The sequence below is a fragment of the Tetrao urogallus genome, assembly GCF_951394365.1.
Source record: "Tetrao urogallus genome assembly, chromosome: 1".
NCBI classification, from domain to species: Eukaryota; Metazoa; Chordata; class Aves; order Galliformes; family Phasianidae; genus Tetrao; species Tetrao urogallus.
The window spans coordinates 178,345,500-178,633,857 of record NC_136813.1 but is presented as its reverse complement, the minus strand read 5'-3'; the positions used below and the strand labels follow the sequence as shown (position 1 = coordinate 178,633,857).

Sequence of the window (288,358 nt, the reverse complement as noted above, 5' to 3'; positions counted from 1 at the left end):
GCCTTACCTTGAGTGTCTCCAAGAATTGGGATATCCACCACCTCTCTGGGCAACCTGTTCAGACAAGACACAGTGCTGTAGCAGCAATGTAATCAGGATATGGCTTTACAGGAAGCTCAGGAGCCAATGTTACGTCAAGGTGAATGCACAGCACCCAACAAATACAGTATGAGTCATAAATGAAAAATATTGCATCCTTTGGGTTTAGACTCCTGGATATCTACCACAAGCTTGAGTCTATCTCCTTGTTTTGTCTTAAAGTAGTATATATAAAAAGTGCTACCTGGTGTAAAGGTGGTGTAAGCAGTGCAAGTATGTGTGAACAGGCTCCTAAGACACCTAAGACACATCCAGGAGGACAGTGGATGCTTGAAGTGAATAGAACTGCAAGATCACATGATTCCTGGTGAGGAACAGGGCTCATGCTCATCTTGGGAAGGGCTTTCCCAAGATCAGCACAGGCTCTTGGGTGAAGGATGATGGGTGAAAGTCATCTGATCTCAATGACAGCACCTCAGCTGTTGCAACAGCAGAAGCTTGATGACCAAAAGGGATACTAAGAAACATGGGCTGCAATCCACATCTCCCCACTTCATAAACAGAAAGGGAGCAAACAGTAGCTTTTATCTTTTTTGAATCTAAAATCCTGAAAATACTTTATTGTTCAAGTTGTGACCTACTTGCACAGACAAGGGTAATCAAGCCATGTAAAAGGCATATGTTTTCTTGGCACACACAGTCAACTGAAGAAGAAATAAATGGATCCCCTTCAGTGGGGAAGAGGGAAAGCATATGTTACTCTTCAAATTAAGAAAATGTTGGGTTATTTATTAAGGTCAAGCTCAAGATTCCTGAGACAGCTGCAGAATAGCTGCTTGTAATCTGTCAGTACAAAAATGAAAAATGTCCTCAAGTTGCAGGAGAACTGTTAGAATTTTCATTTTTGTAATTACATTATAAAATGACTGAAAGAGAAAGAAAATGTTTTTCAACAGCTCTGTGCCCAGAACAAGAGAGGAACACATTTCTGAAGAAGCTGAAATTCCCAGTCCGGAAAAACACACTGCAATATTCACTCTCAGTTTACTAAAAGCTGACAGCAAGCTGTGTGTTCCTGTTTAAATTCATCTTGATTGAGTATTTAGTACAGAGTTACGGGTCAGATACTGTAGGCTGCTTTCTTTTCTGTTCAATATCAGACTTCCATTTCAAATGCATCTTGACAAGTTTCCTTCAGCTAGTGGGATGTATTTAGCACAAGGATTTATTTTGGGGAATGATCACTTATACTCCTACCAAAATAGGCACCAGACTTTTGATAATGAATTGTGACCTTAGGGGTTTGTGATGGAAAAGACGTGAAATACACAAATATTTGTATAACTCTTAGGTTTTAGAAAGCTTTTTGATAGCATTTGCATAAGATGAAATCTGATTTTCACAGTACAATGTAAAAGAGGCCCTCGAGGCACACAGCTCTGGTAACACGCACTACTGAGCAATGTGTAGCGTTTTCAGTGAGCATGGGTATTGTTGGTGGCCTTTTGAATGGCATATTTCCACTGAAGAGAAGAAACAAAGGCATGGATTTTAACCAAATGCTTGGAATGACCTTTCAAAAAATGGTTTGTATGGGATGAATCTTAATCTTAATAGAAATAACAAAGAACAACTAAAGGAATGGATATGGGCACAGCCACCCTGAGTCTACCTCCAAGCACTCAGCTCCACGTCCCCACATCGCAGCCATGCCATGCAGCTGGGGGAAAAGAAAAGTGACATTGCTGGTGCTGCAAAGAGAGAGGTGGTCTCACCCAGACAAGCTTCCTGTGCTGAGCGCCCTGCAGACAGCACCAGCCATCCAGTCCCCATTGGTCTGCAGCGCACAGCTCCACCATACCTTTCAGAGAGCAAGGCGAGGTGACCAGCATGCTGTAAGCTGCTTGCTCGGTTATCTTCTCTCCAGAAGAGAAGCATGAGCTGTAAAATAATTTTTCAGTTTAAGTTGTTAGTTTGGTTAGCTGGGCTGTTTATTATTCATTTGCTTGTTAATGGTATTCATTGTTGTTACTTGCATCTGCTCTACACTTATCCTAAGAGTAGTAGGTCAGGGAAGTGTGCCCTGAATATGTAACGGCAAGCAATGTGATCAGCATGGTATTTTCCACTTTCCAGCAGACTCTGAAAAACTGTGTTTAGTTCTGTGATAAGTTTTATCCTCCTTGTGCAAAGCACAATTGACTAAATGACTGATTTTTTTGGGTCAATAGTGGAAACTAAATACTACCAAAAAAAAAAAAAAAATCACTTCAAGACGACTCCACATTGAAATCTTTCAAAGTTTGCACAACTTTTAGAAAGTTTTAGAAAGGGTGACTTGGAAATTATGGGTTGATTTAGATTTTCTAAGATATTCTTGAGGAAAAAAAGCAGCTTGTTGGGAAGAGCAGTGCCCAATGTGACATCCTCCAATGGACAAAGGAACTGGGCACAGGCACAGTGCCTTGCCCCAAATGGGGGACTGCTGTGTGGCAAAGCCATGCTCTGCAGCACACACCAGCACAGGGAGGCCTTGGCCACAGACCGCATTGCAGGAGAAGATGGTGAAAATCTCCATCTCCTTGATTAGGCTGGAGAGGGGGCCTCTTGTCCTTTCTGGAGAGGACTCTCCTCCTGCATGCCCAGGTTTCCTCACCAAGGGAATGGACAGATCACTCCAGGTGGAGATTCAGTAGCAAGGTAGCAAGTGTGTTGAGAGTGTGATCAAGGAGCTGATATACAACCAGGAATCAGGCAGAGCTGCTAAATGTGTGCTAGCTGTCATCTATCCTTTGTTATCATTGGATGTTCTTTTCCCCAGACTGAGAAGTTCACTGTGTTCCCTATTGTCAAGATAAGCTGGTTCCTAACCTAGCCCATCCTCCCAGTCTTCAGTAGTGAGCCTCTAGTTGCTCTCAGATTTTCTCATCTGGGCTCCAGAATTTCCTGTAGAATTTCATTAACTATGGAGGATTTGGAAGAAAAAAATTATCATCCTGATTTTTGCTCTGTTGGTTTTGTCTCGTTTGACCTGATTCATACTCTTTCTCACCAACCCTTCCAGGGAATGCTCGTGCAAAAAGAAAAGGAAAAAAAAAAAGGAAAACCACTTCAGTCTGCTCAATATTTTTTATAAATAGCTTTTCCTCCTGCTGAGTAGAAGACCATCTCTTCCTTTTATAACCCTCTCACTACTCTAAATTTACACTATTTTCTTGTTACCTTTCATGTCCCTTGCTAGTTATGACATTTTAAGCATGGACTTTCTAAATTCTTCCTTATGTTCTTGGGCTATTCTTGTATTCAGCTCCCCAGACATGTGACCTAACATCCATCTCTCTGTGCTTTTAATATGCCATCTATATGAAACCACAGAAAATCTTCCTATTTCATCCTGTTGTGTTTATGATGTTTTAAATTTCTCATTCTTTTTTTTTAGTGTGTAGATTTCTCCAGTACACTGATTAGTACACACATGCTAACAACAAGTCTTTGTTAAAATATTGGCCAATATAGTCACTTGAGCAGAATGCCAACTGTTTGCACAAAGTTAAGTATGCTAACAAGGTCAATAGAGTGGGGAATGTAACGTCTGCTGAAAAAGTAATGGAGAGAAGCTTTCAAAGGTTTGCACAGTGCTTGCATGATAAGGATGGGATGCGAACGTGTAGATATGAAGTACGAGCTACAGGATAATCTGAGAAAATAAAAGTACTGTTACTTGTTTTTGTCAAAGTGTTAAAAGAAAGTGAAGAATTTCCTGAATTTGTACTGACCATAAAGAAAATGTTTTGTGTAGACAACGAGATCCAAATGTTGTTTGCATGTCATTCTTGTTCTTGGTCATACTGAAGATTTTGTGGCATTACAGTAAGTTCTGGAGACACAAGGATAGCATCACATCCAGTCATGTGAATTATGCCCACCAAATGTGCACCAGCTGTAAACTAAGCCCTCAGTGCTTCCCAGCCATTCCCCACAACTCCTGCTGTTTTGCAGCCCTGCTCATAACCCCATATATGGCACAATGAAACAAGGTGCCCATTCTGGGGCAGGACTCCATGTCAGGGTCTCAGTATATAGAAATTTGCATTGGCCAAACTTGGTAATAAGCCACAATCCCTTAGCTAATGGAGAAGAAAAAGCATTGGTTTGATCCATCTTCATTCATGGGATCAACCTATTGGAGAAAAAAATGGTTGCCCGTACTTCAGATGTGAGCCGTTAACTCCATAACCTAAAATTAGCAAGGTAATTATTTTATTGTCCTTTTTCCAGGTAACTGAAATGGATTATTCTGTTACTTTGCTGTAAGCAAAATAAAGCTTTCAAAATCCCACCTCTTATCCGTTATTATGCTTTGTCACCATTAAATTGTACTCGATAAAAGGGTCTAAAAAGGATAATCTTGATGCTTTCTACTATGCTCCAGTTATTTGACCTTCAGTTCAGCTCAGCAGAAAGAAATCTTGGAAGGAAATCTCCTCAAGACTGTATTAACTGTATTCATTATTCAGCTCGCTTCCATTACTCCCTAAGTGAAGCCCTAAAGTAACAGAAAGAAATGCAGAATAAGAGCACTGAGAAGTTTCTGTCTGGCTTTTTAATGGTATCCTGTCATTATGAATCTGCTCATTTAATTAGATGGTGGCTTACACTGGCTCAGTGGGTTTTATGTCTATGTTTCATTACGTTTCTAAGGATTTCCCATGCCATCTAGCAGTAGATATGGATAAGATCTTTTTTTTTTTTTTTTTTTTTTTTTTCTGAGAATATTTAAATTATCTTGAAATCTTCCTAGAACCTCTCAGGAACAAGAATATGATATAGGCTAATATTCAAATTTATTTTCAGGTCCTCTTTTTAAATAGATACAGCTTTTGTTTATTTCAAGAAAAAAGAAGTCACCGTAGAACTAATACAATTCAGAGATCATAGAGAAAGTGAAAAGAATTGTAAAGAGGTTTTTCTCAAAACATATGGAATATAAATGAAAAACAAGACATCATCTTTGTAACTATTTTTGAAACTGTATAAAAATCAAAAATATTGATAAGAAGTATATAATCTATGGCATCATACAGAGTTTTTCTGTCAGGTCAATAAACTGTGATGCCTCTAATCTTATTGCTGATCACATGTAAGTGATTTAATGGCCATGCTTCACTGCATTCCACTGTTAAACTGTGTTTCATCTCGGCACCAGATTTGAGGATTTTGTCTCCTGCTAGGGATGTCTTTTGTCTCGTACACTCAAATGACTGGAAACATGGTCTCACGTTGTCCCTCATAGCTGAAGCACAAGAGTATGTCATCTCCTTAGTCTCATCATCTAGGAGTTCAGCTTCTTCAGTTTGGGATGCTAACATCTTACACAGAACTATAAATAATTCCTGAAAACTGTAGTGTCCAAATTACCTCGGAATAAGGAATAGAAAGGAAGGAGGTTTGCTCTCAGTGTTAGTCCAAGAATTATTGCAAAATCTATAAGACTCTCAAAAAGACAAGCAGGCAGACTCTAAGGGAAAAAATAATGCAAGGTGATTAATTCAAAAGTCAATTAAATTCAATGGAAACAGCAAAAATCTGGGATGTCTTTCAGAAAATCACTTTCACTCCAGCAACTCACAATCTGATCTATCTACTTCCATCCAGTCCTGTGCCTCTACTGATCTGTTTTGCAGGAGTCAAGCAGGTCATGTCATGTAGTTACAGAGACAGAAACTGTTGTGTGGTGCAGGATCTTTGGTTTACAAGTGAAAAATACTCACATTCATAGACTCAAGCTGAGAATTGGGTAATCCAAATAAAACTCACAGTGCCAGCTGGCCACAGGACCAATTCTCCAGCCTTTCTGAGGTTGAATCAACCACAGACATTTGAGCATTTCTGGATTCCTGAAAAAATCTGTCATTTTTATTAAATATCCCTCTCCTCCTGCCAAAACATCTCCTCCCTGGAGTCACAAGCACATATTGCCTTTGTTATTCATCTGGGAGCACAAGGAATAGGAGTACAGTTTTACACTTATTAACAAAGATATGCATTCTCCCACACATTAAATGAAATACATTCCAGTTTATGAAGCATAAAGATTACATTTGATATTAACCTTAACTCTCTAACTGATTTTCCCCATTTTTTCCATATCAGCGTTAGGGCTGCCTACTAAGGCTTCAATATTTGAACCCACATCAACTAATTAGTACCTCAAATATCAAAGGGTTTGTAGTGTCCACAATTATTGTGAGAAAAATAGCATTCATAAGCTGGGAAAACAATAATCTCTGAAAACTAAAGGAGGAACAAATTTAAATTTCAAAGCAATAAATGGAGCATATATTGGGTGCTAGGAGATTCACCAGAAAGTTTTGAATTAATGGAAGATGTGTCTTGTTCTGCATTCTCTTCTCTCTATCTACTCCTGCTGCCCTGCAGAAGTACTCTGGATCATATCAAGCTGTCAAGAACTCAAGCAAATTTGCACCTGTTGCAACTATGTACACCCTTATAGATTATTTCCCTTATCTTAGGTGGGAATAGCCACAAATATGGGATGCAGAACAAGGACAAATATGGGATGCAGAACAAGTGCTGGGAAGCAGCTCTGCAGACCCACTTCCAAGAGTGGCAATCAGCCTGTGGGGACAGGTTGACTGGGGCAGACAACATGGTCTACCAGACCAAAGCAAGGAGTGATCTCTGCCTGGTCCCCAGTGCTGCTGGCCATGCAACTGTGGTGGAGTGGGCTGTCTTGGGTACAGCTGCCTTCCTCATACATGAAAAGCAGAGCTGGAAGCTGTTTTGCAAAGCCAGCAAACCCCTGTTTAATGATACTTGCTATCAAACAATTGACAACATAATGACACGGTGCTTGTTTCCCCTATAATAATCTGATTTTCAGCCAGAATGCGACCTGGCCACTGAATTGGCAGACCTGGCACTCATCCACTGTAGGGAAGGAGTGCAGTCACAAACGGAGCAAAGGCTGTTGGGTATCTGTAGGCTGCCAGCTGTACCGTAATTTGGAGCAGATACAAAACTAAACTTGCTGCTATTTTGTCAAGAAACAGAAGGAAGGAGGTTAGGCAATCTGCTGAAAGAGTACGCTGTGAAAATAACTTCCAAAAAATAATATGTGTAAGGTGGATCTGGGTGATATGTATAAAAGTTAACAATATAACATGATGATTAAATATATTCTTATATAATATGTATATCATTTTAACACACTTCTTTTTTGGTATTAAATGTTATAAAACATGGTTGAAACTTAACATGAAAACTACCGTATATTGATGCTTTTTTCTTTTTTAATTGAATAAGAGATGTTATCAGTCAATGAGATGGTGTTTCCTGAACCACTTTGGGAAGCTGATTTGCAAAGATGAAGAACGATAGTCAGAAATAGATAGGTGCTATATATATACTACACAGGCTTTATGTCCCTTTGATAAATCAGAATTCACAAATCAGAATTCACAGTGAAATTCAGAAGAAAACATTAAAGCAAGACTTGGATGCTCGGTTCACCTCTGCCCATTATTTCCACAGGCAGTGTGCAAGCTGGGGCTATCGCCTTTCTGTACAGTCCCAGAGTGACACAGTCATTACCAGAGCTGACATTTGCTCTCCCTCCATCCATTTCCTTAAGATTATGAACGTCAAACAAAAAGTCGGCAGCACAAGGCTGATCCTTGACCTTCGCTCAGGTTCCCATGGAGCAGGCTCCTCTTTCTGCAGCTCCAGCCCCTGCTTCCTTCTATGAGTCATCCGGCAAAGAAACACTTTCGTTACTAAAGTTATCTTTCAGATCACACTGAGATGATCGTTTCTGTGGCACATTGTTTGTTCTGCTCTGCTTCTAATTATCTCCTGGAATAGCTGTGTCTGAGGTATGGCATTTGATTGCTCGACACTCAAATAATTAAAACGCTTTTGGTCAGGAGAAAACTGGAAAGAAATGACTGAGATCAATTTATTCTTGTGGATCTGTAGAATTCACACATTGACTTCACGTTGCTAGGGATCAAACCTGCTCCTGCTTGAGCGAACAGGGATTTCAATGTTCATTGCATGCATATTGCTTTGCTTGGACATTGTCGATACTTGCTAGGATATTTGCCGATATTGCTTTGCAAGGACCGTGCATCAGAAATGCTGTTGGGAATGACTTATGGGTGTGTGTTTTGTTTCACTGAGACACCTGAGTAAACAAACATGTCTCAGCAGGGAGTCCTGTCTTAGTTGTTGGTTTGGGCAGTCCTTGGGAGTTCACAGGCAGCTCAGTGAGACAAAGGGTCCCATCGAGCCATTAGAGCATTGGTATTCTCTGCACCTGCCCTGAACTCATTTTAATTTTTTATTTAGGCTTTTTCCTCTGCTTTGTCACCCAGTTTGAACAGCACTGAAGGGGAGCAGCGTCAGTCCAAAGCCCTCTAAATTTTTCATTAAACTGGGATTTGTTTACTTATGTGCAAAGTTGTCATGGAAAACAACACAGTTTTTGAAATAATTTGCAGAGTACACAGTGCATTCTGCTGTATGCCCCAGTAAAGAAGCAGCTTGTAAAGCTGCCAGGGGGATCCATGGGCAACAGAACCAACTGTGTGTGATCCCTGAACTTTCCCCCTGCCTGGTGGCTGCATGCAAGCAGAACCAATGCAAAACATGATGGAGAGGCATATGCCCAGTTCCCATGTGATGAGACCTCCTTGGCTCTTACTTGCTATTTTCTCAAAACAATACCAAAAATAAAACATTTAAACAAGATGCATGTGGGTATGGTTTAAGAAGACAGAAGACAGAACTCAATCAAATTGAAGCACAGGTACCGCAGCATTGTAAAATCTCACCCTCTCAGAGAAGACTTAGCCCAGTGCCAAACACAGCTACCCATTTGAAATATCAAAGAATAAACTGTAGGGAACCTGTGATCCATGAAATTGCCCCTAGGGAGATTTTATGTGATGTCTATGTATGTCACACCAGTAAAAGGTCAGCAGGGCTTATAGATGAGCCAGAAGGAGTATGGCATCAGGTTGGATATTAGGAATGATTTCTGCTCAGCAAAAGTGGTGAGGCACTGGCACAGGTTGCTCAGGGAGGTGGTGGGGTCACTGCCCTGGAGGTGTTCAAGAATCATATGGATGTGGCAATGAGCAACAAGGTTTTGTGGGCAATATCGATGAAGGGCTGATGGTTGGACTAGATGATCTGAGTCGTTTTTTCCAGCCTTACTGATTCTATGATTCTTCGATTCTATGATCAGAAGGTGTGTTTCCCTTAGGAAGTATCTTTTTTGGAAGAATGGGGCAGATGACTCACAACATACTGTCCATACACCAGAAAGGAGTTTTTCCTTTTATTCTGCTTATGGAGGTCTGGAACAGGCTGATATATTAGTGATTTCTCTCCCAGTAATCAGCAGTGATGGGCAAAAGATATTTTTACATTTTCTTTCAGCTCAGGGTAAGGTCCTGGGAGGTGTTTTCACTTTTACGTTTTATGTAGGTACTAAAATGTTTTTTGCAATAACACCTTCCAAGGACCAACTGTTGCCTGGAGGACTGAAAGAAGGAAAAGAAAGTAAATTTTAGAAATCTCCAGAAGTAGACTTTTTAGCAGCTGAACCAGTGGAAAGTATTTTCCTGCAAATTCAGAACTCCTGTTCTCTGAATTCCAATTTCCATCTGCTCTTCCATCTATCCCTATGACACTCTCAGGCTGTGGTTAATATGAAATGAAGTGGGTGCTATAGTATGACAGTATTCGCTTGCATCCTTGCTGGCTAGGAGCTGCCAACCTATTGGCAATACTATTGTATTCTGTGCTCTTTCCTAGGCTTAGACTCACAGTGGGACCAAAGGAATGCCTGCAAGTGAAATACACTGTCTTGGAGAGCTTGGGTGCCATGGATCAGAGAACCTTGACACTGTCAGTGGATGGAGACCGCACTGAGGATTGATGGTAATAAAATCATGGGTCTCTGTGTTACCAGCAGACGTTTTTAAGGTATGGTTTTCTGGATTTCCATGAAATGTATAATCTTATAGCATCAAAATCTATTATAAAATTAAAAAAAAAAAGTTGAATGAAACGACAGCTAAGTGAAAAGACAGTTAACTGCAGTAGTATACAGGGTCCTTCTCCCTTCCAACTGTCCATCAGTGCAGAGCCCTTTTGAACTATTTACGTAGTATATTAGTCTTCTCGCAAAGAAAAAAAATCCCATCTTTATTTTATTTAAAGACCACTTGCAGTATGAAGTGAAGGGCAAAGTGATTCAAACTGCACCATTGCGGGAGAGAAAATGAACTTGAGAGTTGCAGCCTTTCATCAAAAGCAGGGACCTTCCAGGTAAACAAGGTAGCATCATTTCAGATGCAGCAGCTCCTCTTCATTTGCTGCTTGTTGAGAGAAAACATTCCATTTTCCTGGCCATTTACTAGACAACTCCGCTGCAGGCAATACCTGTGAAAGTTTTTCCATACTGGGGTGGTGGGGCATGGTAGGTAATGGCTTACAGGTGGTTCTATTTACCTCTGCAACTCGAGCACTGAGATCAGAAATAAATCTGTCTCCAGTGAACACAAGCAGCTGTTTCAGAGTTCTGCTCTGCTGTATGCCTCCCAGCATAGCGGGCAGGCCATTTTTCAATTTGCTTAGATTCAGTTGGCAGCACTAAATGAAATGTGGTTGATGATCTCAGCCTCCCTTTTGGGTGCTGTTCCAAAACATTGCAATGAGGTGCGATGTGTCCAAGTGCAATGAAACCGTAGTGATTATGGCAGCACATTGACTACATTTCTTAATACAGTCAAGGCAGGTAAAACTGAACGTGCACATGGCATAGGCTATAGAAAAGCTCAGGCTTCGGCACTTACACTACGTTTTTCTGGCTGTCTGCTGTAACAGCCTCTTAGCTTTTGGGGAAATAAATATTTTCTCAATTTGTCATTTTCTCCCATGAGCTGTGAACACATGCAAAATTAAGATAAACATCAGAGGGCTAAACAAATTCTCTTCACAGATTGCAGCACAGCATAGACTGAAAACCACAGCTCCTGAATCCAGAGGGGCTTCATCTTGTGCAGTTTGGCTGCTGCAGCACTGACCATCACTTGATTCACTTCACCACACACCAAAAAACTGCAAGCTCAGTCTAACACCCCAACTACCACATGGCATTATAGCTGTCATCTGCTGCAAGATCAATTTCTGTATCAATGTTTCCTGTGGGGTCTGCATTACTCCTCCCTTCTCTGAATGGAAATGGGCAAGAAATCAATCTATCGAAGGTTCCCTTAGCCAGCAGCAAAACATTTTACTGACAATTTTGCTTCAGGATACTATAACATACACCATCATGCTGATGGGAGTTCAATCAGCTCCTTGGTTGAACGAGATGGCGGTTTGGTCTCCCATGTCCCTACTTCCCCCCATAACACTGGGATGTCCCCCCTCAGGATACACTGCCTGGGTTACAGTTGTCTTGACTATCTTCCTAAGCCTCTTTCAACCTCTTTCTTTGTTTACCTCTTTTATTATTATTATCATCATTATCATTATTATCATCATTATCATCATTATCATTATTATCATTATTATCATTATTATTATTCCTGGACCCCTCACTTGGGCTGGCTCCTTGGAGCAACTCGCTCTGATCCATCACTAATGGCCCAGTACCTAGGTTTCACCCACTTTTCCTACTAAAGCTCCCCTTACTCAGGAGGGAGACCCACTGCTGATTTTACAACCTCTTCTGGTTTTCTACACTGAGAAAATGAGAAAGTGTTCACCTTTTTCTCAATCCTGACACTCTCCCTTCGCTGCTCCCTTCCCCCATCTCTCAAGAAGACAGGAAAACTATGTAGTCCCATAGTACCTTCATACTGGTTCCTACTTTGTTCTTCTCACTGCAGAAGTTAATCACCTTCCAGAAATACATGCAGCAAAGTGACTGGCACCTGTCAGATCTCTGTACTTTCCTCCTCTCCACTAGGGAAGAAGTGTGAGCAAAGGAGTATGTTGGCTTTGGGCCTATTTATTTTAAGCTTGTTTTTCTTAAAACGGGGCATATGCATGTCATTTCCCCACCCCAGACGCTATCAGACCATCTGCTCACTTTCTAACTTGACAGGGGGACAGTGGTCTTGAAGACAAGGTGTGATGATGAGGGTGAGGCAGAAGAGAGAGAGAGAGACAAGCCTCTACAAAGAGAGAGCCTGCAGAAGGATTTCAGCCCTGTTCACATGTCTGAGATGATGTGTCCTTGGCTCCAGAACATCAGTTTTTTGGGAAGTTTGTTTCACAGATTGCCTCACTGAGGTCTGTGACGGCCCTTATTCCTGATCAAACTCTCTCTACAGCTCCCCACGCTGATGAGCTCTTTTTTCATGGCCACCTCATACCATCCCAGATGACCATGATCACTCTCTGTGGTTTTCATTCTGGCCCTCTGAATGATCTGGTGAGTATCTGGATCTCATGGAGCAGCCCGAGGCACAGAGACTGGGGAGCTGGTGAACAAATCCCACAGAAAAGCATTTTGATGGCGTTGGTGGCCAGGCATACCATAGCCTTCTGTGCCAGAGGCTGTACAGTGATTGCTTGAGACTCCACACCAGGCATACTGCATTCAGACAAGCCAAGAGGTCTGAGCTATTGAGGCCAGGTCACTGAGGCATTTGCTAATGGAAGAGGGGAGTATTATTCCTTAGTATTGTTGTAGAGCTGGACAATGACACCAAACACAGAGAAATGCTCCAGCTGAGGCTCATGTACCTTCAGATGAAGGCACCTCATGCACACAAATTTATTTCAAAACCCTGCCCCTATGCCAGTAACCTCCGTCAGACTTGGATCTCAAAGGAGATGGATCAGACTGTTGGTGAGCCATGTCTTGAGTCTTAAGCAACTCACTTAAGCAATTCAAAACCTCATTTCTAGCTTTTCTTCACAGCCATCAGAAACCATAAAAAATTGTTCAAAGTAAAGCCGAAGTAAGCAAAGGTATGCAGCTACTCAGAGTTCCAAGTACTCTTTCAGAAATGCATCCAGTCCTTGATGCCTCGCTTGAAATCATGGGAGTTGCCACCACCATGTGCATTGTCTCTGAACAGCCCTCAGAGCAGAAGTGCAGCAGTGGTAGCTGGCTGTCTCCCTGTCAGTCCAGGACACAGCCTTGGGACATCTTTCTCAAGCCACATTTTTGGCTTCTGAACCGCATGCAGTGCATGGTACACACAAACCAGGAGCATCTCTAAGAGGGCCATCAACCAAAATCATCCAAACAAATGACAGATCACCCTCTGCCCTCTTCTCATCCAAAGATGGTCTGGCAGCAGGCAGAGGCTGCACGAACAGGAACAGGGAGCGATGCCCCATATGCACAGCCATGGTGGGAAGTGGCTGCTGCTCCTTCCCAGGCTGGGCTGGACACAGAAGAGCAGCAGGAATTGGCTTAGCCGAATGTTTTCTCTTGGATCTGTTCTCCATTACAGGAATTACTTCTGTCAGGAAGGATTAATGAAGTGTTTCATTTATTAAATGGGAGCATTTGGTAGCAGTGAACTCATCTGGTTGTTTACTATTTTATTTTATGCACATTTGTCTTTAACAAATGTTTCTGTTTTAATAAGTACCTTTGCTATAATCTGTTCCTTTACCTAGACATTTTTCAAAGTTAACAGCATTAATAAGCATTTGTATACCACATGCTGATCTAAAACACCTGTCCACAATTTCTTTAATTTGCTTAAGCCTATGAGGTATTTATCCAGCATTCAGCTAAAGGAGATAGCAGACAACTTTCTTCCTTTACACGGTGCTGGTTGGAAGTATTGGCTTTAAAATTGTACATAACACAAACAGTAGTATTGAAAAGCAGCTCTCTGAAGTAATTCTAAGCTCCTCAGTGTACTTTTAACTTTATCTCACATCTTTTATCATCTATTTTCCTTTTTTTTTTTTGTTTTTGTTTTTGGTTTGTTTGTTTGTTTGAGAAAGAGACAGGAAAGGAAGAATTTTTAAAACTTTAGCAGATTTTAAAGAGCACTTAAAATGTGGGCTTTTTTCCCTTGTGATATTCTTAAGAGCTATTGAGACAATATGAATGTACTGGATATGCTGGACAATGAATACTTATCCACGTCTGATCTAAGCAGGTACAGCTTGTACTGCTTGTGTGAGATAACTAAGAGGGGGCTTGAGACAACAACAAAGCAGCTACCTTTGCACATATCTTTTGTTGCTTGTTTTGATTCAGGCTTTATGTTTTCTTTCAAAACAGTGAGATTCAGAAAGCCACAGGTACTTGGGACACTCACCTAGTATTGCGTAAATATATATTTTGTAAGGAAGCAAAGTGTTTTAAGCATATGGATATCTGATTCTGTATGGTTATCTTAATATTTAAGGAAAAAAAAAAAGTAGAAGGTATATCCAAATATAAAAACAAAGATGGGTGCCAATAATTGCACAGCTGTGGTGAGTTTTGGGGGCAGATATGAGTTGCAGTAGAAAGCTGCCTGTACTATTCACTGTGTCAACATCTTACTCAGCTGCAAAACATCATTCAGCTCAGTAGTTCTGATTGTTTCTGGCCCTGACTTCAAGACCGTTTATGCATTTTATATTTTACATAAAAACAGGCCAAGAACTGAGGATCCAAGAGTTCAAGACGGCTCCCTCTCATTGAGTTCTCTATCAATGAGGTTGAAGTTTTATTGTTAGTTTTTTCCCATTATATGTTCTATTGCTGGCTCTATAGAGCGGTCAAGTTGAACCTTGTGAATTTTTCTGGTCACTGCAGATTTCCCCTTGGAACTGTGTCCTAATGAAGGCATAAAGAGGGAATCTGACTTCATAGAGTCATTAAGGATGAAAAGACCACCAAGACCACTCAGTACAACCATCAGCCCACACCTGTGGCCATGCCCCTCAGTGCCACATCTCCATGTTTCTTGAACATCTCCAGAGACAGTGATTCCACCACCACCCTGGTCAGCCTGTGCCTCTGCCTCACCACTCTTTCAGAGAAGAAATGTTCCTAATATCCAACCTGAACCTCCCATGGTGCAACTTGAGGTCATTAACTCTCATCCTATCACTGTTACCTGGAGAAGAGGCTGATCCCCACCTCACCACAACCTCCTTTCTGGCAGCTGTAGAGAGATAAGGTCTCCCCTGAGTCTCCTCCACATTTCATCTCTCTGCATTACTCTGCTGTGCACAGTTTCAGACAGAGGCTTTGGAGAGCACAAAAATATTGAAATTCATATGCAGGGATAAAAGTCTCTGCATTAAAATGTGTTTTGACTATGTGTCGCACAGAGTTTGCCTCCCAACAACAATACAGAAAGCACTTAGCCTTCTTTCTTTTCTGTAATATGAAGGTGCCTAAATGTTTCAAGGGCAGATCGGAGCAGCTCTGTACTGACCATGGCAGAAATAGCCAAAAGATGGCTCTTGCCCAAAGAACCTGGGCAGCACAAGGACAGAGCAAGGAAGACAAGACAGGGCAAAGACCAAACCCCTTAAAAATTACAACTTCCTTTTCAATTTTTTCAAGTTTCATTGGAGAATGGCATTTCCACTCAAAGTGTTCAGCCCTCCAAAACAAAATGTTTGGTGTCTGACAGCATTAACCTGCTGTGTGCTCAGCTCTGTACCGAGCTGCGCTGATGGCTGTGGGACGCAGCGGCTGGCACCTGCCAGATGAAAGCTTTCCATAACGCTCTGATTCACTCGCACCAAGTTTTACGCTTGAAGTTCCAGTGTTAAAGATGATTTTAATTAGCTTATGTTTTCCCACCATCTATTGCCTTAAACCAGAACTGCCCTTGTCTAATAGAAACTTCTGAAATATTTTTCTCTGAACCCTTTTTATGCAAATGTGCTTTCATTTTAAATTAAAATTTGTTTCAAGTGGAGATTAGGGCACTGTTTTAGAAATGCGTTGGTTTGTTTTAACAAACTGTGCCATCTGGTGAGAAAATATGTCCCGTCACTGTGCTTTTAGCTTTACTATGTCAGAAACTCTCCCAGTGTCTAAGACACAGTTTGGGTTATATACTAATCCATGCATATTAATTAATTGTCAAGCTTTAAACATACATCTTAATATTATGGTAATTATTTCTGAAGACCCTAAACAAGCATTTAAATGAATAGATTGATGAGTTACTTCATGCTGGCATCAAGCAGTGTCTCTTCAGGCAGCATACCCTGCTGTCAGCTCACCCCAGCACAGAGCGAGACTCCACCTGCAGCTCCACGTCCAGCCCCAACATAATAAGAACATGATGGAGAGGGTTCACAAGGATGATCAGAGTGTTGAAGTGCCTTTCCTACAGAGAAAGGCAGAGAGAGTTGGGGTTGTTAATCTTGAAGTAGAGAAGCTCCAGGAAGACATCACTGCAGCCTTCCAGTACCTAAAGAGAGCCTACAGGAAAGGTGGAGATAGACTCAATGTCAAGGAATATATTGGTAGAACAAGTATTAATGGCTTTAAACTAATAGAAGGGAGATTTAGATAGTATGTGAGAAAGAAATTCTTCACTCTGAGAACAGTGAAGCCCTGGCACAGCTGCCCATAGAGCTGTGGGTGCCCCATCCCTGCAGGCACTCAGGGCTGGGTTGGATGGGGCCCTGGGCAGCCTGAATTGATAGGGGGCAGCAGATGGGGCTGGTGGGCTTTAAGGTCCCCTCCAACCCAAACCATTCTGTGGTTCTATGTTCTGTGTTCACAGTAAAGCTGAGAAAAGGTCAATGAATGGAAAAGGACCACCAGTTACCTGTCTAGTGTATCTGTGGCCCTGATATTTCCCATTCCCATTCCAAAACCACAGTGATGTTTTAGGTTTACCTGCTCACATTTCCCAGTGAGCACTTCTACTTCTAAAGCTCCACTTGGCAAAGAGGACCTGGGAAAGGGAAGGGAAGGTAGGGGAAAAGGAAAAGGACTGGCTCATATATCCTGCATACACTGCCAGGGACACATAATCCAATTCAGCCTCACTGCTCTGGGTGAGGTGGATGCTCCCACAAAGGACTCACACACACTGAGGTCCAATCCCTCACTCCACACAACCACATTGTTTGCTGGAACAAGAAACATGACACACTTGAATTCTCCATGAGGCTTCATTCAATTAGAAGGAGAAATTGGGTCTGTCGCTCCATGGGTTTTAAATGGTTCACTTAAACCACACTGTTCTTCAGTTGGAAAATACAGATTTTCTACTTTCCTGAGCTGTGGGACAGGCTGGGAGGACTCAGGAGCAATTCGGGACATTACATTAGCTGTCCTGCTCCCACACCTCCAACTAATCCTGCAAATTCCCACCACTGCAGCTCCCAACTTGAATGAGATCACTGAGGCAATGTGCCACTACAAAGAGACAACCTGTATGTGTTGAAACCATACTCATGCTTCATTGTCTTCCCTCAATGTGTTTTGTCTGCGACTGGAGAGATTCTGGCTCTGAGATCATTTCCCAGCTGGCAGGTGCACCAGGGCAATATGAAGGTGCCTAATGAGGGTTTAACCAAAGGACGCTCTGCATTTGAAGCCCTCTTGCAGCTGACAGCTTTCCTCCTGCTTGGCTTCATCTGCGAGGTGGGCAGGGGGCTCAGAGCCCTGTTAGTGGTGACAGAAGTGTCTCAGCAGGAGGGATGCAGCCTGGAGAGCCGTGACTCAGCCGCCTTCGGCACGCAGCTCTGAATTCTCCATGCAGGCACCCGCTCTGCCTTCCGCCACGCGTTTATCCAGCCTCATTAAAGCCCGATGTAAAACCAAAATCATTCATCATCTGTGATTAAATTAGTGCCCCCATAAAACTTTAATATGCCTGCCGAAAATTAGCCACATTCAAAATGTGCTCTCCTAAATATTTTACCCAACACTTCCCACTGAAGATGATACACAATGTTTTTTTTTATTTACAAGACAGCGTTTAAGTTTAATTGCAGGGTGTTAAAGGCAATGCAAGTTCCCCTCTGAACTGCCCATTGCACATTGCTCAGAGCCTGCAGCCCACCCCTGTCATCCAGCGACCGAGCACAACTTCAGAGCGTGCCTCATTGTGTTCCAAAACACACATCATTTTCTGTGCCGAGATTCATAATTTGGGGAAGTTATTTTAAGCAGTCTGAACAAGAAACTGTGGGAGCAGCGCGGGGATGGATGATTAAATGCATTTGTGCGTTGCACAATGCCTTTGCTGAGGCACATCAGGCAGTCACTCGGTTTGCAGCACAGACGAAGTAGGAGGACATAATTCCTCTCTGTGTGTTATAATGATTGGGATTCTTGGTTTTAAACCAGCATAGGGTCTATGTTGCAACTCAATGCAGGGAAAAGCATAAAGTCATTAGTGCAGGAGTGCAATTGTTATCATTAGTGCTATTTGTTAAGTGTTAATTATATGCTAGGCTTAACACAAGTCAGAAAATAACATCCGTTCTGCACTGTTTGCAGACCTGGTAGTCTTTGCAGCACTGGGTGGTGGGTTTCTGGCTGTGAGAAGCCCCTCATAGTGCTGCTGTGGGGTCTGCTCCGCCTGGTGCTGGTGGCTCAGCTCCACACACCCCGTCCCATCACCAGGGAGAAGCCACTTCTCCAGCAAGAGCTGGGGAAGAAGGAACAGAGACTGAAACTGGGCCCCCACTTTCTGTGTGAATAACATAAGAATCAAATTAATGGGCGACTGTAGAACAAGGGTGTCAGGGTCTTTATCAAATTGTAGAGAACCTTAAATCTGTCCCCAAGTGGAAGGGAATTTGCAGTATTATTAATTTGCAGTGATTAACAAGGACTCTGATTGGCAAAGCAAAACTTGATGTGCTTTTATTGTAACAGTGGATAAACTACGAAATAAAGCAGAGTGTACGTAGGAGAGGGCGTAGGAACAATGTTGTAGGGCTCTTTGTTAAGCTGCTAACAGCATCCAAAACTGTTTTTTCTCAACCAGGATATTCCCCAGGGTGTTGCGTTGTGTTCCAGCCCTCTTAAGAGCTAGTTATTCCTTCAGGAATGACTGAAATCTTAAACACTTTCACGGTTTTTCTAGCCTGAAGTTATTTTAAAAGAGGCTTCTTCCCTGAAAAATGGACTGCCTCCTGAAAGCCTCACTATTTATTATGCTCAGGAAAACACAAGTACTTTCTGATTCATTTTTTCCTCTGGGAAACTCAATTACAGATCACGGTAATGAGAGGAATCTTTTTATCTTTTAATATAAATAGATAGGTTTTATTTCCTAATATAAATAGACAGTGTTTTTTAGTGCATATAAAAAGTTATGCTCAGCATATCAACGCATCGTCCAGCAGGCATCACTGCTGTCAGCTTTACAAGGAAGGGCAACCTCTCTGTTAAATGGAAAAGTATACTAGCACATATACAGCATATGCTAACACATGCAGAACTTGCATTTTTAGGTGAGGAGAATGTCCACGTTTCAGGCTGTTCCTTAGGCTTGTCAGGAGGATGAAAAAGGCATTTCACAAGATTGGTTCAGTAATTCTACCAGTGCTCTCAGGTTACCAGTTCCTCCTTTCACCATCAGAAGGGATTTTAGACACGATGTACCATATACAAGAGGAGAGACAAAACAAATACTGCTTTATGTGTGATAAATCTTGGTTGCTCCATCAGATATGGTTTGATGCAGAGGACATGAGCTCACCAGGGACAAACCACGTCATCAGCCTTGGCCATGGGCTTGTGTTAGGAGTCCCATCAAGCAATGTGTTGGCCATGCTGCAGGAACCCAGAGGCCCCTTGCTGCACAGGGGCTGTTGCACAAACAAAAAACAAAGAGCTGACATAAAAGCAAGGCTGGGAAAGGAACCCCAAACCTCCTTCCAGAGTCATTCCAGACCCAGTGGTCACCCTGCCCAAGGAACAGGAAAACTCATGCACGCAAGCAGAAAACATTTTGGAGAAATCTACAGATTCACAGTGGTGCTGCACTGCTAGGTGTTGGCAGGTGATAGAACACGGCTGTAAGAGTATAGGAATATCACTATGTGCTCCTGCAAAAAAAAAAAAAAAAAAAAAATTCTTTTGAGATCATGTATTATGTGAAAGGAACCTGGCAGCAATAACTCTGAGAAGGGAGAAGGCATGAAGGAGATAACCAGTCTCATAACTCGGGGAGCAGAACCTTCCATCAGAAGGAAGAAGACGACTGGGGAAGTGTTGATAGTCCTACTTAGAGATGAGATGCTGCAGAGAAGCTGCAGCTCTAGAATCTCTTCATCACTTCAGCTGTTACTGTTAGTGCATCAGAAATGAAAAGGCCAAAATTAATGGTGCAAAATGCTATAAAATAGGTCATCCAGATTCTGAATGTTCTGAAGCAGAAAATGCTGAATGAGGAGTGGTTCCTAACCATCAGAAAATTGGCTAACCCGCAGATATTAGGAATTACGAACCTTATAGCAAGAACAATCACATCTCTGAAGATGCACTTCAAAGTGAAGGAATGGATAGGAGATTCAACCACAAAGCATCATTGTGCATGACAGCAAGCCAAAAAGTTACTTTTTCTATGGATAACGGCCCAGCCTGCTGCAGATCACCAGGTGCTGAAGGTAGCCAGCAGCCGGGGCACCAGGCCAAGCATGCTGCAGTTGAGCAAACCACCATGCAAGAAGTCAGAGGCAGATCCTCAGTGCTCACAACTGACGCAAAATTTGATCAGTTTTCTCTCTATGGGCAGGAACCTCCTTTGTAAAAATTCAACAGTACAGAAAGAAAATTAAGGTCATTAGTTTGCTTGAAACAGCTGATAAACTCCTCTGCCAGGACTTAATCTCCTCAATTATACACTGAAAAAAGTCATCCATCAAATCATTCTTAGATGCTGTGTGTTTTGAAGGCATCAGCCATTAGCACAAATCTTATTCACATTCTATTTAAACTCTGAGACTTCATGTTCATATACCAGCAGTTAAAATGAGCCACACAACAGAGTCTTTTCCCACCAGTAGGGATTCACCTCTACAAACACTAGTCTTATCTGCGCAAACAGTTGTGGAAAAGTGAGAACTGTTGTTTTGCATGATGTGCATGGGGCTATCCATCAGTCTGTTTTCACTGGATCACAGGAAGATGACCATTCATCCATCACGTGTGACTTGAAGGAGAAGTCTAGTATGGACTTGCCATATTTGAACATCAAACCAAACTCCCACAGGACTTGTGTTCAATTTTCTAACCATAGCAATGTCTCAGAGACTCCGGAGACCAGCCTACAGTCAGTTCCTCTTGCAAAAAATTCCTGTACCCAAGGAGATGTTGCAAATCATCACTGTGGTTGGTGCAAGTACAAGAGTTCTCAAAGCACCTTTGGGATTGATCTGGCTCTTCAGCAGGAATAGCACAAAAAGATACTATGTTTTCAAAATCTTACTGTCAGGCCATTGGTCAGTCTAAATCAACCTAGCGTTTGATTGCTGTCGTCCATAATCCCACTTGTGTCCCCAGCCACGTTCTCCTCTGCACAGACATTTGCATGACTAGAAATGAACTCTACCAAAAACCAGCTACATCTGAGAGGCAGCTGAGTCCCATGCACCAGCTCAACACTGTGTGTGAGAAGGTCCACATCTCCAAGGCTAAGTTGTGCGATAACCATACTGAAGATACTGTAGCCTTGCTCAAAGCTATCCGGCAGATTGATGAAGGAGCAGTAATCATGCAGTAGAGCTCCACAAGGTTTCTTATGAGGCCCTTCGTGCATTAGCATGAAATGTGTGACTTCTGTGCCTGTGGGGTAATTATGCCTCCAAATGTCCTATCGCTGCTCACTGGAAGTGTTTGAGTATTTCAGCAATGCTTGTGACAACATCTGCCAGGCACAATTCAACTCAATTCCTTTTAATGATTCATTTTCATGAATTGTACATCTATTTTAAGTGCACTGCAGTTACTTCAGAGAGAGTAGTAATGAAAATTTAATATTTTTGTCTTCTTACACTATCATGGTAAGCACAAGATGCAGTCACCATTGCAGTCACCCAGGCAAAGTGCCTTACCAGAGCCCTAGTATGCTTTCTTGGAAAATGATCCAAATTATTTATGTTACAGTTAAAGGAAGAATGCATATGTAACTCTTTACTTACATGCAGAATCTCTTTTTGATTAGTAAATATGTAAATCTTAAATGCCATTATGTAAAAGTATATGCATCATCAGGCAGAGAAGGTGTCGTCATTATGTAATCATAAATCCATAATAACAGGAAAACCTATGTAGGCAAAGTCTAGACATACAGCCACCTTCCAAAAAAATCTTGTTATGATTTGGGGCATGAACAGCTGAAATGTGTTGTCAGAGCTGGGGATGGCAAGTGGCACAGCGATGCAACTCACCTCCCCAAGACACCTGTCCTCTCCTCTGCTGTTCTGGGTGAAAACTGGCATGAAATGGGATTAAAACAGATGGGCAGAGAGAGAACATATCTGCTTGGAGAGTTTTCCTTGCACATTGTGTAGCAATTTGCATTCTACACTTAGGAAACAAAATTGGTGAAAACTGCATCTTCTCCAGGCAGGTCACATTTCAGAGCAGCCCTGCACTCCTAGAGATCCATAAATCACTGCAAGGCATGCAAAGCAGGAGAAAAGTAAGCTTTGGCTGCTTTACTAAAATTCTCAGGGTCGCATTTTTTCTTCTCTAAGGTCAGTGTTAAGTGTGAGCTACAGAGCTCTGGACAGAGGTGGGGTAGCAATGTCAGGTGCCAGACAGCCCCGCACTACATGGCACTGAGATGTCTCTCCATTCCCTTTTGCTGCATAGTTTGGCATGTGCTACTAGAATATCTGCATAGTAACACACTTAAGCTATTTAGACCTGAAAACTGAACTTCAGCTATATTTAAAGAAGCACTGAAACAGAGACATAAGAGGATTCGTGAAGAAAAAATGCTAGCTACTCGCCCAAGTCTTCCAGAGATTTCTGATACTTCTTTTTAGCATTTTGTCCATCCAGCATTGCTGTTTCAAAGGAAGCAAAGATGAAAAACCATAAATAAAGCTCACAGTGTGTAATCTGCATTCTCAGCTGTGAGCTATTGCTCTGACACAAAGAATCATTCTGACTTCTCCTGGTAATATTGCAGAGCACCATGCATATGACTAACGGTAACAAATTTGCTCACTGCCCTGTCTTTGTTGTGTGCCCAGTTTATGGGAGTGTTAGTGCAGTATTGTGAATGATCAAATTCCATGCAAATTTTGTCAGCTCATAATGGGGCTTCCCTAATTAGTCCTGAAGGTGGGAGTGAATGTTTGTTCTTGTGTCACAAGCACTCAGTCCTGATATATACCTCTCAAACATCTGCTGGGGAGAAATTCTCATTTATCCTCTGCTTTTCAAGGCTAATCTAGTGAAGCTCCTCTGATTCCAGCAGGTTTTGAAGAGCAAAGCCCGATAAACTAAAGAAAGACACTGCAGAAATGTCACTATGAAGGAAAGCTCTGAAGGATGGCAGAAAATGCATGGTGCCAGCAATGAAGAAATTTTTTTTGTTTGGTAGGACAAAAAGCAAAACCTTGGCCATTGTTTTTATATCTATAAAAAGCTTCCTAAGCAGGGGGCGTGATGTCAAATGTCCAATATATATTTAAATCGGTGTCAACCAGCCCCACCAAAAAGAGGGCTGGGGAAGAAGTTGCTGAGGCAACAGAAGGAGTGGCTCCTCCCCAGAAGAGCTGCAGGAGCAGAGGACAGCTAAGGGGAGCCAAGATCTCGGTCAGCACCAGACAGACCTCCCCCAGCAGAGGCAGTAAAGGAGCTGCAATAATTTTCTGTCACCTTCCTGTGTCTTTCCCCAAGGAGAAAACTGTAGCATTGCAGCTTTCTCAGAATCACAGAACCACAGAATGTTTGAGGCTGGCAGGACCCTCTGGGTCCCTCTGGCCCAACCCCTACTCCTAAAGGGACACACAAGGCAGAGTGCCTGGGGCCATGTCTTCTGGACGGCTTATGGAGGTCCCCAAGGAGGAGATCCACAGTGTCTGAGCAGCTGTGCCACTGCTCAGCCATCCACGCAGCACAGAAGTGCTGCCTGGTGTTCAGGTGGCACCTCTGTGTTCCAGTGTGTGCCCATGGACTCTTGTCTTGGAACTGGGCACCACTGAAAAGAATCTGGCTTTGTCTTCATTGTCCTCCTTCCAAGTATTTATACATACTGATGAGATATCTCCTTAGCCTTTTCTTCTCTGTCTTAAAATGCCCCAGCTCTTTCAGCCTTTTCTCATCACTGAGGTGCGCAAGTCCCTTCATCATCTTGATGGTCCTGTAATTTCATGTCTTGCTTACTGAGTTGTGTCTGCTACTGAAGTGTCTCTCAGTGGTTATATTTATGCACATCCATGCTAGCAAGGCTTTCACCCATGTCACCACCACTTGTTTCTCCACCATGGGCATCGGCCACCATGCTTGAATGTATGACTCAAGCACGGCCTTCCAGTACTTGAAAGGAGGGGGATCTAGTTTTTACATTGTCGAATAGTGATAAGACAAGGGACAAAGGCTTTAATATAAAAGAAGGGAGATTTAATTTAGATGTTAGGAATAAATACTTCACTCAGAGAGCAGAGAGGCCCTGGCACAGCTGCCCAGAGAAGCTGTGGGTGCCCCATCCCTGGAGGTGCCCAAGGCTGGGTTGGTTAGGGCCCTGAGCAGCCTGAGTTGGGGTTGGAACTAGATGATCGTTAAAGTTCCCTCCACCCTAAGTCATTTTATTGTTCTATGATTCTAAGATGCAGTGATCTTAACAGATGCCAGCACTCAGCACGGTTACACTACCCACTGCAACTCCCCAGTGTCTTGCACGGGCTGAGGAAGAATGTTACTTCATCATCTGAAATGCCAAGCAAATACACTTTAATTTGATTCAGTATAGATTATATTATTGATGAAATCTGGGAGATAGTCTGTACTTCTCTGTGCATACAGGCAAGACATTTGGATGAAGAAGAGCCATTCGCAGCTACTGAAGGGAGAATAATTCAAATTATAAATGATGTTTTCAAAAATATTTTACATAGCATTACAGGCAGAGACTATAAATTAATATTATGATTAACTTTTTAAAATCTGATGTTAACTGTGGCTGGCACAGAGAATTCCTTTATGTTCAGTCTATGAAAATAATTTCAAAGATATATAGCCCTTGCCCAAGTCCTTATAGCTAAGCAATGTCCCTGAGGTGTAGTTCTAGAGTATGTCTTAACAGATTTTTTTCATTATTTTTCTTTCTTGGGCTATATTTAGGTTTATGTACGAAGCAGAACTGAATTTTCTTGATCTAATTTTAAGTGAAAACAAATTTGGTGAAGCTGCTAGCGATGTACGTTAATACAAGGCTCTGGAAATGATGGGTGGATGTGAAGAGATGGATTTCTCCCACATAATAAGCAAAACAAACACATTCTCAGTACTGAAATCACACAAACAACAAATTTCCTCTGACATTGCAGCCATAAATTCTGAAGGTGTTTTTTTTTTGTTTGACAGAAGTTGAAGGAAACAGAGAAATTCAAGCAGTATGATGCCCTACCAGATGGTTAAAAACTTGGAGTGCAGGAATTAGAGGTTATCCTTTCTTCCAAGAGAGAATTAAGGTCAGAGATGAAGTTGTCTGTCAACATCTACCTGTTTTATCAACAGCCAGATTCTGACCTCATCAGTAGTAGGACTAATTCTGACAAACTCAACTTGATTTTGGGAAAGCTGATACTACAGGAGTTTTCTTGGAATTTTTTTTTGGTTTTTTTTCCTGGGGACAAGTCCTTCTGGTGCAACATCGGCTCAATGGGTCCTTGAGTCTTGACCCTCTGATGGACATAGTGACATAGACTCACAGAATCATTAAGGTGGGAAAAGACCACTGAGATCACTCAGTCCAACCATCAGCCCACTCCCACCAATACTGCCCCCTAACCATGTCCCTCAGTGTCATGTCCCCACAATTTTTGAACAGCTCCAGAGATGGTGACTACCACTTTTTTGGGCAACCTGTTCCAATGCATTACCACTCTTTCTGAGAACAAATTTTTCCTAATATCATGTACCTGTGGACCTAAAATTTTTTTTGTGTGCACTGTTTTTCAGTTTGGAGACTGAAATAACATGAGGGATGTGCTGCAGATGACCACGCTTGTATTCCCCACAGTATCATTATGTGTTGCATGTTCTGATGATGCTGTGGGACATGTAGGGTATCTGAGGTTACAAATTCCACACAGATAGTATTAGAAAAGGGAAGAAGGTGGAGAAAGTCAGAGTGGTGCAGTCTTGGTCACTCTGCCACCAGGAAATTTTTCCTGGAGGGAATTATCCAAGTTGTCCAGGAAAGTTCTGGTAAGGATGGCACAAGGCAGCATCAGGGAGTGAGCTAAAGGTTGAAGAACATGGATGATGGAGATCCAGCATGTTTTGTCTCCTGGCCGTCTTTCATCTAGCAGATATGAGCCTTCAAATATGCCTTCAAACAACATTGTAATTGCTAAGCTAGATTATGCCAGGTGTGGAAGCATGGTGTTTCATGGGGTCATGTGCTTACACCATGCCCAGCATAGCCTCGGCACACAGCAGCAGGCATGTTGCATGTGGCTACCACCATTTCAGAAGGTGGGGAATTCTCAAGTGAATCAGTCATGATCAAGTAAGAGCTTTAGGATTTACAGGTATAAGTAAAATGTACTTGAAACAGTAGTAAGTTTTAAGTCTGAAATATTTATTATTGTTTGAAGTCTAAAATGTTACATTTTTAATAGTGTTTAAGTTGGCAATTCCTTTTAGAGTTGAGAACAATTAAATATATCTTTGTAAGGAAACATGTATGTACATATATACGCATATGAACACATATGTGCTGTTGTTACCTAGTTAAGTAGGTATCTGAGTAAGCACTGATAAAGAAAACTGTAGGTTGTTCAACTGGGAAGTATGTTATCTACCAAAATATCTGGATGTCTTCCAAATTATGTGTGTTTATACAAAAATAAAAAGAAAAAACAGTTCCATACATTGAAAGAAACAACAGCTTTTCATTCTTATAATGAGTTGAGCTCTGATTGTGTGATTGTCTGAGAACCTTATCTCTGAGCATCCTGCCAAGGAAGGACTGTGATCAGCTCCCGTTACACTATATGAGAAATGAGTCACAGGGCCAAGTAACAGTTAGATATCACTCTTACAATGTGATTTTTTTTAATATGAAGACTGCTAAGGATCATTATTTCTTGCTTACTTTGTTTATTTTTTAGCTTATTGTTCTTCACCGCTTGTTTCTTTGATAAAAATTTTTGGAACAGTACATAAGACTTCAAAATATGTGCATGCTTTTGAAACAAAGTAAGCGAATGATGTGTTAATACTAATTTCATTTTCCCTTTTTATAAGCAGAATCTTTCAGTGAGGTCTTTTCCCAACCTGGCATACACCTGTTTATTTTGGTTTATTAACTGCTCTCCTATGATCTTCTGGAAATCAAGGTACGCAGGTGTCTGATTTTTGCTGTCGGACAAAGCCTAAAAAAAAACCCTCAGATATTTCCTTACTTCATTTCTCTTCACTGAGATTACATGCAATTTAAATAGCATCTGAAATAAAGGTATGCAATTGGCCCGTGTAGCTCATGATTCATACGCCTTTCATAAACAGCAGGGAAATAATTGTTATTCTGACTGCTATTGCATATATTTTTTGGCAAAAATATATTGCATATATTTTTGGCTTCAAAAACCTATCTACCATGTCAGTTAATAGTAACCATATCGACCAGAAATAATTGTCACTTTTTCATTTTTAATTACTGCATCTGTTATCCCATTTAATCTTGGCATAATAACACAACAGGACATCGCCGAAAATAACACCATATTATTTCCACTCATGAATGGTGCAAATGGTGCACTATGCATTTTGCATAGTGGGAATGCAGACCCATAAAAGAGGCACAAAAGTTACTAGTGAATAACCAGATGCTTCTCCAACAGAATGCACTGCAGTGGCATCTCCCATCTGTAGGGATGGGAGTTACCATGGCTCCTCCATGCGAGGAGGTGCTGGCAGCTGATGATGTGCCTGGACAGCATGTGGGGGTAGAGCCATGGCATTGGCAACCCACTAAGCAGAGCTGCGAAAGACACAGAAGGGAACACCCAGCCCTTTCCCAGCTCTCCATCAGGAAATGGTTTCATTTTTGTGTGAAAAGTCCATTCAGCTGGTGCTGCACTGTGTGGGTATGGAAATGTAGAAGGCAGGCACTGCTGAGAGTCCAGCCTGGCCTGAGGTCCTGCCCATGGATGAGCTGGTGGGGAAAGCCAGTCTTAGCATGGGGCTGGGATGGAGAGAGAATTCGTAAAGAATAAAGGCAGATAAGTGGGTTCCTACATTTTTTCTACAATGTTACTATTGATGCTCTTCCTATTCAAGGAAAATTTAAGAAACCTGATTGTGTTTTGCAGCAAATGATGATAACAGCATTGTACATCTGAAGCAGGGTGACTCACTTTCCCGGCAAATTGAAATGTGTTTTAACAGAGCAACCAGCAAGAGTATTGCAAACTTTTCTAAGTATTTTTAGTTATCAGTAGTTGATGGGTCCTCCCTGAAAATATTCTTCAAATCGTTTATGACACTTTTTGTTTTCATCTGCCTTGGGGTTTGGAGAAGTTAATAAAACCAACCTGCATATCTCAGTAATTTTCTTTGCAGAAAGCTAGTCTGTAAATTCAGATTTCTAGCTTAATATTATAGAATTATTTTTTTCAGTTGCTCAATTATCTTTTCTAAGCATTTTATTTTTCCTGGAAACTTCAAATAAGTTCATAGATTTATCTGTATGTATCAAATATATAAATGTTTGTTTTCTCTCCTTTTAGGGTAATAAAGCCCGTGGGGACTACTGGAAGCTGAGTTTGTTTGAGATGCAGGAGAGTAGAGGGAAAAAGGAAATATTAAGAATGTGGGCAGAGACAGATTGAGCTTCCTTCAAATAATTGACTCCCAGTGGTAAAAAAAAAAAAAAAAAAGAGGTAAAAGCTTTGAGAGAGTCATGCCTTCATTTAGTCTCCATGTTAGTCCCCACATGCTGAAGGCAGCTGAATTACATGCACAAATTCTTTACACGAGCAGCACAGCTCTACCTTCTGCTAAGTACTGAACTGTAACTAGTTGATGTTGTACTTGAATGGGCTGTACCAAAGTGGAAACATCACAAGAAAATAGGGCATTCACTAGCAACCCAGACTGGTAGGTATGACACAATCATGCTTTTATAAATATTCTAAAAAAATTATTGGCTTGATTTACAGTGATTTGAAAGCTGTGTTTTTTATTCATCAGATGAAGTTATCAGAAAGAAAATGCTTCATATGAACCCATCACTTGAAAAGCTGATTAGTGTATTTCTGGCATTTAGGGAACATTTCAATTAGCAGTAAAAAACATACTCCTTTGTGGGACATTACAGGAAAGATTACAGAATTTCTTTATCATGCCACACCAAGAAAATAACTAACATGAATAAGATCATCTTTGAGTGTATTGGCAAAAATGTTATGGACTGGAGATTAAACAAAAAAACCTATCTAATAACCATGAGAGGCTATAGGGAGGGAGGGAGGGAGGAAGGAAGGAAGGAAGGAAGGAAGGAAGGAAGGAAGGAAGGAAGGAAGGAAGGAAGGAAGGAAGGAAGGAAGGAAGGAAGGAAGGAAGGAAGGAAGGAAGGAAGGAAGGAAGGAAGGAAGGAAGGAAGGAAGGAAGGAAGGAAGGAAGGAAGGAAGGAAGGAAGGAAGGAAGGAAGGAAGGAAGGAAGGAAGGAAGGAAGGAAGGAAGGAAGGAAGGAAGGAAGGAAGGAAGGAGGGAAGGAAGGAGGGAAGGAAGGAGGGAAGGAAGGAGGGAGGGAAGGAAGGAGGGAAGGAGGGAAGGAAGGAAGGAAGGAGGGAAGGAAGGAAGGAAGGAAGGAAGGAAGGAAGGAAGGAAGGAAGGAAGGAAGGAAGGAAGGAAGGAAGGAAGGAAGGAAGGAAGGAAGGAAGGAAGGAAGGAAGGAAGGAAGGAAGGAAGGAAGGAAGGAAGGAAGGAAGGAAGGAAGGAAGGAAGGAAGGAAGGAAGGAAGGAAGGAAGGAAGGAAGGAAGGAAGGAAGGAAGGAAGGAAGGAAAGAAGGAAGGAAGGAAGGAAGGAAGGAAGGAAGGAAGGAGGGAAGGAGGGAAGGAGGGAGGGAGGGAGGGAAGGAGGGAGGGAGGGAGGGAAGGAAGGAAGGAAGGAGGGAAGGAAGGAAGGAAGGAAGGAAGGAAGGAAGGAAGGAAGGAAGGAAGGAAGGAAGGAAGGAAGGAAGGAAGGAAGGAAGGAAGGAAGGAAGGAAGGAAGGAAGGAAGGAAGGAAGGAAGGAAGGAAGGAAGGAAGGAAGGAAGGAAGGAAGGAAGGAAGGAAGGAAGGAAGGAAGGAAGGAAGGAAGGAAGGAAGGAAGGAAGGAAGGAAGGAAGGAAGGAAGGAAGGAAGGAAGGAAGGGAAAAAAAGAAAGAAAGGAAAAAGAAAAAAAAAAGAAAAAAGAAAAAAAGAAAAAAAAAGAAAAAAAGAAAAAAAGAAAAAAAGAAAAAAAGAAATTCATAATTTTTGAGCTAACTTGATCACCTGCTACACCGTACAGAACATGACTGGAAATCATTTCAATAAATTCAGCCATTTTGGTCAGACAGTGGGTCAGGCTTTGGAGAGCTGCACGTGTTTGATTTTAGCAGCACTCAGTGGGATCTCTGTGAGTGTGTCTGAGTTCCCATCAGAAGAAGAGCTGTATATTTTGTCACTCTTTCTCCCCTTGTTCTCCACCTCACCTTACATCTGCGTCCCATCCTCAGCCAACAATGTAAATGACACTGTAGTATAGATCTGTGCATACAAGAACTTCTTTCTACTTCCATTTCCAAGATTTTTTCACTCATCTCAGACTTTTGGAAAACCTTACATACCATTTTTCAAGTGCAGCATCTTGTTCGTCTTGTTCTTATAAGTACAGAAAAGCCTTGGCTAACCTGAGCAGCATGATGGTTAGTTCTGAGAGAAGCTATGGAGTAGTTTTGTGGTCAAGAAAGTCCTGCCTCACCCTCAGAAGAGATGGTTAGTCTGTGTCTCCCAGAAGAGGACTAGTCCTTGCAGTTCAGCTAAAGCCCTCCCAAGGCACAGCACTCCTTGTCCTGCTGGCCATGGAGTCAGATGATTCTATAGAACTGCTCCACGGGCTGAGTCCTTTTTGAAGCCTAGGGGGTTTGTGCCATTCATTCAGCAAAACAGGAGATGCCCTCATTTCTGTCTTCAGGGAAGGCTGGATGCCAGCATCTTATAGCACCACTGGGTCTCAGGATGGGCTGAAATGAAGACTGAGGTTCTGATTTGTGGATGGAGGAATTTAGGAGGTGTGTGGGCAGGGACATGAGTGCTCTCAGGGTCCTGCCATATCCAGAGTCCTTGCTTGTTACTAAAAACACAAAAACAGGGCTACAGAAAACATGATCATCTGCCTTGACCATATAGTACCATATAGTAAGCAACACCCACCAGCACAAGAGAAACACAGAGGATTATGGACCACTTCACAGTGGTGCTCCTCGAATACCTCTATGTTCCTTCTCTAGATGATCTCTGTTTAAGCTACTACATTTCACTGATACATGTTCACAATTCTGTTCTTACCTAAATCTGCTTTTTGTGATGTCCTGTTGTTTCCTTTCCTCCTCCTTGGTTGGACTGTCTGATCCATTATCCTGACAGCCCAGATCAGAAGTCCTTTGTAGCATCTGAGTTGAAATCATGCCTGCTCTCACAAAAAGTCTTTGCCAGGATTCATCCATCCCGGGAAGCTCTTAATCTTTTTTCTTTCCTTGTTATTCTATTTAAGAAGGATTTCACATCTGTTGCTTTTCTAGAGCTATACCACAGCTACTTATTCTAACCCATTCCCTAGATGGAGAATTGGAAGAAAGTAACATGACTCTGTGGCCTCTGGGGGCGATCAGAGAGCCCAGGCAAGGGGTCCTTCTGCCACAGGGCATTTATTCAAGACTTGGACAGTGATAGTAGAAGAAGAAAATAATTAGAAAGTAAAATAATTAATTTTTAAATAATGGAGAAAGCAGGAGATTCTTGACGCAATTAAGAAAAAAAATCTTGCTAATTTTCCCATATTTTGTCCAACATGAAATGAATTAATCTAGATGAGATGATTAATTAAAAAAAAAAAAACAACACAAGCAAACATCATCTGACTGAGTGTATGAGGAATAAGAAAGCAGTGATTTCCATTTCATAAAATGTTTAAAGAAATTCTTCTGCACTTAAAAGCCCAAATGACCCTTGAAATGTTGAATTTCTGCTGCATACTTGTAAGGACTTACAGTATAAATATACAGATTACTTATAGGTAGGCATTTATTTCCTGGGAGCAGGACTATGGAGGACATATATGAGGGCTGCTCTGAAGGTAATGCCTGCTTTTATTATGTTGGTCTACAGCGTCAGAGGCGGTTGTTGGTAGTATGGAGTAGAGGTTGAACCTTTCTGCCAATATTCCATTACATTTTGTTTCCGGGCAACAGATGGCAGAGAGGGGCTGTCTGACAAAATGGCATCTCAGATGGACATGCATATGAATCAAAGATGTAGAACTGGATTCCTCCATGAAGAAAAAATGGCACCCATTGACATTCATCAAAGCTTGCTTGCAAGCTTTCTGCGATCTCTGAACTCTGTATTCAGTACTTTATTTCAGGACAAAATGGCCAGCTCCTGGGCCTCAGAATCACCAAATCGGCCTGGTCAAACACTAAGGGATATGTTTTAAAATAACTGTGGTAGGAAAAGCTCTTAAGAGGATAGGCTGAGCAAGCACGAAGAGAATATGAAGAAACTGGAAGGAGCACACATTGCTGTTTGATACCAAAAAAGAAAAAAGAAAAAAAAAATTGTCTCTGTCATGATAGTCTTGTTTATAAAGATTATAACTGTGTTAAAGCTGTGATTTCTAAATTGATTGCACTACATGCCTTCTGCTACATCTACATTAACAACACCGGGTTCCAACATTAGCAGGAAAAAGTTTATTTCTCTAGTATTCTTAATGGAATAAGATTTTCGCAGAAATAATAACAAATGTCCTGTTAGCATCTTCAGCCTTCCTTCCCTTGAGAGGCTGTGGATGTCCCATCCCTGGAGGTGTTCAAGGCCAGATTGGATGGGGCCCTGGGCAGCCTGGTCTAGTATTAAATGGAGAGGTTGGTGGCCCTGCCTGTGGCAAGGGGTTGGAGATTCATGATCCTTGAGGTCCCTTCCAATCCGGGCCATTCTGTGATTCTGTGATTCCTCCATGTTACCTTGAAATCTGAACACACCCTTCAATTTGGTTATGTTTTACAGGATGACATGTAGCCTTTGACTCTAACCAGAAGAGATGCACTTCACTACAAATCAAAGAAAAGTTGGTTTCAGAGGGCTTATTTTAGATCTGCAGCCACAGGCTTAACTAAAGCAAGGCGGGAGCAGGAGGTGATAGCTTGCCTTGTCATAAGTAACTCATTTGGAGTTGACATCAGGCCATTGCTGGCACGGAGGTAGCCAGGAAGTAAGTAAACCTACACAAGGCATTGATTCCTTTTCCCAAAATGAAAGATAAATACATTAGTAGATGTTCTTTCTGACTTATTTCTCCTGTCAGATTAATGTCTATCGTATCTTCAAACCAGCGCCTGCGGTCATGGTTATGTTGCCCCACTGTGAGCTGATGGAGAAGACAAAGTAGCTTTTGGAAATGAAGCAACTCAAGTGCCAACATCAGCACAGAGTTTTAGGCTGTGTAAGCTGTCTGATGCTATTTAAGCTCACTTTGTCAAGACCTGTGGACAACAGGAATGCTGGTGAAGGGAGGTTATTTAAAAATACACCTTTTGTCTTCAGTCCAGCAACATTCTGTGCTTCACCAGCTGAGAAAAGGCCTTGCATTGCTCTCCAATAAGGACCACAATGCCTGTTTCTATGGGGCAAAGCCACCACAGTGCTCAGTGCTTGAGTGAAAGCTGAGAGGGGCTCCTAGTCCTGACATGACACTGTAGCATGACCGTGCTGTGTCCTGGAGGGGACAGGGCCTCTCCCTGCCCATCTCTGAAGGGCCGGGTGCTCAGCAGTTGAATTCTCCTTATCAGTACTCTAAAATCAAAAGCAAACTCCTCTCTCCATCCTTACGACCAAGATTAGGGAACTGAAATATACATTCAGTCTCTGGTACAGCTTCCTGCCTTACTCATGCAGTCTCCTCAAACCCAAGTCTATTTTTGTCTTCTTGCTTTTAAAAATAGCTCTGGTAATGTGGTTTTTAAGTGTTAGAGATGATGACATGATACAATACAGGGCATTTTTTCACTGTTTTGTAGATGATTAAAATAGAAAATCCAAAGTGCTCCTTACAGTAATTTTAATCTCCTACACAAAGACTATTTACCTCTCCTTCCCCAAAGCAAACTGCAGGCTTTGTTACTAAAATAGTGAATCAATCTGTAGAGGTACCACAGTCATTGATAAATTTGCAATCTTCTAAGCCAGTTCAGCTTGTTTTGGACTTATTTTGACTCCGGTTACTAGGCAGCAGTTATATGTGAGCTGATATTTCTTGTAAGTCTTTGTTATTTTATGGCAGGAATATAATTTTTTCAGTTCTTCAAGAGTTACTTTGGGATCCCGATGTTAATGGCAGATTCTTATTTTTGGGAAGGTGTGCTCAGTAGAAAAAGAATATTTCATCAAAGCTTAAGCATACACTAGAGTAAATAGAATTTATACTTATAAAAGAGAAATAAAAAGGAAAATCCAATTATTTCTTAATTATGGAATACAGACTACGACTGTTACTGGATTTATGGGTCAAGTAGGAATCGGCAATAAATAAGACAAATAGGATTAGATAAGGTTTAGGCCACATACAGCAATATCCTGTGAGCTGTTACAGGCTAGCAATCAGCAAATTGATTGTGATGGATGCTCAAAATGTTAACAGAGAAACTTTATGACTGTTGATCACTGAGTGTGTTATCATCAACTTCAATTATAATAACTTGTCTCCAGTCAGGTGGATCAAAATCAAAGTGACTTTACCTATAAAAAATGTGAGTGCCCAAACTGTTAAAGAGATTGTAATTAAATCTGTGTGTTTCGAATCAGACCATACTATTTTGTTTCAAGTCCCAAGGGATCAGGAGTCTCTTGAGACGCAACATCACAGTTATCCATGCGACTGATACACTCAGAACTGCATCTGCTCCATTACTGTACCTGAAGGAAAAACTAAACTCATGGAGAATGTGTGAAGTTAAATTTTCCTCTAAGATGAATTTCAAGGAATCTGATATCTATTAAACAGTTTATTACTTAAAAAAAAAAAAAAAAAAGGGTTTCGGAAACCAGTTAAGTCATCAGCTATTACTTCTCCCTGGATTCTGACCACAAGAACATGACAGACTTATTTTCTTTGCATTTCATTTAATTAACATGCCTTTGGAAGAGCAGTGGCAGTGGCAGCACAGACCACCTCTGACACTCGCTGAATTCCAATCTGCATCTTCTGTCCTCCCGCAGACAGGCTTTATTTGACAAGCTCTTTCTGGCTGACTAATGTGCCTTAGGTCATGCTTATGGTTAGCATAGATACTTGTAGAGCAGATATGACTTATTACAACATGTGCCACTTGTAATGAAAATCTCGTTCTCTCTAGGAGAGGAAAAAAAAGAAACAAGCAACAGCTTTATAAAGTAATGTCTTTTGAGCTATTCTGTTCAGACAACACGTAATTCTATATATACCAGCATTTTATTTTCATTCAGACCAAAAATAATTACTTTCTGAAGCAGGATTGCTTTTGTTAGAGAAATGCTATCATAAAATGCAATAAATTTCTAGAAATGCCAGGGATTAAAGAGAAATACAGCAACATTTGCAATGAACTGGAAAACTGAAATGAAAGTCGGTGCTAAGGTCTCAGCTTTTTCCTTATTATCAGTCTTGTACAGTAATAGGTGAGGTGAAGAGTGAAAAATGTCAGTGTTTGAATCAGGAGAGCTAGGAGCTGTGGCTTTCATCAGTAGGTCACCTACTTGCTCTCAGGTTTTAGATCATCAGCAATTATTTTAAGTTTCTATGAAGGAAAATTGTCCCAGATAATCACAGAATAGGAAAACTTTCACTTTGACATCACATTTACATCATCTCTGTACAGCTATTAAAGTGTCAGCAGCAAGAGCGTCCTCTTTTTCACTTGTTTAACAGTGGGCTAAATGGAACCTGGAGCTATGTACGAAGCTGTGCCCCAGTGAGCACAAGTGGTGCACAGCCATCTCTCTCTCCATGCAGCCGCAGCAATGGCCACGGCCCTGTGCTGCCTTTCCAAGCAGAACCACATATGTGTGCTTTGCTGTGTGAAGGCACGAACTCAGCATGCCTGGCATACTCTGATACATGCATAAGCAGGTGCAGGGTAGAGCCAGAACCCCAATGGAGCAGCTATGTGCTTCTAGCACTGTGCAGTCAACATGCTCTGAACAGCATTTCGGGAGCTGCTTCAGTGTTTTCAGGCAAGCAGTGCCAGAAGTCTGCCAGAGCTTATAACCAGGATGAGCCTTTAACAGGGAAATATGCTGAGGAAAGAAGCGTGCGAGGAATAGGACATGCTTATCATCTCAGGCTGCCACTAGCAGCTCCAACAACATCTGGCTCAAACTGCACTGTGCCAGACTCCCAACTTCCTCCCATTCCTTCCCTTCCGTATCTTCCATCTCTATATATAAGCACAGATACATTTCAGTCTTGAAATTCCTTGACTAGAGTATTTTCTAACATGCTATTTCTGAAAGGCAGAGATAACCATCCAGTGTAGTACTTCTGTTAAAAAAATTCCATGTCTGCATTGTGTTTGATATAGCTGGAATTCCCACCAGGGACTATTCCTTTTTAGTAGCTTCATTTACCCACAGATGCTTGCGTGAACCCTTCCAGTGATTTCCCATAGAACCTTACCACTCCCAGCTGCTGCAGCACCCTGTTATAAGCCCCAGAGTCATGTATGACCCTTGGACAATGGCTTACTTGCTGGTCTTGTCCCAGTTCCAGTAGCAGATTTTGCTATTCACCACTGCTTAGCTACAATGGCAGAGGGAGTCAGATTAGATCAGAAGAAAGAGCTACTATAAAAATGTCAGATGGGTTATTTCTCCTGAACTCAGATGAGGGGAGAGCAAATTGGGCACAGAGACAGAAAATCCAAAGTCTGGGCTCAGCTGATGGGAGGTCGGCTCTGCAGGACATACAGAAAATATTGCAATGGATACACAGACTTCTTTACACCCGTGCTCACTGCTGAGAGGGGACTCTTCAGAGGGAAGGAAGTAACCATACCACAGAAAGTATGGAAACTCAAAGACTGCTGGCAGTAGCCAGCAATACTCAATATCCTGGCTTCTCTTCCTTTATGTGATTTTTTTCATTGTCTAGAATTATTATTATTATTTTTTTTTTGTCTATGTGTTATTTACAGAGGATTTCTTTAAAGGGTATGATAAAGGGAAGGTTTAATATGAGAACAGGAATTAAAAGATAACAGAATCATGGAATGGTTTGGGTTGGAAGGGACCTCAAAGCCCACCCAGCCCCAACCCCTGCCATGGGCTGGCTGCCCCCCACCAGCTCAGGCTGCCCAGGGCCTCATCCAACCCGGCTCTGAGTGCCTGCAGGGATGGGGCACCCACAGCTCTATGGGCAGCTGTGCCAGGGCCTCCACACCCTCTGAGTAAATCGTTTTTTCTGTTCAATCTAATTCTGACTTCTTTTAGGTGAAAACCTTTCGCCCTTTTCCTATGACTCTCTGCCCATCTTGCCATCCAAGAGGATAATAATACCAGTCTGCGCTTTGTGAGTGGAGCCAAAATGTGAGTTTTTAAAACTCCTGTGTTTCAAAACAATATCTCTTCTACCATTAGTGGCAGAAGATTCATCTTCATTCTAATGTTTTTCTGAGGATTCCTATTCTTTTTTATTTTAAATGATAAAGGTAAGAAACCATCCAACATATTTCCTTTAAAAAGTTCTGATTATAAGTCTTTGTTGGAGATACGTTTATTCCAAACTGTTTTTAAATATCAATAATTGCAAATAAAAAAATATATGTAAAAGAATGAAAGAACAACATGATTTGATTTGACTAACTTTTATAATCATTTTAGACAGAAGTATATTTTGCCTTAAGGTTCAGGGGAAAAACAAAAATGGCATAAAATCAGAAAAATAGCCTTCTCCAGCAAGAAGAAAGATGAAACCAGCTTGCCACATATCACAGATGAAATACAAAAAGAAGACAGTAACTAGAAATGAAAAAAAGAGTCATTTCCAAATGCCACTTATCCACTAACACCAGCTGCACTCATGCATTTTGAAGAACTTCAAAATACAATAGGCCACCAAGAGAATCTGTCTCAGCAGGAAAAAAAAAAAAGAAAAAAAAAAAAAAAGTAAGGCCTTTTAATATTTTACAGGGACATGGAAAGTAATAGAAAGTGGATTTCATTCTGTAGGCACATGTCTAGTAATGAAATATCCTTTTGTGCATCGTCTCATTCTGTCTCAACTACCTTCAGTGCGGTACCGCATAGGACAAAAAGACAGCAGAAGTGTTACAAGGTCAGCTGGGATACTTCACTTTTCCACAAGCGTTTCACTTCTAACAAAATTACACTTAGTGTATCTGTGAGTCTGGGAGATTAAGAACAGGACAGAAAATGTCCATTCCTTCGATTTTAAACCTCAGGACTTCTGGAGTCTGAATCATAGTATGTATCATAGAGTGATAATCATGGAGTCTGTATCATAGTATGATAGTATGTGGCAGGTACATATCTGTGTCTTTGAAAACCTCTTCCATAGGTGATTTAGTGACATCATTTACCCTAGATCAAGTAAGAATTAAATCATTAGTAAGCTCTGAAAACACTGAAATGCATTGGGTTGCTAATGAGATGATCCTGAGACAGCAGCATCTCAAATGAGAAAGCCAGGCTGGGTTAGACTGACATGTAACTTTGAGGCTGTCTGTACCACTTCTTCAGGATGAAGTAATGAGATCTGCTGAGGTTGGCTGCTTCGTAGCTGTTATCGCAGGACAAGGCAAAAGGGCTGTTAGCTCATCCCAGCTAAAATAGAACAATCGCCTGAAGAGGTCCTAATAATCCTTCTTCCTATCAAGGTGCCATCTCACCAAGCTGATGATAAGTACAGCCTACATTTAGATTTCTTGAAATCCTTGCTAGAAGGAACACTGAATTCCATTTTTCAAGAATTGGAAGTAACAGCTTCATCTTGCCATGCAGTCAATATGAAGGTAATTATGGCTGCAAGTGGCCTGCAGCATATGCTCATGTGGAGAAGAGATGGTGGCACCAAAAGAAAAACATTTCAAAATCAATCAGATTTATCTACAGCCTCTATAGCGCAGAGAGAAGAGGGAAAAGAGATTGAGATCTCCAGAAGAGGGGGATTTAGGAATAAGAAAGAGAAACGAGGGCTGGAGAAGTTTGCAGAATGAAAAGGAGGCATGGGAAGCTCTGCTTGGCCTGATGGAAGAGCAGGAATTTGCTTGGCTGCTGAATCTGGTTGGCAGGACTGAGGGCTACTAAGGTCAGGCAAAGGTAGGTCATGGGTGGGAAGAAAATGGATGGCCTGCTTTGAGAGGAATGGGTTCATCCATCCTACAGAGGGATGAAACTGGATGCTAAAGAGGCAGGATGAAGTGGGTTTGCCATTACCACAGAACATATTCCCAACCTAAGCTCTCTGCGAACACACACACTGTCATGTTCATCTTCTCTCCCTGGGAACACCAGGTACATCCATCAACTGGTTGCCACTATCAAAATACCTTAGTCTCAATGAATGCTTGAAGAAAAGGTTTTATTTTATTTTTTCATATTATTATGCATTTTACTGAATATACCAAACCCAAAAATCTTCAAGGTCTCTATGCCCGCTCCTTCAGGCTTCTTCGGCATGCAGCTGAAGTGTTTGAAGAAGGCAGTATTATTTCTTTAGTGTGTAATTTCCTGTTGATTTAGATCCTCTAGATAGAGTCCTTGGAGAAAGCAGCATTGAAATGAAAACAGATCCATCTCATGAAGTTGTACTTACTACAATTTTGATTATGTTATTGTGTGGGTAATGGAAAAGAGAGTTAGATTGTAATTATCATCTTCAACTTTCCTCAGAAATTTATGTTCAAAGCACCAAAAAACTGTTAATATTCATACTCTTTCAGTATAATATCAAAGGTTAAATCTGATCCCCAGTTATCCTGCTTATTTTACATTAGATTTAACAAGAAAACAAAGTACTGAATGTATGTTGTCAACAAGTGCCATAATCTGCATTTTTAACACTGGCTCTTACATTGCAATAGAGTTGCAAAAGCAGGAGCATGGATCTTTCTCAGCATCCCTTGCAATTGTGAATTATTGCCTTGGTGTCACTGCAATTGAGCACTTTGCCACAGATGCTAATGCTACACCCTGCGAGTTCCTAACTGTTAAAAATGTATGCAGAAATACTCACAAACTCATATAAATTTGATTTAATAAAGAAGAGCCCCAAATCAATTCTTCATTTAAGAGCTAACAAAGCCATGTCCAAGAAAGAGGATCCTACAAAAAGAAAACACAAAAAGGGGTTAAAAACACATATCCTGAGATCCTCCGCAGCAAAAATTACCAGAAATCTTTTAATGCTGCTTAGTAAAAGAAAGGTGTTGACTACAGGCTGTTGTTGAAATGTTATTTTTCCCCAAGCAACTGCAGACTATCAAGATATCATGGCTGACTTCAAATTCTTTTCTTGTTTGTTTACTTACTCTCTGGCAAAATGATGGGCAAGAAAATTCAAGAGCATCAAGTAGTTTATTATGTACAACCCAAATAGCAAGTTAGAATCCTTGCAAGTGTTTAACATATTTGACTCTGATTCAGTCACAACCTACATTAACTGATCTTTGCTGTAATTCTGTGCTAAGGTTTACACAAGCCTTAACTGCTAGCAAGATAGCAAGATTAAAATTTATTTTCCAGAAAGGCTCCTTGTTCACAGAGAAGTTTTAATTGTAAAGCAAGGATTTTAAAATGTAAGCATGCCCACCAGTTTCAATGGCATTAGAGTTTGTTTTTATAAATCAAAAATTTCATATAGCTTGATTACTAAAACAAAGACTTGCTTTCAAGTGGACTGACTCCATGAGTTAGAGAGTAGTTAGAGTCTCATCAGGGCAACTGAAATTTGGTTAAGTCAATCTTAGGAAAAGGAGAAGTAAGTCTCCTTTTAGAGCCATCCCATCTTCACTGTATGAATACCTCTACTTCAAATCAGAGAGAAAACAAAAATCTTTGTGCTACAACTCCCCCAAACCAAAAATCTTTGTGCTCCAACTCCTCAAAACAAATCATGTCTCAAGGCAAACGTAACTAAACTCTCAGCACAACAGCAAGCTCAAGTTAGCCCTGGCTCTACAGACCAAGACAGCAGTCAATCAACTCCATTTTCCTCCATAAGCACTTAACTTCACTGAGATCTTCTAGGGGAGGGAAAACAACCAAATCTTGGGTATTTGGGCAAACTGCACTCCCAACTTCCCAAACTTTCTCCAGCCACAACAAAGCAGCTATTACAGGACTTATTAACATACTTATTTTGCATTGATTTTTTCATGACCATGACTTTAGAAGTCAAAAATCAATGCTTCATGTACAAGACAGCCAACAGCTGTTCAAATTAAGGGTGCCACAGAGCCTGCCTTAGCTAAAGGTGTATGTGTCTAGGTCAGTGATACTGCTTGCAAACAAATAAACAAAAACAAAACAAACACACCACCACCAACAAACAACAACAAACTAGAAGGGCCCAAGTGTGTTGTGCTATCTTCAGTTCTTGCAATCATACTTCCACATATGCTGAAAAAAAACCAAAGCCAGAGAAAAAACTGTCTGGAACACAAGAGCCCTCATGTTTCTCTAGGTCAGTAGGTTAAGAGGCTGTTGGGCTGTGATTTGCACATACCAGTATAAATGGAAGTTATGTGATGCATATCTACACAGGTACAAGAGGAAAATGGGGAGACCTGTCTGTGCAGAGATATAGCAAAAAAAAAAAAATAGTCACAAGAAAAAATATTTTTTTGAGTAAAAGTAATTGATAGTTGAAAAAGCTGGTCAAAGGACACAGCAAATTCATTGCTTTGTTGGCTTTAAATAGAATGTGTTTTCAGAAGACACGCTCTGTGTCAGCCACACAATATTAAACTCTACAGGATTCACTTACATAACTTGGAAGCTAATTCCCACTCCATGGAAGTTCCTGGATGAAGTTCTGCAGCCAACTGTCATGCAAACAGTTGGATTAGGTCATTACAGTACCATCTCCTCTGCCACCCCCTCCAAAATTTAGGCAGTGTAAATTACACAAACAGGGAAGGAGAGCAGAGAGAAATTAAGAGTATTTATCTTGAAGGCAAACTTAAAGCTCCCCTCACACATCAAATAGCTCCAAAATCCCAAACCACTTTTTCTTCATAATGCTTTAGAAAAGCGCAAACTTTTATTTTCTTTTGGCTCTTAACCAATAAACTATTGCTCTTCCTCATTTTGGAATAGAATATAGAAAATGGCAAGAATTAATTGTACAAAACTCCCAATTATTAAAGGAAATCTGCACCAGTACATTTTTAGCATGGATATATGCAGCTTTTTACCACAATCAGCAAATAGTCTCTTCCTTTGGCACGCTCCTGGTTCTTTTTCTGGTAGAATGTAGTTGGACAAGGAAAGTTATTCCACAAAGCTTCTTCAGACTTCAAAGCAAGCTAACAGTCTGTATTGAACTGAAGGTTTTCAAATTAGGCAGCAGTGTGGTTGCCAGGAAAATCAACTCCAACTCAAATCATTCTGGCCTAAAAGCTGGGTGTGAGGGCCCGCAGCTCACAAGTGCTCTGCCCAAAGATGCTGTGCTCCAAAGCAGCTCAACAGCAGATAGATTTCACAAGATGTCTGGCAGAGGAGTTCCCACCTTCACGACAGGTGAAGGCCACAACGCAGCAGGCTACTAACATAAAACAGTCCCCTTGGTAATGAGAAGCACACAGTGCTGTAGCTGTGCACAAGTGCACACAGCAGTAAGGAATCCCATTTGCAACAAAGAAAATGTTAGCTAAAATCAGCCAGGTTGCTCTTCACCAGGACTGCAGTTCTGTTGTGCTTACTCCCACCCACCACCACCATGCCATTTGCTCAGCACCGACCCAGGGGGCAAAATGCTATCTCTGAAATCGGTAATATTCCTGCCTGTGCTCCTTTGTTCTTTTGAACATTTACATTTAAATTCAACCAGGCAACGTTTTGTTTGAGATGTAATGGGAACCCAAGAAAATGCAGCATGATTTACATGCATGAAACGTGCAGGCTTGAAGCAGTGCCTTAAAATTAGAGAGTCCTGGAAGCAATAATCACCACAACCATTTCTTTTGCATTATTTCTATGACAATGCTATTAGGAGAGTTGATATGAAAACATGGAAATGTAATCTCATTAGAGGAGATCAGAAGGTAGCTAAGGACACAAATTTCTGCAATTACATCCTTGAAAAGATGCACAGTGCTACCATTCAAGCCAGTTCATGCCAATTCCAATTAAATGCACGGTGTATCAATTAACATCTACATAGAACCAGGAAATAAAACACACAAGAAGAGTGTTTTAGGAGTATTTATTTTTTAAGATATGACAATTTTTGCTTTACAAAAACAGCAGTGTCTGGGCAATGAACTCCTTTCCCATTGCTGACATACAGCTGCAGTTCAAGTAAGCTCACAACATTTCTTGAGAACATTAAGATAGTTATTTATAAATCCACATCCAAGTACTAGAAACACTATTTGATAAACCAACTCGTCCTCCAGTTTCAGAAATGTTGTTCTACCAGCAACCAGCAGCCTCTCCTTCCAGCTGGTGTTTCACAACTCTGAGAGCAACAGCAGTTACCTGTACCAATCCTTTCCCTTCTGATTCCTGCTCTTATAACCCAACTTTTCCTGGAGCTGAAGGAACAGCCTGAGGTTCTGAACATGCTCTGAGATTAAGCAGAAAGCCCAATGCCAAGAACTCACAAATTAATGGCATTTGAGCTACATGTTGCTAACTGCTTTAGCATTTCAGTCTCATGCAGGGATTCTTTTTGTTTGCAAAATGATGTTTGCTAGTAAAAGTCAATTCTCTGGATCCATCTAAAACATACTTTTAAGAGGGATCTTTTTTTTAATAAAAGAAGTCTCAGCTGACAAACAAATGTCACTGAAACAAAGAGAAAAACCTATCCTAGCTAACAAGAGATGAGCAAGGATGGCAAAGCTCTTCAGGAGGAGGGAAAAAAAAAACAACAACAAACCAACAAAATGGTAAATACAGACACAAAAAAAAAACAAACATTACTTCCATGGACTCTGGGTTCAGATTTTTCACAACACAGAAAGTAGATGATGCATTTAAAATACAGTATGTCAACCACTATGGGACTAACAGCCATTTGAACATTTGCACTGCATGTGCTCATCATCCAACAAAAAAGAGCAAATGTGTCAGTCTCAAAAGTAGAATTTCTTTGCTTTCCTCAATTTGGCCTATTTTTATATATATATATATGTATATGGCAATGGATAGACTATGTGAAGAAAAAAAGAATACTGGAAAAGTCAGTAATAAAACAGCAGAAGAAAATCCAAGTAAGTTTCTAAGCAATTATTACATTGTAAAACAGATGTTTCAACAGCAAGCTTTCAAGTTTCATTTTGTTCTCTAAGACCAGATATGAAAACTCTATAAATAGAAAAAATATCAAAAGGAGACATTTTAAAGATGAAAAAAATAGCTCTTCTCCTGAAATATATCATACTAAATAGATTGATAATTAAACACAACGATATTTTAGCTAAGCTAGTTACTAAAACAAGCAATCAGCCATGACAGACTTGAAGTTTTCCAGTTCTCAGCAAGCAGTGATGCTTAAACCCCAACGCTGTGATTTCCAGCAGCATTCCGTTGAGCATGGGTCACCAGAACACGATGGCACAAGTCTGCCACCTGCTGAAAAAAGTCAAACCTGCACTAACAGAACAAAAATCAGAGTAGAGGATTTTTTCCTGCAGGATTTTCAGCAGAAAGAATCCATCTACACACTATCAGAGTAAGAAGTAAAAACTATTTCAGCATGTACATGTTGTTCATGGTGTCAAATTCGTGCTAATTTTGAATACAAACATGTTTCTAAAGAACGGAAGAGGCAAAAAACTACACAAAACGCACACAAATAACAGAGAATACAATTTATAAACTCAGTTTGAAAACAAACTTTCTACTTTCTCAAATAAGCACCTCTATATAACTCTAAGAACTGCCACATTAAGTCACATAAGAATTATGTGTCATCAAAACAATTCAGTTACACTGTGACTGTTCAGTTCTGCATTTTGATTTATTGAGAACTTCCCTTCTTTCTGTCTCTGAAAAAAATGAATCTAAGCCTTTTTTTAGACTAATGATGGTGTAGTTACAATCACCTTGATTTCTGAAACTGAATCATATTAACACTGAATATTACCTGTAACGTCTCTCTGGATCACCAGCAAAAGTTAAAATAGCTTTAACAACAAATTGCTCCTTTCCTGTTTTCATTCCTGTCATCCTGCTCCTTTCCTGTCATTCGTGCATTTTCCCAGTTGCAAAAATTTGTTTAAACTTAACCTTAACGGAAAGCACTGAGAATAAGTGTAGAGTTAAATGAAAACTCTGATAAAATATTATTCCATCTTACAATATTCTTGAAAACAAACCAGTAAAGCAGTTCACAGAGACCTCTCTACAGAGTATATTGTGATGTAGAGCTCACCAGAAAGGCACTGTGCTCTAACTTTTGGGGGCTTTCTGCATTTGCTTGCCTTTAAAAGAAATGCATACTTGCATTAATACAATATGTATTAAAACTCATTTCTTTCCATTTGAAACATGGCTGCTACCTCAGTTGAATAGACAAGCATAAGCACTGTCCTAACAGAGCTGATTATATGGGGCATTCAAATACCAGCATCAATAGTCATCCTGGACAAAATACAACAACTGTAGACTGCTGTACAGGAATTTTTTCATCTTGTTAAAGCAGTGCACACCTGCTCCTGTATATAAAGCCAGGAAAACAAAACAAAACCAGGTCTAGGAGGTAGGTCAAAATTCTAGCCAGAATTCTAGGTCAGAATTCTAGCCAAAACCCTACCCTTTCCACATTACCATTCTAACCTGCTCAGTACTACCATTTGAGGATGGAAATGCAGTTGAAACACGCCTCTGCTCTTTACTTTGTTTGCGTTTTTACGATAACGTTTTACAAAAGCAGAATTGGGTCAAGAGGCATGCAAAACTTTCCCCCCAAATCCATCACAGTACAATCACAGCACAGGACAGCATCCTGGACTCCACAAGAACCATGTCAGATTCTTGAAAAGCAACCCAGTGCACTTCTCTTGGCCTTTCAATTTGGTAAAGCCAAATGGAGAGTGATCAAAAAACGGCTTTTCCTATTGTGCACACAATACCAACAAATTACCGTCCTGGCAACAAGGCAAAAAAGAAAGCAGTAACTTTCTACAAAGTGTTTCAAATGCAATTTAAATGAACCCACTTACTGAGTGGGCTTTAAGGTTTCCTTGGAAGAAACAGGGTTGCATTGGACAGGAGAATGAGATAACCACATTCTTTATGGGAAGGTCTCAGAGCCAGACTATTGATTTGCATACAGTAAAGAAAAAAAGTAACAGAACCACTACAAGTAAGTAACTCCACAGCACTGACTTTTAAAGTGACTGGAGGGGTGACAACAGTAAATTTGCTCAGATGGGACTACAATACTTTAGAGGCCTTAGAGATGCTACACAGTATGCGAAACTTTCAATCCCCCACCACAACATGTTATGTTTATAAAAACTGCTTAACTGTTAACTTGAATTTTTTCTAGCCTCATTAAAGCCATTTGCTGACAGGAATCATTACAGCCTTCTTTTATTCTGAAAATAATGCGCTGAATGCTTTAAAAACAAAACAAAACAAAACAAAAAAAACCCCACAACCAACAACAACAAATGACAACCATTCTTTTTTGCCCATGTAAAAAATACATGTTCCCCTTAATTCCATTAGATTTGCATATTTATGCAAAGCACTTAAAAGAACAATTCAGTAGTGCCATTAGTAATTGTGTAAGATTACAAGTCAAAGATCTTAGAAACACCGAGTTCAATTTGGAACTGGAAGCGCACTCATATCCTACTTGGATACAAACTGAACACAGAACTTTGGGACATAAAAGCCCTGTTATTTAAAGGGGCGTTCATTGTACTGCATTCCATTGTGCAACAACACGTTTCAGTCTGACACACGTAAATTAATCCCCTTCTAATAGGCTACAGTATCAACTGCAACTTATCTTTTGTTGTACAGTAACATTTATTCCCCTAAAGAATGTACATGCAAGCAGCCTCCACTGTGTTTTTTAACTATCAGTTTGAAATAGAATTTCCAAAACGTCCTAATGATGAAAGAGCCAACATTCTGTTTGCAAAACTCATGTAAGCATTTATTGACCAAAGAAAAAAATCCAGAAAATTCAGTAGGTTGTAGGATGTAGGTGTTTTTGAAAACGTTATCATTGAGCAGTGCTTCATACCTTGACTTCTAGCAGGCATAGATGGAAGCAGCCTGTTTCAAAGAAGAAGTATGCATCCCAGCGTAACTTAAGCATGCTGTTCTAAAGATAAACCTCTGAAACATAAACTATCATATCTTGAAGTACATTAGATAATATATTATAATGAAGAATGACTGTAAACATCTCCCATGTTTCACATTAATTACTGTTAAGTGTTCCCAAATTTCATCTCCTACCAAATTTGTTAATTCTAGGAGTTCAGAAATTCAGTATCTGCACATTACAACACATCCCATTCAATTCCAAGAACATAAGCAACTTCATTCCTTCTCCAGTCCTCTGGGGGGGGAAAAAAAAAAAAAAAGTCCACATATAATACAAAACATGGTACTTTGTTCCAGAGCCCGCAGTTCTGAAACAGAATTGGATTTCCATAAGGGTACGAAGGTTAAAAAAAATCACCACATAAACCTCTGGATTTCTACACTATTTGGCCACTGGAATGTTTTGTTTAGGAAAAGATAAAATGTTACTGCATTCACAACAGTGTAAAAAGCCAACTCAACAAGTTGTCTATAGACGGGTGGGAATGGAATATTGAGCCTGTATATTAAGAATGGCAAAATAAAGTAACGGAACTCTAACAGCTTTTGGGGAACTGTGACTGATAATAAACATACAAAATACATTAAGATCCAGAATATCGATTTTGATTTTATTGTATCAACAAAACTCCAGCCAGCAAATATATAGGCTGGAACTAACACATATTTTACAAGCTCATGTCTTTGGAAGATTTTTCTCCAGACATAGAATGTGTAATGTCTATTATCTGCTAGCAAATACTTATGAACATAGGTAAACTTCCAAATCAAGAACAAAGAGATGGCAGCGATTAGGATGTACTGCACACGGTGCCTTCGCAATGACTGCAGGAATTTCCTGATTTTAGTAGGAGTCAGTAAATGAGGGAAGGAAAAAAAGAGAGTAAAGGACAAAAAATAGAACAGCTGGGGAAAGTGCAAGCAGGCTTCATGGCTACTTCTGTCACCAACAACTATTCCACCATTGACAAAGACAAAAACAAAGAACGCAGTTACTAACACAATGTATGGCCATGTTAAAGCAATAAGTGTAATTAAGTTTTTAGGAGATATGAGATATTCAATAAGAAATCGCGTGATTAAGGTCAGATCAGAAAATGATGTTCTCATGGAAGAGATCCTTTCATCCTTCTTTTTCAGTAACTCTGTCTTCCAGGCTTCATTTAGCTTTTCTGCAACAACATTTCCAGCACAAAAAACTGTCCACACGATATTTGTCTGACGAAACATGAAAGCACAAAATCCAAGCAGAGCTGAAGCCTTATGGTTACCATAAAGGCACATTAAATACGCAAACAGAGTAAAAAATACTGATCCTGTGTCCGTATAATAAAGGAATGTAAAAAAATAAAGGGTGGGAAATGTTGCAAGAGTTAACGAAGACAAGATTCTCTGGAAACCTGACACAGCCTAGAAAAGAAGCAGAGAAATATGATTAGTAATTCCAACTAAACAAACACATATATTTGTGAGAATTCCATTATGACAACATAGCATCTCCTACACCCTTTGATTCCGTTGTTGTATGACCACATATGCTACATTTCTGTTAAGCTCCTGCTATGCTAATATAGAATGCTGGACAATAAAATGTTAAAAGACAAACAAAAACATCAAACTTTATTGCTGGTGAGATAAATACATAGCAAAGAAAATACACCAACTCCTTTTCTACATCGGGGGTTCACGTACTTGTGACATCAAAATCATGGTGGGATTGTAACTGCTCCCACATCTAGGAGAAAAAAATACATTAATGGGAAAAAGAAAAAAAATTCCGTCCTTTATGCCACTGCAATCTCATTATCACATTCTGTTTGTAAGACAGCAAAACACACCGTGCTGTTTTGTCTTTTGAAGCCAGCTCACTAAATGGCCAGCTCAAGTTTCTAATCTTGGGTGCAGCTTTTATTGTTTATTTTCATCATAATTCACAAGTTAAAAAAAAACAAAAAAAACTTTAAAGAAGATAGGAGATCATACTGTTTAAAACTTCTGCCAATTATCTCACTCATTCCACAATAAGATGCAATTCACATTAAAAAATGCTGCATGATGTTTCTGAAGGATGCAATGTTGGATGAAACAGTCGCCACCATAAAGAAAAGAGAATAGAGAAAACACTGAGCTCAAAGAAGCAGCAACAACAGAAACACAATTTTTCATGCTAGTACTATTATCAAGAAATCTTTTGTTTTCTTATAATTATATTTCGATCTCCAAACATAAAATTAATTATTCCAAAAAAGAAAACAATTTATTGAATTTGACCTAATTTGGTGTCTTACCATGTGCTTAAAAGCACGTGAGTCTCCTGTAAGAAAATACGTCCTTTACAGTAAAGGAATTGGGCAACAGCAACCATGTTCTTATGGATAAAAAGTGAAACTAAAGAACTTTCACTAAGTTGAAAGACTTTGACTAGGCCATTAACCACTGAAAAAAATTTACCTACTGCAATGGTAGATGATTCAACACTTCAAAAATACAACTGTATTTATCTTGTATCCTAATTGAACTGCTATGGTCTGTATGGGTGGACAGCTAAATAGGTAAAAATGGGCTGTATCAAATTCTATCCAAAGGTAAGAATACTGGAGGCATCTCTACTGGGACCTGTCCTGTTTAACATCTTTCTCAGTGACCTGAAACAACAGAGTACACAGTGCAGTAACACTGACCTGTGATGACTCAGACAATATACTCAAGGACAGGGCTGCCATTCAGATTGATCTACACAGGCTAGAGAATAAAGTTACAGAAATCTTATGAAATTCAACAAAAGCAAATGTAAATGCCTGTATCTGGGAAGCAATCTGTGCAATGACACAGCCTTGGCATGGAGAAGTTGAGGATCCACTCTGGAAAAGGAGACGGGGTTTTCAGGAGGCAGCAAAGTGAAAATGAACCACAGTTGTGCCCTGGCACAAAAGAACAGCAACAGTCTCTTGAGCTGCATTGGCAAAAGGTAGCAGCAGTCAAGGAAAGCAATTATCCTTCTCTATTCCATGTATGTCATGCTGTGTTTAGTATACCACATCCAGTTTTGTATTCCATAATGGGACAAAGGCATTACTGAACTGGAGCAAAGGCAAAGGGCCACCAAGACAGCAAAATGCAGAAGCACCTGCCCTTAGAAGAGAGGCTGAGGGAGATGGCCTTGCTCAGCCCAGAAAATAGATGGTTTGGGGGGAATTGAACAGCAGTCTACCCATGAGGAAGTTATCAGATAAAGGGAGTTAGGCTCTTCAAACAGCGCTTGGTTGGAGGACAAGAGACAATGGGTATAAACTGAAACAAAAGGTTCAGACTGGATGTGGGGAAAAAAAAAAAAAAAAATCACCAGCCTTCTATCATGAGGCCAGTCAAGCAGTGGAACAGGCTGCCCACTGAGGTTGTGTTGTCACTGAGCAACCTGGTCTGATCTCAGGGTTTGTCTGCTTTGAGCTGGAGGTTGGACTATAGACCTCCCAAGACCTTTCCCAACTTGAACTGTTCATAGAAGAATAGAGTGTTCCAAGCTGGAAGGGACCCACAAGGATCACCAACTCATAGCTCCACACAAGATCACACAAAAATCAAACCATAGCTCTGGGAGTGTTGTCCAAATGCTTCTTAAACTCCAATAGCTTGGAGCCATGCTCACTGCTTTAAGCAGCCCGTTCTGTGCCCACCGCAGGGTGTGATGCAGAGCCTTTCCCGAGCCCCTTTTCCCGCCCCTCCCCTGACGCAGCTCCATGCCGTTCCCTCGGGCCCTGTCGCTGTCACACAGCAGAGCTCAGCGCTGCCCCTCCGCTCCCTGTGAGGAGCTGCAGCCATCAGGCCTCCCCTCGGCTCCTCTGCTCCGGGCTGAGCAAACACAGGGACCTCAGCCGCTCCTCATACGTCTTTCCCTCCAGACCCTTCACCAACTTCATATCCCTCCTTTGGACACTCCAATAGATTTACGTCTCTGATACTGCAGCACCCAAACAGCAGCCAGTGCTGGAGGTGAGGCAGAACAGTGCAGGACAAGCCCTCCTCTTGCCCACTGGCAGTGCTGAGCATATTGCACCCCAGAGTACAGTTGGCCATTTTGGTTGCCAGGGCACACTGCTGGCTCACACTGAATGTGCCATCAGCCAGAACCCCCAGGCCCTTTTCCATGGGGCTAGAGTTCTTTTCAACTTGCATTATTTTCCAACTAAATACTGGCACTGAATGTAGTATCTTTTCTAAAGAACTTATTTTGATTCAAACGAAACAATGGTTTACAGGGCTTCACTCAGGTAGAGCTTTGTGGAGAATCCTAACCAATTAAATTAGTTATTATCCTTTGGACAAGTTTACATGCAAATTGTTTCAAGTTTTATTTCACAGAATTTCATAGAATTGTTTGACTTGGAACAGAACCTTAAAGGTCATCTAGTCTAATTCCCCTTCAAAAAACAGGGACATGCACAGCTAGATCAGGGTAGTCCAGCCTGACCTTCAATGTCTCCAAGGAAGGAGCATCCACCACATAACTGGGCAACCTGTTCCAGTGCTTTACTACCCTTTTTATTAAAAAAATGCTTTCCTTATACCCAACATAAATCTCCCCTTTTTCAGTCTGAAACTATTTCCCCTTGTCCCATCGCAACAGACCCTGCTGAAGAATCTGTCCCCTTCCTTCTTACAGCCCCCCTTCAGATACGGGAAGGCCGCTATCAGCCTTGTCTTCTCCAGTCTGAACAGCCCCAGCTCTCCGCCTGTTCTCATAGTGGAGGCATTCCATCCTTTGGATCATTTTTATCATTTTTGTGGCCCTCCACCAGATGTGCACCAATGGGTGCACATCTCTCCTGTACTGAGGACTTTACATCTGGACATAGTACTCCTGGTGAGTTCCCATCAGCGTAGAGGGGCAGGACCAACTCCCCTAACCTGAGGCCATGTTTCATTGGGACCACTTATCGATATACATAAGAGTACATTTTTGGAGGATCAAACTCAGACAGAGAATATCTTTTTCCTTTTTTTACATAAGGCACGTGCCTCCTTGGTGAAACTGACCTGCAATTATATGAAACAGAGAGTAGCTCAAATAAGTAAACACACACAGTCAAGGAATTGTTTGTACTGGTACATAAAACAATCCTACTTTGTACCTTATTTTTCTGATGGATCTTCAGCAGAAGCAGGTACAGCAGGTAGAAGTTGCCAGCGCTGATGAGGAGGTTGATGAACCTGAGCATGCCGGTGGAACACACCACGCTGCCCGTCCAGCCAAAGAGCCAGGCTGCTGGCTTCACCACACCAACCGACAGCAGGTACAGACCCGGAGGGGTGGTGATCATGGGATCCCACTGCAGAATGGGAGACAGGTGTCAGAGGGTTGCTGTCACACAAAAACCGCCCCACAGATGTGCAGCAGGGTTTGGGTATGTAATTCCAACCTCTGCTCTGATTTGTTAATCACAGAATTGTAGGGGCTGGAAGGGATCTCTAGAGATCATCGAGTCCAATCTCCAACTGAAGCAGGTTCCCTATGGCAGGTCACACATATAGACGTCCAGACAGATCTTGCCTATCTCCTGAGAAGGAGACTCCACAACCTCTCTGGGAAGCCTGTTCCAGTGCTCTTTCACTCTGACAGTAAAGAATTTCTTCCTTGTGTCAGTACAGAACTTTCTCTGTTCCAGTTTGTGCCCATTTCTCTTTGTTGTACTGTTGCTTGCCACCAAAGAGCCTGTTCCTGACCTGACTCCCGTCCTGTATGTACTTATTAACACTGATGAGATCCCCTCTCAGCCCTCTCTTCTCCCGGCTGGAAAGCCCCAGGTCTTTCATCCTTTCCTCATAAGGGAGGTGCTCCAGGCCCCCAGTCATCTTTGTGACCCTCCGCTGGATTCCCTCCAGCATTTCCCTATCTTTCTTGCACTGGGGAGCCCAGAGCCCAGACACAATATTCCAACAGTGGCCTCACCGGAACAGTGCAGAGGGGGAGGATCACCACTCTCGTTAATGTGGATGTCTAACGAATTTCAGGCACCAGCAACGAGGCACGGCACGCGGGGACCGCCCTTCCGCGTGACTTTAGCTCCCAGCTCCCTCCTACAGCAATCACCCATCCCGAGCGCTGCGAGCCGACACAGCGACAGCTGCCACCCGCAGGCGCCCCTACGAAAGCGGCCCCGAGGGCCGGGCCCACCTGCAGGAAGCGGCCCTGGCAGTAGGCCTGCGCCTGCGGGACGTGGAAAACCTCGTCCATGTAGGGCTCCCGCAGGCGGCGGTTGACGGCGGCGAAGAGCAGCGACGAGAGCAGGAAGGCGCCGCTCATGGCGGCCGAGAAGCCGTACGCCTCTACCCCCTCCATGCCGCCGCCGGGAAGCGGCCGCACGTCCGGGAGGGCCGCGAGCGGGCGGCTCCGGGACCAGTAGGCGGGGCGACGGGAGGGGAGGAGGAGCCGGCTGCGAGGCTGCTCAGCCCAGCCGCCGCTGGAGACCTTCTCGAGCGGACGGGCGCGTTGTTACGGCGCTGTTTTATGTGAGGCCGCAGTAGCGCTGCTCCGTGTGCCCGGCCGTCCCGCCGGCGCTGCGGGATGCACCTCACGCACCCGCTGGAGCTGTTCCCCGAGCGCTGCGTCACGCTGCTCCTCTTCAACCGCGTGCGGAACGCCGCTGCCCTGCGGAGGAAGGCCGTGGAGGGATCCATCGAAGGAGCGCTAATAAACCCTGCCATGGTGAGCGGGCGCTTTGCTGTCCTGCTGCGCTGCGGTACGGCCCTGAAGGCCGCGGGGCTGCGCGGGGAGCCGCGCCGTTGGCTGGCTTGGGAACGGGCACCTCCGAAGTGATCGGTGCGTGATCTGCTAGAAGTTTCTTTTCTGCTTTTGTAAACTCATGACTGCTTTCTGAACGAAAGCCTTTTTGTTGGCAGAGAGGCGGTTGTGGGGGAGGGGAAAGAAAAAGATTTGAATCTGGTAATTTGCTGATGTTTAATAGTGTGAGTAACCTGACTTCAGAGTGTAATCTCTGTTGTAAATGTGATTCTCTCACCTTGGTGCTGTGTTCAGTTGTGGGATTCTCACTACAAGACAGACATGGAGGCCCTGCAGCTTGTCCAGAGAAGGGCAGCGGAGCTGTGAGGGGTGTGGAGCACAGGAGTGATGGGGAGCGGCTGAGGGAACTGGGATGGGTCAGTCTGGAGAAGAGGAGGCTCAGGGGAGGCATTATTGCTCTCTGCTGTAACTGCCTGAAAGGAGGTTGTGAGGAGGTGGGGGTCAGCCTCTGCTCCCATGTAACTGTGATAGGGCAAGAGGGAATGACTTCAAGTTGCATCAGGGCAGGTTCAGGTTGGATATTAGGAAGAGTGGTAAGGAGGGAGGTGGTGGAGTCACTGCCCTGGAGGTGTTTGGTAGCCATGGAGATGTGGCACTGAGGGATGTGTGTTAGTGGGCATGGTAAGGATGCAAGAACAGCTGGATTAGATGATTTTAGCAATCTTTTCCAACCTTTATGATTCTAATGATTGTCCCACCCAGCAAATAATCCACTGACTTTGGAAGAACAAGAACTGCTGAGTTGTACTGCTCGCTTTTATGATTATGGACTTAGGCTATCAAAATTAGTTGGTCATAATTTTGACCAGAGTCCAAAATACTATGCTGAATTTCTGTTTAACTTTGGTTGTATTTTACAGATCGTAGATCCTTTTCAAGTTCTTGTGGCAGCCAACAAAGCGGTTCATCTACACAAGATAGGTAAAATGAAGACCAGAACTCTCAATGCAGAAATTATCTTCAACCTTTCACCAAACAACAATGTAAGATACGCTCTTCAAATGTCATCTTTGCCAGAGAAACTTGCTAACAGCCTTGCAGCCAGACAAGTGTAGTTATCTGCTTAACCTAGCAAACTAATAGAAGTTACTGTTATTTTTAATAACACAAATATGCTGATATCTCTTGTTGATTTTCAGAGTTCCATTAAGATAAAATGCATTAATTTATTATTTTGGTTTATTTGATCCAGTAACTGAAAAGACATAGGAAAGAACATGATTATTTTGATGTAGTAAGTGTAACATTTTGATGTTTTTGATCTTTTCCTAGATTTCAGATGCATTTAAAAAGTTTGGCATTTCAGACAGTGACACAGCAGTACTCATTGTTCTGGTTGTAGACAGAGAAAAAACGGTAAATCTGGAAGATATAGCATCTCAAGTAGAAGGCCAACAGGTTTCTCTAGATGAGCTTCCCCAGCTAACAGACATTGCCAGAGTTAAAAAGGTATGCAACCAAAAGAGATTGCTGGGTTTAATAAAAGGAATAATGTATGTAATTGTCTGATAGCATATCTCAATTTTCACATAGGGTTTTTATTTCTTTAGCATGATTGTAAACTTCGGGGCTTTTTTAAATGAAACTTGATTTTTAAAAATTTTTTAAAAAGTTTCAGGCATCACACACTGACATCACAAATTTTAATTCATCAAACTCTTTGAGATAATCAGGAAGTTGGACCATAAAAATGAATTGCAGATTGGTGCCTACCATACAGTCACTTTCGCTTCCTGTTTTCTCAGACAAATATGCATATAATTGAAAACAAATTCTCAGTCCTAAGGAATTTCATAATCTTAAATACCCGAATAGTTTCAACATGGGTGGCTAAATAAAAATGTGTTGACTAGCTGCTAGGAGTTCTGTTAGGGCTTGTGTGCTCTTAACAGATTGCCATATGCTATAAAGGTATCTTGAAGAATACGTGTTTGAGGAATATGCTTGAAGAATATCCAGGCCACATATATAATTCAAGTAGTTTACATCTTCTTGATCACCTCAATGAAAGTAATGGTGGGAGAGAGCAGCAAAATTGGACCGATCATAGCATATCTAAGAGTACTGTTCTCATTCAGTTTCTTTGCTTTCTCTTGTTTCTTGCAGTTTCAGAATTTGCTTAGTTTCTCATTCCCAAATTTATCTAGCCTGCAAGACAAGATTCTGATGTAAAAAGTGGGAAATCTTTTGTGTGCATGTTTTTTGAATGTGTGCAATCCATTTTATTCCTTACACAGCCTTTGTGTTTATTGTTCTTTTTTTTTCCCCACAGATATACAAGATCACTCCTCAGGAAGAAAAAATTGGCACTTTGTTAGATGGCATTGTTTGCAGGATCTCAACAAAAGATGTTTAATGAAAAATAAATATTAAATATAAAATAAAATATATATTTATAATAAATATTTTTTTGAAGTAAAAAGAGGTCTTTTTAAGGTATAAAAACACTGCAATTTATCCTGCATCTCAAAGAAGTCATGTGGTAATGAGTTGTTTGGTGACATTTGAACTTCAACCAGAAATGGGGGAGCTTTGGTCTAGCTGTATTCTAAGCTGTATTCTAAGCACAGAGAGCAGTTTGGCTGCACTAAGCAGAATTTGCTATAGCCATTTCAGTCCATTGTCCAAACAAGAAGAATGAAGTTTTGCCAGCTCATTAAGCTGATCATAAACAGAAGGCTTAGAAATCTGTATTTCCTCTTTCAGCAAATATTTTATTATCACCAGGTAACAAAATTACAAAAATTGTAAATAATTCTGTTATTAACCCTACCTTTGATTTGGGACTCCAGTAGACCATATCAGTTGAACAATTCTGCTGCTAGATTTTTCTCTCTCTGTGGTATGAAGTATTGTGGATGGGTGAGAAAAAAGGAAAGTTTTCATGAACTGTCTGTAGCAGTCTGTCTCCATCTAGAGAAAGGAATGGGATGGTACACCATGGCACCTGCTGATGGGTGCAGTGTAGAAATGCAGCTTCAGAGATGTGCAGAACAGTGAATAAGATCAGCAAGAGTGATGTTGTCACCTGACAACACCTGAAGTCATCAGATGCAATATAGTGCTGAGGTACCAATGTACTGCCACGTTATTTTAGAATTGGAGTTAAAGTATAATGAGAGGTTATTTTATTGCATAACACTGAATTATGTACAGTGATGCAGATTTTTTTAGGGCTTGGTTCCAGGTACAGAATTCACAGAAAAAACTGGAGAGTAGGTTTACTCACTTTAAGTTTTAGATGTAATTCACATAGCATTCTGAAAGCAGCATTGAACGAATTGCTTTGCTGAACCAGAGGGAGCACCAGGGTAATGAGAAGGTTTGTCATAAGATTCAAGAGAGGTGTCTGTGCTGATTCTTGATCTAAAGATGGTTTTACAAAATGTGTTATTCTCTTGAAAGGAAAATGTGAGGAAGTAGTAAGAGATGGAGCTTGGAGGGCCTTGAGTCTTTTGAAATAAAATGTGTAACACCTGCCTGAGAGGATGGCTATAAAATAAAAGTGTTTTCATTTTCTAATAGTGCAATCGCTATATGGAATATATCATCAGATTTGCTGTCTCAACTGCTGATATTGTTTGTGGTAGTTTAAAATAACAACAGACAAGTATGCTTAAACCACAGCCTATTTTGAACATTTGTAAATCATTGGTCCACTTGTTGTATATAAAGAAATATGTACGAAGAGATCACTGTGTAACAATTGATACACATGTTCCAAGCTGGAGTTCTCAGCTCCTAATTCTTGTGAGTCTATTCAATTGTTGTAGAAGAGTAACTAATTTGTTACTATTGTCATGTGTTCCAAGTTAAATTAGGAAAGTGATTTAGTATGAGAACTGTTTTCCTGGGTCAACTTGCTGGGAATTTTATAGCTGAAGATGTTATTTGATGGTACATCTAAGCCAGTCTGAGAACTGCCTCTTGTTAGACTGTGATTTCCCCTCTGGTATTCATTCCAGCAGTTTTCCTTTTGTTTGTTCCAGCATGCATTCGACTAGCTAAGTCAATTCAGTCTGCAAAGTAGTAGTCCAAAAAAGAAGTGTGAAGCTTTTTGCCACGTTAGCATGATAAATCAGGACAGCCAGATCAGGAGCAGTGAAGAGGTATGTCTAGAGATACGGAGAACACCCCCAGTGCCCCAGTGTTTCCTTAACTGCATCCAACTTTGCTCTTCTTGTAGGAAAAAGTGAGGGACTTTTTTTCTGATGGTAGCTCAAACTCCCAGGAATCCATGTGTATTCTTCAAGAAAATTGAGAAAAATCTCTATCAAGATTAAAGATTGAAGGTTTTCAAAACACTGAATGTTTTGCTGCTGTGTTGTCAAAACAGTTACGCTTTATCTCCTCTATCCAGATGAGAGAGGAAACTAAAGCATCTTCAATACCCTATTTGGATCTCCAGTGCTTCAGAGCAGAATAATACCTGCAGTATTTACAAAGTCAGCAACAAAATTGTAAACAGTGATGTGCAGCCAGCTGCTCTAGAGTTGTGTGTGTGCTTTTTTGTTCTGTTTGTTTGTTGCCTGTGCAGCTTTTTCAACATTATGCATGTGTATGATGAGTTGTTCTGAAAGTCAGTGGCTAAAACCTAATATTCCACATAACTGTCTTTCCTACTTGAATGCTTTGCAACATATTAATTTCTTTGGGGAAAATAAAACAAGCTAAGCAAACACACGCACACGAAAGAAAAAAAAAAGAGGAGGTAGGGCAACCATGAGCAGAATGTGCAAAGCTGCATTTTGCAGTGAGATTGTAGTACATCGTAAAGTTAACAGGTTGTTCATTACTGAGTTAAAATGGCCCTCAAGCTTTCAGCCCAGACTGATCTCAACTATGACTTACCTGAACTGCTTGCCTGTCTGTAGTATAAGAAGTAGATACACACTTCAGACTTCATGTTCTCATGGTTGAGGCTGTTGTCCTCCAATTGGGTGTCAGCAAGCAGCTTTCCCCTGCAATGTGGTGCATGTGTGCAGGATCTGATGTATAGCCATGTGGCTGGGAGATATATCTTCTGTCATAGGGCAAATCCAGCAGTGACATGAAAGGGGCACATACATTCTTCAAGGAAAGAGGGAAGCAGAGCATAGACTGCCTCTGCATCTGTACGAGTCTCCTGATTGTTCTGTGGCCATAACTGAAGGCAACTGTTAAGAAAACAGCAGCACCAGCAACCAAGACTAATTTTTGTCCAGTCTGTACTACTGAAATGTGTGGTTCTAAAAGCCAAGTATGCAGCTTACAATTGTATACAGTACATGCAACTGGGCCCCGTACAGCCTAGGGCTGTATTTACTACACTGAGCATCTAGTTTCTTGGTATCATTTCTGTGTGAGCTGTGTTTCGGGAAACATGACAAAAGCTTTTGTCTCATTATAAACCATGAAGAGGTGGTTTACCCAAAGAGGTTTTACCTAAGTCCTGCAACTCAGTCAGAGGTGCATTGGTACAGGAATACTGATTCCACAGTGGCCTGTTTAGAGCTGACATGGATATGTCTGTTTGGTGCTGCAAAAATAAAAAACTGGGCCAGATGGCCCTATGACAAAAGATGCTTACAAGTATGATTTATTTGGTGGGTTTATTCCTGAGTTTACAAATTTATTACAAGAAGTTAAACAAATGCAAGACCCATTGTCAACATAAACTTTCAGTTGACATCTTCAGAGGTCCTTCTTAGCTTGCAGGGTAGCTGTTTTTATTTATTTTTTCCTATGTTGTGATGTGACAGATTAGTTGCTTTTTTATATATATACAGTATCTGTTACCATGGCAATATTAGCAGAGGTAGAGAATGGACAATGTAAGACAAAAAATGGAAAGCTGCTGAAATATACATACGATTGACTGTTGCTGATTGGTTGAACCATTCTTCCTGCAAGCATATTGTGCTTAAAATTATACATGCAAACGGTAATACAAACATATTTACAGTGCAAACAGTTTTATGTTACCTTACTCACAGTCACATTCTTTACTTTGCCTATTAAATGTCTTCAAAGGTTCAGTTCCCAAGTAACCATTGTTGAAGCAGTTTCAAGTAAGCTATAATATGCAAGTACCATTTTTGTATCTCCTGGGTACAAATAATCAGTACAGATACATATTTTTAATATTTAACAGAGAAAACACGCTGCTGCTATACATATGAATCCTTTCTTGCCCAGGCTCCCCAGATTGCCATTAGAAGGACCATGACAATTATTGTGTACAGCGTAAGAACTGTAGCGAGCTCATCTCCACGCTGTTGCTTGAATGCAGAGGTACTGTGCCAGTTCTCATGTGTGCTGGTATTGGTTTTCTGTCTGTGAGCTCGGAGGGAATGTATCCTGTCATAACAAAAAACAAGGCTAAGATAAAAATGATTCTGCTTACTAATAGTTCTATGGTGTTTATAATGAAGCTCATAGATCATAGGCTAGATTTGGGAAAGAGGTCTTCAAACTCAATGAGGCTAATAAAGGAATTTCCATAATTGGAAACACAGAACATTTACCAGCCATTTGGTATTTCTCTCACACTGACAGGACAGAGACTGTATACAAGCTTCTGAGAGGATGTACAGTGCTCTTATTCTCTGCTGTTGATGCAGATCAGTTTTATGAGTAAAAACATGCCTTTACATTTTGCAGTATTATCATAGAATCACAGAATGGCCCAGGTTGGAAGGGACTTCAAAGATCACGAATCTCCAACCCCTCTGCCACATGCAGGGCCACCAACCTCCCCATTCAACGCTAAACCAGGCTGCCCAGGGCCGCATCCAACCTGGCCTCGAACACCTCCGGGGACGGGGCATCCACAACCTCTCTGGGCAGCCTGTTCCAGCACCTCACCACTTTCATTGTGAAGAATTTCCCCCTGACATCCAACCTAAATCTTCCCTTCTTCAACTTAAAACCATTTCCCCTTGTCCTGCTGTTTATCTGCCTTTCAAAGAGTTGGCTCCCCTGCTGTTTATAGGCTCCCTTTAGGTACTGGATGGCTGCAATGAGGTCACCCTGCAGCCACCTTTTCTCCAGTCTGAACATGCCCAGCTCCCTCAACCTGTCTATGTATGTACATATTGAGAGTAACAGGGTTAAATATATTTTAAATAATAATAATAATGGGTTCTAAATCTTTAATCTGTGGACATAAGAACAACGTGTGCTATGACACTTTCCCATTCTGACAATGTGTTTCTAAAGGTATTCTTTAACTGAAGATACCAGTCAGGAGTAAGCACTATCTCCAGATTTCTCTGAGTGAACATCTTACATAGCTTTGTCACCTTTTCCAAATGGTTTTAAAGAGCTACCATATAGTAAGTGACCTCTGATTACTGTTATGTCAACTGAAAAATTGCCTGCTCAGCCCTAGAGAGGCTGCTTCCTTTTTTAAAGAGATAAAAACGTTGAATGCCCACAAATCCATCTGAACTGAAATACTGAAGGGAGACCTGTCAGCTTATGAATTTCATATTTCTTAGGAAGGGGTCTGAAAACTATCAAATGTACTAAAGCTCTGGTTCATACATGTTTCTGCTGTTATTATCACAAAAGTGTAGGGGTTACCAAGAAAAAAATTACGGAATATATAGCTTAAATGGAAAGAGGTTTTAAGCACAAATTACTTTTGCACACTTGGAAGAAAACTGTCAGAACAGACTTTTAAAAATGAAAGTCTAGGAATGCGATCTGCGAAGGTAATTCATCAGTAAAGACAAGTTCAGCAGCTGAGATTTTACAGAAAGTATTTTTAGAATAAGAAATACACATTTATCATTGGTATTGGGACAAGGGCTGCCTTCTGTCTTATGTAAGCCCACATCAAGTGACATAGCTCATGATTATCTGGCAACATCATGTTAAGACTGAAAGCGGAATATTGTGCCTGTCAAAATTTTGCTTTCCTATTTCTATTTGCCTGAGGGAAATGCGGTGTGTGCAGCTTACCTCCTGGAAACATTCATGTTATCTTGGTGATTGAGTTCGCAGTGAATCAGATTTCTTCTTGCAGAGATGAAGAAGTTGTCCTTTTTTTATCCCTGCGTCCTTTTGCAAGAGAGGAAAATCTTCACTCTGTACCAACTCAAAGAATCTTTCTTCCGAGCTCACCAATTTGACCAACGCCAGTCTGAAGGTGCTGAATTGGTGTCCGCCAGCGTTCCTCAATTACTGGTCTTCTAGAGACAATTTTGTCACAGTTCTTCACAAAATTACCTGAAGCAGCTCACAAGGCAAGTGATGAGTAATCCCAAAGGCTGACTTCTTATAGCTGCTGGGATCCTTTCTTATAAACAGTGCCTAGCTGCTTAAATGCTGCCAAATTCACAGCAACAGAAGTGAGGCACAGATGGAGGGTGCTGGTGGTGAAACATGCAGGATGAGCTGTAACTTACAGCGTTCCATTAGATCACAGGCTATTTTTTGCATAAAACTTCGTTCCTTTCTACAGTTGTAATTAGGTTTAACTTGCCTGGTACGAAATTTCAAGCCACCATCACTTAAATGTACACTAATATTCAAATATTTTTTATAAAAAATAGGTGTCTTCTTTAAAAACCTGATTATTTTTATAACACAATCATATTCAGTAGGCAGTCAGTAAACAGTGTATCAACACAAAAACATTTGGATACTTACGGTTAATAACTAAGCCATGTACATTCCGTATCTCCCTAATCACTTGGAGCCCTAATTAATGAGATACTGTGCCAATGCAGAAGTTCTCCACAAAGCTATACATTACATGATTAGTTGGGTTTGTGATGGCTTGATGTGATAAATCCAATAGTGCAGCAAGCATTTCTAAGACACAAGAATACATAGGATTAAAATTTTTAATTTAGTCTTTCTTTCCCAAAATAAAATGTGAACATCTTCATGCAACATCTTTGAATTGCTATACAAATAAAATAAAGTTATCACTTATTTAAGTGTTGCTTTAAGCTTATTGTCACATGTAATTGTTAAGACAAATCTGAACTCGTACTTCTGATATGAGTAAAGGCTTTTGTCTTTCTTTCTTATGGCATTCATATTTTTATATAATTCATATTTGGTTCTTTTAGTTTTATTAGAACTATTAATAATGCCCAAATATGTATTGCAATCTCATCTACACTCTAGAAAGTTTGTTACAGGAAACTTAAAATGCAAAGTAAATGTTTACACGATTAAATACTTTGAAACATAAGACTGAGCTTGTTTACAGACAGTCTTATCGATCTTAAAACTTTTCCATAAATAATGCTTGTAAGTAGAGCTATTTTGAGCTCATTGAGTCTGTAACATTTTTATGTAAACTGAATTGAGTCTCCATTTCCTTTTAAATGAATGTGCTTCAACCACAAGGAGAGCACGTCATGTACACTTCCATAGAGGTGTGTCTGGCCTTTATGGCTATGTGAGAAGTGTTGCTGTAGCAGGTGAAATTACTGAGGACATCATATTTTTTGTTATTAACAATGCACCAAATATAGACTAATAGAAATACTATAATGACTTCAAGGAAGAAATTCAAACATCAGTACAAATAATAAGCATCTACTGACTTAGAGCTTTTTCAGATGTGATTCTGGGGACATAGTGAGTTACAACATTTGTTTTCTGCCAATGGAGCTGGATGCCTGTATGTTTTCAGTTTTCATCTTTTTTTTTTTCCCACTTCAGTCTTGAGATCTACACCACTTGCTGTCTGTTTGCCTCTTTCCCCAGTAGTTTCATCTCAGTTTTCTGTTTCTTTTTGATTTTTGGACATATAATAAAGTATTGATATCTCCCAATTTTTCTTTTTTTTTTTTTTTTTCATGCAGTATCATAATTTTCTTTGTGGAAAGCTATCCTTCAAAGTGCACATGGCCCAGTTATGTTAATGCAGCCATGGGTACTCGCTCAAGCTTACTGAAAGAGGGGTGGCCAGCAGGGACAGGGAAGTGATTGCCCCCTTCTATTCTGCTCTTGTAAGGCCCCATCTGGATTACTGCGTCCAGGTCTGGAGCTCCCAGTACGAAAAAGACAGGGAGCTGTTGGAGAGGGTCCAGAGGAGGGCCATGAAGATGATCAGGGGACTGGAGCAGCTCCCCTATGAAGACAGGTTGAGGAAACTGGGCTTGTTCAGACTGGAGAAAAGACTGCGGGGTGAGTTATTGCAGCATTTCAATACCTAAAGGGAGCATACAAACAGGAGGGGAATCAACTCTTTGAAAGGGTTGATAACTGCAGGACAAGAGGAAATGGTTTTGAATTGAGGGAGGGGAGATTTATGTTGGATGTCGGGGGGAATTCTTTAGTGAGAGAGTGGTGAGGTACTGGAACAGGCTGCCCAGAGAGGTTGTGGATGTTCTGTCCCTGGAGGTGTTCGAGACCAGATCAGATGGGGCCCTGGGCAGCCTGGTCTAGTATTAAATGTTGGTGGTCCTGCATGTGGCAGGGGGTTGGAGATTCATGATCCTTGAGGTCCCTTCCAACCCTGGCCATTCTATCATAGAATCACAGAATCACAGAATTGTAGGGGTTGGAAGGGACCTCCAGAGATCATCGAGTCCAAACCCCCTGCCAAAGCAGGTTCCCTACACCAGGTCGCACATGTAGGCATCCAGGCAGGTCTTGAACATCTCCAGAGAAGGAGACTCCACCACCTCCCTGGGCAGCCTGTTCCAGTGCTCCGTCACCTCACTGTAAAGAAGTTCCTTCGCACATTTGTGCGGAACTTCCTATGCTGCAGTTTCCAGCCGTTTCCCCTTGTCCTGTCTCCACTCACCACTGAAAAGAGTCTGGCCTCGCCATTCTGCCCCCCACACCTTAGATATTTATAGACCTGAATCAGGTCCCCTCTCAGTCTTCTTTTCTCGAGGCTGAACAGATCCAGTTCACTCAGCCTTTCTTCTTAAGAGAGATGCTCCAGGCCCTTCACCATCTTTGTGGCCCTCCGCTGGACTCTTTCCAAGAGATCTCTGTCTTTTTTGTACTGGGGAGCCCAGAACTGCACGCAGTACATGATTCCGTGAAAGAAATAATTGTTGTTGAGCTCTTAGTGAGACATTCTCTAAGTTAACACAGCGCGAGAGAAGAAAGACAGAAGCACAGAATAGGAATTGTGACATCAACAACGGTAATTCAGGGACCCATGAAGAAAATACCAAAGGGAATAGTTATAATATCCTGAGAGAAAAAGCCAGAAGCTGAAAGATAGTAACGCTTGAATATTGGCCCATTTTACAAGCAACAAAGCCTGAGAGTTCCTCACCTCACTGACCACCGCCTGCCAGGAGAGTCTCCTTAGGAACCTGTGCTGGGGGCTGAGGAGGGAAGGGATGGAGGAGAGCACATCAGTCCTTGTCATGCACTGTGCCTGTAAGCCAGTCAGTAGGACTCTTGCTATGCACTCAGGTTGCATATACATACTGCTTAACGGTGGGAGAGATACCACACTGCAGACAAATAGAAAGAACATTACAACTTTCTTTTTCTTTTTGTCTGCTTTACAATCTGCAGGCCATGATTACCTGTTGTTATTCAGCTGCTAAGTTCCAATCCAGTGATTCAATCAGTCATACTCAAACACTTCCAGAAGAATACACCACTTGACTTTATTTCTGAGACAGTGTAAGCCCAAATATATCTTAGGAGACGCCAGGAGGCCACGGGCACGCAACGGAACGCAGAGGCACCAGCTGCACAGCAGGCAGCTCTCTGTGCCGTGCGGATGGCTGAGCGCCGGCATCGCCGTGCAGCGGCTGTGGATCGCCTCACCAGAGACCTTCAGCAGCCGCCTGACTGGGGCCCCGGGCACCCTGCTTCGGGGGTCCGTGCCGGGGCAGGGGTTGGGCCGCACGGATACAGAAATCGGTGCCAGCCTCAGCCCACTTAACCCGCCCAATTTCCTCTAGCGAAGGTCCCGCGCCGGCACACCCGGCGTGACGTTTCGCTCCCACAGGGCCGCGCGCGGCCGTTGGGAGGCTCCGGCCGACTACAAACCCCACAGTGCTCGGGGAAAAGGAGTATCGTTCGAACCTGCCAATGAGAGCGCGCGTCACGCGTCACGTGAGCGGGGCGCGATTTCAAACGCGCAGCTGGCAACGGGGGGCTGCCTCGCGCTCGGCGGCTCCGCAGAGGTGAGTGGTGCGGGGCTCCTCAGCGCCTTCGTTACCTGGGTGCATCTCTCCTAATTGCTGTATTTTAAACATGCTGCATCACTGTGCTTCCAGAGGCTATGGAGGAGGGAAGAGAAATGGCATTGCCTCGCTCCGGGCGTGTGGTGGAGAAACCGAGTGCTTACATGGATGGTAGGTGGAGAAGGTGCCGGGGAGCCCTCCGTGTGGGGAGCCCCGCATTAGAAGTGGGCGCCGTTCGGACTGCTGGACCTCTTTAGTCTGCTGTGTATCCTGTTTTGTGTACTTCTCCTTGCATGGGGCGCTGTCATCAGACTCGTGCTTGGGTGTCCTCGAGACGTTGTGGAGCTCTGGTGTTAATGCACGTGGTGACGTGATACGTATCTCTTCTGAGCTCCTCTCTTATCTGTCTGCTGCTGATTCAGTTAATGCTTACTGCGTGAATTGGTTAAAAGGGAAGCATTTTTCTTGTAACCTTGTGTTATGTCCTGTACTGGCCTCAACTAGAAAGGAGCTGACTGATAGGACAACTGTGTTGTCATCCAGTTCTTGCTTATATATTCTCACTTCTATCTTGAAGCTGCTGATAATCTTTTTCCACCTCAGATTCCTGTTGTTTCTGTTAAGGATGTTTAGAATTTACTGTTTAGGTCTTTCATGGTATTTGGGCATCTGTCACGATTCTGATCATACTGCTGTGCCTTTAAAATAATCAAAGCATGTTTAAGGTCAAAGAAATCAGTTATTCAAACCTGACAACTAAATGTGTTGTCAGATTCACCAAATTATGAGAACATAATATAGTCATTTTTATTGTCAATCTCTACTGTGACAAAGTTCTAATGAAGTTGTTATAGTTTCAGACTTTCCTCTTCTGGCTGATGAAAAGTTTGATTTTGACCTTTCACTTTCTCCAGCAAGGTATGCTAATGTAAACAGGTAAATAAATATACCTTTTGAAATGCAGATGAAGTAAGCTCCTGACTGACTTATTTTTCTTCATAGTGGAAGTGAAGATGAAGTCTTTATTGGATCTCTGGGACACAAAGAAAAATGTATTGCTGTCAATATTGAAGCAAAAAGTGCTGAAAAAAAGATGCCTGCTTCTGATGATCAACTCACGTGGAGCACACTTATAGGAGATAAATTTGTGGAGATCTTCAAAGAAGCTCATTTGCTAGCACTGCAGTTAGAAAGTGGAAAGAGTGAAGAGAATAAAGTAAGCCAGTCAGAAGAAAATGGAAATGAGACTTCTGAACAATTTGTGGAGGATTTGAAGTCAAAAATGAAAATACTGAAAAGCCATCATATAGAGCAAAGTCCCCGGGCTGTTAAGAGGGAGACATACTGTGTGGGAGATAGCCCTGCCTGTATGCTGCTGCCTTCTTTTCAGAAGGAATCAGATAAACTTCTGTCAGGTGACAAGACTCACATTCTTCATATTCCTTCAGACAAAAGCCCTGTTAAAATTCAGGCAGCTCCTACAGAAATCATCAGTTCGCCTCTGACACAGGAACAGAAAACTAAGGAAAGAACCAAGAAAGCAACTGGCAAACTGCTAATGCCAAAGCTTTCATCTACTCTTGGGAAAAGCAGTATGCTGACTGTAGAAAAGGTATGTCCTCTATGTAACAGTGCTTTCCTTAAACCTGATCTTTGTTACAGAAATGTTTAATCTGTGTACTGATTTTATAAGTGAGCTTTAATCTTCTGAAGTTTCTCTGCTTCTTAAAATGCTCAGGCAGGAAAAGTCCCACACTAGAAAAAGAAAAGTGGGGCAGATATAATATAGCAGCCAACTGGTTTACTTATTGTGACAATGCAGAGTAACTGCTGGCAGACTTGTAATTCTGTTCTGGTTTTGGGAATGCCATCATTCCTGGCTGCTGTTTAAACACTGGTTTTGATGTGGATTTTTTTCTGTGCAACTTGTGCAAAAAAAAGATTTTGTGTACTTTTAACTTTTGTTGAAGGAGCTACAGAGAAAAAGCACAAGTATTGTGGTATGACAGAAAGACCTTCCTAGTTGAGTTCTCATTCAGTCTACCCTTCTCCAGTCATGGGAAGCACTGATCAGCAGTGTAAGGTTTAAGATTTGGCAACGAGATAAACTGAAAAGAGGAACCTAGGAAAATAGTGAAAGAGAATTGCAAGGAAACAGCTGTTTGTTAGTGGCCTTTGTGCTTACAAATCCAGTCTCTAGACTTTGAAATTTTATTATTCTATACCATATAATTTTAGACTCCATTATGTAATCCAGATCTTACTGAAAGTGGGATATTGCTCTGTGTGACCCCTCACATAGATAGATTATAGAATAGATGATAGATGATAGAAAATGGACAATTTCATGGTTTTTCTCAGGTGCTATAAGAAAAATTACAGACTTAATGCTTTCACAGCTAAATTGTACTCTACTACCAGTCTAAATAGGCACTTCAGGTGATGTACTCCGCTATTGTAGTGGCTCATCATTTGCAAGTTTAGAGTAAAGCAGAAAAGTATGCATTAAATGGAGACCTTATAGTTGTGAAGAACAACTATTACTGCACATGGTTATACGAAATGTGCTGATTACAGCTGTAGAACTGTCCTTCAGTTGATTTCTCTTATGTGTTCAAGCCTTTTCTAATGCTTAGCAGATGTACTCAGAAGGCAACTTAAACTATACTGGCCTAGAGACTAAGGGCGTGACTGGATTCAAAGACTTTTTCATTGACTACTGGCTCAGTTTCTTAACAAAATGAACAAAAGCTTTAAAGTGGCATATAGAAAAATAGCTTTTAAAACGTTGCATTGAAATTTGCAGGCCAAACCAGGAAAACAGATTAATATTTCTACAAAAAGAGATTTGACCAGCGTGGGATCATCTGAAGATCTAATTTCAGATAAATCAAGTGCTGCTTCAGATGTTTTTGAGTCTTCATTAAGTGGCAGTTCCACAGTGCAGGACAAAAAAGTCCTTCCTGCTCCAAATAAGGTAATGATGAACATTCTTAACATGACAACAATACTACTTCTCTTTCTGTAAGAAGAAAAAACTGAGTATAGTTTATTTTCTAACTTAAAGCTCTATTTTTGTGTTTAATAGGTTTGAGGAAAAGGAGTCCCTGTGCTGTGATTGCTATCTTTAATGTTTTCTATGTCAATACCACAATGAATATACTTCAGAAAAGCTAAAAGTATGTTGGAATAACAAGCATAGGCATTTTAAAGTATTAACTGCAGATAGTGAGTGGTAATTCTAGGTAAGAAACAAATACTATAGGACAAAGCTGCCATAACACGCATGAACATGCATTAAGTTGTTTTGGAGCTGTAGGCACCTGCACTGCTGCAGTACTGCTTTATGCTTGCTCACAGTGTACTGCTGAAGTTTCCCTGAAAATGGTGCAGGTGGTGTAGGAAGAAGACATGAGGTATGCAGCAGGACACTGAGAGGCCAAGTGGAACCTGATGTTTGGTTTGGCTTGTTTGCACTCATGGGGATTGGTTGCCATCTAGCTTGCTCTTCGGAAGGTGGCAGTAGCATATAACAACTAAGCAGGTGATAACAGGTTTACCTGAAGCTACCTGTCCACCCTCATATGACTGCATAACCCACAGTCCTGGAAAGTGACACAGTGCTGTGGTATCTATTTAATTTTGTAGAATCACAGAATGGCCTGTGTTGAAAAGGACCGCAATGCTCATGCAGTTTCAACTCCCTGCTATGTGCAGGGTCGCCAACCACCAGACCAGGCTGCCCAGAGCCACATCCAGCCTGGCCTTGAATGCCTCCAGGGATGGGGCATCCACAACCTCCCTGGGCAACCTGTTCCAGTGCTTCACCACCCTCTGTGTGGAAAAACTTCCTACTAATATCTAACCTAAACCTTCCCTGTCTCAGTTTGACTGTTCCCCCTTGTCCTATCACTATCCACCCTCAAAGTTTCTGATGTAGGATATAACTTCTTCAGGAGTCCTATATAATCCTAATGTGAAGATAAGATAAAGGAGATTGTTTTAAGTCTATACTCAGGTCTGTGACAGGAATAAAAGTAACAGCCTACTTCAGAAAATTCTTACTTCACTTCTGTATGATATCCAGATGTAGTGAACTATTTCCAGGAGATCTTGTTTTTTAACCTGTTGTAACCCAAGGAAGGAATTTCTCCAACAATCACACGACTGTAACACCACGCAGCAGCCTAGCAGAGTAACATACTAAATACTACTTTTGTCTATGTTCTGTGATTCAGCCTGGTTTAAAAAAAACAAATCTGAAGCTTCCTGGTGTTGCCAGTGGTCTCGCAAGGAGAAGTACTTCATCAGTTTCCAGTGTGAGCTCAAATCTGAACTCAAGTTTACCCATTTCTCCTATAGGAAAAAATGGTAAGTACTCTTACTAAAGGTTTGTCTAACAAATCAGTTTTAAAGTAGATAAGCAACTCTTGTCCCATGGGTCTGAACGTTTTAGTGGTGTCTAGTACATACAAGCAGTATAGAATAATTTGAATGCAGAATAAAATCTTGTAGGCTAGCCAAACAAATCCCTATGGATTGAAGATAAATATTAAACTACTTGTACTGCTTGTACTGACTAGATTCCTGTAAGCCTGATACCTACATGTCTGATGCATTTGACAGCTAGAAAATAAGCAAAACCTCACCAAGTCTGTTTTTGTTATATGCTGTTTTCTGTTATAGCCAAGCATGTAAGGTCCTGAATGCTGTGTGTTTATCAGATTTGAACTATTGATAAAGTCCCACAAAACAACAAAATGACCTGGAGTAGTAAGGTGTGAAGGCTACTTCCAAATTCTGAATTTGTTTAATTCTTAGCTAATAAAAGGATGAGTTTTCTTCAGGGAGATGGAAAAAAAACCCAACTCTGGAGAGTTAATTTTTCTATTCTGTTATACTGTAGTAAGGATATCAATTTGACCCTTACTTTTTTCTCCATTCTTTTGAAGTTACTGTATCCTAAAAACAGCGGTAGCTACAAACACCACAGGTCTTGTAGATCTAGCAAGATTCCAAGCTACAGCAAATTCTTATTGTATACTTTGTTGCTGGGCTAAGGTTTCTATCAGAAGTTAAGGCTTATTAATAATTTTTTATATGATAGGAAGTATAAAAAGTCAAGATTCGTGCTATTCATGTACAGACTACAAGTAAAAACTGGCAACTGAGAGAAGCCCTTATGGTGTAGTTCAGCCTGTGGTGTTAATCAATGTAACTTAAGCAAACACTGGAGTGGAAAATACTTCAGGAAACAATCCCAAGTCTGGTGAGCAAACATGCTGAAGATGTAACTTATATTGCAAGCTGTTCTGGCATTCCTTGAAGAATATTCTTTTACTTAATTGTATTAATTTATAATTCAGATAGTTGGCGAGGAGAATTTCTAAAGCAGGTATCATTGCTTGAGTGTTCAGGGAGTAAGTTTTCATCTCGAACTTAAGTTGTTTGCTATTAAATTTAAGTGCTGTAGATCACTGTTTTATGCAAGGTTAATTATTTTTATTAATCCAGCTTAGCAATAAACAATGATTCAGAAATGAAACTAAGCTTTCTATTTCAGGGAAATCGAATGCAACTTCAAAAGCTGGTGTGAGTGGCTCTAAACCTTCATCTAGTACAAACAGACAATCTCTGGCCAGACCAACCAGAGTTTCATCTCTGCAGGCTGTCAATACTGAAAGATCCAGCAAGCAAGCAAGATCAGCTAGTACTCCCAAAATATCTAGTGCTGCAAGCTTGGCTAAATCTTCAGCTTCTGCACTAACAGTGCCATCTCAGCCTGAAGGCAGTGGAATTCAGAGGCTGAAGTCTTTCCCCAGTCTGCAGAAGCTATGTCAACAAAATAAAGATGGAAGTACAACTAAAGGAAGCCTGTGCCCAAAGCCCAGGGCTAGACATCTGTCAGTTCCTGCAGGTCAAACTCAGGTTCCAGTGAAAGCTGGAGGTAAGCATATGCTTTACGTAGCTGATCTTCTGATTTGGCTCATAAAATCAAAAGTTTCTTTGAGTGCTTACTCTTTCATCACACTTCTATCCACCGCTTGGTAGGAACAAGTGCTCTAATTGAAAGGTATCTGTAGTTCTGAAAATTAAATATGGATGTGAATAACAAATAACAAAGCATTTCTCTTTAGATTTAACACCAAATGAGTCAGCAACAAAAGCAACACCATCTCTTGGATTAACATTTTGTGGCAAAGTTGGAAGGTAGGACTGAATGGAATGTACTTCTTTGAATATAACATGGGTAGTCATAGCAACAGTCTTCAAAAGCTCTAAGTTCTTTAAAGGCAAGCTTCTCTAGTCCCTTAAGACCATCAAGGTCAGGCTGTGTTAATAATTTCTGAAGTGATTTGGGGGAGGGGAAATCTACATCCAAAACACTTCAGAAGGAGGATCACCTTTGTATGGCTTAACTACAGTTATTCATAACAATTCTTTTTGAAGTAAAACCCCTACTTTGCCATAGGTATTGATTTCTTGATGATCACCTTTCAGTCACTGATCAAAGGTTAACTGATTTCTATTGTCTGGTAGAATTCTTTGAATGGAACTTTCTAAGAACCTTTGGCTTGTTTGTGTGCCTCTTCTTAGCGCCATGGCAATCAGCACACCCCTGAAAGCTTCTGAAGATGGGATATTTCAGATTCCTTGTGAGAGGCCTGTCTCCATGACTCCTGGCAGCTTGAGACGGTCTGCCTTACCTACACCTGTCCGTCGTATCTCAGGATTTCCAGCAGCAACTCCTAAAACCACACCAAGAACAGTATTTTCTCCACGTGTTGAGTCTGTTCGCCAAAGTTCCAGCTTCTCTACCAGAAAGACACTCACAGCTGGGTAAGGAGGAACAGCCCCTGCTCTCCAGTGAAATGGAGAAGTGAAATCAATGTTGTAGCTAAATTGCTTCCAAATGAAATTCAATGACTTCCAATTTTCAAGGATCTTTTCTCTACCTTTAGAGTGGAACACTAGAACATTTAGATACATATAGACCTGATGTAGATGTCTTGCAATTAGTAAAATACAGTCAGCCTTAAGATCAGTCAATATTAAGATCAGTCAACATTAACATATAAGAACTCTAACCTCCTAGGAAGTTATTTGAATTAGTTGAGCTAGTGAGCAACTTAAAACTTGTATCTGGTACTCCAGTTGAAGATAGTTGTAGCTGGTGTTCATTTGCTGTTGCCTTTTAATGAGCAGTAGCTGGTTAAATAAAATTCAGTTTTGCTCCTTGTGGTTGACAATGCTTTTGTAAAATTCCTCTGAAGCCTCAGTCAAAAAACCAAGGATTTCTCTATTGAATTTTGAGGTGATTTATCTTTCATTTGAAACAATGTCTTGTACAAGGCAGAGAATCCCATGCTACTGCTAACTATCCATCTAATTTCTGCAAGGATAATGTTGCTGCCTTCATGCCACAGTCCAGCATCTTCTCACAGGTGCATATACAGGCTTCCTCCAGGGCTGGAGGGTCAAGTATAAACTATGCATAGCTAGTGAATATCTTCTGATTTATTAATTAGCCTAAATTCCCTAAATAGTCTTTTCTTTGACCAATTATAATTTCAGAGCAATTCACTGCCTCTAAAACAACTTTATCATGTAGATTAGACTACAGTTCCTTAACAAAAAAAAAACCATGTGTGAAGCTTAAGCAGAATGTGTGTGTCAACATAGGCATTTCATAGGATGAAATCTTTAGAGCCATTACCTCATTTCATTGCATATGTAGGTGAAAAATTACAGCGTAAGTATTTCGCATTGTTCAGGAAGTCAGTGTGCTTTTGGATCTGAAACATATGAAGTCCAAAACTTAGGATAAAGAAAATAAGGAGAAAATGAAGTTAGGGCATTGGGTTTTGTGGAACGCTTTGGCTGTCTTTGTCTTACCTGTCTTTAATTGTTGCTGCTGATTAAAGTACTCATTGCTCTTCTAGTTCTAAACAGGTTAAAGAGACACGGTCATCATCTTCAGAAGATGATCCATCTCCTCCCCCTGTGTTGCCTCTTATGCTTGACTTCTCACCAGAAAAAGCTGTGACAGAAATAGTAGAAGACAAATTAAAAGAGGCTGAAGTACAAAATCAGCTGGCTGAAGAGAGACAAACTAAAGAGGTGAGATAAGAGAATCCATATTTCTACAGAACTAACTACATGAAAATAAATGAATTCAAGCTGAGATATGAGTAGAAAAAGCAATTCAGTGCATGTAGTTAAAATAGGTTAGCTCTATGCAGGCACCCTCTAGTGCCTGTTTATAGCAATGACCATCTGCTGTGTTCCCACTGTAATTCCACTATTGAAGCTGAATGGTAAACTTGCAGATTTCATATTGAAGTTTCACTTCTAGGTGAGTTCTGCAAAATTCTTGTAGATTCAGTTAGGAAAGCACTATCAAGGACAATTCCTATCACAACCATGAGGCCTCTTGGGGGGGAAAAACATGCACTGTTCTAGAGAAATTGAGTTGCATAGCAGCAAAGCAAGTCTGTGTACAGTGCTTAAGGATTAAACCCCAAATCTCATGTGGCAGAAAAGTTAGTTAACTGTCACACAGTTAATCCACTGAATGCTGTTTCCCCTCTTTCCTGTAGATCTATTGGCTTCCTTTTGAAAGCTGGCACACAACAGGCATTAAGGAGAAAGCTTTCAGAACTAGCAGTTCAGACCTTTAACCTGCCCAAGTGCTATAGATTTACAGAATTCCAGGTGTAGAATAAACCTTGCAGGTGAATTACTCAATGTTATGGCATCAGTTCTGTCCCAGGTTAGCTGATCTACTGGCAGATGTGAAATGCTGTTCTGGAATTACTTAGTACGTGTATAAAGTAGTTAAACTGGACAAAATGTAACTGAAATCTGGAGCTCTACAGACTTGCTTATGTATTTAAACTGGGTAAATAACATTGCACAATTCTTGTAGTTTAACAACTGTCAATATTTAAGACTTTTCTAAATCTGACTTACAAGTGAAAATATTTTATGTTCCAAAGAGATCTTTTTCTTTGTCGTATTTTCTCTATTTGTGGTAAGAGCCATTGGCAGAACAAAAGCTTTTAATGCTGTAAGCAGAAAATCCTGTAAGAGAAAGACCCGAACTGTAAATAAAACATGACCTGTATGTAAGATAAAATTAATTGCTTTAATTATTTTGAAGAAAACATGGAGAGCAGAGGGGAAAACCTTGTCTTTTTTTTTTTTTTTTTTTTTTTTTTTTTTTTTTTTTTTTTTTTTAGGTATTACTGATAGACATTGAAGCAGATAACTCTCTCCCACAAACTTTGGAATGTGGAAGCAGACCTCTGATTGACCTTTCCAATACTCCTGAAGTGAATAAGGTTATTCCTCTGAAGCCTATGTTCTCAGAGCAGATAAAAGTAGGTAATATTTAAGTATTGGGGTGGGATGGGAAGGGAGTGATGCATATATACTAGCAGGAAAATGTGAGGTGGCCAATATAGCTGTTTGCAGACAGCTCCATGGTAGCATAAGAGCTGTAATAGCAGCTCAGTCAGTTCACAGTACTACGTAGCAATGTGCTTTTAAGGAGAGCACAATGTTTTAACATCCATGTGCGCTGAACTGGAGCTGAGTGAGCAGGAGGAGGTTGGAGAATGAGAACTTCCTTTAAAAATTGCTTCAGGCCTTAAACTGTTCCTGAAGCAGGAAGTGAATGCGGTCTTCTGCAGAGCAGGCATGCTGAGACTCTTGTTTAACTCTTCTCCTAAAGCCCTCCTTAGCTGAAAAATGTATGTTGGAACCCAGTCTAAATCTGACAAGCATTTCTGAGCAAGTGTTTTTCTTTTTGTACACTAGCAGCTTGAAGGTGGACTCCTCCAGATGCTTTCAGATGAGTGGTGGTAACTATGAGAATGTAGCTTTAGACATCAGTTGTACTTGGGATCAATTTAATATCACACCCTTCAAAGTAACACAGAAGAGGATCACAGGAATCTTCAGGGGGCATGTTCAGAGCAGTTCAGAAATGCTTTGCCGTGCCTGGGTTGTACTGTCACTTGAATGTGCATGGCAGTGAAACCTATAAGAAGCCCTTAAGGCTTCAAAGATGAACTTGGGGAACATCCACCTTGTGGGAAGCTTGTGCTTGTCTAAGAGTAAGCTAGATCTTTAAAACTCTGAACCTTAACACTTGTGTGGTGCTTATATCTGTCCTTTGGTTAGTAACAGGAATCTGAGATTTAAAAAGTAATTGAGATTATCACTACTAATTATGTACAACACCTAAACATAATCATTTTTTTCTTTCAGTTGATTGATTTGAGCTCTCCTCTTATCACTCTGAGTCCTGATATAAACAAAGAAAATTTGGATTCCCCTCTGCTGAAGTTCTGAACTTGACTCAGAAGATCACAGATGCGAAGAACCCTGCAAGTGTTCACATCCTGCTCTTCCCTTGCACAGCTGTATGAAGATGGATTTAGAATACATGATAAATTCTATTGCTGCTGTGTTTCTCATAGTCAAAATTATGGGGTTCTTTTCACAGATAAAATACAACAATGTATTTAAACCTTGTTGGTATGAGCCAGAAAGGAATAATCTCTCTATTGGAAGCCGTTTTGTTTTTTAGTTTCTAACTTGTTCTTTTCCTCCCTCTCCCTTATGTGCAATGAAGGTATAATTTAAAGTAAATGAGTTGTTTAATAAATGGTTATACAAAATATGAACAGGTGAGTTTGTTTCACTAGCAAATGTGAACATGCACATAAGGCTGGTAAGTGCAGGTCAAGCTTTATTAACACAAATTATTTGAAGTCAGGAAACTGTTAACTGACTCTTAACTGTGAATGCAGGTGGAGTACACTGCACACAGCAGTGGGATGACTGCATCTTTCAGAGAAGGCAGTGTGTTATTGCTGCGTGGTTTGGCCTTGACACATGGAGCTCTAATTTGAACTTCCTCCCTTTCACAGCAGAAAGATGCTTTCCTATCTGAGTTTCCTGGGACATGAACGCTTTAAATAAAGGGGTGTAAAATGAAAGTAAAATGCACACAATATTATAACAAGAAGCACGTCGTAGGGACCTGATGCATGCCCGCTTAACGTACTGACTTTATTAATAAAGTTTATGAAGAGAAACACGTTGCAGCGGCTGGTATTCCTTTAAAAAGCGGCGCAGGCCAGGCCCAGCCCCTTCCGGTGGGCCGTAACGGGCTCCGCAGGCGGAAGGCTCGGGCTGAGCGGCGATGCTGGCGGCGGGGCGGCGCGTGGCCTGCGCCGTGTCGGGCGGTGTGGACAGTGCCGTGGCCGCGCTGCTGCTGCGGCGCCGAGGTGCGGGCCGGGCGGGGGCTGGGTGGGCGCGGGTAACGTGCGCCGAGAGAGGGCCGGAGCGCCGCTCTGCCGGAGCGCGTTGCTCACGCCGAGCCTCGCCTTCCTTCGGCAGGGTACCAGGTGACGGGCGTCTTCATGAAGAACTGGGACCCGCTGGACGAGCAGGGCGCCTGCTCCGTGGACAGGGACTGCGAGGACGCGTACCGCGTGTGCCAGAAGCTGGGCATCCCGTTCCACCAGGTGTCCTACGTGAAGGAGTACTGGAACGAGGTGTTCAGGTGGGCGGCTGCCGGCCGCCGTGTTCGTGCTGCGGGACGTGGGCGAGAACTGCGGGAGGGGCCGGGCATCTGTTGCTGCTCATTTCTTATGTTTCCCACACGCTGCCCTCGCCTTTCTGCAGCCTGAGAAGAAAAAGTTAATGGGACATGGCTCCTCTTTGCTTCTTTGTGCAGTTTGTGCAGAGCGCTGTATGATATGTGCCTGTGTATCGTACTAATCATACTGTAACACCAGATTATGCTGTAACGTTCCTTCCCCTGCTGTCTGTGCTGGTGAGGCTGCACCTCTCGGGCTGGATTCTCACTACAAGAAAGACATGGAGGCCCTGCACCTTGTTCAGAGAAGGGCAGTGGAGCTGTGAGGGGTGTGGAGCACAGGAGTGATGGGGAGCGGCTGAGGGAACTGGGATGGGTCAGTCTGGAGAAGAGGAGGCTCAGGGGAGGCCTTATTGCTCTCTGCAACCGCCTGAAAGGAGGTTGTGAGGAGGTGGGGGTCGGCCTCTGCTCCCACATAACTAGCAGTTGATGAGAGGGAGAGGCCTCAAGTTGTGCCAGGGGATGTTCAGGTTGGATATCTGATTTACCATAAAGTGATCGTGAGATAACCTTGCTTCCAACCAATTTGGAACTAATCTCTAAAGAAGACGTTCAGATTTTCTCTTCCCATGAGTATGTCGCACCGTAAGGGAAGTTATGCATGGAAATAGCTGAGAGCTTTTCTTGGGAGGCAGAAGGAAAGGGGTAGTATCAGTGTAACGATGAAATATCTCTCATATTCAACTTAAGAATGTAAAGGTTGTTCCCTGGATCTTCATTCCCCTTTAAGTAGAGCTGTTGTTACTTTGTCTTGGAAGACACTGAGGAATAGCCCTCTGCATCTCACTGCAGTGACATCACGTTGAGCACAAAATTGTGCAGTCAGCGAAGAATGTGGTCATGGTGTGAGAGAAGGAATAATGGTGTCACAACTCTTGTGGGTTGGGAGGTGACTGTAAGTGATGGTGAATCGATGAACCAGAGACCATAGGAGACTGACTTCTGCTTCTCATCGTTTGTCAGTACAGCATTTCCAAGCAATTTGCTGTGAGTGACTTGATTCGTTGCAGAAGCCTTTTTCCTTACTGTCGTTGACGAGCTTGAGTTTATTACCTGAAGTCTCTTTTTAAAGGATTATTTATCAAAAACAACCTTTTGTAGGAAGAACTACTAGAGGCCTTGTTTTTTCCTGTGGTCTCCTGGTGTCTCCTCTGAAGGAATGGCAGTTTGATAAGTCAGGGTTGTGAGTACAACATTATGAATGATTGCTTGACTGTGCCTTCAAGTCTGCTTCCAAGTGTTGTTACATCTTTAAATTTAACAGATGTTTTGAGTCTTACATGAAATGCTTAGCATGAGTGGATCTCAAGTTTTCACAGCTTATCTTCCAGACTTGAAGAGTGTTATTCTGTGTTATTGGTGTTAATGTACGTGTGAATCTTTATTTTACAGTGACCTCTTAAAGGAGTATGAACTGGGAAGGACTCCTAACCCTGACATAGTGTGTAACAAGCATATCAAATTCAACCACTTTCTCCATTATGCTATGGATAACCTTGGTAAGGCGCTTCCAAGTGTGTCAGTTTCAGTGTGTGGTGGGGAGACGCTTAAGTGCTACAGAGTCTTGGAACGGAGGGGAAAAATGGGAATTCACGTGTGGACAGAAATCACCCATCTCTGTGGCAGCATTTCAATATTTGTGAAGTATTCAGTTTTGAATACTGATAAATAGGTAAGGAGCAGATTTAATTTAGGAACACGTATTGACCTCAGCATTATGTCTAATTCTTAGGATGGTCCCTGAAGTACAGAAACATGGCTTTCAGCATGCTACCAGATAGCCTGTTATTTAAACAGCAGGAGTGTGATTACTGGCAGTATGAGACTTCTCCATAGGTTTTCTTTCTTCATGATTTTGTTTTCTTTTCATAGATGTTTATAAGCCTGTTTTAAATGATGAGTTTCAAGTATGTGTCTTTGTGGTGTTTTGTTTTATACCTCACTAGGAGCAGATGCAATTGCTACTGGGCATTATGCTAGAACTTCACTGGAGGACGAGGAGGTCTTCCAACAGAAACATACGAAAAGACCCCGAGAGCTTTTCAGAAACCGATTTGAAGTTAGAAACAGTAAGTAGCATTGTATTTCATCCTAGGGTTGAAAGAAATTTGAACTATATTTATTTTATGTTGCAGTGATTACTCTTTAAACCCCAGTCTCTGTAGAATGTGGATTGGGCAAACAGGAGATTTGCATTACTGAAAATTACACTGTCTGTCAAGTAGTACATTTGCTGATACAGGTGCAGAGGGGTGAAAATAATTAATTCAGGAGTAATCAACATTCTGGAAGGGCTGTACTTAAGGAGATAGGGCTGTCTTCTGTGTCCTGGGGAAGCATTTCAAGAAATTATTGTTGAGTACTTCAGTGGGTCCTGTAAAAATTATTTGATGTGTTTGTTCTGCTTTAGATTTAAGACCTTTGAAACATGAAAATTAACAACATAGTTTTATATAGCTTTATATAGCTTTATATGGGTCATATATTATTTTACAGGGGAAAAAACACAACAGTTTTTCACTCCATAATTCTGCTGTAAGCAGAATTTCTAAGTAAGCAGGCATTTCTAAGACTGTGATGCTGAGATCAGCCAAGGGAATATAGCAGCAGCAGGCTTTGCTCTTCACTCTTATAGCCTGCCTATGGCCATATGTGATCAGAAGTTTCTACCTGCAGCATGGCAGTTCTGTTGTGTCAGTACGTGAGCTGGCTTAGTTACTGCTGCTTGGGGATGGCTCTGCATGGCACTATTGCAGGTTGGATGATACCTGGCCAATAACTGCTGTGGGCCATAGTGTAATAAGGTGACTCAGATGAAACTCTGGTGTAAATGGGAAATGCAGTATACCCAAAGGGAAAGAAACGTGCTGCTACCACTCTTGCAAAGTTGTCCCAGTAATGTTGGCATATTAATGCTTCCTTGGCTTTCACATCTCTCCTGAGATCGTCCAGTGGGAATAACTGTGCTGATTGTTCAAGTCACTGATGTATGGCAATATAAGTTCAGTGGAAAATATGTTTTTAATTAACAGCGTGCTCTAGAATGTTTGAATACTGGTTCTGTCTTTCAAATGAAATGTGAACGTTGTCTTCATCTTTTGTAGCATTAATGGTCTTGGCAGTGAAACTTCCAGTAGAATATAGATGGGGCAATGTATGAATTTCTACAAAATCAGAATATTTCTGTACCTTTTCAGTGGTGAGAAAATAAACGTTCTCAATTAGATTTTGTACACCTTGCCCAAATGCTGTCTTTTGCTTGTGTTTGGAAGTAATAAAACTGAAATGTTGGTTATTGAACAAAATGCTGAAGGAAGTTCGACCATTAAAGGCAGCAGTTATGTTGATTGTTTTGTGTTTTATACTTTGCAGCTGTAAAACTCCTTCAAGGAGCTGACCTCTTCAAAGACCAGACCTTCTTTCTGAGTCAGATCTCGCAGGATGCTTTGAGGAAAACCATTTTCCCTTTAGGGGATTTAACAAAAAGCTTTGTAAGGAAGATAGCATCAGAACATGGCCTTCATCATGTGCTAAAGAAAAAAGAGGCATGGTAACACTTAAACTCTTTTGATTTCTATTTCTCTCTAAAATGGACTTTCTGATCTTTTTGATCCTTAATCTCTGACAAATCAGCTGTTTCCATGAACAACGATAGAATAGGTTGGGAACTGTTTTCATCATTGTCTGCCTGCTTTCAGGCATTTTATGTGTTCCTGGTTAGTTCTGTATTGTAGTTTGCAGATAATTTATGGGCCACTACATCTCAGAAGAGCCAAGATGAACACGAATGTGATAGGAAGCTGTAAGGAAAACATTCTTTGTTACAGCAGATGAGAAGCCTTGGTCTTTACTCTCCATAGCTTTCAAAGATTTCATCACTGTCAGTAGGTTTGAATGTGTTTTCACACAGGCTGGGTCGTGCTGTTTTTCTACAGTTTGTTTTTTCAAGGGAAGTTCTGCATCCCTGACTAAGAACACTTCATGATTTAATCCTAGAAAGCACAATGCAGCCAGCAGTTGTATGCTGATACAGCCTTGATTGCCTTAAATGTATTCATCCGCTGTGAATGTTTTATCTGAAGAATGTAGAAAGTAACTGTAAGGAAAAGGAAGGCCTGGTTGTTTGTGGAAGCTTTTCTTCATGACAAGTCTGTGACTATATAATGTGTGTTTTGTATGTTAATCTGAAAAGAGACTTCTGACTGTAATCTACACACAGTGTGATCACCAGAGTAAATGCATGTCTTTACAGAACATATGTTCAGTATTTGTTTGTCTTTTGTGCTCATGGCTCTCACTGATGCTGTGTACTGGTAGTTTCCATATGCTGGAGAAGATGTTGTGGATTTGTTCGTTTCATGGGATCCCCTGATAGTTTTCAGTGCCTAAGGGAAAAAATCCATCTGGCACAGATAAGTAATGGATATTTTCTTCAACGTATTTCTCTGCTTTTATATGGATTCAGTTCCACATTTCTTTTTCAGAGCATGGGAGTCTGCTTTATTGGTGAAAGAAACTTTGAAAAATTTCTGCTTGAGGTGAGTAATGTTAGCTCTATGATCATCTCCATGTTATGTTCTTCTTCTGTCTGTGGCAGCATCTCAAACAGCTCCTGTCTGCTGCTCAGGAGTGATGGCCCACCTCCCTCTGAATTCCTGAGAAGCTGAAGCCAACAGCCTGTTCCAGGCAGCTTGCTCCTCCACCTGTGTGCAGTCTGTAGCATCAAGTCACAGGCAGGCTCCAATGGGTGGCTGGGATATGAGAGGGGCAGATGGCTGAACCCTGCTATTGCATGACATAAATGAGCACGGGGGGAGTGAAGCACAAGTGATCACTGCTGCTAGGGACTCCCCTCCTGCTTTTCTCCCTCAAGCAGCATCAGCAAAGAGGCAGTGAACTGTGCTGGTAGAGGTTACGTGTTGGAAAGCCATTTTTCTGAGTCTAGGAGAATGTAGTGGCAGAGCTTTTGAGGGTTTTTTGGAGCCTTCTTGTGACTTAAATCTCTTCCTCTTTGGCAGTATTTAGAACCTCAGCCAGGTAACTTTGTTTCTGTTGAAGATAAGAAGGTGATGGGAACACACAAAGGTAATGGGCTGACACCCTAATAACTGCTTTTAGATAAATGGAGCAATATTGCTCATGGTTAGAGGGACAAATCCTGGGGAATTCCAAACCAGTCTGCAGACTTTTTCCAATTGGAATACTCTAACTACTTGTGGAAAACTGGCATTGCACAGCATGTAGAGCCTTGTACTGCAACTGAGTATTTAATGTAGTTCTATGTTGCAATATAGTAGATGATAATTCTATTAGAATTACTCTGTTGGTACTCAGTGACTGTTAATTTAATACCAAGAGGCAATTTTGCGCATAATTCTTTTGAAATGAGAGCGCTTCAGTTCCAAATTCTTTAGTATCTAAATTTTGCAGAAAAAACCTGCACCTCAGTGATGTATTGTCCACATTTGGTAATATCATAGAATCATAGAATCCTTGGAGCTGAAGGGGACCTGTGAAGGCAGTGTAGTTCAACTCCCTGCAGTGAGCAAGGACAGCACAGTCCTGCTGTGCAGCTGCTTTGGTGTACTTTGCTCACTTTGTGGTTCTGGCTGCCAGAACTGAGCTCCTGTCCCAGGCTGCATATGGAAGTAGGATGTTCTCCTGGGACAGAAAATAGCAGGGGGAGCTGGTAAGGCTGAGTGATGGCAAAACCACCAAGTGTAACAGAAATAGAAAACTGTCATTAACAACCCTTCAGAATACCACAACAGAAACAGCAAAGTGTGAAATCATGTGCTTCGTGATGCGAGCGTTCAAGTAGATGCTGACTTAATTTGTAATTGGCACACCTGTCTAAGGTGATTTGGGTTGTTATTATTCCTTGTTCAGTGATCAATCTTTTGGGGAAACACTTCTAATATATGTTGGGTTTTGTTGTTGTTTTTAAAGTAAATATTAAAGGATGCTAACAGCGTTACGTTATATTCCTTTAGGTTGGTTCCTGTACACCATAGGCCAGAGGGCAAGACTGGCAGGCCAGCAGGATGCGTGGTTCGTTGTAGATAAAGATGTCAGCACTGGAGATATCTTTGTGGTGAGTTAATTAACACTGCTGTTAATGACTGACACAAGCATTCCGTGACTTCTGCTGTGTGGAATGCGATCCTCACTTGGGCAGAGTTCTTGGCTTTCCTTCTGGGGTAGACAAGCAGCAGCTAGCGCAGCGTGCACAGCTTTGGGGCATCTTGTCCAAACTGGCTTTTGGTGAGCAGAGAATTGTTTCAGGTTTTGGCAGTGAGATTTTTCCGAACAAATGGCAAATGCTGAAATGAATCAGCCAGTCTGCGGAGTTCTCCTTTTTTTCCCCCTGACACATAAGAGTTTGTTGTATTGTCATGGCACAGTACACAAAATGTGTATTCTTTTGGTTTACTGTGTTTTGCTATTTTCTTTTTCCAGTAAAGGAAGTAGCAGCCGTGAATACAGCTTCATCATCTTGAAAGCTGAGGCAGAATATAATGCTGTGAATCGTTGATGTCCTAATGACTATCTTAAGAGATGGATGGAGTTCTGCAGCTCGCCTGCTTTGTTAGTGTTCTTGCTGCTGTTGTGAAAGCTATTATTCTAACTCTGATACCGATGAGATTAGAATGGTGTGTTGCTATTTGTTTATGTGCCTGGGGAAAAACGAATGTAATCTCTCAGTTCTGAGGGTAGTCCGTCTCCAGAAATGAGATACTGAATATTTGAGTGATAGCATAGCCTACATTGTAAATATAAATTGTCTGGAGGATTATTATTTTTGACAAATGAATGATTTTCTTGCTTACATTATAGCACTAGAAATACTCTTGTTGCTTCTAGAATTAACAGAAGAGTGACACAAATCTGCGTAGCTGGAAATCTACATGTCTACACCACAGTGTAGTAACAGGAGATAGTGCCATAAAAAAGCTAGCTCAGGTAGGAAGGTGATGTATTAAATCAATCATTTAATGTGATTATATTCAAAAATAGTTTGTAACTTTTGTTCTTCTGGTTTTGTTTGCCATAATGGGCCCAAATAGGGATTGTTTTTTAATGAGAATTTGAAGGGCAGGGAGGTAGCAACTTCCTGAAGTGGTGTAGGGAGCGCAGTAGACATCCAAACTGAGCCCAAAGAAGGCAGAAATGTGATTGGTTGGAGGCAACAGACAAGAAGTGAGACAGCCCAGGGGTGTATAAGGTTTACTTTAGCATATTAAGGCTTCCACCTGGAAGCTGATTAAGTGCTATTAGTGCTTGTTTTCTTGCTTATTTTGCCTTTATTTTGTTATGGCTTGATGCTGCTTCTGTATTTCATGCTTTATATCTCAGTGGTTGTAGGTTCTCTGGTAAAAATAACCTCACCATGAAATGAATGTTGTATTTCAAGGCACCATCAACAGATCACCCTGCTTTGTACAGAGACTTACTGAGGACAAATCGAGTGCATTGGATAGCAGAGGAGCCACCTGCAGAGCTCGTTAGAGATAAAATGATGGAGTGTCATTTCAGGTTTCGGCACCAGATGGCACTGGGTAATCAAACTTTGGTTTGTTTTCTCTTATTTTGTTTTGCTGGTGAAATGGTGGTAGTGTGATCAGTGTTGTTTTGCAGATATAGCTGAAATATTTTGGATCCTTATGAAACAGTTCTTTGCAGGAGCATAGTGTTGACTTAGATCTGTTTAACTCGGTGATGGAAGTTGCTTTTGTTTTTGTGTGAACCTAAGAACTGAGTGGCAGATGTTTGGATTTTCTCCCTCAGTCCCCTGTGTGCTGACTCTAAACCAAGATGGGAGCGTGTGGGTGACACTGGTGAAGCCAGCAAGAGCTCTCACTCCTGGACAGGTAAGTTGTTGGAAGTGATTTTTTTTCACTTTGGGGGTTTTAAGGTAAAATAGAGTAATTGGTAAAACAGCAGTGCTGTTAATAGCTGGAACAAAATAATTTTCATATGAAAATACCATGTGAGAGCAGTTAATCCCATTTTGGCTATTCATCCTCTATTCTATGAAGAGTTTTTTTGCAGTTTTAAAGTCTGTTGTTATCCACGTATCACGAAAGGCTGACTTATAAATTTCAGAAACATACTGAACAGTCTCTGGTTATCACTTATATATGTGGAAAAGGTATCTATTCCTGTCCTCAAGAAACAGATTTTAAAAGTCATTAGTTTGGTAATTGGCTGCATAATGTAGTTTTAATGTTCAAATTCATTTAGTGAGGATCTGCATTCAGCACGTTGCATTCTCCCAGAACAGCAATGAGAAGGGGTAATGGGCAGTGGTGCCTCTCAAAACCACTAATATAGAATCCTAGAATGGCCTGGGTTGAAAAGGACCACGATGATCATCTAGTTTCAACCCCCTGCTGTGTGCAGGTCACAAACCACCAGGCCAGGCTGCCCAGAGCCACATCCAGCCTGGCCTTGAATGCCTCCAGGGATGGGGCATCCGCAGCCTCCTTGGGCAACCTGTTCCAGTGTGTCACCACCCTCTGTGTGAAAAACTTCCTCCTAATATCTAACACCTAAACCTCCCTGTCTCAATTTAAAACCATTCTGCCTTGTTCTACCACTGTCCACCCTCATAAATAACCATTGCCCCTCCTGTTTATATGCTCCTTTCAACTGGAAGGCCACAATAAGGTCTGCATGGAGCCTCCTCTAAGCTAAACAAGCCCAGTTCCCTCACCCTTTCTTCATAGGAGAGGTACTCCAGCCCTCTGATATCTTATGGCCCTCCTCTGGACCTGCTCCAAGAGTGATGTAGATGAAAAGTCATTCTGAGATTCATCAGGATGAGTGTTAATATAAGGGTACACCGCAATGCATTGTAAACTAGAGGCTCTCAGACGTTTAATGCATACCCTCTCCCACCCCAAAACCGGGGCCTCTGGGGTACATTGAGAAGCAAGAGGTTTGTAACAGAGGGGTGAGGATAAGGGAAGTGAGCTGAGCTGAGAGGAGTCCCACCGGGGTGGAGGGTGGGAGTGAGGGACCACGGAGTGCCTGCTTAGAGTAGGTACAGATGTATGCACTCCCTGTCCAACAGCTCTCGTGCAGCCTGCATTGCTTGCTGTGTGAAAAGGCTCTGCCTGTGTTCATCTCCTAGTTTGCTGTGTTCTACAAGGGCGATGAGTGCTTGGGCAGCGGGAAGATCCTGAGGCTGGGCCCATCGGTGTTCACCATGCAGCAGGGCAGAAACCGAGAGGAGGGTACCAAGAAGGAAGATATTGACAAGGTCGAACCAGCAACATAGCAGTTGGGTTTGTTCATTGAAGGACATTTGGATAATTTGCTGCCTGACAGTAAAAAAAACAATGGTAAACACCTTCTTTGTGGATCTGAATATTCTGAAGGTTGAATGTCTGGTCCCAGCTTTGCTGTTAGCACACAACGGCTTTGGAGCAAAAGCGAACTTGGCACAAGGTTATTGAAGTGTGTGATGATATTTGTGCTGATACATACAAGAGAATGTCTTAGAGTTGTTTTATAACAGAAGTTGCACATATAAAAAGAATAAGGTTTGAAATCATAACCTTGTATTTTATGCAGAAGTGAAATATCTTTTACTTACCTGAAGATAGCTGTTTCCAGGAAAAGTACACGTTATTCCTGCAGTAAATGTATGCACGTGCATCAAACTCTGGGGAAGGAATGAAAGGTGTTTAAGCCCAGCATTTTGTCTGAACGCTGAGCAACGGGTATTTATTTTTAATTAGATATAGTTTTATAAAAAAATGTTCTAGATTCTTAAACTGTACTAAGCAGTGCTTTGAAATGTTTGTTACTCAGAATTACAAATCTAGGAGCTTGAAAACAGTCATGGTATTTCCATCTTTCACCCAATTTTTTGTTAAATGCTGGAAAAAAGCCTACATTGTCATGCTTCAGAAAAATGCAAATTCATACATGTTTCCTTCTTATACAGGTATCTTACTGTAGACCAGATAAGAGTTCAATCTCAGATCATGCCGTGTGTCAAAAGGAGTGGCATTAGGAAGAACCAAACGCCCCTTTCCAAGTTATTTGCATTACGAACTGAGTGCATTTTGAGGACACTCTGTGCTTTCAACAAAGCTTTATTACAGCAAGCCCACAAAAATAAAGTCCTGTATTTCCACACAGAAAATAACTCATTAAAGCACAGCTATGGAGGAGCAAGACTTATTAAGTGGGTGTAGAATTTTGAAACTGCATCCAATTTGGGCAGTAGTAAAGCTCTGACATGAATAGATCTTTTCAGCTGATTTGAAGGCTTGGATTACACGTAGCATTCTCTCCTCTTCTGTTGTCTAAGCATCTTCTAAGAATTTCTTTTATCCCTTTTTGTTAGAACAGATTAAAATAGTCTCTTTTCTCCAAAGTGTGTCTGTGGAGTGGGGGGGAGGATGGGGAGAAGCACTGATCATTGTCCACCTGCTGGTCTGGTGAAGTTAAGCACGATTCAGGGAGCACTATAGAAAAAATCCAGACTGTTAAAATCTTTTATATTTATTTGACATTACTGTAGATCTGGGGAGAAAAGCCATCGTTTTTCACTGGTGCTGCAATCAATTCAGTTTAAAAGTCTGTGTTCAGAGGACATATCCACGTGCAGGGTAATGGTGAATATTTAATGCCTCGTGTCAGCTCTTGGTTTGTGCTTGGTTGGTTGTGTTATGGGTCTTGGTCTCGATGTATGTTCCCAATGTTTCTCCTGTCTCTCCTGAAACTGTGGTCTTTGCAAAATGTGGTATTAACTACTGAGGTGTTAATTATGTTTTCCTCATCTGATTTTTCCTGTGAATGTCCCAATTAAAATCTTCACAAATGCTTTGTGTAATACCAGAGTGGTCTCTCTTATTGCATCATCTGATATTGCATTCAGATGTGCTGTTGGTAGAGGTAGCTGTGCAAGTACAAGAAAAGGGACACAGCCATTTCTGTGTCTTCAAAATTCACTTTCTTTCCGATTCCCGAGATGGCAGAGCTTGGCAGAGACCTCTGGCAAACATCTGATCCAACTGCAGGTTCAGGCAGATCACGTTGTTCTCACCAGCTCTGCCATGTCCCAGGCTGCTGCCCTCGTGCTGTGGCTGCTGGTGGGTGACACAGCCCTCCCCCAGCACCCCCCTCCTGTGGTCAATGAGCCACTTGGGTCCGTGGGTCGCTTGCCTCCACAGCCACTCAGGCTGCATCTCGCTCCCCAGAGGCGGATGTAGAGATGGCATTTTTGAAAGCAAACCCTGCGTTGTCACACTGCTTTGGGTGTGGGGGTGTGATGAATGCCGGCCTCTGGGTTTGGTCTGCTCAATCTCCAGGATGTTTTTTCCTTCCTCTTTTCATATGCCTTTGTGTTACTAACTGTACAACACCAGCCCAGTAAACTTGAGAATGGAAAATATTACGGGCATTCTGGATACCTTTACAGCACACAGATTTATTTCTTCAATACCAAAGGGCTTCAAACTCACTTGGGAAATATTAAGTCCCTAGAACACCGACATACACAGAGAGGTGGCCCTGAATCAGATGCTGCCTGCAGAGATAAAATGTGCCCACGGACTGCCTGGTGCTGGACTTGGTAACTCCATGGCACCCTTCCATGCAGCAGCACCAGCTTTGGAGGGAGCTCCCAGGAAAACATCAGCCGTACAATTGCAGGGCACCAGTGCCATGGGGAAAAGCCACAGGAAACCTACTTGCAGCCCAATATTTTGTTAAGAGCGATCTGATAGGGCTGCTCTGTCCTGGAGCTCTCCAGTTATGCTGTAGATGCTGGGTGAGGAGCTGCATGAAATCACATGCACCAAAGAAGGATGAATTATAGAGAGAAAAATGACAGCAACGTGCCATAACTAGATATGCTGAGGTGCTGGATTAACTGCAGGTTTTATTTTAATCCAGTTACTTAAGGTGGGAGTTTTTGGAGAGTACACACATTTATATCCATCACTCCTCCCTAGGGGTGCATGAAAGGCTCTGCAGGCTGTGTCATGCCAGCCAGAGCTGAGGGGCAGGGGAGCTGTGCTGGAGGATTTGCTGCATGTAATGAGGCTGTGCAATTGAAGTATTTCAAATCTGAAAGATGTTGCATGTGGCTTCCATGTGAACTACCAGTACCATAGAACAAAAAACAATAGCCTACACTGGTCCCATGCGGGTTTGCTCCTTACTGAGCCCAGGGGCTGAGCATTGCTCATGGGGCAGATTCACAGAATCATAGAATTGCAGAGCTTGGAAGGGACCTCTAGAGATTATCATGTCCAACCCTCTTTCTAAAAGAGGCTCCCTTCAATAGGTTGCACAGATAGGCACCCAGACAGGTCTTGAATACCTCCAGAGAAGGAGACTCCACAACCTCTGGGCAGCTGTGTCAGTGCCTCATTGCCGTCTGAGCATAGAGTTTCCTCCTAACATCTAACTTAAATCTCCCTTCTTTTAGTTTAAATCCATTCTCCCATGTCCTATCGCTATCAGACTGTGTAAAAAGTTGACTTCCTTCCTGTTTATAAGCTTCTCATAACTATTGGAAGGACACAAAGAGGTCTCACAGGAGCTGCCTCTTCTCCAAGCTAAACAAGTCTCACTCCCTCAGTCTGTCTTCATAGGAGAGGTACTTTGGCCCTCTGATCATATTCATGACTCTTCCTCTTTCCCTTCTCCAGCTGAACAGCCCCTGGTCTCTCAACCTTTCCTCACGAGGAAGATGCTCCAGGGCCCCAGTCATCTCTCAGACCCCCCACTGGGCTCTCTCCAGCAGTTCCCTGTCTTTCTTGCACTGGGGAGCCCAGAGCTGGGTGCAGTGCTCCACGTGTGGTCTGACCACACGTGCAGGAGAGGAGAACTTCCCTCAACCTGCTGGCCACGCTCTTTTTAATGCATGCCAGGATCCCGTTGGCCTTCTTGGCCGCAGGGGCACACTGCCAGCTCACGGCCAACATGTTGTCCACCAGCACACCGCATCTGGTTATTCCTCCCCAGCTGCAGGGCTCTACACTTACTCTTATTTAACCTCACCAGGTTCCTCTCCACCCAACTCCCCAGCCTGTCCATCCTCCTCTGTGCAGCTGGAAGCGAAGGGGTTAACCATCCAAGGTTTCTTCAGTGAATGGAAATATGTAATGAAATGTATGGATTGTTCTCAGAAAGTGAATGTGTGCTGCTCAGGGTTGATTTAGTGCCTGGCCTGGAACCTTGTGGCTGAGCTTCCCCCAAACACAGCTGTGGCTGCCTCCTGTGGGACTGTGTGGAATGGAACTGGGTGGGAATGTCCCTGAGAGCTGGGTTTTCCTCTCCCTCTTAAAACACGCAGAACTTTTGGGAGCTGCATTTATAACTAATGACATTATTGCTGTAGGTTTTTTTGTTTGTGTTTTTTTTTTTTTTTTTAAAGGAATCTGAGGATCTGAGGAGCACATATTGGAAGTGCAGCTGTTGTGACTGAAGAGCACTCTCAATCTCTCTGTCCCTTCAGGGTGCTTGCTCCTGTGTGAGAGCCCTCCTGTGCCGAGGGAGTGCTGCAGCCCCCACCCACAGCACGTGGCCTCAGAGCTGCTCCTTGCTATGCCTCTCCTGCATGAAAAGAGGCACAGTTAGAGCTGCACGGGGCTTCACACTCTTTGTCCTCTTGAACACGTTGATATCTAACAAATGTGCATGTATATAGAAACATATAAAAGTGGTGAGGCAGTGGCACAGGCTGCCCAGGGAGGTGGTGCAGTCACCATCATGGAGGTGTTGAAGAGGCATGGAGAGGTGGCACTGAGTGACATTGTTAGCGAGCAGTACTGGTGGGAATGGCCTGATGATTGGAATAGAGGATATAGTGGTCTTTTCTAGCCTTAATGGTTCTGTGATTCTATGATTTGCAGCACACACATCTCACATCTCATTTTGTCCTTTAACACAGTGCTGACGCGCTGGGTAAAGGAGCAGCATCAGATGGGACACATCTTCATGCAGAGCTTTTGGCACTGCCCAACACTGCAATCAGCGCAGGCTGATGCTCTCCACTATGAGGTTTTGTTCAGAACTCTCTGGGCAAGCACAGATGTTTTATAGAATCTCTCTTGGGCTTTGTTTTATTTGGTAATTTCATTCATAGGCTGGATGACGAAATAATAGGGAGCTTGTAAGATCTGCAGATGTTGCCAAAGGACTCCAGGCATCTTCATGGACAGGAGTAACATCCAAATGAGTTTGAGAAATTGGAGAATGGATCCAAAACCAAGAGGCGGATATGAAAAATGACAGCAGTGTGAATTGTTGCTCACAGGGAGGAGAAGTGAACTTTTAAAAGTGCCAACAGGAAGGGTAGAGGCCAGGCAGTGTGGCAGAAGGGCTGTGGGGCCCACACGTAGCCCAGGCAGGTCCCGGCCCTGCAGGCGGTTGGCAAATACACTGGAAAGGAATCTAGGATTTTTAGGAGCAAACTGGATAAATCCCAAAGCACGTTTGGTTCTGGGTTGCAGAGGGGGCTGAGCTGTGTGATCTCTTGGGTTACTTCAGCCTCCCTGTGCCACGTCACTGCTGCTGGTCCATCTCTGCTGGAATACTTCCCTCAATTTGCTTAAATCAAATCTAATTTTCTGACTGCTGGCTGGCCTGCATCGTGCATTCTGCAGGCGGCCCTGATGTCTTTCCTCTCTCACTGCCACCTGCAAGAAGGATGCATTTAGTGCTGGGAAGAAGTGGGAGAGGGCAAAAAGAAAGGCAGAATACGAGCAGGAATCTCTTCTCACTGCATACCAGATGTTTACTTGGGTGCAAAAGCAATGGGAGAAATGATTGGAGTGAAAAAATGTGCTGGTAGGGACAACATCTCCCATTGGGGAACTCCTGAGCTTGCTGGGCTCAGGGCCACCTTGCTGTGCAACGCGGTTGTGCTGATTCTGTTCCTGAACATCTGCTGGTGGTTGGTGCTGGGACAGGACCATGCACTGCTCTGCCCCATAGAGCTCATGTGAAAGCCTGGGTCTTAACCATGCTTTTCCATAGAAATGGGGACTGTATAAATGAGAACAAGTATTATTGTTCCAGCAAAAATGAACTTGTACATTAACATTTAAAAAAAAAATCCCTTTGGGCTCATTGATTGCATTTGTTTAATGGCAAGTTTTGGCAGAGAGGTTTGCAAATCGAAGCTCCCCACCTTTGATTCTGCCCCTAAATCATTAAGTAGTGAAGCTCTCACACCCTCACCTTGCATCCTGACAGTTCATTGCCTAATGTTTAGCAACATTTACAGAAAAGCTGGCCAGGTGATACTGGGAAAAACTTCATTTCCAGAGTGCTGCCAAATCCTTGCAGGTCCCTGCTGTGCCTCACAAGATATTTAATGAAGACTTGCACAACAGCCTGAGAAGTACAGTGTGAGCAAGAGCATCGCTTAGCGCTCGTTGTCTCAAGAAAGCCAAGAGTGGAGCCAAGAAAGTCAGAACAGCTCCTTCTGATTGCAGCCTTGGGGTCAGCCCCACTGCGGGGCTGGAGGCAGCGTCCCCTCCATGGTAGGAGGCTGTGTTGGGCCTGGGTGGCTCTCAGCGCAATACCTGGGGTTTCTTCCATGCAAATCCTGCAGGAACAATGGATGCAGTTCTGAGGAGATCAGAGCCCAACTGCAAAACAGAAGCTGCCATGCCCAAATTCATCCCGAACTTCAGCCTCCTGGTGAAATGAAGGCATCCCAGGCAGGGCTGGGAAGGCTCTTCCAGAACAGCGCTGAAAATAAACTCCAGAGATGGAACACAAGTCCAAAAAAAATCTTAATTTATTGTAAATTCTCCTTTCGTCTCTGCTGCAATTCCAGTGTTCTGCACATTAATAAATATACATTTGTTAAAAAAAACAACAAACAACCTCCAGTGTCTAATCTGCCATAAAGCTTTTAAAAAGTCATAAAAATAGGTTTTAATTTTTTTTTTTTTGTCATTAATACAACTGACCCTCCTTTACTGCAACAGTTCTGATCAAAATAAGACTACCTACATCTCACTGGGACAAAATATACATACACAGATAGGAAACGACTCCCACAGGCTCCGCACAGTGCCTGAGCACATGGCCAAGTGTCAGACACCCGAAACATTCAAAATGGTTTTCCCTCAGCCAGAGAATTTCACACAGCACACTGCATCACCTGTAGAGGAAGAATACCCTTCCTCCCCTTCCAACTGCCTCCAAAATGCATTCAAAAATGCACGGGAATATACCAAAACTGAGACCGACACATACTTTATTTCTCTTTTCTTCCCCCCCTGCATTCCCACATTTCTGCATCTCCCCTTTCCCACGGTGCAAAAGAAAGCTGATGCGTTCCCACAGGGCTGCATGGGATGTGAGGAGCCCCAGGAGCCCTGGTGGCAGGCAGCAGCTCACGGCCGTACCATTGCCCACAGAACCTTAATCCTTCCATGCGCCTTTGGACACACTGGGAAGGGCAGGGATGTGCCCAGCAGCTGGGAAGTGAAGCCTGGCCATCCTTCCAGCCCTGTGTTTCTGCTCTGATCAGCAGCGTGCTGACTGCAGGGGGACAGGAATTAGCAGCGCCATGGCTGCAATGCAGAACGCCACTATGTACAACCTGGGAGGGGGACCCTCTCCCCGAGGTCCCTGAGCCACACCAGCAGATTCAGAGCAACCCCTCTCACTTACACCACTTGCTTTTTTATTCTTGCTAATGGCAATGCTGATCTGAGTTCTGCCATACAAAGACGGCGTTGAAACCTTAAGACTAAGATACAACTTGTTTTTAGTCCTGAAGTGCAGTTTCCAAACATTTCAGTGCACTGAGAGAAGAGGCCAAAACACCAAACAGTGGAAAAAACACAAAGCATATTTTGTCACTTGTAGAAGAGGTTACAAAGAAAGATGCTGTGTCCTTACAGTGGTCCAAAACCTGTCAACAAAACTTACTGTATGCATGGATTTAGGAGCTATCTGTACTGTGTTGCTCTGCATTGCATGGCAGGCTGGTTTCCATGCAAACCTCTGTTACTTTATTGAACGCCGAATTCAAGTAAAACTGTGCAACATTTATATAAAAATATCAAAACTCTTTTAACTGATTTCCTGTTATCAAATTAAGAAGATCAGTATAAATGTAAAATATACAAAAGAGCTTTTTCTTTCGCATCACCATACAAAATATATAAAAGTATCTACACTTTATATATATATATAAATATATATATAAAGGGTGTGTTGTTTTTTTTCTGGAGACGACACGCCCATCGGGGGGTGGGCAGAGATGCTGGCATAGAAACTAAAGGACACTTGTTGGGACATTCCTCCGCAGAGTGCAGCGGGCCGATGGGTCACACTGCGGCCGGAGAAAAGTTGATGAGAGCCACCTGGGGTGCCTGCCTGGAGCCCGGCGGGCTGACTCGCTGTAGGACTGCGGCGGTAGCTTGTTTTCCCTCGCTTCTCCCCAACAAATATGCAGCCCCTGAGGCACTGTCCACACTGTGAGGAGGTACCCAGCCGTTCCGGGCAGCCCTGCGGCCGTTCCGTGCGTTTTGGCACGGGTTGTTGTTGTTGTTATTACCCCAGAGCAGCCCCACGGCGGATGCAGCGGGCACCGTGTTCCCAATGCGAGCACCGGTGCTCTGCCAGGGCACCACCACCCTCGTCCTCGGGCTACGCAGTGATCCCGGCGAAGTCGGAGGCTCAGCCCCACGGTGAGGAGTCCAGAGCCACGATCACAGCTCCCTGGTGGTTCAAATTGAAGTTTCATTACTGCCTCTGTTAGTGGGAAGAAGTGATCATGCAGGGTTAGGGTTAAACTGGCACGGGCAAATGTTCCCACCCGAACTGACCCAATCTTTTTAGTTAGGTCTCACGCTCCACTGATGCTTGCCAACTGAATGTTGCACGGGGATCACAGAATCACAGGGGTTAGGAAGGAAGGGACCTCAAGAGATCATCGAGTCCAACCCCCCTGCTAAAGCAGGTTCCCTCCAATAGGTTGCAAAGGTAGGCATCCCAACAGGTCTTGAATATCTCCACAGAAGGAAACTCCACAACCTCTCTAGGCAATCTGTTCCAGTGCTCCATCACCCTTACCATACGGAACTTCCTATGTACAAGCTTTAGGCCAATGCTCCTTGTCCTATTGCTGCACATCACCGAGAAGAGAATGCTCTTCCTGAGCACACCCCTGCAGGTGCTACAGGCTATTAGAGTTGTACAGCGGGTGGCTGAGGGGTGCACTATTTAGAGGAAAGTTTATGGAGTGTGTGTTTGGATAACCCTTAAGTGATGATGTGAGGCTCACACTCAGACCTTGCAAGCTGTTAGAAACGTATTTCAGGCAGATTCACGCATTCCAAACCACGATCTATTTCAACTGCCAGTCCTCAACAGCCCAAACATATATTTCTTCAGTGGGCTGGGAATGCTCTGCACACCCTTGAACAGCATTGGGAGTCTAAAGTGTAGTGGGATAAGGTTAAAGATGGGTAAGGAATTGTCTCTGGTTTTGAAGAAGGAGTGAGACTACTCTTTGTGTTAGTAAAAGGAAGATAATGTGTGCAAAATGTTTACACAGACTTTACTCAAGGCTGTTCTCATTTTGAATGTGAAAACTGCAATGAGTAATGAGTTTCTGAGAATACCTTGTGGTTGAAAGCTTGCTCAGCCTTTTGTTAATGTTCAATTCTGTTTAGAATGGCAAATACGCACACTGTATGGTGGGTGGGAATCACACACCTGGTAATTTAGGGTCAGAAGCTCAACACAGCACTTCTCTCTGCAGCTGTTAGCTCTCCAGCCCAGATAACATGTTCCTCCTGCTTGGCTGGACTCCCACCCCATTCTCCCCCAGCCTCACCCCACACAGTGCTGGGCTTCCTCAGGGGTTTTGGGTTTTTTCCCCATCTGCTGACCTCCTGGCCACCCAGGACACCTCTTGCTGGACATGCATCAAAAAGTGCTGCTCCATGTATTGCCCTGCTCTAATCCTGCTCCTTGGGTGCCTGATATTGGCCAAAGTACAATTAACTGCACCCTGTGACGTGTCCTGAACGGTCCCAAACATCCTCCTTGCTACAAAATAAGAGAATTTGTGAAAAAGAGAGAGAAAAAAAAAAGCTCCCATGGTCCAAGGTGCGTAGAGGTGAGAGACTGGGAGCACAGAGGTGGGAGCAGGGGGTAGCCCTGAGCAGAGCATTTTCCTAGGGCACAATCCTCACAGCTACACTGCTCATTGCTCGTGCCAGTACAGAGCACACCAAGGTGACCGGTGACAGGTGTCTACCACAGCACATTGCCTGTGATACCTGATTTTGACCTTCTTGTCAGTGAATCACTATTGTGTGTGCACATGACGTGGATGAGCAATGAGCCATGCACTGGCGAAGGACTCTGGTCCAATCTCCATGAAATCTTTGCTCATGTGGGATTATGCAGATGGAGAGCGGAGGGAGAGGTGAGAAGCATGGAAGGTCTGCCAGGGCATCCCACGTGGCACTTACTCTGAGTCTGATGTCTCAGCATGTCCTGTTCCCACATGGACGTTCATGGCCATGCCATTGAGCTGGTCTCGAGACTGCTCCCTCCGAGCATTTTTGACTGTCACCCCCGAGTCTGAAGGAGAGCGGACCCCATCGTTAGTCCCAAGGGAAGTAGTCCTGGATGAGATCGTGGTCTGATTGTAATCTGACAGCTTTTCTCGCAGCCGATTCTTCATATTCTTGTCAATCAGTGGGGGAGGGTAGGTGACTTTATTTTTTAAGATGCCTGTCATCAAAGAGAGGGAACAATCAGGATTTTGAAACACATCAGTAAATTCATTTATCAAACTGAACACATCTGAGAAGCGACTCTTTATATTTCTTAATAAGAATTCTGGTTTGTCATTTTATTTCAGAACCAAAGGATCAGAAATCACCACTTCCCCCCTGGTAATACAAGCTGAAGCCATTAGGAAAGTGCTCTCCTAATGATCCCAATCCCCTCCCTAACCGATGCTTATTATCGCCCCAGTCTCATGGCCTGCTTGCAGAGCTGGACTGGCTGCACTACCTTTCCTCTGCTCCGGCTGCTGGTTGTTCTGGTGGGACAGCGGTCTGTTCTCCTTCTGCTGCCCATCATTCTCTTTGTCCTGTGGTGCTTCATTGCTGTGGTTCACCTGATTTTCCCTGTGAAGCTCAACGTTGACCTTGGTCTCAACTTTGAGTTTCTGTTTCCCGCTGGGGTCCTCGCTGTCGCTGGCCGTTATGCACTCTGTGGGCCAATAGGGTTTCACATGATTGGGAAGGGTATCAACTGCAATGCAAAAAAACACTCGCTCGAAAACCACTGTTGGATAGGTGGTTAGCAACTGCTGCCCAGCCAGTGTTATCTCCAGCAGCTGGGAAGGAGATGTGTGCCAAACCAGACAGTCAAACTTGCTGTGTGCTTCAGAGGATTGTCATTGCACTGCACTGCTGCTGGGGTGCAGCAAAGCCCTCAAAATACCTCTGGCAGGATGGCAGGGTGTCCAACTCTGCCTAAAACAAGGCTGTGGTTCCGCACAGAGAAGTGTGAGACAAACCTAACCCTCATCTCTCCAGGGCTGGCAATCCCCCACGCTCCCCAGGTATGGTTTCTGAGAGGTGAGGGCAGCCGAGGCACCTCCCACGGCTCCACTACATCCAGATGCTTGTGCTGCCCAAAGAGAGACAAGAACTTCTTCCTCGTGCCTACAAAATAACAAGTTCCCTCCCCCTCTTCCTCTCCTTTCGCATTTTGCTGGCTGTGTGGCACCATTTCCAAGTGCTGCTGGGACCTGCCTGCAAAACATGCTGACTGCTGTCTGCTCGAACATGGTTAAGCTGCAGATTTGCTCCAACATCTTTTTACTTGCACTCATTTTCCCCTATGAACAAACTCTTGAAAGAAAGAAAGGCCTCTAAGCTGGAGACAAGGATCAATCTGCAGTAGCAAGGCACGGTGGTAGGGATGCCATCTCAAATATATGCTACCTGGTAAATTCGTTACATCTACTTAAAGCTATTTTGAAGAAAATAAAACTATTGCTCTCCCCTTGCATCAGGAGTACCTTTAGGTGTGCTGTGGAGAGGGCCACGCTCATTGTTTTTGGCAGTGGATGTGTTCCACTTTTTCTCTGGCTCAAGTCCATCTTCTTCACTGTCTGATGAATGGGAGGAGGCATAAGAGCTGCTGTGCTCATCAAGGGACAGTTCACTGTCAGAGTCTGAGTCGTGCTCTGCAAATGCAGAAAGGAGAAATACAGCAATGAGAAGGTGACCAGGAGCTGGATGCATCTGTCTGCAATGCATGAAGAAAAAGAAAAGGCAGGTGTCTGGCTCAGGACGTGCCAGGGATGTGCACTTAAACCCACAAGTGCTCTCAAGATTAAATCAGAAGGACTGTGGCATCTGCCTAAGTCTTTATGGGAAGCGTAACTGCTCTGTTCAGCTAATGGGAGCTGCAGAACAGAATGGGGATGCTTTTTGCACTGTTCAATACTCAGAACAGTAACTACACAGGATCTCAATCAACACAACAACTGGCAAGCCCAGGTACTTAGAAATCTAAAAAAGCCTGCAAATGTACTCTTAAAAACTGCTACAAGGCAACAAAATTTAACAGCAAGACCCCAAGTGAAAGGAAATCAAACAAGAGACACTTCTCATTTTCTTGTATGAAATGCACAGTCATAAAAAAGGATACTGCCTCAAGGTCTCAATCATTAAAAGATGTCCAATTAAAAGTCTAGAGCAGTAGTACATAATTTGTGAGAAAGAAAAGGGACGCCAGAAACTGTCAGCAGCTGTGACAGCTGTCAGATTAAAACTGAGCCATCACAAGAAGCAGATACATATTTCCATTCCAGAATTCCCTAGTAAGGCAACCACTGCATATCTCCTCACGCCAACAGCATAATGAGAATGAGATGCAGAGTAACTGCTCCTGCTGTTACAGAAGGCTTTGAAAAAATTGCTGAGAAGGGAAAGGTTCACAGATGGGTCAAAGCACTTACAAGTAATTCTTACCATTAGATTTAGATGGATTCCTGTGAAAAATGGAGGAATCTGCTTCAGTCTGACCAGCCCTTGCTTGACTTGAGGATCCACTGAGCTTATGAGCAGCATCATCCCTTAGAGGATAAAAACACGGGACACCTTTCTTGGTCATTTCACTGTTCTTACAACAAGGCAGACATGCAAATGAGATCCTTTTGCCAGCTGCAGTGCGTGCTAGTCAGCCCATGCTTATCTGATTGCCAATGTAGGCACTTCTACAGCAAGACACAGGTAATGTCAGCCTTGGAGACATGAATCATCATTCTGAAAAAGCCTGATGTTAATAATCTAAGTCCTGCTCCTTGAAACACATGTGTATTTTAACAGGCAAGCAGCACAGCCAAAATAGTTAACACAGCAGCGATGGTAACCACTGCACTGTTGGAAGTCACCATTGCAAAGATTCAAGCAAAAGAAAATGCACCAAAGAAAATGACAGTCACATGAAACATAACTGTTAAGACAGAGCAAGTAACACTCGAAACATTTCTCTTTTGCTTTTTGTTTTCCACAAGAGTAATGAAAAGGGAAAGGCAAGCACCTGAAAGCCATGCACCTGCCACCGGATTACCTGAGGATATAAGCAAGGTAGCTATTGTGGCTCTTGGCTGACCTGACGGTGCTCTCTAGGGAGACAGTGGATTCCCCAATGGTTGTGCGGTACATATTTGGCTCTTCTATGTACGTGTTGTTACAGTTCAGAGATCGCTGAAGGGGGAAAAAAAAGACACGAAGCAACAGTGAATGATAAGAGGCATTGTTCTAAACAAAACATGGTGGATTCCTGACTAGGCAGATCTTTCCATTCTGCAGCACATAGACTGGGAGAGAGAGCAGTGCCCAGTACTGACGCAGAAGCTGGAGTCTGAGATCTGTAACTGACTTTTTTCTTCAGCTGATGTACCTGCTCTTGAGTCTGACTGTGCCTGAGTTTCAGCAACGACTTTCAGTTCATTGCTGCTGGACAACAGGGGCCAGGGCATTGTATGCCTTCTTGACAGAAAGATTTTAAATGTGACCTAAGGGTCTACTGTGAGCCTTTAAGGGCAATGGAGACTAAGACTGATCATTTTCATAATGTTGATCTTGAGTCCATATATCTTATTAATGTTATTGCAAATAGACATGGAATCAGATCAAAGCAAGAAGTCTTAAAATGGTTTTCACCACAGCCTGTGGGCAGGGACCTGGGTATTCATTACAGCACTTTGAATATTCAAAGCTGGTGGACATGAGGCTCTCAGACCCAGCTCATCAGAAGAGTGTCGGTGCCTCATTTCAATCAACCAATTAATTGAAAACCTTTGCAGTTCTGAGCCTTAAAACCTCTTCCTCAATTTCCCACCTGGTAATAAAATCTAAGCATGCCATCGTCTCCCTTCCCCAGCCAGGGAGAGACTAGCTGCAAGCTGGCAGAGATGGCACCATGTTAGAGGGTACTTTCATGGTTCAATCTTATGGATTTAGGGCTCAAGACCACAATCTGATCCTGTTAAGCTTACCAGTGTAGGTGTCACCTGGATTGCAATATATATGGAGGAGTAATCAGTTACTTTTACTTACAAGTTTCAGACTTCTACTTACATAAATCAATAGACTATAATCAGAATAATGCAAGTACCAAAGTGGTTCAGAATACCCCACATACAAATTCTGTGCTTGCTTTTCCTGACCTTTGCAAATATAAAAAATAATGAATGCCTACTGAAAGTCCCATTAGACATGCTGCCTGTTAAAGGTCTTTAAGGAGTGATTTTTGATGCTGAGGAAAAAAAATATTTCCTGTCAAAAGTTTTAAATAAAACACTAATCAAAACTTTTGAGCAGTCCTCGGTGAGAAAGCAGACAATTCACTTAATTGTGAACATGCCAATTATAAGTGCATTTTAGGTGACTTCTACCAGCCAGAAAATCATTTTTTTCCCATCTTTTTTCTTACAGTTAATAAAGTAGCTCTTGTTGCAGTGGAATCATCTGGAAGAGGTTTCTTTCCAGTTAAAGTATTCTTCAAGTGCTTCCTGACTTCTTTGTTAAATACGCAGTGGAAGAAGAAAATGAACAGCCCCTGGATCGTTTTAGAGAGAAGAAAACGAAATCTAAATGATTCATTACCGCTGAACTGCAAACATAAATGAGTATTAGAGAACAGCATTTCTGAAACAACCCTGAATTCCAGTTCACAGTCCATGATTTCAACAGCAGTAACTATTTCCTGTCTTTGACTGAAATGGCCCTGACTGATCCCTTCTGCATAATTTGCTTCCAAACTTAAATGTGCATAAATGGCCTTGGAAAATATACAAAGTGATGTGTTCCTATAGGATTTATAGAGCAGAGCTCATAGTAGTTGTCACTCTACCTCATAGTTCTCAATGTATCCAATAGGGACATCAGTGCCACTGGAAGACATCTCAGGAAGTTTCAGGGTTGTAGCTGCATTAAGTTTTCAGAGCTTTTACACTGATTCTGAGACAAAATCAGTAACAGCACACCAACAATATCATGGCCTTTAGTGAAAACCTCTGGAAATGGGGAACTACTGTGGTAGTGTCCTTAATATTGCTGCTGAAAGAACTTTAGAAAGCCTCATTAGGCATGAAGAGATGCTGGGGTCAGGGAGCTTTTGCCCCTTACATTCTTCCTTCTGGAAGGAAAAGGCGCTGAAATTGCCAGGGCTGGGCAGCCTTTGGCCTGCCAGGAACACACATGAACACACTTCTGAGGGGGCAGGGAGCATGCACGTGTATGTTCTCAGATATATTTGCTTTGAGGGAATTCATGCAGCTGCCAAACTGTTATCCATTTTGGTTGGAGATATAGTATATAGAAGCCAATCACTCATGAAGTTGCAGCTGTACCAACATTACAAGATGCCTGCATTTCAAGATTTCAGCCAAAGCAATTGACTGAGAGTAACTTTAAACTTCAAGCTCTTTTTCTAAACATTCAATCAAATGCAATCTTAGTTGGCATTAGCACTTTGGGATTATTCATTAATAAAACTCACATAAATGTCCCTCTAAAGAATACAAGTTCAAAGAAGGCAATGACGTGAAACGCCACATACCACCGTGCCTCTCCAGGCAAGTTTGGAGAACTCCAGCCACTGACTTTCCTCCCTCTCCTCAGGTTTATATTTAATTTTATTTCATTCTAGGCTTGTGGAAGCCTGGTTTTACAGCCTAAGTGGGAATATTTATTTCAGAGCACACCAAGTTGCAGTGGTAGAATATTTTCCAGGCTGGTCTATCTGATGTGCTTGCAAGGCCTGGACAGGCACCTCCTTGGGAGACCTACCAGACTTCTTTTTCTCTTTCATTAAAATCTGTGGTTCTTGTGCTGCAACTGACAGCAGTGGCCTTCCAGCAGTGGCTGTTTTAGTACTGTAGGCAGTACTAATTAGCACGACTTCGTAATTACTTTCATGCCAGATCTCCTACAAACCATATTCTGCATCTTCAATCAACAACAGTGCAGATCAAACAGGTGATCCAGTAGAACCCTACTGCAGTGAGTCATATTTAAGAATCACCATTTGACTAATTTTCTTAAATGGTAACTTACATTGTGAAAGCAACAAAATGACTGTTAACAATGAACTTGCAGAAGACAGCAGCAAAGATTTTGCCTCTGGAAAGATACAGGTATAATTACCTACTGTTATTTATCTGTCGTTTTCTGAGAGCACTTATCTTAGGATGACTGAAAGTGATAGACTGCAATTACTAGAAGCTACGGTTTTGGTGAACAGAGCACTCCCTTTGAGAAAACAATACAAAAATTGTACTTAACACCTCAGTTACAAAGTTAGCTAACATTTACCTATTTTGGGGGCACAGCAGTGCGTTCACTGAGGTCATTCACTGACAAAATGCTAACATACCTGCAAGCAGCTGAAAATGGCAAAGAGATAGTGAAAAGTCATGACGTCGCTGTTCACTGCCATCAGCCCCAGGAGCCACGTGGCACTGATGAGCAGAAGGAGCAGAAATGCCGTCCGCAGCACCGAGCTGTGAAGTAAGCACAAGAAAGCACTTGCAGCATGAAGGAGATAGGAGGAAAGCTCAGCTTCTCAACACAGGTGAGAAAAAATGCCCTATCCTTCTTGAGAGTCCACACGGACCTGGTGAGGAGTAAATGCCCACGGATTCAGCAAAAAGAAGGCCCTTGAGGCAGTGCTCACCAGCTGCCAATTCCCAACCCCTCTCCTAGTGCTATCTAATGACTTAGAATACTCAGGTTAAAAAAAAAATTAGAAAAAAGGCAATTTCTTTTCAAGTCTGTTTCTAGGGTGATCTTCCAACAAACATGGCTATTCGCCAAGCCCTACTGTTCAGTCTTGTTGACTCTGAGGCAGAGATCTGGGCGGTAAATGGCCAGGTCCGTCTCAGTTCTGTTTGTTGAGTTCACGTTCGCATTCTTTCCCAACGTTACAGCCCAAGGCTTTGAATTGAGAGCAGTCAGGGGAGTGTATGTTTGCTTAAAAACATTACTTACACAGACACTTTCCAAAGTTGGTGACAATTCCAGTGGCAGAGGTTTCATGTTCTTAGTAAAATGGCTGACATTAAGTAGCAATTTCTCCCCATTTGTTTAGGGAGATTTAAGGAAAAGAAAAAACTAAAAACTGAGATCTAATGCTGAGTAAGTAGCTACAGAAAGCCTTTTGAAATCTTACACAGCTACCTGTTTGTAAAAAGGGGCTGTCTTGACACTAGCTAATCACACTGTAGTTCACAGGCAAATTCTAAGCTTTGGGCAAAATAAGACTTAATGGGAATGTGCTGCCACAACAGCTCAGAAAGGCTGCAGGTTTCAGCTTGTGGGCTCATCCCACGGGGAATGGGATGGGGGTGGAGGCCAGTCCTCAACACAGGAACCACAGTGGGCCCCTGCCTGACCTGACTGGTCATCCTGGTATGCATCAGGGAGACATTTCTGAGCATGGGTGAGCACGAGGAGACTCAGAATTATGCCCACCTGGAAATGCCAGGAGTGAGGTGAAGTGTTAGCAGGCAGCACGAGGAAAGAGACACGGCAGGACTGTAACACCACACAGAAACCAATCTTTTCACTCTTCCCTCTCACGCCTACAGCTGTCACTAGTGCACAGCAATGTGGGGGAGGTTTTTACAGAGCTGCCAAGGGAACCCCAGAAACGGGTGCTGGTAACTCTTCCAAACTCTTCCACCAATGCAGACTGGCTCTTTCTCCAAGTATCTTACTTATTTCCAACTCTGACTTTCAGGTAGTTCTATCCCTTTGTTATTCCAGGACAGAACTTCTTCTACAGCTTTTTGAACCCAAACTTACATGACTCCAGTTTTTTCAAATGAACGTTGTCTTCGTCTGCATGATGCTTTCATTGCTAGTATAAAGATGACAGTGTTTATCTGAAAGGGAAATTGAAAAAACAGCACGAGTTCTTTCTCCAGTTTTGTTAAGATTTCATTTTTCAATGACAATAACATTTTTATCCTAAAATGGTTTGGAGTGCCAAGAATATTGTCCCTTCAATTCACATGTTTCTTCGAGTTCTAAAATTCATGTTTCAGGCCAGTATCACTCAAGATTGTTCTAGGATTCCATCTGGGTGAAGCACAGCAAGGCTGCCCTGTGCAAAGGGGTTTGAATGAAACACAAAACTCAAGAATGGCTGTCTTTATCTGGATCAGAGTCCACTCACCAAGTATCTTGTTTCTGCTGAGGCCAAGGCAGAATATAAGAAAAACAGAATAAGCATTCAATGACAGTTACACAAAAAGCCCCTCAAGCCTCCACTGATTTGCAGGGTTGGGATATACGAGGAGGGGTGGTACTTCATCACTCATAGTGAAAACTTATGCTGTGAATTCTTCCAGTCACTCAATTTCTTAAATCATGCAGGGTTTACCATTGCCATCATCCTATTTCTGTCTCTTCACAGAGCAATGGCATAGCTCATCCTGTTTTGAATCTCCCTCCTCTTTCTCCTATTTTCTGTGTTGGAAAAGACACTGCACAGTTGGCTCCACAGTTGTATATTCAAGGCTATCATACTGTTACAAGCTTCTCCCCATTCTCTTCTCTGAAGCTTTCTTCTCTTGAGGCTGAAGGCTCCTAGTTCACTTAATTGCTCCCCAATGGGAGCAGTTCTATGTCTCTGTTAACTCCCAACCCTAATCCAAAGCACTTCCAGGTGTACCTCACTCTTATTGGAGAGAACAAAACTGCACTTGGCATATAAGGTACAGTCACATGTATATGTATCTTCTGGTGATCAGTTACTGAGAGAAGCTTTAAGGGAGAAAAAACTCAAATTCTTTAGAGTTCCTAACATTTGAATTATTTAATATTTTTTTAGGAATTCTGGATGAATCAACTATTTGCAGCTCATTTCATTGACTTGTTTTAGAAGTGGCCCAACCAACCCTTCAAACATGGAACAAAACAAATGGGAAAAAACAAGCATCTTTCTAACCACAGGGCTGGACTGTCCACAAACAATCTTTGCACTAGCAGCCAGGAGCTTAGCTTAGCTCACATTATCTCTTCATGCAGAAGATGCAAGCTTGAGTATACTGGTTTCTAAGATAAGGAATACTGCTGTTTCAGACTGTGACTATTGGTTGACAAAACATAGAAGAAAAGGAAGTAGAAAGGAAGAGACAGGTCAGGATGCCAACTCCACCATACTTACCACTACAACAATTACAATGGGCCCAGCAAAACTCCAGATAAGGGTGTCGTGAACAGACAACCAGCAGAAATCAGGGTTCCCATAGCCTTGTGGATCCAGCCCAACAGCAAGCCCTGAGTCACAAAATGGAAAGACAGGTCACCAGAAAGGTGCTGATGAGATCTATATAACAAGGCACAGCAATAACGCTGTCAGACCACAGCCTAGCAAATAAAATTATAATGGCAAAATGTGTTCAATCCAGGAAATAAAAATCTAGACAAATATTAACATAAAACTTCCGTAAATCAAAACCTTTGCACTGGCTATCCCATATCAAATGACACTATGGGTTTTGCCTACCAGAATAAAGTTCAGCTACATAAATCTACAGTAAATGTAAGTCCCAAGTTAATTGTATTCCAGCACAATTTTATAGCCATATTCACACATAGCGCTGAAGCCTTCGGGGTGAGTGACATGTTGAGGAATTTCAATAAGCCTACACAGCAGAATGACATGAATCATAACTAAGGAGATGTCTCTACTACAAAAAAGTGCATTCTTAACTGCTGTGAGCTTACTGTCACTAAAATAACACTGGAGACAAAGGAACTTGGGAACTCACGGGATTTAACTGCTTGAGCTCAGGAGCAGTGGCTGAGATTCATTTTGAGCTGCAAACCCAGGTAAGAGCCTACCTCACATTGCTTTCAGCACTGTTTGAAATGGAGTTTGCTGATGCCCCAAGGCAACCGAGTTAAGAACACACCTTTTATTGCTTTATTTTTCAAAGCCTGGAAACTTGTGAGAGAATCTCAGAGTCCAACCTCTACCTACTGACTTACAGTGCTATCTGACTTTGTGCCCTGCGCCTTGCCTATATGGCAACAACTGGGATTTCTGCCTTTGGCCTGCAAAATACTGCAAGAGTATTCTTCAAGAGACAGAAATGGATCCCTGCAAGGCCCTCAGCCAATGACATATGGTAAATGGCTGCAGCCTGTTGTGTGTTCACCAGGGGCACCTATTGTGCTGAGCAGATGACCTGCCTCGAGCAGGCGTCCAATGTTCAGGGCAGCACCGCTCTGTGCAGTGAGGATCTGTGCCTATTAATAACCACTTTTCTGAGCTGAAACCTGTGTGCTTTGACAAAAAGACACTGCAAAGAAGGGAGAGCTGTGTTTTACACTTACTGCATAAAAGCTGGCACGCAGCCAACGTTCACATCTGGTGCAGACCTATGGTCTATGAAAACTAAACTGGCAGTTTAGCAAAGCAGTGGATATTGGATCTGTTTTCTCTGAAGCGTGGAATGAGATAGGACTGGTCTCTCTCGCTCCGTTCCCATTGGCTCTTCCACCGCTGCCTTCAGCAGTTGCCATCCAGAAAGAATTAGCCATAAATGATTAAGGGACCATAAAGTATTTTATACAGATGTAATTCTATAGACACAGGCTGTTTCCCAGGACTGGATTTCCCCATTAGTAGGTCTTAAGCTACGGTCTGACCAAACATCTGGCTCTAAGAGTAACTGGCAGACTGCAGTATTTTTTCACTCCCAAAATCCTACCCTAAAGTTCCCCATTAAACACATGGGGCAAACTGCAGCCTTCAGGTAGGCGGTTCAAATTTTACTGGAGTCAACAATATGTGAAATAACACTTTACCCAAAGGCAGAATTAAGCCAACGCAATTTAACATAAAGACCATTTTGGCACACCAATTAAATGCTCTGAGTGTGCGGGCTGTACGACAGCTCCCTGACGCTCAAAACTGGAGAATCTCTGCTGGGGAAGCCCAGCACCCATCCCACCAACATGCCAGGAGAACACATAAGGCACGCTTTGACCCTTCAGAGTCCCTGCAGGCCCTGCAGCAACTACTCACCAGCCTTACCTCTCTCCTGACTCACCACTTTGCTAAAGATCTACAGCAAATCTAGAGATTTTGGCAAAAACTATGATCTGGGGTATACTGATTTAAGGATGATGTAAGAACCTGTTCTAACACGAGCTCTTGATGGCAAGCAGTTATTGCGAGTGTATGCCAGCCAGTTAGCATGTTGCCACAAAGAGGGGTCTTGCTGGATGCCAAATCCAGAATTTTGTTCCTGGGGCAAGGAAGTCATAAAATCCCTTTCCTAGATGGATCAAACTATGTCTTAAAATGAGCCAACTTAAAGTGAATTTAATTTGCTTTAAGCAAATTCCACTATTGCTCCCCATGGAGGAATATTCCACATCCTTACTCTTTTGATGACAGTAAGCCTCCTCCCACCCTCAAACCTACATTTATTCACAGCAATTTGCTTTTGTATGGAGTGATTAGATGTGGTTCTTCACCACTGGGCTGTTCCTTATGTAAACATTTTGCTAAGATGTTTTTCCCTCTAAAGTTCAGGTTTCCCTTTTGCACATAGCCAGGTCCTATCACAGATCCCTTAGCAATACTATGTGCCAGTTCAAAGTGAATGTCGAGCACAAAAAATATGAAGAAAAAAAAAGAATAACAAGTTAAATTGACTGCTGCTGTAGGTTCACTTTTCTCAGGATATCTACAAAGGAAATGCACTAGGCTTCACAGTTATCTTTTAAATAAATATCACAGAATGGCCAGGGTAGGAAGGGACCTCAAGGATCACGAATCTCCAACCCCCCTGCCACATGCAGGGCCACCAACCTCCACATTCAACACTAGACCAGGCTGCCCAGGGCCCCCATCCAGTCTGGCCTTGAACACCTCCAGAGATGGGACATCCACAACCCCTCTGAGCAGCCTGTTCCAGCACCTCACCACTCTCATAGTAAAGAACTTCCCCCTGATATCCAACCTAAATCTTCCGTCCTTCGACTTAAAACCATTTCCCCTCGTCCTGCTGTTATCTACCCTTCCAAATGTCCTTCTGATGACCAAGACTAAAATTCTTTTCCATACCTAAACTTTTCCACTACTGAAAAACATACACAATCCTTCTCTCATCAAGAAATTTAAAAGAAATGGTGTTCAAAATGCATGTTAAGAAGTTGGAACCTTCTTTAGATAATAAACTTTAAAATTCATAGCAGAAACTTACTTGAAATATGTACAGTAACAAAGCTATCCAAAGGCAAGAAATCCCAATTGTGCTCTTTATAAGGAAATAATTTTCTATTCAGATGATTTCTGAACCTGGAAGGTCAAACTAATGGCTTTGCTTTCTTGATTCACTCTTGATTCCACAAAATCCTCTGACTCCTTCAGTAATAAGGATCTGACTTCCTTGTTTAAGTTAACTGTAAATCAGTGGATTCAGAATTTATAGTACAAGAGACACCTTGGAGCTGTAATTCTTAATATACATATTTTTAACACTGAAAAATTGTCCCAAGTTAGAGGGAACAATTTCTAATCAGAAAAATGTAAAAGGGATGCACTTGCGATGTACAGATGAAATAACACTGCTGCTGAGCTACTCTGAATTCACTAAAATTCATGAGAAACCAAACAAGAAATGGAAAATCCTTCAGATGAAATAATACTGGGGAGCTACGTGTTCTGAAACACAAACTGCTCCCTTCCATTAGGTGATAATACTTCTCTTCTACCAGAAGTGACAGTGCCGACTATCTGATGGCACTGAATGTTCCTGTATACATTGCAGTGGTGCCGATAACAGCTGCACAGGTCTGAAATGCTACAGAAATCAACAATGTTTTCTATCTGAAGTGCTGGGGATACGTCCAGAGTGGTGGAGTCCTCTGGACCTTCCACTACAACCTGGATAAATTGACATAAGTGGAAAATACGCACAGCTTGATACAGAAAAACTTACCATGTCTCCAGATAGGACACTCTTCCTCCCTACACTATGGTTTGTTTTTACTACGTTTTATTATTCTCCTTTAAGTCACACAGAAAAAAACCATGTATATTTTCAAAAGTCTAATTTGTTCCACAATTATTTTTCCAAGTGTACATGATTGATAGCTATTTATTTGATTGGAGAGATATGTAAATTTCTGTCACTGCTGACAGTATGTTGTTATCCATAAAAATAAATGAGTAAAAGTTAACTGTCTGCCGAAGATCTCATTTCCCATATGGCAACAGATACATGCTGAAACAGTTGAAGCAAAAAACCCCTCTCCAACTGTTCTGCGAAGCTCTTCCCAAGGAGCTGTCTGCCTGCATTAAGGCAGCACCATGTGCTATGGGCAGCACTGGAAATGCCTGACCGCAAAAATAGGAATGAGGGCGGAGATAGATGGGCTCCTGCAGAACAGCCTGGAACACTTTAAAAGATTACTGCCTCCAGCTTTTCATTACTTTTCCTCAACTGGAAGTTATTGCATTTCTATCTGAAATGATGTAAAAGGCTGCTTGAGTATTCCCAGCTCATTTTCACGCCAAGTAAAACAGAGCTGCTGAAATCCCCTTCAGAGAGCATTTACTGCTGGTCAAGGGCACTGCAGTGGGAACATCCAGAGAAGCAGTGCCCCACGGGTAGTATTGCTTCTGAAGCCACTGCAGCCACTTCCCCAGAGACTGTGTCCATATCCCAGCATGGATATGGACAGACTTGACTACCAGCATGGGGAAGGATATTCAGGATGACTAAAAACAAAGTTGTTCAAACGAACACACACTTATATCCAAGCAGTGTTAACAAGTCCTGCTTTAATCTGGGTGCAACTACATTTACGTTACTGTAACACCCTCAGAATCACTTCAGCTGGGACAACAGACATTTAGGGCGCAGATCTGCCAAGTTCCACTGACTTCTACTACTCACAACGCATCTACTGAAAACACTCAAGCGACCGTAGTAGCTGAGTGCATCCATATCCGTTTTCGATGGGGTCACTTTCCAGTGAAGATGACAGGGAAAGCAAACAAAGCTTCTTTGGAGTGGTTGAGGGTACCTGTGATAATGGCAGGAATGCCCCAGCCAACGACGTAGTAGAACCTCATGTGCCCAAAGTTGATGTTCCTCACTTCAGTCAGCATCCGGTAGATGTGGAGCTGCTCCACAAACATCCACGCAAAGGTACTCATGTAGAAGTAGTGCAGGAGGATGGCAATCACTGTACATACAAACTGCAGAAGGAAAAGGGCAAGGAAATTAGAGCTGCTTTTCCGAAATACGCAGTCTGGTGAGTCACAGGCCTCCTATTGCAGCTCGAGGGAAGTGTGATAGGAAGGGTTTGGCAGAAAGAACACACTGCCATTAATTTACATTTCTGTTGGTTGTTTTTTTTGCAGAGATTCAGAAAAGTGGTGCATACTGTGAAAGCCATATTTTTTCTATATTGTCATGCACCTGTTCTGAATCTGCTTTGGCTATATTCTATTGGTTCAGTGTGCTTTTGGTCACTGCCCTTGCCCTTGCCATGTGTTCTATGGTTCATTTCTCTGTGTGTATTTGATGCCCAGGTGACGCTTCTGGCTCTTCCGTCTGAATTCCTTCTGCTTGCAGGCAGAGCAATGCTGGCAGAGCTCATGGCTCTTTCTCCTGCTGTGCAGCTGGAAGTGGGGATGCCCTGCACTGCAGAGGCCACAGACCCTCTGCCCAGCCTCGTGCATGAGTTCTTCCTGTATAACACTGTCCCATCAAATTCAGCAACAGCAGGTTTAACTGCAACAAGCAGACCAGTCTAGTTGCAAAGTCAACAAATTGTTCCTGAAAACTTCCACCAGCAACTGAACTGACTTGGTGTCTCCCATTTACACACCAAGGGCCAACCCATGGGTTTTTCTGCTACTTTGCTCTTCCCAGTGAGAGAGCTGTCTCCCCATAGAATTGCACCATTTCAGTATAGTTTTGCTTTGTTTTAAAGTAGACAATGTGTTGTGGTGACATTTGTAAATAACTTGTATTTGGCAGAGGTGGAGGGAAGTGCGAGAAAGATTTTAGATTTTCAGTTGAGGTCCTTCTTCCTCTTGAAAACCTCCTTTCTAGGGAAAGAAATCAGAGGTTTCAGTCTAGGAAGAATGAATATGCTTAATATGAGCAAAAAATGATCTGTAGACTTCAGCCAAAGAAGTCCAGCCTCTCTTGGAGGTATTTTCTTACCAGTTAAATGAAACGTCTCTTCTCAAATAGGTAAAATTTGTAGAATCATAGAATGTCTCGAGTTGGAAGGGACCCATAAAGATCACTGAGTTCAAGTCCTGGCTCCATACAGGACCACCCAGTTTGATGTGATTTTATGTTCCAGCAAAAGAGCAGCACGCCATTTTGCTCCCATGGGACTGTGCCACAAAGATCTCTGACACTAAGGCTGGAGATCAGGTGAAGGAGTACTAAGGAGGAAGAAGCTCCTGAAGAGCCGGCATCATTTATATGACAAGACAGTAACTCAGAATTGAGTAACAGAAATCATATGAAAAGGAGTCAGGAACTTTAATAATGATAACAATGCACTAATAAGCAGGTAGGAATGAGAGTGTTTGACCATACTGTGGTCAGAGAGCAGGAAAAATGTAGGACCCAAGGAAATCAAAGAGACTGGGCTGTTAATATGTCTAAGAGAAATAGCTATGGTGGGCAAACTGGCAGCTGAAGTCAACTTCGTGATAAAATGGCCATTCTGAACTCTCAGAGCTTCACAGATCTACATTTTTGCAATATCTGTCAACCAAGTTTTCCTCCCAACTGAAGAGCTTGATGACTGAAAATAAGAATGACCACAAGCATCCTACAGCCAAGGCAAAATCTATCCCATTAACTATATTCATTTGCTTGTTTGAGAAGCAAAGCAAAGGACTCTGCCAAGGATTTGCTGATAAGCTTGCGTTAAAGCACTTTGAATAACCACATGATTTTTGTTTCAAAATATTTTACACTGTGCTTTTTTGGGGGCACTGTCCCTGCCTTCTGATTTCAGTGTGACATTTTAGTGTTCTTGCATGGCATAATGCTTAGAACCACAACTTAAGACTTCCCTGCTCAACTTTACTGAGGATTTTATATTATGATCGCCAGCTTTCTGGATTCACTTACTGTATCAGCTCTATTACAACGTCAAGTGTTACTGAAAAAATGTCTCACCAAATAAAAGGCCTTTCCTCCCTCTATGTAAACGGGGATTTTTTGTTTCTACTGGCACACGGACATGAGTAGACTCTTGCCCTGAGCATTACCTTTTTCAGGTAAGAAAAAAAAAAAAGTAAATAAATCACTTTCCATCAATTGTCCAGGGAAAGATTAAAACCTCACCCAGAAATGTGACTGTTAATTCACAGAAACCCATAAAAGCCAGGCTGGGTGCCAAGCAACGCAGCATTATTTGTGCTCCAGCATTCTTTCCCTCTTTATGTTCATCAGTGCATGACTCGTTAGACAACTCTCATTCCATACAGACAGATGAATAATTGTCTCAAGTAGACATGGCTTACAACCCTCCTACCTTCTCAGATTGACTGGGTAGGCTGTAAGGAGCGGCTTCCTGCTCTATGAAATGCATTCTGCAACTTAAAACATTTTCATAAGTGGGTTAAGGGTTTGGGCTGTTTCACTGAGCCCTGGTAACAGCACAGGGCAGGATCGCAGCCCTAAAGACTGAAAATGGGAAGCAGCGGAAGAGAACAATCTGGCAAAGTACAACCAGCATTGCTAAAGTGAACCATTTTACTGCTCTTATAAGCATTCACTTGGTGCTCCAAGATATTACAACAGGAATGTGGAGATGAGAAGCCATCTCTCACTTCCTGAGTTTTGTAAGGTGCTGCAGACATCTGGGCTCATCCTTCTGCTCCACAGTATTCACGTCAGAGAACTGAGTAAACTCCCTGCTACTGAAACACAGTGAAAAATGAGTGCTGTACCCAAGAAGGCATGAGAAAGGTCAAGTTACACAGAACGCTGATGATCAATTGGCCAGGTGAATTCATGTGAGAAACAGTTATTTTAATACGCAAACTCATATATTATGAGACGAAGACAAAGCTGGTCACACATGATGTGAGGCCATATCTAAGGGTAGGTCACTGTGAAAGACTGCTAAGGGACTGGAGTTGGAGTAGAGGGGAAAATCAGAATATGAGACTGGAAATGGCACTGTGAGATGGAAAGTTCTGTCCAGTTTAGCGTTGACAATTTTCCAAAAGGTAAAATGGGGGAAGGAAGCCCTGAAAAAAGGCACCAAAGTGATACGAATCTTAGAAACAGGAAATTAAGCTGTTCACTTTTACGTAGTTTTCTAACTGAAATATTGTTGAATACAGGGTTCTAGGGAAGACAAGTCTTTCAAATATATTATGACAAGGGCTCAACAGCACCCAGTTACCAGAAGCTGAAATTAGACAAAATTTGATAGCACAGAATCATAGAATCATTTGAATTGAAAGGAACCCTTGAAGTTCACCTAGTTCAACTCCCCTGCAGTGCACAGGGACACCCACAGCAGATGCTCAGAGACCCATCCAGCCTGACCTTGAGTGTCTCCAGGGCAGGCTTCCACCACCTCTCTGGGCAACCTGTTCCAGTGCCTCACTACTTTTATTGTAAAAAACTTCTTTTTTACCCCCAGTCTAAATCTCCCCTCTTTTAGTTTGAAACCATTTCCTTTTGTCCTCTCACAACAGGCTCTCCTGAAGAGCCTGTCCCCTTCTTTCTTACAGCCCCTCTTTAAATAATGAAAGGCCTTTCTTTTCAAGATTTAGATTAAAACATGACATGTACAAAAAGGATTTCTAGAAGATAAATTTTTTTTTAGAGTGTTCAGATAATCCCTATGCTAAAATTTCAAATATTCTTTATATATGGTAAGGACAAACTTTTTATTGCACATCATCGCCCATTTGTCTGCTGTCCATTTGATAAAGGAGGATGAGAAGCTTGGACCACTTGCCTGTTTGTCTGCGTGGTAACCACGACTTTTGAGATGAGCACTACTAAGAATTAAGAGCAATATTACATATAGTGCTACAGAGCTAAAATGGCAATGAAATTCTAGGCACAGCATACACATACTCTGTATTTCATATTCAGTCCGTTCATGACTTATGTTTCTTGACATGCACAATGCTGGAGCTGTATGCACTATGCTTTGGCAACAGGTATGATGGAATGAAGCCAGGGTCACCGTGGCTGGGGAGTACAAAGGAAACTGACAGGTTTCCTACTGATTCTTGAGTGTGACAAGCTGTCCCATGCTGGCAAGTGGCTTCTTCCGAACAGCATGGCAGGTATGCAACGTGCACTGAACATCTGCACAGCAGTGCATTGCTGATAATCTACCAGTCAACACCAAAAGCCATTTGGGCTTGTGAGGTACCTGCTGCAGGAGAAACTGGAGAATCTCCTACTGAACAGACAAAGCAAGACAGAATGCATACTGATGGAAAGGAAGGAAGAAACTGGAATTCAGGATTCGGTTCCTGGGATAAGTTTTCAACAGGACTGCTGTCTTTTTTTTTTTAAATAACATACAGATCTATTTCCTAGCACTGGTATTCGTCATGAACAGTACAACAGAATACATTCATTCTGACATTTAAACAACATTTAGGCCGAGCAGAAGTAAAAAGAAGAAAAACTGAAACAGACAGGAGCAGATAAAAGTCACAATATGAGCCCCTGATTTAAATTCTGACAACTCTCACAGTTAGGAGGAATTAACTCTTACCGGGTTTTCGGTTTGGTTGATCCCAATGAGGAAGACAAGCTCGGAGAAGAAAAGGGCAGCCACCAGGTTCTTGTGGATGCTGTGTAAGTTGGACCGCAGCGTGCGGATCAGAACCAGCAGGATGAAGGTAATCAGCAAAGCCACCAATGAGATGGAAACAGTTGTGTAAGTGACAATCTTCAGAGGAAGAACATCCCCATTCTGCAGGAAGAGAGATTGACAGAACTTGTGAGTTTTTTCTTTCTTCTCGTCCAATCAGGCCTACTACTTGGAAAGTCAATGCTTTTGTTACTACTGAATCAATGTATGATTTGCTTCGAACCAGGAGTGGATGATGCCACCTCTTGAGTCACTCAACATTTTGCATGGGCAGCACGCAGAAAGAGCAGGAAGCTAAGTGGGAATCTTAGTGTATTTCAGGCTGGACTGCCCCTCTTGAGGCTGTCCTGAAATGCTAAAAAACCTGTGGAGCTTATGACCTTGTTCCTGCTGTTGTAGTTCTACATGTACCTAGTATGTATCCTCGTTTCATTCCCTCCTCTGCATGGCCTTCTGCAGCACAGACTAGCACAGACATGCATTGCTGGCTATGTCACGCAACAACCAGTTAGCTCCAAAGCTCCTTGAAGGCCCTTGAAGACCAAAACCCATACCACTGAGGCATAAGCTTGGGATCACCTACCTCCCGTTTTGAAATGTCCATCAGGACAGCAAAGCTGGTCAAATGGTTGCACTGGCAGGCAATATGGCTCTGGTTTCTGGAAAACAGCTCACATCCTCTGGAAGACCAGGCACCTGTTCCGCCAATCCTGCAGGGAAAAAAGGCATCTATGGGAGCCATCCTCAGATCTCACCCTCACCTCTTGCTGCCACTGCCCTCCAAGACAGCTCTCACTCCACAGAGAGGACTGTATGTATCAAGACAGAAATATTTATAGCGGTCACCTGCCTGACAATACAAACAAATTAAAAAGCCCTGAGTTGAAGTATTGCTTGCCAGCTGCTGTGGCTTTGCAACAACCTGTTTTGAGTTAAAAATAATTTTTAAAAGTCCTCATTTTGTGCAGTGATCATACAAGCAATATGGGGAAGTGACTGCACAGGGCAAACTGGCCATAGCAAGAGTATGAGGTAAAAAATACCAAAACCACAGGGACATGTTTTTCAGCCATCTCTATTTCTCTACACTTAGTAAAACTCTGATGTGAAATGTATTTCAGCAGAAATATGATTTCATCCCTATATTCCTCTAGAAAGTAGACAAGAAAAGTTAAAAACAGGAGATAGTATTTTATATCAGGAAATGTCTTGTATTAACATCATGGAGGAACTGTTCCTTTAAAAATTCTACCCTATTTAGCCTTGTTTAACTCCAGAAAAGATTTTGTGTCTATATTAATTATTCCATAGTGAAGTTAATGACTAATAAAAATTCTTTTGTAATTATTGAAAAGAGTTTTTCTCTTCAAGATATTACACAGGTGATCTTTTACATTCAGTAATGAAACATCTGTTAAATAGTTTTAATATCCCTTTCTCTTGAAAAGGACTCACATTTTAGAAAAGCTCTTGTACTATGTTTACAAGTTCCTTTATAATTGTGGCTGTAGGAAAATGTAACAAACAGTAATGCCACTGAAGTTGCCAGCAAATAGCAAATGGATGAATCACGTTAGAGCTAATGAGTTATTCAAGCCCATACAATGTTTAAAAATTTATGAAAAAGGGACTTGCCATTTCCTCATAATTGGCAGAATCATCTGTATGTAGAAGCAAATAGCACATCAAGAAATTTCTTATCTAAGCTTTGTGCTGATACAATCTCAGACTACTTTACAAGCAGACAAGTGGAGTAGTTTATTATTGCTAACAAAACAGATTTCTGTTTGCCTGCTCAATCCTTTTAATGATATAATCTCCATAAGCTTTTGACTAGGAGGCAAACATTTCCTAGGTTAGCTTGCTCTTCTATTTCCAACACAGGACTTACTTTTCAGTGGATTTTTCCATAGGTTCACTGGAGTTTAGGGGTCATTAGAAAACAAGTAACAGCTATTCCTCTAACTGTGGGCTGACAATACCATCCTTCTGCTATATATCCAGTTTCGTGGTTATATATGTTATATATATATATTAACGAAATCTTAACTTGACAAACATGTAGCTATCATAGAATGGCTTGGGTTGGAAGGGACCTCAAGGACCATCAAGGATTGCTATCTCTCAATACATTTTCTTTTGTTTTATCAACACTCCAGAAGTATCTTCAGCAGGACTGTGCTGCTTCCCCAATCGTGTACACCTCAATAAAAGACATGAATATATAGAATCCTTCAATTTTTCCAGATCTTCACTAATTATGCCTGTGGTTTTAATGTTATGTAATACACGATACTTAAATTAAATAAACATATTTGAATATTTCACCTTCTCCCTCATACTCCTCTCCTAGATTCACCCTCTGCTTATGCTCGCTCTCCTCTACTGTCTGCTTTCTAGTAACAGCAAGAGGTCTAAGGTCCCAAGGAAGGTATTTCTTTCCCTCCATTTTTTCACTAAAACAAATGAAAAAAGATATATAATAGATGGTGAAAGGAAAGGCAAGTTGCTTCTTATCAGTGCCACTTTCTTTGAATTGACTTCTGATTCAAAAATGATTTCTGAGATTTACAGTCTTAACACTTTATCTCCTTTTTTTACAACATTAGCTTTTTTATTTATTTTTTGCACTAGTTCTGTCTGAGGCATCAGTGATTGCTGCCTGCTTGCCTTGCACTCTGTCCACAGTCACTAGCAAGTGATGGGAGAAGACGCAGCCCATAAAATAACTGAACAGTCTTCTGAAGATGCGCTCCTAAGAAGAAGACATGGAGCAATGAGAGTCCTGACTAAGAGACCTCGGGTGAATCACGAATCCAGGCACTAGAGCTAGATTACATTTGTCTAGTTGTACACGTGCAGGCAAAAAGAATGGGCAAACAGATGGAGACTCTGAGATTTATTACTCTTGGATAATACTGCAGAAGGACATAGTGGCACTGTCTCTGTAACCACAAGGCTAGGCATTTGTTTGAAGAGATATGATTATCTTTTGCTGTTCTCAGGTAATGGGAAGTGAGTACTTGGCTCCACCAGGAACTATATGCCAGTTGAGTAAACTGAGTGAAAAAGGTTCTCCCTCCAGAATTACCCTCCTAGTTCTCTTCTACCAAAACAGTTGCCATGCTCAGCCCTAAAGAAGGCAGAGACATACATGATGGAGTGATTCCAAAAGACACAGACAGGCTTTGTTCTCTCTTCTGTTTCCAGCATGGCATACTCCACTATGATGGGCTTTTCCACCAGGTTGGGAGGAAGCTCCCCGTCACTGTGAATGGCTGTGCTCACCACAGGTGTATTAATAATTGGGCGATTTGGTAACCTGCAGAAGGAGAAAAACCACAAAAATGATCTAGATGTTAAAATGGAAAGCACAGATTTAGCAGATAGAAGATTTCCAGTAGATTCAACTCAGAACACGAGGCAGATGTACCACCAGTCTCCCACACAGCCAAGCTTCCAAGGCTCTACTCTTTCATTTATTCTCCCACAGTGTGCCAGAGGAGTACAGGAGACTGCAGTGGCAACTGCAGCGCAGATGACGTTTGTTTGGTATAAAAGAGCTGTGCCACCCCTGCATGGAAGAAGCATGTGGAAGGACATCTGAACAATTCATAGACAGGCTGAACTCTCACCTCAGGCTCCTTCTGTCAGGATCATAGTTTTCGGGCAGGAGATGTCCTAGGGACCGGTATATAATGACCATGGCAACAGTATGATGGGTAGAGTCATCAGGATGCCGCTTCCTTCTCTTTGTGAACATACTCTCAGGGCTTCGTGCATCACTGTTCACCTTAGAGGACAATTTTTGATTTGAAGGCCTCATTGTAGGTACTGCTAAGGAATTAACATAAATATTAAACTCCTTCCAAGCAACATCAAAGCTACCATTTAAACTGGTGATTTTCCTTTGCAAGGATGCAGAAATATTTCTGTTGCTCTAAGTTTACAGCACTGAGCATGCTTCTAGTGAAACATTTTGAATGAAGTTTTAACACATTTCATAGTTATAAGCTGATAATTAAATAACCACTGAATCACGAATAGCCATTTAGTTCAGCTAGAAAATGAGGAATTTCTAAACTAATGGATCCATATGTGCATAAATAATCTGTGCATGATATAAGGAGAAAGTTAAAACAATATCCATGTTATTACTTTGCATGCATTTGTGGCACAGCTAGAGATAGCTGTGAGTACAACTGGTCACACAGGAATCTGTAAGCTCATTCTTTCATATAATAAGCTTCCAATTTTGGCAAGTATCTCTTAACATTCACATTCCCTCTTCCTTAGAGAAAAGATATAAGGCACAAGCAGGTGTCTTATTTCTGAGGAAAAAGCCATACAGAGAGATGCCCAAGCTTACTGGTTACTGTGTATTATTTTCAAAAGTGCTACTATTTCCCCATTCCAAGGACATTCAGCCATGGTATTTGTATAGTAACTGTCTAATTTACTCTCTCAGCCCTTGCTTAAGGTAAGCCACAGTTTCCTCTCAGCCATGTCTGGGTAATCCAGAGCTATGAACGGCCCACGGCTCCACAGCGTGCCACCCATTTCCTTGCCCAGCTCCAGGCCTTTCATGGCGCAGCTCTTGGGCTGCAATGGGACTGTTCTGCTCCCAGACTGGGATCCCACACTCCCTCCTTCCATCCCTGCAGGGCCCAGGAGAGGGTGGCCGCAGGGGAACAGCTTGGTGGGAACAGCACACTTCTCTGGTTGACACAGGATTGAGGGACCTGACAGACAGGTACAGCCAGTTACACAGCCCCCGGCAGGCAGAAGGCCTCTGAAGTATGCACAGCTGCTCCAACCCAAAATAATGCTTGCTTGTGCAGGTGATCACCCTACTCTCACCCCAGTACTGTTCTGCTTCACAAGGATCAATAACACATCCTTGGGAGCGAGTCAAAACTTCCCTCCAAACGTCAGCAGGTTTTACCTTTCCTGTCCGAAGGTCTGAACAGAGTATCTGGGAAGATAACAGATGATTCCAGATCTTTGGGATAATCCTCCTTAATCTCATGAAATCGTGGTATTCTAGCTCCCGTAAAATTAGACTTGTCAAAGATGTCAACTGCAATAACTGGAGAAAAAAAGTTTCCCACAAAATTAAGTTTAATTCATTCAAATATGATATTGAAACAAAACGTGATTGGATGCTTAAAACATCTGCACAACACAGAGAAGAAATGTAAACCCTCAAGTACAAAGTCGAATCACAGAATCACCAAGGTTGGAAAAGACCTTCAAGATCACCCAGTTCAACCACCTACCTATCACCAATAGGTGATACTAAACCATGTCCCTCACTAAATCAAACATCTAGTTCTCACTAAACCATGTTCCTCAACACAAAATCCAAACGTTCCTTGAACACCTCCAGCATCGGTGACTCCACCACCTCCCTGGGCAGCCCATTCTAATGCTTGACCACTCTTTCAGAAAAGTAGTATTTCCTAACGTCCAGCCTGAATCTCCCCTGGCACAAATCTAATTTCTCTCCCCGCGTACCTTAAATGGCAACTAGAAGTCCGTGTTTCAGCACCGATACAGTTAGGAAATCACACATTTAAAAGGACTGCGGAGGCAATGGAAAGGCCTTCGCAGTGCAGTATTCATACTAGGAAAACAGTACCACATACTTGGGAAACTAGAGTGTTGTGTTCCAATTCCAGACTTGTTTCTGTAGGGAAGGCCAAACCTGCTGCTTCAGAAATATGTATTTTCTCTATCAGCTTAGTTGATGTGGCATTTTAAAGAAAATAACCTGGATTTTACCCAGGAATACTCCCTAGTCCTCTAGCTCTCTTCCCTCTGTGTTAACAGTTACTCCCTGGCTCACCTCATCAGCTCTGCCTGTTGTCTAACTGCCAAAATATTTAAAAGCAGCTGAGTTGGCTTGAACGTTCCCATTTATGAAAAGTCACTGAGTGCCAATTTAGATGTTCTAATAAAAGTGAGAAGCTGGAAGTCCTGGGGGTAACCCTACACTGAAAGCTGTGATCTGCAGCAAGTTTCTATATGAAGAAATATCCAAGTTAAGATCTGCAAATTCCAATTCCTTTTCCAGCCACTAAATAACACTAGTGAACCACTAGGAAACTCCATTAACACCACATTCACCTGGAAAAACTGTTCAAAAGAAAACAGACCTCTTTCAGCACAGTTGCCTCATCCCTCCCAAGCTCTTGACTTTTTTACTCAGGAAGAGCTGGTCTGAAAAAGCAGGGTTTACAACCTGCAAAAAATTCTGGGCTTTGTTTTTCATCTTAGTTAAAACACTGTACATACATTTTTCTGAATGTGAAGATAAAAATATTTTGATTCTGATATTCCTAAATCAAAAGGAAAACTTTAGCTTTGGTCTGTTAAAGAGAATCAGAAGTATTTCGGTTTGGCTCAGCTCAACAACAGTCTCTCTGCACTGGAGCCAATGCAGGACTCTGTAGAATCACAGAATCCTTAGAGTTGAAAGGGACCCTTTTGAAAGTTATCTACTATTTCCCTGCAATGAAGAGGGACAGCAGAGCTATGTCAGGTTGCCCAGGGCCTGATCCGGCCTTGCCTTGAAAGTCTCCATGGAAGGGGCATCCACCACAACTCTGGGCAACCTGTTCCAGTGCCTTATCGCTCTTTCATTCTTCAGCTGCCTGTGTACTGTGGTGACATCAGTGAAATACATTACAGTCCTAAACGTGCAGGAACTGCTCTGTGTTAGAGAGAGCATTTACTTGGATAGAGAGGGAAAGAGTCTTGGTATATCTGATGTTTCCTTCTTGGTTTAGACCCACAGAGGATTTAGTTGACCCCAAGGATTTTGCTCTGGATTTTGCAAGGCTGGATGTGGTTTGAAGGCTCAGACGGATGCTTCTGAGAAAATACCTTTCAACATATCCAGACAGGTTCCAGGGCAGTAAGGCATTTGAAATTCAGAGGGATATGATCAATAGCAGGGCTTTGTTTTTTTTGTTTTTTTTTTTACATCAGTAATTCTTTAGGAGGTGGTGCAGTGATTCTTTCAAAAACCCTATGCAATACACTCAACTATAGTAGGTAGACTTAAAAGGCATCATCATTACTCACAAACTTAGTCCATCTCATCATCTGTACACCACTATGGCTGCAACAGAATGGCACACAGACTATGGCATAGTCCACAGGGAAAGCAGGTCAGAAGTCTCCCAGGAGGCCTCCATGGTAACTGGGATCAAAGTTGAACTGACTTGAAATGAATGCACTGAATAGGTTAGACAACACATACCTTGTGTTTCTAAGTTGGTATTATTAAAATCAATAGTTAGCACCTCTATCTTACACACTTTTAAAGCACTGATACAAAGCAGCAGTTTTCAATACGGGTACTCACTCATGTTAGCAGCAACGATGACAAAAGGTCTCATGTAGGTTTTCTTCATGTTCTGGGCCACGTTGTTGAAATAATCCTCATAGTGCCTTAGGAGATGAGCTGTGCCACCCTCCGTTCGCTGAATTTGTTCCCACTGCTCCTTGTTGTTGGGATCCAACAGGGCACTACCCACTTTGATAATATTCTGAGAAGCAAAGGACAAGTCTAAATTATGAGGCAAAAAGAGCCCTGGATTTCAAGTGATGAACATTTTAAAAGGTTGCCATTACTGCCTCAGGGGAGAGCAAAATTAAATATTTTAATGTAGATATGTTCTTCTAAAGCCTTATGAAAATATCTTCACCAGTTACTGACCCTGAATCCATATATATACATATATATTTTACATGAAGGAATGCCCTTCACAATTTTTATGAGCAAAGTAAGAAAAAAAAATTGGAGGCTGTAAGATAAGTACCTATTTTTAACTCCTCTTTAAGAGAGGAAACATCAAGAAAATGCAGAAGGAAAATCTAATCATACTCCACAGAACCACAACATGGCTGAGGCTGGCAGTGCCCTCTGTGTTCCTCTGCCCAGCCCATGCCCCAGCAGGGACACCCAGAGCAGGGTGCCCAGGGCCATGGCCAGGCAGCTTCTGGAGATCTCCACTGAGGAGATCCACAGCCTCTGGGCAGCTGTGCCAGTGCTCAGCCACCTGCATAGCACAGAAGTGTTATCTGATGTTCATATGGAACCTCTGTGCTCCAGTTTGTGCTCACTGACTTTGTGTTCCAGTTCATCCCCATTTTCTTTGTCTATGAGAGAAAAGCAGAGTACTGGTATGTACACTTAAAGAGCTCATCTAGGGAAATTAAAAAATGTGATATGCTAAAACTAAAAGAAAGTCACAGATATAAATATGCTTGCTCCTCTTTTCTTATTTCTTTTCTTAATGTAGCTGATAACTATGGCAACTTGCTTGGGAAGCATGCAAATAACACAAGCAAATATTAGCTTGCATATAGAAACTTGCACATACACGTAACAGAAGTTAATGCATGCTGTTTTCCCCCATGTTTATGTTTTTTCAAATGGTGTTGAAAAAGTGGTCTTAGATGAGGACTTACTGCTTCTGCACTTTATCATGAGAATATTCAAAGGAATCCTAAAGGAGAATGGAAGAACAAGACTAAAAACCAGTGTCACATGACTTAAATGATAAAGGTGCTGAGCAGCGTTCGATCTTAGTGTAATTACTGGCTATACTGCTGGGTCAAAACCTAAACCTAATTTTACCTACAGGTAAAATTTGAATAAATGGTGGTAAAATGTAGTCGCTTCAAGCTCTGTGATAAAAGAAGGAAGTATCTGGACGCACATAACCTTTAATTTAGAAACAGACAGGAAAGGTGCTGTACTCCCTAAGTATTCCCTGAAGTTGCAAGCTTCTATTTGGAATATAAGAGACTGCCATTATTACTGCTGCTATCTGGGAGGAGAAGCACTACATGGTTCCCCAGGAACGCACTGCAGCAGAAGACACACGCTGTACTTGGTACCAGGCCTCCTCACTACCTGACAATGTTATTTATGGCTTTTTTGATCGCTTATACTTTTCTGGCTCCCTCCAAAGGCTACATAAGAATAAATTCTTTCTCCCCTTGTGCTCCCTCAGCCTAGGATGTAACCTCATTCTTCTCATGAGCATTACTGATTAGTTTTCAAACTCCTGACCTAACCTAAAAATATTTAGGGAGTTCTTGAAAACATCATCTGTATGGAATTCAGTGCCAAATGCAGGGAATAATAAATTAAAGCAGAGGTTTTCAGACCACTATTTCCCAAACCACACGTTAAAAACCCAGTTCCTTCTCAAGATCTGAACTGGGATATTCACTGACCCCAGAGCCAATAGCTACACGTTTATCAGCAGAAGGTTTCCTTAGGAAAGAAAACATGGAATCTCTTAAATTGGGTTTTTCTAAACTGTTAAATGTTTCAGAAGTTCTTCATTGTCTGTTGGCCAAGACTATGAGGAATTTTCTCAGCCATGCTTCCTTCTGCTCCCACCTCTCAGGGAGGTGGTACGGCTCCCTTACTTCGTGGTGCAGCATGAGGTTCTCTCTGTTCAAGTGAAAGCCTGCCTGAGCACATCTTTCCATAACAGGTATATGTTTCCCCATGTCAAGGAGGGTGCTAATGCTTGTTTTCTAAATCTGATCAAGTCCTTAGTAATTAATGGGTATTTAATGAATGCTCTTACTAGCAGAAGCCCTCTGGCACTCATTTCCAATATTTGTATCTGCCTGCATCACTTGAAATCTCAATAGTGTGGAGTTTCTTTCAGTGTATCAACTCTTTAATAGATATTATTCAAGTGTTTCCAAGTTGAATGGAGTCAGTAGCTGGCTCAGGGTTCACTACAGATTTAAATGAAAACGATGAAATTAGGCAAGTTTTCCAACATAACTGAATATAATAAACAAAGTAAGTAATAACCAGGAATAGTACACTTGATTATCTTTAAATTTGAGGAATTTTACTTTTGGTTGCTAGTATGATACTATTTATTTTAACAGTGCTTTCTATGACATATACATGTCATGCACATCTGCATGCACATAAATATGTACAACCAGCCTTCCATTCTAAATTGAAAAGACTGACTCATTTGTGAGACAGATTAGAACAGCTACATCATACTCACTCCTATTTGGTCAAAGACAAATTCACTTATCAACCTTCAGTTGCCATAAAACTTCCCAAAAGAACTGCAAAGTCCCAGCACAATGTGCAGTATTTCTCTTACCTCGTTGAACTCCACGTCCCTAGTTGCTGCCAGGTCAAACCCTTGCTGCTGGCTTTCATATCGTAGGACCCGGATCATCATCTGGTAAGCTGTCCTCACATCATTGCCATACAAACTGTGTGTGTATTTGGTGGCATTTTGTAGCACTCTCACAATCTGTATGGTTTTGTCTCCATCCAGTATGGTCTCATTGCGGTGTAACTTCTCATTCTGAACCAGAGACATAAAGAAAATGAAGGAAGAGAATTAAGAAAAGCATTTTATTTATTTATTCATTTATTCATTCATTTATTTATTCATTCATTTATTCATTCATTTATTCGTTTGTCCACTTGTTTAAGGAACTCTAGCACCAAGGAGTTGCTTGATCCAAATGGTACTTTGGAGAGAAAAGCTGGGTAGGACAGCTCAGTAGAAGATGTAACTCAGACTCAGAAAAGTGCAAGGGTCCAGATAGAAAGAGAGGGGGTCAAGAACTCAGTTGAGGGATGGAGTGTAAGGACCTCAAACTGGAGTCTGATTGATGATCATTTATAAAATAAAGACAGAAACTGTAGGATTTCTCAAAGAGTGTAAATATTAACAATATGTTTACTAGTGCTGAGACAAATTAAGCAATAGATAAGCAATCAGAAACAAGGTATAACAAGAAGATCAAGAATAGCCATTATCAGTTCAAGGGAAAACTACAATGGATCAGCAGAAAAAAAAGATCTTTGTGCTGGATTATCACCTATGCAAATCAAGAAGTCACAGAGTCACAGACACATAATCAGTAAGGTTGCAAAAGACCTCTAAGATCATTCAATCCACCTACCACCAATATCCACATGAATATTCTCCACTGTCCTCTGTATTCAGCACTGTTCCCCAGCCTGAACCAGAGAACAATCACATTGGATATAAGGAAAAAGTTCTTCACTGGGCACTGGAACAGGCTGCCAGGGCAGTGGTCATGATATCGAGATGCCAAAGGTCAAGTAACACTTGTTTGGACAATGCTCTCAGGCACATGGTCTGATTTTTGGTTGGTCTCATGTGGAGACAGGAGTTGGACTTGATGATCCTTGTGGTCCCTTCCAACTAAGGATATTCTATGGTTCTATGATAATTTATATCAAGTGGACATTTGGACTAGAGAACAAGTAGTCACTGGACACTAGCTATAGTGCATATCTCTTCACTTGGCTATTGGGTAAGCAAGTATACGTGCACATATGTCACACTTCAGTAGATTAGAGAAACCGTTTACAGATTTTGCTGTGCTCCATGTATGCTGTGTCCTGACAGGTTGATCATACTAAATACAAGAAAACACAGCTTACCATGACTTTTAGATCCACAAAAGTGTTGGTGGTACAGTTGAAAAGCTCGGGAGGCAGCCAGCCCTTCTCAATGTTACAATGGCGAACTGCATTTCCTGAAGGAAACAACAAATTAAACAATGTTGTGAAATGTTCCAGATAAATCTTCACGGGTTTCTATTTTCAAGTTGCTCAGGAATATGAAAGTATTTCACTTTCCAAACCATCATTTGTTTCTGAGAAGAGTTAAAGACCGCTGATCCTCTTGAACCATTTTCCCAGGTTCCTGGAAGGTTTCAGGCAGGCTTTGGGTCTGCCCAGCCACTCCCAGCTGTGTTACCCCAATGTTCCCTAACAAATTTGACAAATTGTTTACAATAAATACGAGAAAGACCGTGTAAAAATGCAGGAGACATTTCAGGCAATGCAAATTGTATTTTGCCACTTGAGAATGGTTTATGAACAGCTTTCTGTTTAACTTACTACCTTTTACTATTTGTTGAATCATTTCAAAACATCGCTGTGGAATCTTCACAGTGAATTTCAAATTATCAGATTCAAGACTTTACGCTGTGCTAATTAGTTTTGGATACATGTTGCATGCGTCAAGGTGATTTAATTGCTAATATCTAAACAACAGAATTATAATTGATAGAACAATATATAACTATGTTATTTCTCTTTCATGGATTTACAGTTAAACTTCAGGTTCCTATTAGAATATTCATTATTATAAACATTACTCTATTTGGTTGTTCTGTAAAATTACCTTAGTATGCAATTCCTAAGAGTACCCCTGCCTACTACTTGCTAGAAGAGATACTAGCATCACCCACAGGAACAGAGCATATATAGTGAGAAAATTTATTTTAATTCCACTTCAGAGTGTTTATCAATGAAAATACTCTCTAATTAAAAAAAAAATATATATATATATTCTAAAATCCTTAGAAGTGGAGCTGGGGTTACCATGAGTCCTTCGCACACCTGTAGGCATGGACCTGCTCCTAGCAATACATGGAAGAGTTACACAGCCCTTTGTAACTCATGGAACCAAAAGACTGCTCACAGCAGGTAAGAGTCCCTGGTCTAGAAATGAGACAGAGGCTTTGTTTCCCATGGAACACCCTTAATAAGAGATTGTGGACTTGTTTTCAAAAACCTGCTCTGGTTTTCTGTAAGATAAACATTTTTGGGGACACATGAAAAAAAAAGATTGCTGTTGTTTCACAGTACAAAACAACACAGCTCATGTGCTGGTAGAATAGGTTTTTCAGACACATTAATTGTGAATCATTCGATGGAAAACTGTGAGCTCTGCTGTACCTCTTTGCTTTGCTGCCTGCAATGCCATGCAAACAGACCTCATTTTATCTTTGCCCACAGGAACTGTATTACTGGAGACTGTGGTAAGTCTCCAGAAACTGGGAGTTACCTGTGTAAGGAGTGCTTGAGCAACAGAAACCAGAAAATTGGACAGCACCCTTCTGAAAATGCAGATATGAAATCTCTGCTCTTTACACGTGTTTGTCCGCTATTACTCCAAATTTATTGTAACAGTTTTTTCATGCTGGACGACCACTGAGCACCCTGATGGAGCTGTAGGTGTTCCTGTTTATTGCAGGAGAGTTGGAATAGATGGCCTGTAAGGGTCCCTTCCAATTCAAACGATTCTATGATTCTTGTTGTAATCTCATTCATCTCTCATTCCCAATATACACTTTTTTTTTTTTTTCCCCCACCCCCTACTTCCCCTCCAAGCATGTAGATGAGACAGTTAATATTTTATCTAGGGAACTTACCCACGGATCCCTTTGGACACGGCACAGCAGCTGGCTGGCCAAACTTGGTCTGCGGCCACCAAATGCCAGCCTCGAAAGCTTTGGGACACCCGTTATAAATTACTGAAAGCAGAAAAAGAAAGGATGCAATTTTTCGGACGAGGTAAAATCACAGAGAAGCAAGGAGACACTGTAGCCTGCCGAAGGACATTCCGGCCATTCCCAAACCCTGCCGGGATCCCTGCTCTCTGCAGCACTTCCCAGGCTGTGACCCATCACCTGCTCCTTGCTCAGCAGCATGGTCAGACAGGTATGGGCAAAGGAGAGCTCAGGATGATTACGGGGCTCTGCAACTTAGTTCTGTTATCTCTGTCCACTCCTTTCTTGTGGGAAAGCCTTTCCCTGCTGTTTCACCCACACGCTGCAGCTCAATGACTGCTGCAGCAGCTTTATGCTGATGGCGGGAGGAAGGTGGGTGAGCAGACAGGCAGGGCAAGAGAGGCAGGGAGGAAAAACAGAGGGCCCCTGAAGCGTGGCACAGGACATGCATTGGATCACACGCTCCTCTCTCCCCACACCCCATCTCCCCACTGCCACCAGATCCTACAACCCCCACTGCCGGGCAGTGTGTGTGGCTGGGCCGTACCTTCGCAGCCCCTGGCAGTGACCTCAGCGAAGGGGTTGTCGCAGCGGTTGCACTGCCGCCCGATGACACCAGGCTTGCAGGGACACTGTCCTGTCTCTATGTCACAGGAGCGCGTGTGGGAGCCGGAGGGGAAGCAGTCACAGGGGTAGCAGGTGTCACTGCTCTGCGGCCGGTAGTAATTGGCCTGGAGAAACAGAAATGCACAGGCTATGAGATGCTTTACTTCTACGCCAAATCACTCGTGTTTTGTGCTCGGAAATCCTGCTGTTGGAGCAGTGCAAAATGGTTCACTGAGCACAGCACTGGATAATGATATTGCAATTAATAGAAAACATAAAATTTGATCATTCTTTCTGCTAACCCCCAGTTAGCTTACTGCATTAGGCAGGCTGAGCATGGCAGGGCTGCTGGGCTGCCTGGGGTTGCAGACCCATGGCTCAACCACTGTTTGTAGTGGGGCCAAGTCCTCTTGAGTACTTGCTGCTGCTGCCCAGAAAGCACATTCTTGGAGGATTTGCAGTTTTCTCTGTTACGCAATTTGACTCTTGTCTAGCTCAGACAAGCCTGTAAGAAAACCTCTTGTATTGCCCATTTTTGCTGCATGTACGGTGTGGAGAGAAACCAATGATCACATATTCAAATTGCATCTGCAAGCACTTTTGATCTGAGGCATTATGTGATTATATGAGACAATGGAGTGGGCGCCCCACTGACTTGATTTAATGCAACAGTTGCTGTGTGTCCTGCTGGCATTTAGGAAATAAGTGCTGGGCCAGATTCACTGCTGCTGGTTCAAACAGGCAGGGCTACTCTGAGGTCATCCCAGCCTATTGTAAAACCCTTTGTGAAAAGCCTATTGTAAAACCTCCAGGAGGGAGGCACTTCCCATCCCCACTCAGCTTCATCCCTACAATCTGCAACAAGGCTGGAAAGAGCTGCCCCCAAGGAAAGTATTTAACCCCAGTTTTATTCTCCACTCCTAAGCAGCTAGGTCCTCTGCTGGCCCACTGCAGAAGACAGCTAGGCCAGCTAGCCCAAGCTGCAGCACGGTGATCGCTGCCTGTGACACAGCAACCACCTCCAGCATTCCTCTGCACCCAGCTCTGATCTCCCCTGATAAATTGGGCTGCACTTCAGAGAGAGCAGAGCCAGGCTTTCCTCCTCTCAGTTTTGCTTTCCAAAGGCAAATAAGATAAGAGCTGCACAGTACGTTTTCGTGAAAGGCAGTGCCAGCAAAATGTTTGGGGTAAACATTAACTATACTGTGCACATAAAGGATATAAAGCAGAACTGTGTATGCTTTGTCTTGGTTGTTGCAGTTATTAGTGATATAGTTACATTTTAAGCTAAAGAATTTTGACTTATGACTGGTTTCTTCTGCTTACCTTACAGTGACATTCCCCATTGGTCTTATTGCAGTCTGGATCAAACCCTTTGCTAGTCTCACAATTACAAGGACCACAGATGGGATTTCCCCACCAACCTCTGGGACAAGGCAAGTCAATCCTATAAAAGAAAACAACATCCAAAGGAAGTTCTTTTAAGCTACCTCATAAAAAATGGGAAAGAAGAGCTCTGAGCCAAATCTGCACTCGGCTCCATTAGCTTACAGGGCATAATGTATCTCTCTGCAGCAGCTACCACTTTATATCTGTCTATCTCTATATATGTAAACTGCAATAAAAAAAGATAAAGGATATTAGTTCCATGAAACTCTAGTGGCAATGCTTCTCTAAACACTTTCAAGAACAGTTCCTTTGTAAGTAGTATACATCTCTACAAGCAAAGAAAGAGCTTTTTCCTTCAGGAGGGAGTACCCACACTGCCAGATGGTCCCTGCTCCCACCAGCCCCAGGTACCCCCTGTCAGCACAGGTTGGGGCAGGCTGGACAGTCTGTGCCAGGCTATGCTGATCCTCCAGCAGTCCACATCCTGTCCTTAGCAGACCCACTGCCACCAGCATGGTTTTGGAGGAGGATGGAAAGTGTGGCTGGGAACATGGAGGAGGGAACACTGGCTGCTTTGATTCAGGCTAGCTGGAAGTGCCACGGACACTTCCAGCGGCTGCACTCTGGTGAATGCTTCAATGGTACAGAAGCTGGAAACACCACTGGAGGAAGAGATTTTACAGCCCTCCTGCCTCGTGGAACAGCACAGCTAGCCAGACTCCAATCATCAGCACACAAGCTGAAGGATAATAATTGTTTTTGCTGGTTTTTTTTTTCCCCTTGGGTAAAATTCTAAGCAGGTTTGTCCCACCGCCACTCCAACACTAGTGCTGGCAAAGATTGCTCTGGGATGAGGCAGTCTGTACAAACCTTGACAGCTAAAAGGACATCAAGCAAGAACCTTAAGGATGTCACTGCCAAGGCTGCCATCAGCAACAATGCACAAAGGAATCCCTTTCCTGCTGAAAATCTACAGAAAGAAAATCTGTTTACGCCTGCTTCAAAGACAGTGCTGAATGTTGATTAGGGTAATTGCTGGGCTTGTACATTTATGCTTTGTAATATGGAAGAAAAGAAACCAACAATGTTCTACTTGACATGAAGTCAGCAGATAATGACAGGGGACAACTTCTCCACATCGCTAGTCCAAGGGAATGAAAAATGAAAAATGAATCTGGCAACAGTGTGACCAGCATTTGCAAGCCCACACAACAGAAGGCAGAGGAAGAAGTCTGCAGTTATCAAAGTAAAGGAAACAATACAACATGAGGTATTCCTAAGCAAGTAGACAAATGAACATAATTTGCACATCATGAATGGTCTCAGAATAAGAGGAGGCTGGTTGCTGAATACTTACCTGAGACCAAGAAGCTGTTGATGAGGGAATCAGCAGGTTTTTTTCCACTCACCAGCAGGGCACAGGCCTCCTAGGCTGTCCAGAAGATGTAGATTTTTGCCAGCCCAGGGACCAGACCCAAACTTTCAAAGCCATTTCACATGGCCAGGTCCCCTAAATGGGTGCATTGCTGTGTGTGTGTGCTGGGGGAGCTGGAGCAGAGGTGCAGAACCAGCTCTGGCCAAGCCTACACTAAGATTCAGGGCAGATCGATGCTGCTTAACGCAGCACAACTGCTTTAGCCCCTGAACTGCTGGTGAAGGAAAACGGTCTCTGAGCGTATGGAAATTTGCCTGCTCTCTGAGAAGAGAGCTCAAGAGCACCAAAGGACAAGGAGCCTTCAATTACCAAATACTACAAACACTTGAAGTAGAACAGGAAAGCTAACTGAAGCAGAAAATAAGCTGGGACTACTGCTTCCTTAGGAGGAGAGGTGGCTGGGAGGATCATGGAGCCAAAGAATGAGAATAATTCTCTTACTTGCTCTCACAGTACTGCCCATAGTAGCTCTGTCCACATTCACAGGTGTATCCATGGGATGAGCTAGGTTTATGCACGCACGTGGAGACATGCTCACACGGGTTCAGGTTACATACATCAACACAGTCTCTTCCAAAGTACCCTGGGGAAACAAAGTCATAAAATTACAGCAACCATTGTAATTTATGATTTGCTTGTCTCTAAAAGATCATTTATTTTAAGCTTACACACTAATAAAACATCTTCAATAATCAATAGATACCCCAAGATACTGTCCAAAAAAGGGTACTCTTGCTTCTCAGCAAAAGCTAAAGTGGGCTGCTCTTTTCAACTGTTCTGTTAACATGCTTGAGGCGCCCTTGTATCTTTGGTCCCCAGTTCTATAAGCAGGGCAAGTTTCACAGATTGCTTTGTATTATCTCTCTGCACATACGAGAGGTGACTGCACCGAGTGCTGACAGCATGTCCTGGCTGCATGCACCAAAACAGAGAAAACTTTCAAAGTATCTTGATTAGGATGCAGGGTATGAGACTGAAACCCAACAGCAAAAAAGGCTGGGAAAGAAAAAAAAAACCAAAATGAAACAGAAGGAAAAAAAACAGAAAAGAAGAGAAAGGGAAGTGCACAGAATGAGCCCTTTGACCAGAAACTGTCTTTCTGTTTGGTTGAAACGCTGCCTAGAACAAATGATTCTTAGTCCATGCCTGCAGTTTCATTGTGGTACCACAAATCAGAGAAAGACAATACTGGCTGGAAGAGGAAGAATCAGTAGATAAGCACCAAAGCAGCAGCAGGATGTTTTCAAAGGGCTTGCAAAGTGTCCTGCTGCTGCTGCTGTTTTTCTTCTGATGAGATTGTGGAGAAGCGATCCAGCTCCTATCCGAGCACATGGGATGGGTCAGTGGGTTACCTGGGTCGCACACACAGGAGTAGCTGTCCCAGTCATCGCTGCAGTAGCTGTGCTGAGGACATGGGTTGGAGTCACAGGGGTTATCCACTTCACAACCCTCCTTCACATTGATCTTGATAGCCTGTTTCATGTTCAGTGTAGCTACATTTGTAGATGTCTCTCCCATTCTTACTCCCTGGTGACAAAAGACAACTATCTTTAATTTAGAGTGCTCATTCTGGATACAGTACTTTGTGTTTCATTACTACTATTTCTATTACTAAATTACTATTTCATTAACCTATGAGGCTACAGTTTACAGAAATATCATCTGATGAGTCAAAAACAGGTATTTTCAAATTCCAGTCTTTGACAAAATCAAAGAAGAAAAAGAGAAGGGACATTCTCCTGTGAGACTAGATTTGTACCTGGGAAAGTGCATGGACATGACTATTTGGATCCCTAGATTCTGATGGAGGAAACAGATATGTTTGGGAAAGGATAAAAAAGGAAAACCTGTATTTTCATATGCACATTTTCTTAGAAGTTCAATATTTGCCACTACATTTCTCATCTCATACCTGCATACAGCCATAAAATCCCTGCTGAACAGAGACTTGGTCTCCAGAGACACCTCCCACAATGATGCTTTTCATTTTCAGTCCAGGTAGTTGATTTCCAATCTGCACAGTGCTCTGTTGAGGAAAAGGGCAGCTGATAAAATGCACTGCCACTCTCTACAACCCAGATACTTTCTCTACTGATGGAGTGCAGAAACAGCTGGCAGTAGATAACACAAAAAATACTGAAGTGGTGAGGAGCTTGGACATTTGAATGTGACTTTTTACTGACCTAAGATACATTATCATTAGGATTCGTAAATTAATGTAACTTCATTAGGCACCAATCACTGCAGAACATGGATCAGAGCAGAAGTATTTGTCCACAGACTTTTTGAAAAATGTTACTATGGTGCTCAGTGGCAAAGTTCTAATGCTGCTGTACCTGGTACATCCCATAGTCCAAGGACATGACAGCTAGGTACTTGATGTCTTTCCCATCTTTAGCACTCTTTAGCTCTATCAATAAATGATGCCATTCCCCATCACTGACTCGTGTTTGGGTCATCTTCAAACTGGCAACCTGGGTCATGCCACTGTATACTTCAAACTGCACGTAGTTGTTCAGTATCTATTGGGAAAAAAAAGAAGTCAATTATTTGGCATGTATTTGTATTTCGTGAGACAGAAGGCAAGATCACATTTGCTAAGAAAATCACCCTCCCAGAAGTACAATAGAAAACAGAACACTTGCAGTAACTCTTCATATGACTTCAGGTATTCAGTTGCTAATTTTATTGAGCAGAAGAAAGACAACAGAGACATATTCTTTGCATTTGTACTAATGCACACTACTAAGTTTGTTAAGAAAAAAATATCTTGAGCCTCAGAATGTGAATTTTAGAATGATAGAAGGATGATTAAAAGAATAAAGAAGTCATTTGTATTTATTGCTGTGCACCTAGCTGGGTGGAGGAAGCTATGCAGTTCATGTGGCCATGTCCACAGATGGGGATGGAAGAGGATTTCCTAAGTTTTTTCTAAGCAAAGAAGTCCACAGTTCTACCTGAATGTTGATCTTGGATGCAGTTCCTGCATTTGCCTGCATCAGCATGCCATTGACTTTCCGTGTTCTGAACATCAGCCCGATGTACCATGGCACAGAGATGGTAATATCAAGTTCACTCCAAATGATAATGCTCTCACCACTGAAACGCTGAGGAGAAGGCATTACTGCATAAGGAAAGACAAGACAGAAATATCTTTGTATCCTTCATGACAGAGGTTAAGAGGAGAAATGACATGCAGGGCAGCACCTCCCCACTGATACTGCATTACACAGGTGAGAAATGTTCCTAGAAAAATAAGCTCAGGATCTCTGCTGGTAGATTTCTGACGATGAGTGGGCGGACAGAGCCGGAATTACAAGGGCAACACTCACTGCAGATATTTTCAACATATCCTTGATTACCTGCTTCTAATTAACAGATTAAACACAGAGGAAAGGCTCTGAGGCAACAGGAAATATTAATTAATTATAAATACTCCTGGGCCAGCTTATTCAGCTGTCTCAGTTATGCAGTCTTTTCACAGGGAGATAGCTCTTGTGCAGCTACCAAAACCATCTGCCTTGGATCTCTAGAGCTGACAGCTGAAGCATTGCCCTGATGTCTAATCCTGCACAAACATTCAGTGGCTTTGGTTGGGACCCGCTGTTGGCTCCTGAATGATGCCCTCTCTCTTTTGATAGACTCCAAGAAGCAGACTCCATAGTTTGTGGGGAACCTGTGCTCCATCACCACCCACACAGTAAATAATATTTTCCTGGTATTCAGATGGAACTGTTATCTGGTTTGAGCCCATTGCCTTTTGTCCTACCACTTGTTCCACCCTATTCGTACCCCTCTTTCTTAAAACTCGAATCCAGTGCTTGAGCTCTGGCTCTCTCAGCCAGTACATGATTCACCAGTCCGCACTGCAACCACATCAATGTACACCATGACATCCACAATGACCACGATCATTGCCTCCTTCTGTCCTATGCATGCATCAGCCAGCTGGCTCCATCCTCCTTTACCCTGCCAATCTTCACAATAACCTTAACTCCCAATTTCTTTGCTAGTGGTTTTCCAGACCATCGCTGAGATTTTTAAGCCTGCCTGCCTCCAGAGAGCAGACAAGAGGCAAACTCTGGGCCCTCCCACCTGCTACAGGACGGGAAAGCTGTTTGCAAGCTTGGCTCCTGGGAGAATGAGACAGGCATGACAATAAGCCACCTTCTTCCTTTTCTCACCAGTGGTAACTTAAGGTGACCACAGACATCATTCCCTTCCCACATTTCTTCCCAACTCCCCTCCCTTCCCTGAGGCCAGGGTGCAACTTCCCTTGTTTGTAGAACAGAAATCCCCGTTCCTCAGCCCTCTGGCCTCTCTCCATCCCCATCCCTTCCCCAAGCCTGAGGCCAGGGGTCTGTAGGGAGGGCTGGTGGCCACATCCAATGCCTACAGAAGGGACTCAATCCTGTCACCTCGGGGGTGAGCACACATGCTTCAAATCATCTCTCTGCCTTGGAGCTGCTACAGAAAGCAGATATGTCACTAGTGGTGGTGATAGCAGCTCTGGGCTCTGTGTTAGGTGGAAGTTAGCAGAATACCTCCACCATCTCTTTCTGCCACCCCCACCCTGCAGACCCTCCTTTCCAAGCCAGAAGCATAACTGCATGCTCTGCCTGCAGCTCTCTATTCCCAAGCAGCAATTCCAACCTACTTCTGGCCCCTTTGGTGAGGCATGCTGTGCTAAAGTGGTTTGCAAACATTATGGCATGCACACCTCAGCCTGGAGTCTGCTATTCCAGGGTCCGTGTCCTGCTGAGAGTAATAATGTCTGATTCAGGGTTGATATATCAGAAGAACAAAATCCTTGCTTGTGCTGCAAACTATTCTAGGCTAAGTGTCATGGAGAGGATAATGGAAATAAAACCCTACATTACCTGCACCTGGGCAAGCACTGGGCAGAGCTCATCCTTCTGTCTCTAGTAAAGTCATGTCCAGTTAAGACATGTGCTCTTTCCTGGAAGCCTCCAGTGCAAGAGGACTCCAGAACAGCAACCCTGTGCCAGACGTGGTCATGCTGCCTTGGGGGAACAGGCAGCCTGCAGTGCACTGACCCCAAGGATCCCCTTGGGCAGGCTCCTCTGGCTTCCCTGGGGAGAAACTAACGGCAGGTTCTTCACACCCTATGGAACACACCTGCTGCTCCTTCCTCATCTAGTATTAATGAGGTTTTACACATACACGCACATTGTGCTCAATTAAAGAAAAGCCCAGCTAAACTGAAAGTGTTCATACTCAGCAGAGGCTGCCTTCTTGCCAAGGAAGTGGTGATTAAAAATGCACATTCGACCCTGGTTTGAGTCAAAGCCTAATAAAGTCAGCAGGATTCTTTCCACTGATTTAAGAGGGCTTAGGATTTGGCATTTTTATGATAAACAAATTACCGAATACTGCCAAGTGCTGTGGAACTATGTTGGTCATGTAAGTAAATTAATGAAAGCTGCTGTTACCCATCAGTAAGTGAGCTATCATATTTCCTATACAGGCAATCTCACACAGATTTCAAACAGACAAAAGGTGATTTTTCAATTGCAGTCCTCTGTTACTTATTCCTTAAACTGCCACAGTTGGACACAAATGCTCTGAGATGTCAGTGACTGGTAATGGGATGAGATGACACACAGAGAGGTCCCTGCACCCTACCTTGCTCGCAGTTCTTCCCTCCATACTGCACGGGGCACTCACAGATGTAGGTGCTCCACTTGTTGACACATGTGCCTCCGTTCTGGCACCAGTTGGCTTCGCAATAGTTCCTCTGTGCTGCACAGCCTGCAATTCAGAAAAACAGTTGCATAACACAGCTTCAGCAAGAAAAGGCTCTGAGTGACTGAATCTGAGTTTATCTGCAAAAAGGAGACTTAATCAGCCTTTTTTTTCCTAATAAATACACTTGAAGGCAGTGAAGCAAAATACGGATGGCAAAAGTTTTCATGAGCTGGGCAAGTGTCAAATTCATAAAGACAAACCAATCAATAGCTATTCAATTCAATCACTGAGCTGTAAATCTCTGTAAATTAAGAGAAAATTTGAGACAAGTATCCAGCAACCACTGCAGGAGACAGCCAGATCAACCAGTGCTATGATTCAGTACCACTGTTCTCAATTTACTGTCATGTAACAAAGAAACTAATCAGGGAAAGGCAATGTGTACTGTCACACAGAGGAGTAAAGCTATTGTAGGTTTTAAACCATGTGGGAACATGCTTTAAAATGAGGAAAAAGAAATTCAATCTCAAAAAAACACTTCTTATGTCCTTTCTGATGTTTATTTTCACAGGACAAAAATTTGTCTTTAACCAATATTAGGGTAATGAATATTAAAAAAATGCTCCAAAATAAGCAAGTCATCTGAAGCTTATGCTACAACTTCCTTCTTATCACACGATCAGTGCACCAAATAAAAAACAGAATTTAGCTCTTACACAGACCTTCAGCAGGGTGAAAGGAAAGGACTTGCCTTCCTCTGTGTAAGACACAGATTGACGTGGATGAGAACGTTATGTAAATCAGAATTAATCTTAGTTGATCCAGGGACAAGAAACCAACCCAGAAATTCCAACAGGCTGCTGCATGAAACCGGCTTCAGACGTGGAAAACTGCACCATTTGACTTACAGGATAAACATAATTCATGAAAAAGTCACTATAAACAATGTCTTTTTCACGAAGTAATCCCAATGGCTTTCAGAGCAAAGTCATATTGAATAGGTAGTTATTTCTTTGTTTAAAAAAAGAGTAAATCATCTGTACAAATTCCTGGGAAAAACTTGTAGTGATGCAGAAGAGTCTAAACAAGCCCAGCGCTTTTCTGCACGCCACTTACATGCTTAAGTGTGCCCCATGCCTTGTGTGTGCATCCTTGGCACAGGTGCTGAGCACACCTTGCTCAAACAGGCGAGGTGCTGAGCAGGCCTGGCTGCAGTCGTGCCAGGGATGGGGCTGCTCACAGTGCCCACCCTTCCGAAGTGCTGTTTTACATACAGCTAGGGCAGAGAGCTTTCTCCTGTTGACTTCTGAGCCTTTGGTCTTTCCTACCTGGCAGCGTGCCATTATTGGCAATGAAACTAGCCATGTCAATTGGCTTGCTGTCAATGGAGAGGTTCCTCATGCAGCCCACAAACTGCCTGTTGTGCACTGGGAAATCTTCTGGCAAGTTTGGGACGCCGCCGAGCAGCAGAGGGCCAGTCAGGTCCAACGATCTGAAAGAACAAAGAAATGATCACTGTTTCCTGCGTGCTGTTTTGATTCTTATCTTACTGTTTCCATAAGCACGTAGATGTTGAGTTTACTTGTGTTGCCATTCACCTCCCTCTGCTACAGCAGCATTTTTAGAGGCTGTAATCAAACAAGTCTTTGGTGAAACAGCTGTTCTTGGTGACAATGCAGAAACACCATAATCTGTCAAGTAGCTGTTGCTGTATGCACACAGAACCCAATGATCTGTCTCTAACAGTGGCCAACACGAGGAAGAAAATGAAAATTATGGGAAAACATACAGCTGTGGGTCACTTCTTTCTGACTCTAGTAAGCCAGGGGCTGGCTTAGACACAGCAACAAAAGGGCTGAGGAGCTTAGACTTTCGTATAATGACTTCATAACCATACACTGCCAATTCTTTTTAAGACTTCTGAAAATTTGATTGGTGGAAATAGATTCCACTGATTGATTCCAGACTGCAAAAAGTCTTGAATTTCCTAATTTTTATGATGCTCTCTTTCCTTGGGATTCAAGAAAAGCATGTGCATATCAATGGCTTTTTTGCCATCACTCATTATTTTATACCCCTATATGTTATTTGTCATCCATTTCCTCTTTAAACGACAGGAATAATCTTTTTGGCCTTTCCTCACAGAAAAGTTTTTTTCTCATAGCTGATGAGTTTCTGTGACCTCTTCTGTGCCTTCTTCATTTCCATCTCCTTTGAAAACAGGACTGTTAACTCAAGTGATGGAAGTATTAAGCTTTTCAGCTATCTCCTTCCTAAAAATGTTTAACATTGTATTTGCCTCACTCTCCATATTTTCAAGAGTGGATTATTTTCTGGGGCCATCTACGCTGACTTCTGGTTCATTTTGGGGCAATTTAGGCACATGTCTGTGTCTATGTGAAACTGCATTGCACCAGGTGTGTGGTAACCTCCACAAAATTTCATCTGCCAAACTAAAACTTGTCAATTTTTCTTGTTAAATTGCATCTGTTTTTCTGACTTTATCTGTTTGATTGTTAACCTCACATTGCTGGCTCTTCCCTGGAGGAAGAGAATGAATGGAAAACACAAATAGAGGAAATTCTTACTTCTTTGAGCCAGTCTGAGTCCCCTGGGCAGCACAGGTGTAGTTTCCAATGAGGCTTCCGAAGCGTACGGCCACTGCTGTGTCACAGTCATCCACGGTCACCACTGCCACCTTCTCCCCCGAAGGCCCATGGGGAATTCCTAATCGCCCAATGTTGGGCTTCAAGAAGTAAATGGCACATCATACAATGCTATATACATACAAGGATTTAAACACAGGTTCCTACAGCTTAATAGCACACTTCTTATTACTCCCAAAGGGGGAGTAAAATAGGATGTGTAAATAAAATAGAAACAGTTAAGTTGACTGGCAAGTCACAGGCAAGAAAAAAACAAAATGGATGACATTAGAGGGTTTCATACACACCCAGTGTGATACATGGCATGGTCAGAAGTGACCTCAGTATTTTCCACTGCTGAACCATTTTGGCTCAAACCAAAAAAGCACTTTCTTACTTCTATATAACAAATTTTAATATATTTTGCTCTTTTTTTTACAGCTCCTCGCCTCAACTGAATGAAATCACTTGCACTTTAACATTGTTTCTGACCAAAGACAGAAAAACACATTGAGTGATGTAATATCACCAATGAGGCTAAACCCTTAGAGCAAGTTCCCTCTGAAGGGGCAGCTCTGTCAGAGGCACCAGAAGCAGAGTGCAGGTTCCAAAAATAAAGGCTGTAGTGAAAAGTTTTCTGATAACTGGGAAAGAGTTTAGCTGAAGGTTGCTTGTGTCTTCCCTCTGCAGGATGGGTACGGAAACCGTAAGAGCACTGTTGAGCCAGCTGAGAAGTCCCACTTCTCATCACAGGACAGAGATCAGCAACCCACAGAGATTGGCAAACAAAGCCAAGAGACGGATCTGAGCTTGCTCACACAGCCACTTGGTGCAGGCACTCAGACTGACATCATGGGTGGGGTGTGAAGGACAGGAAGAACGTGTATTTTAGAAAAGCAATAGAAGCTTGGGCTTGCCCTGATCTCTGGGTTCCGCCAGACAGCAGGAAACTCCTGCCTGCCCAACCGCAATGTATTCTGATGAACAAATGTGGGCACCAAAACTAGAACTATCACGCTCAGCCTCACAACCTCACTGCAACCCTGTGCACAGGAATTGTCACCCTCACTTCAGCAACTACAAAAACTGGGGAAATTCAATGATTTCAGCAGACAGGAAAGCCGACAGGACCACTGAGAATCCAAACCCAATCATCCCCACCGCAGGCACATCCTTCATCTCTGGTATGTATCCACTAATTTCCCACTGCAGGGGTACAAGATCTACCCCACATCACTGACAGGAGACCACATCTGCTGCACAGACACTGAACAGCCTCAGGAGACATCCCTCTCCTGGAGGGGTGTGTCATTATGGTGAAAAAAGTGAGCAGATATAAACAACAGCATGATAGCCTTGGTGAAGAGCAAAAAAATTGCGTGAGGAACACTCATTTTCATGCTGGCTTTGCTGCCGTTCCTCTGTGAGCACAGGGACGCCTCACAGGAGTGAACAAGTCAGGATCTGACCCAGACAAGCAGCATCACTGGAAGCCAAGGTATACTTTTAGATGTGTTGATCAACAAGGTTTGTAATCACAGCGACATGGAAGCTAGCCGGGCATTACACTGTAGTTTGCTGTACATCCACTTTAGAACACACATGGTTCAAATGGTGTGCTGAAATCCATTCTTTGTAGATCAAGCAAGGAAGCAGTAAGGAGATGAAAGCCAATTCTTTCTGCTACAACTGTACACACACATAAATACATTAAAATACTTAAAATCATATCATCATCAGTAAAGACAGCGAGATTTATTTGTAAGAGTAATTACCTTAACACATAACAAACTTTTTAAAAAGATGTTTCCTGGTGTCAGTTCCAGTTGGAAAGTATTTTCCATTTCCTCTACTTAATGTGAACTAATGTGATCACACAGTTTGGCAGCTATACAGTATAAGGTTTTGACCTCTCCTAACTCACATGAAGGCCGGTTTTATTTTTCTGATACTCCCCAGGCTTTGGTGCTGCCTAGTTTGGGCAGACAGGAAGCACATATAGTTGTGGCGCTGAAAATATTACGGGGAGAACATTAGTGAGCAGCTTCTCAAAGTAAACGAAAAAAACACATAAAAAACAAACTAGCCCACAGGCAGACATTCCCTTCCAAAATTAAAATGTTTACGTTCTGGGTGCTACTTCTATTCATTCAGAGGAATGATTTGATTAACATTTATGTTCTCTTGCTTCACTGAAATAATCTATTGTTTCTTACATGGGAGCCTTGACAAAGGAAGGGTATTTACTCTCAGCAGGAGGGCTCTGCCCAATGTTAATCAAGAGTGCAACCTGATGAGATTCATCAGTTTGCAGCTGCTCCTTCACAGTCAAGCAGCCACAGTGGTAAATGGATTTTTTTTTCTTCTTTTATTTAACATTGAAATTGCAAAGTTTTTCTTTAGATGCTGACTGGTAACTGCAGTGCAGACCTCTGGCATCTCTTCAGCTCTGATGACCACACAGAACCACAAGCTGAAGAAAAATAAATGAATTACTCAAGTGAATGAAAAAAAAAAACCTGTACGCAGTACAAACCATCCTTAGTTCAAACATGTCACGATTTTCTGAACATGCTAAAAGTCCCATTTGATAGAACTGGCCAAAAATGGAAAAATACGCTGCTGAGAAAGAAAAGAAATTCTTTGAGTGATTTAATGTGATCTGGGCTTCTTTGTTTTACACGTGTCATGTAATACACTACTCATCTTCTCAGGACGCAGCTTAGGGAATGTCTTATATCTGAAATGTTGCAAATAAAAACGAAAGACTGGAACTGAGGGATCCTAAGTTAGGAGCTCTTGCAGAATTTAATCATGAAAATGATTTTATTCATTTAATATTTTGATTAGTATTATATACCATTTTCTGGTGATTTTAAGAATACCTAGAGTACTATGAGAAAATAATCACTTTGAATATGAGACTTAGAGAATTAATCACACAACAGAGAACTTGGGATCTAACGTCAAAAACTTCTACTACTGGCTTAGAAATTCCCAGTTATTGATGATGGAAAAGTATGGAAGAATTAATTGTATTAATCAACTATAAAACTATTAAGAACCATGGCATGGTTAGAAACACAAAACAATCACAATGAACAGTATAGAATATTGTGGATAATTCTGATTTCATTTATTAAAAGTAACTTCAAACTAGAGCTGATGCACATTAGTGTGGTCAGGGCAATGGAAAACTTAACAGACCGAAAGGGCTCATGAAGGCTAGCAAAGGAAAGCTGGGAAGAGTTTTGGAACTGAGAAGATGAAATCTCTGCAATGGATGCAGTACAAGAACAAATGGGTAAACGATGCCCATGAGTAATGTAGGCCAGAAATCACCAGATGATACCCTGCCTTAGGAGGGGTGATCTTTGGGAGAGTGGCAGGGGCAAAAATTATAAAGAAGAACTTAATTTGTTTGGAATTAGAGAAGCTCATGTGAGCAGTGAGCTGACCTGTGCTCCTAAGAAAATTAATCATAGCAATTAATGCTTACAAAATGTTCAATAAAGGCAATACCGAACATTAAATGACAGCACAAACATCTACATTTCAAGCATGATCTCCACTTCTGTGGAATATTACTGGAGCAAGACTGATCCTTAACAGGAGGAACATCTGGCAGAAAACAGCATCAATTCACACTATTATTTTCTGGAAATGTGTTCAGAGAGTTAAAAGCCAGACTTTCATCTGGGCCCTTAGCAGTCCTTTCTGCCTGTCAGCCTCATCTCCTGAAACACCACGCTACCCTCGAAAGGCACGTTTCACTAGTGTGCCAATTCTGCACTCATGAGTAAATGTTCAGTGTGGTGTACAGGAATGTACCAGCATGACCCCCATTAATGGCCATGCAAGTCACGTAGCTGAGTTCCTGCTCACGGAACTGAAAATTTAGCTTGCGCTGCCCTAAAGACTGCCTTTTAACTTATTGCTTGCCCAGAAAGAAGCTGGGATTCAAACTTCAAAGACCACATGCTGAAAAAGCGAGTAGCAAGGAGAGGAACCAAGCAGCGCCAGAGAGAACCTGGTCACCCTTCAACAAAGCACAAAAGAATGTGTATGTCCTGGGCTGAAAACAGAAAAAAATAAAATAATAATTAAAAAAAAAAAAAAGTTGCAGAGCATTACCATTATCATCATGTAATGATTCTTCAAATATTTGGTGTACCCCATATTAAAGACTGCTGCATTCGTATCTGTGCTTGTCTGTCATAACTGTACACGGAGTAATGAGAAGGAAGCAGGGCCCTGACACATTAAAGAGCTCCCTTCATTTTTCTTTATCTATAAAACAAGACAAATCATATTCATGCTCCTCAAACCATGGCAGTAAGCACATAAAATAGTAAACAATGGCCACTGTCGGGCTGTAGAGGTGCTGCTTCTGCTCTGCCACCTGCAGGCATTTCCTCCGGTCGCAGCTGATGACAGAGTGAGAAAATGCCACTGAAAAAGTACTGTACTGGAGATGCCAGATCTGATTGTAGTGAAACCCAAGTGTGGAGCAATGAACTGTTTTGACACCATCCCACAACCTCAACAGAAAGAAACATATGTAGATCCTCAAAGGTGCCTGAAAAAAGCTGAGAAGCTTAATCTGTGAACTTGTGTTGTATAAATGGAGCCGGATAGAGGAGAGAAGGTCATCAAAACACATATGTTTATAGTTTGCGTATCTACTGCACAAATCTACTCCCATTCCACTTAAAACATCAGAGAGAGATTCTGATATATCTCAGTTTCATTTGGATCCTTTCTTATTTTAAAGTAAATATTTAACTGCTGGAACTCACATAGTTACTTATTAAAGATATGGATGTTCTAATAATGCATAGTGAATGGAAAAGACATACAGATTGATGGATAATGGAAGCCTTGTTCTGTATTCTTAAAACATTTATGTTCCATTTTTACATTATAAATAATACTGTTTTCAAAAGTCACAACGCAAAATCACTGCAGAAATTTAAGCAAATAGTCCATCTTTGGTAGATTTATCTTGAATTAAACCAGACCGAATACACAGAAAAGTATTGCAAAGTGCCAAAGTTTATTTAGACAATCAATAGCAGCTATGAGGATTAGTTCTCTGGATCTTACCCTGTATTAGTTAATCCATAAGATCACAAAATCTTTGAATACCTTGAGTTGGAAGGGACCACAAAGATTACCTTGTACCACCCTGCCACCCGCTAATTCAGGCACCAGATCAGGCTGCCCAGGATCCCATCCAACCTGCTCTTGAACCTCCAAGTATGGGACATCCACAGCTTTTCTGGGCTGCCTGTTCCAGCACCTCACTACCATCTCAGCGAACAAGCTTTCCCAAACGTCTTACAAACGTCTCCTCCACCTGGAACAATCTCCATCAAATTCCATTCTCATTGAAAAACTTGCCATTTGACTTCTTGCAAAGATGGAAAGAGCGATAGTAGAGCATTTTTGGTCAGCCACAGAACAGTGTTCCTTCCTCACGGGTATTTCCTGATCTCACGCTCAAAGCTGTGCTCTGCAGTCCCAGCCTTGGCCACAGCTCCTTCCATGTGTCCAGCCGCCCCATTGAGCCCAGTGAAGGGGCTGACAGTGGAGGAGAAGACTTGGCAGCAGACCGCAAATATGGCCAAGACTTTGAGATGGAAACTCCTGAGAATGAGACCAAACTGATCTAATCATGCTTGGTATCAGGAGAGCTGTTTTTCTCGGAGGATATATATAATGCCACATGCTGTAAATGCCTTTCCTTGGCTCACTGTACTCATCAAAAATCTGTTTTAGAAAGTTGGCCTTTTATCCATATGCTTTGTGTGGCATGTTTTAATATGCAGAGCTTGGCTTGTTTGTCTTTAAATAAGTGCGAATCTGTAAAAAGAAAAGCCATCCTGAAGACAGTGCCAGCCTTTCAGGGTTTCCAAGAGTCTGCTTACTGGACAATAAGTTACCCTTCTGTTTTTGTTAATCAGTAGCTAATGATTTATTGACTGTTATGAATGGTTAAAGGTTAAAAAGAATCTGTTTCCTAGCTATTTTTAATACAAAACAACACTCCTCTGCATTGTTAACGTGCTGGTTCAAACCCCATGTTGCTCAGTGCCTCACACCACTCCCTTTGGGGTTCTTTTCTTCCCAGCCTTTCCAGCTACAGTGATAATGGGGGAAAATGGAGCCACCAGCAGTGGGTCCCGTGGGATGCTGCTGCTGGACTGTCCCCCTCCTGGCTCCCTGGCGCTCATTAGGCCGCCCGCCAGCCCCCCGGCCCCTTCGTTAACCCCCGGCCCCTGTGCTGCCATCCAACGCCTAGAAGGCAGCGAGCCCCTCTGATTCCCAGGCAATGCTGTGCTGCTTCACTGGTCAAAAAGCTCATTAACTGCCTGCCGCCACGCTCTGCCTCGGCCAGCAGCCCCTGGCCGGCCCCACGAGGAGGATAAATAAATAAGCAGGAAAAAACAAACGCACTGGCCAGCAGGAAGGAGAGAAATGCCAGTGAAACTTAGTGCTGTGCTGTGAATTCTTCTGATCAGCTGGGAAATTCTACATTAGGTTAGATTAAGAGAAACCATTAATGTTGATCTCTGCTTTTTTCCAGTTTCCCTCTAGAGATTCCCAAAGCACCTTTTAAATTAGTGACGTGAAGAACAGAAAATCTCTTACAAACATCCACTGGATCCCTCCTGATGAGTCACCAGGGAAAAGCAGGCCGCATCATTTCACATCAAACCCTCGTTCCTTTGATGTATGCATCCCCTTTACTCTCTGAATATTTTAATGGCATTTCTTTATACAAACTTGGCTCAAGTCTATAGAGAAACATGAGAGCCTGTGACAGTGAAAAGGAAAACCCCAAAGCTTCCCATCAGTGAATCAAAAATGCAAATGCTGAAAAGCCACCAGACCAGTTTCTTTCCTAGGCAAACTCCCTGCAGCATCAGTAGTCTGCATTCAGGCTGGGCTGTGGGGCTGAGCGGGTTTTACTGGCCTGGTTTGTTATCTCCTTTTTGGCTGCATCCAGCAGGCAGGCTTCTCACACAGTCAGGGGACGTGGCACATGTGAGCAGCACTGCTCTCAGAGCTGTAGAGATGGAGCGGCCTCATGTCCCACCTCATGTCCCACCATGTAGCAACGGCATGGGGCCTCGCCGCAGAGCTGTCAGGAGCAATACGCATGCACAGCTGGCATCCAGAAGTACTCCTTGTATCACAGAGAGTGAACAGCATCTTCACAAGTCCCATACAACTCCTGCGAAAGCATGCTCTTGGATTTGACTAATTTTGGCCCCCTGCAGCCCCCTCCTCTTCTCTGTTGTGCCCCTATGGCTGTGCCCCTTCTCCCTACCCTCTCTTTCTCTGAAAATTTTTTTTTGCCTTTTTTCTGTCTCCCTCCCTTCCACCTGCTCCCTTCACAACATTGTTCTCCTTCAGGTGCTCCCCTCTCCCACTTCAGCAAATCTCCCTTCACTATTTGTCCCTACATCACAGTACAACTCCCAAACATATTTTGCTGTCTATAAATAAGTATTTATTACATCCTACTCATGCATCCAGAACAAAAACATCACTGCTGTCAGGTTGCGGGTAACACCTAGAAATAGTACAACACAGCCAACTCTCTCCCTTATCCTTGTCCCAGGCGACATCTTGCCAATGCTGGATATTAGGAAAAAGTTCAGGTTGGATACTAGCAACAATTTCTTCTCAGAAAGAGTAGTGATGCACTGGCTCAGGCTGCCCAAGGAGCTGGTAGAGTCACTGCCCCTGGAGGTGTTAACAACCATGTGGATGTTGGCACTGAGGGACATGGTCAGAGGACATGGTGGGGATTGGTTATGGTTGGACTATATGATCTTAGTGGTCTTTCCAACCTTAATAATTCTATGATTCCAACTGTGCTGTGGCTTAGTGCAGGTGTCGGGGACACAACTGGGTCTATCAAACCCAGGAGTCCCACACTGCCATATGGACCATGTGAGAGTCTCCCAGGCCCTCTGGTCCCCAGGTAATTGCAAAGCCCTGCTTCCCCTCACTCCACAGACATGCAAAATGCCTGAAAAGTTCACCAGGAATTAGTGAGTTACTATAGTTTTAGTGTGTGATTAAAGGGAGATAGCAGTGCACTTCAAAGTCCTGGCACTGAATTCCTGAGGTGCCATTTCAATGACTTTGCTGAAAACAGCATGCCGTGCTAAATCGGTGTTTCACCCCCTCCGAAATAGAATAGAGGGTGAAAATGTTCCTTTGCAACAACAAAAAGGACAGAGGCATTTTTTGGAAGAACAACGTACTTTGTCAGAAACAGAAACGCACAAAAAATAGTGGCACTTGATGAAGGGAAATAAATGGTTGTCACCACAGGTGCGACCCTAATGACTGGGACCCAAACCTGCCAAACCTGAAGAAAACTATGTGATGTCACAGCGTCACTGAAAGCAGAACTGAGCATGTCACGGCTCCCAGTACCCATTTGGTAACCCCACTGCTTGTTCCCCATCTCTGAACAGCAGTTGGTTCCGCAGGGCCCAGCCTTCAGCACAGTACCAAAGCTGAGGCCTGATGATGAGCTGAAGACCCTCCAGCCTGCCACCTTCCTGCCTCTTCAGCTTTCAGAGGATCTGAAAATCACCTTTTGGGGAGATGCTATTAAATCTTCAAGGAGAATTGTGATGCGAAGGTGCTAGACAGCCCGAGCCAACCCTGGCTGCCTGGTGCCAGCTTGTCCAGGGCTGTCTGCAGGGCAGAAAGCCCAAAGCCACGGGGACCACACAGCTGAAGCCCAGCCAAGGGGAGGGGTGGACGCAGGCTTTAAGCTCTGTTTGGTTTTGACTTCAAGACTCTCAGTGCAAAAATCCTGGGTAGTGCTTTGGAAACGTCCCTTTTGCATGCAAATATAAAATCACTATCACAACAAGTATGTAAGGTGTTGCTTGCAAATTCTGCCAGAATAATGTTTCAGAAGCACCGGGGAGAGAAAGACAGCAAAGCATTCTGTACTGGCCTGGCCCACTTCCTCCCTAACATTTCTCCAAGCTGTTACAGATAGCTGAGCAATTCAGGGCTGGGGAGCAGGACACACTTTGCATTTCAATGACCCTCAGATGACTTTCACTGCTTTACACTTTCATTTCCTGAGACACCAATCTAGAGGCCAGTTATTTGTTATTTTGTGTCAAGGCAATGGAATGTCGCTCTACAGCCAAGCCCTGATTTCCTTTCTCAGGTATTAATCATTTTTCACTTATCCTTTACCAGAAAAAAAAAATATATATATATCAACAAAAACAATTACTACTAATTGAAATCTGCAAGAATAAATATCACGTTCTGCAAGAGCAGGTTGGCTGGCCCCATTATGCCCACTAAAACCTGCAACCATGCAACCATGTCAGAGCAGGACTAAAAAAAAGTACACATGAGCGAGACAACCCTGCAGTGATTTCCAGGAGGGTTAGGAGAGAAGGAATGGTTGTCACAGGCCAGTGCAAGTCGTGCTAAGGGAGCGTTAGATGGATGTGGAGGACTGTAAGACTGGGACCATCCCACAGCAACACTTCTCCTGCCTTCCCAACTCTCACCCCTCTCACCTGCAACACAGAAGATGGGGCTCTGGATGGGTTTTCACAAGATCCTGCCCCATTTTATGAGTGAAAGGAACTGATGCTATTATCTACTCATGTTTTTGCCTAATAAAACAGAACTCACCACAGAACCATTCAATCCTGCCCCAACAACATTGCTCACTTGAGCTAAAATTTTCCCTTGGAAAGGGAAAAGCTGACATGACTTAAAGATTTCAAAGGACGGTAAAACCACCAGAACTTCGGATAGGTAACTGCAGATTATCTACCTTACCTGTTAATGATGTGTGTTATTCCTAGAATTTGTCAAGCTTTAGTTTCTGTATACCAAACCAATGATCTTATCTAGGACTTCCATTGACAATCCTCAGGACTTCTGTGGAAGCTGTTGAGATGAGGCTCAGCAAAGATGGGAGTCTGAATCATGAAGAAATGACTCATGCACTGAGCTATTTCTGCAGAGGTTACCTTTACTTGTGACAATTTCAAAATTGAGCTTTGAGCATGTAGGAAATGACACGTTTTACATTCAGACATGAGGTACATTTTATGTGTTTGACTAGAACAACATTTTGGTCTTTGTAAAATCCTGGCCTGCATTCAGCAATGGAAAATCTGATTTCTTTCCCTTCCTTTGGATGCTTGTAATTTTAATTGCTAAGGACTTTTTCTTTTTTTTTCTTTTTTAAATGGCTATGCCTGCTAGCACCAAAACCCATTGTACAGATACATAATGCAAGTGCACAGAAACAAATTCCTCTAATTCAAAGGTCATACCCATATTCAGTGGGTGCCTCCAGCAGTAGCTACCACCATGCTTTAAGAGCATACAAATCCACCCACCAAAAGCATAAAAATCTACTCATTCAGGAATTTCTGTTCTTTTAAGAAAGTTGTCAGAAAAGTACCATGATAGCATTTGACTTGTACTGGCAACTCTGTAAAAATTCCATGGCCTCTTTAGTTGGAAAGTAAATTAAACACACATGCCTCTCCGGCCCTGAATGGCAAAGCAAGTGAGTTTTTCAATGGAATAGCTTTTCTTCCTTGTATAACTAAAGAAACCCCTCCTTGTGAAATTAGGCGCTGTACTTAAGAAGGTAGCCACTGACAAATCTTTACTACAGGTAAAGAAGACTGGACTGCTGCTCTGTCCCCTATGTTTTTGGTGTCCTGCTTTCCCATGCTTAAGCTATCATGAAAACTCACGACGTTTTCAGTATTTACAATGCCCTCCCTCCCCTCCAAAAAAATATTTGCTTAACACTGCAATTAATGCCTTGCATTTTTCACCACCAGGAGATGCCAAGAACTGCTGGACCAGGACTGAGCTAATCACAGGCACTGTGGACAAAGCAAGTTTCTCTAAGACAGAATTCAACTCTGGAGGGCCCACACCTGATCAACAGTGGCAATATCATAACCTTCAACAACTGCTTTGTTTACTTACAAAATCTCCCTCAATCCTTTAACAAATTAGTCTGGAAGCCACCAGGAGGATTAACTTCAGAAATTCTCCCTCAGATTACAATTATGTCTGCTCAGATGTCAGGAGTGACAGCCATTTACATAAGCCGTATCTAATCTTTATTGCAAATTACATTTCCAGCAATTTGACTTGTGTTAGATCTGTCTTTTCAACAAGAGCTCCAAAAAAATGAAAGGGAAGGGAAAGGAAGCCTCTCCCCATTGTGGGAGGTGCTCTCAGCACAAGCTGTAACACCCAATGCCTATCCAAGGATTTCATCGTCAGCCAAATTTTCTAACCGTTCCAAGATAAACAATACTGGATGGCATCCTGGACACCATAAGGGCAAAATCTTCCAACCTTGGTCCAATGACTGGTGGCAGCAAGGTGGTTTTTGTCCAGGGAGCTGGCAATCTCTGTTCAGCAGCATTTGCTTACCTCATCAATCACTGGGGCAGCTGGCAGCCTCATCAGAGGGCAAGTCGAGGCTGGGCAAACATTGCCTTCATTCCAGACAGAGACAGGGACAGAGACAGGCAATGGCGGGGCATGGAGAGGTCTGTGCTGAGCCCCTGTTCTGTGCTCTGGTTCACCTGTTAGCCTTGGGACAGACCCAGCACTTCTCACAGGAATTACTGGTCCCAAATAAAGAATAATTCTGTTCTCACAAGAGGTGAATTTGTTGTCACCAGAGAACAGCGTGCTTTCAGAAGATGAGAGACCTGTGCCTGCAGGCCCCAAAGGCACCTGGCATAGGGCCACACAGAGCAAGGCTGACTGTCCAGGTTGCTGCATTTCATCCCACCCTACTCAAAATAAAGTGCTACATCCATCTCCCTAATGCAGATTAACACAATGGTTATGTGCAAGCACAGAGGTGGAACTTCATTTTTAAAAGGGAACTTTTGCCTGTGTCTGCTGAAGTCCTTTGGAAGTGCTCCCAGTCCCTCGACACTGGCTCTCAAGAGCCAAAACAGAGGCTCTGCTAAAATAAAGGCAGCGATGACTGTTACAGGTTTGCTATAAAGATAATGAAAATCCTAAAGATTATTCTGATAATGAGTTGCAGGCATAACATGCAACAGAATGAGAAAATGCAGGAGTTGTACAAGACAGAATCTGGGAAGAGCTCGCAGTTGCAACACGGTCAGTAGGTACTGCACTAAAAAGGCATGTTCCAGTGTGTGCTTACCCAGCCTCTTCCTTTCGTTCAGCCAGAAGGTGCCACTGGGCTGGGTGTCTGGAAGGTGCCTGTGTAGAAAAGCCATTCTGGCTTGACTTTGTCTCTCCAGGATGACTGTGTAAATCACATTGTCATTACTATCTCAAGGTCTTTGCTCCCTGTCCATTACGGGAAAGCTTTACCTTGAACCTGCTAAACACCAACCCTTTGTAAAATCCTTTGTATTTATTACTTAGATACAATGAATATTGCACATGGAGATGGGAGAGTGTGCGTGGAGTGAAGGTGAGTATTTTGGATCAGACCTATATATGCTTTACATTTGATTTTCACTGCAAGAGAATTGAACAATACTATCAATAAGTGAACTCTTAATTTATGCCTCTTTAAATATCTTTTGATTACTATGCATAAAACTAAATGCTGGGGTATGGCTAATTCTAGCAAGTAGAGAAACAAGCTTGGGCTGTCAGAAAAAAAATAAAGATCATCATGAAACTGTGCTGATGAGGAACATCTTGAAACTGCAACACCCAAGTAAAATACCCACCAAAGTAAAGAAGCTACTGGTGAAAAGGATGGAGTACCTCAAGATGTACCTCCAGACTTTAGACCAGATTTCTTGTATGATTATCTATGGATCTCAGGACCTCTTCCTTAACTAGGGACCCGCTAAAGGCAATGGCAGGGAAAGCAGGCTGCTTCTTTGTATACAACCAAAGCTGCTGGTACCCAGTAGAGTCATCAGGTCCCAACTGCCTGCAAATCTCTTTGGTGACAATGTACTTTGCAAACGAACCTCCACTAAATGTCTTGACTCTTTCAGTCCATTTGGAGACCATTTTGAAACCCATGCGGGGACACAAGGAAGCTGAGGCTGATGGAAGCAGTGTTGATGGCCATGGCTGTCAGACATGGCGGGGAGCAGTCTGAGGAAGAATGGGAGCTGGAAGGGGCTGTGGTTTCCCCACATGGTGTATGCAGGAGAAGATGAGAGTGCGGAGCAGGGCAGGATTTCAGCAAGGAAAAGCAGTGTAAGGGGAATCGGTGATGGCAAACGGACCAACCCATGATGTTGGAGGTGAGTGGTAATGGAGCCTTTCCCAAGCACTGCCCCGGAGTGGCTTGCAGATGTCCTTTTCTTTTTCTTTTTTTTTCTTTTTTTTTTTTTTCTTGTCCCTTTCCTTTAATCATTTAATCTCCTGAACCCTAAGAAAGTACAGATTCTGTTCAGTTCCTCCACCCAGAGGTAGACCACTACCAGCACTGCTGCTGTTCATCCACAAAATGTGATGTGTGGATGTAGACCTAAAATTACTCATTCCGCTGATGCTGTACAACAGCTACACAGGCATAGTTTAATAACCATTTAGGATCAGCCATAAAGGCCAAGCATGCACAAGGGGAGAGCTGCAAAATGTACCCGAGGTGCAGAAAATCAATTACAGCGTGCGTCTTGGCACAGAAGCAGAGGGGATTTTGGCAACAGTGAAGAACCACCATTCAAAGGGATGGGCACAGGCTCTTCTGGAAGAAAAGGCATGGGCAAATTCTAGCCCTCAAGTGAGCTCAGAGCCCAATCTTGCTGGCAAGACTCAAGTTTCAGCTTGCCTCAGTTGCAGGCCAGCTAACCCCATTGTGGGGAGGAAAAAAGCCGGTCCCTGTGATGGGTGCTGCTCCCCAGGCAGCCAGGCTTCTGAAGCAGCAATCATGTATCTCTTCAGCAGCTTCAGGGAATGCAAGGAAGGAGTGAAAAAAAGCACCTTACTACTACCTGTTGTCAAACAGGTCCAGCTGTGGAAGAAGCATGACGTTCGTCCTGAATATCTCCTTACTAGGAGCTGGAGGACTAAGCACCTAACACAGCCACGGTTCTCCAAAACATCCTTGTTGCTGTGAGCCACTCTGTGATTCATTTGGGGATTTCTGCAGCCCATCTTCCACAGCAGCTGCAATGCACTTCAGGCACACGAGATCGCATGCTTCTCCCTGCCCTTTCCAGATTTTCCATCATTTAAGTAAAATTACCCTGTACTCCCTTAAAGAGACGCAGAATGAGCTTCTGCCTACAGAACAGTAACATCCTTAAGTGACTTTGATGTCACATACATAAGTAACATACAAAATGCACAGTATATAAATATACATGTTCATGCTCTCTATAATTAAAAGAACATGTCCATACGTAAAACAGTTTTATCTCTTGCCAAATGATGAATTCTACCCCGAGGTAATGAGTTAGGTAAAACATTAACATAAATGTGATGGTGTATCTTAAATTCTCAACAAAATTGAATTTCTATCAGAAGTCTGGGAGAGCGGCTTGAAGTTTTCACTTAATTAAAAACATCACCCATTATCCAGGCTCACTGAAATCTCCCGTACCAAACACACCCCACAACATGATGCTGTACACATAGTGAAAGCCAGCTAATTTCTGTGATACTACTGACACTGAGCATTGCTATCACTGAACACCCTGGTGGTTTTGGTCATATTCCAGACTGACAAACATCAGCATCACTTAACCCACTGACCGTCATTCACTATTGCAGGTTCAGCCAGAGGACCATTAACGACCAAACCAGCACAGACTGTGCCCTCATTGTGCAGACAGGACTGTCAAGGCAAAGCAAGTGCTCATTTTGCCACTGCCCTGTGAACAAGCAGCAGGCATTTCTGCTGTTTTCCAGCAATGCATTATTTGCCAAGTTTAAATCTTTCCCCTTTTGCCACTTTTCTTTCCAAATTAATACAAATATCTCTTTTCTTCTGAATTTTATATAGATCCATATACCTCTTGAAAAAGAAGGTCATGCAGGTCACCTCTAATTCAATACCGTTGACTCTAATGGCTGCAAGATCTGGCTGCCAGAAGCTAGTATGTTTTAGCTAACAGAATCAGCAAACAGCTTTCCTCCTGCTTTCCCCCAGCTGTCAGCAAACCTCTGTAACTGCAAAAAATACTGCTTACGTGTAAATCATTGTCTTGCTGCTGGGTAAGTGACAAGACTTTTAATATATAACTGAAACAAGAGAAGAGTTATATAGTTCATATAGCTACAGATTTTTTCCTCTTGGTGTTTGCCACCTGGGAATTCAGTTAGAGAGCCAACACTTAGTCATTAAGACATTCACAGGTCTCACTTAGGCATTTCCACATTTCCAAGGGTGTTCAGTGGAAGCATCACCACGGTGAGTGAATGGGCTGGAAGAAGAATTACAGAGGACACTGCTCACAGGACAGAGGTGTGGAACAACCAGCTGCAGTGAGACTACCTCTGCTTTTTCTGACTGGCACTCAGAATTCAGAAAGGGACCCATTTACAACAGAGACTTGAGGGAGGAATTGGTATGTGTGAAGAAGGGCAGAGGCAGGCTGGCGTCAGATCTGAAAGGGGGGCTGGACCAGCCTCCTCTTATTGAGTCTCAAATGTGTGTCCCTCAGGGGCAGAGGACACTTACAATGAGGAATCAATTGTAAAATAACATTTTTTAGATGGAACTGAAGATACCTGTAGTTTTAGCAAGTGCACTGCTCCTGATTTGAGCACAGAAAATAATCCTTGAGTCATTTCTACGCTTACTTCACATTTACTTATCATTTACCACTGAGCTGACCCCACAGCAAGGCACCAGCTGGGGTGAGAAACTGATGCTGCAGAAGCTTCCTACGAGAGCTGTGCCGTATACACAGCTCACTTGCTCCTGAATTCCAAATTTCAGTGACATTCAGCAAAACTTCATCCAGAGCTGTAGATGCCAAAAACTACTTAGACCGCGCTTGTCTCCAAACACAACTCAGATTTCAAGAACAGCTCCCAGACCTGTGGAAACTCATCTCAGAAAATTTGCTTTGGTGTGAAGCACTTTAGGTTATGTGTCAAAGTCTGTTAGCCATTCTCCTCAAAAATTTAAGATGAAAAATTAACCTCAGCTGTGAAGAAATCTGATACTACTTATGTGAATTGCAGCAGTATCTAAAAGTTCCACAGAAGACCAAGCCTCTTTTTCTTTTTTTTTTTTTTTTTTGCTAGATGCTGTATGAAGAAAAAGGGAAATAAAAAGGGAAATAATCTGAACAGTTTCAAGCATAGTATTTTTAAAAAGCATACTTTAAAGATACTTTAAAGAAGTTTAACAGAAAAAAAAGAAACTGAGGAAGAAGAATGAGTCTAAGAGTGCCTATCTCAGGGAGGTTGCACAGGGAGGGGCAGAAGCAGAGATGGGGCGAGGACATGGCACTGTGCAGTGGGATTTTGGAAGGATGCAGCACCTGCAAAACAATACCAGTGCAAGACACAGTGCAACTCTTGTCCTGCCTCTGCCCATCTGCGAGCTGTGTGTGATTCAGGCTAAGTCATGAGTTTTGTGTACTGTTATCCAAACATGCCTTCACCTCATCAAGTTCAGACACAGCATCCCATTTACTCTGGCACAACCCAAGTCCCTAAATTATTTCTGTCTTTTCAACTTGCTCACAGGCATTTTTCTTCCAGCCCCATTAAAATACAAAGTAGCCTGGGAACTGCTTTACCAGCAAACAGAAGCCAGGTGAAGGGCACAGAGCCCCGCAGGGCCGCCCAGCTGCATCCCTCAGCACCAGAATGAGGTCAGCAGTAGGGCCCTCCCCGCTATGCCTCTCCTCCCCAAAATCTCCCCACACAGTGGGGACCAGCTCATTCCCCTTGGAAGAAGTGGGGCTGAGGAATAAAAGACAGGGTGCCTGTATTAATGCCAGGAAAACACCAGTCCCTACACCGCAAGCACCACACACCAACCAGTCTGGCTGAAAACAAGGCAGGGGGTTATTTTTAACACCTGTGTCAGATCTCTTTGCCTTTTAAAGAGTGTCCTGGGCTGCCTGGGCCCTTATCTCCCTGACAGCGTGCCAGAGCTGCTCCACAGGCCATGCTGCAGCTGCCACAGCCCTGCCACTGGGGAGCTGAGAGTGGGAGCATCTCCTCGTTGTCCCTGCAAATGCTTGGCTCTTCACTGAGAAAAACACAGGGTATGGGAACATGTTTAGTAAGAAAGCCCTCATGGAGTCCAAAGATGCAAGTATAGTCGCATGTCAAGCGTCATTTCTGTTTCTCTATGTTCCAGACAGTGGACAGCTAGAAGTATAGTGGGTTTAAACAACAAAATTAATGAAATCTTGACTTCCTCAGCAGAATATCCTTAAGCTAGGAGACCCTTTGGACTCAAGAGTCCAAAGAAAACCTTCCTATTCAACCCACTACACAAACTGTGCTGACAGGATGCACCAAAGAGAAATAAAGAACTTGCTGATCATATTAATCCTTCGTCTTCCTTTCAGCTTCCCACATTAGTATCCTGTTTCCTTTTTAACAGCCAACAATACTCCTCTATTTCCTTATGTAATCCCTCCTAATGCTGTCATTTTGGACTTAAAAGCAGCGCTTCTCAGGAACTAAACAAATTCCCTCATTTTTGCTGTAGGTTGAAGAGCTCTGACATCCATCTGCACACTGCACCCCCTGAATGCCTGCACTTTGCTGCTTCTCAAAGTGGCTGCTTCACACAAGTTCCCATCTCATCAAACCGAGCCTCCTTGTGACAGCTCCTAAGAGAGCACATGTTGACCCGTCCCCATGGGGACGGCCCCTCTGAGTGCCCTCGACAGCATGGAGCCATACTTGCTGCATTCCTCCTCCACATCCTTTCATATGCAGACAAAAAATAATGTAGTAAAATAGCTGTCAGTTACTAGAAAGTGTCACACATTTTACAATCAAATTTTCCAAAGCAGAAAGCTTGCATTGACTAAACTGGTTGCTTCACACATGAAAATAGGGTTATATGGAGCAGTTCTGTTTTGCCTTAAAAAATTCTATCTTAGTGGTTTGTAATCACTATGCTGAAAGCTCCTGTACTGCACAGTTCTTCAAAAACTTCACATCAGTGTGTCAGTCATTTTAGATACACTGATATTCAGAAGGTTTTGAAGAACTGAAAGCTGTAAGAGCTGCAAGTACCTAGAGGTATGTCTGGTGGTAGTTCTAAGGAGGACATACAAGGTCAGACTTTGCCTTCTTGAGGTAAAGCTCAGAAGGAAGCTTTGACGCAGGCAGTGAGCAAGACCAGCCCCATTCATGCAGAGCTGGTTAAATAAATACAGTTTGGGTCACCTGCATACATCAGCAGAGCTCAGTGACGCGTGTCTCTATTACTGACAAATAATGGGGGTATCGCCAGTGTGATTTCCCTTACCTTATTGTAGTACTGCACCTGGACCGAATGCCATTGCCCATCACTGACCCCACCAGGAATGAATGGTGCCACCGTTGTGGTCGTCTCCCCTGCAACAACAGCAGAAGAGAATCGGGGTCAGTGCTTCTGCAACTCCACCGAATCCCGCACTGCAACACAGCGTGACCTTCATTGGGCGCAGGATGCAGCCGCCTTACTTCCTCATGGAGGAATTGGGGATTTCGTCCAGGGAGGCAGTAAACAGCCCCAGTTTAATGTTCTTACTTTGGCGCGCAAACACAAAAACAGCTTCTTACATATTCTGGTGAACTGTGTTATTTTCAGTTATGCTTTTTGCAGAGTGCATAGGTGTTGTGTAGATACAGTCACTGCTACAATGGCCTGTGTGACTTTTTTTACATTTCTGTCAGAAGCAGCACACTAAATTTTTTTACATAAAGGGCATGATGCAGCAGCAGAGAGGGCAGGGGGTGGTCAGGTTGGATATTAGGAACAATTTCTTCTCAGCAACAGTGGTGAGGCAGCGGCACAGACTGCCCAGGGAGGTGGTGAGGTCACAGTCCATGGAGATGTGAAGAACCATATGGATGTAGCACTGAAGGATGTGGTCATTGGGCATGGTGGCGATGTGCTGATGGCTGGAATAGATGATCTTAGTGGTCTTCTCAACTCTAATGATTCTATGCCAAGATATTTTCTTAGGGAACAGAATCCTACTTCCAGTCAGTTCCAGTCTGTCAGGAGTTCTGATGAGACCATGTCAGATAGTTACGTATAAAACACAGGAACAGTAACTGTGGATCTCAGCAAAATTTTACAGGTGATTAATGAAACTACTGGCAGCCCTTCAGTATTTAAATTGGAAAGCAAGCTCTTCACATTGCAATTGTAAAGCAGAAGCCTTAAAATCAGGTCTGAGTAAGCACAACCTGCTCAGTAACCATGCATATCTGCTCCAAGGTAGCAACAAAATAAACATTCGTGTTGAAAGGACATAAAAGGCTTGGCAAGGAGAGCAGATTGCTAGGTTTTGTCCTTTTTCCCTTTCTCTTTTTTTTTCTTTTTTAAACAGTTGGAAAATTCTACATAATAACCCACAGGAAAATTCACTCCCTGCCATAAGTCAACATTATTGTCGAGCTTAAAAACGTACTTTCTACTCTTTTCTTGCAACAAATGCTTTACCCTGTGTGAAGCATTATTCCTTTCGCTCCTATTATATGTAATTCTGTTCGTATCAGTTGAATACATTTGACACCTTGCTGTGATGCTTTTTATCATATGCTGATAGAAATGTGGTAAAAATATATTTTTTATTCAGTTAAAAAGCTTCCGCAATAGGAATGTTCCTGGTCTTCGGTCACTTTGCTTTGCTTTCTGCGAAAAAGTTGTTGCGACAGGTAAAGCAGTCAGATCAGGTGTCCAAAACTTGCATTGTTCGTTAAATGCCACTTAAAACTATAAAACGTAAACCATTCTTCTTGCAAAGAAAATACCTTTTGTAAGGTACAGGATCAGACCTGCTCCGGGATGCAGCAGAGCAAATCTAAATTTAGTTTCCTGTATTTTAAAAGAGTTCCTCCACATTTAAATGCATATAAGTGCAAGTTGATTTTTTTCTCATTCATCCTCAGGGTGCCTTCCTAGCAATTTTATTCAAGTTTAGACAAGTGGAGCAGAGATACAGAAGAAAGCAAATCTCTCCACCAGTAGCATGTTATTTCATTACACTAATCCACTGAAAATGCATTCTAATTTGGACATCTTCTGGGTAATAAAGGAGAAATGAAACTGGAGTATCCTCTACCCTAATAGTCCACATATGCACTTAACTACAGTTGGTAAATGAATGGGGTCACACAGGATTTACAGAGCAGTCTGATGACCATGGCTGTCACTGGCAGGGAGGGTGTATCACCAGCATGAGCCTGTTGCTTCAACTGCTTTATTTCTTGCAATGTCTCTCCTTTCAAAGAGATAAGTGAGAGTCAACCAGAGCCTGCATGTCGACTTTGAAGGAGACCAGGAAATAAGAGGATAATTTATTTCTGGAGGTATGTGCCTTGTACAGAGCTACAAATGTCTCAGCTGATTACATGTATTGGGTCCCTGCTGCAGGACACTGCAGGGCTGGGCCCAGGTGGCCAGGCTCTCCTCCTCCAGCACCAGGCAGATGTGACATCAACCTCAGTTCCTGGGCCTCCATGTTTCCCCCCATCGTGCAATAAAGCACATGGGAACAATAGCCCTACTCAGGCATATGTTTCGTCCCAGGTGAAAACATCCCCTCCACCAACTGCTTCAGCAATCCTGCTGAAGTCCAGAAGTTCATTTCTGCTGGCTTTAATGTGCTTCAGTTGCACTCTGACAGCTTCTTGTGCTACCCCTGTTATGGACATGAGCATAGCTGGTCTTGTTTTTTAATTTAAACCCCGGAAATATCTCTTTGTTGAGAATGGAACAGTAAGAGCTTGTTCTAATCACACTTTCATCAGGAAAAAGTTTGTTAATGTCAGGGTTGATTTTCAGTACGACACTTATTAACTGAGAGAAAGCCACAGTGACAGTGACATGGACCATCCCAAGTCTCGCTCATCGGCCTTCCCCTCTCTCTGTTCATGGTACCATCAAAAGATGCCAAGAAAGAATGCAAATGCCAAAGCCTCCATTTCATGTTCTCTAGCCCAGCTTGGCAATGAGGGAGCAGGTGTGTTCTCCAAAATTTATTGTGGATTACAGGGCAGGGAGGAGCTCCTAGTGGGCACTGATGGATTCCAGCGATGTACTGCTTGGCACAGGCAATAAAGAATGGCAAGCATTCTTCATTTGTCTGCTTTGGATCACAGGTATTTTTTAGAATACAGTTAGGCACCCAGTTTCACTGCTGACGTAGTATAAAAATACATAAATACACAACATTTATCCCAGCATAATAAAATGAAGTCTCATTTAAGCAAGCACTGGCTGTCAGACTAGCGTTAATCTTTTATAGTACTCATAAACTCTGGATTTTATAACTGATATGTTGACAAGCTCCTGTCTATGACAGCGAGTGTTACCACCACAAAGTGCTACAATCTGGAGCGCTCTGCAACACCCTCTGTCAATCGTTAACTGCACAGCGTCAGCCAGTTACTCTATTAACAAGGCAGCAAATACAAATCCATGGAAATACATCTTCAGCCAGGCTGAGAAGATCTCAGGACCGTAAGCAGAGACACTTTCCTGCAGTGCCACCCCACCTGCAGAGAACGTGAGCTGGATCTGCTCCTCAATGATCTCCAAGGCAATGAAGTCGTGCTTCTCGTTGAACCGCCCGTTGTAGAGGAGGAGAGCGTTCCTCTCCCTGGTTGCGAACCTGGAATGAGGAAACAAGTGGTCAGGTCACAGCCAGAAATGCAAGCCTTCGGCTCGTTCTTCAGACAGAAAATTGTAAAATTAAATAAGCAGCAGCTTATTTAAGTTTTTGGTTTTTTCACATTGACAGAGGAGACTGTGATGGAAATTACAGAGACCTGCTGTGGATGGTGATCCTAACAAAAGGCGAAATGATGCAGGCACGCAATTCAGAGTGAGTATCTGATGCTATCCACAGTAGCAGTTCCTGCACTTTGCAGAGCTGGAAAGGCAGAAAGCAGTTTGACATCAAAGGGGGGGACTGCTGCCTGCTCACTGTCCGCGTGCTGCATGCTACAAGGGGCGTCATAAACTGATCAAAAAGAACTGCTGGGGAAGCAAGGGCCAAAGAAAGATAAGAGGCATCTGAATAATGCCACACGGATCATCAAGGCTCATCAATCAACAGTAAAGCCAATCGGAGGAAGGAAAATAAACACTTCAACAATTCCACTAAATCAGTTCCAATGCGTGCATGTTTATTTTTCTTGTGTTTCCAATATGGGATATATCACACCTTTCCTGCAGCAAAACAGCCGAGCCCTCTTTTAGAAAAGCTTGCTTTTTCACCAGCACAGAATGTTTTCTGAAAATTTCTGTGCGTTTTATGATTTTAAATCGAACCCTTTTAGCTTTGGGGATTTGCACACAGCTCTCATCTATTTACAAATGCAAACATTTATTACGCTTCATTTTCACAAAGATTAATGTTCCCTACAGAGAGGCAACCATGGGAATTTCTTGTGCTTCCAAATGGCTTCCAAATGATACTTGAAGTAAAATTTTTCAAATCCAAAGAATGTCTTTAACCAAAGTTGATTGTCATAAGCAGAGGCCTGAATCTGAGCTACACGAGAATGTACATCTTTGTTCCTTTAAAATATAAAATTCTATATTTAGAGGAAGAGAATGAATTGTTCTGATTCAAAGCACAGAAGTCAAACTTTTGAAATTTCCAACATAATACAAATTCTAAAGAGTATCCATTATAATCAATCAAAATATTGTACTACCATTTGATTTCTAAATAGTGCTACATTCTTTGACATAGTACAAAACAATAGCAAAGGAAGTAAAAGTCGGACTAAATGAATTAAGACAATACCATTGAAATATTTCAATATTATCAAACATTAATTTAGCTTTTACTTTTTCCACTCAAGCATTTCATCCAAAGCAATAAAGCCCCCGTAAAACATTCTGTAGCATCTCATTTTTCGGTGGATGTCTGCTTCATCAAAACTTTTTTGATCAAATCTAACCAGGTTAGATATAAGGGCAAAGGAAACGAGAAGCGTCTGAGTGAGCTGACAGAATCTGTTTAATCAGCAACAACAGGAACCTTAGTTTTGCTTGAAAATATTTTTTGGGTATAGCTACAATACTTTACCATCATTTTAATTAAAAAAAAGCAAAGTATCTTTCTATTTTTTATGCCTGTTAACTCGGTGTGTGCTCAGTTCCACTCTTTCGCACTATCCCAAAGCACCTGCCGCATCATATCCTTAGCTCAGCACTGCTGCTTCTGAACTTGCCAAAATGTCACAGGGGAATAAAAACATCATGCTTTAATAGAAGAGATCTTTCTGAACTCAGGGCACAGGAAACAAAAGACAAACTTTCTTAGAGAACTCTGAACACACGGTGAGAAAATATCTTCACTGACGGTATCTCTGGGAGAGAAGGCGGAGTAGCAGCTGTTGGGAAGAGGCAAAGATGTATAGAGTTGGGGGCAGAAAGACATGCCTGGTCAGAACCCTGAATAACTGCACAAAGGAAACATATTTAGGGTTAACATGCGCCCAAATTTTTCCACTTTTACTCTTTTCATTAGGAACACTGTGGTACCTATTCTGTTAGCAGTACACGCCATATGAAATCCACATGTCCTAAATCGGTTTTGCATTGGAGGTGTTCGCTCATCTGCTAAGCTCATAACAAACATACGGACATTTTTTCTTTTTTTCCCCCTCAAAAAATCCCATTTTACTTATGGATGTAGAGTACACAAGCACCCTGCTCTTTGTCAGGAGCAGGTCATGAGTCACTGAAGCCTGAAGGAAGCCGGACACCCAGTGATGTTAAGAATGCTCCCACATCATGAAATACGCCAAGGCAAATCCGCTGTCTAGTCCAACCACTAATTCTTGCTTCTCCTCACATAATGTTTTCCACCTGTACTGAAGGATAATAAAAGCCAAAAAAACAGCAAGCGCAAAAAAAAACCAAAAAAACTTCAGTTACAAAATGCTAAAAATATCACTGTCCTGGACAGCATGGAATGAAGCCCAGGATGACCTACACTTTTTACAGTCCCACTAAGTGGACTGTATAACGTTTAGTTCAGGACTAAGTATGCCATCTCAACTGAAAAATGCCAAAGAAATCATGGGGCAAGCACTGCCATATGAAGGCAAGTTATTATTTTTTAATAACGCCCATGCAGAGAATTTGAGTCATCTTAATGTGAAGGACCCTACACATCAAAGATCTCCTCCTGAAAGCCTGAAAAATGACACCATGTGGCTGTGGGGACACTCCAAGGGTACTGCAGGTAATTTATGCTGGCAGCCAGCCTAGGCCGCTCCTTTGTTTGCTCTTAGTGTGGATCTGACAAGGCCAACTGAGTCTTTTGCTTCTCAGCTTTTCTGTGTATTTAGGTCTGATGCTCTAAACCAACCTTCTCAGGCACAACTCTTCCCTGCTGTGGTTTGCATGCAAATTGCATCCACACATCCAGATTTAACTGTAATTTCCAAGATTCCATGAAATTCTGAACCTGCCTATCCCCAGTCAAAAGTAAAACAGCAAGCATCTGCCAAGCACGACATGGGACACGTGCCTGATGACGTGACTTCTCAGTCCTGAGCATTTTCTCTAGACAGACACACAAAACGCTTCTGTTGTTGCATCTGTTGCTTTACAGACCAACAAACTTCTGACCTTGCCCGCCAAGGTCTGAGCTGACACATTTTGCACTATTTACTCAAAGTCAACCATGAGGGACAACCAAAGGTCAACCCTGACCGTGGGAGAGCTGCAAAACTTGCACCCTCTGCAGAGGAAACATGAATTTCCATCTGAAGTTCTCACTCCATGGCAGACAAACCCTAAGACATGGCTTGAGCAAAAAAGTCTTCTCTAGAAGTGTTCTTTTTTTTAACCTAGGCAGTCTTGAATCAGTGGAGGAGAGCTCTACTGTACACCAGTGGCTGTCACCATTGCTCTCCTCACCCCAGAGCTCCCCAGTTGTCCCCACGGAAGAAGTGACAGACAGCCCAGGTGAAGTCTGTCCAACATGGATTTGTCACGGCAAATGGGACAGGGATGTGGCAGCCAGGATGGGACGAGAAGCAGAGCTGCTCTTGAAGGCAGCTTCATGAAGGAGGAGCAAGGTGAGAAGCTGTGACAATCAGGGCTGCTCCAGACATGAGTCTGGAAACCAGAACCCGAGGAGCGCCAGCCTTTGTTCAGCTATGACCTGACTGACCCACCATCCACTCTCATGCCTCTCTGGCCAAGGGCTGCTGAGATGCGATGGAGTTTGTGGTTTGGCACCACCCCATTGCCTGGAAAGGCCTTTCTCCCCACACCATCTCCCCACAGAGCAAAACTCAGCCTATAAGAGCTCTAGAGCAAAGGAAGGTTAGCAAGCAGACCCTTGGCTTGGCACATTACTCTGTGATCCCCCTGAGCAGTGACATCAGTTGCTGTCCTCTCTCCAGAGGCTGCTGTTCTGGTGGTCCCCTAAAAGCCTGTGAGGGCTGGGATGAGCCCTCTCAGCTGTGTGAAGCACTTCACCAAGAAAGAACTATGTATATCCAAATACTAATCTCCAAAGCAGAGGAGGTAAATAAACTGCTTGTCAAAAACACAAAGTTCCTAGCAAAGAAATTTTTAGTAAAAGTCTGTAGTAAAAGAGAAATGGTTAGAACCTCAACAGCACAGGACAGAAATTAAATGCTTTCAAACAATGTGATTTTGTCCCACTTGAAAGAGTCAGAGCCAGAAATCCCCCACAGAGACCTCTACACATAGATTATTCAGCTGGTTACAATATTTAATAAATGCACCCCAACCTTGAGGGGAGAAGCCAGACCCTGTGCTAGGAGCCATTGGGATGGGGACAGAACATGGACTTACATGAGGGAGACGGTGAAGTGGAAGCGCTGCCGCAGCCCCTTGAAGGTGATGAAGGACTGTGGGGGGAAGCTCCTGGTGGTCATCTCACAGTAGGGCCGCTCATATTCTCCTGGTGGGCACTCGCACTTGAATCCCCCAATCAGCAGATTGACGCAGGTCCCTCCATTCTTACACACGCCTGGGGCACAGCGGCCGGAGCGGGCGTTCACCTCGCAGTACTCTCCTGGAAAGGCAGAAGGAGACGTCAGGGAAGGCAACATGCCACCCAAGCTGCAGAAGGCACCAGGAAAACCTGGGCTTCTGCGAGGGCTTCAGTACTTTTCAATCTCTGCACCCGATTCCATCAGCAAACAATGTACAAATCTGCAACTGCATGGGAGTAAGGATGCTGCATTGTCTTTCTGTCTCTTAGGGTGGTTCAGAGTCTAATCCTATTTCAAATATTTGGCAATACTGGCCCCAGTTTTCAGATTCCTTAGTAGCTTTCACAACTGGTGATAAATATAAAGGTGACAGATAGATCTGTAAGGGGGGAGGTAGCATCACCATTTAAAATCTTGCATGCTCCCTGTCAACCAGAATATGTGTAATTTGCTCCAGCATTTCACTGTGGGTTGAAAATTGTGTCAACAGATAAGTGTTTGCACTTCAGCTCAGATGGAATTCGGCTTTGCAGCCCGTGTCAGCAACAGGGCACAGCAGAGGCTGTGACAACACTTGCAAAGTATTTACAGAAAGAATGAGCAGGATGCTGATGACATATGGATTGCTTCCATATTTCCAGTGCATCCTGCCTGTGACAATCATTTTCTGGACCTGTCGGAAATGAGTACAGTAACTCTACGTAAAAGTTAAGGATCGCACGTGCTTGCTCAAGCTTTTTTCCAACCAAATGCTTCATCTGTAATCTATTTCAAAGTCTATATGAAGATCTATTGAATGCAGGTACTGAAGAATCAGGTGTCTTGCAGATTCGACACCATAATCTTTCCTACATTTGCTGAAAATCTGAAAGGCGACCATAGTTTAAAAAAACAAGTTACAATTTGTGGTTCAAAACTTGCAGAGGGCACCTGCTTTAAGAAGCCTGCTGTGGCTGGGCAGTTGCTCAATTACTCATTGCACACAAAGCTGGCCCTCTATCTGAGTTAATTGGCTGACATTTATGTTTTGGCATGTGTTTTCCTAGAGTAACCCTGTGATGTTTTAATGTGTGTTCAGATCCTGCCCATAAAGCTATCTGCAGAAATTGGAGATGGAGTATACGCTTGAATGGAGTACATGCTCAGTAAAACTGTCCGATAACAAAACACAGAGCAAAAAGACACAACAGCCAGCTGAAGGAACACGTTTCCATCAGTTCAATATTTGCATGATGACTTGCTACAAGATTACACAATTACAGTAATTCAGGCACAGCTAAAATCATGCAAACGCATTCCTGGAGGAAAGTAAAAGCAGCAGGAACTGTGAGCAGTGACTCACAAAACAAAGGCAAATTCAAATGGAAAGCTGTGCCGCAGCAGCTGCTCCTCAGGCTCCCACACCAGCGCCAGCACGAGCTGGGCAGGAGCTGCTCTGAGGGCATTGCCCCCAAGCCAGCCCCACGGCTGCACCTCTGCTCTGTGCCACGCTGCGAGCTGCAGCACTCTGCACCTGGTTTGTATGTGGGATGCCCACCATTGCCGCGTTCTTCCTCACACTGCATCACCACGTGCTGTGATCACTCAGCAGAGGTAAATGCGTGCTGTCCAGGCGAGTTCAGCTCAGCACTGACCTCTCCTCCCCAGCACTGCTCCCGTAACAGCAACCAGACAGCTGCCTCCTCACAAGTGCACTGCTGGGCATCTCTTTGCAAACAGCATATGGGACTTCCCAGAGCGTGCACAAAGGGCACAATACAAGGCACAGGGGACCTGGACAAATATCGCTAGAACTGTAATGCTCACCACTAAATTAAAAAATACATCTTTCCCATCATCCCAGAGGGAGTGCAAGCCCAAACTTCTGAAGTAATAAACTTTATAGCCAAGGGTTCAACTTCAAGCTTGTGCTTAGAACTTTTCAGAATCATGACTGATGTTCTTGTACTCCCGTTTTAACACTAAGATGAAAAGCTGTGAAAACCACTCGATAAATATCTCTGTTTCCATTTATTAACTGTGAGTATCAGGTTAGGCAAGATTATAAGAAGACACCTTCCTTAAAGCTTTAATGAGGAATTCAGCTAGATTTAAATGCTCTGTAATGTGCTTCTTCTGCAAGAAACTGTATATAACACCCAAGACAGAAACATCCCTCACTGCAACGAATATGCCAAAAAAACCACACACACATCACATGCGCTTTGCAGATGCTACAGAAACCACTTCTTGACAATCCAAGGCATAAACAGAACCCAACTCCCCTTGATCCAAGAATTGCAAAATATCTTGCATAACAAAATCCTCTAAAAACTGAAAAAAACACGATCCCTATATAACAATCAAGCACAGATCTGTTCCTTTAAAAAAGGTAGTAGGATATTTTGTGAATTAACTCTCCAACTCAGAGAGGAATCTAATCTTCAAGGCTTTCTGAAAACAGAATGATATATTTGGCAAAAGCAAATAATGTGCAGACTTGAACACACAAGGAGGAAAAGACAAGACACAAGCGAAAACGAGATATTCATCTCACTGTGGTGTGCTCTGGAAATGCCATGGCAATACAGAGCCATAAGACAAAGGTCTAAGCTGGAAGTTGCTGACGGCTCTGTATTAACTCTATGATGTAAGAAGAACTGATAGGCCACTTGTCTAGATGCCTACTCCAGTAGGAAAACTGTTTAAGAGAAAAGAAAGCTTACACTACCGTTCTATTGAATCATGTTTACAATTACTTTTCATTATGATGCTTAAAGAAGCAGTTAAAAAAAAAAGAGCAGTTCAACTTTAAACATAATCCTTTGTCCTACATTCAGTCAACTTACTATCATTGATGACCCAGTTACCCAATTCCAAATTATTCAGAATTCTCATCACTCTCTAATGTGAATGAGAACTGAATTTGAAGGATATTCTTTGATGGTGAATTTTCATTTTTTTTCTTCATATTTACTGAAATATACTAAAACAGCATTCCTGAAATCTCCACAATAACTCCAGGACATACATCACTACACTTCAGGCACAAGGGTCTACCAAGAAACTTGATCAATCCTTATTTACCAGTTTTCCAAAAACAAAACCAGTGATTGCATTTATTTAGAAACACAACGTTTATGGCTTCACTAAGCAGTCATCTGCGCAAGCTTTCGAAGCACTATGCTCAGGAGCACCCAATCTACCTGGAACCCAACGCCATGCTGTGCAGCCCTTCAGCTTGTCCCTGCCTGGGGTGGCCACAGCTCCATCCTACAGAGCTGTGCTGTGAGAAGCTGAGGCCTAAAAAGCACTCAAAATCTGAAGTGAATCCTGTGTGAACTGATGAGCAGCGCAGTGGGAAAACACAGCATGGAAAGGAGGGTGAGTGGTTGCCAGCAAGGGGATTTTGGGGTGTGGGTGCCAAGGCCCAGCCCAGATGGCCACCAAACACAGCCTGGGGATGGACTGTAATACTGGAGGTGGCTCACGCTGCCACTCAGATGCTTTTTCTTCACATTATTTCTTCTGCTAACATAATTTCTCTTTTTTTTACGTTGCTGAACTTTAAAAACTACTTATACATCACAACTCAGTGAAACCCAAGTAGGAAATGTCAAGCTTAGCCCCCACAGCTGCTAAACCCCAAGCATGTGCTGTCAGATAACACGGGCTGTGTGTGCCTGTTATCTGCTGGGCAGCTTCTCAGGCTTTGAAAAACTGCCGGACCAAGCCAGAAAGAGGTTTACTGTTACAGGATAGCAGCTGATCTTATATTCTCCCCATTAATATTGATGACTATTAAAGCTACACATCCTGAGGCTTTTACACGGCCCTTTATGTAGTGTTTCCCAGCTATAAAGCCCTTGAGATCACAACGTGATAGCCGTGCTTTTGACACAGCTTCCTGTTCTAAGCCATACTGTCATTCATATACTCCTTCACTTTCAGGATTCACTTTACAGAGATGTTAATCGTAACATTTCCCATATGAATGTTACGTAAGTGAGGACAGCACACTATTAGTCATAATGTAACAAGAATATGCAAGGAAAAGATTAGCTAGAAAATGGTTTCATTTGGTCTTCCTTTGACGCGTTCCAAATCAAGTAAGAGAAGGCCTTAATGATTGAGTGAATGAATAAACAGTGATAGAAAGTCGAAAGAAATAAAAGCTACTTTAACAACATAAAAGTAATCTCATGAATGAAAATATGCTGTGAGCTGAACATTATGTACCCAAAAGCACACTGGCAGGCATCAATGAGTCTGCCTTCACAGAAATTCGCCTGTGGTTTTGTTGGCGACTTGCTTGACTTTACAGTGGCAGACAACGTATAATATTGGAAACTCACTGGAAACAACACGATGGCACTGGAACAAATACAGAGTTATTCTACAACTTAAGTTTACTGCAATGTGTTGCTGCAATATTCCTGTTTAAGGACTAGTACTCAAAACTTGGTACAATTCCCTGACTGTCTGAACAGAAATATATTGTATCTATAGCAGACCTGCACTGTTGCTCTTGTTTTTTTTCCTCCAGTTTCCCTAGACACATTAATTTTTCACTCACTGTCTGCAATTGTTTGACTTGAATTGATTCTTCTCTCCTTTCCTCCCTTCTGCCATTTGCTCCAGATACATATTAATCTTCTTCTCTCCATGCTTCTACTTGCTTCACCAGAATGGAAAGCTGACTTAAGCAGCCAGTCTAAAATGACACACTTTAAAGTGGAAAGGAGAAACAAGAAACAGAGTAACTGAATATTTCAAGGAATCCCTGTTGACCCACTGCCCTAATAAAGAGCAAGCTACCATTAAAAAATTCTTGGTATTTTGCACATTATAGGAAAACCAATCCTCTTCTTAGTAAATAAAATGTTACTATCCCTAAACTACAATTAGCACTACAACAATCAATGCAATAAGTAATAAAAAGATTGAAAAAAAAAAAATTTAAAAAAGGAAAAACAGTCCTCACAAATATCTGTTTGAAATCTGGTTCTAAAATCTCCTTTGCAGTGAATGCACTGAGTGGTGAAGACGCAAGAGGATGAGAACTCCTGGAGGAGTGGCAGTGGAGTGGCAGAAGCCAGGTCCTTGGCTTCCCCTACCACCTGCTGAAAACATATGCAGCTTCCATCCCACAGCTCTTTTTTTGTCCTATTCCGCAGGACTCCAATTTAAAGTCATGTTGCCCACACATGTAAGTAGTAGAACCTGCCTGGAAATCTTTACTAGGATGAGATAAATGGAGTGGGATTTAATGTCCTGCTCCCTCCTCCCCCCCACTTTGAGGACAGTTTCACCATTTTTTAGACTGAGTTTGAGTCACCATCATCCTCTTTTCCCAAACTCATAGTACGTTCCTCCTCCTTCCATGCACTGGTATTTATATAATCCTGCAGTACTGCAGTAGGCTGATCTGCAGGGCTAACATGGCAAAACCTCACTCACTTCTCTATTGTAGGGTTAGTGATCTTCTGATTAGGTCTCTCCTAATGGGGCTGACTGTAGGATGAATAGCACAGCAGGCACAAGGGAAGGAGGCAGGAATACGCACCCAGGAATAACAATGAAGGAATGGTCTTATAAAAGGTTTAACTGTTATGGAAATACTGCTGAAAGTAAATTTATACAGCTCATGGATGGGTGCAGTGGCTTATGCTTGACTTAGGTGAACTGGATCAACACCTGCTGCAGATACCCACCTCCCTCCACCAACTGTGCAGGCACATACTACAGGAGAATTGATTCCTGGCATGCCTGGAATGTAGGCACAAGTCAGGTAATAAAAATAAATATGGGACCTTGTCCATGAAGGGCAATTAATGACTACAGTGAATCTGTGGTGATGAGTCAATTCCCAGAATCAAATGGGAGAAATCAGCTTTAACTGCCAATACAGCCCATTTACAAATGAAACATTACACAAACAAATAAACCTAGGAAAATACTCTGCTAGTTTGATGGCAGAAGTTAGAGAACAGTCACCCAAAGCAACCAAGCCATTCTGAATGGAGAAGGTGGATCAAACAGAAGTTAGAAGCCACCTGTGTACTGGTGACCACAATTCACAAGGGATGACTACATTCATGCACCATTTTACATAAAAAGACATAGAAGTGCTATTTCAAGAGCAGGGGTAAATTTGGGCTCCCTTATAGATCAATTGCCAAAGTCCTGCTGCCACTTCAATGGCAGAAGCACTCATTAGATTTAATAATGACATTGACGTTCCTTGCTTCGGGAGATTCCTCCATGATAAAGCTACTAATGTTCAAATTAGGAAACACACTTTGGTATTTTCTTTTCTGTATTAAATTGGCTTACAGTGTTGGGACTGACCTAGGAAAACTAAAATCAACCCCAACCTTCTTACAGGGAGAAACAAGAGGTTAATGTCCAAGTTGGAGTCTCCCTCTCCCTCCTTGCTTTCTGCCCCCTGGGCTGTTTCTGCACTATAAAGGCAGATGCTGAGAAACAGGGCAAAGCAAATAAAATATGCATAAACCCACACAACCACACACGAAATATACACGTGTGTGCACCTATACACGCTGTTGAGGACCAAATCCCAGTAACAGCAATGGCATCTGTACTTAATTTACATAGGAAGTTGCTAACTGTTCCAGATATAACAAGATGAATTTGCAAGCAAGTAAGCTGAATTTAAAGCACTGAACAAAATAACAACAGTAATCTCACAAACTGTGTATGTATGTATGTATATATATATATATAGAGAGAGAGAGAGCTTGCCAGTAGCTCTCCAAGGTGACAGATAGAAAACAATCCTATAAAAATATACTCAAAATCACTGCCTTGGTTTAATTTCTCTTGTGGACATAAACTCAAAAGCTCTGAGCGGGTGGGAAGGGACGGTGCAGGCCATCAGCACTCTCCCAGCTGCACATAAATGTTCTCCTTCACCATCACTCTGTTCCCCACAAGAACTCCCTATATATCAGATTTCCAAATATCATGGGACTGGGTTAAAGGTCATGAGATCTTTAATCATGAGATGTTCAAATCTACTGAACATAGGAGGCTTTCTGTTTTCTTTTATTTATCTCTGGAGCTATGGGAGGCATCTGCTGGCTCCATGGCATGCGAGAGCTCTTGGTGGTCAAATTCCAACTTGAAACACACAAGTGAAAGTAGCTGCTCCAAGGCTTCTCCCAGTTCTCACTCTCTTCCCAATGACTACTCATTCCATTCTTTCCTCTGGGGACCTCCAGGGCAGCATCTGTACCCCAGCTGTCTCATGGCCCCAAGAGCTCATAGGAGGAGGACCATGATGGAAAACTCCCCTTGCCAAATGGGTAAGAGGAAGGCCAGGACCCCATTCCACGTGCCAGTCATTCACTAAGTGGCACCAGGGCTAAACAAGCACTGTTGTTTAACAAAAGCAAAAGCAGGAGAAGCTCAGGACCCTGTATCTCTTGCTTTTTCAGGCCACACGCTGCTGACATAGTGCCCACCCCCTCTCAAATCCAAAACCAGGCACACTCTCCTATGCAAAGCACCAGCCTAAGCAAAGATGTGCCTCTTTTCATCCCTGGTCACAAAACAATGCAAAACTGAAGCACCCTGCAGGGATGGATGCATGGATGGATGATTTGGGATTTGGTGTTTTTGTGGTTTTGCATTTAAATGAGAAGGAATAATTGGGGAAAAAAAAGAAACAATGATAAGGAGGATTAGTGATATTTGGGGCACATCTGTTGAAGAAATGAATTAGTCTGTATTTTAGAAATGATGAGCATGTTCTCAAGATGCTATGTGCTCAATCTGAATAGTCACTGGACCTTGCCCCCATCCATGCAGCTTCCATCAGTGTTGACAGAAACAAAGTACAAGTCACAAATGAATCTTGGGATTTCACAGCTTATGGTTTAGTGTAAAAATTAAAAAAGTGCCAAAAAAGTCCCTCTGGGTTGTTGTGCAGAGCCAGGGTGCTAATAGCAAACTAATGTTGACCCATCTTCAAATGAGGTCCCAGCAAGACTCACCTGGCTTGAACATGGGCCAGCTGGGTCCATGGTGTTCCACTTCTCCCTGCCACGTGCTCCAGCAGCACCCTGACTTAATCCCACCCCAGGCTTCTGAGGAAAATCACTTTCCTGGATTGTTTTAGATGTGGTGGAAGAGAATGAGAAAAACAAAACAAAACAAAACCACATGTTCCTTCAGCCTGACACAGCTACCTAAAATTTTTGCTCTATGGGATTCTCATGGGTAATTTCTTCCTGGTTTACTCTCTGTGATTTCACAACTATCTCTAAACTCTGTAGATAAACTGAACCATTTGTTTGAATGTACAGGACCCTTACGAGGTGTCACCTCCCCCTTCATTTGACCTGGAAGTTACAGATTTAGAAACTTCTTCAATTTACATTTCTCACCTAGGACTGTACACAACACAAAATAATGCAAGAGAAAAAGGAAACAGAAATTCTCATTTATTGTTGAGTTCTGCAGCAGGAACATATGTTATACAGTGCACCATAATGCAAATTGCACTGATTTGGGGTAAGATACAGCGATGAAGCACTGCCTTCCAAAGGCTTTATCTCTGGATATATTTAGTAGGGGAAAAATATTATTATAGATGTTAAAGATAAAACACAAATTAGATAACATCACTGTGTCTGCAATTTGCATCATGTCTCACCTGGGATAGATCTCTTGGAACAGACTTTCCGAAAAATCTCCCCTTCCTGCTGCTCTCTTTTAAAACCAATGAGAAACCTGGAGGTGTAAGAACATGACACACCTCTGCATCCTATAGGTAATTCATTTACAGAGCAATATTTCCCACTCCACGTATTTTTTCAGAGAAATCATCTTCCTCTGCCTTTACCATAAAACACACCTGATGTCACCTTTTCCACTCCCTGTGCCATGCAGTTTGTCTCCAGCTGAGGAAAGGCACGTGAAGAGCACTGAAGGCTGGAAGCAGCAGCTGTGGCCCGCAGGACATGCTCCGTGGGGACAGGTTTTGCAGCCTGGTCCTTATTTGCATCCCTGTGCACCTGCAGGCACTTCAGCATGGGAACCAACTGCCATGGCTGGTTCTCACATCCTTCCATGGGCAGTCATCATAAGAAAGAAAAAGGTCACTTGTGACATCATCACGTCCCTGTTCATATGATAAAACAGACTGCTTCTGAAAAGCTGCCACTTTCACTGGGCACTGAATGCCACCATCAGCACCACAAATCCTCCCAGATACCACTTCACAGGCCACCAGACTCCCATAGCGCTTAACAAAATATATTAAGCTGTTTACCTGACTGAGGAAAGAGAGCAAAGCCTGGTGGCTGTGCTGGGGTTGTCTGCAATAATGACTTTTATCAGAAGTCAGAGTCAGAAAACCAAATGTGCTTTCAGGCCCAGCCCAACTTCCTGTATACTTCCAGCTTGTTTTTTTCCTGAAACTGCTTTCCATAAAGGAGGACGCCAAAGGGTTGCAATTCCCAATGCCCAAACTGTAAGAAAGCAGCTCCACATACCTCCATTACATGATGACTGGTGCAAGCTTGTTTTCAACTCAGATTTTCACAGGAAAACATCACCTCAGTAATCTAATACTATGGTAAAAATGATGGCATTGGGGAAACAGGCATGTCTCAAACAAACTCATGGTCTTTAACATCCTAGGTGGTCACAGACACTTCGATGGAAAGAACTATAATAGCCAATTAGTGAGAATACTTGAGGAGGAACCATAAAATATTAATAAAGCAGCTGAAAAACATGCTTCAAGTAAATCTATTATTGTAATTACATCTCAAGAGGGTAGCATTGCAGAGCTCTGTACTTTCAGTTTATATAAGAAATATTAGCTTAAAAGAAAGTTATACTAAGCACAATACAACTGTCATTGCACTGCAGATCAGAGGTTTTCCTTCACAGAGCATATAAAATCAGCAAATGCAATCTGAAGCTCAACAAATTTCTCCTGCTATACATTTAAGGGAACTTTATGAGGAAAAAAAAAGAAGCTCCTTTATTGTCAAATTAAAAGGATCAGGGTTAGAAAGATACTCTCAAAAATATTTTCCGCATTGATCAGTAAAACTGAAATGAAAGCAAAAAGTGACTTGGCCAGGGAAGTCAACTTATTCTTATGAAAAAGACACCGCAGTGTCACATCTTGCATCAAAAATCTTGAAATCAGTTTAGTTTTGAATGTATAGATCAGAAACTTAAAATACTTTAGACAAGCTGATACTGCATGCAGCCTGCTTCCACGGCTCATCATTAACTTTTCCTAAAGCAGCTAATTGGTTACCATTCAGCCTTTGTATAGAATAGTTTCATTCTGAAGTCACTTCCAATGATTACTGAGTCCTGTTAGTTAATATGCTTTGCCGTGTCATTTAGATTGTGTTTAATTGTTAATAAATGACACTCATCTTCATAATAAAGATTTTTACAATAAGCACATCAGTGTGCTGACCTTTGAAGGCTAGTTGCCCTATCTACTAAAAATACATTTTAAAATATTATACTGCAAGTGCAGTACAGTACCTCTTGCATGTTCTAGATAAACAGAATTTAGGAGACTGCCCAAAGGAAAGTTTCTTCATCTTGATTTTCAGAAGCAAACAGAAAATTGAGGCTAACGACTGCAGTGCGGCGGTGCGGGGCAGGGCGCAGTGTGGGTGCCCCAGGAGCAGCGCTGCCATGCAGGCAGTGAACCGTGATGCTCCAAACAAAAGAGCTTTTGCACCGACAATGAAGTTGCGGTTCCCACAACGCCCCGCACAACTGTACGGCAGGGCTGTAATTATCTTGATGTTCAAGGCCAAGTGCCTCAGTCTGGCGCTCAACTGTCGAAACCTTGGGTCATCATCGTAACACAAAGAACTGGCACACGAGAAGCTTCACTTCTTTCCTCCCTAGCAGGACATCACCCCGATGCGCCGGTCTCTGTGCCCAACAATCCTTCCTGCCGGCTCCGCGCTCACCTTCCTGTTGTTTAGTGACTGATGAAAAGTGAAATGGCTAACTCTGCAACTACGAATGGTTTTCCCAATTCAATCTTACTCTCTGTTGGCTTTCATTTCCCAGTTTTGTATTCCTAACCAGGAGAAAAGGAGGCTCATTACATCTTCCTTCGAAGTTAATTTTCTTTCATTTTGTTCTCTGTTTTGGAAGATCTAAAATATTTAATTCCCACCTTCCTGGAGTTTTGTTTTTAGCCTTCATCTCAGCTAGGAGAATGATGAAGGGGTTTCCAGGGCCATAAGGCATGCTGGAAAAAATGTTACCTCGTGATGAGTCTATCTTCCCCATGGATAACTCAAAAGTTTTTAGTTGCTGCTATTTGCTTCTTTTTCTCACTTCCCTACTCCTTTTTCCTTACCTGATTTGTTTTCAGTGAGAACGAACCCATAAGGAAGCTTATGGAAGGAACCATAAGGAAACTTATGTTGGTAATAAAACACTGGAAGGGCAGTCTACTTTGATATTCGGCAACTGTACATTCTGCTATACCAGGATGCATTTCTATGGTTTACACCCATTTTAAAACTTCATCCTAAAAATTATCACTAAAAGACTATGAGAAAAAATACATGTTAGATACAGTTCAACTATGATAGATTTTACACAGCACAACTTTAAACTGTGTTCATGGAGAAGTTTGCAACAGTTTAATTCGCTGTTATCTAAAGTAAGTTAATTAAACCTCACGAAATGTGCAAAATTTCTCTCAGATCCATGTTCTTCAGCACAACTGTTCACAATTATGGTGGTGTGTGGGAATTTAGCTTCATCAGTAAGCAGAGGTTTTACAAATGCCTGTAAAATTACAATATTAAATAGCTCCACTTTGTGTAATTGTTTTCTACCTTCCACTTTTTTTAGTTATACCTATGAAGATAAGCAAACGCATTCTGGGAGAATTACAACGCCCATTTAGGTGTGGTAACAGAAATTCCATCAGTACAAAATCAGGAGTGCAAGTCAAAAGCAAGTAAGAGCCTAAAAAGTGCTGAAAAATGATGGAGCAAGATAATTCAGAAAGAAATTTATTTAACCTAACTGTGCGTTAGGTTAAATAAAAGAGAGTTTTCATGTATGCTCGAAGAAAAAAATCCAAATTTATTCTGGTCCATTATTAACTGGAAGGGCTACAAGTAACAGAAGTGCTGAATCCACATCTCCCTTATATTAAGAAAACGAACTGATAAAGTCATATTCATGTGACACATTCTTGCCAAGAGCAGGGAAAGAGGCTGGATGCCAGGGCCAAGTAGGCACCAATGCCAGGTCAGTAGCCTACCATACTCAGGGCACCATGAATGTGTGACTATGAAGCTATCTTTCCTCAGATTGTAATGAAACATACACCAGTGGCATTAATAAGTAGGTGCGAAAATGTCACGGTGAGCGCGGAATCATCCTCAAATAGGTTATTTCCTAAATTCTTCAGACACAGAATTTTAGCTATGTGACACTTGATATCGTCAATAATGGGAAACGAATTGTAAAATCATGAGCAATAAACTCTGCAGGTAACTGGCAAGGGGAGCAGGTAAATGAAGAGAAGGTCAGCCAACTACCCAAGAGTCTCCAAAAAAAAGCAAAACAGTGCAAGAGAAAACCGACAGATTAAACTATAATAACTCAGCATGGTCTTCTAGAACCCACCAGTTTGGAAGGACTAACCTTACAACTACAGAGGACATGTATGGCCCAGGTAACTTCTGAAGGCAGGGCTGAATGGATCAGTGGGATGTGCTGCTTTCTTGCACCCACTATGAAAACACCTGCTAAGACCAGGAGCCTTATCAGAACATCATAAAAAAGAACAAACAACGCATCAAGTCCATAGCTAGGTTTCCAAATGACAGCAAAGGGCTTTGATCAAATGTAAGCATTTCCACAGGTGAGGAGGAGAACCTATGAGGCTCCAGAAGAGACCCCAGCAGGGCCAAATCCCTCCCATGCTGCCACTGGGACGTGGGCAAGGGAAGGTTATGCATGGCCAGGGAACCTTGCAAGCCTCAAACAGTAGCTAGTTTAAACACATCAGGGTGAGGTGATAAAACTATTTTTCAGGCTTAAGGAGAAGGCACAGCAGATTGATATTAAGGCTTCAGGCCATTTACACAGTTCGAGAACTCCCAACAAATACACCGCAGTAATCCAATTAGAAAAGGCTTCTTGCATTCTAACAAGTGAGCACAGGTGGAAGATTAGTTGAGGGAAATATCCGTCAGAGAAAATCCACTGACAGAAGTGGGGACCTCTTCTAGGACTGAAGAAGCGAATCTGATAGAAGATCCAGACTTCCAGTGTTCATTTCCCATGACTCAGGAATATCGAAAGAAAAATGTGAAAAATTTTTGAAATTTCTGTTTTTGACTCAATTATATAAAATTTTTACTTTGCTCTGTTTTCACTATTTCAGCTATCAGTAGTTATGCATTACCCAGGCCACGGCTGAGCACCACTCAGATGCAGCCCAGCCATATGGCCCCATCCCTGCAAGCCCCAACAGCATGGCTGCAGAAACATGGAAGGACCCATTCTAACATGCAGGGACACAAAAGAATCTCTGAGTTAAACACAGTGGGTGACTGTGTGAGTGTGTGTCAGGGAAGAAATCTTTCACAGGAACCCCCTCCAGGATTCCAGCCATCAGCACCAGGAGCTGCCTATGCTGCTCTGGATTTTGCCACTGATCGTTTACATAACCTAGAAGATGCTGCACTTCCTTCCATCCCTTTGGTGAGGAGGGACAATACCATTCTTGCTCAAAGGGGTGTCTTAGAGGCTTCCTCTGTCAGCAATAGATTTGCAGAGCCCATAGAAATCCATAGATGAGAAGAGTTTTGTACAGGTATGGCTTGTAATGAACTGAAGTCATAGTTTTTTTGACATGTATGCCCAACAGTAAGAATTCTGCCTGCTGATACATCTTAATCTGAATATCCCAAACCAATACTCATTTTCAGGAAATCATGATGCAAAATGCACATCACACTGGAAAAAGATTAAGAGAAGTAACTCTCACAATAGACTGCTGTGTTCTTCAAATGCAGCATGCACTGTGTAATACCCAATGGAAGACTTATTGTCCATGGCTAATTGCAAAGAATAGGTTGTATAAGTTCCTCATACGTTTAGATATTAAGTCAGCTCGTGAGACAACATCTGGGATTCACTGCTCTTCTGCATGGGCAAATGCAATGGTCATATGGGGAAACTTCAAAGCACTGTAATAAGATTTATGAGATACAATGTCTCAGAGTACACAGCTGAGTTGTAAGGATCGTAAGAAGAGGAAAAGACAGGCTTTTCCAGCTTTTGCACCAGTTCTGCTCTGAAAAAATGTTTGGAGGAGCTAAGCTTTGCTTCTGAAGTATCCCCTGCACCACTTCCAGGGTCCCTGTCAGATGGCTGAGCACTGTGAGCTTGGGGTTTGAAAGGGACAAGGGAATAGGAGATGAGAGAAGCTGCTTCAAATCCAGCTGCTACCAAATGTAGGGTGCTGTGTCTGCATCAATTGAAATGCCTGCCTATTCAACAGAGGTAGAAGAGGACATTCCTTACACAGATTTCACACAGATGAGACAGAGAAAGTTGAATAAATCACAGGAGAGCCATGCAGAGAACAAAACTAAAGAGTAATAATCTTAAGGAATGTCTGCATACATTCATTCATCATCAGGTGTGAAAAAGTTATCTCAGTTGCAGTGACAGTTGAGCAGAAATAGAAGTAAAACGGTTTTGCAATTATAAAAACCCAGTCTCCCTACAACCGTGCAAACAAAAGGATGGCATAGCAGTGCTGGAAACCAAGAAAAAAATTATAGACCTAGGCTTTCCTACTCTATTGCTATTCAGGTACTGCTAGAAAGCCAGGTATTCTCCCCTGAAGCATCAAGAAACAGTGACTGCTTTTAGGAGGTTGACAGCACTCTTCCTCAACTTCTCCTGCATCCTAAATCAGAACAAAAAATTCCACAATACTTTTCACAAATGGGGAAAAATATAGACCTTAAACTCTGAAAATGGCAGGAATCGCCCAGTGCCCTAAAAAGTGTAATTGCATTTGAACTCTTGAAAATTAATAAACTATCTTTAAAGAATTAGAACTTGCCATAGTTTTCAAATATTTACTAAGCAAATGCACCTGAAGACAGTATCACAGCCCTGAAAACCACAACTAAGGGACACTGTTTAGTTAGCACCAGTACAAAGTACTTCAGTAACTTCACTTCACTGCCGTAATATTTGAATTAGGTACCACAGAGAGACAATCCATAAAGCTCTCCCATACTGTGGACAACATCCCTACATTTAAGAAGAGTGTTTGGGAAGAACAAAATTCACTGCTTGCTGTTTTGTGCTCCAGACAAAGGTCTGACAGTGCTGGCGATGCCCCACAGCCTGGCGATGCCATGGCAAAACTGTGGCCTAAGAGTTAAAGATGTCTAAAAGTCTCATATTAAGATACGCTGTACAAGATTCTGCTGTTACACACCTACAGGTGCAGGGCTTGAGTGGAACTGCAGAAGTGTAACCAAGAATGGAATTTCAGACACTCTCACCCAAGATAAAATGCTCATTACGGCTACCCTGGCTGCCAGATTTCTGTACTTGAAAGCTGAAATTCTTCCCGATAAATCTCTCTGGCTTGAAAAATGAGAATCTAGTATCAGTCCAAGCAGTGAAACTACTATCTAAAGGATGGATATAAGTTAAGATACCAAAGAAGCAGATCTTCACATTTTCTTTTATTGCTAGATGTTGTTTGAAAGAGCCAAGAACCGAGAGCTTACCAAACAACATGAATAGAGCATTTTGGTACCACCCTGCGAAAACAGCTATAATTACATTCTCATGGCACACAGTGAGAATTCACAGAGGTGAAGTTAGATGGCAAGATTTCATATGTCAATATGGTATCACAAAAATATATTACGACTAAAAAAGCATAGAAGTTCTCTAATTGCTGTATTTGATTACTGGAAGATTTATGACCACTTAAGATTTCTCCCCTCTCTGAAGTGAAATCCAAGGAGAGATGCTGAGGATATGGGAAATTCTCTTGCAATGTTTTTTTTCCCTTGCAATTGCTCCCTGCTACAGGAGACGTAGCTAAGGAGGTTAAGGAGAACTGTGGGAACATTAAATCTCTTCGTTATCTGAGGATATTTTTTTTTTTTTCCCTTTGAAGTGTTTTTGGTCTGTGAAAATTTGATTTTTTTTGGGGGGAGTGAGATCACAGAGGAGAATGCTGGGGCTGCTGCTGAGCAGAAGGACTGCTGGCTGCCGAGGAACTGCCGGCACTGCAGCAATCCCAACCAACTGATAGGATACGTCCCATTGGAGGCACCAAGACGTGGCTGGATGTACAGCTCAGCAGGGAACTGCCATAGCAACCATGCCATGTGTGAATCGCATTAATACTCCATCCTTCAGAAGCTCACCCCTGAGCAGTGCAGACATTGCTCTGCCTAAGCACAATTCCCCTGTAGTGGGTTCAACTTCTTCTGCAGCACTCAGAGATACACAAAACGTAGCCAGAAAAACTGAGCAGGCTTTCCCCAGTGTTTGACTTCATTACATGTGTTTGTTTAGCATAAATGACGTCCTTTAACCCTTTAGTCAGGCACAGAGCTCCCTGCCATCAATAGCAGCATTGTTAGTGCACACTGTCCACTTCTGTGCATGGGTCAGTACACAAATAACAGAACTTAAAGAGGTTGCTATTCTGAAAAACACGACTGAAAATGTATGTCCTTGTCCACTCACCTCCTCGCATCGCAGGAAGTGAAGCTAATTTCAACTCACCAAAAACTAGCCAGTATTCAGGTTTCAAAAATACCTTATGAGAGCTCAGCTTACCTTCGTGCAAGTAACAGAAGACTCCTGAAGACAGAGGAACTTTCATCGTGTATAAATGACTAACAATTACATCAAAACAAATGGAGGGCTTCAAAGCAGGGTGGAAAAATGGGAGGAAATTCCATCTGATTACGTTAGGACATAATTATCTGCTACAGGAAATAAATGCTGTGTTTTTAACAGGTGACCAGTCTGATAGATTTAGTACAGGGTTATGATTGTGTAGTGATTTATCATCAACTTGCAGTATATCTTACTAAGGAGATGATAGATCTTAGTATTTTCTTGTAATTATTTTTCTACATAGCTCTTAATTGGGAAATTGAAACATGAGAGTCCCCAGAGCAGGCTGCATTTCATTGACTGTTACCATTAATATTTCATCCTCTACAGTTATCCCAAAGATTCATAAGTACCTCATACCAGTACGTTACTACACTGAGTTAATCCCATGGTAATACTTCGTAACGCCAGCATCTCCCAGCTTTGCACTTCTCTGTCCATGCCACCAGCCAAATTCTACTCTGCTATTCCCATTTACTGCATTACCAGAACCAATTCACATTGCTGTTCTTGAATCAAACCTATGTTGTTTAAATATTAAACAGATATCGAATCTGCATTGTTGCAAAGAAGGAATATTCATATATAAGCAGAAAATGCAGTATTCTGATTACTAGATCATGGTCTAGTATTTAAAGAAGGAATAAAAATTGTAGGTAAAATGACACAGTTCTTAAAGGAGATTGGGATAAGATGCAATAATGGATCAAGTACTTTGTAAAATATTTTTGGTACTACGTTGCTTGTAGATAACATTTTTGACCTCTCATTGCTGGATTGAGAGATAAGCAACTAATGACCACCACATGTGGGTAAGTGTGTCAGCTCTGATGGAAAAAATGTTGTCATAAACACTGAGCCTAAAAGCACTCATGTTGCACAAACCAGCCACAGAGCAGATACTGAATTTTTGTTTTCAGCAATAAAACCGATATTCAATATTTGTATCAATTTACAGGATAAGGGATTCCAGGGCCCTCTTGAGCATGGATGGGTATGCTTTCCCCTGGCTGACCTGCCGGTGACTGAAATCCAAATTGTTGTTTCAAACAATGAAGTGTTTCATTGAATCATGGTTACTTCTGGGCCCTAAAGATGGTGTGGACGCAGGCAGAGCTCACTCCTTAACTTCTGATCCCTCCAGCATCGTGGCAGTAGGACAGTTGTCTTTGAACTCAACAAACATGCACTGAAAGTGCAGTTAAAGTTAAAATCTTCTTTTGTGTATGAATAATATGGTGTTTCTCTTCTAAATACGCACTGTGGCTGTTATGACTGCAGTATTAATTTTTAAATACATTCATGAATTATTAATATAAAATTTTCCTCTTTCCTTTTTAAGTATATTTAATCTTTCTGTTCTGAAGATTTCCAGGAAAAGACCCTCAAAATTTGATACAGGAACCTATGTTGTTTCAACCTTCCAAGACATTCACTCGTGAATGAATTAAGTCTATTTATATGCATATCTTTGTTTAATGAAACTTCTACTTCTAACCATTCCTATTAATACTATAATAATTTCATTTAACATATTTATGTAATAATTGGTCACAAAACCTATTTAGTGGTGTCCAATGTTTCACATATCACGCATCATCTCCATGCATAGAAAAAGGGCTTTATAATGCATTTCACTGTGTAAGAGACACAAAAGCAGCCTTTAAGAAAAGCCCTCTTCAGTGAAGACCAGATATCCCAGCCATCACAACCTGATTCAAAGTTTCACTAGTCAAGCAAAAGGCCTGTCCCCTACCCAGGGGAAGGAAGGTGGCTACCTTGAGCCCCTCTGATATCAGGGAGCACCTCCTCCAGACCATGTGCTGCCCAGTTCCCATGCTGCTGCTGTGTCCCTGCTCACTGACTGCTGGCTCCTTTCCCCATTGCATTTTTAATGACAGCCCTGAGCCAACAGCCATGTAAACTGAAGGAAAACCCTTCTACCTAGAGGGCTGCATCCAGCTCAGTAGGCATTCACATCATGCAAATTATTTTATATGGAGGCTTAAATAATTGATATTTTCAATTTTTTTTTTAATTTCAGAAGTGAGAAGCAGTTCTGGGAGCAGTCCCCTCTGCCATACCTCTCATTTGTGGGGGTCACAACAGACACAGCTGAGCCATTAGCAGCAACTGCAGGCAAGCAGCATGTCATTGCAGAATGTGCACATGCCTTTGCAATTTCAAACACTAAAATAATCCCACCAACTTTCCAGAAGCACCAGAAAACATTCAGCTAATGTTCTTCCATAACATCTCAGAAATAGTTGAGAAGCAGTACTTTGATCTTTATTAGCTGTCAAGACCATGATGAGGCAAAGTACATTCCTCAACAGGCCACTGGACCCAAGCTGGGAAGAAGCATTTATACGGATATTTACAAACTGAAGCTGACTCACAGCTTTTCCCATAAATGTGTATTGCTGTGGTTTCTGGGCACCACGAGGTATCCCTTGTCCCTAGCCTGGCCTGGGGCCTAGTGACCTCACTGAGGCTGCACACTCCCTCCATGCCCTGGTGGGCACTGCTGAGGGGGCAGGAAGGAGTTACCATGAGAAACCATGGACCAGGGGGTGTGGCCCACCTTGTTCCTTCCAGGTATTTAGGTTACATGCATTTGTATATCTTGTTCTGAGTATAAATTTCAGTATCTATAGAGAGGCTATAAGAAAGAAGGGGAGAGACTCTTGAGGAGGGTCTGTTGTGAGAGAACAAAGGGGAAACGGTTTCAAACTAAAAGAGGAGAGATTTAGATTGGGTGTAAGGAAGAAGTTTTTTGCAATAAAGGTAGTGAAGCAGTAGAACAGCTTTCCCAGGGAGATGGTGGATGCCCCATCTCTGGAAACACCGAAGATTAGGATGGACAGGGCTCTGAGCAACCTGCTCCAGCTGTAGGTGCCCCTATTCATTGCAGGAGAGTTGGACTGGATGACCTTCAAAGGTCCTTTCCAACTCAAGCGATTCTATGAACTTCGCACGTGGGAATCATTTCAGCAGCTGCTGGTCCCCCCGCCCTGACTTGGAGCAGTGCATGGCTCCTGTCACCATGTGACTTGGAGATGCACACTTCACCCAAAGTGACAGGTGACACAAGCCTTCCCTCTACCAGAAAGCTCTGTCAGGAGTTTTTCTCCCTTTGACTAAGAATGTCAGCAATTTCAGATTGATATAGAGCCGGCCTGCTTGATGTTCCAACCTATAAATCATGGGTCAAAGATAAGATAAACACATACCAGTGTAGTCCTCGTAGCACTCGCAAGTGTAGCCCCCTTCTCGGCTGCGGCACAGCCCATTGCTGCCACATGGGTTGGAGTAGCACAGGTCGATCTCGGTCTCGCAGTAATCGCCGGTGAAGCCAGGTGGGCAGCGGCACCGCAGGCCATTGATGGGGTGGATGGGGCGGAACAGGACAGTGTTGGAGCTGATGAATGGGGCCGAGCTGTCAAACTTGAGGACGGAGACACACTTCATGTAGTTCTCACAGGGCTCGCGCAAGCAGATGTTGTCATCGAAAGGCAGCACCCTCTGCGTGGAGATCATGGTCAGCAGCGTCCTATTGAGGTAGATCTGCTCCTGCAGGTCCTCAGAGGGGAAGAACTTGTTGCGAATGCCACCGGGGAGCAGAGCTGAGAATGTCACGTTCAGGATATTGGAGCTGACATCTGTGTCATTTTGGATGTTGAAAACAAAGATGCCGTCCTTGGTGGTGGAGAGCACTGTTGCTACCCCCTCGACAAACAGGGAGAGAAGAGGAGAAAGGAACCTCTCCTGGGACATGTTCTCCAGCCGCACCGTGATGCTGTTGGTGAGCATGTCGTCTGTGATGATGGTGACGCGCAGGGTGCAAACAGCCGTAACGCTGTGGACGCCGTCTGAAGGGAAAAGAGAAATGTAACAGACATCAGGGACCAGGTTTCAGTTTATGGACAAGGGTGTTCCTGCAGCCCTCGAGAAATTAAACACGCCTGTTGAGGATGCCGGGATGCGAGAGGGAAATGCATCCACCTCCTGCAGTGAAAGCCAATGCCTTTAGTAAGGAAAATAAAATGAAATTGCTTAAGGATGGCAACTCAAAGATCTGAAAGAGCTCAGCACATACAGAGAATGTGCCAGGCAAAAAACAGCAAGAGCCAGTGAGCAAACAGACAGCTCAACAGCCCTGCGATGGCCGGGTGGACTCTCAGTAGCCACTAACAGGAACTTACATACAAATTACAGCTAGTCTATAAGCAGTGCTGGGGACCTGTTGATTTTCACAGCACAACACCAAAATCATCGTCTCCAAGAGCTGCCTTGGACTTAAGGAGCCAGAACTAGGCATAGATGGGGAACTGTTACCTGAGCTTTAGATAGAAGTCATCTAAGAAAACCTTCAAGTTTAAATATCTGAATTCATACCTTTTTTAGAAAACTAGGAAATATAGGAAAAATAGGAAATCAGAAAAAGTCAGTAATAAAAAGCATTCTATTTTTCCTTCTTTTAAAGCATTTCTGACACTGCTGTGGATGTTTCACAATAAATCAAGAAATATGTGCCTAGTACTAACACCTGACACTGACTGAGAGATGCCACTGTAAAATTTCAGTACACTCCTACTCCTAGGCTTACAGCAATGCTACAAATGTACAAAACACTGAGCATTCTTTCATTACTAAACACAATTATTAATGGCAGAATTAATCCAAATTCAATGTGAGCACGCAATTGGAAATTGCACCATCACCGAAATCAAACCACTTAGGTTCCTTGCTAACATTAAGAAACAGCTATATTACAGCAGCATCCATAGAACCCTGGAGAAATCCAGGCTGTTCCTTCTCAAAGATCTCACAGTGTAAATAAATCACTAAAAATGGAGATGAGATTATGCCATGAGGAATGAACTGCTTTGAATGGCCAACACTCAGCCCCACAAGGGTGTTAAGAACAGAATCCAGATCTCATAGGTCCAAGCTTGGCCCAAAGTATCCCTGAAATAACACTTTCACAATGATACTGCATTTGTTTCAATCAAACCATAAGGTATGTATGGAAATGGATTTTGAATTAATATAAAACCACAGCAGAAACTGCACTTGAATCAATGTGAAACCACTGTGAGGTCAAAATTCTAATAGCACAGATTGCTGCTGGGTCATATTCCCACTGATTATCATCTGAAAGTGTGTATTTATGATCCATTATGGTCTCTTATAAATGGTGCTTCAAGAACAGAAAAATCAGAACGGCTCCTTTCTTGTTCACAGTCAACGCTGTACCTCAAGTGCTCTATGTTTCAAAAACAAACATATTATTGGTAGCTTTTTCCCAGTAATACAGTAGCAATATAGTAAATTATAACAGCATAATTAACAAAATGGCTTTTGACTCCATCCTCCCAATCACAGTGTCTGCAAAAGCTCAGCTCACCTCGTTTGCTTTTCAGTTGTTTTTTTTTATACACTGAGCAGTTTTTAGGCAAAACAGAAAGATCTTCTCTCCTGTGTGCTACTTTACTGCTGCCTAGCTAAAAGCAAACAGTAAGAAGAGCTCATTAATTGGTGTGACCTCTCCAAGGCGCCCATCCCAGCAGTGCCAGATTTGCTTTCTCCCAAGTTTGCAGAAATGCTTCTCCCCTCTTCCTCAGACTCATTCTAGAAACATTTCAGCTTCCATGAAGTTCCAAAGTCTTTATCAGTAGCGCAAATCCTTATTTTGAACCTCCTCCACTGGCATGGTCTGTGGACTTTTGGATAATGACTAATGCAGGATGCATTTTATTTTCACAGATAACAGACTCAGACCAGTTTACTCGCTTCTGACAACTGCACAGCTCATTCCACTGAAAGAACAGAATCAGAATAAACTAACCTTTTTTTTTTCTTTTTTTCCTAAAGCAATTGACATTTGATTGTCTGTCCCACAGGGTGCCTCGACTATTTTGCCGTTTGTTGCACAATACCCTACAGAAGTGCTCTCATACCAGCAACAAATGAGCATTCTGGACAATGGGTCCTTTTTTGAAGAAAACACTATGATCTACAGGCCATGGTATGTATAGTAAGAAGACAAAATACAACCCACTGTCTGACAACACACTAGGGTCTACAAACTGTCATAATCAATATCAACTGTCACAATATACAAGAGCTTCCCAGCATTCACAACAGCTATCCTGACACAGTTAATAAATCACTGGGAGAAGCCCCATGTCAGATACCACACAGCCCTGTTGTTCTGAAGGCAGCACAAAAGAAAACTGGGCATGGACATATAGCTATGGATTCTGCAAAATTAAGTTGTGCTTTAAAAGTAAATTTGGCTTTGTCCAGCTCCATTGTAAAGCATTAAAATAAAAAGAGAGTAAAAAGGAGCCAAGTATGTGTGCCATAGGCAACAAAAGACCGGCTCGGCTATACAGCCTGCTGGACAAGCAGCTCTTTCATATCCCCAGTGTGTCTGAGAGCAGAATCACTGGGTTTGATCATTCTTTTCATTGAGAAATTCATGGAAAGCTGAAACAATCTGAGGTTTTATGTGACCAAATTAGTATCCATTCTACATTCAGCAGACAACATTCACTTTGAGGGTCTGAAGCAACTGCAATGAGGGAAGACATTGCCTTGTCTTCAGTGGTAATTGAATTCCGTCCTAAAAACATAATGTGTGTGTTTTGAGTCTCTCAGGAATAGCCCGAGTGAAGTTTCAAAAGTTTACTGCCAGAAATGGGAGAAAGACAGTATCAGAAAGTAGCATTTTATGGAGCAATAATGCTTTAAGTTCTTTCACAGTCTGACATGCCTACCATATGCAGCTACCCAATTACAAGTACAACCCATCTGTTACTCTGCTAGAAAGGCTCTAAGACAGTTAGATTGTCCAAAGGTCTGACGATGCAGCTCTAAAAAGCCTGCATCACGTTTTGGCAGGTGCAAGATGGCTCATCAGGGTGTGGGACAGCCCTCCTTACAGGAGGAATGCTGCACCTCACTCTGTGAAGCAGCCCTACAGGTCAGCGTGTGCGAGGCCTGGCTGTCACTGCTCCTCACAGCCATCACCAGCCTGGCTTCACCCAGAGGGCCAAGGAGCTCTACAAACATGGGCCATGCTGGCAGATGGGACACGTGGGCATCCTGCTACCAGGGGACTGGGGGGCCTGTATGCATCACCATAGGCTGAGCCCCTGAAAGGGTGGGTCAGCGACAGAGTCCTTCTAGGCTTCCTAAAACCCTGTGCCAGTGGCTTCTGTCACTCTGAGTTTCTCCTCTGTACGCTGGGGTAATAGCAGTTCATGTATATTGTGAAGTGCTGCATGCAGATGTCGAAATGATGGGATACCGGGCTAATGAAGGCAACACGAATATCCTAAATAACTCACTAAATATTCTCTCAAAAGGTTTTACAGCCAACTTTATCAAAAACGAGGTGGAAAGATTTAAAAAAAGAAAGAAGAAAAAAAAGACTATTAACATCTCACTCCAGTGTGAACTGACAAACACTGGAGTTCTGGACACTGAGGTGACTGCACGGTAAGAATTCATTACAGACACAGCCCTGCACGCTGAACTCGCTGCCTGGCTATACTTTGTTACAAAGGTATACTTACGTTTGCAGACTTTCTGAAATCTCCAGAAGGTGGAAATCGAAGCGGGCTGACATATTCTGTGTCACTGTCATTGCTGAACATGCTCCTTACCTACAGAAGTACTAATCTTTACCCTTCATCAAACTAGTGAGAAGATTCAATAGCGACCACGTACTCCGACATGTTATCAAGACAGCAAGGCTGACAAAAGCACCATCCTCTCTAAAGCACACTAATAACTCAGAATTTATCAAATAGCTGTTGTTTCATGGTTACCTTCACTTTACAACAAACCCAATCAAATCTGAGACTTTAATCTCAGCTTTCTATCTTCTGGCAGTCCATAAACCAAAGAATTTTATTATCTAGAAATGTAAACACAGCAATGTTTAACTGAAACGTGTATTTGGCAATGACAGCACCTGGCCAGAATGGATCTTTTTGTTTGTTTTTGGAAGTTGGCAGAAATAAAACAATTAACACTTTTCTTGGCTTATTCTATGAAAAGGTCTTAGGGTTAATTATCAAAGCTGTATATTTTACATAAATACTTTAGCAGCAGAACATTCTTTCATAGATATTCCAACACAAATCTATCTTAATCCTGCTTTATACTGCATCTGGAAATAGCAGATGCCACAGCTTACAACATATCCTTAGCCAGAACATAGAATAAGAACACTCCATAGGTTCAAATAACCCCTTGCTATTCCCAGCTCCTAAGAAGAAGGCATATATATGGGTAGCAAACATCATTTGGCCTTTTAATGATCAGAACTCCAGTGCTCACTGCTTGCAGCCATGTTTTACATATGGGAGTTAACACACAGCGGGTTGCATTGCGCACAGCAGCCTGCAAGTGCAGAGGAGAGAAGAAACAGATGGGTGGCAACGGCTACCAGAGGGCAAAGATGTAGAGGCAATAAAATCTGCGAAAGACCTCAGGTTTTTTTGGCTCTCTACTTAGAGAGTCCAGTACTAAGCCCTGAATTAATGATGAAGATGCCATAATTTTAGTGTCCTCTCCACTGCTTAGGTAACATTAGCATGTAAACAGCACTGGCTGAGCACACTGGGACACAGAGAATTATTTGGCTGCCTGAGCAGTGCTGGAACCCAAAACATGCTTCCCGCTGAACAAACAGCAGTAAAAGCCAGCAGACACCAATAAACGTGACATAAGTAGTCCTGCACTAAATGTTGGTTTCCCTCACAAAGTCTGTAAGTCTTGCAATGCAGAGTCTTGTCTTGCATATGTATTCTCACACTGTGGAAACAGCTTTAAAATGCATAAAAAGTTAGTATATTAAAATTGTCCCTTCCAAATCACTGTTTGGGCACTACAAAGCTGTTCTGTGATTAGGAATGGGAATTCTATCATCCATAAGACAAAATCTTTGAAATAACGTCTACTTTATGGAGAAGTTACAGGGCTTATAGTACTGAGAAAACATCCTCATTTCTTAGACAGGCACTAATGGATTCTGTCAAGACTTCCTACCTTCCAGCTCTAGGATCAGAAATGCTGACAATGACCAATTCCTTCTTTATGACAAATTGGATGAAATGACATGGGAACGATTCCCCTTGGTTACATGAAATTCACATTATGGCTTTTGTCCCTTTCTCCATGTCAGACTGCTGGCATCACCTTTGCACATTTAGGACCACTGGCAGCCAATGCAAACTGTGGGCACTGGAAAGATATATAAAAATAATCATCTATTATTCACACCATGCTAAATGTTTACATTAGAAACACTGCTCTGTAGAACGTGGAAGGCCAAAGTCCACTCCAAAGCCCATTACATCAATGGGAAGACTTCCACTGACTTCAACAGGCTTTGCTCTTGGCTAAAACTGGGCATGCAGCCTAATTCCCTGTCTGAGTCTCTGCCAGTACTTGGCATGAAATGGCAACCTCCAAGGTGAGACGTCACAGTCCAGGTAGGTTTATAAAGCCCAGTCCAGAGCCCTGTGCTACTACGACTGCAGCTATGAGTGGGTCCTGTCTGCTTTAAGAGGAGCACAGCATCTGGAATACCTCATTAGACAGCAAACATGGGTATTCACACAAGCTTTTATGTATGGGTTTATCTTTTTTTCCTAACTGTTTGGTTCTGATTTTCCATGTGTAGTTAGTTTAGCAATACAATCAGAACGGAGGAAGTATAAGCTGTTTGAAGGTAGCTTATTTCTTCTGCGCAAAGAAGCAAACAAGTTCAATGGCAACAAATGTGCTTCCTAGCTGTCCAGGGGCAATGTTCACATCTACCTATCAACACCTGCTCATGGTGTGTTCAAACTATGAGCCAATATACTTAAGACACTTTGGAAAAAAAAAGGGTGTAGATAAAGTCCCAACCCTAACACAGCCACCTTGACCCCCACGGCTTACCAGTGTCACGGTACCTGGGGTAATCTCATGTCCCCAGGGCTGCAGCAATGTCTGGCCCTTGCAGTGAAGTTCCCTTAGCCCAAAGAGGGGCACAAACCTGTACAGGAGCTTTCAGAACTGTGGCAACAATGACAGTGTATTATAAATCTACATAGTGACCTGGCCTGCAGCTGTATCACTATAAGGCCTTTCACGGCAGATAATATTTTAGAAGCTATTTTTCCCCTTGTGTGCTTCTACTCTGTTTTGTTATTGTGCTCTGATGCTCCCAACGCAGACTGAAACATGCAAAGGGGATGAAGCGGCACAAGAGAGGTCCCAAAAATGCCTGTTCTGCGTTGTGGGGAACAATGCAGTCTGGGAGGAGATGCTGGCAAGCTACTTTGGAATCTGACACTTAACACCAAGCTTTTCTAGATTTATTTTTGCTTTTTCATGCTTGTTTTTGCAAGGTGAGCCATCTCTTCATTCTGACAGAAGTGGGACCTGTGACACTTGGGGGTGGTGGGCAGAGGGACCCAAGGTGATCATCAATCACTGTGCGGTCCCCTTAGCAGCAGTACCAGCAGTGCACGCTGAGTCAGACAGCTGAACGAGGTAAGCTGTAGGAGGGCAGACTATGCAGAAAGCAGCTGCAAGTTCCTCATGTGCTTAACGGAAAAAAAAAAAAAGCCATAGTAATTTTGGCAGCATTATCCTATGCACTTCAGGCTTACTTACTTTGCACACAATATTGAAAAAATACATATATTTCAGTTTGCAGTTTGAACAACTGCGTGGGGGATTAAGAACAGATTGATGCCAACTGGATTGCTCAATGCTGTACAATTTGCCATTAACTTTTCTGAAACCAGCACCTCCAAGCTGAGAATTCTGAAATGCTAATTGGGCCGCTAACAGTAGACTGGGGGAAATGGGTCTGTTGGCAGCAACAAGCACTGCTGAGTTCCGGCTGTGGCGAGGCTCAGACTATGCCTGGCTCTCCTGAGCACTCTCCTGCATCACTCCTTGGGCCTCAGACCCCTGGCTCCTGCCTGGGCTCTGCACACTAAGACCCACGCTGTCCACAGCCCCTCCAGGGGACAGCCCAGGAGCCCAACCCAAGGCCGCTCCCCCTCTGATGAGGCTTCTTAACTGCAGCTCAAGAGGCTGGTTCCCACGTCATGCTAATGCCCACACAGACTGCCCCTATTACGGCACCCATCAGACCTGTTAGGATGAAAATCCCCACATGAGATGGCTGCAGCAGATAGGGACACGGAGCGACTTGCTGGGGGCTCCACCTGTGTATGGAGCTTGATCTCACTTCATACATAACCAAAACCGCTGCCTAATGACTGTGATAATTTCTGAGCCTCTCTGAACTTTAAAGAGTGATGGTTTTAATATCATTTGCATTTTCATTCTAATTAAATGCATAGCAAAATGTCCATAGCTAAGAGGCAAGTGCTGGTTTCCCAGCCCACGGCCCAGGCCCACACCTCGCAGCTCACCACAGCGAGGCCATGCTGGCCATGGTGGCCATTCCCTGCCCCCAGGGAAAGGGGCCCTTACCCAGGGCTCAAACAGGTATCTTAAAGAACCATGACAGCACACCACACACAAACTGTAAACTGCGCTCACGGGACCATGGGCTGTTAATCTCCACTCAGGGCAATCTTTTGGGGAGATGACGAGCCTTGTACAGAGGGATATGAGACCAGTGTACTTACCCTGGGATGTGGCTTTACATCACCAATGCCACTTCAAAGAGGGAGTGCTGTTTGGTGCTGCCCGCAGAGACACTGGTGGCTCCACACAAAAGGCTCACTTCTCTCCAACTCCTGCTAATGTTTTCTGTCTGACTAAAGCAGGAACTTCCCCAGGGTTCAGCTCAAATCTCTGTCAGTTTGAAGCAGGAACAGATTACAACTATTCTGAGGATGGCAAGAGTTGGGTGGGGAGCCAGGGGGTTCCAAAACAGGGGCAGCCTCAGTGCCTGCACCTGAACCATGTGCCAGTGGCCTCAAAGGGATCATTTCAAACATTGTCAGCAGCACATAGTTCATCACATTTGTTTTTCAAAATGTTTCTCTATATTCCCACATATCATTTGCCTTGAGATTCTCTCTGCTCTGCTCCTACAAGCTCCGCTGCGGATCACAATGAAAGCACAGGCATGCTTCAAGATGGACTGAGTTCAGGTTTACTATCTTCACTCAAAAACAAAGGAGGGATCTACAACAAAAGGTGATGGTCCCTTCTTCCTGATGTTATTTCTGTTTACAGCTCAGTTTTCAAGACAGTTGTGTATCAGCTGTAAGTGTCATTGATAGGAGTCAGCTACTCCCCCTGCCCCATGAGACCTGGACACTTCTCCCAGGGAAGGACCCAGACAAGTCACCCTCTCACCTCCCTCTCACCTCATGCTGCTTCAGTTTATGCCAAAGCCCTAAATCCTGGTGGAATGCCTGACTTGGGCATGGATGTAACGTGTGTGACTTATGGGAAAGGTTTCATAGCCTTTATCACTCCTTCTTGTCTCTCTCCCAAGAACAATTAAAGTGTAAGAGTTTTCTAATGATGAACAGTTCAAAATCAGGAAGAGTGATGGAGAGCAGCACAGATGAACAACCAGTGGTGTACTCACAGCCTGTCCGCCAGGATTCAGCATAAAACATAACCTCCTGTAGCCCGAAGGATCTAGACTTCTCATGAGAAATCCCCAGAATAATGATAATACTTTCCTCAAAGAAATATCACCTTTTCCCAGTTTTTGGTTTCAACGGCAATAGGTCTTATTTGCATTTACTAGGTTTTAGACTGACCGGATTTGCTGATCTGTTTTGTTTACTGAAGCCTCCTAAATTAAACAGAATAAGAAGCAAAAAAACAATTAAGAAACTGCAGTGAGAAATATTGGCTTGCATCATGCAAATAAGATAAACAGACAAATAAATAGGAATGTGAAGGTAAAACAGGCAAAGAACACCTCCACTAAACTTCTATTTTGGGCAAGAGACACCAGGCATGGGCAATATATATAGAAAAAAATGCCACATATTTTGTTCTGATTCTGTGTTTATAGACAGCCCACACTATTAAAAAAAAAAAAAAAACATGATGCAAAACCAAAAAATAACTGTGATTAGTTAACCAGCTACGTGGCACTGGCCACTGGCAATGAGATCACCGTGGTTTTGGTCGCATAGTCAACTGAGAAGTTATTCTTGGCTCTCTGCCACTACAACTAGAATGCTGAACACTAATCAGAAAGGACAAAGCACTTGTTTCCTGTTCCTGCAGTCTTGAACCTGGAGTCGGTGTTTTTCTCCCATTGTTGCTCTCCGAATCTTTCACAAAGAGAAAAGCAGCCCCACAGACAAAACTAGAAGATTGCCAGAGCTTGGTTCCTATTGCCTTGCGTCATCTCGGGAAGCCAATGCAGAGAAATGGCACGTCAAGTTGTGGCACATTCAGGTGGGTAACATCAGTGACTGAGACACCGCTGGGGAGCAGAAACTGCACTGATCTTCGGAAATGATACTGCAATCTCAAATGCCTATCTAATTATTCTTATTCAGCGGAGCTGTAGAAATGGATTTATAACCGTATGATTCACCTGAAGAATCAGATAAAATTTTCTGCCAGACGTTTTGTAAGACAGGGATCTTGAGTGATGCATATTTTGCATTCTAGGGCTAATGCATAAGGTGACCCAACAATTTCTATGCAAAAAAGACTATCTTCAGAAACCTCCTGGATGTGGCCCTGGGCACTCTGTTTTGAATGGATGCAGAGGTCCCAGCCAACCTCAGGCAGCCTGTGATTCAACTCTGTCAGGCTGCAGATGACCCGGACAAGCACTATTTGGTGAGCATGGGATGTTAAGTAGGCAAGCAAAGGCTCACCATGTAAGTGGTGTACCCAACCAGTGCATGCCCAATTGAGCTTGTCATCTCATCAGTGCTGGGTGAATCCTGGTGCCACAGGCATCACCCACAGCACAAAATTTTACACACCTCCAGATAAAACTGGACATAAGATTACCCCAGTGCTGCCATGGAATGCAATAAACTACTCATGGGAAAAAGAACATTGAGTTTTTTCAGGGTTGTCATTTCTACAAAGTCTAATGATCTTTCCTTCATTGCACCACTACTAAAGTGCTATCATTATCTTCTACAGAAGTTCTTTTTTTTTTTTTTTTAACACATTAACTGCATTTTATGAAAATCATGAAGTATCAAGCCTGCACAAGATATTGCCAAAATCTAGCACCAGTAATGTTGAGCCTTAAAACAGAAATCATTCAGGGAAACATGAAAATGCTCGTTCTATGAAACCTTGCAAATACTGCCTCATTGATATCAACAGATCCCAAGCATTAGGGAATGTCACGCACGCAGCTTCCTCCCATCCATCCCTTGATAGAGCTCTGGGACAGCCCATGATCCCCACGCTGGGACGCAGCAGTGAGATTTTCTGAGTGTTACTGGGGTCATACTGACTTTCTATCTACATACTAAACCTCAGTGTCAGTCACTTGTGTGCACCCAATATCAGATAAATATCCCTGAGTGTGTGTAAATACTAAAAAAAAAAAATACGAAGAAGACATCAGCGCTCTAGAGAATGACTTGAGTGCTTACATCATGGCATCAATCCACTGATGCAGCACTTGGAAGAAAAGGGCATTTTAGGTATCTTCTAACACTCCTAATTGGTCAAAACAAGCCTGCTGACGTCTGAAGTGGGTATCTAAGTGGGTATCTAAGATGGACAAACCCTATCCATGGTGGTCTGCAGCTGCATTCGCTGCTTGAAGCATCTTGAATGTCTCACAGGTGGATTCTTGGGAAAGAATGACAGATGGTGATGGGGAGAAAGGCAAAGCAGCTGCACCACAGGCCAGAGTAGATTTATGATGTTTTTCTCTGAGCATAAGAGCAGCACAGACAGCAGTGGCACAGCATGGGGCAGTGTTATTGAAAAGGACAGCAAAATTCCCAAATAATGTCAGGAAGGGAGAGGGCTTTGCCATGCCCAGGTCAGAGGCAGCACAGGTGACACCCAGCTCTGACTCTACGATTCATCACGTGGATGTCATCCACTGGGCCAGACAGAGCAAGATGTACGCAGAGGTGTCCCGACAGCTGGCTGCAAGGTCTGCAGGAACTGTCTGGTGGAGAAAAAGCTTTTCTACCAGAAATCTGGCAATCCTGCACCATGAAAACCAATACAAATTGACGGAAACACAGCCATTTCCATGAGTTTTTCAATGGGAATTATTTTGGAAATCCCTACCACTCCCACATATATATATATTTTGGTGTCTACTTCTAACTCAAATCCTGTGCTGGTAAGGATGGCCACGTGCAACTCTTGCTCCTAACCTCCAGTTTTTCCCATCACTCTGACTTCTGTGACTGCTAACAACAGGCTGAGAGGCCCCTTCTGCAATGCCCCTCCAGACTCACACTAGAGAAGCCAACTTTTGCTGCTTCTTTTCCTCCCTTTCTGCCATCCCAGCCAAAACTAACAGCTGCATTGCCCTAACAAGATGGTGGGAGGAGGAGCGAGACGCTACGTGCAGGACAGTTATGCAGGTGTATTGCACTTGGCAGTGAAGAGGAAGCAAACTTCAACAACATGTTTTGAGTGAGTGGGAAAGCCCACATAATAAGAGTGCATTTAGCCAGACTGTAGCCTTGATAACCTCTAACTTACTTTAACTTCATTATAGTAAAATTTGAAAACATTCAAAGGGCTTCCCCAGTTGGACATATCTTCAATTTCAATTCCATACAAAACAGTAATACTTCCTAATTAAGAATGGACATTTACATAGTTAAATTTCTTTAATTTTAAAAGATGTTCAAGCTTGTAGTAATATATTCTAGCCAAGAAAACGTTACTGATTTGTCTCTGTCTCTTTCTCAGAGGCCTGTTTGCCCAAGAAGACATTTCATAGCCTCTCCTTACTCAAATTCAGCTCCACGTTCCCTCACCACGACTGCTGCTGGCTCTGTGTTTCCCAGTTAAACCCTCCCGCAGCCATCTCTAAGCCAGGATCCTATGGGGAGGAAGCTGTGCTGCGACACCTGGCTCCCATGTTGGTCACATACCCTTGGAAAAAGGTCCAGCCCTGTAGAATGACCTCTCCTGACTCTGTTGGCTGATGACAACTCCTGCACTGTTATTCCTACAGCTGTAACCTGAGGCTTCAGAAAAGGCTGTAACAGGTGGTTGATTCCAAGTCACTGCCCAAAAAGAAGAAACATTTACTACTGCCTGCCTACTACATCAAACCATTTTTTTCCTTACATCCACGCTTACATCTAATTTATTTATTTATTGGTACGGGTCTGAGGCCAACTCGTAGGACAATGCAATTTTTAAAGAGATAATATATTAAGCATCTGCTGCAATATACTGCCTAGATGTATGGGATACTTTGGAAGCAGTGGAATCACAGGGGCTTTGTAGCTCTCTGAGTGCATTGCATACCTCTTTTTCAAAGTGTTTCCATTTTCCAGTTCAGTAATGATATTTCCATAACAACTATAAAAGCACTGATGGAGGAGGTGTCGAAGAGACTGGTGTGCTCAATCTTCACCTCCCACAGAGTGACTGCCCTGCCCAGTAACCCCCTGATTTATTGCAGGTACTTGATGTGCCCACATGTACCACAAGGCAGAATCCATCCAAATCACTTTAAAAAGACTGAACTGCTGGGGATGTTAAGACCTGAGAACCCACCTCTTAATACGCCATTGCTCTAATTTCTCTTCTTAAAGCATTTGCACCAGTAATCAGAGGTGATTGCTGAGCTCCATCCTGCACCTCTAATTAAAGTCTGTCTCTGAAAGCCCTGTCTAGAGGCTAATCCCTCTCCACTCAGCTGCTAGATTTTCAAAGCAGGGTAAGGAAACAGATGTACGTTTTGGGACATGAACGGAGCCCTGTCTGGTGTCCCAAGCCTGTGACAAAGCATCTACTAATGCTGAAGCCAGCTAATTCACATGCAAATAGTCAGCAGTCAGCAAAGAAGTGGGGCAGAGATGCACAACCAGAGGAAAAACAACGAAAAGAGATGAGAAAATTAATCATTCAATGGCAGCTGTACATTATGTGTGCTCCATGCTACTGATTTGGACCCAGATCCCTTCTGGTCCTTGCCTGGATCAGATGCAGGGAGACTTGCAGAGCCCTCCAGGAAGAAAACAGGTCTTGCAGGAAGCCCTCCTTACAGCAGCTCACAAGACATAGGAAAGAAAGGAGAACTGGCACAACAACAAAAGCAAACGTAGTCCACCAACAGTTGTGCAGTGCCTTACATGATCCTCATGAGGCAGTGCCAGTGCTGGAGAGCTCAGGCCCCACTGTAGACATGGTGCAGTGTCATTTCTGCTCCATTATAGAATCCCCACTGCAGGATGATGTTCGCTCTCCAGCCTCCGCTTGCGATCACTTACCCTCTGCTTTGCTAACATGGTGGGGCTCAACTTTCCAACATCAGATTTCCACTGTGCACTGTCTCCTCTCCTTTATCTACACCTTTCTCCACCTCTCCAAGACAAAAAGCCATAAAATCATGGAAACACTAAAAGTTGGAAAAGACCACTAAGATCATCTATTCAACCACAGCACATCACTACCATGTTCAAGGTTTAGTAAACCATATCCGTCAGCACCACACCTCCACATTTCTTGAACACCTCCAGGGTTCCACCATTGACTCCACCTTCTCCCTGGGCAGCCTGTGCCAATCCCTCACCACTCTTTCTGAGAAGAAATTGTTCCTAATATCCACTCCAGTCTTCCCCTGACACAACTTGAAGCCATTACCCCTCGTTCTATTTCTGTGGTCTGGGAGAAGATGATGCCAACCCCCATCTCCCTTCTTGCTCCCTCTGCAAACCTTTCTCTTCTGCAACCCCTGCCTTCCTTTATGGGCAGGTGAGACTAGATTAGGCACAAGCACCCTCAGGTATGCTTCACCGATGCTTTTTTCAGACACTCATGGATGAGAAAGGGTCCCAATTATAAATGTACATGTGAAAGTACACATGGCTGACTGTTCACCTCAATCCCAGGCAGGGACTGCTGGGTCCATCTGGCCTAACCCCTGCTCACACAGGGACACCCAGAGCAGGAAGCCAAGAGCCATTGCCAGAATGAGTCTAACAAACACTTCCCATGTCTATTCTCCAGCCTCAAGAGCTGTATTTGTACATCTTTGCTTTGGGTCTCAAGAGGCTGCTGCTGTCTGCTTGGAGTTAGGATGGGGTTCATACGATAAACATGATGGAAGGAAAATAACATCAGCAATACAGAGGAATTTTCTGAGTCACTATTTCCAGGTGAAAACTATCAGGACAACCAGAAGGCAAGTCAGCACTTAATGGGATCATCCAGGAGCCGTGAGACCACAAACAATGAGAAGAAGAGTTTGGGATGCGCTGGTACCTGCATGGATGCAGGAGTGCTGCTGAAAGGGATGGCAGAGCTCAAGGGTGCTCACTGCGATGAAAGGTTAGTACTAAGATTAGACAGTCTTAAGCAAAGAGGGTGCTAACCTCCCTGTGTTCACAGCTGACAATTCAGAAGAGCTTTAAGATAAGTGGTAAAAAATAAGAGAAGCAGCTTTCCCTTGGCTCGGAGGTCTCACTGCCGGCTCCAGCACAAAACAGAAGACAAATTAACTGTTTTTCCTGCTGCCTAAACATATGTATTACACTTCTCAATGCTACAGTGCAATACACATGACATGAAGCTAAGCTGCACGCCATGTGCTGATGGCTGGTACTTTCCCTTTGCTGCCAGCAGCTCCTCAGCACATAAACACCTTTCTCACACACACCCCGCTCATGTCCATACAGTGTGGGTTTTCTGCAAGCACGGGAGAACAGCTGAATGTGTGACTCTGCAATTCCAGCTCTGTGGTAGCACTTTCCATGGCTTAGATCCTCGACACTGCAACTAAGACGGTGAAATGGAAGCAGTCAGTGGCAGCTACACTAATGGACACATACAGTGTAGAGGGGAAGGGAAACAAGGAAGCTACAGTAAAAAGTCAATAAATCATGCAATTTGTGACCTTGGCAACGCCACTAAACAGAGAACAATGATTCTTGGACTGGCAATGGGGAGAGAGAATAGAAAAGGAGGCAGAGGGGTGATGCAATGCTGGAAGAGCAGACGTTGCTAACGGAAGAAATACGATAACACAGAAGAGGGAGGAGGTAAACACGGGAGTGAATAACTGAGATGAACACTAAACAACTGAAGTTAAACGTCTGGAAGAAATCCCAGCACAGAATAAACTTGTTTAGCACTGTGCATGGAGGTAGGGCATTTTATGTCACTACATGCTCATTTTCTGCCGTGCAACCGTTCTGTGATACAGATGATTAGCATCTCGTGACAAAATGCAAGAAAACCTTTAACTCTAGTAACACTGCTACCTGCACGACTGCAACAGGTTGCAAGTTAACCCAACAGAAGTGTCACTGGCTTAAGTTTTCCTACATGGAATACTTAGTGATTTCAATATGACATGATATAATCTGCAGATTTTAAAAGTGTGTTTATTTGAATTTTTAAAAAAACTCCAAGTCCACCTGGCCTCTAGCAATGAACACAGAGCTTGCCCAGCTGCTGCATGTGAGAAGTAATTGCTACTGGCGGCAGGCAGCATGTGGGTTTCACTCTGGGCATTGAATGAGCTCATCCTGAGAATGCACATCCAAAATTTCCAGGTGGGGCTGCATGCCGAGAGTGGGTTTCATGCAGCATGGGAAGGAGGAGAGCTTTCCCTGCTGATAGCACAGATTTATGCTCCTGTATTTGTTACATGCTGGCTGGTTTCAGAAATGTGTATGTCTGTATGTAGCCCACAACAAAAACAATTGGAGGTACCAATTTATGTTTGGGGATTTCAGAGCTGAGAAACGGCTGGTTTCAGTTCTTGATAGCTTTGTTACGAAAAGATACAACGGGGATCATGTAACCAAATCCAGGAACATCTGACTCTCTAGTTAATCCAGGTAATACGTTGATAAAAGTGAAATACAGAGATTACTTTGAAAAGAATAACTAATTAATTTCTTTCTGATTTCTGTCTAAAGTCACCTCTTGAGCCACCTGATTGTAGACTCCAAGCTGTGTGTTACCAGTAGGGGCTTTTTTCAAATTCTGCCCTCAAGCTAGCAATCCAGCTCTCTACTCTTTGCAGAGGAAAGATGTTTGTGTTTTTTTTTTCCCTTGAAACAAACCCCAACCAGCCAAAATACCAAGTTTCACACACTCAGCCCACACCAGCTTTGCATCCCCCAGCCCTCAACATCACACTGCACTGGTGCGGCCCTATCCTCGTCCTTCAGGCTCAAAAGGAAGCCTCCCATCATCCTACTCCTGCCCACCAAGCTTGAGAGCCTGCTCTTCTTGATGCTACTGAAAACAAAACGACAGCTGCTGGCTTAGCTAGAAAGTGTTCAAAGGCTGCTCTTCCTCCTTGCAGAGCGAGGAGCTGAAAGGCGACGTGCGTGAGAGTCCCTTTGATAAGAGGCCAAGAACTGACACTAACAAGATAATCAGGGGCTTCAAACCAGGCGTGCACATCTGGGATGGCTATCTGCTGCTTCCATCTGACAGGAGAATAATCCTATTAATATGAGTATTCGACACTACGTTGAGTGGCACAGCAGAAGTCAAAGATTAGAAGTGTTTAACTTGGCTTCCCTCTGGCTTTCATTGGTGTCTCAAACATGGACTCATGAAGCGAGGTGGGGGGAGAATTTTGCACTGAGCCTTTTCCTCATGGCTATGTTCAGTCCCAGCTTGGTCCCTCTGGGACCTTTTGCAGTGAAATTCTATTATGGGGAAATTTAGAGCCTCTCAGACAGAGCTGTGGGACTTCACATGGGCCTTTCAAAACCCGGTGCCAGCACACTGACCCCACAGGCCATGCTCACACCACATGCTGTAGCACTGTCCTCCACATCCCGCAGGGTACAAGGTACTGCAGCCAGGTGAGCATGGTGCCAAAGGCATGACACAACACCTCTGCCCTAGGGTTACATGGAGCAGAATCCACCCACACCTCACCTCTGCCACAGCCCTGTGGACACCCTATTTGTGTGAATCCAGTGGCAGGCATGGAACCAGCTGGCATGGCAGCCTCTTGAGCAGTGGTGGGTTGTCCAACACAACTAGAGGAATCAGAATGGCTTGGGCTGGAAGGAACCTTAAAATTCATCCAGTTCCAACCCTCCTACCGTGGGTAGGAGTATACTGAAAGAGGTATGTGCCCTATCTGTCCCTATCTCACAAGCACAAGGAGGAAGGCAAATGACCTCTGAAGAGCAGACTAGGCCAGCTGGGAAGTAAGCTAACCCAAAGGTATGAGCGGCTGTTGTTCCTAGATCTCCACAGGACCCAGCTTCCCCCAGTTTTGCCATGTTCTTGTCTTCTGATCGACAGGTCTGAACTGCAACTTTGCAACCCAACACTGTCAGTGCTAGAGAAGCCCAACTCTGGGTCTTTTCTTGACTAACCCCTGTTTTTCTTCTCACAGAGTCAGTTAACTGTAGTTCTGAACACACAAGATCATGGGAGAAAAACTGAATTCAGACAAGTCCTTGTCTCAGCCCCAGGTCTTTCAACTGTTTCCCTGATCTGTTTTCTCTGACTCCTCCGCCTTCATTTTTTCTCACCAGTCTGCTGTGGGTAATGAAGAGCGAATATGCATTTTGCCTCTAGCAAGAGTTTTTTTAGTTCAAATCAGTTGCCTCCGACTGGAGTAGATGACATCTGATACAAGAACCCACAGCATACTGAAAGAAGAAGAACCTTAGGGCTAATTTGCCATCCACTTCAAGAGGAGGCCATATCCTGACCATTAGTTGCTTGGAACGGTGAGGGTGCTCTGACCTGCTTCTCTCCTGAAAAGAACAAGACCATACACACGCTTACAGCCATGACAGAGGCTGGCTGAAGGCCTAAGACTCTGCCTGTGCTGCTGGGGACAACCAGTGGTCTCCACTCGAACCCAGAGAAGGGGTTGGTCCCACAGGACACCATGCTGCCACTCCTGGGACTGCTGGGCGTTCAAGTGAAAGCTGCTTGGTGAAAACCCCCAGCAATTAGAGATCCACAGCTCTCAGGACAAGAAAATCAACTACCGCACCACTTAAATGTAGCACATGTACATACATGAAAATCCTAAAATGGAGCTTCAAAAGGTAGGTTGGGGAGGGAAGGAGGTGCTTGGAAGGCTGAACCCTGCCCAGAGAAGGAGCCTACAGCAGTTTTTGTCTCAACACCTTTGCCAATTGCCTTTCATAAACAATGTTCAGGAGAAAAAGCGTCCATAAATGTCAACAACTGCAGTCTATTACATGATCCACAACCTATTTGTAAACTGACTCCATTTCTTAATGATATTTGCCTTTAGATGGTAAGAACCATACAAAAAATTGGTATCTTTTGTGGAGTTCTAAGTGAGCAAATTACTGGCTTCCTGAGCCTTCCCAACCTCTCGGAAACTCCTGGCATAACTTCATTCACAGAAGAGCACAGAAAAATAACACGTTTGTGAGAAAGAATTCATATGCTTTCTTATTCCCATATTGGTTCAAACCAGTGCAAACAGCCCAAGTAAAGCCCCAGTGTGCACAACACACCCTCCAACAGTACCAAAGAGAATTTGAAGGGCTAACTTGTACGGACTAGCACTTGGAAGGTCTTAACCACATTTCTAGAGCACGCTGTGGGAAGCACATCGATCTGTCTGCACCGCACTAGCAGGCGTCAGCTCAGGGGTCGGCAGCCATTCCAAGCTGGCATGCCAGGTTTTTTTTTTTCTTCCTTGGATTAAAGGCTGAATTTGCCTAGAGAAACCAAGCACACTCTTGGAGAAGCTGCTTCTGAAAGGAGCAGTGCAGCAGAACCCCGGATCTGTGATTGACAGACCTTACTGATCCTGCTCCTCACAGGCCTTCCTGACCGTTGCCCTCTCTTTGTTTTGCCTTATATGTAGTGGATTTCAAGTGTCATTTTACAAGACACAGAGAATTAACAAACGTAAACTGCTCATGTTGGTCAGTGATGGACTTCTTAAAAGCAAAGTTAAAATCTAAAATTTAAAAACTAGTCATGAGCTGGACTTTAGCACTAAATTAAAGTTCAGTTGACGTACTAAGGAATAATAAATCGTATAAAATAATACCTTAATGGAACAGCAATTAAACAATGTAAACAATAAAAAGAGTCACCAAACACATTGTAACTGCAGACAGGCACTCTGATGGAACCTTTCCCTGCCTAAGGTCTGTCTCATTTCTCAGCCCGACCTATTTGTCTGATCATCGCAGCTGTACAGTTTATAGCATCACATTTAAAAATAATAATAATTTAAAAAAAGGATTAAAACAAATGAAAGAGCTTGCAGGGTGTTTTTGGTGTACTGGTCTAGTTTTTGGTTTTTTTTTTTTGTCTAATGAGAAGTATGCAGTTACTTACAATTAGGAAGCACGAAGAAATGCCGCGTCTGCCACCTCATCCCGCTGCAGATTGCTGAGCACAGTCAGCAAACACCAATTACAGCCCCTCCAGATAAGGTTTGCAGAAGCAATGTCCACACTTTTGGGGCCACCTGACTTCTTTGAGCACAGACATGAAATCCTAAGAGCAAACATTACGTTGAAGCTACATTTTCTACAGAGCGTCACAGGGCCTCAGTGCTATTCTGCTGACCATGGCTAGAGATCTAGTACCATAATACAGGCTTCAAACCACCTTTAGTTCTGCAAATGAAGCCCCTGCTGCAGATCCTTTCCGGTACAAGGATGGAAAGGACAGCTAAGTGGACAGAGAAGAATGTTGCTTTCTGGGATTTTTGGTTGGTGTGGGAGAGATCTGCAACTGAAGTTCATGCAGAGCTGAGAGACCAATTTGCAAGATCTGAGGTACACAAAGCTTCCTACTGAAGAATATGAGGCAGACAGGACAGCTAGTATAGTGAAAGAAATAAACGTCATTGCAACGTCTTGTACCCCACTGCGCGATTTCAAAAAGGCTGGAGGAGGTCTACATTAAATTTCAAGCCCAATTCAATTTGCAGCTGAATTGATACATTCGGATCTCCTCAAGTGAGTTCTTCCCAGAATGATACCCCTCTCCGCATTAAAAATCTGAAGATGCAGGTTTACAGGATTTTTTTAATGCCATGAAAATCCTATTTTCTGTACTGTAACCAGTGTTTTAAGTCTTGTTGCAACCTGTTTGTGGTGCATCTCTCCTCGCTCAGGGAGCAGTCGTTAGCACGTACCAAACACAAGGCTGGTGACTAAACAGCACCAGAACATGTATCTTCAGTGTACTGGGGCAATATAGCAAGCATCACTCTAAGGAAACCAAGACACCATCAGAAATCTGTGCTGAATAGCTAGCTTGTAGGGGAGCCAAACAGCATTAGTTTCTTCTGAACCCTCTCCTTTAGAAGTGCACTGTTCGGGAGGGTGACGACGCACAGCCTGACTGCCCAAAGCTCTTGGCTCACTCCATCATCACCAGCCCCGATGAGTTCATGGAGCGACCCCAGACTGTCTGCAGATGAACTGTCAGGATCTCCATTTCCCTCAGGTGCAGGGCAGTTTTTTCCTTTTCTCTGCTCTGTACATGGCAAATGTCCCTTCCAGTACAGTCTTTGTTTGGGAAGGGTGGAGACATTTGTTTTTACAGTCCTTGCACAGACTACTTAAAAAACACAGCTTTCTTGTGCTGTGTTGTGTAAATAGAGAGAACAGATTTGCCTATCACTATTTGACTTCAGCTGTTAACAAGTAACCCACCTTTATTAAGTCTTTTGTAAAGGAAAGGATAAAAAAGCTATTGCTATCCAAACAATCACAAGATTACTATTTGAGCTTTCTGTTCCACTAAGCCTGCCTTCACACATGTGAGGCCTTGCAGGGAGCATAAGGGACCTGGGATGGTATTTGGCAAGGAACACTGCATGGTCCACAAGAAGAATTTGCCTTTCCTTTGAAAGGAGAAAGCTCCATGAGAACAGCAATTTCTGATGCAATGCTAGATTAAAAAAAAACCAACAGAACTTATTTTGCAGAATCTTGGTGCAAATTACAGCAAAGTGCTTTCATCACAGCAATTATACAAAAATGCTGAAGGATGACATCAGTGGCCGCCAGCATGCTGTCGGGGAAATGGTGACTTTAAAAAACATTTCTGTATAAATATGTATGAAATTTAGTGGTGCGTTTGGGGGCTAGGTAGGTAGTACTCAAAGCAGTGCTGTTTGCTGCAGTGCTGTGCAGCACTGGTTTGACATCACGATACTATAGAACATACATTTACTAAAACAGAACAGAGAGGCCTTTCTATGTCTGCAGTGAAAGAATAATTTTATCTTCATTTTTTTAGTGGGGAGCTGTAAGATCTTTTAACATTCAAACCACAATGGTTTGAAGTACGCTTCCAGGCAAATCACAGAATCATAATATCATAAAATTGCTTAGGTTGGGATGCACCTTAAATAGCATCTAGTTCTGTGATTGCCCTGACATGACTGCAGGGCCCTGCACTTGGCTTTGTTGAACCTCATTATGTTCTCACGGACCCTCTTCTCAAGCCCGTCCAGGTCCCTCTGGATGGCTTCCCTTCCTTCTACTGTTATCAATTACATTACTGAGCTTGGTGTCATCAGCAAACTTGCTGAGCATGCACTCGATCCCACTGCTTATGTCATTGATAAAGCTGTTGAAGAGTCTGGTCCCAGGATGGACCCCTGTGAGACACCGCTCATGATAGGCTTTCACCTGAACAACAGGTCTGTTGCCCACAATTTTGTGACTGCAACCATCCAATCAGTTCTTTGCCCACTGAATAGTCCAGCCTTCAAATCTATCTCTCTCCAATTTAGGGATAAGGATGTGGTACAAGACCACATCAACGGCCTTGCACAAGTCCAGTTGCCCTTCCTTTGTCCACCGATGCTGTCACTCCAGCACAGAAAGACACCAGATTGGTCAGGTGTGATCTATCCCTGGTGAAGCCATACTGGCTGTCTCGGATCATCTCCTCATCTTCCATGTGCCTTAACATAGCTTCCAGAAGAACCTACTTCATGAATTTCTCAAGCACAGATGTGAGTCTTACCAGCATGCAGTTCCTCAGATCTTCTTTCTCCCCTTCTTGAAAATGGGACTGAACGTTGCAAAGCAAAAGTTGCAAAGCAATAAAACTGGTAGGTTTGCTATGAGACAGAAGAAGCCAGTCTCCTTTTATCTGTGTATTTAAAGTCTGGGGGGAAGCTAAATCATCTCTGCACCCAAAGATGCCAACGTGAAGCGATTCCATCAGTGCTGATGGGCTTCACACAACTGTTAGGCAAGAGAGATCTTGGCATCACAGTCTTCACAGATACAGCTATGTTGGCTCAGTGAGTCTCAGTTAAATGCTGAAACACCAACATGTGTGCCTCAGGAATGAGATGGAACACCCTGTCCAGCAAGCAAGACCCATCCCCAAAGTGCTTTTCCAGTTGAAATCTGGATTTGCCTGTGTGCCAGCCCACTCAGTCTGCTGACACAACAGCTGTACCGGATGTTCAATTCAGGTTTCATCTCCTCCCTTTCGGCAATTCTCATTCACATTAAAGTTTATGTTGAATAAAATGTATGAAAAGAAGGGGAAAAACCTAGGTATAATGTCTCATTCATATTCACCTTAACTGAGTCTATCTAATTTCATCTTTTCCTGGTCCAACCTTGCCGAGCAAACGCATGAAAAAGGTTGTACTCCCTAACAGCTGCTATGGAGCCAGCTCTTGGTGACAGTGATGTGCTCTTTAGCCTCACATTATCCCTATTATATATCTGCCCTGTCCTTCAAATAAGAAAAATACAGCCCCTGTCAAACTGTCTTTAACAGTCTGCAGTATTTGCTGTACAAATGGTAAAACAGAGTAGAAATACAGCAGTGCTCCTGCAGCTGGAAGCAAGTGAACTGAAGTCATACAGGCACACATCCATTAACCATGGTCAGTCTGATTGACAGCAGTCTCACACAGAAAGCCACCCTAATTCCACTTAACACTCATTTATTTCTACAAGCAAATTCTGAGCCAACAGTCTTACAACATTGAAATCAAGTTTATGATTTTCCAGAATTACGGAAATATATACTATGGTCAACAAACATAACAAGGTCACCTGTGAATGAATTTACTTTGTTGACACCAAGGAGTAGTCATTTAGACACATCTGTGACACCTCTGATGTATCTGCGCTGCTGGTGCTCCTAACTGTTAGCTGCAGAATTTCTCCCCCCCCAAAAAAAGATATTTCCAGCTTTTTATTTTTGCTTCTTCCTGAGACTCATAATAACCTCAGTTGCTGCCAAAACACAGAGGCTATTTCCATGATCTGGACTTGTCTCCATTGGTCAGTGGATGAACGCTGCCAAACACACTTCACAGAGGCCACTGAACAAAGGCCGCTAAATAATAAATTGTTTTTATAACACAACATGTATAACCAGTCTGATTTTTAATCATCCAAATATCAACTGTAAAACAACTGAAAGACCAATTATTTTCAATTAATTTGATGCTCCAGAAAGCTCTGAAGAGAGTGAACTAAAAATTGATTAGTAAATGAACGTGAATGAAGTTTGGATACTATTGTTTGGTGTGAGGAGAGAAATACAGAGACGTGAATGAGTTTAAATTTGCATTCATTTGCATAATGGCTTAGCTGCACTAAGTTATTTCTTCACTGAGTTTCATTATAATGTATTTTAAATCCATAATAGCACTGTAATGGAAAAAGTGATTGTCAAGATCAAGATCAGAATGAGAGGTGGAATTCAAACTGGCATGGTATCAATAGAAGTATTAATGCAGCTCCCAGAGAAAACAATAGAGTTCCAGCATCAACTATAGTGGAAGCAGATCTAAATGTCTGCATTTTGGGCCTTCGCACTCCATCTCCTCAGCTAACACTGTTCCACACTTTCATTTTTTTCCATTGTGAATCTCCACTTTCAAGGGGAAATATCTGTGTGCTTTATTTGGGGCTTTGAGTTACAAGATCATGACTGCTAACCAAACATCATTCGCACGTTCACCACTGCCAACATGAAGTCATCCCAGAGTTTTGATGAGCTGTACCCTACTGTGGCTGAGAACAGAAGCACACGTCTTTGTGCACTGCAATCAAACAAATGCCTTTACCTTTTTTAGAATATTAAACCTCAAACTTCAAAAATAGAATGGCCATTTCTGATTCTATGGTGGTTTTGTTTGGTTTTGTGAGAAAAGACATTCTCACTTTGGAATTTGAAGGTGAACCACTCCCAGCTGCAGGTGCAGAGTATGATAAATCTTCATTTATATAAACACTTTTGCGTATTTCTTTTCTTATTAAAATAAGTTTTTGTTTTTGTTTTGTACCATTTTTCATCTAGTGCAAATGCTACAAAGCATTTATAGAACAATATTAGGCAATTTTTCACAAAGAAAGGGCAATCAAAATTCTCTTTCCAGAATGGGAGGTTGTCATACCTAATCTCAGTATATGTTTATTTATTACACAAACACACACACATACTTATGCATTCAGGGCAAATAGTCTGTTTAACAGTCATCAGCCCCATGTCCTTCAGATGCCGGGACATCCAAGAGCTTCCAGCCCACCATGTGTTCTTCCCACCTCATTCCCTCCTCACACAGATTCCACCCTTACCAAAGCCGTTAGCTCTGTGAGCAGAAATCTCTAGGTTTTCAGCAGAGAACATTTGGGCAGGTTTGGGGCACAAAGTATTTCTCACTGAGGAGGGCCAGGGCACTCAGAAGAGGAAAATCTCTAGGATTAAGTAAGCGTATCCAACACCAGCAGCTTCCTACAAGCGATATCCCTTTCCTCTCCCTCCCACTTCCCCCCGTTCTCACCCTTCCCTCCTTCACTGTGATGTGCTGCTTTGCTTCACAGCCAGCTCCTGACTCTGCCTGGGGTTCCTGTTTGAATGAAGCCAGTACTAGAAAGAAAATCTTTTGGGTTATAAACCCAAAGGCCCTGGGACCACAGCTTCTGGGGACTCGGTGCATCATAAGCCTCTCCCCTTTAAGGCCAGACTGCTGATTCCATGATTTACCAAGTTCTCACAATGTTATTCGATCCTGCTTTTGTGAACCAGAACAAAACACGCTACTTCATTTCTTTTAAAGAGGCTTTATCTTGACCCAGAGCTGGAAACACTTCATGGATGTGTTCACACAAAGTAGCCATCACTGACTTCAAAGGGCTATCCCCCAGCAAGCTGCCTACGTGAAAACAGACATCTCTCCCCAGTAATGTTATCTTTAAGGGCAAAGCAGCAGCTATACTGGCTGCTGGTATGGTTCAGGCCCAAAGGATTCAGAGTAAAGCTTCCATCCTTGTCAGTACTTCCTTTTCTGATCTGGTGCCCAGGCAAGTGTGTGAGATGGGCCACTGTACACCTCTGCTGCAGGGAAGTGGCCCGTGACTGCTGCAGCAGAGGTGAAGCCCCCACAAAGCTCGAACAAGGACAGCAAATCTAAGCTGTACGTTACTATGAAGATGAAGATCATCATTTATAATTGTATCCACATTTTTTCTTACACATATCTGCCTTTCTATTTATACAAAAGCATTTTCCACAAACATCTTTAGTGAATCTATCTTAGAACTCATTTTCAGCTAGTCTTACCATCAAACACCTTCTTAGGCAAAATTTCGTGGTTAATGTGGATATCTAAGGGCTCGACATGTGTACTTTCCTATAGACAAATCCCTGTTTTTCTGCCTGGACAAAATTGCTGGGAAGAGAAAGAAGACTTACCCAAGAAAACCTGAAAGTGTGATCATTCTTATCAAATTCGTGAGCAAATTAAAACAATTCACTGCCTGTCTGATTTGTTAATGCCTTCTGAAAGAGTCTGTCATCAAGACAGCCCTTGACACGTTCAGTTTATTACTGCTCTATTCACATTATCCAATTTCTACCACACAGTAGATACAGTGGTATACAAAAGGGCTTCAATGTTAAGTCTCTGCTACGCATAGCTCAGGAAATAAGATCACATGTCCAGGAACTGATTTTGAATCTAATAAGACAGGAATCTCAGTCAAGTAGGCTGATTTCTTTCTCTCTGTCACAGAAAGGAGCTTCTCATTCTCCAGAGCAGCACATCAGTGAACCCAAATCACGGCCTGGAGACCATTGTTACAAACACAAAGACCTCCCAGACTGAACAAAGTAGGCAGCACTTTGAGATACTGAGCTTCTTTATTACTTCTTCTCATTCTTACATGGTCTGAATTAACATGTAAGCATAGAATGCCCTTGGTTTTAAGCAAGACTGCACCTCTCCGGCAAGCAAAGCTGCCACTATTCCTATTTAGGGCTTCAACAGCCCATGTAAAATCACTTTCTGGGCTTGTGCTGCCTGTAGTTGTTTAAGGCCTTCTGTCCTTTTTCTGGTGGAACAATGATAAATCATTCTATGTTAGTTCACGCCTTTCTGCCTGATCACTTCCCATAGTGAAGAATGAGCGGAATTGCTTTCTCCAAAAACACCCAACAATGCTAAGAATGTGCTCCTGCCTAAAGGTTAATAAAAGCAGCACAAAAAGAGAAAAGGAGACCTAACACTTCAAGTGAGAGACAATGAGTGGCGACCAAAGGGGACAGTGACATCACCCCGCAGATGGACGCGCCGCTCTAACTGTACAACACACACCACTTGTGGCCAGTCCGCTTTTTTAATATCCATCCCAACACACAATACAGAAAGTTTACAAACCTCCTTGCTGAATGTCAAATTAACACTTGGCTGTTAATCTCTTACTTCAGCACTCAGCACAGCCATCCGATGTCATCTGGGTGACGTGTGGACGGCTGCACACAGCCAGTGAGCGCAGCCAGCTCTTCTGGCCGTCACTCATCATCCCCAGGGGAGAGCACTTACTCATCCAAACAGCAAAACCCAACGAATGAAAGAGTATTAGTATTAGTATTAGTATTAGTATTAGTATTAGTATTAGTATTAGTATTAGTATTAGTATTAGTATTAGAAAGAAAGGCTATTAGTAACTGCAAGTGGTAGGTTGCACATAATTAAATTTTTAAAACGAGCTCTTGGAGCAGGTCCAGAGGAGGGCCACTAAGATGATCAGAGGGCTGGAGCACCTCTCCCATGAGGAAAGGTTGAGGGAACTGCACTTGTTTAGCTTGGAGAAGAGAAGGCTGTGGGGAGACCTCATTGTGGCCTTCCACTACTTGAAGGAAACATAAAAACAGGAGGGGGAATGGTTGTTTGTGAGGGTGGATAGTGGTAGGACAAGGCAGAATGGTTTTAAACTGAGATACAGGGAGGTTTAGGTGTTAGATATTAGGAGGAGGTTTTTCACTCAGAGGGTGGTGACGCACTGGAACAGGTTGCCCAAGGAGGTTGTGGATGCCCCATCCCTGGAGGCATTCAAGGCCAGGCTGGATGTGGCTCTGGGCAGCCTGGCCTGGTGGTTGGTGACCTGCACACAGCAGGGGGTTGAAACTAGATGATCATCGTGGTCCTTTTCAACCCAGGCCATTCTATGATTCTATGATTTCCGGTGATGTCCATCTCTGTTACAAGTGATGATGAGCTGAAATGGAAGTGTGACCTCAGTTCTAACCCAGACTCCAATTTAAGCAGAATTTATGACACCCAAGCTGCAACTTCTGTCTGGGGAAGGAAAGGATAATAGGGAAGGTGTTTAGACAAAAGCACAAGCTAACACTGCATATGAATCCCATCAAATGTGCAACTCAGGCAGGAAGTCATCTGAACTTTACATAGTTAATTCTGAGCACATATTTTTTTGTGCACTTCACCTAGGGTAATGCTCCCACAAAAAGGCAAAGCATCTATAGGCACCTATGGACTGTTATTACAGATAACTATTTGCCAAGATAATGTCAGAGAAGTTAAGCAACGTTATTGGGCCAGTATTTTATAAATAAACAGACCCTAGATTATGTGCTTCCCTAGTTCAGACAACAGCCAAAACAACACAGCGTGTTGGGAAGCAGAGGTGATTCTGATGCCAGTGTACCAGCTGAGTTCCACTAACAGCAGCGAGTCACATACAATTTTTATTTTTTCAGGAGAGAGCACTCTACCCTCACAGGGAAAAACCTTCACCCTGTAATCCTCCTTTCATCTCTCCCAGATTTGCTTTACATGGTTCTCTTGACCCCACATCAATGTAACCACCATACTAAGGCCATCCCCAGCCAAAGTCTGCAGTATAACAAGGCCCTTTGCACTCCTGGCTTCCAAATTCAAGGCATAAGCATCTGGAAAGTGTCACCTACAGCATCAGAAGATAGCGTTCAGCTGGGAATTCAGCTCTGCAGAATAACATATCTCATAACAACAGAAGACAAGAAGAGAAATCTGATGGGCAGCAAACTACCTTTCAAACAAGAGCACTATGATACTTAACAATGTACAATAAAAAAAAAGCTAAAAAAGTCATTTAAGTTGTAAGTGGAATTTTTTTGTTCTGAGAATGGAGGAAGGCTATAACTTGCAAGCAGAAAAATTTGCCCAGAGAAGCTGTGGGTCCCCATCCCTGCAGGTGCTCAGGGCAGGGTTGGATGGGGCCCTGGGCAGCCTGACCTGGTGGGGTGCAGCCAGCCCACAGAAGGGGTTGGGGCTGGGTGGGCTTTAAGGTCCTCTCCAACCTCAGCCATTCTATGATTCTATGCTTTGTCTTTATGCCAGTGTGATGAGAAGAAACTCTACAGCATGTAACTCCTGCCTCTGAGCTACCTGCAGACACAAGTTTTGCTGTCAGAGACACTTGCCACTCCCTCTGGAGGAAAATCTGATGGGAGGTGATGAGTACGTTGTGTGTATATAGGCCTGAGAGGAGAACTGTGCTAAGAAAGCACGTCCAGCTGAACGCCCAGTCAGGATCCCTAGCAGTAAGGTGTCCCTACACTCTGCTGCTCTCCCTAAGGGCATTCTCCACTTCTCCATCATGAATCTTTTCGGATCCCAACATGCTAAAACGTGGCACACAGGCTTTATTTACAGCAAAGGATTAAGGCCGGCTAATTTATCGGTGTTAATTTAGAGCTGGCATTAGTTCACTTTATTCCCACTCATTGGCATTTACCTGCAGCAGTAGCTGCGCTGAGGTCCACAGGCTCTATCATGAGAATGCGACCAACACCAGAGTTGTCTGACTGGTCCCTCGGCGCTCAGCAGAGCGATCTTTATCTCAGCCAAAGCAAAGGCACAATTCCCATCACCACAAACGGAGCAGGCTCCAGCCCGTACCGAGCTGCTGCCAGCGCCACGGCTGGCTCTTCCCATCACGTTTTCACAAGTAGTTCCCAACGCTTGATAAACGCTCTCAGCTTTGAGACAGAATCACAGCTTTGTCTCCTTTTGCTAAACTTCAGGCTTGGAAAAGATCAATATTCCTTGTTACACTAATGAGAATCTTCCAGCAGGTAATTAAACCACACGTTCACTCATGGTGCACAGGGATGTACCCCTGGTAATTGCCATATGACTGCTCCTGGGATAAAGCGTTGCTTAATGCAAACAGGGCAGAATTATGCCCTGCGTCTCTATTAAAACACAGCACAACTGACAGAGTGTGGCTTTTTCATAATAACACGTGATCTTAAAATGGAATTGGAGCAGGTTGTGAAATCTTTTATTAAAGCTATTAAACATTTGCTCATTACCTGCTTTATTCTTTGTCATGCAAGCTCTCAGTCTCACATAGGCTGGAGCCTTCCTTACAAGGGATCACAACAGCAGTAATACCCAGGAACAACAGGCAGAGATAATGATGCCAAATCCTCTTGTGTTTTTTGAGAGCTTAAGCCAGACCCTTAACATTAGCTTAACACCACTCCCCCCTCCCCTTTCCTTTTCTTCTTTTTTTTTTGTTTTTAATTCAGTCTAAGATGTTCAAAGTGATCTAAAGGATTAGATGTGGCAGTGCCATTAGGTGCAGCAGCAATGCTGCAGAGCTTATGGCCAGGGCCGACCCAAGTCTCACTGCGGGCAGAAGAGCTGCTGCAGCACAGCATGGGAATGCCGTCAGAGCGGCTGAAGGCACAACCTTCTCACTCCCTGCTCCATCACCTCCCGTGGGAAAATACAGACAGTAAAGCTGCAAAGACTCCTCGGAGACAGCAAGCCATGCTCAGCACTTGATGTTAGTTCAATCTCTCGCGTTCAGCCATGGACAAGCAGGAATAAGGCAATGGCTGCAAAGGAGCGAGCACTGCTTGTCATAAGGGGACCTGCTCTTGTACCCACCTCAATCATGTAATTCCACCAGGCTCAGTAAGGAGAGCATCAGCTGGCCCGCTGTGAGCAGAGCACGATGGCAACAAGCAGCACCTTACCAGCACCAACCCATATTTAATGAACCCAGGGCTTGCTCTGAAGATGTTTCTGATGGTATCAATAAAGGAGAAAGAAGAAAGGCCTGAAGCGCTTCCATGCTAATGGAAGAATATTAGTTCTCCCTGCTTGCCGTACAAGAGACTACCTTGACAAAAGTATTTAAATTGCTTACAAGATTTTCTTCAAAGCCCGTGTACTCAAAAGGCCCTACACTTCCAAAAGAACAAGGACATTTAGGCAAATAATAGTAAATACTGGCATCTTACTATTTGCATTATAAAATTAAATCATTAAGCAACATTGGGAAACTTCTGAAGCTTCTCTAGAGAACCATGTTTCTAAAAAAGGGAAAACAGATTCTTGTGAAACAGCAGACTTCCAGGTACAGGGGCATTAGGAAATACAAGGTGACTGCTTGCATGGGTTTCACACCAGAGAGAACCGATAATACTGCCTTCAATGCCATCCCTGGTTTGGGAGCCCATTCTGCTGCCCTGAGTGAGCCATGCCAGCCCCAAGAGAGGGGCAGCAAGAGGAAGCACCTGCAGCCCCATCAGTGCTGAACTGTGATGTGTGACAATGCAAATCCTCCAGAGACCTGAGCACCCATTTACCCAGAAATGACAGCAAAATGCGATGAGTTCACTGTGTTAAAAAAGGCTTTATAGGAAACATCCGTATTTAGAATGAAACAGTTTTTAACAACTAGCAAAGCCGACAAGTTTGAAAACCAGATTTGCTGAAAGGCCAATAATTCAAGTGCTTCATATGAATTTGCTGGCTCGGTGAAATCCGACAGACCAACTCAGCGAGTCAGAAGTCCTTATGCCTGAGTCAGGATTTGATTCACAAACTGATTTTTAGCACTGTTAATGCACTCATTATGTCCTTGAGGCCCTAATAAGTAACTCTCCCTGTAGCCAGAGCTTCAGCTGAACAAGCCAATGTGTTTGTTTCTCTTAATAACAGTTTTATCTCGTTAAAAAGCCTTAAAAAGTTGTATTTACACTTTCTGTAAGAGAGATACATATAATATTGACACATTGACACATATTCAAAAAGAAAATGCACTAAGGAAAAAACACCAAGGAAATGAATGCCTGAACTCCATTTAGAACTGAGTAAACACACTGCCTTGCATACCATGAAATCAGCTAAAGAAACCACAGAACAAATTCTCCTGTGATCTAAAGCTACAGTCGTTTGTCTTCTGCATTGAGGTACACACGAGGATCCTTCTCCTCGTTCTACATCCACAGCCAGCAGGAAAGAGAGAAGTCCACCTGGGCTCACTGGGATTCCAGTTAGCAGGAGCTACGTCATCACTAACAAAATAAGCAGGAGTCAAAGGAAGAAGTTTCAGAGAGTATCCACAATACAAATTCATGGGAGGGAGGTTTGTGTTTTAACTGAACTGTAGTTAGTGAGTTCATGTCACTGAGCTGGAGGTAAAGCACACCGAAGATAAAGCATCCATATTTGGTGTAAATTCAGCTCCTGGGGCTCCAGTAGGAAAACTCTACTGACCTCAGCAAATTTGCAAGAGGATTATAGAAGTACCACATCTTCTTGTTACTGGGCCTTGGATAACTGAAATGGTCTGTCTGAATCAAGCAGAAAACACACCATACTCTCCATGGTGAAAACAACACTAAGAGGTGGGTACTTTAAGCAAAGAAACTACCCTGGGTACTGCTTCCCCACCCCTGTGCTGAAGTCTTCTCCTCACTGGGTAAATTCCATTAGTGCACTTTTTTTTTTTCCTTTCAAATTAATTCTGGGGAAAAAGAATTCTGGGGCAGGATTTTGCCAACTGTATTTCTTTACCTTCTTGTTCCATATGGCCAATTATCAGAAATGGAACTTGAGTGCAGGTACCAAGAACAAAAAAATGCCTCTTTCTAACAGCCCACAATGCAGATATATAATAAAACAAACAGGAAAAAAGACATTTTGAAGAAGTCATCAATTCCTTCAAGTGATCACCAGAAAAATAAATACATTTAAATAAATAAATAAGACAAGCATGATCTCAGATACCTTTCTGTCAGTAGACCACTGTACAGAACAGAACCTGGGAAATCCCACAATGACAACAGCCAAGAAGATAATTTGGCCTTTTTTGTTTAAGTAGAAAGGATATTCTGGAAATTAAAATCCCAAACTGGAAAAGACAGAGCGCTCCCTGCACCAACAGGAGAGAGGCTGGTTCCCAAACCCACCAAAACAAGGTAATGAATTATCTGCTTCTTATGAGCAGATACATAACAACTGGGCCACTGTTACTCACAGCTGCAACAGTTTAAGCATGGATCCAGGCAAAAGTTAGGAGACAGTGCCAGCTCCAAGGCGCTTAGACCTGTGAGGTCCCTAATGAAGCTGCCAGACAATGCAGAAGAGATCGGCAGATGCTCCTCGTGAGCTCATGACAATGCCTAATCTGACCCACAGACATACATAAGTCCTGGAAACCCAGCAGAGTCACCGTGCAAGCAACCTCAGTCATTAAAGCGTGTAAATCACTGCAAGAATATGGTTTGTACCACAGTAATGACTCCAATAAGAGCAGATCTTGGCCAAAAAAAGAAGAAAAAAAAAGTTAGGAGATGCCTACAATACTCCACAGGAGATGGAATGCTTGCCAAAAATCATCTGTCCTCTTAAAAATGAATTAAAAATTTCAAAACCAACTTTCTGGGATGAACTCGAGCACCCTTGAGAAAGGAAGCCAAGCTGTAGATGTGATCTTGCAAACTTCTTCCTGGCTGAGCAGTTACAGATCAGTTAATGAGGCTGCTCAATGAAAGCAGGCCAGCTCACACAGGTGAGAATGTGCTGCGTTAGTGCCCAGAGAGATGTTTACAAGTGGACAAACAGCATTTCTAGATGTGGAAATGATTATAATAAGGTTTCTGTGCCTATGTGCTCTACAGATCTGCTTATATCAGAGAATTATTTTACTTCTTGCAACCAAACTACACGCGTCTAGTGTTTTAAGCAGGAGGAGCAGATGCTGGCAGTGCCAGTCACACTGAATTGTGCAGAGTATCCCTGCAAATACATCCTCATTAGCACTGCTCTACACTGCCTCATTGCAATGGACAAGAGTCTGCCAACAGCTTCCAGAAGTAATTCGTTGTGGAAGTCAGCACTGTGAAGTGCACTGTCTGCAATGATGTGCGATGGCAGGACTGGTTGCAAGCAGCTGGTGTCTGCATTGGAACCAAAGAATTTCACCAAAAAAGTGAAATTAGAGTAGTGACTACCTCTTTCAGCAGAAGGACCACTCAGACATAATTCAGCAAGTTTGCAAGCAGGTGAGAGATATTTTTATGCACAGATAAAGGGCTTTTGATCATTTCTGTGATGCAAGCAATGCTACTAACATGAGTGTAACACTGCAGTTTTGCAGACTGTAGGGCACGACGTTGTACACAGCCCCAGCCAGCTCTGCTACTGTGCCTCCCTTCATAGGCACATCTGGCCATGGACAACCTTCCATCACTCCAAATTTAAATGTAGCCGTCAGGCCAGGACTTAGGTGCTGTCACTGACTGCACAGGTGCCAATGTGATTTCCATGTGAGCTCTGAAGGAGTAAATTGTGATACCCTGCTGCTGACAGAACAGAGTGACTGAGGTTGGTGTGGATCTCTGGGTCCCTCTACCCAACCCCTGCTCACACAGGGACACCCACAGCAGGTTGCCCAGCGCCACAGCTAGATTGCAAAGGTCTCCAAGGAGGAGACTGCAGCCTTTCTGGCAAGCTGCGATGGTGCTTGCTCACAGAAGGATTCTACAGGAAAATGAAGCAAAAAAATATAGTGGGAGAAATTCTCAACTGATTAATTCTGAAAACTCCTGATGGGTGCTAACAGCAGACTTTCACTAAATCACGTCTCATTCTGGCAGATTAAATCAGCTCACCTGAAGCAGAGAAGGTATGAACTCTGGAGACGCACTGGGAAAGTGCTGTGTACCTGATATGAAGCAGCAGGCAAAGACTGCTCCCAAAAGCATCAGCAGAACCTGGGGTCCCACTACAGAGGCAATTGCAACATTGTGCCCCTCATGTTCCTATCCTGCCAGAGCCTCACCATGCTGAACCAGATGCAGGGCAGCAGCAAGTTATTCAGATAAATGATGCAATCTGGGAGAGATACATGTGGTCTACGGATACAAACTCTATGAAAAACAGTCATGAATGTAAGCTCTCATCCCTCTCCAAGCCAAAGTGGCAGCACAAACTGCCATGGTGTAGGCGTGGCAGTGTAATAGGATCAGGGCTGCGGGGTGAGAGAATGGGGGCTGACAGCCTCTCCGTATGCATTTCAGGGGTTCCTATCATGGCTGAGTGCAGAGAGCAGAATGGCAGCAGTTAGATTCCATTAACCCAGTGGTGGGTTAATTTCACCTGAAAGGAGCCCAGCTTACAGCTTCCAGGCTGCTCCAAAATGCACATCGAAGTGCAGAGTGTGGAAATAAGCAGCAGAGCTGCTCCAAAAGCACACCTGTGTTTTGGAATAAAATGATGAAATGGATGCACCCCTTCTGAACCAGATTTAAACTACACTGCAGCTTCACCCAATTCCCAGGACACAATGGTACAATATAAAAACCAGTCTCCTTTTCTATCCCGAATGGATTTTCCCTTGCCCACAAACACTCAAATCAATGTTTTAGACCTGACTAACTTTCATGTAGGGGACGAAAGTAAAATAAATGTCTCACAGGTCCTGCTCCTTTCAAGTCGATTGCAGAAGCTCTTTTTGACTTCAGAGAGAACAATAAGAACAATAATAGGTTCTCATTAGGCCCCCTTCCCAGCGGGGCTTTGGGTACTTCCAGAAATAACAAGATCTTCCCAAAGGTCCGTTCTTTGTCTCTCCCTTTAATCCCCAAAGGATTGGAATTTGGGGTTAATTTTGTTGTGGGAGCAAGCATAGAAATCCAGGGCAGCTCGCACCAACACCTCGCACACTACTATCATCCCAACTATCTCAGGATTAGACCTTTCTTTTTGGGCAGTCAGGTAAAAAAATTAAAAAAAAAAAAAAGAAAAAAAGAAGTGGGCTTCTAACAGATGGCTCAGAGCTAGCCACAAGGTTAGTTCTGATCTAATTAATATTCCTTGTGTGTGCATGTGTTATGAAAGAATTGAAAGCAATGGGATGGAAAAACACATCCAGAGGCTCCGAGTGCTGGAGGATATAATCGCCAGGAATCTAAAATGCACCCCATCCCCTGAGCACGTCTTATTGCTGGTTTCATTCTCCTCCAGTCTTTTCCAAGATTATCCAGCTTATGAGTAAGTTTGACTTGACTGTACAGTGAAGATCATGGACTTGCTAATCTCCTGGTAAACAGAAATATAACACGGACAGAACAGTGATTCAAATGAATAATTGCATCTGCACACAAAATAATCCCACCTCATTAAACACTACCTTTCTAGATTTCATATTAAAATGATTTGCTCATCTCCCAGCTGTCTCTGCTCTGCTTTGCACACAACTCTACCCACAAGCAGGCACACCGCTCATCCATGTGCTCAGCTTGCTCGGGAGGTAACTGAAGTCCCGACCTTTATTAGCTCTTTTCAGCCCAAAGAGCAAACATCTGCAAGGGAAGATTTTCCAGGCTGTACTTTTCAAGCCTGCTCACAGCTCGTCACTCAGGGCTGGCTCTGAGTGTCTTCCTCGAATCTTTTCCTATTAATCTAGGGAGCCGAGCCGCGATCTCTGGTTCAGACCGAGAAACACAGAGCCTTGCAATAGCAAGAAATCAGAACTTAATTCCCATTGAGGCATTTCTTGTAGAAAGTAATTAAAATAAGCATTGATACACAAACAGCACTCCAGAGAACTATTGTTTTACAAGTGACAGAAATCTGCATTTAGACAATGAAATAGGCTCTTCAATTTAAAGGGTCCCTTCCTTAAAAAAGGCACTACAAAGGTGCATCTTGCAGCCTGCTTTTCCTGAGGAATGTCTATGAGGAGGTTTCAATCACTATGACAACCTCTTTTTAATGCCAATGCTTTTCTAGCCCAGACAACTCTTTCCTGAGAAAGGGCATGTTTTCAAGGCTCTGCCAAAACAGTGGCTAAAAGCATTACTGACAAGAAGATAATCTATGAGGTTACCATTTTGGCAAACATCAGCTTTCTAAAAGAACTGGGAATTATGCATCATTGCAGGCCAAAAGATTGCTGCTGCACAGGGAAAAAAACAATACAGCAGATAAGTAAAATAAAACCGATGTGTCGTAAGTTGTTTAAAGCACAGGCATCATGGATTCTAACATGTTTGGCACTCAGAGAGTTTGCAGACGTACAAAGATACGCTGTATAGGGACAGACAAGGAGAACATCTCCATATCTGCATTTTATTTCAATCTCCAATAAACATCGTCTAGCATCAGTCAGTCTTTATCTGCTAAGTCTCTGCTACACCTCCATCAGAGACAACAAAATCAAGAAGGCTGCAAACATTTAGCCCTACTCAGATGTACAGCACGCTTCTGGTCCTATACTGCCACTGCTCTCAACAACAAGCAAATAAAGGTTTTCCCTTTCATCAGTGATCCAATGCTACTGCACTAGAATTACCTCATGGGGAATATGATAAAAGAGACTCTTCAATATTCACATCACAGTCTCAGCCCTTGCAGATTTAGGGGCACGAGCCCAGTCCTGCATGGACTTTGCATTCCTTCGAGATGGCTGCAGCCATGTGGCCCCCTGGTTTTCCTGTTCCATCATGATTTGCACCCATTCGGGTTCCAGCAACTGAGCGTGTGATCACTTTCTAGTCTGTTTTCTGACTGTCACTACTTTCACAAGCAAATAAATTAACCCAGAGGAGGCTATAGGCAGCCACAGCAGCTCACGGTACACCACTGGCAAATCCTGGAGTACCAAATGGGGATTTCAGAGCCCCGCTCTCAACAAGTGCTCTTGCTACCCACAGCCTGCTGCAGGGGTGGATGATCGGCATGGCAAGAAGTAGGCAGAGAATGTTTTTGCAACTGTAGCCGGCACAAAAGCCCTGGCAGCTGTTGTGCTCACATCTGAGGTATGGGAAAAGGCAGGTGTGTGCTCCAACAACTGCTCGCGTCTGATGGCAGCGGCACTGTTCCAGGAATTGTTTGCTTTTACTGCAGTGATGTTCTTCACACGTGTGGGTGTGCCCAAAATAAGAGGTTTTCTGTGCTATACAATAACAACCCAGTGCTGTGCAGTATACAACAGTTTAAAAAAAAAAGAGATTTTCTGTAAGAAGCGCCTGGATAGAATACACCCAGGCATTAAAAGCTAGGGTAGCTTCTGATTTGCTGAGAGTACAACCGTGTTGAGCTCTCTCCTCCAGAAGCAGCACATGTAAGAAGAAGAAATGTTATCAATAAATAAATAATAATTAAAAAAAAAAAAACAAACAGCTAATAAAAGAGTGGGGGAAGCATCTTTGCTACTAGACAAATGCATGCAAACCTGAAGACCTGCAGCTGTGACTCTCAGTACGATCTGCTGCTTCAGAAAGCTATTGACAAGATCTATATTAGTCTAATCAAGATCCTGTCTCGTGTTACTGCCATTATTTGTGAGTATATGTCAGAAGAAGAGTAGCTCTTTCTGTATTTTGACCTTAAAAGTCATTACAATGATATACTAGGATCTGGTCACATACATATGCACAAGCAAGCATGTACAATGTTGTAATACAAGGTATTTATACTTTCTGGAGCACCCCAGATAACAGGCTGCACTTGTATTTCTGCCACTCAATCCACAGAGAAAAAGAAACCAAGTATCCAGCCAAGGGATCTGAGGAATTTTCCGCAGAGCGCTATGAATGACTGTCCATTTGGCTGACGAAAATAAGCTTTGTCAGAAAAATAAGATCAGCAAAGGGAAAGGCAGGCAGCTCAGAGTCCCAACGCAACACCCTGTCACGGTTGTGTGTCCACAGCAGAGCAAGCAGGAGGGCTTGGCAGCAAAAAGACCTCAAGGAGGGGGCAAGACTGTGGTGCTCTATGCCGCACTACAAGTGCGACAAATTCCTTTCCCAAAATGCATCCTCTTGTTTCAAGGACAGCCAGGCCAGCAGAGCTATGCAAGAACACTTTTAGCCCTGGGCTATCTATAGCTTCTGCACACAGATGATATTGTCTCTCAGCTAAGAAAAAGGCTGGTTCCTCGTCTACTCCTCCAGGAAGGATGCTTCTGTCTCAAGTCTGTCCAGTGACAGACTCACGCATCCACCACAGCCAACTGAGCACAGGCGCAGACAGTCAGCCCCACCAGTCTGCTGCTAGTCTGATGGGAAAATATCAGCCCAGAAGACAACTCCTCCCAAGCTGGAGCTGGAGACACAGGTCAACCAGTCTAGAAAAGAGGTGCACAGGCAGGAGAAGCCCAATGAAAGCAATACAGGGGCAAAAATGTGACCTCGTCTAGACCGGGAAATTAGAAAGGTACACTTCTTTGCTAGCAGCTTGCCAATGACCAAGTTATTTTAGCATAATGTGTTCAAATTTGGAGGCCTATGGCAGGATTCCCTAATCACAGAGCTAGCACAGCATCAGTACAACAGGTTTCAACATCCCCCACTTTCCTAGAAGACGATCTTGGCCTCTCCAGGAGCTGACAGAGAGCAGCTCCTTGTTTTGCTGATATCACCGCTTCCTCTGTCCCCAGGGTTTTGGCAGTCTGGGCAAATTCCTCCTGAAATGATCTTAGATCCAGATACTGGCATCAAGGACATAATTTCTACAGTGAAGGATGACTGATGAATGAGCTTTAAGCAGCAACGTGAGAAACACACGTTGTCCATTCTCTCAATTCTGGTTGAAGGTAATAAGAAAGAGTTGGCCATGATCACTGAATGGAGAAAAGCCTCATTCCTTTGTACAAGAGATGCTGCTTTGGGACGTCCAGATCCACAACTGTATTGGCAACACAGCCGAAATCACCCAAGTGACATGGGCTGTTAGAGGAGAAACACACAGCAGAGAAGGTCTCTCAGCAACAGCGAGGAGGGAACTGGTAGCCACAGAGGCCTGTTCCCCAGACCTGAACCTAAGAGATGCCTCATTTGACACTGAGGGCCCAGGTGCCAGCTGCACGGAGGGGTCAGCCACCAGAACGTGAACAAAACTGGGTTCTGTGGTTCAGAAAAAATGGATTTTTAGTAGGAGGTCTGCAGCAACAGTGTTGCAGTAAGCTTCTGTGAAAGATGGTCACCTCAAGTCACAATGCTGCCTGGTTCCCTGCTTCCATGAAGAGGAAGCCAAGGGAGCTTCAAGGCAACTTGTGCATCAGTTAAGAGAAGAGAAGCACAAGACCCTCAGAGAAAAGAAGTATTACAAAAGCTTGATCTCCCATGCTTGCAGGAGGTGCCAAGTGGGGTCCCTGGGCAAGTGGCATCTGTGGGGCTGTGGCACTGCCACCACCAACCTCTCCGGTGCAGCAGAGACCAACCTGCTCAACCCTCTTCCCTATCCTTCAGAGAACTTAACCTCCACTCATCTGTCCTCAGGGCTTCCTACGTATGACCTTCCTACATACTGAGCAGTTGGTGTTGTAATGAAAAGGCTGTTTAAGCCACAAAAGGCTCTCAATTATTTCTAGGTCACACCAGCAGCTCACTACCAGCTACCACGCTCCCAAAGATCACGGAAAGTTGCACATGTATCTTTTGTCTTAAAATCAGGAGGTGATTTACCAGAGGGTTCAGCAGAAGCAGACAAAGTGTTTGGAAACAGCATCTTTGTGGGAGATCGTGCTTTTGGAGAGACATTGATAGTGGGTTTTAATACCCCAGATGCCGATCTGTGGGAAGGTAGCTAAGCTGTGACGGAGCACAGAGCTAGTGCTGCTCAGCTCAGAGAAAAGAGACTCTTTGTGAGCCCTGTCTGAGGTGGTCAGTGTCTAACAAAAGACCACTGACAGTCCTTTGGCACGATCTCAAGCAATTTGAACTCTGCGCAGCTTTCGCAGTAACGCAGTTCACTTAAAGCTGACACAGGCAGGAACTTTCCAGTAATCCTCATGTTAGCTCTTATGCTGGGTTAATAATTCCCTGCTCAACCATCTGTGACCGAGACACCACCAGTAAGATCCCAGTTAAGTTTCACTTATTAAAAAGACAAGTTGAAAACTTACATGGAACAAAGAAAATTATCTAAAGCAAATAATCCATCATACTTGTGTTAAAGAAATGCAGAGTTACTGTTTGAGGTCTTTTTTTTTTTTTTTTTACTGCAATGATTTATAACCTAAAATGGGATGAAGACCAAGACTCCAGCTCTACAAACACAGCAGAAAGCACAAATACTTTCCTTTCGATGGCCTCTCAACAATGTTGCTGCAGATTTTCTTGTTTTCACTTTCTGCCTTTTTTTAAAGACACACATTCAAACTGAACACCTGGAAACAAAATCTGTCCAAGGTTGCCGGCCTTGAGAAAAGCTCTGCACTCTCATTCTGGGACGATGTGTTCTCCAGCAGGCAGGTGGCAGAGCCCCTGTGCAGAGCCTTTCCCATACCACCACCAGGCTCCCAAAGCTCCTTACTCCATCTAGATAATATCTCCCCCGTTTATCTTGTTGATTTATTTTGTCTTGTTTCTAAAGCCTCCAAAAATCTCCATTCTTGATTGGATCTCAGCTTTGTAAAGAAATTCAGCATGTTCTGATATTGTAAAAACACAGCATGTACACCCAACCCTGACCATCACAAAGAGCTCCCAAGGGGTCTAAGAGATTGGGCAGCCAAACCTGTCACACCTCAAGGCCATGTCCCAACCGAGAATGTAGCATTAATGGTTACAGGAAAATACAGAGATTTTCCTTAGTGTTTCAAAGGCAATCCAACTCAGCAGGTAAAGTTTCAATCCAAATAGCAATCAAAATTGGATTCAGACACACTCACAATTAATGTGGCTATAATAGCAGAAGTATCCATACTTACAGACTCACAAACAACCCGACAAAGGGGTGAAACGTTTAGCTGGAGTCGATGCTCCTTGCTCATGGCACGGCCACTTGGCTCCACAGGTGGGATATACACATGCTGGTTTATCCTTGTCTCTGTAACCAGGAATTCCCAGAGGATAGAGCCAAATGGGGACAAAACCGGGAAAAGTTTGGCAAATATCTGCATTTGAATAAGAAATCCAGCACAGGTCCTGGCTGCCCTACATCACCTACAGCAATAGGAGAGCAAATCTTCGTGAGTAGCAGCTCTCCTGTGCTCATGCTGGCAGCCCACCAGCTAATTGGCTGCCAAGAAATACATATAGAAGCATAAAAATACATTTGCTGCACCTGGTTCTTTATTCTTCTCCGAAATATATGACTAAACTCTGCTCTCACATGGGAGGGGAGTCAATATAGCATATAGCTATATTTGTATATTGAAATGAGTATTATCTGTATCCAAAACAGACTAACAAACACATTTCTGACTAACAAACACATTTAGAGAGATGAGCAAAAAGAGTAACAAAAATGAGACAGGGCAGGCTGATGCTTTGCAGCCAGCAGCTCAGACCCAGGGCAGGGGTGGGCTGCTCCTTCACCCCACGCTTTGCAAGTTTTGCAAAGGATTTTTAAAGAATAACACAAACACAATAAACATTTCACAAAAAAATTAAGCTCAAAGCATCTGAGAACTACGCAGACAGTTAACAGACATTCGCGCTCTGTAATTTGCACCTTCCCTGGATATGGTTTGGTAACAAATACACTAATTTAGAGCAGGATGCTTTCATTTGCACCCTCCCGGACAAATCAGGCACATCTGCAGAAGCTGTCTTTCAGAAGGGTCCAAGACCAGGAGCACTCCTGTCAGGATGGGCAGACAGATGGCTAAGGGGGGACATATGACAGTACAACAAGGAAACAGAAAATCACTAGAAGAGAAACTAAGAACAATTAATTCCTGTTCCTCACAGCATTACAACTAAAGATCATCCAGTGAAATTAGCAGGCATCCTGTTTTCACCAAAACAAAACACTTGCTGCAAGTGTGCGTGTCTGAACAGTGGGGACTGCAATCAGGCATTGGAGAGTGGAAGTCTGAGAGGGGGATTAAACACATTCAGAGATGAGAGGGCCATGGAAAAAGGCTGCGGAGCCCCATCTGCCTGCTAGCAGCTGGGACAGTGAGAGGCAGGGAGGACCAGCCTGTACTTGCCCTGCTTCACATCCTGTCTCCCTAATATTTGTTTCTAGGCAGAGCTACAGCAGGGGCATTAGCTCAGACATCTCTCTGGCCTCATATAATTTAGCAGCGATGCCTGCGGTAGCGGATGAGGCAAGGTCAGGATGTAGGCCCAGTGTGTGATGACCTGCAGCACCGTCAGCACTGGCACACGTGGTTTTGGCCGGAGCTGTTGTGCCCTGCCAGGCTGCCTTGCTCTCGGTGAACGGATCACGGAGGGATCCATGCAGGCCCAGCCAGGCCCTGCCACTTGGCCTCCAGAGCAGCATCACTGCCTCTCTTCATGAGCTTCTGTAAACATCAGCAGGGCAGGTCTTTTCTAAATCTGTATTACTTAAACATGCAAAACAGTTAAAACCATCCAGATGATTTTCTGCTATCTGTTCTGCAAGTGGGCTTGTTGATCTCACGCATCAATAAAATGGTCACTTTCACTAACTGGAGGGTATACCTTAATTACCTCCACGTGGCACTGAACCAGAAAGAAGGGCCAGCTGAACCCTGTCCCCCTGCAGCCCTCTGTCTCCTGCATCAGCTGTGCCAGATCCTCTGCCGCTGATTCCCTGCCTCTGCCAGACTCACTTCTCCCGAAAGAGAAGGAAGTTTCCTTTCTGACTAACAAACACATCCAAAAAGGGTGTGTTGTAACTCACAGAAATCACAGCTCATTCAAAAAGCAGGATACACCCAAAAATCTCTCTGTGGAGCACCAGCTTTTCCAAGAGGCTAGTTTGAGGTACGCTATATTCAAGAAAACACACTGTGTGGATGATGAGCCCGCTCTTTGCTCCTGGCAATCCAGGGGTGCAGTGGTAGGAGCTCTGGGGCATACAGAAACATGGGGCTGATCCTGCAAGGGCTACTTGACTCCACAACATCTCTCAGCTGCAGATCCAGCATGGGCCTCTCAATTGGGTCTGCCTTTCAATTTACCTCTTAAAGAAAGCATCCCATGCTGGAGAAAGAGCATCTGCGACTGGATTTCCTTTATCTGATAAATCCCTAGGGTGCAGGACAGGATAATCCTAGTGCCCGTGCTCTACCTCCCCCTGGTTCCTGCATGTCCACCAGGATGAAGACCTGTGGCTGCATGCAGCAGGAGAGGGGGAGATCCATGCATGGTGAATGTCCTTAACACAGGGAGGGCGGAGAAGGAGGTGGTTTCAAAGCAAAACACAGCTCAATAGACATGAAAGCAGCTTTCCTCTCTGTGCTACACAAGCCTGTCTAGGGTTAAGCAATTGCCACACTTTCTAAACCAAAATGATTAATAATTATGGAAGGCTTAACCTGGTGCTACCTATTGTGCAAAGTCCTCTGTACATGTTTGAAAACAAACAAACAATTTGAGCTTTTCTGTCACCCTTGATGGGGGAAGTGCAAAGGGAGCTCTTGGTGGCTGCCTTGCAGGAACACAGATTTCCCCACCTGGAGCCCCTCAGGAATTATTAGCCAACACCACCACCTTTTAACCTGAGCGTGGCTGAAATGGACTGTGAGCGTCTTCTCTCTCATCTCCGAAGCACAGCAAACCAAAGCAAGATAATTTCGTGACAGCGACAGGCCGTTTCCCAATGCGTTTCCCATACAAAACAATTAATACAGCCTGGCTCTGATGAGTCACCCCTTCAGTTTGACTCAACACAAGCTGGCATGGGCCGTGAAGCAGCCCCAGTGATATAGATTGCTCCTGCGGGGCTGCTGCAGCTCATGCCACACCTGGACATGGCCTGTTTCTGTCCTGTTCTATGTCACCATGTTCCTAAAAACATCCATTTCCAGCCCTGTGGTTCTGAGGAGACAAAGTAGGGAGGAAATGGGAACACATGTGGATATGGCTCAAGGTAACTCTGCATAAGATGATGGCTAAAAGACCCATCACCTCCCCAGGGCCTCCTCGTTCTGTTTTTAGCAACAAGCCTGCTGGTGGAGCTGCACCGGTCTGTGCAAAGATAGAAACTTCTCTTTTTTGAAGTGTAGCCAGAATTATGAGTAGAATCCTCTGAAGCCTGAAAGGTTTCCTAAAGTGTGAGAGAGGCCAGCGACCAGCCTTTTATATTCCCCCTCTTTGTTCAGATCAGGAATTTGCAATCCAAATCCCAGCCACACCAGGGCAGGCAGGCTAAGAAGCATCTTAGAGAGTTCACAAGGCTGCGCGCCAAGGAGCTGCCGTGAGACAAGGTGAGCGTGGCTTGAAAAGAGTTTCATGCATATAATGTCATTAAGATAGCAAATAAGAAACCTGTCCTGCAGTGCAAAGGAATGTGATAGTTACCTACTACTCCCCTATAGTTGCAAAGAGTCCTTGAAATATTAACAGGGTTATCAGCATGCACTTATCAGTTACAGTAGTGCCTAGATAATGCAAAGGACTGAGCCAGAGCACACAGACCCATTCATTTTCCAAACGCAAAATTCTTATTACCATAGAATCTCTTACCTTTTTAAACTAAAATTAGTTAACACAAAATTCTAAATCAACAAACCTTGAAAAGCACTAATCTGTGGGGAATAAAGAACTAAATTTATCCAGCTGTTTATTTTGATGTTCATTTATAACAATATTTTCTCATATTCTGTGTGCTTCCAAGGTGTGTGCTTCTAAATGTGCTCACTGAATCTCCTGCGGTTCAGATGTAAGCAATAAAAATGCATTTCATGTCACAAAATCTGTAGCAGGTTCAAGCTGCAGGGATGGCAGAATTCCATATAAATGAAACCCAGAAGTTCTGTACCCACAGAAGAACCATGCATGCTGACATACTTACCTACATGGGCTGGGTGCTGACCGCTGCACAAGGAACACTGGAGCAAACCCTCCCTTAGTCTGGGTCAGTGTAGTCACACTGGGCTAAGGGAGGGACAGCACACCATTTCCATGTGTTGAAAGGACTTTCAGGGATTTCCTACCTTCCAGAAGCGATGAAACAGTAGCATGGTCAAACACACACAATCTCCTCTAACAAGCAGCAGAAAACCCAACAGGCCCAAGGGTAGAACAAGCCACGTTATTACTGCCTCTTTCTTCATACCTTCCCTGGCACCCGTCAGCATGTGTGCTGAACTGTTCCAGCATAAATTAATAAAAATCCTACTCAAAACCAAAAATAAACAAAGAAAACACTCAAACAAAGACTTTTTCCTATAGACTTTGGTTGTGAATGCACAGCAGCCATAAAATAATCCAAGGGCTGGCTACCATTGTCCCATCTCCTGCATTGCACAGGTATTAATCTGATGCTATACTGAACTATTTCTTTGCATAGTCAGAAAGTTTTTGTTCTTATTTCTTGTTTTTATGGTAATTTGGTTTTTTATCAACTTTCATCTTCCCTTGCACCCTCTCTCTGATACTTGTTTGATGCACGGAGCTGTCTCTTTATGCTAAGCCTTTCAGTAGATTGGCATTTTAGTAACTTGGTGCATGGAAAGAGCTCAGCATAAGGTCACACAGATGTTAGGAAGGGTAGGAGTGAAGGAACCAGAAGCAAGATTGGCTCAGATTTGCTGCAACTTGCAGCCCATGATATTTGTGAGTAACCTCCAGACCCAGTAATTTACCTGCTGAACCATGCTGCCTTGTGGATTCTTTATCTTCTTTTGATACCAAGTTTAGACAGCAATGCTCTTATCAACACACAAAACCCAGACAAGCTCAGGCAGTTCAAAGGGCTAATGAACTTGCAATTTGTTAATGTGTGTTTAATTTCTGCAGCAAAAAGAGAATGGAAAAGAATTTTCCCATCACCAACTTCAATTTTCTATTCAAGAAAGCTTCTCAAGGAAGTGTGTTGTATACATATAGTATTACCCACAAGCTATCAAGCAGTCATTAATTTATCAAGCTTCATCGTAAGCCCAGCTACACTTCTTTGGATCTTTTCACTGAGAGGTTGTTCCAGAATGTTGCTTCTGTAATGGTTTCTAACATCCCACCCAAATGTATTCACCTAGCTTACTCACAGATTTCTCCGTTTCAACTCCCCTGCTGCTAACCTTGCTTTCCATAAGCAATACTGAGAGGCAGGTAGTGCTCAAGAGTCCTCCTTGTCTGCTCCTCCTTGTGGAACAGAAGATGCAACCTTCTACTGTAACTGAAACAAAATCTCCGTTCCCCAACTGGTCCTCTTTACAGCACACATTAACTTTGCTTGAATGGGAACTGTAAGAACAGCAGAATTGAGACATCAGCAGTGCCTTGTACAATAAGCAGCATGTATTACTTCACTTTCTTACATAAAACCATTTCACTTAACTTCTGTAGTGGAAAACTCATACATGAATGAATTTTTCAGCTGTCCTGTTGCTTCTTTCCCCAACTCAAATACATAACTTATTTTTCTTATTCAAGCTATCTAAAACTACAGTTTCGGAAAATTGAGTCATTTTCCAAGCCAGTGTTTGACAATCTCCAGTTATTCTCCCTTCCCTCATTTGAATGCAGAGCATAAAAAAGAAGACTCAGCCTGACCATGAGGGACTACCAGCAGTCTTTTCCTGGGTCACTTCCAAGGAGACACATCTACCACACTGGAATCTCACTCCTTCCCAAATTCTCATGGTTTTAAAAATAAAAGTGAATGTGCTCACAATGCAGATCTTTGCTGCTGGGTCCCCTTGTCTCTGATGGGGCCGTGACTTCAGAGGAAGGTGATGCATGTGGCAGGGTCAGATTAAGCCTAAGAAGGAAACACTCAGACCACCACCTAAGTAGGAGGAGGGTGGTGTCTCCAAGGGGAGGGCAGTGTGGTACAGCCATAACATAGCCATGAAGCAATATATTACTTTTCAATATATTAGCATTGCCTCTAAACAAGCAGCAACACACAAAGGAAATGCAAGAGGCGTTGAAAAATGCCATTACGCAAAGACTAATATGTTTCAATGGATTTCACAACTCATAAATTATCGAAAAGAAAATTAAATGCTTCAAAATGCCTAAGAACAGAAATTAATTAACATGTCTAACAAGGAACAGAAGCAGTGGCAGTTTGCTAGCGTGGAATTATTAACTACTGTGCTTTCTACAAGTGAAATATTACCCTGAAGCACTAATGGGTCAGTATCTCATTTGCTGAAGCAGCAACAGTCCTGCTTGAGCACTGGTGCCCTGCTGCCTCTCTCACCACTCCATAAGGATGGAGTGGGTGCTACACAGCAAAACCACCTGTACAATGGGACCAACCCCTAAGAATTCTTTCCTACGAGGGCAGTGAGGCACTGGCACAGCTGCCCAGGGAAGCTGTGGATATCCCATCTTTGGAAGGTGTTCAAGGCCAAGTCGGATGGGTCCCTGGGCAGCCTGAGCTGGTGGGTGGCAACTAGCTCAGAGGTTTGAGCTTCAATACCTTTAAGGTTCCTTCCAAGCCAATCCGTTCTGTGATTCCATGATCACACAAGTGCAAAACGTGGAGGGATCATACTTGGTAAAAGAAGTCAGAGCCTTGCTTTCAATAATCAGTGCACTTACTATAAAATGGAAAATTACTGCGGAAAGGAAAAGCACTGGAAAGGTAAGCCCAGACACGTGGCACTGAAATCATCAGGCTGAGCTCTCTGCTGAGCACATGGAGGGAAACAATTACCTCGATGGAGCTCTGCTTGGTGAATGAGCAAATACATCTTCCTGGGTATTGGGCAACATCATGCAATATGACTAACACAGTTCAAAAACATCATGAATTTAACAAGTTTAGAAATCTCAGAATGACTTCTGTAAAATCCAGTATCGTCACTGGGATAAAATTTAATTAGCTTTTTCTTATAGTTAGATATTTATATAACTTCATTGAAATCCCTGAAAACACCCACTATCACAACTTTATGCAGTGCTAATCCAGCAAAATATCATTCTACGCCATCAGTTTGGGATACATGGACCATGAGTAAAGTTGTTTAACACAGGGGACAGTTTTCAGTCTGAGTATGCACCACAACCAGGCTGGGGGGAAAGCTTTCCAACCAGCCATCAGAGCTGTCACTTAATTTCCCTTTAGGCCTTGAAAAGAGCAACAGGATCTTGTGACATCTCAAGGCTGATAAGGGAGACAACAGCAGAAAGGAGGGAGTCACCCACACCGCCTCCAAGCAGGTGAAACTGCATCTTCTGGAGGATTTCCTGCAGAAAACAAAGGATTGATGCTAGCCTGCACCCCCTGCTCTGAAGAGTTTGGGTAATTTTATCTGATCATCTCAGCACCTCGTTTCAGAGCAGCACGTGATGCACGTTCTTGCGCCAAGGAGTGAATCAGCCATCTCGGCTTCAGAAATTCCCAGTCATTTGGCAAGGTGGATTTTAAAAGCAACTGTAGAAAAGTTCATAAAGCTCACTCACCTAAAACAAGTTAACTGCATGTAATACAAAAAAATGTTCTCATCTCTCAGTTCTCACCAGAGTTTATTGCTATTAATCCGTCATATCCATCAATGTTGCTGGTAGTAAATAGGAATTTCCTAGTTTAAAGCCTTTTAAAGCTGAACCAAGTCCCAGCACTGCTGTTAGCTGAGCTGGAAGGGAGCTGAAGATTGAAGGAGTCAGCTGCACATGCCAGGAAGCAAAACCTCCACGGCACCACCACCTCACATGTAATGCTCAAAATCAAAATACTAATTATTTAATGGTAGATATTACTTAATTAATTAACAAAGCTAATAATGCTAGGTGACTTACTACATAAAAAACAAAAATTAACCCATCTCATCTAACGTTGCAAGAATCCACAGAAATTTGCCCACATCACTTCAACTCTCAGCAAATCCTTTTCCAAGCAGCCTGCTAAGCCAACCAGAATTCACCAGCAGGTTTCGTGATCTGAGGAACCTGAAGTTAAGATGGGATTTAGGCTCACGGGCAATTATCTGCCAGATGGAGAGCTCATTGTGTAGAACACACACTGCTAAATTATCCTGCGTCAATAAAAGGAGGCCAACATCAGAAATACACCCCATGTGGAAAGAAAATGAGCAAACCAATTGGTTAGCTCCACTGAGTCATCACTGCCACGAGACCTCTGCTGTGTGTGTCATGGCAATGTCAGCTAGCTGCAGTGTCCACGAACACATCGAGGGAAAAGCCACAGCATCCCAGCAACAAGCAGGAACACGCTGGTAATTACCAGCAAGTCTATCATCGCAGCAAACTACAGTGAGAAAGAGGTTTTAAGAGGAGGTAAAGATTCATCCAACTCTGGATATTCTGTGGCATAATTTGAGTCTGATCCCACACACACTTCCATAACCGACCTGTTAGTCTAAGCGGGGGCTGATCCGCCTCAAAGCAAGTCAGAGGAAGCATTTTTAAGAGACGCTTAGGAATAACTAAAGCCAGAAGACAAACTAATCAGCTGTGATCAATAGGAGAAAATCCCCAACGTTTTGGTTTATTCTGGCTTTGAGTTCCCAGGTGGGAAGAACTCATGTCCCTGGCTACAGCAGGAGCTGACCTAGCCCTGACACAGCCTGGACAACAATTGAGGATCCCGCTCCTGTGACAGCCAAAACAGAACCTAGCAGCTTCAGGTCAGAGCCACGCTGCCATCACCAGTGCTCAACTGCAAAGAGTGAGCCAGGAACCCTCCTCTGCCATGCACGGTGGGTGTCAGCACGGCCCTGAAGCTTATGGCACTTGCCCAAGAGATGGGAAATATGAGGCCCACAACTGTCTCTATCTTATTTGGTTCCTCTTTAATGCATACCACAGCAAAAGCTCTGAGATCAAGGGCTGGAGCCCAGCCCATCTCTGCCCTCGCTAAGTGTCCCGATCAGTGTGCTGAGTGAAGCACCCGCGCTGTAGCGGATGGCATTTCAAGTGCTCCCACTTCATAGGACACTTGACTGCCTAAATAAGGATACCGCAGCACAGAGCAGACACCTCGATGGGAGGCACTGTGTCCTGTAGTGGTTAGATAGGTAAGTTCTCCACTGGATGTGAGGTGTGGAAGGTGCCAAACATCTCTACCCAGCCAGTAGTGCAGAAAGGTTGGCAAGTGCACACGGCCAAAACAAACAAGGCTCTGGTTAATATGTGACGACTTTTACATGATTTGAACTAAATTCAGACAGATAAATTAAAAAAAAAACAAAAACAGGGCATTAAAAGGCCTTCTTCAGAATCAGACACAGAAGAATGAATGCTGGAAGCACGCAAATAACGAGGGGCTGGACTCACGCAGAAGTTCTATGCTGTGAACTCAATCAAACTCAGTGAGTTGCCAATATCAGTTCTGAACAGGTTCAAGGAGTCTGATACAGAGCTTAGCTCTGGTGAGACCCCACGTTGAGTGCTGTGTCCAGTTCTGGGTCCCCCACTACCATAGGGACATGGACATACCAGAGCATTTCTCCTGTGAGGAGAGGCTGAGCAAGCTGGGCCTGCTCAGCCTGTAAAATAGGCTCAGAGAGATCTCAACCATGTCTATTAATACCTGAAGGGAGAGTACAAAAAGAACAGAGCCAGGCTCTTATCAGTGGTGCCCAGTGCTAGGACTAGAGGCAGCGGCCATAAATGAAAGAGCAAACCCAACAGACAGAGCAGCTCTTTGAATCCATGGTACATGCTCTCATGGCACAGCAGCTACCAAGAGTTGTTTTCATTACATTTGTTCCTTCGTGGCTGTTAATTCTTCTGAAGACATCTAAACTTAACACTCCTTTGGGATTTATCAGCACAGATGATGACGACTGGCCATCATGCCTGTGAAATTAAATTTGATGGTGTAGTCCCTGTCTTACCCCTTTTTTCAGGATCCAGATAGTTTCGCTTCTCTCTGAAACTACAGGCTCCACACTAGGAAAGAGATCCATTGAATGTTATTATAACAACAGCCTCTCATTCTTCTTCCTTCAAAAAGTGTTGAAACATTTTGACCAGATGTGTCACTTCCAAAAGTGCTGGAGATCTGAGGAATGTAGCATCCATCACCTCTTTGGCAATGGTATTCAAAACAGATTACTTTTCTTTGTATTTGATAAGCATAACATGTCTATGTTTGTTATGTGGTCCCCTTAGGTGTATCACAGGTTTACCATTCCATTTATTTGCTTCTTCTGTGCTTGGCAAGTGTAAATAGTGGAATAAATATGAAGGCAGTTGCAGCTTAGTGGCATTAACTGCTTGTTGAAACAAAGTCCAAAAGTCTTCCTTCCTCTTCTACTTTTCTGTTTAATGTTCTTCTCTTTCTTCAAGTGAAAAGACCATGTTTTAGAATTTTATTTCTTTGCTGAATGCCAAATTCCCATAGAAACATACTTTTCCCTCATACATCCAAATGCCTGAAAACATATAAAGTACATCCTAATTTTACTCATGGCAAAGTATTTAATAGAATGGTTAATGATGGAAGAAACCTTAAAGCCCACCCAGCCCCAACCCCTGCCACGGGCTGGCTGCCACCCATCAGCTCAGGCTACCAATGCCCCATCCAGCCCAGCCATGAGTGTGTCCAAAGATGGAGCATCTACAGCTTCTCTGAGCAAATTTTCCAGCTTGCAAGTTATAGCCTCCCTCCATTCTTTCCATCTAGTCTGCTAAGCCTGTAAATAGGGGTAGTTTGCTGCAACAGATCTAAGTACAGTCATCACTACAAAACAAAACTAATCCTTCCTTTCTGGCGTACAGGGACAGGGTGGGTTCACCCGCAGAGCTTTCCCATCTAACAACAAGGCAATTAGCCCGAGCCAGTAACCCATGTTCCCTCTTTAACTGGAGGCGAGATGTGCATCTCCATCTGGCAGCCGCCATGCCTATTGGCAGATCATGGCTGGGACCTACACATCCAACCCCACAGAGGTCTCTTGTTTCTCTAAGAGATGTGCCAAGGGACATAAATCTGACCATACAAATCAAACTCTGCCTTTCATTACGCTCTTTCAATCCAACAAAATCAACAAGCCGCAATGGAATCTAAACCTAAATGTATGCAGCCATGCCTTATAAACAACTGCGTGAGACAAACCATCAGCAAACACAAAATCACTGCATGATGGATTTCCAATTTTTCCATAAAGATTACATCCTGCCCCTCTCGGAAACTTATGTTACCTCTACAAATAGTTCTGTGTTTTTCAACACTGGAAAAAGATCTGCATCAGGGGAAAAAAAAACAATAAAACTGTCACTTGTCACAGGAACACAGAGTGGCAAAACTGAATTCAATCAGCCCTTAGACATTCTTTCTTTCAAGTGGACAACTATGGTGAACAAGGCTTTGAAGAACTGAGCCCCCGTCAACTTGTTCTGTACTCACTCTATGAAATCTTTTGGCAAAATGGTCTTCAAAAAAGGAGCAGAAAACAAAAAAGCCAATTAATCATAAAGGACAGCACTGGCATACTTGTTTCTTAAATGCTGAAGTAGATGTCAGAGTACTTTTAATACTATTCTGCCTAAAAACATTGCCATTCCCCCAGAAACTGGAGCAGAATTGATTATAGCATGAACAATTGCCAATGAGGCTCATTAGGTCTGATCTGAATATCTTCAGCTTTTTTAATCCTCCTACATTTCCTGGTGCCTTTCCATAGATATTTTTGGAAATACAAGTCTACATGCAAAGGAAGCCAAGAGAGTTGCCGAAATCCTGTAAGTTAAGCAATACTGAGTTAAGCACAAATTACTTTATCACAAACACTCAAATGCCACAAGTCTGACCCCACCAACTGGCTCTCAAAATCCTGAAGGCTTATAAAAGTGGGGGAGAAGGGGATGGAGTGTGTATGGATCGTGTATTGTGTCTGACATTCGATTCTCCCCTTGCTCATCTTCTATGGATGAGTGTTACATCTAGAGTTGCCTATGCTTCTAAATATTGAAAAGGTATTTGCAGCACGTAGGCTTAGAAGAGGTTTCAGCATCATCGTTTTTTGTGTCCAGACCAGAAGATGGGAAGTGAGGGGATCATCGTTCTGCTTGTACCGAAGGCACGCCGTGGTGCAGCTGCTGCCTGTACCCTAAGGAAGTGAGCTCTGCTGTGCCCATGTATGCAGATGCTTCACATCTGGCTGCACTGCAAACACTCTCCTAGGTGCTGCATGCCATCACGCACCCCTGACCCATAAACCCTGAGCATCCACCAGCCAAAACACTGGAGATAGCCCAGTGGCTGCAGAATGTGGGCAGACCTGCAGCACAGCCCAAGAAGGAGGCAGAGAACAAAAGGAGTGTCTCCAGCGCTGCCTGGGGGCTGTGCTCTGGCCTGAGTGTTGGAAAGGAGAGGAAGCTCGGGCTCTCATCCAAGACCCAGCAGAAAGCCTTGTCCAGACAGGTGGTGAATGTGCTACTTGCCTTCACTGAATATCACCCTAAATCCAGCATTACTCTTCTTGGTCGTGGCTTGTCTGATGCATCATTGTGAACGTAAGCACTGAGAAAACCCATCCAGCTCAAAGGTGAGAGTCAGCTATGAAAGGGAATTTCAAGTTATTGAGAATACTTGTTGAATGAGAACAGACCATTCAAAGAGCAAGTGTAAAATTATACACATTATCAGCAGCCAACTACTTCCTCAGGTAGTGCTTGGGATGTTGGAGATAATGAAGTATAAAATGCCACTGCTCCACGTCACCTGCTTTCCCCATGACTAGTTCTGGTGCACGTTTACTGTCATCCCAATATCCAAACCTAGAAAACTGCTCCTTTATTCTAAACAAAAGGTTCTTTTGTCATTGCCCTTCACAACAATTCAATGTCTGTTTGCACAGGCTCCACAGCCTGGCCCTGAAACAATCCTTACCTGCAAAGAAAAAGTGAGAGCAGGAGAGAGCAAAAGGGAATTCCTCCCAGTCTACAACTATAAGTCATTCATACAACATGAAGGAAAGTGCTTTGATGGTTTCTAAGAGGGAAGGAAATCACAGCAAGGGAATACAGAAAGGAAACCAATTCACGAACAAACCCTGAAGCACAAAAAGTAATCCAGAAATAAAAAACAACACCAAGTCAATGAAAAATTATTATAACTATCTCAGCATTTGCAAATAACTTGAAAATAGGGAAAAAAAAAAAAGTTTTCCAGGCAATACTTTCATCGTATTTCACTAAGTTTAATTTCTGTTTCTTGAGACTTGTTATCAAGTAAACCCCAGTAGATTTTTCTCCCCCTCTCATCTTCAGTCTCATTCTGCTTACAACTTCTCTGTGCTGATCTTCCCCTTTCCCACAAAACACCAGGAAGAACATCCACATTTAGGCAATAAAATACTCAGTAAAACTACCAGCGTGCTGAGCAAAACCAGCCCAAACCCCAAAACCTCACTGAGCCACTTCTCAACCAAGGCAACCCAACAGCTTATCCAGAAGATGTTACAAACATAAACACATGCTTGGGTTTTCAGTATTTAATGCTGCATTACCAAACAAGCAGAGCAATTCAAGCTGCCCCAAACTTCTTGGGCACCGTGCAGGGATGTCCCTTCTGCCCTGGCTGGATCATCCCACATCCATCTGGCCTCAGACTGAGCTGCCAGTCTCCAGCTGGACTCAGGCACAGTTAGAATCACAGAATCACTAATGTTGGAATACACCACAGGGATCGTTTAGTCTAACCGTCAGCCCAACCCCCACCATGCCCACTGAGCCATGTCTCTCAGTGTGACTCCATCAACCAGTTTCTTACCTACAGAAAACAGGTATTTTATCCTACTTTACATATATTATGTCACTTTTCAGGGATAGCTGAAACACTGCTACGAGTCAAATTCTCAGACTGATCCTTAGTCATGAGTGTTTTCCATACGGGGTTTGGGTACAACAGTTTACAAATAAGGAAATTAGTAGCATAAGGGTTTTTTTGTTTTGTTTTTCTCTCTAGGAGCTGATTGCAATCCCTCGTATTGATATGGGATGAGGTTCAGAAGTGCCTTCTGGTTGCGCCTCAGCCACTGAGATCTGCTAGGGTAGGGAGGCCATGCAAACACTGTGAAACAAAAACGGGCACATACAGCACACACAGACAGGGAGAAAACAAACACTTAGAGTGATAGCTACTTTCACAGCAGCATTTTCTGAGAGAAGTTGATGAGCAAAATAACTTTCTGCTGAGATAAAATATCTCATTTAATTCCTCAAGTATGCTGTGGTAAATACTTTTTTATATCTGGAAATCACTATTTTAGCAGAGAAATTGCTTATCTCCCCAACTAAAGTCATTGCATAACTCATTATTTTATTTGTTTACCTGCAGGAGATGTCTTTTATCTCAGTCTAAAGTTATTTTTCCAGTCAGCCTTCCATTAAATATTTTTGCTCTTGCAGCCATAGATGTTTTCCTGTCTTTAGAAACAAAAATACACCACTCCTATGAAAGCCAGGAACGAAGTGGAAGGAAACACATACGAGAGCAACAGGCAGCAGCGGCTCTTTATCAGCTGGAATAGATTACACAGAGCAGGGGGGCAACTCGCATACCTGTGGGCTGGAGGGGCATCTGTCTCTGTGAAACTGAGCTGCATTTTAGATAAGGAGGGATTTCAGTAGCAACAGCAGCATGGGAGCTCTCCTCACTTCAAAAGGATGGCCACTACTTAGCAGTCACTGATTCACGAAAACAAAGGTAAGCGTTCAAAAGCACAGCATAGAGGCTGCTAATCATTAGTTCCCATTTAATACACGAAGTGATGGCCAGGTCTCACACCCGGTGTTCCCAACGAGGTCCCTTGCTGCTCCCTCCCTGCTGCTGCTCCCGTGCTGGGTGCGCACACAGAACACAGTGCAGGGAACAGCAAAATCCCCATTTTGTCAGGAAATAGGCTCAGGAGGAAACCTGCACCTCACCCACGGGGAAGGCACGGGGAGGGAGGAGAGAACATCCTTTCATTCCTATAATCCTGTAATTGTATGGCTTATTTAAGGCTGCAGGAATTTACCTCCCCGGTGGCAAGGGGAGGATGCATAGAGCGGTTTGGGTGCCAATCCCTTCTCCCCAGTACCTGAAAGCAGTGCTGTTCCTGCAGTCTCACCAGAAGCATCTCCTTGCCCTACGTACCCCCGAAATGGCCTCAGCAGCCCCACATGCCACAGGTGGTGAAGGCACAGCCCCCTAAGCACGGGGGCAAGAAGACAGTTTGCACTGTGATGCTCCCAGCCCATACCAGGGGGCTGCAGTATTTTGGGGTGCGGGGGAGAACTTGAGTGTCTCTGTCCCCCAGTGCACACACACAACTCCCCAGTGCTCTACCTTAGGCACAGCCATGGCCTTGCTTTGTCCTAAGGGTTAAACTAAGTGTAATGTCGCCTCTTCCATTTGTATGGAGAAGCATGGAGCTGGAGACTCAGGAGCTTTAGCGTAATGACTTTTAAATTACAATAATAATAAAGATCCTTTAACAAGTGCTAAAGTTAAAAACAGCAAATGTTTATTGCAACATGAAGGAGCTCTATCCCGATTTGTATTTGCTGATAGTCAATACCATCACTGAATGCCAGCGGAGGTTTAAAGTCAAAGGAATGTAAAGGAACGCTTTAGCGTGCCTACCTCTCACTAGGGAAACCAGCCTAAAGCAAAGCACAGAGCCAGAGCACTGCCTTCCCAAAATGACTGTTACATAGCATTACTTTACATTCATAGCACACGCTCCGGGCCCAACGGGTGCAGGCAGTTTGCAGTGTCATACACAGGTGACCTCACGCAGCACTTCCTCCTAACATCCCCCTAACATCCAACCTAAATCTTCCCTCCTTCAACTTGGATCCATTTCCCCTAGTCCTGCTATTGTCAGCCCTTTTGAAGAGTTTACTCCCTTCCCGGGTGTAGGTTCCCTTCAGGTATTGATAGGCTGCAATGAGGTCGCCCCGCAGCCTTCTTTTCTCCAGGCTGAACAAGCCCAACTCCCTCAGCCTGTCCTCATAGGGGAGGTGCTCCAGCCCCCTGATCATCTTAGTCGCCCTCTAATGATATTCCTCCCTACCACATCCATACGTTTCTTCAATACTTCTGGGGCAATGACTCCATCACCCCACTGGGCAGCCTGTGCCTCACTGCTCCTGCTGAGAAGAAACTGTTTCTAATATCCAACCTGAACCTCCCCTGGTGCAACTTGAGGCCATTTCCTCCCGCCCTATCACTGTTATCTGGGAGCAGAGGCCAACCTTTACCTCACCACAACCTCCTTTCAGGCAGCTGTAGAGAGCAATAAGGCCTCCCTTGAGCCTCCTCTTCTCCAGACTGACCCATCCCAGTTCCTTCAGCTGCTCCCCATCAGACCTACGCTCCTCACAAGCTCCACTGCCTTTCTCTGGACACACTCCAGGGCCTCCATGTCTTTTGTGCAGTGAGAGCCCAAAACTGAACACAGCACTTGAGGTGCGGCCTCACCAGAGCTGAGCACAGAGGGACGATTACCTCCCTGCTCCTGCTGGCTGCGCTATTTCTGACACAAGCCAGGATGCCGTTGGCATTTTGGGCCACCTGAGTACACTGCTGGCTCATGTTTGGCTGGCTGCCAACTAGCACCTCGTATTTGAGCCCGGAGTAAAATGGACTCCTGGAAAGTAAGGGCAGGATTGCAGCATGGCCCCAGTTGTTAAAACAGCGGGCATGGGTACAGAGCCAAGCTCTGCCTTCCCACAGGAAAGCCTTGAAGGTGTCCAGGAAAAGAACAACGCTTCCTCCTACGTGACACCACACCTGCAGCAAAAGTACCAGCTTTCAGGGCAAAGAGTAGCTAAAATGAGGGACTCTGAGAGACGCATCACTATGAGACACTGCAGCCAAAGCCTGTGAGCACCTGGGGCACCCAGGAGCACACCTGGCTTAGCTTCCTGCAGCAGGGCCTGTTTGCTCACTCTGCGGGCACGGCGCAGGGGCACCCTGAGAGATTCACTTCAAAAGAGGCTGACTTCAAAAGCGGCTCTCCAGCTCCAAGATGCTAATGCCTGCCCGCCCACGGGCCCCACCAGCCCCGTTCCTCCCCGCTCTCCTCCTGACAGCTGCAGGGCACAGCCAAGCAGGTCCCACAGCACTGGGCAGAGCCGCACACACAGACTCCTGCGGGCTGCCCACAGCCCCCCCACAGCTCTGAGGGTGTTCCTTCTCTTTAGGTAAAGTGTGAAGAGCCGTCCCATTCTCAGGCTTTGTGAAACCAGTTATCTCAGTCTGCTTGCTCTTCATGATTCCCCGAGTTTTGTTTATGTGCAGAAGGACAGAATTCCCACGCTTCTCCAAACAATTCCCAGTGCAAATAAAAGGACATGGGTTGTAGTAAAATCTCAAAGTCCCACAGGTGACAGAGTTCAGCAGCTCCCCAGCTCCACATGCTCACCCCAACGGCAAAAGGCAGTGCTGAATGGCAGACAGGCTTTTACAGCAGCACAGTACTTCCGACCCGTATATAGATCACATTCCCCAAGTACATAAAGAGCTCGCATTCTGCCCTGACCGGAGCAGCAGCTGTGAGCCGGGCAGGACTTTGTGTCTGTCTGGGTTGAGAGGTTAATGGCTGCTCCATAGACACATTTTTCAGTTAACTGGCAGCTTATCCTAGCAGATGATTTGCAGGTATTTTGCAATGCTTGGAGATAACCAGGTGGAGGGCTTCTGTCTGAGCTCTTCTGTCTTTTTTTTTCTTTTTTTTTTTTTTTGTTTTGTTTTGAGACCACATCAGATAAGCAGGAAAGCAAGCAGGTGAAAGTTTACTGGAAACAATCACAAATGTCGGGACTCTGCCCTCCCAGTTCCCAAACAGCAAACTGCTCAGAACAAACACCAAAGGGAGTTCAGCACTTGTCAAAATTACGTCAAACCCCTACCCATAAGAAGCTCTTGTATTTAAATACATCTCAGGATGTGCAGCAGACAGTTCTGATCAACATCACAGCAGAGCTGCAAAGTTCACGTCCTCACCCAACATGAATACAGAGCAGCAAGGGCTGAACTCCCATTGCTTAACAGAGGACTCCAGTCCTTCGTTTCCCTGCCTGACACTTCCTCAGCCTGAGCAATGGTCCCCGTGAGCTATTTCTCTCCATCTGGTCTGACCAAACGGCTGCTCCAAGCTTTTTGCTCCAAGTCAGTTCTTATCAGCTGCTGATAGATAAAGAGCCACTGCTTCAGACAGACGATGACCACGCAATCACCACCACGCTGATCCAAATGTTTCTTTAAGGCCACAAGCCAATTGCCTGTTTTTTTCTACAAGTCCTCACAGGACGTGGAAATGGCATTTATGAGCTAACATACTGCGTGAGCTGCCCCCCAGCATTTTGCAATAGAAGTCTCCTGTCAGGTGACGCACTGCAGTAAATTCAATCAGTGCAGTTAATATCACTTTCATTTTCCTGAAGCAAAAGGGAACTCAAGCCTGCAAGCACAACAGAGAGTCCCCCGAGGCCCTGCAGCACTTAATGACTACTTACAGTAATGAGCACTGCCAGGATTATGCCATAGTTTGGTATTTTTTAATACAATCCCGCCCTCCCCCTCCCCCCCAAAAAAGAAGCATGTCCTATGTTCCTATGTATCTCATACTTTCAGCTATTTTATGTAAAAAAGGGAAAAAAATAAATTCAAATACTAGCTTCAGAGTTGCACAGAGAGGCAGCGAGGAATGTGTCTGGTTATAACCTTTGAAAGTCAACAGAAGTGTGGGATCAGGTCCACAGTAAACTTTATAGAGTGGCACCTGCGGAGGAAATTACTCATTGCATGATTGATGCCACAATTAAAGGCATAAAAAGTAATTCCATGATAAACAACTGACCGAGCAGAAAAAAAACATTTATCCCAAGAGTGTAGACACACTCACATAAAAGTACATATTGAACAATAAGGGACAGTCTGCTCAACAGAAGAGGCAGAGCCCTCCCCATCACGCACCAGCTCTCCAAGGAAGGCGGTCACAGCATCTGTCCTTCCCCATTCCTCTCCCCCCACAGCAAAGGATCACTCAGTACTACTTTGAGTGCTACTTGGCCACTATCTTTTAACAAAAGAGGAAAAAAGAGCTAGGGAAGATGGATCTGCAAAGCCATCACATATCACCAACAGTAAGCTTAACCCCAAGCATCACAGGTACGTGCACATTCCCTACATCTTCGCAGGTTAGATCATTTATTGCCTTGATGCAACCACATCAGAAAAGCTTGAGCCAAAGCATCACTTAAACAAAGGAAATCTGTACCCCAACACGTTTATTTACTCTCATGATCCACATCTACCAAACAACTTCAATGCATCACTTCAATCCACAGCACGTGGATCAGATCTATTTTTGTGGTTCCTTTCCAAGAACTTCACAGATAAATTGCTGCCTCTGGAAACTGAAGGCTGCACGCTAAGCCATAAGTAGCTATTCTGCCCATGCCACCCCGTCAGCCCAAAAAGATCTGCACATTTCACACACCTCCAGTGCTTGCTTACCTGAGACTGACACTTTCATGAGGGCTTCCAGGGGCCGGTTGTTGTCCAGGTCTCGGCTGAGCTTGAGTTCCCCAGTGGCAGAGTCCAAGAGGAGCAAGTTTAACTCATTGCCTTGCACAAAGGTATAGGCCAGGCTGTCTGACACATCAGGGTCATGCGCAGGGATCTTGCCAATCACACCGGAGGGGAAGCTGTTGGATTTGTTGGTTACATAGTTGTTGAAGAGGATCTGGAAGTCCTGTAGGACAGGTGGGTTGTCGTTCTGATCCAACAGGCGGATGTGCACAGTAGCCCGGCTCACCAGTGGGGCCGAGGTGGCCTGCACCACAATCACATACTCCGTGCGGCTCTCGTAATCCAGGTCCATCAGGGCAGTGAGGTCCCCATTCAACAAATCCAGTTGGAAGACCTCAGGGATGTTGCCCTCCACTATCTGGTACATGATCTGCGCATTGGTTCCTTCGTCAGGGTCAGCTGCACTGATTCGGGCCACAATGGAGCCCACAGGGCTGTTTTCCTCCACAAAGATGTCAAACTCATCCTTCTCAAAGACAGGGGGATTGTCGTTGATGTCCAGCACAGTCACCTGGATGTCCACAGAGGCCTTCAGGGGTGGGCTGCCCCTGTCTACTGCAAAGGCTCGCAGGCTGTAGACGGCCACGTTTTCACGGTCCAGCTTGCGCAGCGTGCGTATCACTCCAGAGGTGGGCTCGATATAGAAGTCTCCATCTCCATCATCTCCACCTTGGAATGTATAGAGCAGGCGGCCATTGAGGCCTGAGTCGCGGTCGGTGGCAGAAAGCTGCAGGACGCTGGTGGAGAGCGGCACGTCCTCAAAAACTGATCCCTGGTAGCGGTCACGGAGGAAGCGGGGCGCATTATCATTGGCATCCAGGATGAGGATCTCCACGTAGGTGGTGTCTGATTTCTGTGGGATGCCATTGTCATGGGCTGTGATGGCCAATGTGTAGGACGCCTGATCCTCATAGTCCAGCTCCATCAGGGTGGTGATGGTGCCGGTATCAGGGTCAATGCGGAACTGAGGGATGTTGTCATCCAAAATGTAAGTGATTCTCGCATTCTCCCCCGTGTCTTCATCGGTGGCACTGATGGTGACAATAGAGGTGCCAATGGGCTTGTCCTCACTGACACTCACCGTGTAATGGGAGCTCTGGAAGACTGGGCGGTGCGTGTTGGCATCTGTGACGTTGATGAAGACCTGGACGGTGTCAAAGCGAGTGCCATCAGAGGCAGTGACAGTGAGCACGTACTGCCTCTCCTGCTTGTAATCCAGAGGCAAGGCCAGTGTGATCAGTCCCCCTCCGCTCTGGCTGGTGATGGCAAAGCGGTTCCTGGTGTTGCCACTGGTGATCTGGTAGGTCACTACACTGTTCACGTCCCTGTCCACAGCGGTCAGGGTGAGGACACTGCTGCCCACTGCTGCATCCTCATTCAGCCGGAGGTGATAGACCTTCTCTGTGAAGGTGGGGTTGTTGTCGTTCACGTCCAGGACAGTGATGGACACGCTGGCCGAGGAGGTCATCACCGGCACACCGTGGTCCCTGGCCTCCACCCCGAAGTGATAGTTCTCCACAGTTTCTCTGTCCAACTCTGCAGCCACCGTGATCCACCCTGTGCTGTTGTTGATTTGAAAGGGAAACCCGGAGTCCCCCGATGCAGGGGCAACGCCAGCTGGTGGTGTCATCTCAATAAGCTTGTATTCCAGGCGTGCGTTCTCCCCAGAGTCAGCATCCACAGCCTGGACATGCAGCACCGAGTAGCCCAGAGGAACGTTCTCCAGCACCGTGGCCTGAAAGGGAGTGCTGACGAAGATGGGGGCATTGTCATTGACGTCCACAACCTGCACCGACACCATGCCGCTGGAGTTGATTAAGGGAGGTCTGCCCCCATCCTGGGCTTTGATGCGCAGCGTGTACTCCCGAATAGTCTCATAATCGAGAGGGTTGATCAGATCAATGGCACCGGAGAAGGAGTGGATGTAGAACTGACCTTTCAGGTTGCCACTCACGATGCTGTAGTGCACCTGGGCATTGCTGCCCCGGTCCCGATCCGTGGCCTGCACCTGCAGGATCTGGCTGTTCACTGGGGCGTCTTCCTGCACCTGCACCAGGTAGCGCTTCTCACTGAACTGAGGGTAGTTGTCATTCTCGTCCTCAACGGTGATGTGCACCATGGCCGTGGCACTGCGTGGCCCAGGATCCTTGCCCTGATCATTGGCTTCCACCACCAGGTGATACTCGGAGACCTCCTCGCGGTCCACCGGGGCGCGGGTCCTCACGACCCCCGACCGCGGGTCGATCTCGAAGACCCCGTCGCCAGCGCCCGGCTCCAGCAGGCGGTAAAGCATGTTGGCGTTGGCCGGGGCGTCGCCATCGGTGGCGCGGATGGTCAGCACCTCGTAGCCCACCTCCAGGTTCTCGCGGATGCTCTCCCGGTACTCGGGCTGCTCGAACACCGGCTCGTGGTCGTTGGTGTCGCTGACCGTCACCGTCAGGTAGGTGGTGGCCGAGCGGCGGCGCGGGGAGCCGTGGTCAGAGGCGGTCACCTTCAGCACGTGGGTGTCCTTCGTCTCCCTGTCGAGGCTGCGGGCGGTGACCACGCTGCCCGTCTGGGGGTCGATGGAGAAGTAGTCGTTGGAGCGCTCGTCGAAGAGCGCTTCCATGGAGTACGCCAGCCGGCCCGCTTCCCCCTCGTCGGGGTCCTGCGCGCGCAGCGCGATCACCGCCGTGCCGGCCGGCTCGTTCTCGGGGATGGACACCTGGTAGCTGGGCAGCTGGAACTGCGGAGGACTGTTTGGGCTCCGCGCCCGCCGCGCCGCCCTCCGCCCGTCCCCGTCCGCCAGAGCACAGTCAGCTCCGCGGTGCTCGGGGGCCGCCCGCCGCCGGGCGCGCCGCGGGCTCACCCCTCCACACCGGGGCCCGCGGGGCTCCGCGGGCGGAGCGCGGCGCGGCGCGGGCCCCGCCGCCCTCAGGCGCCCGGTGGGCGGCAGCGCCGGCGGCTCGGCGGCTCCGCGGCGCGGCGCGGCCCCCGGGGGCAGGTGGAGGAGCGGGGCGGCGCGGGGCGGCCGAGGCTCCGCGCCGCCCGCGTGAGCCAGGGCGCAGAGCAGCGCGGCCCAAGACACGCAGGCGGCGGCGGCGGCGGACAGCCGCGGCATCTCCGGGGCTCAGGAGGCAGCGACCGCGGGCTGCGCGCTGCCGCACAATCCATCCACCCGCCGGGCCGCCCGCCCGCCCGCAGCCATCAGCCGCCGCCCCGGCCCCTCTGCGCCCCGCGCTCCGCGGGAGCCCCGGCCCCGTCCGCGGGCAGCGTGCGGGAGCGCTCCAACTTTTCCACCTTAAACTTTGAAGTGAGTTCAAAATGGCTCCTCTCCTCCTCCTCCTCCTACCGCTGCTCCCGGGAGGGCGATTAGCATAAACCTGCTGCTCCTCTACTTCTCACAGAAAAAAAAGAAAAAAAGAAAAAAAAAAAAAAAAAAGAAAAAAAAAAAGAAAAAAAAAAAGAAAAATCCCGAAGCCCCTCCTCAGCGTCCCCTCCGGCGGGGCCGGCACACGGGCGGAGTGCTCCCTGCACGGTGCAGCCGCCCCGTCCGCGTCCCGTCCCGTCCCGTTGTGCCGCCCCGCTCCGCTCGTTGCGGGCTGCGCGCTGCGCGGCGGGCGCTGCCCGGGGCGGGGTTTCCCGGCGGCCCCGCCCGGCCCCTCCCGGGCGGTGGCGGCTGTGGGGGCCGGGCCGGGCGCGCCCCGCGGGGCTCTCTGCCTCTCTCCGTCCGCCCGTCCGTCCGCCGCTCGGACGCGCGGGGAAGGCGGCGGGTTCCGTCTGGGGGAGCCGCTTCGGGAAGTGGAAACGCGGCGTCGCCGGAGCGCTGCGGCTTTACCCGTGCGCAGTCACCTGTCGTCTCGGGTTTGCTGTCTGTAAAAAAATTAAATTGAATGGACTCTTGGAAAAAAAAAAAAAAAAGTGGGAAACAGGAATGTCACTTTTCGGAGTACGGAAAATTACAATCCTGTTAGGCTGTGCGCGACTTGCCGCTCTGGCGTTGCCCTGCACTTCGCCGGCCGCTGCGGACCGCGCACAACAGCGGGTAAGCAGAAGGACGGCTGAGTTTGAAATAACTTTGGGGCAGCTGCAAGTCGTTGCACGCTCTCTGCAAAGTTCCAGTCTGTGGGGAGTAGCGGAGCCAAAGCCCGCGTTTCAATATCGCGGCGGCGATGATTCCGTGCATTGCCGCTGAACGCTTTCCGCCGCCGCTCGCAGCGCCCGTCCCCGCGGGCGCAGTGGCCCCTGGCGGGGGCTGCGGGAAGCGCTGCGGGACGCGCTGCCGACAGGGGGCGGCCGTCCCGTCCTGCGGCTGCGGAGCTCCTGCGCTCCCTGGAGGGTGCGAGAAACGGCGGTTCCTTCGGCTGCCTTCAGCCCGGAACGGCGTCATTTCAAGGGGAAAATACGATGGGATTGTTGCCAATACGTCCGTCAGGGGAAAGGAAAAGCTTTGTAAATGGCAAGTTTGGAAGGGGTTTCGCTGATTCAGCTTAATCCCGTCCGATTTTTTTTTTTTTTTAATGGAATTTAAAGTCTTAGTTGCATTTTCTAATCCTCTGATGGAAAAAGTCATTCCTGTAAAGGGAGAAAATAGGTTCAAAATAAATTTTAAATTAACTTCGCCATTATCAGGTTTCATAGAATCGTAGAATCTTTTGAGTTGGAAGGGACCTTTAAGGGTCATCTAGTCCAACGCACTGCAATGCAAAGGGACAACTAAAGCTACACCAGGTGCTCAGAGCCCCATCCAGCCTGACCTTGAGTGTTTTCAGATGAGGTCTCGCAGAGCAGAGGGGCAGGATCACCTCCCTCAGCCTGCTGGCCATGCTACTTTTGATGCAGCCCAGGGCACGGTTGGCTTTCTGGGCTGTGAGGGCACATTGCTGGCTCATGGCCAGCTGCCATCCACCAGCACCTCCAGGTGTTTTGGCAGGGCTGTCCTTACATATCTTACATATCCCAGCTTGTGCTGATAGCTGGGGTTGCAATAACCCAGATGCAAGACCTCGCATTTGACTTTGTTGAATCTGCTGAGGTTCACCTGGGCCCACTGCTTGAACCTGCCCAGGTGTCTCTGGATGTCATCTTGTCCCTCAGACGTGCTGGCATTACCCCACAGCTTGGTGTCATTGACAAACTTGCTGAGGGTGCACTCACCCCCGCTGTGTCATTGATGAAGATGTAAAAAGCACCGGTCCCAGCACTGACCCTTGGGGGACACCACTCATCATGCAGACACTGAGCCATTGACCACCATTCTCTGTGTATGATCTCACAACCAGTCAGTCATACATCAAACAGTCCACCTGCCAAATTCATACCATTCCAATCTGCAGAGAGGGATGTGGTGGGGGACACTGTCAAAAGTGTTGCTGAAGTCCAGATAGATGACATCTTTTCCTTTGTTCACTGACACAGTTACACTGCCATAAAAAGGAATAAGGACCTGCCCTTGGTGAAGCCGTGCTGGTTGTCCCATATCCCCTCCCTCTCTTCCATGTGCATGACTTGCAGGAGAATCTGCTCCAGGATCTTCTCTGGCACAGGGGTGAGGCTAACAGGTTGGCTTGGGTGCTGTGTTTTATGCTCACAAAAATCCAGCTACTCACTCTGCAGTTGGTTTAATTCATGTCAACCCAAACTTGGCATGTACATAAAAACCACCCTGGTGCACATCTGTATTTTTCTCTCTTTACTTTTTTTTTAATGCAATCCTTAATGCCCATGTTTTGAAAAGAAAAAAAAAAAAAAAAAAAAAAAAGCTTTTGTTTCAACACAATCCTTTTCTGCAGCCTTTTTAATGTCAGATCCAAGTACACATTTCAGGAGATTTTGTTAGACTAAATAGATCCACAAGAAAAGGCATTTGAGACCTTTTTTTCCAATTTTATGGCAGCAAGAGGCAACATCCAGGAGTCTGGAGATGGAAGATATTGTAAAAGCACTTGTATGAAACTAATTGTGGGGATAATTACACCAAATCCTCTGTTCTACTCCTTTTGTCCTACTTGCCTGCTATTTTCTTGGAGCCACTTGCTGAGCTGTTAATTTTCTCTTGTTTATCTGGCATGTTTCACTGTTTTCTCAATAATTACACAATTCCTATTGTTCTGAAGCCCTTTTGTGCATTCTACCACTTGCTGTATAATTGTACCATAAAAATATATTCCAATGCAAGGCTGACCCATTGCCCTAGTGAAAGGAGTGGCACGTTTAACACATGGACAACTCAAATCATTTCTTAGGCACCAGTGAGATCACAGAACTGCAGAATGGTTTGGGTTGGAGGGGTCCTCAAAGCCCACCATCCCCAACCCCTGCCCTGAACTGGCTGCCCCCACCAGCTCAGGCTGCCCAGGGCCCCATCCAACCCAGCTCTGAGCGCCTGCAGGGATGGGGCACCCACAGCTCTATGGGCAGCTGTGCCAGGGCCTCACCGCCCTCTGAGTAATGATCTTCTTCCTAACATCTAACCTGAATCTCCCCTCTTTCTGTTTGAAGACATTCCTCCCTGTCCTATCACCATCTGCCAGTGTAAAAAGTTGGTCTCCCTGTCGCTTATAAACCTTTTCTAAGTACTGGAAAGCCTCAATGAGGTCTCCTGAGAGCTTTCTCTTCCTCAGGCTGAACAAGCCCTACTCCCTCAGCCTGTGTTCCCAGTAGAAGTGCTCCAGCCCTGATCATCTCCCTGGCCTTTTCTGGACCTATTCTCACAGCGTCATGTTGTTCTTGTCTGGGGTCCCAGGCTGGATGCAGATGGGATCTCCCTGCTGCTCTTTCTATGGATCTTCCTTCTAGAAGAGTTGGAGACAGTAAATGGTGAAACCCAACAGTTGGTACAAGAAGCACAAGGTGGGAAAGAAAACCAGAATTATGTGTCATGATTTCAATTTCGGTGAAGGCTGATCCTTCAAAGAAAATGTCATGTTCCCTTTGAGTCTGATTCCTGGTATGAATTGCCTTTTTCTCTAGAAGGAGTCACGCAGACATCAAGTTGATGGGCAACCTCCATAAAAATAAGCTCGTGGGCGAGGTTTTGCCTGACCCTTTGTTTTCTCGGCACCAACGGATGACATATTCATTTCCCAGTTCAAAAAATGCTCTGTTCCAACTTGCCTGGGTGTGAACTATTTCAAACTTCTTTCCGAAGGGAATTTAAAATAAAATTGAGAGGTTAAAAAAACCAAGCTGCTACCCAGCTCCATTCAGTGCTCAGTTCCACAAAAAATAAATTGCTTCAAGGAATTTTCTTAAAACATGAAGTTTACAAGAGCAGGGAAGAAACCCTATGAATAGTGGGAAGAGTATTTCCCTATTTTAAGTTCTACTGTGAGATCTCCAGGCTGAAGGAGCCCAACATTACGTATACGTAATGTTAAATATAAATTTGTACATATAGCGTGTATTCATAACTGCTTACTTCACAAGTGCACCAGTGATCTACTCCTGCTAAAGTAGCACTTTGAGCAAATAAGCGTAGCAACCACAACAGTCAGCCATAAAGCACCTTCTAACCACACTTCATTCATCAACCTTCCAGTTTTCCAACACTTGGAGAGAAAACAGAAGTTTTGTGCCATACATTAAAAGTGAACGAAACCAGGTTCTGGAGGGGAACATTATTTATTATCCCTGATATCAAATTACACAGCAACACATCAGACATGAAGAAAGAAGAGTGCCTAGAAAACAACTTGCAAGTTTGTAGGCTGTCTGTGGTGCTTCCAACTCCTTCCTACACTTAAGGTTGTGTCTCTTGGTTGTCTGGGGCTGCAGTCAGCACAAATCACCTTCAGTGATCCCAGATGAAGTCTAGTGGAGAAGAGAAGCAAGCTATGAGGAAATCCTCCGTGTTGTGGCTCAGCCTCAGGCAGCGCCATTGGTACTCTGGTAAGCAAAGCACAACAGTGGGACATGACGTCTGCGTTGCTGGCTGGGAGTCCCATGTTGGTGCTGTGACCCCCGCTGATCCCCTGGAGCTGGGGCACTGCAGTGAAGGGCTGCATCTGCCCAAAGCCCCCGCAGGAGTCTGAAACCTGGGCTGTGCGTCAAGCTGGTCTGAGGACCAGAGCTGAGTCCTAGGCAGAATGATTGCCTTGGTATCACCACAGTGAGGTTAAGCCGGGTAAAACCGGCATTTTAGACAGTAATCACCATAAAGAGACATGATAAGAAGTCACTGTGTAGACAGGCATTTGGACTTCTAGTCCCGTGTGAAGCTGTCCCCTTTCCAGCCCAGGAAAGCTCAGTGAGCAAAAGTCGTTATTTCTTTCACCTTTCATCTGGGTCTATTTTGAGAACAGAGGAATTAGTTTGAGCTCCATCAGATGAAATCTGAACCTTCACCTATTACAGGAACCACACAGGTTTGGAAACGTTTCAGAAAACACTTTTATTGCTAACATTAATTATTCTTAATGCCAAGAATGGATTCCAAAACACTAGGATCTTTATTGCAGGAACAATGTTCAAGGCTTCTTGGCTCTATATAGCTTCTATTGTGTAGCAAGAGAAGAAACAATTTAGGGCTTTCAGACAGGGAGTTTGTTTTAGCCTATCATGTTGCTGCTTCTTTTAAAATCCTCTGTGGAGGGAGCAGTGATTTGGTGTTGTAACTTGTTTATTTCCTTAGACTTAATACCATCCATTTTTAATTTACCCTAAGGAGCTCAGCTCCACCCTTCTCAAATAGTGCCTGTGAGTTTCCTGACTCTAAATGGGTTTGGTATTTTTTCCCCTCACTTGCACTGGCTGAAGATTCAACTAGTTAAAACATGCAAATAGGCAACGACATCAAGAAAAGAGCAAATGTAATGCCCAGAAATTGCACAGTGGCTGAGAGCAAAAAGCTGAGTGTGGCACAACTTTATGGGAACACTGAAGCTCTGTGGGGGAGGATGCATTGTAAGTGTAGTCAGTCCCAAAAACAACAGGATGCCAAAACTGATGCTCCAGTTCAACTAAGCAGTGTAGAAAGCCCTGATTTATTGATTTTTATTTTTATTTTTTGCCTTAGAAATCACCGAGTCATTTCAGTTGGAAAAGACCCTCAAGATCACCAAGTCTAATCGAGCTGACATATTGAGTCCCATCACTAAAGTGTGCCCCTTAGTGCCACATCCACAGGTCTCCTAGTCCCCTCTGGGGGTGGGGATTTCAGCACTTCCCTGTCCCAGAGCCTCAGCATTCAAAGGTCAGCTCTAATGGCTTCATCCTAGGGGCTGAGGGAAGCCTGCTGAAAGTCCTTTCTGCCAGCCCATCACAATGAACGTGCAGCACTACAGCTACAGTTGTCTTGCCAGCTTCTGGCATGTAGGCAGGGGATTATGGGACTAGTTAACATCGAAGAGTACGAAAGATAGACACCTCTAGCTTGGCTAAGAGACTGCAGGGACTGCAGCAGGCAAAATCTAATGCCTCATCGCAGTACCCGGAGGTGCAGTCACCAAGGAGCAGTTACTGATGGTGGCACAAGGACATCAGGAGTAGGAGGTGACACAGAAGAGGGAGAATGCAGACTGAATATTAAGCTCCAGGTACTGAAACGGAGATGTTTCTGATTGTGAAGCAGCCTTCCAAGGGAAAGAGTAGAAGCACGGTGCTTTCACGGAATGCACAGTGCATTCACACTGTAGAACTTCTTGTGGACAGACATTAAGAGAGTGTGAAAGCAAGGGCACCTTCAAATTGGTCTAGACTGTTACTTTCCAGAAATTCAATTACATTCAGAGACAAAGTATTTAAGGCTTTTATGGGTGGAGGCACACAGCTGTAATGAAACACTTTCAGGCAGGGGGTTAGCAGCCCTGCTGGAAAAATAAAAGCATAGGCTGAAATGCTTAACGTGGGAATGTGAATGAATATGAATTCAGTGTTGCAGGTCACTCACACAACAGCAGTTGATGGTGCTCTGAGCAAAACCAGCTGATGTAGGTGCCCAGCATCCTGCTATCGTCTGTACGAGGCACTGTTCACTTACCTCCCTCACTGTTATTTCATACCCAGGCTCTGATGGGAAGAGCCTGTCTTGATTTCTGATCCTGGTCTAGAAGCCTACCTTGCACCATGACTGCTTTTCATGTTGCCCTGTTTTACACTGCCCACGGCTCCTCTTTGCTGTCTTGAGGCTGGCAGTGCCCTGTGCATCCCTCTGGACCAACCCTTCTCCAGCACAGACACCCAGAGCAGTGCCCACATCCAGATGGTCCCACTGCCCTTTTCAGCAGCCTCTGCCCATCTCAGGCTCAGCACGTATCTGCAGATCACATCTCTGGCTGCAATCTTTCTTCAGCAATCACTCAGTGTTGTTTCATAAAGGAGAGGAAGCACATCTGCACTCTTAATGAATTGAGTTGTCATCACTTGTCAGTTTTGTGCTCTGAGGTCTCAGTTAGGTACCGTAATTATCATTATACTTATATATAGGTAATTATAATCTGGGAAATTTTCCAAATTCTTAAGTGGGATTGGTCAGGCCTGTGTGCAGGGATGAAACTCCTGCACCAGCAGCCTGGCAGTACCACGGTGGCTGTGTGGAACTGAGATTTGCTTTTGTGCTCAGGCACAGGTATAGGTCCTGCCTCAACCTCCTGGCATTCCCCAAACAGACATTTTATCCTGGAAGGCTGCAAGCTGTCACCAGGGAAGCTGTCAGCAGGGAAAAGGCTTTGAGCACCCTGATCTATCTGTAAATGTCCCTGGTCATTGCAGGGGGGTTGGACCAGATGACATTTAATGGTTCTTTCCAACTCAACCCTGTGATTCTGTGATTCTATGAGGACAAAGACAATGACAGGTTACACAGGATGGGAATGGGCATTACATCCCTTCCTACCCAAACCATTCTGTGATTCTATGATAGTATGATATCAGTGTTCTCTTGATGTTTTGTTTGTCCTCTGGGGCACAAGACATATTTTCATGTGCATAAAACCCTCCGAGAATATTTCCAATCCCCCCCTGCTGCCGTACCCACCACAGGCTGCATCTTCTGCCATGGCACCCCAGGGAGGTGCGAGGTGCCCTCTGCTGTGCCGTGGGCACTGCGTGGGGACTCCCATTCCCTCTCTGCTGCTCACACACTGAGTGTTGCTGTGACACTGGGAACTGCTAATTGCCATTTCCACCCGTAGTTTGAAAAAAAAATGGAATATTTTCTGAATTATGATGAGGCTGAGAATCACAAGTAAACATATTCTTGCAGATGCCATTGTTGCTGTTGAAAATGTTGTCAAAATGGCTTATTCTGAACGTTCTAGCAAGCAAACCCAACTGTCAGCAGAGGCAGAGAAGGGCCCTGTTTTGGGCATGGTGCAGGGATGCTGCTCTTCTCATGAGTGAGTGTTGCTGAGTTCCATTGGGATGCTTTTTGGGAAAAAGGAAGCATACATTATTATTATTATTTTGTTTGGAATAGGGAATTCTCCTATTTACCTTTCACTTTCTCGCCTTGGGGATGCCAGGCCATTTGGATATGGTGAAGCATATTGCCCTGTACCTGCATTTTATTCCAAAACAAAGATAGTTGCTCTCTGTGCTAACCCAAGAACCCCATCTGCCATACTGCCATACAGCTTTCTTGAAAAAGAGATGAGAGAGAAAAGAAATGGGAAATCCTTGGCTTTCTCGTGAATTTTAGCTTTTGAGCAAGTGCTGTGTTCACCCCTAGAGCAGCATTTTTTTAAATACAGAAGGTATCACCCTGCCAATGCACTGGGCGGGAGCTTTCTGGTCATTAGAGTACATCATGGTAGCAGCTGAAGAGGGAATTTGGTCTACTGTGCCCAGGGCTTGAGTCAGGGCCAGGACTCAGGAGCAGGACAGGTGTACTTGCCGCAAAGAAGGCTGATGGCATCTTGGGCTGCATTATGCAAAGTATGGCCAGCAGGTCAAAGGAGGTGATCCTTGCTCTCTACTCAGCCCCGCAGAGGCTACACCTGGAGTGCTGTGTCCAATTCTAGGTGTCTCAGTCCAAGAGAGACATAGATGTACTGGAAAGAGTAGAGTGCAGGGCCACCACAGTGAAGCAGCAGCTGTAGCATCTCCTGTGTAAGGAGAGGCTGAGAGAGAGAGCGGGGCCTGGTCATCCTGGAGAAGAAAAGGCTCAGGGAGATCTCATCCGTGTCCATAAATACCTGAAGGGAGGGTGCAAATGAGGATGGAGTCAGGCTCTTTTTAGTGGTGCCCAGTGCCAGGACAAGAGGCTGTGGGCACACACTGGAACACAGAGGTGCCACCTGAACACCAGGCAGCACTTCTGTGCTGTGTGGGGGGCTGAGCACTGGCACAGCTGCCTGGAGGCTGTGGATCTCCTCCTTGGGAGCTTCAAAAGCTGCCTGGCCGTGGCCCTGGGCACCTTGCTCTGGGTGTCCCTGCTGGGGCAGGGGTTGGGTAGAGGGACACAGGGGGCCCTGCTAGCCTCAGTCATGCTGTGATTCACAACAGGACAGTGACAGAGGGGCCAGGGGCAGGATAAAACAGGGTTGGAAAGGTGGAGAAAGGGGAATTGCTGATGTGGATCAGAAGAGAGGAAAGAGACTGCCAGAGGGATCATAGGTGAGCATTCACTGTGTTCTGGATGTCTGGAACAAAACTCTCGGGGCATACTAAGATAGAGCACTGCAGTAGAAATCAGCTGCAAACTGGAAAACAGCAATTATGTCACAGCTTGGCAGCTTGTCACCCAGTACGGAACTTCCCAGGATGGCTGTCAGCAGTTCCCAGTCATCTGTGCCAGACCAGCCTGCCCTCCCTGACACTGACCCAGTGACCTTGGAGTGCCAGAGCAGCTGCCCCATGTCCTGACTGTCCTTGTGCCCACCCTGGTACAGATGCAGAGCTAACTGTGGGGTTACCAAGAGACGTGGCTCCAACCAAGCAGTTCTCTGTGGGTTCCCCTCTCCCCAGCAGTGTGAATCCCAGCAACTGGAGCTGCTCTGGGCACGAGCTCACAGCCGCACACCCTGCCTGGTGGAGCAGGGGCAGCTGGCATGTCAGAGCACAGGCAGCCTTCACCTGCAGTGTTTATTTAGACTGCTGAATTATCCCCTGACACTTCTGCTGCGTGAGATGCTCTGGGATGTAATAATCACAACTGACATGTTGTTAGCCGGCAGGTCTGATCGCTTCAGCTGGAGTGCCACTATATTATTGTTGTGATCACTGACACTGTAAGAGCTCATCTGACAGCCATCAGCATATCTGAAAGGCACACCAACCAGCCCTGCTGATCCCTTTTGTCACACTGCTCAGCACTTCAGGAGCACTCCTCAATTACTTGCGTTCTGCACAAACTCTACGCTGCAAATATACCATCTTTATTCACGTATCCACAACACCAATCCTTTACAATAGCTTTTTCACTGTGGGATGGTGCAAAAGCAAGTGTGGAGACAGCGACGGCTTGGAGTGGTTTTGATGTTTCTGTCCAAAAAGTCTGCCTGTCCCCTCCAAAGGCGAGAATGGAGCCGTGCAATTCACCGTGCAGCCACTAGGGAGAGGCAAAAGCTATTGCAAAATGGACTGGAAGAGAGAATGTAACAGTATTTCCAAAACATCCCTTTTACACCAAACGAAAGCTTCTGGCCAATCTGTCTTCGTGGTTCTTAAAATAGGCCTGGCAAAATTCAAATACAAGAATTAATTTTGAATCTCATTAGCTCTGTAGTCAATTAGTTAATTAGAAAGCGGTTGCAGACAATCCGTATGAAGCACACTCTAATTATCCCTTTCTACCCAGTGCATGAAAAATTCATCATGGTTGGATTGCTTCACCTTTTAAGACAATGACAAAAGCAGCAGAGAGCATTCAGTGGAGCGTTTTCATAGAAAATCTTCATCATTTGCCTATTAAAAATCAGGTTTTTTTTGTATCTGGCCATACAAAAAGAGTCTTACAGAAGGAAAAATCTTAGCAGTAAAACTCAAAGGTATGAAATACTGGCTGTGCACATCAGTGTCTATATTCTTTTTGTGGTCTTTCCGAGGTTTTGCAGGGCCTTCTCATAAGAAGGAGGAACACAAAAAAAACCTAAATTATGAGGACAAAATTTACTACAGCCAAAGTACATCAACATTCCAGGCTGGTGAAACTGATGGATATTTTAAGTGTTTTCAGATGTCACATGATTCTGATCATAGAAGTGCTGTTTGAAAGGTGAAGCGATACACTTGCTGGTTTCCTAAAATATATCTGAGGATCAGAATCTGACATATGCAAAATAACTTCCCCGCCGCCCTCTGCAGTTTCACTCAGGCTCTGAGGAAACCACTCAGCCGGCTGCTGACAGTACGGGAGTGGGGTTGGGTTGGGTTGGGTTGGGATGCCCCCCAGGAGCTTTTAGCTCTGCATTGCTGCCCTGGTACCCATGGCAGGGAGCATGGGCTGTGCTGAGAGTCCCATGAGGCCACAGGACACTGCCACTGCCACCAGAGCATGGTGAGTGGTGCTGGGGGATGCAGCAGGCGGCATGGAGCAGGTTGGCACCACTGCAGAAAAGCAGCTTCTGGGCCATTCCTCTACCATAGCAGACCTCTGAAAGCCACTTTGATGATGAGTGCCATTTGCCCCCAGCCTGCAGATTTGTTGCTTTCAGAGAAAGCCACCCACATGGGGATGACTGCAGCAGCTGCAGTGGAAAGGGGAGGGCAAAGCAGCAGCAGCGCAGGTGAAGGCAGAGAAGTGGAGAAGTGTTACCTGGAGTCAGGCACTCATCACTGAGTTTTTGTCACTCTCTTCAGCGCAGGGTAAGATGCTGCTGTCTGGAACCCCAGGATTGGGACATTCATCATACTTCATTCCATTTGCTGGTGAGAACCCTGAAACCTAACCTTGCCTTGTAGATCAGCAGGGAGGAGATGGGTTCACCAAGCCTGATTCCTCCCTGCTACTTTTTTACAAAGAAATTCAATGCATCAAACCTATGCTTTTGCTGCGAGAGCTAGGCAAGGAAAGCAGAAACTGCTTTTTGCCTGATACTAAATGGGGAAAAAACAAAAACCAGAGAAGGGCTCTGACAGTCAACAGTGAGTCAGCAATGCCAGGAGGGAGCAAGAATATCGGGTTTCAACTCCTCGACCTTCCCAGCCTTGCTCTGAATCATAGAATCATAAAATTACTTGAGTTGGAAGGAACCTTTGAAGGCCAGGTAGTCCAACCTCCCTGCAATGAACAGGGACTCATACAGCCTGATCAGGGTGATCAGAGGCCCTTGCAGCCTGATCTTGAATGTCTCCAAGGGCAGGACATCCACCGTCTCTCTGGACAACACATTCCAGTGCCTCACCACCCTTATTGCAAGACCACCTTCCTTCTTAAAATGGAAGGGGGATCATTAGCACTTGCTTCTCCCGATGTGGCAGAGCAGCCCTGCTTTCCCAAGGAGAAGTTAGTAAGCCCCTTTGACTGACAGTCAGAGATGGGAAGGTGATTTCCTGTGAGTTTGGTTAGTATGAAAAATGGATGCATCAGCAGGATGATCCATCACTTTTAGGGTCCAATGAAAACAGAAAGAAGCCTAATCTGCCTTCCAAGATGAGGGAGAGTGATGAACACATGACAAGACAAGAAGGAGGTGGAGAGTTTGTTTTGGGAGAGCATGGGAGGAAGGAAAGAGCACCCCACAGTGAGGAGCAAAGTGTAACAGTGGGAGCCTCAGGGCTGGTCCTGGGACCCTGTGGGGCTTCAGCAGTGAAATGTGGGGTTAGGGTCTGGAGGAAGGAGTAGGATTCTTAGAAGATTTGCAGCAATATGCAGGAAAGACAGCCCAGAAGGAAGGCCAGAAAGATTTTTTTTCCAGCTTTTCTGGGCCAAAGAGGTTAACTATGCCTCAGAAAAAGATATGGACAGATCTGACTGGTATTGATCTGTACTAGGTGGCTGATGAAGTGGGTGGAAGGACCAGGCAGTCATTTGCACTTCAGGCAGGGCTTTACCTCCTCCTGGTGGAGTATTTCACCACAGACAGCAGCTACAGCACCTGCCCTCCATTCTGTCTGAGTTCTGAAAAGGAGCAGTGACTCACCTGAGCTCCACAGCATCCAGAAATGCCATGGTGACCAGAAACAACAAGTGACTTCCCTGCATCACCTGAACCACAAAGCAGTCACTGCTGGAGGTCATTCTAAAAGATGAGCAGGAATGCCAGTTACCCATCTTCCTCACCTTACATTACAACCTGAATGTGAAGTCCAGTCCAAAATCAGTGGATTTTGTGTGTGTCAGCTTCTGCTTGCTCCCTGAGCAGGTTGTGTTGAAGCTGCCAGTGATGGAGGAGGAAGGCTGGAGGGACCAGGGCTGTCCTCCTATACCATGCATAATTAAAGAGGACAAATATTTGTCATTAGCTTTCAAACTGTGTATAAGGGAGATCCATGCAGCTCAAAGAGCTACGTAATTAATTGCTCCTAATCTCCCAACCTGTAGTGCGATCACAGCAGTTTTAGGAAGTACCTCCCACGGCAGGCTGTCCTTTCCAGGCTAACCCATGTGGGCTTCCCACAGGCTGCAGCTCTTCAAGCACTGCTTCAGCACGGCTCTGTACCACTCCAGCACTGTGCCCATGTCTGCAGCTCCAGTTGCAGGCTCCTCCTTGCCTGTTAGGGGAGAGCTGGCCAAAGCCACCTGCAGTGAGGTGCAGAAGGAAGAGGAAGAGGCTTGAGGAAACACTGCATAAAATCCCAACAGAGACCTGCTGAGATTGGCACTGGGCTGGAGGAGCTGGAAAGCTGTGGGGGGCAAGGTAGGATGTAAACAGATGTTGTCCCCATGGTTTCATGTTGATGAAGAAGTCTGCAACAAGAAGTACAGTGTGTCTACAATTGTGAGTATTGCAGGAAATGGAATGGAGGCAGTCACTGCGATCCTGACAGGACAAGAGGCCATGGGCACAAACTGGAAAGTTTTAGAAAGTTTTATCTGAACACCAGGCAACACTTCAGTGCTGCATGGGTGGCTGAGCAGTGGCACAACTGCCTCAAGGCTGTGGATCTCCTCAATGGAGATCTCCAGAAACCGCCTGGCCGTGGCCCTGGGCACTCTGCTCTGGGTGTCCCTGCTGGGGCAGGGGTTGTGCAGAGGGACACAGAGGGCACTGCCAGCTTCAGTCATGTTGTTCTGTGATCCTCTCCTAAACAGCCTCAGCATGCAGGGAGCATCTGCTAAAGCAGTGAATAAAGTCTATCTACAGGTAGCTAGGATTAAACCTCACTCTCTTCAGTGGTGAGCTGAAACAGCCACAAACTCCTGCTTGCTGGATCCTGCTGCTATTGCAGACCGTGAAGCACAGGAATGGTGGTCACAGGCAACACTGCATAGGGCCCATTTTGCTTAGAAGCAGCCACCTTCTGTGTACAGCAGGCAAAAGTATCAGGCACAAACCCTGACTATACCACATCACATACAAATGGCCGCTCACAGTGTGCAGCAGCACCCAGCAGCAGCCCGGTGCTGTACCTCACAAGTGGGGTCCCACACTAAGACTGGGCAGATCACCAAGTGTGGGTAAGAGGCAGTGGAGTCAGGGACAGGTGCTCATCTTCTGGCTCCCCGGCGTCCAGCAGTGCCCTGGGATTCCCTCTGAGCACTTCTTACCCATCTGGCTTGTGCACGTGTATGAGAGCTCTGCCACAGGCACTGTTTGCTGTAGAGACCCGATCTCATCTGAATTATTTCAGCACTGCAGAAATGGAGATAAAATAATTGGGATGGATGGTTTATTCTTTCCCGTTTTATTTCACCACTGACACAAGCTGGCTGCATTTTGATGAACTGATTTATACTGAATACTGCTCTATAGTGCTTCCAGCTTATCTTTACAGGAGTGAAAACAACTGTCAGCTGCAGGTTTAAGTCAGCTCCTATGGCAGGTGCCACAAGTAGCTGTGTGTGTGTTGTCCTCCAAGGTCAGGGCTTCGGGCTGCATTCCAGGTGAGTGTTTGCTGTGCCCCAGTGACTCAGCTCAGAAGCCTGACATGGACACTGTGTCAGCTCAGGGCTCAAAACCCAGATGATATCATAACCATTTCTGTACAGATGAGGTGCTGCCTTCTGAGGTTCTGGGACTCACCACATTGTGGGGAATTCTATGCTGACTGAGTTGAGGGAGAGAACAGCTCAGAGAATGAATGAGGTTTTTTACGTCACTAAAAATGATTTCAATTCTAATGGAAATCCCACTTAATTTCTGCCCGAGCATCTAAGCAGGATCTTGCACTGCTGCCTACTGAGCACAGCTCCTGAGCTCCAGCAAGGTACGCTGGGTATAGCACTTAATATGGTTTGAGTAGTACGTGTCCAAATCTTAAATCTCAGCTGTGAGTGCTCAGTTGCAGATGTCAGCAACAGAGGAAAGCAGACCTGCACAGCAAAACACAGCCTGGCATGTACAGTGCTATGAAATCCCCAAGGTGATCAGAGATGTCAGCTCAACCCCATGTCTTCTGATGGCTCTTTTATAATAGCCAGGCACATCGGACACCTGACTGACTACGGAGGCTGGAAACACTGCAGACATTGCAGCTGCCTCCATGGGGTCAGCCTTCATCCAACAGGTACAGGAGCACCATGTAACCAAAATATGGGTAGGACACTGTTCTCAGTGCTGAAATAGTACCAAGGGATTCACTGTTAAACTGCCTGCAGGGGCAGGAGGGAAACCTGTAATAAAAATCTGTAACAACAGTAACAACAGATGCTGCCATCAGTGCCCGGATCTTCTGACCCAGCCAAGGAGGAGACTTTTGTTTGAATCCAGGTGGAGAAGCAGTTTGGGTTTCCACCTGTGGGCAGGCATTCAGCTCTCTTAGAGGTGTGTGGGAGATATAAGTAACACCTAACTGTGTTATCCACCGACAAAGTGAGCCTTGGAAATAACATGAAAGATGTGAATCAATTTGGAGCATGTGATCCAAATGATACATTACCAAAAAAAAAAAAAAAAAAAAGGTTAAAAAATAATTTTAAAAATGAGTATTGGTTTCTGAACAGTCCAAACTGACCATTCAGTTGTATGGAATGAGCACATATGGCATGGATGGCGATTCTGCCTCTGCATGCTCTCAGGTCCTGGAAGGGCTGATGGGTGCAGGGAAGTTCAGGGATGCTGCATGCGCTCAGCAGCTGGCAGGGCAGGATGAGAGTTCTTCCGGCTGTTCCCTTGTAACTGGTTAACTTTGCTATAAAGCAGAGAGCTCCCATTGCTTGCAAACTTGCATCTATTTAGTCTTTTGTCATTAAAATTCTTTGTGTCATCTATGCACTCCTAATCCCTTTAAAATATGGCCGAGCTCCTGGTTGCCGCGATACCCTTTGGCACGGAGGATCTTGCCGTTGTTTTTCATGGTGTGCAGCTGCTTGCTGTGAACTTTCTGCTGCTGCTCAGCATTATTCATTATCCCCTACTACCAACGCAGAATAACTCAAAGGATGGTGGGCTCACGCTGGCTCTGAAAGGCATGGTGCGTGTGGCCCCGTGATTCCAAAGAGATCTATCTTTTCCATTTCTTACTGCCAGGAATGGCATTACAGGCGTGTGTGTGCAAGGAATCTGCAGAACCGGGGGGCTGCAAGAGCTTTTGTCCTCTTGCGTTTCAAACCAAGAGAAGGGTGATGAGAAGAGGGGCGAGCTGCCTGCTGCCGAGCCATAAAGGCTGCTTTGTGCTGAACCATCCGGGCTAAAAAGAGTGCTGCTCTGCCCTGCGAGCTGCCCAGGGGCTGCTGACAGACCCCTCGGGGACAGCCTTTGTTAGCTCCGGGTCAGCTGCGGTGTGAGATGTCTGGGTCCTCTCTGTATTACAGCTGCAAAAGGGACAAGGGGTCCTGAATTTGAATTTTCTTCTTTTCTTTTTTCCACCACAGAGTTTTCCAGTTAGAGCTGGGGCACTCTGGACTGGAGCCCAAGTGCAGCATGAGCTTAAGGTGAATTCGTGTAGATGTGGGTGAGATACCGTGAGAAGGGAAGGGAGGACGCTGCTGCTCATATCAGCACTTGGATATGACTTTCGTACCCGAAGGACAGGAGGAAGAAGCTGTGGGACAAATGTTCATCCCAAGAACAGTCTCTCAACAAAAGCAGCTGTTCCCATACAAGTTTGCTCAGCCACGCCTCTGCTGCAAACCCCAATTCTTACTTCACCATTGCTGAGCCACACACAGTGAGCCTCAGAAAACCTCCTCCAAAGGTCTGTGGAGATGGAGCAACTCAATTTTTCATCGCTGTCCACAAGAGCAGGCTTCTGGGAACTCTCAAATGTTGCAGCACCTCAAAGTTAACAGAAAGCCTGCAAAAAGGAAGATGGTAAATGGCAGTAAGAGCCTCACGTTTCCCTCATTTTAATGAATCTAACATGATGCACCTACATCTTCTTATGCTGGCCTTCCCAGGCAGTCTGGGACGAAGAGAGGAATCCGAGCACCTACACCAACAGCACTCATTGCTTTCTAGTCTAGGGTTACATTTTCTAAAGCCATCCAGACGTGCCCTGGCTGGTGGGGCAGAGCAGGGGCTGCCACAGGGCTGGGTGCAGATCAGCGCCTGCCGAGATGCAGGAGGAGCAGCACAGCACAGCCGGGCTCCACAGTCTGGGGCTGCTTCCAATGCTGCTCAGCCGTTGCCATTTCTTATGAACCACACATCTTCCCATTTCTCTCACATCTCTCTAGGAGACAGATCTGTGAGATTTGTTTTCTGAATGAATTTTGTAAGAGCTTCTAGAAGAGATTTTTTCAGGAAGGGTTTGTCTTACAGTCTTACAGACAGTAAAAAGCACGAAATTGTCGGGTTTTTTTTTTTTTTTTTGAACAACTGCATGAAGGGAGAAAATGCGAAATATTTTGAGAGCAGCTTTCCTTCATACGAGAAAGCAGAAGCGCCATTCCTCTCCCTTTCTCACACCATCTGTGTGTATTAACGCTAACTATTTTAGAAACAAAACATCTCTTACATCTTTCAAGCAAGCCAGGCTAACGCAATCCGTATAACCACCAAGGCAAGTACAGAAGCCATGTAGAAAAGAGGAAAAGCTTTCTTTTATGCTTTCTTCTAAGCTTCAGAGGCCTAAGAAATCTGCCTGAAGTTCTCCATAGTTCATGAGGAGTGCAAGGCAGACAGTGCATGAATTCATGTAGACGTCTTTTGGTACATCCAACCCAGTATCTTGTTTCCTGCAGTTACTGTGAGGGAATCATAGAATCCTAGAATGGCCTGGGTTGAAAAGGACCACAATGATCATCCAGTTTCAAGCCCCTGCTGTGTGCAGGGCCGCCAACCACCAGACCAGGCTGCCCAGAGCCACATCCAGCCTGGCCTTGAATGCCTCCAGGGATGGGGCATCCACAGCCTCCTTGGGCAACCTGTTCAGTGTGTCACCACCTTCTGTGTGAAAAACCTCCTCCTAATATCTAACATCTAAACCTCCCCTGTCTCAGTTTAAAGCCATTCCCCTTCATCCCATCACTATCCACCCTTGTAAAAAGCTGCTCCCCCTCCTGTTTATACGCTCCCTTCAAATATTGGAGGGCCACAATGAGATTTTATCTTCAACATCCTTCGGCAAAGGGCTCAAGAGGTGAACTGCCCATGGTGTGGTCTGCTTCATTTCACACATTTTAATCTGGTTCTCTCAGTTTCTGCAGACAGCCACAGTCATGTGGCACTTGAGTCCATCTGATGGTCTCTGCATAACCAGTTCATAACTACATATTAACTGGATAACTAAAATGTTGGCTCCGTCCTCCCAGCATCCCAGAGGAGCGTGACCATAGGCTATGCTCTATCTTTTGTCACCTGGTTTGAGTCTTCCCGAGGCCCAGGTGTCAGTTCTGCTATAAAAACGCATTGTGAGTGCTGCTCTGCAAAGGGTTACCAGAGAGGAAATGAATATTAGCAGCAGCATTATTTATTTCTTCGGAGAGAAATGCTCTGGTTCAGATCAGTTAGATAGCTATTTTTTTCTAAATGCTTCTTTTTCTGAATTATGCTGAACTTATGAGGTTGTCTTTAGAGACTCTAAACCTCTTTAGCTCTGATTTCTGTTACATAGCACAGTTGAACTCTTAGCTTGTTTCTGCATCATGTGGCATCTGAGCCTTAGCTTCCTTCTCCATCAGCAAAGCACCCTCATTTCCCAATGCAGCGAGTGCAATATCATGCTGATGCCCAACAGATGAGTGCTTCATTTGAGGGTACTTACTGATCCTTCTTTAGAAGGAAGCTCTTTTTCTTTCTGGGGTTTTCAGATGCTTAATCCTATTCCATGTTGCTGCCTACAAACATCTCATAGTCCAAAGAAAGATGGTTTCAGTGACAGCGATCACTAAGTCGCATAAACAGAAATTCTGAATGTGTCTGAAACACTTTTTTAGCTCAAGAATCTCAGTGCTTCTGGCTGTGTGAGGGGGAAGTGTTGCCCCTGGGGGCCACATAAGAGCTGATGGACAGCACGCACCACAAGCAGGAACCGCCTGCAGCTGTGTGCACAGGAGCAGGAAGGGGACACAGGTTTGGTGTAACTCATGTCCACGAGCACCATGACCCCAGGAGTGCTCCCTTCCATAGGACACTGCCCTATGTTCCCAGCAGAATGAGGAACATAGGGCTTGCTTGGGGTTGTGAAAGGGCAGAAGCAAAGGCACCTCAGAGCTGCATCTCACCTGGCTTCCAACATTTACATCCTGCATTTACATTTTATTTATATGTTTAACAGAAAGCAGGTAATCAGCTGCTATGTATCTCATAAAACAACAGTAATATAACACAGACCATACATTATGTAACACTTACTGTCAGAAAAACTCTGTGTACACAAGCCCGCAGGATACCATGCATGGATGCAAGCACGAAAGATTGCTCCCCAGGGGCTGGTCCCAGGGAACTTCCCAAATCTTAGCAGCAGATGATTTTTATGGTTTATATCTCATTCTTCCTTTCCCTGTAAACAGTTTGCTCTGGATGTGTCAGGAGATGCTGTGGTGGGAGGAGGGCTCCAGGCTATGCATAAGCCATGCCAAGCTTGGCTGGGTGTGGTGGGGACATGGGGATGCCTCTGTCCTGAGGGTGGTCTCAGGTCAGGTTCACAAAGGTCTCAGGTCACACACAGTGACCTCCAAGACAGACCCTCCTCCTCTGTTTGCTGCCACTCGTTTGCCATCCTTGACTGAAGATCCATCTGTTCGGAGTGTAAGGAAACCTCCAGGCCATGCACGTGGCTGCCCAGTTCTTCTGCAGGTTTAGGTCTCTGTGAAGCGTGGTCTTGAAGTCCCTCTGGGGAAGCAGAGTCCTCCCCAGGACATAGATCTATTACAACTAATTTTATCTCTTAAATTGTACATAAAACCAAGTAACTCATTGCAGTGTCTAACTCAGGGTTAACATCAACGTTATGTTACTCCGTGCAGTTTCCTCTTCCAACCTTCAGTGCAGTTCCTTTTTTTATTTTTTCATTTGTTGGCAAAACATGAGAATGTCCCAGAGGTGCTTCTGTTGCTGCAGTAGGAATCAGGTGGGGTCAGCATGACTAGGCATATTATTTTCATTTTCAAATTGTCTTACCAGTTCCAGAGCTAAAAAAACTTTTTAACAAGCACAGACCCACAAGTAGGAAGCCCTCTTTTCTGCAGAACACCTCCTTACCAAGGACCTGTACAACACGCCACATCAATGTCAATGGACAATTGCTGCTTTGATCCTTCCACTTTCAGACCATTTTCTATTGCCCCGAAGGCTCAGTCCAAGCCCATCCCAGCCAAAATAGCTCCCAATGAACTGATGTGATTGTGAGCCTGCACAGACGGCAGAGAAACAGCTTTCATTTTGTCACCTGTGCTTTGACTCTACGGCCGCTGACTTCACAACTGCTTTTGAGTCAGTCCCAGCTGATGGCAGCCTTGCCTCTCCCAGCTCAGCCCTCCCTTTGCTGCCACAAGTGTCTGTGTGACAGTGACAAAACAGAGCAGCCACCAGAACTGGGTTAAAATGAACCCTGCAAGAGTAAAAAAAAAAACCCAAAAACTTTGATTTTAACTCAGATCAGTTCCTCAATCCTCTCCTTCAGGTTGTCAGGGGCAAACAGAAAATGATATGAAGGGAGAGTGAGGAGCAAATTATGTGTGAAATGACAGCCTAAGCTATAGGTGGATGGAGATGATCAGTCACAGCCACCAGGCGTTAAGCAACATAAAAACCCCCTTAAGCCTTCAAGTACTTCTGCAGTCTTAAATTGCCATTTCTCCTCCTTGAAACAGCCTTATTTCCCCTCTGCAACCCCTGCTTTCTGACTTCTGCTGGGAGAGGGGGCAGTGACGGTGGTTCAATAGTGCAGGTACGACAGTGCAGGTACTTTTTCATCTTTGGTATCTGATTTTGACTATTTAATTGGAAAACCAAAGGAGGTGCTAAGCTGTTTCTTCCAAAGTGCCATGAGGAAATGGTTGAGGTTGGCGACAGATTTCTGCTGCCAAATACAGCTGCTGCTTGCTGTGGATGCTGGAGTCTAGAAACACAGCTCGTGCTTTCTGAAAGACATTGCTAGTGATTCCTGCTGGAATTACTGTATGAAATGTGGCTGAAAACCCTTCAGTGTCCTGCCACTGAGCAAAGCACAGCAGGAGAGCCTATTTTTGGGGGTGGGGTGCTCAAACCCCACGCTGCAGTAGGCTGCCACCTGTCCTTAGCTCCTGCACAGTGACCATGTGGGAGCTCACCTTACTCCCAGGTTTCTGAGGCGCTCTCAGTGGCACGGCCACAAACAGCCCCTTGCTCAGGCCAACTGGATTCTGCAACATCCTTATAAGCCAGGAAGTGACTGAATCTTCCAGACATGCAGAATTCTGCATCTTCAAAAATGACACAACAAGGGTCCCCATCATTCTCAAAGGGAAAAGAAAAAAGATGGAGATAAAAAGTAGTGGAAAACGAGAGATGCACCACAAGACTGTTATTTAGGGGTAGGAATTTGTCCAATTATTAGCAATGAATTTCGGACAGCACCTGCATTAGTTCTGGACGCTGTGTCTTTGCTGCTCTTTTTATTTACAGAATAAATCGCAAAAAGCAATTTAGGCATGAATCTTTTTGATCTGAAAGTGCTAAAGCCTACCAGAAATTTTGACTTTTTTCAGTGTTGGCTAATTTTGTGTTCTGAGTAGGAAGCTTCAACTTCACACCATTTCTACACATGCTCCTTATCTGTTACCCAGCAGTTCAGGCATGCTAAACTTGTAACTGAGACATTCCTCCACTAATCTCTATGGCTTTATGGGGATTTTATTATTGCTCACCTTACTGTAGATCTTGAGAAGACATGGGGAATATCTGAAGTAGCTTGGAATGATTTAATTTGTGAAATACTAGTGGGATGCAGTGATATTTTGAGAGTCCCTACCTATTCACCCAGCCCTGACTTTGTTTCGCTTGCCAGCAAATGAGCGAAGCAGGGAAGGCAGGGGCAAGGTGAGCTGCCCACAGCCCCTTGGACAGCACCCACTTGTCCATCCTTACAGTGAACACGGCAGAAGAGAGCACACAGGCAGAAAAAAGTCTCCAAGAAGAAGCAGCATTAGCAATGTCTTGCACACTGAAATAGGTCTCAGAATTGGCAAAGCAGCAGCTGGAGGAGGTAATGACCGGGTTCCACCATTGCCCTTGTTGGTCCAGATGCTTTGGCACAAGCTGAGAGCCAGCTGGTGGCTCTGGCATCTTGGTGGGTAAGGCCACACATGCCTGTGCCACCAGCCTGCTCGCTTCCTCCCTCAGGAGCAGCAAGGAGGGACAGCACATGGCATTATCACAGCATCTTTAACAGAGGCCTTGCACACCATTGCCAAGCAAGATCTCTGCTGGATCAGTACAGATTTTAGTCTATGGACTGTGCCTGGTGGTTGCTGTGGCTGATGTCAGCTTGACCTGTACAGGTAGGCTGTTTTGCTGTACAACAGGATGGATCCTGACTATCACAGAGTGGATGCAGTGCAGTCTTCTTGGTGCCCATCTTGGACGACTGTATGAAAGCAGACAGGAAGACTTCAGAGGCAATATCTCTGGAGCAGCCAGCCATCACGGCCAGCACCACACATGCATGTTTTTCAAGCACAAAGGAGAACTTGGATATGCTGCAGCCAGTCCCTTCAGATGAGATGTGAAAGCAGAGGCCTCCTCCACCAGCGTCGCCTGATGTGCAGCGTGCGGAACCCGTAGCACATCCTGAATTCACAATGAAAAGAAGCCAGCATCCGGTTCGCTGCCTCATCTTCTACTAGCCAGCTCCTAACGCCCATCCCAAGTCTGTCCACCGCCATGGAGAATAGCTGTGACCTTCATCCAAACCATAGCTGCCTACCTGTGCCTGTGCTCAATGGGCCCACCGGAGAAGAAGCGCTGGGCTACTTGGAGCTGGTGTACTTGGTGACGGCCTTGGTGCCCTCGGAGACGGCGTGCTTGGCCAGCTCTCCGGGCAGCAGCAGGCGCACGGCTGTCTGGATCTCCCGCGAGGTGATGGTGGAGCGCTTGTTGTAGTGCGCCAGGCGCGAGGCCTCACCCGCGATGCGCTCAAAGATGTCGTTGACAAAGGAGTTCATGATGCCCATGGCCTTGGAGGAGATGCCGGTGTCGGGGTGGACCTGCTTTAGCACCTTGTAGACGTAGATGGAGTAGCTCTCTTTCCTGCTCTTGTGTCGCTTCTTATCGCCCTTCTTCTGCGTCTTTGTCACGGCTTTCTTGGAGCCCTTTTTGGGGGCAGAAGTGGACTTTGCTGGCTCTGGCATCCTGAGAGCTCTTTTTTCTGGTTCTTGAAGCTGCTCGGAAAGAACACAAAAAATCACATTCATTTTTATTCTCCTATGGTATAGTTCTACTGAAAGATGCATCAGTGCCATCTCCAAATCTGAGACAACCACCCCACGACGCCATCCAAGTGTTTTTGAACTGCCACTGAGAACCACACTGGTTTGTGATTATTTTTGTGTTGTTTTCTGTTTAAATCCCCATGATACTGGCCTTGTCAACACTGCTGAACCCAGACCCAGCTGGCATCTGCTTAGTAAAGATGGGCTGGGGATGGACGTATTTCTGAGAGGGACACCAAAGTTCCAAATAAAGCATTAACTGCAGCATGGATTAAATTCAGTCTTTCTGGAACATGCTGGAGGCACTTGGATGATATCACTGCAGCCAACTTTTTATGAGGCTGTTTATTTTGTACAGCTACTACAAACTCCAACAGAACTTTTTGTTTGGCACGTCCACAAAAGTTTGAGAGTGCCCATATTTTTGTGGCTACTGTTTTACATCACGTATTATAAAGGAACATAAAAATAACATAGTTTTAAGGTAACCAGCTGAAGCACTGGAATCTCTCAGCATGAAATTAGTAAAAATGTAAAGAACTAGAGAAACTCAAAGGAGATGTCAGGAATCATGTGACAGAGAAGCAGGAATGCAGATAGGAAGAAACAAAATGCTTTTGGGCTACATGTTGATTGAGGCAATCTTCACGAATCTTCATTTCTGGCTATTTGGGGCTTTCTGCTTTGTGGGGAGCAGGCCTCTGTTGGCCAGCCTACGTCAAAGATGTTGGATTCTCTCTCTGAGTTTTAATTAATTCCACCACAGCTTGCAGAGCCTCGACCTTTAGCTGCCTGTTGTCGTCAAGGAGTGCTGTAACAAAAGGGCGGTATGTAAACAGGTCATAAAAGTGGATGCCTCCTCTACCCTACAAATTTACATGTGTTTTATTGTGGGTCAAGGGAATAACTGTGCTGCAGCCTGGTCTCTTATTACAAAGGTTTTGTGCTTGAGTGCTCCCTTGGAAGACAAATCTCCTGCAGGCTCTGGATGCTGGAGGATCAGCTTCCAGCATCGCCCCAGGGCTTGGTCTTTCATGGCTCTGCAGTCTCCTGCCTCCTGCTGAGGCTGCACCTCCCTCGAAGACAACCTATGGATGCCAGTCAGTTGGCTAAGAGAGACAAGAGAAAAAAAAGGAGAATCAAGGCTGATGGCACATGTGGATATCACAGAATAGCTTGGGCTGGAAGCAATCTTAAAGACCATCTATTTCCACTCTGTGGGTGGGGACACCTCCCGCCAGACCAGGTCACTCAAACATGTAGAAGGATGTGGGGTAACCAGGCATGCCCATCCGGAACAACTTCTTACCTTTCTATAAAACCTCCAAAGATTTTCACCAATCTATCTGCTTGATTCTTCCACCCTTCTAAATTCCTTTCTGGTGGTTTTCTCAGTGGAGTTACTTGGATGCGTAAATTCTAGATTGACCCAAAATACAGAACGCACCTCAAAACTCTGACACCTGTTCACTCAGATGTTGTGTTTTCCTCCTTTGGTGACAACAACATTTTTCTTCCTTTCTTCCTCTACTTGAGAAGCAACATTCAAGAGAAGAAAACCCCTACTGTTCTTGTTTGCAGACTTGAAGATAAGTCTTTTTAAGGCAAAGGCATTTTTCCAAGACAAGAAATAACTGTGCACTTTCTTCATTTTCTCTTGGGCTAATTCCCTAACTGAAAAAACACTGCAACTGAAAAATGGACGTGACTGTTTCTTATGCTTACAGGACAGTTTCAGCTGTTCAACTCATTGAAGCCCTTGGGTAGTGCAGCCAGGATCTCAGTTTTCTCCCATTTATAGCTGTGATGAGGGGAGTAAAGATGCTAAAGCTCAGAGATTAGCACAAATGCTTCAGTGTCCTTGCTTTTCCCCACCTATTTCTTTGTAGCATACAGTTTAACAGCCTAAATAATACCTTCTTTGGGAACTGGCTTCCTGCCTTCCAGTTTGCTGGGATGATGCCCAGTACAAAGGGCCTGATTGAGGTTGCTAAGTGCTAAATAAATCATGTCAATAATGGTGCACAGTACCACCTAGAACTCTGGTGACACTGCTATTTTTCTGCCACACAGACAGGTACTGCCTTGCTACAGAGGTGAAATTAGTGGGATTATCCCAAGGTGTCCACGAGGACAGTCTGCTGAGCAAACATTACCTACCTTAGGAAAAAAAACCAACAATCACATTTCTTTCCTTTCTTAGGAAAAGAAAAAAGAACAAAAAGAAAACCTGAAGAGACCAACATTTATTATTTTGCATTTAGAAGCATTGCCACGATGTCCGGCTTTTTTACATGGAGTGTGGCTGACCCCTTGATCGGAGAGGCTGTGGGGTCTTCACCCTTGGGGACACACAGAACCCAACTGGATCCAGTCCTGGGCAGCCAGCAGCAGCTGGTCCTGGTGGAGCTGCACTAGACAATCTCCAAAAGTGCCTCCAGCCTCAGCCATTCTGTGGCTGCTGGAGACTGAAGCCGGGTACCCAGAACAGGCTTTAGAAGTTGTGCTCCCCCAGATGGCCATTTCCCATGGGATGCTGCAGCTAACAGCACCCCTACAAGCACTCCTGGTGAGGGGTGATGACACTGGTCTCCAGGCACTCCAGGTCTTTGGGAAGCAGGATACAGCCATGCAAGAAGTGGCACTTGGAATCATCAAGGTGAGATTTAAAAGGATTCGGGCTTCTGAGGAAAATCTTCTGGAATGTTTTTCCTTTACTTTCTATGCTGTGAGTCAATCAGTTACCATTGTTGGCATTTGTTTCCCTTCCTCAGAAAAACAACAAAACCACTGCAGTATTTCTTCCAGCAGTCCTATGCTGTAAGCAGCAGCCTGCCTGCTGCTAGGGAGCAGAGAGGTAGGAAGTGACAGATACACCTTTGCCTCAACACCCCTTTCCTCAGCATCATTAAAAGGAAAAAGAGTTGAAAACATATTCAAAGAGATGAATCACTGCAGCCTCTCTGATCTGAAGAGTCCTGCTGAGAAATCCCATATGAAGCCTGATGCTGCCTGCATCTTTCCTATGCCTGATACACTGACAGCCAGACTGGAAGAGAGACTCCCTCAGCAATTCTTTCTTATTTTTGGGGTTGCTGCCATAAAATCAGCACCAAGTTAGTACCAGTGGTGTGCAAGGATGACAAGGGCTGGACCATTTGTTGGCCTTTAGGACCTCTCCTCATGCAGAGGTGGAAACAGCACTCACATTTTTCCTCCTTTTCTCTCACAGAATCTGTCCCTGCTGAGATGAGCTTCGTGGCATCTGTTGTAAATCCTCACGCCCGCCGCACTGCCCCCTTGCTGTAATTTACTAACAGCCAAAAGGACTACATTTCTATCTCGGTACTTTGTTCATGGGATGTTTTGATGAAAAAAAAAAAAAGAATATTTGTAGGAAATCCTGAAGCTCTCATCTTTCTGACATCTGGTACTCTTCTGATACTTGGTGATCCTCTGATGATCTATTTTAATTCTTGTTCTAATAAATAAGAGCCAAGAGGATCCTGCTCTTTACTCTGCCCCTTACATATGAAAGTTTTCTTAGTTCTGGTCAATTATTGTCCCATTTTTTAGTTTCTCTCGTGATATAAAATCAAGAAAACTTGGCTTTAATCCCACACATCAAGAAACCTGAAATTTGCTATTGCTGTCAGTTTTACTCTCAAACACAAAGGGCAACAAATATCAGAATGTTCTGCAGAAAAGTTTCTTAAATAGCTTCATCTGCTCAGAAATGTTTGTATGAGTGCAGACAGATCTGTCAAATGCAGTTAACAAGTTACCAGATGTCAGCAGATGACTGTTATTGGAGCACATTTCTGCAAAGGGCAGATCCCCTCCCTTTTACAATGGATTGCAATGTACCTCACAGTTATTAAACGAGAACCCTCTCATCCAGCTGCGTTGTTAAGAGTGATACCTGAGAAAACAGGCACGTAGTTTATGGTTATTTGGTAGCAAGCTCTGCCTAGGTAGCAAAACAGATCAGAAGTGAGGTGAGTCATGGTGAGACGCTGGTGACGCTTCCTCATGTGTAAAAACTGGTAGTCATGTTTTGGACTGGGAAGAATTTTTCTCTTGGCATGTTGTGCAGCATGTGATCATGAGGTAACGCTTGCTTTCTTCTGAAGTAATGAGGAAAACAGTTTCCTAGAATAAGGTAGATTAATCTGAGCTGATTTTTTTCCGAAGGTGGAGGGCCAAAGAGCAGATTTCAGGATTCCCATATCAATAATAGTGCCCGTCCCCAGTCCCACATGCTCCGCTGTGTTTTATTTAGTTGTTCCTGTAAAGTAATCATTTCAATGGCTAAATGTTTAATCCAAATTTGGATTCATGGTTACATATTGGACCATGAAAATCTGTTAAAACTGAAGCTCTCCCCTTCCTCCATCATATTTAAAGAAATGCTACAGCTCACTCCCACACACAGGTGCACTACGTTCCAAGTGACCCACAGCTTTAGAAGAAACACAAGCAGAGTAACAAAGAGAGATACACTGGCATCCTAACCCTGTGACTGCTTCTCATCATTGCTTGTGGTAACGCATTACCTGGGACTTCCGTCCAGGAACCTCCTTACAGTAACCTATGCTTTGCTTTTCTTTGCAGGCATTTCCATTTACAATTTCAGAAAACACATTTCTGAACACCAGCAACAGCTGTAATTTCTTGTGCTACCTCTACTGAAGCTCCAATTACTTCTCAGGACTGTGGGAACATCAGAGATGCTTATGCACCAAGTATAGAGCAGGACCATAGATCAGAGCTGTCTGCAGGGAACATATACTGAATTTCTAAAGAAAATAAAATCTTATTCATGAACCAAGCAGAGCAGCAGAGGGACACAGGACTGCAAGAAGAATGGCTGTCAGGAGGTTAAATATTGCTGTTGTTACACTGAGAGTGCCTGAAGTCAGTGGGGGTTTAACCTGCGTCTGAAACCACAAGTACAATATTTAGGGATGCTCAGCACCAGCAGACAGCATTGATTTCCACTGGAATGCTGGAGGTTCAGTACTTAGCAAAAATCAGACTCTGTGTTTTATCAGGGTTTTGTTGCTGCAAATAAATATGTGGGTACTTAAAAAAGCTATTTAATGTGACTTTTATCTGCTCATCCAAAGATCACTTGATAGCTACCTGCTCTGGCATCTCTCCATTCTACACTCTTGAAAATAGGTCCTAACAAATACAAAAAGGAGAAATTATATTTTTGATAGATCAATACCCTCTAAAAGTTTACAGGAGTATATCTTGTACTGCAATCTGCTACAATTATGCTCCAGTCAGCTTTCTCTCTTTCTTAAAGAGCCATGGTTTAAGAGAAGTATATATTATCACAACCATCCTCCACACCCTCAGTACTACAACCTCCAAGAGAGAACACAACCAGGCTCACCTTCATCCCTTGCGTTTATCAGCAAGTCAAAATATTAACACAACATAAACTTCAGCACAAGCATTCTTTACAAATTTCATAGTTACTGGGATTTGCCTCTTCTTCCACAAATCCTTTCCGTGAGCAACAGCCACCTGAGTGACTGCAGGAGCGAGGTGAGAACCAGTGCAGATGTATCAGGCACCTCCTCCTCCTCCATCACCCATTGCCAGGTGTCAGGAGTTTTGTGTGACCTCTCCATTTCTACAGATAACCCACGTAGCAGAAAGGCACTAGAGCAGGGATCATGCTCCAAAATGTTCCCTGACTGGGAATAACATGTAAAGTCATGAACGTTTTAAGAATGGTGGGCACATCAAAATAGAAGTACTACCAGTCTCCTCTGGCACAGACGAAACCTTTTTGTGAACCTTTGTGCCATGTATACAAGTCTATGCTCAACAGAACAGTAAGTATCACAAACTCTCCTCTATGTGCAGAGATGCAGCTGAGCAAGGATGTGCTTTGTGCAGCTGTAATCAATCATGACCCACATTCCTTCCAAATGAGAGCCTCCAAGTTCAATTATAGTCCTGCAGTTACTGTGCCTGCACCTCCACATTTCAGCATTTCCTGAAAATGATTGAAAAAATAATATTGGAAAGCATGTAATTAATGAAAAAGTCAAGAATATGTGAAAGCTGCTTTATCATCAATGTAAAACACAGGAGTCCAGGAGTGCAATGTGCAAATGCAGACATCGAGCATTGAATCTGTAAACCAAACAGGTACATTTGAAAGTGGTCTGTCATGCCACAAGCTACACATGTCAGATTTCGAGGTACTCAAAACACTGCTATGTGTACATTAATAACAAATTGGGCAATTTACAGCAATTTCACTGTAAAAGGAAGATGTGTGACTGTCACTGCAGGGAAAGGAAGACTAGCATCCTTCCCCAGAGCTCCCAGCAGGCAGGAACAGACCAGCAACGCAGCCCAAGGCTGCTGACACCTTTCTGCTGCAACCAGCAGATCGCATTACCGCAGCCCCCAGTCGAAGAGCACTGGAGGTCACAGCTGCAGGTACAGGGACAGCCTCTCCTAGGGCAGGGGATGAGGAGAGCACGGCTTGCACAGTGCAGCAAACGGCACTCAGAGGGAGCTGGCTGCTCTCCAGAAACAGAGCAGGGTGAAAATGAAGGACAAAATAATTGTTTAAGTTAAACCCTGCAATAAGAACTGACCATAAACTGTTTCAAAATGTTCACAAATAGTTTCATGCTGGAGATGAGATATGGAAAACTTTACCTGAAAGTGGTGTGAGATGGAGGGAGAAGAGAGGAGAAATTAAGAAGTCTATATCTTTGAATCGTACCATAGTATCATAGAAAGGCCTGGGTTGAAAAGGACCACAGTGATCATCTAGTTTCAACCCCCTGCTATGTGCAGGTCGCCAACCAGCAGACCAGGCTGCCCAGAGCCACATCCAGCCTGGCCTTGAATGCCTCCAGGGATGGGGCATCCACAACCTCCTTGGGCAGCCTGTTCCAGTGCGTCACCACCCTCTGAGTGAAAAACTTCCTACTAATATCGGACCTAAACCTCCCCTGTCTCAGTTTAAAACCATTCCCCCTTTTCCTATCACTGTCAACCCATGTTGATAGTTCAAATCTGATTTCTTTGGAAAGGATCCCTAGGATATGGCTCTGACAGAGTAGTAAGCAGCTACTCTGCATTAACCAAGCAATTTCCTTCTGCTCCATACTGCCAGGCTACTGGGCTGCCATCAAAAAGCAGAGAAGCCTTTCACCTTGCTTTCTTCTTTCTTTGTTATTTTTGTTATTGTCCCTTCTTCCTTTCTTTCCCACCCATTGTAGAGGCCCAGAGTTTTGGAGAAGTCTGCAACCACTTGTTCCCATTCAACATGTGATATGGGTACCAAGGCTGACACTCTGCTTTGACTGAGCAGCCATGGGGTTGAAGGGCTTGCACTTCCCCAGAAACACTGGAAAAATGCATTTCAGTTCAGCTCACACCCAAATTCCACACTCCACAGCCTGCCTGCAAATGGAATTCTAAGTGGTGTTTTAATCCAGCTCTAACACTGAGACTAGCATCATTGTCAAAAGGAGTACACGTGCTAGCCACTACCAGCTGAAAAAAGCAATCACTCTCCAAAGAAATCAAAGCATAATTAGGGATAAGTCAATATTTACATCAGGCTGCAGCGCAAAGAGCTCTCTGCTGCAGACTTGGTGACAACCACTAGACCAGCACTGAAGAGAAGAGGGCTGGTGGACAAAGTGACAGCCCCAAATGCCAGCGGTCCTTGCTGGTAGGTAGCAATTAGAATGCCTAAAGGTAAGACTTGCTTTTCAAAACACAAAAGGGTTGTCAAGCACAGTCTGTGTAAAATGTCACATTATCTGTACCATACTGTTATTTTTAGCCATCCATGGCTTCATCCTCCTACGCTTATTTTCCTCGAGGCTCCCACGCCTTCAGTTTCCTAAGCTGTTTCTCCCCTAGATGAGGTGCTCGCCCCTTGCTCTGCCTCCTCACTGCTGCTGCCCCTCTCAGCACTCCCCCCACAGAGCTCACTGATGTCCTAGATCCAAGAGCCACATGCTTATGGAATCTGCCCAAGCCCTCATCTTGTGTTCTGCCCTCGTTGTTTAGCAGGCTGGACTGAGGACCCACAGGCACACAGAAGAATAGAACAGAGGAATTAATTCTGGTGTGGGAGAGGACAGGAAGGGTGGGACAGCTGCAGCATTCCTATCTCCAGGACAGAGCTCCTGTATTTACAGTGCATTTAAGATGCAGACACATCAAGGACGGAACTAAACTTATTTATACTGGGGATGGTCAGATAGTTCACTCCCAATGGGATGCTCTGGTGTTCCCTATCCCAGGATGCTGACTCCTGCCCTGCAGCATCCCACATGAATCCTGAGCATTTTTCTGGTTCCAGAGAGGACAAGGTACCAACCCTCCCTCTCTGCTGATGTTTTAGCAACATCCTTACCCTTTCTTCAGCCGTGTTTCTCAACTGTTCCCTCTTTTTGGTACCCTGTTTCTCGATTCTGGCTGACCTTGAGACAGAGGAATACGGAGACTCATATGAAATTCTTTTTCTGGCCCATTAGCCAGAAAAATGGATCATCAGATGTTTTTTTTTTTTTTTTTTCTTTCTGAGAATCACTGAGATTCTTCTTTAAGTGTTAAATTTCAGAGGGGTCTCAACTCATTCCTTCTCTGGCTCCTGAACCTCATAACAGAAATTTCTTTAGCAGAAATATCACGTTTTCTGCTCAAGCTTCCTCTCACCTTCTACAGCAATTCATATCCTCTATGTAACACAGTGTAACCTTGCTGAAGGTCCATTTTCATTTCCCCCATCCTTTCTTCCATTGCCTCCTCCACAGACATTCATTGTATTGCCATCTTTGCTTTTTGTTCTTATTGCTATCCATACACCTTAATTTGTGCAGTATTTTCTGATTGACAAATACCAGCCTATTACATATAATCTCTTCACCTGCAAGTGAAAGAGCTAAAGAGGTTACACAACCAGGTTACAAAGAGCAATTTGATGTGCCCATTTTTCCTAACTTTTGCTTTTGGTCTGATATGAACAGAGGCTAGAAAGGTGGGCCCGACTGAACCTGATGAGGTTCAACACAGCAAAGTGCAAAGTTTTGCACCTGGGCCGGAGGAATCCCAGGCATCCATACAGGCTGGAAGGAGAGGTCCTTGAAAGCAGCCCTGTGGAGAAGGACCTGGGGGTCCTGATAGATGAAAAACTTAACATGAGCCAGCAGTGTGCTCTTGTGGCTCGGAGGGCAAATGGTATCCTGGGGTCCATCAAAAGAGGGGTGGCCAGCAGGGACAGGGAGGTGATTGTCCCCCTCTACTCTGCTCTTGTGAGGCCCCATCTGGAATACTGTGTCCAAGTGTGGAGCTCACAGTACAAAAAAGACAAGGAGCTGTTGGAGAGGGTCCAGAGGAGGGCCACTAGGATGATCAGGGGACTGGAGCACCTCCCCTATGAGGACAGGCTGAGGGAGCTGGGCTTGTTCAGCCTGGAGAAAAGAAGGCTGCGGGGTGACCTCATTGCAGCCTATCAATACCTAAAGGGAGCCTACAGAGGGGAGGGGAATCAACTCTTTGAAAGGGTTGATATGTGTAGGACGAGGGGAAATGGTTTCAAGTTGAGGGAGGGGAGATTTAGGTCGGATATCAGGGGGAAATTCTTTACCCAGAGAGTGGTGAGGTACTGGAACAGGCTGCCCAGAGAGGTTGTGGATGCTCTGTCCTTGGAGGCGTTCAAGGCCAGGTTGGATGGGGCCCCCCAGGGCCTGGTTTAGCATTAAACATGGAGGTTGGTGGCCCTGCATGTGGCAGGGGGGTTGGAGATTCATGATCCTTGAGATCCCTTCCAACCCTGGCCATTCTGTGATTCTGTGAACACTGTCTTTGCTGTCAAAACAAAAAATCCTTTGTCACCATGGCTGCAGCCCCACTGTTTCTTCCTCCTGCATGGGTTACTTGGGGGAAGGATCTCCACACACTGACCCACCTTGCCTCTCCAGATGGCACATCTTGTGGTAGAGACGAGTCCTCTGCAAATGGAACCCCTTCCTGGTCCTGAAGTAGTACAGGTAGTATACTGCCAGCATTTAACAGTGAGCACACAAAACCTTGGACCACTTGAGTATTTTTGCTGAATTCAGAAAAAAAAAAACACCTATTCTAAAGAAGTTTTTAGGATGGTCTGAAAGATAAATAATCACCCCTGACAGATCGCATCTTCAGGAAGGTCAGTGAAATAATATGACAAGAGTGGTGATTAACTCTCGCCACAAAGGGAAATGTTGAGCTGATGTAGGCGGCACACAAAATCCCCCACTCCCTTTATGAGTCAGGTAAGCTGCCAGGAGGCGAAGGTGGGATCCGTGGGATGGAGCTCTGTTTGCCCCAGCCACTCAGCAGTATTCTTTTTGAAAGACAAAAAAATAAATAGTTTAATTATTAAATCAGATTTTTCAAAATTAAGTTCGATTTAAATAGCAAAATCTAACATTTGCCCTCAATCTCCAACGATGCTGTCTGCAGTGATAGGCAAGGAGAAATATTACTAAACAACTCCACCCCCTGAGGTTAAAATAGCATTTCTGGGTAATGCATCTATTCTTCTGCCTCCCACCCACACCTGTGATCCTGCAGTCACATTGCTTCTCTCTCTCTGGCTTCAGAAAAAGAAGCAGGCAAGCCAGGATCCCAGCCCCACACAGAACTTGGCCCTAAAGAAGAAAAAACATTTCTCTCACAATGGCTGCAGAGTGGTTTAACAAATGCATAAAACAAGGCAACTGGGGGAGGGAAAGGAAAAGCTGTTTTTGGTCCTATTTTGGATCAGACCAGGATTCAAAAGATAATTTAAATCATCAAACATCCCGAGTTGGAAGGGACCCATGAGTATAACTGAATCCAACCCTTGGCTCCACAAAGGACCACCCCCAAAATCAGATCGTACGTCTGAGAATGTTATCCAAACGCACCTTGAACTCCAGCAGCTCGGAGCCCTGCCCACCGCCCTGTTAGTCAGCAACCTTTCCCGAGCCCCTTTTCCCGCCCCTCCCCTGACGCAGCTCCATGCCGTCCTCTCGGGCCCTGCCGCTGTCACACAGAGCAGAGCTCAGCGCTGCCCCTCCGCTCCCTGTGAGGAGCTGCAGCCATCAGGCCTCCCCTCGGCTCCTCTGCTCTGTGCTGAGCAATAGATAGCTGTGTCCCTTATTTAAAATTATAAACTTTTCATTACCAAAATGAAACCCAGAAATGTGAAGTAAATACCATCAGTTACTTAGGCTCCAGTGCAGGCTGAACAAGCTACTTTCCCAGTTTCCCTCCTGAATTTAGGAACGTTTCCCACACACTTAATTC

The 288,358-nt window shown here is 43.7% G+C and overlaps 5 protein-coding genes and 1 pseudogene across 7 annotated transcripts; 3 read left to right on the top strand and 3 right to left on the bottom strand.

Annotated features, from left to right (window-relative positions):
- Positions 1-48,332: 48,332 nt before the first annotated feature.
- On the bottom strand, positions 48,333-54,315 carry ALG10 (ALG10 alpha-1,2-glucosyltransferase; the record flags this gene model as incomplete). The annotated part of the gene is made up of 3 exons (XM_079536989.1): positions 48,333-49,388; positions 53,108-53,305; positions 54,151-54,315. 3 exons carry the CDS (start codon positions 54,313-54,315, stop codon positions 48,333-48,335), a joined length of 1,419 nt encoding a protein of 472 aa, XP_079393115.1.
- A 225-nt stretch (positions 54,316-54,540) lies between these two features.
- TPRKB (TP53RK binding protein) lies at positions 54,541-57,133 on the top strand (the record flags this gene model as incomplete). Its single annotated transcript, XM_079547683.1, has 4 exons — positions 54,541-54,681; positions 55,638-55,760; positions 56,050-56,226; positions 57,050-57,133. 4 exons carry the CDS (start codon positions 54,541-54,543, stop codon positions 57,131-57,133), a joined length of 525 nt encoding a protein of 174 aa, XP_079403809.1.
- Positions 57,134-66,985: 9,852 nt separating this feature from the next.
- On the top strand, positions 66,986-77,246 carry GTSE1 (G2 and S-phase expressed 1; the record flags this gene model as incomplete). The annotated part of the gene is made up of 11 exons (XM_079549232.1): positions 66,986-67,058; positions 67,742-67,805; positions 67,890-68,499; positions 69,694-69,864; positions 71,126-71,258; positions 72,451-72,834; positions 73,025-73,097; positions 73,485-73,727; positions 74,831-75,008; positions 76,130-76,270; positions 77,163-77,246. The coding sequence occupies 11 exons, from the start codon at positions 66,986-66,988 to the stop codon at positions 77,244-77,246; spliced, it is 2,154 nt and encodes a 717-aa protein (XP_079405358.1).
- An 856-nt stretch (positions 77,247-78,102) lies between these two features.
- On the top strand, positions 78,103-87,844 carry TRMU (tRNA mitochondrial 2-thiouridylase; the record flags this gene model as incomplete). 2 transcript variants are annotated; one of them, XM_079535307.1, is made up of 11 exons in its annotated part: positions 78,103-78,187; positions 78,300-78,465; positions 79,954-80,060; positions 80,508-80,630; positions 81,934-82,106; positions 83,046-83,099; positions 83,580-83,646; positions 84,555-84,655; positions 85,976-86,120; positions 86,350-86,432; positions 87,698-87,844. In XM_079535307.1, the coding sequence occupies 11 exons, from the start codon at positions 78,103-78,105 to the stop codon at positions 87,842-87,844; spliced, it is 1,251 nt and encodes a 416-aa protein (XP_079391433.1). The 2 variants fall into 2 exon arrangements, with proteins under 2 accessions (XP_079391433.1, XP_079391434.1); XM_079535308.1 differs by lacking the exons at positions 78,103-78,187; positions 86,350-86,432 and having other exon boundaries at positions 78,323-78,465; positions 87,698-87,723.
- Positions 87,845-96,284: 8,440 nt separating this feature from the next.
- Positions 96,285-253,312, bottom strand: CELSR1 (cadherin EGF LAG seven-pass G-type receptor 1; the record flags this gene model as incomplete). The annotated part of the gene is made up of 35 exons (XM_079549141.1): positions 96,285-96,309; positions 98,040-98,304; positions 98,590-98,832; positions 99,608-99,775; positions 100,566-100,669; positions 101,167-101,303; positions 102,535-102,660; positions 104,479-104,605; positions 105,909-105,988; positions 107,275-107,387; positions 112,158-112,332; positions 116,865-117,065; positions 117,547-117,673; positions 120,118-120,285; positions 120,599-120,800; positions 121,909-122,052; positions 124,336-124,519; positions 127,127-127,336; positions 128,452-128,546; positions 130,233-130,334; positions 130,858-131,041; positions 132,243-132,363; positions 134,182-134,323; positions 135,093-135,267; positions 135,653-135,766; positions 136,077-136,262; positions 136,698-136,864; positions 139,387-139,512; positions 140,778-140,941; positions 142,038-142,195; positions 160,552-160,640; positions 163,794-163,909; positions 168,091-168,313; positions 188,387-189,025; positions 250,138-253,312. 35 exons carry the CDS (start codon positions 253,310-253,312, stop codon positions 96,285-96,287), a joined length of 8,775 nt encoding a protein of 2,924 aa, XP_079405267.1.
- A 23,253-nt stretch (positions 253,313-276,565) lies between these two features.
- Positions 276,566-276,946, bottom strand: LOC306954105 (histone H2B 5 pseudogene; annotated as a pseudogene). Its single transcript has one exon. The product of its transcript is annotated as a histone H2B 5 pseudogene (transcript).
- Between the last annotated feature and the right edge of the window lie 11,412 nt (positions 276,947-288,358).